This window comes from Nicrophorus vespilloides, unplaced genomic scaffold (genome assembly GCF_001412225.1).
Source record: "Nicrophorus vespilloides isolate i.1.1-1 unplaced genomic scaffold, Nicve_v1.0, whole genome shotgun sequence".
NCBI classification, from domain to species: Eukaryota; Metazoa; Arthropoda; class Insecta; order Coleoptera; family Silphidae; genus Nicrophorus; species Nicrophorus vespilloides.
This window is the reverse complement of record NW_017099933.1, coordinates 197,862-479,389: the sequence shown is the minus strand read 5'-3', so window position 1 is coordinate 479,389 and position 281,528 is coordinate 197,862. Positions and strand designations below refer to the sequence as shown.

At 30.8% G+C, this 281,528-nt stretch overlaps 25 protein-coding genes and 9 non-coding genes across 51 annotated transcripts in view; 23 read left to right on the top strand and 11 right to left on the bottom strand.

Annotated features, from left to right (window-relative positions):
• Positions 1-82, top strand: part of Trnay-gua — a 163-nt gene extending 81 nt beyond the window's left edge. The window contains exon 2 of the tRNA in view: positions 47-82. This is a non-coding gene — a tRNA (tRNA-Tyr). The remainder of the gene's footprint in view (positions 1-46) is intronic.
• Positions 83-144: 62 nt separating this feature from the next.
• Positions 145-255, top strand: Trnay-gua. The gene is made up of 2 exons: positions 145-181; positions 220-255. It is a non-coding gene; the product is annotated as a tRNA-Tyr (tRNA).
• A 1,201-nt stretch (positions 256-1,456) lies between these two features.
• On the top strand, positions 1,457-1,592 carry Trnay-gua. Its single transcript has 2 exons — positions 1,457-1,493; positions 1,557-1,592. It is a non-coding gene; the product is annotated as a tRNA-Tyr (tRNA).
• A 67-nt stretch (positions 1,593-1,659) lies between these two features.
• On the top strand, positions 1,660-1,794 carry Trnay-gua. Its single transcript has 2 exons — positions 1,660-1,696; positions 1,759-1,794. It is a non-coding gene; the product is annotated as a tRNA-Tyr (tRNA).
• Positions 1,795-3,204: 1,410 nt separating this feature from the next.
• Positions 3,205-3,340, top strand: Trnay-gua. Its single transcript has 2 exons — positions 3,205-3,241; positions 3,305-3,340. It is a non-coding gene; the product is annotated as a tRNA-Tyr (tRNA).
• A 67-nt stretch (positions 3,341-3,407) lies between these two features.
• On the top strand, positions 3,408-3,541 carry Trnay-gua. The gene is made up of 2 exons: positions 3,408-3,444; positions 3,506-3,541. It is a non-coding gene; the product is annotated as a tRNA-Tyr (tRNA).
• A 1,495-nt stretch (positions 3,542-5,036) lies between these two features.
• On the top strand, positions 5,037-5,172 carry Trnay-gua. Its single transcript has 2 exons — positions 5,037-5,073; positions 5,137-5,172. It is a non-coding gene; the product is annotated as a tRNA-Tyr (tRNA).
• A 67-nt stretch (positions 5,173-5,239) lies between these two features.
• Positions 5,240-5,373, top strand: Trnay-gua. Its single transcript has 2 exons — positions 5,240-5,276; positions 5,338-5,373. It is a non-coding gene; the product is annotated as a tRNA-Tyr (tRNA).
• A 1,257-nt stretch (positions 5,374-6,630) lies between these two features.
• Trnay-gua lies at positions 6,631-6,765 on the top strand. The gene is made up of 2 exons: positions 6,631-6,667; positions 6,730-6,765. It is a non-coding gene; the product is annotated as a tRNA-Tyr (tRNA).
• A 135,647-nt stretch (positions 6,766-142,412) lies between these two features.
• LOC108566120 (tRNA (adenine(37)-N6)-methyltransferase-like) lies at positions 142,413-144,182 on the top strand. The gene is made up of 5 exons (XM_017925842.1): positions 142,413-142,662; positions 142,723-143,040; positions 143,100-143,519; positions 143,570-143,792; positions 143,846-144,182. The coding sequence occupies exons 1-5, from the start codon at positions 142,574-142,576 to the stop codon at positions 144,029-144,031; spliced, it is 1,236 nt and encodes a 411-aa protein (XP_017781331.1). The 5' UTR covers positions 142,413-142,573; the 3' UTR covers positions 144,032-144,182.
• Positions 144,183-144,375: 193 nt separating this feature from the next.
• On the bottom strand, positions 144,376-146,599 carry LOC108566168. The gene is made up of 3 exons (XM_017925935.1): positions 144,805-146,599; positions 144,616-144,750; positions 144,376-144,557 (listed from the first exon to the last, which is right to left on the bottom strand). The coding sequence occupies exons 1-3, from the start codon at positions 146,437-146,439 to the stop codon at positions 144,468-144,470; spliced, it is 1,860 nt and encodes a 619-aa protein (XP_017781424.1). The 5' UTR covers positions 146,440-146,599; the 3' UTR covers positions 144,376-144,467.
• Positions 146,600-146,630: 31 nt separating this feature from the next.
• LOC108566169 lies at positions 146,631-147,508 on the top strand. The gene is made up of 3 exons (XM_017925937.1): positions 146,631-146,916; positions 146,970-147,098; positions 147,157-147,508. The coding sequence occupies exons 1-3, from the start codon at positions 146,776-146,778 to the stop codon at positions 147,307-147,309; spliced, it is 423 nt and encodes a 140-aa protein (XP_017781426.1). The 5' UTR covers positions 146,631-146,775; the 3' UTR covers positions 147,310-147,508.
• Positions 147,509-147,827: 319 nt separating this feature from the next.
• On the top strand, positions 147,828-149,190 carry LOC108566150 (protein RTF2 homolog). Its single transcript, XM_017925899.1, has 5 exons — positions 147,828-148,007; positions 148,069-148,248; positions 148,307-148,519; positions 148,692-148,859; positions 148,919-149,190. The coding sequence occupies exons 1-5, from the start codon at positions 147,939-147,941 to the stop codon at positions 149,129-149,131; spliced, it is 843 nt and encodes a 280-aa protein (XP_017781388.1). The 5' UTR covers positions 147,828-147,938; the 3' UTR covers positions 149,132-149,190.
• Positions 149,191-149,204: 14 nt separating this feature from the next.
• On the bottom strand, positions 149,205-152,727 carry LOC108566148 (protein pigeon). The gene is made up of 11 exons (XM_017925895.1): positions 152,564-152,727; positions 151,964-152,371; positions 151,664-151,914; positions 151,293-151,611; positions 150,930-151,243; positions 150,492-150,875; positions 150,276-150,437; positions 150,000-150,214; positions 149,732-149,946; positions 149,474-149,680; positions 149,205-149,418 (listed from the first exon to the last, which is right to left on the bottom strand). Exons 1-11 carry the CDS (start codon positions 152,625-152,627, stop codon positions 149,273-149,275), a joined length of 2,685 nt encoding a protein of 894 aa, XP_017781384.1. The 5' UTR covers positions 152,628-152,727; the 3' UTR covers positions 149,205-149,272.
• Positions 152,728-152,988: 261 nt separating this feature from the next.
• On the top strand, positions 152,989-157,334 carry LOC108566149 (protein phosphatase 1A). 2 transcript variants are annotated; one of them, XM_017925896.1, is made up of 10 exons: positions 152,989-153,078; positions 153,133-153,414; positions 153,823-153,935; positions 153,990-154,268; positions 154,326-154,542; positions 154,628-154,877; positions 155,258-155,375; positions 156,371-156,470; positions 156,538-156,592; positions 156,726-157,333. In XM_017925896.1, the coding sequence occupies exons 3-10, from the start codon at positions 153,881-153,883 to the stop codon at positions 156,738-156,740; spliced, it is 1,089 nt and encodes a 362-aa protein (XP_017781385.1). In that variant the 5' UTR covers positions 152,989-153,078; positions 153,133-153,414; positions 153,823-153,880; the 3' UTR covers positions 156,741-157,333. The 2 variants fall into 2 exon arrangements, with proteins under 2 accessions (XP_017781385.1, XP_017781387.1); XM_017925898.1 differs by lacking the exons at positions 152,989-153,078; positions 153,133-153,414 and adding an exon at positions 153,497-153,662 and having other exon boundaries at positions 156,726-157,334.
• Positions 157,335-158,096: 762 nt separating this feature from the next.
• LOC108566141 (beclin 1-associated autophagy-related key regulator) lies at positions 158,097-160,378 on the top strand. 3 transcript variants are annotated; one of them, XM_017925885.1, is made up of 7 exons: positions 158,097-158,399; positions 158,630-158,744; positions 158,803-159,119; positions 159,181-159,359; positions 159,412-159,742; positions 159,800-159,893; positions 160,147-160,378. In XM_017925885.1, exons 1-7 carry the CDS (start codon positions 158,101-158,103, stop codon positions 160,303-160,305), a joined length of 1,494 nt encoding a protein of 497 aa, XP_017781374.1. In that variant the 5' UTR covers positions 158,097-158,100; the 3' UTR covers positions 160,306-160,378. The 3 variants fall into 3 exon arrangements, with proteins under 3 accessions (XP_017781374.1, XP_017781372.1, XP_017781371.1); XM_017925883.1 differs by having other exon boundaries at positions 159,800-159,926; XM_017925882.1 differs by having other exon boundaries at positions 159,800-159,944.
• Positions 160,379-160,775: 397 nt separating this feature from the next.
• Positions 160,776-164,116, bottom strand: LOC108566139 (acidic mammalian chitinase-like). Of its 2 annotated transcripts, XR_001891199.1 has the most exons (10): positions 163,764-164,116; positions 163,604-163,715; positions 163,374-163,470; positions 162,229-162,632; positions 162,039-162,172; positions 161,855-161,981; positions 161,611-161,796; positions 161,433-161,555; positions 160,947-161,377; positions 160,776-160,905 (listed from the first exon to the last, which is right to left on the bottom strand). XR_001891199.1 is itself a non-coding variant. In XM_017925879.1 (9 exons), the coding sequence occupies exons 3-9, from the start codon at positions 163,444-163,446 to the stop codon at positions 160,997-160,999; spliced, it is 1,428 nt and encodes a 475-aa protein (XP_017781368.1). In that variant the 5' UTR covers positions 163,447-163,470; positions 163,604-163,715; positions 163,764-164,116; the 3' UTR covers positions 160,776-160,996. The 2 variants fall into 2 exon arrangements, 1 of the variants encoding a protein (XP_017781368.1); XM_017925879.1 differs by having other exon boundaries at positions 160,776-161,377.
• Positions 164,117-166,414: 2,298 nt separating this feature from the next.
• On the bottom strand, positions 166,415-167,909 carry LOC108566140 (leptin receptor gene-related protein). 2 transcript variants are annotated; one of them, XM_017925881.1, is made up of 3 exons: positions 167,702-167,909; positions 167,458-167,532; positions 166,415-166,808 (listed from the first exon to the last, which is right to left on the bottom strand). In XM_017925881.1, the coding sequence occupies exons 2-3, from the start codon at positions 167,496-167,498 to the stop codon at positions 166,502-166,504; spliced, it is 348 nt and encodes a 115-aa protein (XP_017781370.1). In that variant the 5' UTR covers positions 167,499-167,532; positions 167,702-167,909; the 3' UTR covers positions 166,415-166,501. The 2 variants fall into 2 exon arrangements, with proteins under 2 accessions (XP_017781370.1, XP_017781369.1); XM_017925880.1 differs by lacking the exon at positions 167,702-167,909 and adding an exon at positions 167,594-167,649.
• Positions 167,910-170,461: 2,552 nt separating this feature from the next.
• LOC108566138 (transitional endoplasmic reticulum ATPase TER94) lies at positions 170,462-174,297 on the top strand. Of its 2 annotated transcripts, none has more exons than XM_017925878.1 (6): positions 170,462-170,628; positions 171,218-171,577; positions 171,645-172,956; positions 173,014-173,197; positions 173,259-173,545; positions 173,673-174,297. In XM_017925878.1, exons 1-6 carry the CDS (start codon positions 170,612-170,614, stop codon positions 173,922-173,924), a joined length of 2,412 nt encoding a protein of 803 aa, XP_017781367.1. In that variant the 5' UTR covers positions 170,462-170,611; the 3' UTR covers positions 173,925-174,297. The 2 variants fall into 2 exon arrangements, with proteins under 2 accessions (XP_017781367.1, XP_017781366.1); XM_017925877.1 differs by having other exon boundaries at positions 173,670-174,297.
• Positions 174,298-174,710: 413 nt separating this feature from the next.
• On the top strand, positions 174,711-178,671 carry LOC108566170 (V-type proton ATPase subunit C). The gene is made up of 8 exons (XM_017925938.1): positions 174,711-174,826; positions 175,343-175,496; positions 175,561-175,714; positions 176,972-177,158; positions 177,220-177,318; positions 177,375-177,630; positions 177,687-177,920; positions 177,982-178,671. Exons 2-8 carry the CDS (start codon positions 175,365-175,367, stop codon positions 178,075-178,077), a joined length of 1,158 nt encoding a protein of 385 aa, XP_017781427.1. The 5' UTR covers positions 174,711-174,826; positions 175,343-175,364; the 3' UTR covers positions 178,078-178,671.
• A 2,247-nt stretch (positions 178,672-180,918) lies between these two features.
• LOC108566155 (lysM and putative peptidoglycan-binding domain-containing protein 2) lies at positions 180,919-189,917 on the top strand. 2 transcript variants are annotated; one of them, XM_017925908.1, is made up of 5 exons: positions 180,919-181,124; positions 181,427-181,613; positions 188,254-188,573; positions 188,636-188,788; positions 189,238-189,917. In XM_017925908.1, the coding sequence occupies exons 2-5, from the start codon at positions 181,443-181,445 to the stop codon at positions 189,272-189,274; spliced, it is 681 nt and encodes a 226-aa protein (XP_017781397.1). In that variant the 5' UTR covers positions 180,919-181,124; positions 181,427-181,442; the 3' UTR covers positions 189,275-189,917. The 2 variants fall into 2 exon arrangements, with proteins under 2 accessions (XP_017781397.1, XP_017781396.1); XM_017925907.1 differs by lacking the exon at positions 180,919-181,124 and having other exon boundaries at positions 181,155-181,613.
• Positions 189,918-190,010: 93 nt separating this feature from the next.
• On the bottom strand, positions 190,011-192,751 carry LOC108566153 (TRAF3-interacting protein 1). Of its 2 annotated transcripts, none has more exons than XM_017925906.1 (6): positions 192,637-192,751; positions 192,194-192,549; positions 191,474-192,139; positions 191,069-191,425; positions 190,810-191,005; positions 190,011-190,648 (listed from the first exon to the last, which is right to left on the bottom strand). In XM_017925906.1, exons 2-6 carry the CDS (start codon positions 192,444-192,446, stop codon positions 190,489-190,491), a joined length of 1,632 nt encoding a protein of 543 aa, XP_017781395.1. In that variant the 5' UTR covers positions 192,447-192,549; positions 192,637-192,751; the 3' UTR covers positions 190,011-190,488. The 2 variants fall into 2 exon arrangements, with proteins under 2 accessions (XP_017781395.1, XP_017781394.1); XM_017925905.1 differs by having other exon boundaries at positions 192,194-192,531.
• Positions 192,752-193,017: 266 nt separating this feature from the next.
• On the top strand, positions 193,018-196,671 carry LOC108566166 (protein suppressor of hairy wing-like). 4 transcript variants are annotated; one of them, XM_017925933.1, is made up of 9 exons: positions 193,018-193,096; positions 193,668-193,885; positions 193,943-194,324; positions 194,390-194,506; positions 194,568-194,861; positions 194,918-195,074; positions 195,129-195,238; positions 195,354-195,681; positions 195,738-196,670. In XM_017925933.1, the coding sequence occupies exons 2-9, from the start codon at positions 193,671-193,673 to the stop codon at positions 196,316-196,318; spliced, it is 2,184 nt and encodes a 727-aa protein (XP_017781422.1). In that variant the 5' UTR covers positions 193,018-193,096; positions 193,668-193,670; the 3' UTR covers positions 196,319-196,670. The 4 variants fall into 4 exon arrangements, with proteins under 4 accessions (XP_017781422.1, XP_017781423.1, XP_017781421.1 ...); XM_017925934.1 differs by lacking the exon at positions 193,018-193,096 and adding an exon at positions 193,137-193,543 and having other exon boundaries at positions 195,738-196,671; XM_017925932.1 differs by lacking the exon at positions 193,018-193,096 and adding an exon at positions 193,137-193,615.
• A 1,060-nt stretch (positions 196,672-197,731) lies between these two features.
• LOC108566163 (protein bicaudal D) lies at positions 197,732-201,055 on the bottom strand. The gene is made up of 4 exons (XM_017925926.1): positions 199,967-201,055; positions 199,294-199,905; positions 198,972-199,178; positions 197,732-198,910 (listed from the first exon to the last, which is right to left on the bottom strand). The coding sequence occupies exons 1-4, from the start codon at positions 200,877-200,879 to the stop codon at positions 198,450-198,452; spliced, it is 2,193 nt and encodes a 730-aa protein (XP_017781415.1). The 5' UTR covers positions 200,880-201,055; the 3' UTR covers positions 197,732-198,449.
• A 1,889-nt stretch (positions 201,056-202,944) lies between these two features.
• On the top strand, positions 202,945-217,661 carry LOC108566113 (dynein heavy chain 10, axonemal). The gene is made up of 15 exons (XM_017925835.1): positions 202,945-202,995; positions 203,051-203,281; positions 203,338-203,612; positions 203,669-203,840; positions 203,898-204,137; positions 204,190-204,579; positions 204,640-204,887; positions 204,940-205,084; positions 205,140-205,440; positions 205,542-205,652; positions 205,710-216,434; positions 216,488-216,619; positions 216,679-217,058; positions 217,117-217,296; positions 217,362-217,661. Exons 1-15 carry the CDS (start codon positions 202,945-202,947, stop codon positions 217,656-217,658), a joined length of 13,878 nt encoding a protein of 4,625 aa, XP_017781324.1. The 3' UTR covers positions 217,659-217,661.
• A 78-nt stretch (positions 217,662-217,739) lies between these two features.
• On the bottom strand, positions 217,740-219,352 carry LOC108566116 (trimeric intracellular cation channel type B-A). Its single transcript, XM_017925839.1, has 5 exons — positions 219,067-219,352; positions 218,533-218,689; positions 218,199-218,471; positions 217,853-218,136; positions 217,740-217,801 (listed from the first exon to the last, which is right to left on the bottom strand). The coding sequence occupies exons 1-4, from the start codon at positions 219,185-219,187 to the stop codon at positions 217,857-217,859; spliced, it is 831 nt and encodes a 276-aa protein (XP_017781328.1). The 5' UTR covers positions 219,188-219,352; the 3' UTR covers positions 217,740-217,801; positions 217,853-217,856.
• A 1,262-nt stretch (positions 219,353-220,614) lies between these two features.
• On the top strand, positions 220,615-224,184 carry LOC108566134 (putative glycerol kinase 5). Its single transcript, XM_017925871.1, has 10 exons — positions 220,615-220,770; positions 221,722-221,845; positions 222,267-222,360; positions 222,433-222,602; positions 222,654-222,743; positions 222,795-223,109; positions 223,165-223,393; positions 223,451-223,709; positions 223,763-223,896; positions 223,955-224,184. Exons 2-10 carry the CDS (start codon positions 221,732-221,734, stop codon positions 224,101-224,103), a joined length of 1,554 nt encoding a protein of 517 aa, XP_017781360.1. The 5' UTR covers positions 220,615-220,770; positions 221,722-221,731; the 3' UTR covers positions 224,104-224,184.
• LOC108566137 (homeobox protein MSX-2-like) lies at positions 224,163-234,445 on the bottom strand. Its single transcript, XM_017925875.1, has 4 exons — positions 234,398-234,445; positions 224,720-225,392; positions 224,409-224,575; positions 224,163-224,354 (listed from the first exon to the last, which is right to left on the bottom strand). Exons 2-4 carry the CDS (start codon positions 224,931-224,933, stop codon positions 224,214-224,216), a joined length of 522 nt encoding a protein of 173 aa, XP_017781364.1. The 5' UTR covers positions 224,934-225,392; positions 234,398-234,445; the 3' UTR covers positions 224,163-224,213.
• A 75-nt stretch (positions 234,446-234,520) lies between these two features.
• On the top strand, positions 234,521-243,648 carry LOC108566135 (1,5-anhydro-D-fructose reductase). 2 transcript variants are annotated; one of them, XM_017925872.1, is made up of 6 exons: positions 234,521-234,598; positions 241,834-241,975; positions 242,187-242,410; positions 242,461-242,708; positions 242,898-243,155; positions 243,240-243,648. In XM_017925872.1, exons 1-6 carry the CDS (start codon positions 234,569-234,571, stop codon positions 243,280-243,282), a joined length of 945 nt encoding a protein of 314 aa, XP_017781361.1. In that variant the 5' UTR covers positions 234,521-234,568; the 3' UTR covers positions 243,283-243,648. The 2 variants fall into 2 exon arrangements, with proteins under 2 accessions (XP_017781361.1, XP_017781362.1); XM_017925873.1 differs by lacking the exon at positions 234,521-234,598 and adding an exon at positions 238,693-238,862.
• Positions 243,649-244,193: 545 nt separating this feature from the next.
• Positions 244,194-266,275, bottom strand: LOC108566136. Its single transcript, XM_017925874.1, has 4 exons — positions 266,194-266,275; positions 265,794-266,128; positions 249,983-250,207; positions 244,194-244,869 (listed from the first exon to the last, which is right to left on the bottom strand). The coding sequence occupies exons 2-4, from the start codon at positions 265,822-265,824 to the stop codon at positions 244,334-244,336; spliced, it is 792 nt and encodes a 263-aa protein (XP_017781363.1). The 5' UTR covers positions 265,825-266,128; positions 266,194-266,275; the 3' UTR covers positions 244,194-244,333.
• On the top strand, positions 254,462-272,616 carry LOC108566133 (spastin-like). Of its 5 annotated transcripts, none has more exons than XM_017925869.1 (9): positions 254,462-254,480; positions 270,101-270,318; positions 270,380-270,550; positions 270,707-270,817; positions 270,943-271,155; positions 271,220-271,506; positions 271,563-271,802; positions 271,860-272,109; positions 272,161-272,616. In XM_017925869.1, the coding sequence occupies exons 2-9, from the start codon at positions 270,189-270,191 to the stop codon at positions 272,322-272,324; spliced, it is 1,566 nt and encodes a 521-aa protein (XP_017781358.1). In that variant the 5' UTR covers positions 254,462-254,480; positions 270,101-270,188; the 3' UTR covers positions 272,325-272,616. The 5 variants fall into 5 exon arrangements, with proteins under 5 accessions (XP_017781358.1, XP_017781359.1, XP_017781357.1 ...); XM_017925870.1 differs by lacking the exon at positions 254,462-254,480 and adding an exon at positions 266,753-266,830; XM_017925868.1 differs by lacking the exon at positions 254,462-254,480 and adding an exon at positions 269,634-269,752.
• A 71-nt stretch (positions 272,617-272,687) lies between these two features.
• On the bottom strand, positions 272,688-275,452 carry LOC108566132 (mitotic spindle assembly checkpoint protein MAD1-like). Of its 2 annotated transcripts, none has more exons than XM_017925863.1 (3): positions 273,694-275,451; positions 273,401-273,630; positions 272,688-273,338 (listed from the first exon to the last, which is right to left on the bottom strand). In XM_017925863.1, the coding sequence occupies exons 1-3, from the start codon at positions 275,231-275,233 to the stop codon at positions 272,865-272,867; spliced, it is 2,244 nt and encodes a 747-aa protein (XP_017781352.1). In that variant the 5' UTR covers positions 275,234-275,451; the 3' UTR covers positions 272,688-272,864. The 2 variants fall into 2 exon arrangements, with proteins under 2 accessions (XP_017781352.1, XP_017781353.1); XM_017925864.1 differs by having other exon boundaries at positions 273,258-273,338; positions 273,394-273,630; positions 273,694-275,452.
• Positions 275,453-276,261: 809 nt separating this feature from the next.
• Positions 276,262-278,166, top strand: LOC108566115 (selenide, water dikinase). The gene is made up of 3 exons (XM_017925838.1): positions 276,262-276,564; positions 276,747-277,151; positions 277,211-278,166. Exons 1-3 carry the CDS (start codon positions 276,262-276,264, stop codon positions 277,721-277,723), a joined length of 1,221 nt encoding a protein of 406 aa, XP_017781327.1. The 3' UTR covers positions 277,724-278,166.
• A 65-nt stretch (positions 278,167-278,231) lies between these two features.
• Positions 278,232-279,960, bottom strand: LOC108566123 (GRIP and coiled-coil domain-containing protein PFC0235w-like). The gene is made up of 6 exons (XM_017925845.1): positions 279,649-279,960; positions 279,342-279,589; positions 279,223-279,287; positions 278,977-279,170; positions 278,693-278,920; positions 278,232-278,639 (listed from the first exon to the last, which is right to left on the bottom strand). Exons 1-6 carry the CDS (start codon positions 279,839-279,841, stop codon positions 278,461-278,463), a joined length of 1,107 nt encoding a protein of 368 aa, XP_017781334.1. The 5' UTR covers positions 279,842-279,960; the 3' UTR covers positions 278,232-278,460.
• Between the last annotated feature and the right edge of the window lie 1,568 nt (positions 279,961-281,528).

Genomic DNA, 281,528 nt, shown 5'->3' with positions numbered 1-281,528 from the left:
GACTGTAGAAATTGAATAGTTACTCGACAGGTAACAATTCGTAGATATCCATAGGTCACTGGTTCAAATCCGGTTCGAAGGATCCTTTTAACAAGAAGACTAACTATCTGAAAATTCTGGTAACAATGGGTACAATTCTCATTACCTTCGATAGCTCAGTTGGTAGAGCGGTGGACTGTAGAATAAAATAAGTTACTCGACAGGTAACAATTCGTAGATATCCATAGGTCACTGGTTCAAATCCGGTTCGAAGGATTGTTTTAAAAATAAGATTGTACCTATCTAAAAATGGTACAATTCTCTGTAAAGATGTAAATGTCGAGTAATTGACAGTTAATATTTCCATGATATCAATAGGTTACTGGTTCAAAACCTTTTCATAATATTGTTATATCTATAACGTTAACCTCTTAGCGCCGAATAATGCAAATTGGCGACGTACCTTTTCTACATCAATATTTTTCGACCAATTGTCGAGTGTAGCATTCCTATCTTAAAATTTGCACGTGCTGCCTACTGTTAGTGTGACAAGAAAATATAACAGTACGTAGTTTATAGTTAATATGCTAGTTTTATATGATACAAATTAAATTTAAAATAATTAATTCTGGCGTTATAGGGTTAATTTAGGTTTATTTTTAAATGATTACTTAAAATATAATAACTATCCAAATGTTGCCAATATATTTAATGTAATGTTGGCATTGAAAATAAAAAAATTGGCAAGGAACGAAAATTGTTTATGGCCAGGAGGTTTCAAATTATGAACAACGATCGGAAATGACATGCATGTTTATATCTTAAAATTGGGTCTTCTCTATGCAATACATTCATCGATTCATGGAAATGGTTTTTCAATACAACCACTTATGTTTATGAGTTTTCTATATCATCTCTAAAACATTGCTTCGCTTGCATTTGCATAAAAATCGAATAATAAACATATTTACTGCAACAATACAAAATAAACATACATGTAAAAAAATATTATTTTAGAATATTATTACTCATATTATTGACATATAGTAAATAATTATTAATACAATAATACCTCGCATAGTCCTGGTAATTCCGGACTATTTGAAACAGACTAATCGAGGCAATATATATCGCATCGCAGAACGTCATAAAAATAAATCGTACATGAAAAAACTTGAATTAAAATTTGATTTCTTTTGAAATTTTCAAACTATTATGAATCCGGAACAATCGAAGTGAAACTACGTTAAATTTCTTATTTTTCTTCATTTTTCACTAAGTTATTTATGTCTTAAAATGTGTATTATTTAATAAATAAATAAATGTTTATTAGCACTCTCTTATAGCACTACTTTATGCAGCAGAAAAAGTTCCAATGTAAATAATCTTAAAAAAAAGTATAATTAATTATATAAAAGTAGAGCGTTCTACTTTCACCTTTAATACTGCATGTATTTAATTTTTTGTACATACAACACCTTCGATAGCTCAGTTGGTAGAGCGGTGGACTGTAGAATGCAATTCTTAAATTGATAAATTAATCAACTAATAGATTAAGCAATTAATTAGCAGTGGAAATCCATAGGTCACTGGTTCAAATCCGGTTCGAAGGATTATTTTGATATATAATTTAATTACTGACGAAGTTGGCAGTGAAAATTGCATTAAAAATAAACATGACCTTCGATAGCTCAGTTGGTAGAGCGGTGGACTGTAGAATGCAATAACACATTGTGCAATTAGTTGCATAATTAGTTAATTACGCTAAAAGTTGTGGACATCCATAGGTCACTGGTTCAAATCCGGTTCGAAGGAATTTTTTTTGAAATAGAATGTTCTACACTAATCTATTTATTTCATACTTTATTTTGTATAATTACGTAATTTCACAGAATAATTAGTTAAAATATTAAATAAGTAAACTATTCTATAATTTAATTGATATTTTCTGAAATAACTAGTAATTTCATAGAATATCGAAATTATACTCTTTAATGGGAACGTACATATTATGTAACTATTTTAAATAGTAGAAGATTGGAGCCTCAAATTTAAATGTGACACAATTCTAAAAATGGGCCCACGACAACCTTTATGTTATCATTGAAGAACCGACACTCCCGTCATCAGTTTATTAAACAAGTACGTAGGGACAACAAAAATCATTTGAATTACAATTCAAGAACACATATGGGCATCAAAATTGAATTGCGTCTTTCAAAGAATGTGTGGAAGTCAAGTAGATTATCACACTCAAAATAATGGCATATATTTCATCGGATATACACAAAACCAATTTATTATGAGTCCTATTCAAGATTAATTAAATTAAACTGAAAATAATTGAAATGTTCAATTATGAATTATTAATGTAAAACAATGCTCTGCATTAATTTCTACTTGAAATAAACAAGGCTTTAGTATTTTTTTTTATATTTCATACATTTTTTGGTCATTAATTCTTTAGATAGTTACAATAATAATCTTTAATTTAACTGTTACTTTTTTCTTTTCTTACGATAACAATAATCAAACAAAAATAATCAACTGCCACAAGGACCATTGGTTTTCCTGCCCTGTAATTTAATGGTTGTTCCTTTAAAATTTGAATGCGGAATTTTGGAATGCGCTCTTTTTTCTTAAATAATCAGTATATACCTTTGATACCTCAGTTGGTAGAGCGGTAGACTGTATAATTTTCACACAGTATAATAGCGAATCCGCACTATTCGAATTCGTGCCGAATGCTTTTACAAAATATATACATATAATATTATAATAAGACAATTTCTGATAAAGCTCCAAAATAGGTATTTCAATAAATCATTAATATATTTAGTATTAGTACAAATTATTTGATAATTTATCAATATTTAATTAATATAAACAAAATATCTTTTTATTGTCTCTATTGAAAACTTTGCAATTTCAAAGATTTTTTAGTAAAATGATGTACATAATTATTTAAACTATACATTCATCAGATTTTGTATTGCATTTTATATATGTTTAATCATATTTATTTAGTTATCGTATCATATCAAAACATACTTCTCAATTGTATTTAATTATTACTTAGTTTTTAATATTAAAATACGTTTCTGTATTGAAAAATACTGTGGCATAATGTAAATTATCAATTTTCGTTAAACAATGTTAAATTACGTCATGTAAGTAGAGCAACTTTCACGTTCGAATTAGCAAGAATTTGCTCTACATTCAATACCTTCGATAGCTCAGTTGGTAGAGCGGTGGACTGTAGAATGCAATTCTTAAATTGATGAATTAATCAAGTAATTGATTAAACAATTAATTAGCAGTAGATATCCATAGGTCACTGGTTCAAATCCGGTTCGAAGGATTCTTTTGATAAATAGTTGAAGTACCGACAAAGTTGAAATTAAGGAGTACAATTTGAATAGATATGACCTTCGATAGCTCAGCTGGTAGAGCGGTGGACTGTAGAATGCATTAGTTAATTGTGCAATTACTTCATAATTAGTTAAATAAGCTAAAAGTAGTAGACATCCATAGGTCACTGGTTCAAATCCGGTTCGAAAGATTCTTTTGATAAATAAAACATGTAAAATTACTTTAAAAATTAAATTAGTATAATTATTTTGAAAATAAAATAATAGATACAACTCCTCTACTTACCCGTTTTTCCTGTTCTAAAAGTGATAGTGTAAGTCGGAAAGCATTTAAATCGATAGATATAAAATTAATATTGATAGATTTACATGATATATTTTTTTAAATATAAATCAGATTTTGTATTTTTATATAAAATTATATAAATTAACCAACATTTTTTCGTGGCAGACATATGCATTAACTCTGACGCCACGGTACAAAAACACCAACGGAGAGCGACTATCGACCGTCACAGCCTAACAAACTACCACAAAGCGCGATACTTGACTTCTTATGACCATTCCAATTTTTGTTTGACATCTCTTCTAAGTAAATTCGATCATTTTATTTGTTCACAAATTTCTCAAATGGGAAATTTTTCTCATCAAGCAAGACGATATTTGGCAACTGGCTGCATTCGTGTAAGCGCAACAACTTCTTTGCTCTATCGGGCCTATTTTTTTTTTGCACAACGGTGAGATCTTGTCCTTTTTGGAACTTGTTGAGTTCGATTTTAAGTTTTTGTTGCATGATTATTTTCTATATGATCAGCTGAGCCATTTGTCTTCCACTGCCTTAACCTTAACTTTCCGAACCACCTCTGCCACAGATCTAGTTTTTTCCGACCACCAAAATAGCATTTTTAAGACTACTAGCTTCGTTATAACATGCTATGGTTCGAAACACGAAAGATTTATTCACATTAAGGTGTTCGTCGGCTCTAACTATAGCCACTTTTGGTTTTCAGCTCAATATTGGGCTATCACACTATTACGTTTCAAATCCATTGCTGCTAACTTTTTTTTTTTCAAAAATCTGAGATGCAAATGCTTACTCAGACTTGTAAACACTAAAATCAGCTATCATTAGGGGAAATATGGACACAACATTGCCAACGGTTCAAAAGGTATAGCAGTTAAGTTGCTTGCAGTTCAATTGGGCCACCCTGTACATCTTATTTTCTTTATTGATGGTGCTTCTCTGCAGCTGTTTTTGTTGGCAATCCTTGGAGCTAGTTTTGCAAGTGAGCTATATAATTATTTATCTGCATTATAGTAGTTTGTAGTTTATAATATTTATTTTCAATTTTATTGCATTTATTTATTTTTTTGTATTTTCTGCTTTTTGTTGATAGAATAAACGAGTATACTATTCAGAATATTTGTTTGATTTTTTTTTGGCATTAATAATATTATTATAATTATAAAAATATAGTTAAATTTGAATTAACTGAAATATGTTAAGTACTAAAATATGTTTAGTATTCAATTATTAAGTAGTTGTTAATCTTAAAAAGTTTTTGTAATGAAAAATAATGCAATACAAAGTAAATTATCTGTTTTTGTTAAACAATTTTAAGTAATCTTACGTAAGTAGAGCAACTTTCACGTTCGAATCAGCAAGAATTTGCTCTACATTCAACACCTTCGATAGCTCAGTTGGTAGAGCGGTGGACTGTAGAATGCAATTCTTAAATTGATGAATTAATCAAATAATTGATTAAACAATTAATTAGCAGTAGATATCCATAGGTCACTGGTTCAAATCCGGTTCGAAGGATTCTTTTGATAAATGGTTGAAGTACCGACAAAGTTGAAATTAAGAAGTGCAATTTGAATAGATATGACCTTCGATAGCTCAGTTGGTAGAGCGGTGGACTGTAGAAAGCATTAGTTAATTGTGCAATTACTTCATAATTAGTTAAATAAGCTAAAAGCAGTAGACATCCATAGGTCACTGGTTCAAATCCGGTTCGAAGGATTCTTTTGAAAAATAAAACATGGAAAATTACTTTAAAAATTAAATTTGTATAATTATTTTGAAAATAAAATAATAGATACAACTCCTCGACTTACACGTTTTTCTTCTTCTAAAAGTGTTAGTGTAAGTCGGAAACCACTTAAATCGATAGATATAAAAATAATATTGATAGATTTACATGATATATTTTTTTAAATATAAATCAGATTTTGTATTTTTATATAAAATTATATAAATTAATATATAAGGGTGACCCAATTGAATTACAACTTTGCCCACGGCTTCAGAGCACCTTCCAAATTTTTTCCGTGGTAGACATATGAATTAACTCTGACTCCACGATCCAAAAACACCAACAGAGAGCGACTATTGACAAACGGTAGTTGTGGTAGTGTTTTGCCAACGACTTCTTATGACCATTCCAATTTCTAAATTTTCGTTTGACATCTCTTCTAAGTAAATTCGATCATTTTATTTGTTTACGAATTTCTCAAATGGGAAATTTTTCGATTTTAATTATTTGTTGCATGATTATTTTCTATATGATCAGCTGAGCCATTTGTCTTCCACTGCCTTAACCTTAACTTTCCGAACCACCTCTGGCACAGATCTAGTTTTTTCCGACCACGAAAATAGAATTTTGTAAGACTACTAGTTCGAAACACGAAAGATTTATTCACATTAAGGTGTTCGTCGGCTCTAACAATAGCTACTTTTGATTTTCAGCTCAAATATTGGGCTATCACACTATTACGTTTGAAATCCATTGCTGATAACTTTTTTTTTCCAAAAATTTTAGATGCAAATTCTTACTCAGACTTGTAAACAATAAAATCAGCTATCATTAGGGGAAATTTGGACACATTGCCAACGGTTCAAAAGTTATAGCAGTTAAGTTGTTTGCAGTTCAATTGGGCCACCCTGTACATCTTATTTTCTTTATTGATGGTGCTTCTCTTTGTATTTTCTGCTTTTTGTTGATAGAATACACGAGTATACTATTCAGAATATTTGTTTCATTTTCTTTTGGCATTAATAATATTATTATAATTATATGAATATAGTTCAATTTGAATTAACTAAAATATGTTTAGTATTCAATTATTAAGTAGTTGTTAATCTTAAAAAAAATTTTGTAAAGAAAAATAATGCAATACAAAGTAAATTATCTGTTTTCGTTAAACAATTTTAAGTAATCTTACGTAAGTAGAGTAACTTTCACGTTCGAATCAGCAAGAATTTGCTCTACATTCAACACCTTCGATAGCTCAGTTGGTAGAGCGGTGGACTGTAGAATGCAATACTTAAATTGAAAAATTAATCAAGTAATTGATTAACAATTAATTAGCAGTAGATATCCATAGGTCACTGGTTCAAATCCGGTTCGAAGGATTCTTTTGATAAATAATTGAATTACGGTCAAAGTTGAGATCAAACAGTGCATTTTGAATAGATATGACCTTCGATAGCTAAGTTGGTATAGCGGTGGACTGTACAGTGCATTAGTTAATTGTGTAATTAGTTCTTAATTAGTTAAATAAGCTAAAAGTAGTAGACATCCATAGGTCACTGGTTCAAATCTGCTTCAAAGGTTTCTTTTGTTTTAATATAATAAAAAATGTATTTTTACATAAAAAACCTTTCATCAATGAAATCTAATTACAACTTTAATATTAGTATTGAAAATATATTTCATATATGTCTTTTTGTTGTATTTTATAGTTGTATTACATAAATGTATATAAGAAAAATTAACATAATGTATTGTACACATGGTACAAAAAGCAATTAACTACAGTTTTTCAGCCTATATAATTATATATTTCAGAATCTGTTTTGAAAGGAAATTAGCATATAGATTTTATAAAACAGAGTCTAGACTATTTTTTTGTTGTTTTAAAAGTGTTGAAAAAATACATTAAAAGAATCATTGAAAGCAAACAAAAAAGAAGTCTCAAGTGTATATTCATTGCAATTTCAAACAGGATATCTTGATACTAAAATTTACATTTTGCCCATTGCAGACAGGATATTGTAATTTCCGCAGGGGAAGTAAACATCTTTAAAATTCGCAGCACAAATTTTTCGCCTCTTCCACGATGGAAACAAATTCCATTTATCTGTTTTTCATTATCTACTTGCTCACATCACTCCTTTGAAGAGTGTTTTTCAATTGATGTTGCGCGACTCTGAACATAGATCATGTAATATTATTCTTGTAAATCGCGTATTGGAATATTAACTTCAATAACCATTCTTGCAGACTAGAGGCATCAAAGGGAGCAGGTAAAAACTCAAAGGGCCAAATCTCTTGAAAACTTTCGCAAATCTGCGTTATATACATAAAAAGCATATTGCATCCGCTCCCGTTCAATGAATATATCTTTTATTACCTCGATCTTCGCGTTTCCATCGTTACGTGACTTCAATACCTCTCGTTGAAATGAATAACACTACCATCTCCAATTCAGGAAGTTCAAATAACAAAGGAATTGACTATTAAGGATTTGACTTTACATATACTTTGATAAGTTAAGAAAAACTAGCTATGATATTTTATTTAATTCTGTTATAATTATATTCCGGGATGCGCTATTCCGATAGCTCAGTTGGTAGAGCGGTGGACTGTAGAAGTTCACCCTGTGCAGTGGAGCAGAGCGGACGTGCTTCTCTCACCGAGCTATACATACTTAAGTGTCCGGTCTCAACCGAACACACAATTTAAAAAAGGTTATCGCGTACCAATAGTAGTGAAATAGTTTTTTAAGTGACAAACAATTAAACCCCTTCCTAGGTGGATTACCACCTGTGAAAATTTCTCTGTGAAATGGCTCCACCAAGTAACCGGACGACCGGAACAGGCCCCAAAATGTTAGCATACAAATAAAGCAGACAGAGTTTTGTGGAAGCACCTCCAAAAGTCAACATATGGGATCTAAGGAATAAATCCCTACAATGAGACAAGTGATGAATACAATAGGATCGAGGGAACACGAAAATGAGGTCTCTGAAAATGAAATAAGCGACTTCTGGCAGGAGATACGCATACTCGATGGCTACAAGAAGGCCTCAAAAAGTGTGGAAACTCCGTGACAAACTCGTTGCAGCCAAAACCATAGAAAAAAAAAAACAGAATTATATCTCATAAATCATAGAACTATTGCACTTATGGCCCAAAAATGGCTGTAAACATTTCCTATGTAAATAATTATATCCATAATATTCTTAAAAGTGTAAGAAATATAAACCGATGCAAACCCAAACTAACTATGTTGAGAGATTTGTAATAAGATAAATGTTTGTGCCCTTGCAAATTGTAAATGGGTCAATAATTATGTTTGTAAATAAATTTATTATTTTTTTAATTTCAGTTAGTTACTCGACAAATAATTCTTAGATATCCATAGGTCAGTGGTTCAAATCCGGTTCGAAGGATACTTTTAATAAGAAGACTGTAAGTAACTACTTACAATTGCTTCAATTGTTCATGACTTTTGATAGCTAAGTTTGATGGACTGTAGAAATTGTATTAGTTCTTAGACAGGAAACATTTCCTAGAAATCCAAAGGTTGTTTGTTACAGTCCACCATTTTTGGGTTTTGCTACTAGTTTAATCTATTACTTTATTGTTATAAGGTAGTAAAGTTGATACATATCTAATAGTATTGCGTATAAATGGTTGAATGTGGTCTAAAAATTGGGGTAAAAAAATCCTGCATTTGATTGACGCGTTGTTTTGAAGTGAACGGTTGGACAGCTCTCGATCATCTCTTTTAAACGGTGGTTATCGGCAGTTGATTATCGCTGCATATTTCAAACAATCAAGGTAAAATTTATTATCTGACGTATTTTATATATGGATGTGACTACGCTTGGAACTTTTTTTTTTAAATGTCAAATAAAATAAATAAAAATAAAGGCCAGACGTCTCTGAGAATGGCGGTATGTTTAAATATTGAATCGAAACGAGTTTTGTAGTTTCCCGTGGGAAACGGGATTTTGTTCCACTAGTAAAAAAAGGAAGATAAGAGCGTCTAGTTGAGGGTTTTACTCTAAATCAATATTCACTTTTATATGTTCCACATTCTTCTATTCTAATAGAATATAATATTTAAGTTATTCATAAAAATTGATAAATGCTAAATTAAAAATATTAAAAAAAAAATACTGCAAGAGTTTACTCTTCCAAGTTTTAGAATTTCGAGAATGACAATCTTGTAGACAAGTTTTAGTTGGATAGCTAACGTTCTTTTAATTATCTCAACTTGTAAATATTATATACGAAAGTTAAAAATCTTTGATTTTATTAGATATTTTGTTGTATATATTGATTACTCATAGTTATTACACCGCTTTATAGTATTAATTATAATAATGTTAAATATTTAGATGTTAAGAGTTGATTAACAAAGACTAATTTGGAAAAGTCATTAAATGAAGCAAATATAAAATAACCTTAATAAAAGTTTAAGAAACAAGCAAACATAGAGATTATATCAAGGTTCCAAGAGTTATTTCCAAATCTGAAATGGATATAGGAAAGAATGCTATAAAAATAAATGGTAGCGGATACCAATCATGTAAATACATATCAAACATATGTACTGGAAATCAATCAACATGACAACAGTTTTACCCGCCCGAATGAATGAAACATTGAAATGAATAAGACTGAACCTAAGATTTCGTTAATAATCTAATATTAAGTAAATCGTGGTTAATTCCACTAATTTGTGGTAACACTCTAATTTTTATTGTGGGTTTTAAAACAAAAAGATTTTGTAAAAATAAATAAGTTTTTTTCTTGTAATATTGAATTATATACTAATGAGATTATATAGGATATCTACAAAACTTATTATACAATACATTTTCTTACATATTTCTGTTAAATTATGATGGATTACTGGAGGTTAGGTTATGTTATATGTATATTTAATTATACACGTGTTTAATGCTATAATTTGCGTTTTTACCTAACTGGGTTTTCAAATGCTTTGTTTACAGATAATCTCTATTTCTTGAGCCATATGAGAAAGGTACACACTTAATGGATATAATTAAGTTCTTTCCTCATATATTATGTAGATGATATTTTATTTTAATTAAAATGTAATATGAATTGTCTCAATCATCATCAAAGTAATAAAAACAAATGATATCAATGTAGTAAAGTATTACACAGTGGCAAGGTTCAGATTAATAAACTTAAATGTCGTTCATAATGAAACTAGAACAATTGTAAACACAGCCTAGTGCGAATGATTTGAAGATAAAAGTAATAAGGACGAATGGCGGCATGTCCGAAGGGACGAGTTTTACAGGAAACAAGATAGTTAATGAACATTTTAATTAAGTGATGAAATGGGTGTTACACACAAAGAGGATTCGCGTCGGAGAGTAGTAGTAGTGTCAGGATGTGTTCAGGAAGGTTTCCTGGTATGTTTGTGCGGCCAACGTCTCCTGGCAAATTTAATCGGATAATGGGCAATGAGAGGAGCCGTTCCGACACATTAAATTTCATATTCCTAGCTCTGCAATAACCTCGGACTCGTGCACATCCACGTTCGCATCCATATCCACATTCACATCCACTCCTACATGCACATTCTCATACGTACATATACACGTACCATACGAACAACCGGTATATTCTGGTGGAAGCCAGTTAATGGACTCGGACGGCAATTCCTCCTAAATTATTTACCCCATTATGAGTCGAAATCAATAAATAAATCAAATTGATCCTCATTGTGGTCGCAGCCCTGATCCATTCCAAATATCATACACCACGATAACCGCTCCAATTCTAAATTAATTTATTCCTTAAATGCAATATGTCATCAACAAATTTTGAGGCTTTTAATCGACATTTATATAGTAAATAAATCATATAGATTCCATCACATAACTTCGTTAATCGAAAATTCATTTTCAGATTTAAAATGTCTAGAATACGTGGTAAATTTAGAGTTATTTTTGATATTGAATAGACCAAGTTCTACAAAATAAGTTGTTATGCTCAGTGAATCTAATTGGGTCACTATGAAATGTTGTCTTCTGTTGTTTGATGTGGAGATTTGATGAATCTGCCTATTCTGCATCTTGGATTCGAGTTGGAAAAATGTTCTGATCGGTCATTGCTCTCTATGAAATCTGTTTAAGAAGGATATATTTGAACGAATTCGTTTTATATATAGGTATGTATTTAGGTAAATAAATAAATTTTACTGTAATATCCTTACTAAATGTTAAAATTTTATTACTACATAAAGAAGAAAATGTTTATCTACATATATATTAAAAATATGAAATATCTTTAAATATTTAAAAAAAGTATATTAACTTTCAGATCTTTAACAATTTTTACATTTTTTACAATATAACATATTCTAAGAAGTATTTATAGAACATTTCTGATAATATAGAAAATAAGTTAAACAGTTGATATTTTTTTGTTTTATTATATGATTGTTATACTAAATATTATTCAGTAAAATTAGGCGGAAGCAAAAATAACTATGACTAATAGCCACAGTTATTTTTTTTAATTTTGTTGTAATTATAAAATATAAATACGATTTATTTATGTATGTTTAACTGTTTTAATTCAATGCAAATTAATGTTACTTTGATTATGTAATCAAAATAGATTAGTACAAAACAAATAATAAATAAAGATTTAAAAACATTAAATTAACGAGTCTTTACAAACTATAATTGGATCGATTTATATAGGCCAGAATTTTAATTCATGGTTCATTATCAATGAAATTAAATTAATTAATTTTATTAAGTAACGATTTCTGATTATATAGCTGATTTTACGGCTGCCCGTAAAATGTGTGTATCCAAAATTTGTTACACAACACTTGCGCTCATACAATTAATTCAATCCAAATGCATATATCAATTACAAACTTAATCAACTAATATTAATACGTATACATATATGTAGAACCACTTTATCAAATTAATTAATTAAATATTGAATATACATAAATTATTGCAAAATTCAGCTGTAATTTTCAATTCTTAAATTTGCTGTAAATATTTTGTTATACAAAATAAAAAATCAGCAATACGAGTAATATCTCGGACTGTTTGAAACCCGACCAATCGAGGACCAACAATAAAAGCAAAAAACACATTTATGATTAAAAAAAACTGATATTTAGTCTAATCATTCTTAGAAAAATATTAATGTATTTGATGATTAATACAAATGAATTGGTCGAATGACTATGTTACGTGAGATGACATATTGGTTGTGGTTTATAAAATTGCACGGCAGGTGGTTTGTATGTATTCAATCTGCGAAGATGGACATGAGTGTTAAGTAGCAACCTGGTTTGGAAGGAGTTTCAGACGGTTCTGATACTAACTGTATGCTTTAGCGATTTCTGCCTTCATATAATTATTTTTAGCCTGTGGATGGATAATCTTCTTTTATATGAGAAGTTTATTGTCAACTGACATGTGAGTGTTGCTATTGAGCAGCAAGTATAAACATCTAGGTCTAATTACCGTTGTTTTATTTTGCCAACTGCGCTTCTTGAGCCAACATTAAATATGTTTCAGTGATAACTGCAATCGTTTTGAAGCTGTAGGTAGATCAGCAGTATGAACGGCAAACATGATTATTGTAACTTTTTGCTCCGATGTTAGTAGGTCTGTTGTGTATGTATAGTAAGTACAACTAGGGTCTGGACTCGCTTCCCTGGGGGTCACCAGAATGGTTGTTTGAATTGAGTTCTATTATTTAGAAATTTAAAGTTATAATATAAGAAAAATGAGCTTATGTATTTGCTAATCTATAAATCATCAATTCTTCTTTAAATCCCCACATTCTTCACTTAGCTTGTGTCAAGCACAATTTCGCCAGATACTGCCTAGTGGTCATATGTCTGTATCATAACAGAGGGCTAAAACACATAACAGTGAAAAGAAAATTACACCTAACTCGCAAACCTACTTCAAATCTACTGTATATTACTTTTTTTTATAACTGTAACCACTCAAACATGCCGAAAGAGCTAAGGCTTACAGGGGCATTCAATACAAAACAATAATCTGTAATCAATCTTTACTGCAATAAAGACATTAATTACTCCTAGTTCAGTTTTTTGATAATAAATATATTATTGAATAAATTTTGTATAAGAAAAATGGCAATTTCTTTGTTATAGGCCAATTTAAAGTTCTCGAATAGTCCGGTTTCAAACAGTCCGGGGCTATTAGCGTATCCGATTACTATGAGAGGAATTTCTGTATAGGTAGCTTCTAAAAAATACAACACCTTTGCGAATGAACGTATAGTCGGTCGTGGATTTATTTAATTTTCAATTAATATTAAAAGAGGATTAGCGTTTAATGCCGGACGCTTCTCTCCTAATTAATGAAAAGAATTCCGCATAACGTGCGGAGGCTTACAAAAAAAGTATATATCACACATATACATAATTTTTCCGCATGGACGTGTTTTAATTTAAAAAAAATGAACCTATCGGTCACGTAAGGTGTGGTCAACAGCACCATTAACATGTTTCAAGCGCAAAAAAAAACATTGGAAGCGATAAAGCTCTTGGTGCCGTTCCTTCTTAACTGCATTATAAACGATCACTATCTATGATAATATTTGTAACAAAACGCAAATGTAATTTATGATTTAATCTGATTTTTTTGTTCTTAGGTAAAAACATGTTTTAATTACGTGCATGAAATCAAATCTGAAGCAGCAATTGCACGAGTGAATAGCAATCATTTTATTGGGCAGTTTAATAGCTTGTATTCGTATTGGGAAAGTTTAGATTGGCTAGTAAACAGCCTTCAATTTACTGGATTGATCATTGACCTTACGACTGTAGGATGAAAACATACGTAGCAAGGATATTCGTAGCAGCATCTTGCTGAATGCAGTATGTTTAAGATCAGATTAAACTCGCATTACTTCCAGTTACAAAAACCGAAACCATTATAAAGTAATTTAGATGTTACACAACAACAACCGCCGTGCGGATAGCAATATTGCCGGCAAGAGGGGAAACGTATAAATAACGTGTTAAAATAATTATATTTCGCGGCGCGTGGTTTATTCTGTTTGTTGGTAAAATTTATGAAAAGCCGTCGGCGGATTTACGAACTTCAAATTTTCACCAATTTCGCGTTAATTACGTCGAAATAGTTCCACCAAAAACGCGTTTGTATTTATAGAAGAGCAATCAATGCGAGTATTTTTGTTTTGTTTTTGCATTTCCTCGGTGAATGCAATTACCATGTCCTGAATAATAGCGAAGCTTTACGTAACGTTGCATATTTAATTCGTCATCACGAAATTGTGGCCGATGCTTTTCGGCTGCTTGGAATTGTAGATTAACTTCGTTGCTTACCGAAAAGGAATACCATTTCGGATTCTGTGCACGAAAGATTGTTTATGTACCATTTGGGTTTTCGTTCGATGATTAGTAAATTTATACAGACATCAACTTACTTCCAACATTATTTCGAAGTTTTCGTGCTCTGTTTGTTCATTAAATATTTATTTTGTTTTATTTTTGTAATCTGGTAATATAATTGTATGTGCCAATTATTAATTTACAATAATCCTGTCCTGATTAAACGGAATATTCACACACGATTACTGTCCAGAAAAGGCGGAGCAAATTTGTGTTATTTGTATTAAATATAGAAACAAGATTTCTTTCAGCGATTATAATATACGATGGAAGCGCCGGGGTTTCAATACCTCAAATAATTCAGCAAAATCTCAAATACTTCGAATTTCTAAACAAACTAAATAAAATGGTAGCGTTTTTAATTTTATACAGTCAGGTATCTTTTTGTGCTGTTTATTTTTCAGATTAACCAAACTGTACAAGGTACTTAATTGTACATTAAAATTAAAGTTACTTATTTTCCATTTCCTAAATTGAATCAACTCCTAACTTACCATCACTTATCTATTATCTTAAAAAATCGTAAACTTCCAATATTTTTTTATTAAATTAAAATCTAATTCTAGAGGCACAAAAATGGAAGAACACAGTTTTGAAACTTATTTTTATTGCAGTTTAACTTAATCTGGATCTTATTTAAATATTGGCATAATTGTTTCATTATCATAATTATTATATTATCAAAATAATAAAATATAATTGTGATCTGTTAGAAAAATTGATATCAAATAATTGAAAGAACAAGGATAAATAATATTAGGAGGGCGGAAATACCTCGGTCGTTAACCCTTTGGACAGCCTATTAATATATATTTTTTTTTATGTATGTTGATGTATGTTTGGCCAATAAATTATTATTATTAATAAATATTAGAAAAATTTATATAATAAATTATAAATTATAAACACATTTTTATAAACTGGTCTTGTTCTTTCCACCGAGAAAAAAAATTATTTAAATGAATTACTTAATTATCATAAATATATAATATCAATAATATGAACACTATTACACATACAGCAATCCGCATTATGCATAATAGGTACATAAGGTACATAGAGGTACATAATGCGGATAATCGATTTCATCAATATCCCAGACCATTTGAAACCAAACGGCATAAAGAAAAAAAAAAGTATTATGTGCAAAAAAAAATGTGTATTATTTTTTAGAATTTATATTCATTCTTTTCACTTAAAATTTAGTTTGTGTTAGTTAAATCTGTTTAGTAATCTGCACTGATCGAAGCTTTCGAGTTATTGCTGTTTATCGCTCGCTTAACGAGCACCTCGCATAACGAACATTTCGCTTAACGAGCAAAATCAATTGTACGAAAAATGACTCACCATGTGTGAATTGGAAAACAGTTCCTAGTGTTAGTGGTCATTCTAGTTGTATCTTAGTATTGTTTGTGATCACAAAATTTTCAAACTTGTGTTCAGACATGTTATTTGTGATTTTTTGTGCAAAATTTAAGAACACTGGCATGTCTCCGAATAAAAAGCTAAAGAATAAAAAATAACCATAGAAATGCAAAATCATGAGAAATCGAGACCCGGTTATACTTCTTTTTTTCCGGCATGGAACGGATTAACGGAATTTACATTGGTTGATTTGGGTAAATGTGTTTCACTATATGACTATTTCACTATACGAGTAAAAATCCGGAAATTTTGGAAGGGAACTCGTTAATCGAGGTTCCACTGTATTATATAATTTAGTCTGAAGACTGCTTTAGTTTAGATATAATCTAATTGATTATTTGTCGAGATTGTTCATTTAGAATTTCGACGTATTCTCAATAAAACTAATTGAATTGTAGTAATAAATATTAAACGATGTATAAAACAAATGTAATTGTTCTATTATGTTTTAATATGTAGATTTCTATTAGTTTGTGTTCGTTGACGGCAAAAACAATTTGGATGGAAGAGGCTTTCCGAATTTATATTGAACTCTTGAACCGTTCAATTCCTTTTTCCGGTAAATCCTTGCGTAATCCCCACCCCCAGCACTACCACCACCTTTATGCTAATATCATCAGAACGAATCAACTATTTATCATAGGCCTGCACCCATAATCCGCTAAGTGAAAAGCTCCATGTAAACATTTTTTTCCGCTGTTCCACACAGCACGACCATCGACAATAATAAACGTAAATTGAATGCGGCGTCGTTCGATTAATTGTCTCTGTCGATAAAATCGATTGATACAAATTAATACCACCCCAATGCCGTGGGCTGACACCAAACCTATGCCAATGATTCCGAGCAGTCTGACACCGTGGGAACACATCTATTATTTCCCCTCTCTAAATCCATTCCAATCTGTCGCCCAACTAAACAGAAAGCAGAAAACAAACGCACGAAAAGTCCGGATGAATTATTCGCAACCCAATAGTTACACAATGAAAAGCGGGGAAAAGTGTTTGTTTGAATTTAATTGTTGCGCCGACCCCCTCTAACCTTCTCTCTCACACACTCATTTTTTATATTGTTTGTTCGCTGTGTTTCGTTTTGTTCTGTACCGTTTTATATGTTGGACTTCTTCGCGAGGGCTGCAACTGGGGTGGTTTCAAATGAATTAATTAACTTTTGATGTAGTGGTATGTCGGCTGGTAGCGTTGCACAATGGATGAGCTCGGTGTGTTTCGCTTTGCAGCAGAAATGAAGAGTCCACGACAATAATAAATCTGCACGTCAAATGTGAATGGGTCCGATTTTAACATTGCGATACACACCAATAATGAAAACCGCCGGTCGCAGGATTGCTAATCTCTTGCTGCAGCTAGCAAATGGTTGTAGCCTAGACAGAAACTTGTTTGGCAGATGCCCACGGGACAAACATATCGCATTAATAAGCAATTATAATAAAGTCGTCGTCAGTGCATTTGCTTCAATTTCAATTCGCTAATTCGAATCCAAATGCGGATCTCTTCCACTTCAAGATATTCGAACAACATAAAGAGATTTTGATGGATTTGTATGTATATTATATTTGTCCTGAATATTTGTATGAATTCTCGAGTAGTCTTTAAATTTACTCGCATAGTCCGGGTAATCGTTACGGCCCGGACTGTTTGAAACTGGACAAAAGAACAAAATACATAAAAAATAAACCGTACAAAAATAAACTTGAATGTACAAATGAAAAATTATTACTTTTGTTTTTTGTTACTGATTGAAAGCGAATTTGCTAACTCAAGCTTCAAAGTAACAATTCAATTAACTCTAAATTTTCAATATCTTTTATATTTGGTACAAAACTGTAATCCTTTCTGACATTTACACATATAATCTAAACTTCAATCAAAACATAAAACTTTTCTATGACAATTTTAGATTGATCTTATTTACTTTCTGGTTTGTTAAAATTTCGTAAATCAGAAATCAGGTTTTGTGAGAAAACCTAATTATTAATATTTATTATTTTATATGTTATTAGTTGCAGTTATTGTTATTAGTTGTAGAAATATTTAAATGATTAACATATATGTTAAAGCTAAGAGTTTAAAATCTTAAGTCTTTGCGTTGTCATATTATCTCATAAAAATCGCTAATAAGCGATATAATATTACAAAAGAGCTACCGTCAATATCTCTTTGTAGCAGATAACTCTGTTGTATTATTATTGTATAAAAAAAATATTCGTTTATTTTTTCATTTTTGCGGTACTCTCACAATATGGTTTGTATATAAATGTTATATTACAGTTGTATAATGTGTTGACGTATAGTTGCAAAACATACATAAATGGTTAAGTATACTTTATTTAATATTATTCTAAATGAATTATTCAGTGTATACCAACCCATTTCGCATATAGAAAAGGATGTTTTAACCCGTAAATCATGTACTTTAGAAATTATAACGTTGAGCGAACCTTTTAATTAATCAAACGCAATGCAAAGTGTTCTTCTTAGGAAATCTCTTCAAGCCTTTTCAAACGAAATCTCTCTCATCAAATGGCTGTGGGCACTGTATGCGTATATCTATCTATTTACCTATATGCATACTCTGCCCATTGAACTACTGAACACTTTGCGTAACCACAAACGACTAAACCACTTCATAATTGCCGGATTATGTCTGACATTGATGCTATCCATATAAAAGATTAAAACTACGAACTCAATCCTTCCATTCATCCGGAGGAACTTCCTTTCCCCCAACCTCCACATCCGTATCGCATCTGACGTTTCGATCGAAGTGGACCTCCTTTGAAGTTTTCATTTCAGGAAATTATAATCGGCTTATGCGTTGCTTTTCAATATTCAGAGATGAGTTTTTTTCTCTCTACCATTTCGTACACGTCAAATATGACTTGAGAAGTATAAGTAAAAATTGGATTCTCAAATGCAATTTTATTTTAATGTACATAACTTATTTTTATTAACACATCAACAACGTTGATAAAATATACTTTATTAAATTATTAATTAATAAAATATAAAATTCCATATTCAAGATTATTCTCAACATCATTAAGTTTATAAATTGTTTAAAAGTTTCTTGACAGGAAAATTAATAATCAAGCAAATATATTATAAAACTACGTTGGAAACTAATTTAAGGTAAAATTTGACATCTTGTTTAACATGATTTATGAGTGTGTCTTGAATGGATTATCATTATAACATATTTTCCAAGAAACATGCAATTTCTCACTTAACGGTATACACATTCAATTTATATTATAAATAATACACATGAAACGGAAGTATAAAAATAATATAAAATTATTTTTCAGTCTTAAACAATAAATTTTACACAAAATTGTAATTCACAACTACCAAACATAGTACAAATTAAATCATTAAATGTTTACATTTATTTGTATAAGATTTTTATTTTATAAAATTTTTATCTTTTCAGATTTGAATAAATTTATTGTACATGAATGAAGAGATAAAATGTATTACGAAAAAGTAGAACGGATATATGAATATGAAAATGTTACCTATTTCATTGAAAGAAGAAAATCAAAAGCACAAAGTTAGCAAAAAAAAAACGAATAAAGGTAAAAAGTCGAACGGTGAATAATTACCATAATTTGAACAGAATCCTAAGTAAAATGAAAGGAAGAAGTTAAAAAATGTTTCCATTTCAAAAAGCAAAGGGGAAATTTAACAGGTCGATGAACGTACAAAATAAAAAGAATTTAAAGGAAAAAAGATACGATTTTAACACTTGTATATTATAATAATACCTCGATTTGTACGAAATTGTTGCTTATAGAATTATATTAACGTACTATTCAAACAGTGAATTGAGTTTGCATTATTTTTCTATTAATTTGCATATTATAATTACATTATAATATAATATTATTGAGACAATAACATGCATTTTATTTTGTCATACTATTTTATTACTTAACATTTTAAAATACGTTCGATAATGCGTACTTAAATTGTTATAGTCTTATGATTGATCTAAGGTACAAATATATGAATTGAGTCTGCGTACATACGAATATTATTGAATCAATAGAATGAATGTTATTTTGTTGTCATAAGAAAATATATTTGTGAATGAATGCTTAGTGAATTAGTGCATTAGTGCATTAGTGAATAAATAATTACACTATTATTATCTAGTAATAATAGAGTGTACTTATCTTTTTAACGTACGTTAGATAATACGTATATTATTTTTTTTAGATCTATGATTGTCCCAACATACGTGATGATTGAGTCCATTATATATCTGTTAATTTTGAAATTATATTTCTTTCATTTCAATATTATTATTTTATCGTCATTGGAAAATATTGTTGTGAAAGAATGATTTTTAGCACTTTGCTTATTATTTACTGACAACTCTTATATTACTTACTTCTAATTAACGTACCTTCCATAATTTGCACATTATTTATAATTCTATGATTAAGTTAACATACTTGTATACTTAAGGATATAAAATGATATCTTGACAAATTGATCTTTTCTCAAGTAAAATGTGGTGCTGAATGTTTATTTTTCATAAAAACTAGTTTTAGAAAACAACGTTAATGAAATTAATAGTAAGCAAATTTAAATGACATCAAGATACTGGAACAAATCTCAATGTGTACGTTAGTATGAACATCGAGTTTGTTTCTGCGAATACACAGACACGTGTGTAACAAAAAATCGTAAACTCATGAATTTATATAGGGATTCACATTATAATAAAACATCGATCAGTATGGAATTGCAAAGTAAGGAAATATATTGACCGTACAATATAGGATATGTTGTATTTGGTTGAAACTGGAACGAATCAAATATGTGTATAGTAAATTAAGTAATTTTGTGGAGTCTGCATTAGAAGATCGCTTACGTAAGGTGGAAAATAAAGAGGATAAGAGATGGAAGCTTGATGTTTGCGCTATCTGTTTTTGTCTCTCTCCTATTCTTTCGTTATTTTATTTTGCGCCCTAAATTCTTTTTGGGGAGGCGGCGAGGTTGTGCCTTGATCCCTGGACGCCACTTTCTCGGGTCGGTAGCGTGACTGGGTCTAAATAAACTATGTATATGCTAAATGTATTATGCAGCGGGTATCCCTTGAAGCCCCCAGACAATTAACCGAACGCACAGAAACAAATTAAATTTAAAACATCTCGGGTCTCGTTAAAATACATGCGAAATCTGATTTCACCACTATCGCGGAGCTGATGAGAGGTGTAGACGGAGATATGCAGGGGGAAGACGGAAGTGCGGAGCACTGGAAAAGAAAGCTCGTCTGGGTATTTGCGTAAGGATGTCAAGTGCAAATCGGATTTTCATTACGTCGAGAACGGAAACACAATCGCGAATCGTTATTGGATATTTAAATATTTAATTTTGCCGAGCACGGGAGATGAACTGAAATGATTTATTAGACTTAATGGCACGCAAAAAAAATAAGTTTCAGGGTCCCGTCGTCTCCGAGAAGAAAACGTTCGTTCGCATCGACTCAGGGGAGAGAAAAAAGCTTTTATACAATGCCTATTGAATTGGAGTGTTCAAATTATTATTATTCTTCTCATGCTTATGCCGGTCGCCAATTAATATTGATTATATTTACTTAATTTGAATTTTCGATGGAAATCCATCAATGTAGGTCTTTTGTGAAAACATGAAAACAAGATTTTTATTATATACAATTTAATTCTAAGCATATTTTTTTCTTAAATATTGTAAATGCTATACATAATTCTTTACAGAAATACATGTTGAAAGATGTTTTTATGTACAACTAAATCAAAACATTTCTAATTACATTTTACAAAAGCTATTCATATTTTTATTTATTTTTTTGATTTATTTGTTGTTCTGAAATTCAATGTAATAGTAGACAAATTTTATTGTACAATACTGACTGTGGCTACTTCCATAATTCAATATATTTACTGGTAAATAATAAATTAACATTAAGTTGTTTCAAAATTAAAAAAATATATTTATTCTTATCATATCCAAAATATTGCACTTTCTTGTTAAAACTTTTTTAAAGTCTTTTATCCGATTTCTAAATATTTCTTTGTATAGGCTCAATACTCAGTTAACGTACATAAGTGTACGTTCGTACGTACTTCATGATCATACGAACGTACAGTTCACTATAGGAAATAACTTTTTTTTTAATTTAATGACTTGTGTATATGTCAGCAACATGCTAATTTTATTTTAGTCAGATCTATTTTAATTTCAGTAATGAAACATAAAATAAGTTTCAGAAAAAAAGAGATGACATAAGCAGAAGTTTTGTTATTAGGGTTTGTAGGTTTGTCTGTCAGTAATTTTACAAATTTTCATGAAACAAACAGAAAATCGGGAAAAATGCTATAGAAAAATCAATTCATAAATATCTAGAATAATCTAATGAAATGACTATTTTTTAGTTTTAGGGCAGGATAAAATACTAAAAAAAAGTTTTGCTATTAGAGGGTACAAACAGAAGAATGATATTTAAAAAAAATATCCAGGACAAAGACAAGATCTGTAGATATTCTTTCCTTTTAAACATCAGTTTTTGAAAAAAAAGAGGAAATAAATTAATTTTTTATAGTCATTGATTTTTATTCGCTTTTCTATATAGTTTTTCATGGAGTAAATTTTATTTTGTTATAATTTTTTGTAATTTGTAATTTTTTGGACTACCTCGCATAGTAGGTATACATTTATTAGATTAAAATAATTAATTAATTAGATGATTACTATTCAATAAAATTAATATAAAACATTAACATTATTTAATATATCCAATTATAATAATAATTTATATGCAAAACACCTAGAATTATATTTATAAACGAATGCAACAAATATTCAGTAATTGATAGGATTATCACAGTTTCCACGTTAACATAACATGAATAGTATGTTCATTCATGTTAATATTAAATCAATTATTTGCAAACTATTCAATGGAATAAACTAAATTGGTGCATAATTAATGGAGCATCCAACTGCATTCATATCTTTTGTTTTATTTTTTAAATTAAACAAAATTGTAATTAATTATGACTTTCTTTGATCTAGTAATAGTTGTAATAATTAGTTTCCTATTAGCATATATAGTTAACCAACATATTATTTATTTAAATACAAATACGAATTACATCATTATATTTCTATATACCTCGCATAGTACGGTATTGAAAAGTTCAAAACATATTAAATTTTAATTGAGTTAAAAAAAATCTAAAAATAATATACAAAATGATTTCTTTATACATGATCGTGATTTCTTTATACTCTTTTTTGTGCGGCTTATTTTTAGTCGGGTTTCAAACAATCCGGAATATTGATGAAAGCGATTACCCGTATTATTCCAGTTTTTACTATACAGTCTTGTTTCTGTCCTATTGTAAATATTTGAATAATTAAGTAATGTTAATTAATGAATTTTTTTTTCTCAAATATATAAATGTATTGAACGTTTAAGGGGCATAGAAATCTTGACCCGCGCCTGGAACTAAATCTTGAGAACGCATAGACTCGCTTCGCCATGCGCTTCAGAACTTTAGTGTCCTTGGCCACAGCTTTTTCCCCAATGCGCTTATCCACGAGTCTATTTGAATGATTGCATTGAGGATTCTTTTGATGTCTCCAAAAATGCAATTACATGTTAAAATCAATTTTTCTACAATTTAAAACTAATTGCAGTTTTAAATATTTTCAATTTTATTTTAAGTATAGAAGTGTAAGATGATGTAAGATGTAATAATAAACGCCATCTTTAAAACCCTAACAATTTTCTACCGCCAAACTTGGTCCTTTTTCCAAAACAGTTTTTATATAACATATTAATTTTGATTTAATTTGAGTAGTAGAATAGATATTTACATTAAAACATGGATAATATTATTTAATATACAGTAGTATCTCGGTATACGTCCGTTATGAAATAAATAACTTGATATACGTTCTGTTTGAACAAAGAAAATGGAATGACCAAACAATGTCGAATTTCCGTAAAATCTTGAGGAGAAGGAAGAAGCAAAGTTTTATTTTATTTTTAATAAACAACAAAGCTCAACCAGGTCTATGGAAAATAAACAGAGCGGAGAACATTTAAGTTTGTTAAATTTTCATTTATTTCATATAATTACGTTTGAATTTATGAATATTAATATCAAGGAGTTTTTAAATTGTTTTTTGACAATGACAATGATTCCTACGATCTGAAACGCTTAACTACGTATACCGAGATATCACTGTATATATACTTTTTGATTGTACACATCTACAATAGATTTATTTTTACTTTATTATTTAATTAGTACAAAGATTTATATTGCAATAAAATTGCTATTATTACACTTGTAGCTAATGTAACACGTTGTTAATATGTTTGGGTCCGTAGGATATAATGACCAATAAGTGGACTCTTGCAGCTATTTTCTTAATTTACGTATTCATTGTTAACAACGGCACAAATAAAACAGAATTGATTCACTTTAATAATTGAATGAGACTGCAATTCCACAGCATGTACAAGATTCATCACATTTTTTTACGTGTGCTGTACTGGATGTGTGTCGATGGATAATTTGCTGGAGGTGTCGGTTTGGTACATTGTGATGTGCGGTAATTTCCGAACGGGATAGAGAGGAATTTAATTAGAGGGGATTTTGTGACACAATAATTTTTACGTGATTCGTTTTATTTCTACCTGCCACATATTTTTTTGTCATGTCACTTTTCGGTTCGTTATCCGACAAACTTTGATGGATTTCCAATCAACAGCGTGTAGGTAGATTTGAATTCGTTTACATATTTAAATTTCCCATGCGAGCGACGAACATGCATGTAAATAATGAAATAAATATTTCTGTATTTTTATTTTCCGTACAAAAAAAATGGATTTAGGAGCGTCGAGGAAAAGATTAATTATTGGGGATACGAAAACCTTGGAGAGATGAATGCTTGACAGAGGATTTGGTAGTTCCCAATGGAAATCCATCTTACTTTCGTTTCTCCAAATTCGATGTCGCATAATACATAGAAATATGTCAAAGAAATATTATATTTTCTATTAATATTTTTAAGCCTTATAGAGAGCTTTAAGAAATATAGAAATTTTCTTTGAAAAACTTTATTTTTATTTAAACCAGAAATAAATTGTAATATTTTTTATGTTATATTACAACATTTGAAAAGCATCATTTCCTTTTTTATATATGAAAAGTTTTAAGAAAAGTGTTAACAATATATTTGTTATTTATAAGTTTTTGTATACGACTGATGTCTTCTTTCAACATTTGTAACAAATATACAAATGTGAAAATTCCCGGGAATAGCCGGGCGGCATATTACGGAAATAACTAATGTGAATGCTTAGAAATGATTTTAAATTTATCAATACAAGAATTAATAATGAAATTGTTCAATAATATACATTTCTTTAGAATGCGACAAAATAGAATGAGAATCATCATAAACCAAGACTTAGTGCAATGCTTCAAAAAAACGGTAGATTGCATAGTCATATCAGCCACTTAGTGAAGTGGTTCAATTAGCGACCGACTAATTGCATATGCAAATCCTGCAACGCCGATAACATCGGACCAGAGTGCTTTTTAGTACCATTTTGTCCAGTCAAAAATAGGTGGACAATGAATAACAATTTGTCGATTAACTGCGACTATTAAGATTGATCTATTTCTATATAAAAAAAAAAAGTAACACTACATCTTTCCAATTTGATCATTTCTGGTTGGTTTATTTACTTTCTGTGTATACATCCAATTACGGTTATGTGAATGGAGGATATCGTGCGGGGGCGTTGTTGGTGTTATAAAGAAATGCCGTGCATCACGCAGTCAATTCGATATCCAGATGCAATCTGAATTCCGTCTCCTGAATAAATACACGTTCCGGCGCCCTTATCCCTCCCCCTTTGGCTTTATTCGCCTTTCACGTATTTCCGTTTTCCGGTGGGCATTTGTCGTGTGCCACATCGTATGTAAACAACGGTAAGACAGGAGAAAAGATTATTCACGTAATACATCAATCATTCGCACGTTGTTGTTCATTCGGCGAATGTTAATGGTTTATTTGTTTTCATTTTAAATCCATTAAAAGAAATTATGCCATTTGTTATTTCGTTTGGGCTTTCTGGAGAGCTTTAAGCGACGATACGAATCGATGCATTTCTTATATTTCCTGTTTGTGTTCTTTGATGATTTCTTCTTTTATTATCAAAGTTCATTGATCAAACATATAAGTTTTCAAAACATAATCTTACTGATTATCTGATTATTTTATCATTTTTCAATTAAAGAAAATACAGTATTTTACATTACACTGACTGAAATAATTCTAAACGATACAATTTTACTCAACACTTCCCAATAAAATAAAAACTATAAATCATACTTTTATGTACATATAAATTTAATTAAAAATAATTGTTTAGTACTAATGTATACTTATTAATGATAATAATAGTTACCCACTAAATTTTTCACAGTTTTTTTTTAGAAATTTCCCCGGAATACAGAGAAATAAAAATAATCGTTTTTATAAATTACCCAAATAATGCACAAAACTTATTTATTAATTCATTTATTTGCGAAAATTTTATTAAAACAGATTGTTCACTGATTCCAATAATTAAAAAAAAGCATTTTCCTCTTTGACTAAATATAATTGGAAAATAATCTTCGAACACTCGAATCAATTCTCTTTTTCTTTTTTTTTTGTAATTGTGGAAGTTGGATCAAACAAAGCAGATTTTGATGAGATAATCCAACTGTTTATCCCCGTTGTTCCATTGACCCACTACCTCTGTCTCTGTCTCACTCATAGATGTGTGTCAGATATTTGGTATGGCGGAATTAGATTGCTGGAATCCAGTAATCCTGGTCGCAAGTGAAATTGCCAAATTTCCTCGTATTCTAATAACCCGAAAACGCACAACGCCTACATTGCGGTATTTGGCAATCATCTCTGAACTGGCGTAGGCAAACACAGACGACTCTAGCAAACAGATCCTAGACCGTAACGCCATCAATTCCTAGCCTCTCCCACCCACAACACACACACGATCTCACTGCTATCTCCCTTTTGCCCCTGTGCATAGTCCTGTTGCATGAATTCGTTACCATCCACAATTTACCATCCGACCCAGCCTCGGCAAACTCAAACAATAAGAATATAAATCTTGCTAATAACAATTACAATGGGGATGCTTCGAATTACATTACTTCTTCAGTATCCATCTATCCTCCTACAGACTTCCTCCGCCACTGTTACTCTGCATTAGAGAATGTTTACTATTTCATTCTAAACGACTTGATAACTGCACTTCCGTCTATTATTATAGCTTCTCTCAATGTATATTACATTCTTTTATGTAATTGTATCTCCAAAAACATAAACATTATTTTTACATTCTCATGAAATCAATATGTATCTTATATACTTGAAAGATTTGAAATCTATTATTTAATTTTCATTAAAAAATAATTTTTTTATACAATTTTATATGATTTAATATAATTATAAAAAATTTAATAAGTAAATCATTTTATTTTATATTAACTAATTTGCATTGTATTTATGCTAATAAATTTATATATATATATATTTATAATGAAATATTATTAATACCTAAATATGTTTTTCCATTTGCCATTAGTAAAAATAATGCGCATAAACATAATGCATGTTAATATATTGTATTTCATATTATCCCTATGTATAAATAAAAAATATTTAAAGTTATAAGATTATAAATCAAAATTGTATGTTAGAAGTGTTATATTCGTATGTTACATGATTTCTATAGAATTCTATGAGCCGGTTATAAATTGAAGTGACAAGTTGTTAACTAAGTTTAGCTTGATGGTCACTTCGATTATACACGCGATGTTAACTACAACATCTCGAAACTAATTCCAAGTATGTGCTTCCAATACAAATTCATAATTAATTTTCATTTTTTTTTTCAAATTAATTATAAAACACTTTTAAATTTTAAACTATTATATGTATTTGATTAAAAAATAACTGTATTTATTTAATCGGAATCTAATCAATATATATGTTAGAAAGTTGATATAAATTAACATCGTGCTTATGTAACTATACATAATATATAATTAAAGATTTGAGACATTTTTTAGAAACATTAATTTTTCTACTTGAGAGGCAAGCGCAATTTAATTGTGTGTTTAATTACTTGTTTTCAATTTTCATGTATCTTTGGTACGTGTTTATCTTTTGAACATAACCAACATTTGAAAAGGGAATCAAGTGTATGTACAATGTAATTTATACATTCAATATAGTCCTAGTAACTAAGCAAAGTGCGTGTACGTTTGATCAATATTTGTTTAGATTTCAGTGAGCCAAGCTAATTTATATAGCCACTTCCGATGGTTGCCGAACTTCAAATCGCTTAATCACAGCCAATCAAAGCATCGGTTATTTTGTATACGTTCAAGACACAATGCAAATTTAGCATAATAAACATCAATTCTTGAAGTACTTTCAAAAGTTTCATTTTAAAATGTGCGAAAATCGATTTTACCAGCACGCAATTAAAATGTATTATTACAATAATTTTATAAATAATATAATTTGCATTTTTTGTGAAATCAGTTAAACTTACTTTTTTTATTATTATAGTCGTATGGAAAAGATATTATACATTAGCATTAATAAATAATAGCTGATAAACTTATTTAAATTTTATACATGATGAAGTTTGAATATTAATAATATATTTATATTACATAACAAAGTGTAATATTTATGAATAATAATTGATATAATAATTATTTTTGATACTTTTGTATGCTAAATGTAAAATCTCCTGAATATTTGTCAATCAGTTCGAACTTTTGTAATTTATAAAAAATATTATTATAGTCCTTAATCAGAATTATTAATTATTTTGAATGTGTTAAGAGCAAACTTTGTCTTAACAATAAAAAATCTTCCTAGATCGGAAATATTTGCGGAATTATTTTGTCATATCAAAGTTTCGTTATCAAAGGTAACGTTAACCGAGGTTAGTTCTTCAAGTTATTTTGAAATTTTCTGTTAGACCTTAACTTTCAATAAGTTATAATAACAATAATTAATAGATCTTAAAATTGCCCCTAATCACAGATAATCAATGCATTGATTATTTTGTATACATAAAAGGCAAGCTGCGCATTTAGCATACTGAATGTAAATTCTTAAAGTAATTTAGAAAGTTTCAGTTCGAAGTGAGGGGGAAAATGGATTTCCTCTGCACGCAATTACAACTTATAATAACAACAATTATTGTTATTATTATGTTAGTGTACGAGTGCTCACATTCGAATATAGTCGGCGTCGACAGAGTGTGGGCGACTGCTAAAGGACTTTAAGGACTCGTAATTTAGTTTTAGATAAGCGTCGCTGTCAGGAGCTGCAAGGAACGTGCAAGAAGTACATCTGTCGGAGATTTGTGGCGGTCGAATCCGACGATAATTAATTGATTGCTGCAGTCTCCTGTTAATAACGTACCAACACACAACCTAATTACATTTGCTACGTAGTTACCGAACAGAAGGAAGGAAAGGAAAGGAAAAAATATCTAAAATAATTCAATAAGAATACCTATAGGTTGTCTAAATTTAACCTACCTATATACAATACTTATTCTAGAATAGTACTACATATAATTTTTAATTAAAAAATTAAAAAAATAAGAAAATTATTAAAAAAAAAGAGAATGCAAACGTGAAAATGTACACGTCATCAGTACAATCAAAACAAGTGGTTTTCTGGAAGAGATCACTGCTTTAATTTACTTATTGCACTAATCCAGGGGTCGGCAAACTTTGAGATGGAAGAGCCAAACCTCTTTCTCAGAAAATTTTCAAAATTATTTGAGAACCACAAACTTTTGATATGTAAATGTTGTCTACTTGAGAAAAAACAAAAATAATGCCTGTGTTAATATATTTTTTTAACATGGACTTTAAATATATAATAATTTTATTATCAATTTCAATGTTACTTTAGAGCCACATATAAGTGCAAAGAGCCGCATGTGGGTCGTGAGTCGTACTTTGGTGACCTCTTAAATTGAAATGTGTCATTGCTGCACATAAAATAATAGTATTTTTTGTCTCTTATTTTTTGTTCGCAAATTCATAATTTACTAGTTTTTCTCTCTTTATCTTGCTCTAATGTTGATTCTACGGGGGTAGTCCCAGAAGTACCTGACTTAATAAAGAAAACACACAAAAATGGAAAAAAATATCATTATATCTCAACATAGTCTTCTTTTAGTTCTGTACACTTTTCCCAGCGGTATTCAATAGTTTCAATACCCTGTTTACAGTGAGAACCGTCGAGCTTTACAAAATAGTCAGCAACCGCAAACTCCACCAATTAATTGTTGTTCAAATCTTTTATCACCGAGCGGTTTTAAGTATGAAAATAGAAAATAATCCGAGGGGTCTAAATCTGGTGAATAAGGTGGGTGAGGAAGCAATTCGAACATTAACTCATTGATAACGCGTCTTGATTGTGAGCGAGTAATGACACATAGAGCTAATTTCACAAAAGGCCACAAATCAAATAACTACCAATATGACAAACTAAACACAATAAAGAAATTTAAAATGGAAATTGAATTGTGAGCATCCATCTTGCACAGCTTTCTCATGTCAAAATTTTCTGTCAATATGCGATGTACAGCACTTTTGGAAATTCCTACCATGTCTGCTAGCTCGTACATTTTCAGTCGAATGTTATCCAATATAATTTTGTGGATTTTTTCATGATTTCTGGCGAGATCAACTCATTCACCACTGCTTAGTTTTCTACGTCCTTTAATACACGAGGACTAAAGACTGTGAATCTTATATGAACCTATTTATTCCTTATATTCAGAAGATAACACCTGCTCGCCGATTCCAACTAAAAGACGTTGAAGTGATTATTTCAGTTAATAGTACGTCATATATACATAAATAGAGGTTCAACTTAGGCGACGATTCAACCTAAACCCTACAAAGAAACCCTTTCAATTAACGTTTCTAATGGAACGTCCATCAATCGATGAAACAATTTATCGACGTGGACAGCTGAAATACGTTCCACCTGCCCCGGATATCAATTATCCTCGCAATAATGATAATACCGGACATAACTCAATAACTAATATAAATGGTGTAACTGACTCTGTGGAAATCAACTTGTTGTTATGCAGGGGCATTATTGCAATACCTTTCGCTCAACTACTGCAATTCCATCGCCTATTAGTATTACGTTTTCAATTTGCGGCCATACAGGAACCAAATATTATTTATATGAACAAACAATGCTGAAATCAATGCTAACCAGAGAATATATATTTGAAATGCGATTTGTATAATAGTACGGTAATACCTTCTCATTTTAATTACAGTGAAAATATTTATTGCTATTTGTTGTTTACTTTTTTTATTATTTATTTTCAGTTATTGATATACGATGGCTTCATCGTCAAAAGGGACTAAAATGATTGCGGATTATTTATAATATTTTTTGTATATGTAATGAACAAAAAACTAATAATAAAAATGCCATTCAAATCGAGGTTTTATATTAATCATTTCAATGAAATTGTATTCCATGGTTATTAATTATTATTTAATGATGTTTATTCCAAACCATTGTTTTTTAAATAATATAATAAAATATATTGAGCGGAAATACCTATTTTTCCAACAATTCATTACTTTTATTATATACTTTTTTGTCACTAATTATTTATGTCGAAAATAATATGAAGATAGTGAAAAAAACTTTTAATTGAAGAAATAAAAGTTTTATTAAATGAATTTAAACAAATTTAATGAGGACTTTTTCCTTAATTAAGATCATTTTCACTACAAAATATTAAAAGTTTTCAATGTCATCTAAGCATCTACTTTTATCTTTGGTTTGCGAACACAGTTTTCTAAATCTTCATCTGAAATTTTAACTCATCTTCATCGTCATTTATGAAACCTATTAATTGAGCAATCAGGATAATTATTTCATTATTATTAACATATTTTATCGGTTGATTGTCGAGCGTTGGTTTATTTTTTTTTTATATTAAATGTTACTTGAAATTGCAGACTTCGTTATACCGAAGCTTCGTTATCTGTGGTAATGTTAAATTTAATAATATTGTTTTTTTTTTCTATATAATTAAATTATTTGTATATTTGCTGTCTGGCTAATAAATTATAATTATTATTAATTATATTTTACAATTTCCAGAATAATTGAAGCCGGACTATGCGAACTATATTCGATTTATATACATTATATATTGATATAAGATAATATAAATAAGCGATTCTAAAAAAAACGAGTATTTACAGAATCAAGTTAAAGTTAGTGACATTATAATGCCATTACTTTTTACAAACAGTCTGTTTGAAACCATTTATTGCATTTACAAAGCATCCAAGCTAAATGATGTTATAGGCAAGGAAATTAATAACCATTTTTTTGCTACGTGAACGAATTTACATAAAAGCAGGAATAAAAAGTATTCTAGTACAGCGAACAACGTATTTTTTTTTTCAGCCAACAAAAATATGAAACGAGCCTCGTCGTTTTCATATATTTATTCAGCAACGTAACAAAATTACATGTTCTGCACGTCTGTTGGTATAGAATAATTAATTCGTGCATAATATATGTAGCATAATCATTAAAATTAATGTTTTGGAGGTAAACATCGTAGTTTTTTTTTACCTTCAACATTACCTATGTAGATGATCTAAAAAGATTATATATAAAAAGAACATAGCAAATTTATATTCTGCAAAGAGAAAACTAACTAAAATTACATAGAATAAAGAAAATTATACAAAAATTGTTTCCTAAAACCAATCTAATTTCAAAAATAAAAAAGGACATTCTACCAAAAAAAAACTGCAAATAAAATAAATTTTCTTTGAAAATATATAAGTGTTAAATGAAGAATATATTAGAAATTATGTATAGAGCTTTCTAAACTTATCAATTACCACAAATGATCTTGTGGCTCCCTAGGTGGAGGTCGTGGGTGATTCCAGTTCGGGGTCGTTCATATTGATATAAAGCACCTTCCATGATAATCAGAAGCAGAACTGGATGAACATTAATATTTTGTTGACTTACATTGACATACATTTTTTATTATTTTGATTCAAATATATTATATATTTATATATTATAAATATATATATATATATTTATTTCAATAATTAATGTATTTCTCAAAAAAAATATTTATTACCATATTTTTAATCATAAAATATAAAAATGGATTGTTTAAACCTTTGTTAAAATGAATGTTTTGTCCATTAAGTTTGAAGTTATTTCTTGGATAATGTGGATGATCTAAGAAGTTTATTTATATAAAAAAAGGAAATGGCGTATTTATGTTCAGTGGAGAGGAAATCTCCCGGAGGAGAGTACAGATTTAAAGTTTTGGAAATGGTTGCTGCATGGACCAAATTGTTGCACATTGCATGTGCGAGAATGGTTTGAAAGTTGGTGGTAATGGGTCGCAGTAAATGGACCCTAGAGCACAGACCTACATTTGTTTGAACATATTTAAATCCGCCGACCCATTCTCATCTTTATTTATAAAGCAGTATGCATTCACATTTTTACCACATTCTTTATCTTTATTTGTTTAAGCTTATAAAATTATTCACGTAATAATTGATAATTTATATTAAAAAACGTTGTGTATTTTCGCATAATTTATATATAATAAGCATAGTTTTTACATTATTTTTTTTTAAATAATGTAAAAACTAAAGCTACGTAAATTTGAATTATCAATCCATATAATTGAAAGAATGTACTTTTTTCGTATGTATTCATGTTTGGCCACTAAATTATTATTATTTATGACAATTAATTCAGCTAAATAATTAATTCTAAGAAATCAACTCAAGTCTCTTTTTGTGCAGTTTCTCGAGTCCTTTATATGGGCGTAACTCATATAAGATAGTGCTGTATACAAATAATAGATACAAAATCAATATGAATTTAAATTTTGTTAAAAATACTTTGGAAGAAATTCATTGCTTTAATGAAGTAATCAATATTACCGCAGTACATGTTAAAAGCATTTTATTATAAGTTGCAAACTTTTAACAAGTTAAAAAAAGCTTGAAATTTTTTATTGAATCTGGAATTTTAATAATGATTATTCTAATTTGTCATGTGCTTACAAAAAACATATTATTTTTAAAGTTATAGTTTTTAAAAATATATTTACATTTTTTTTCCAATTTTAAAAAACCAAACAATCGTAGCTTTAATAATTATTAATATACTAATAATGTATATTTTCCAGCTAAACCTTAGTAAAAATTCATTAGTACATGAACAAGATTCATTACTCACTTCTATAAAATGACATGGTTCTGATTTTTATTCTATATTTTCATAAATATTAGTTAACCAAATTATATGTATATTGAAAAAAGACTATTTGTATGATTTAATCGTCGATTTTCAATTTTCATCATTAATATTACGATTCTGAATAAATTCCGGGAATCGAGATTATAAAAATTAGATAATTTCCCGGGATTTTGCTCCCGGAATATCTCGCTACTAAAAAGCAATTTCAGAATAGCCTATTATATTATCTTTTTTTTACATGATACAGATTCTTAATATGTTTTTGATGTCCCAACGGTCTGTTCTGGTTTGTTTTAGTATTATCTTCAGCTTTGGCGAAATGGCAGACCTAAGCAAGCTCAAGGCAGAGTCTAGTAGTGCGGTCGCACAGGGTGTCATTATATAAAGCTTACATAGAGGTGCAATTCCTTTTACATCACAAATGTATTTAAATATAAAAAAATATTTTGCGGTAGTATCACAAAATATAGTACAAAGTGTCCTGCTCAATACAGGCGGAAGATATGAAGTAATATTTTTTTTATGAAATTTTCATACAATATATACTAATTTTAATAATAGATAATAAAGATTTTTTAAATTATAATTGATTTATCTATATGTTTACACTTTTATTTAAAAAATATGTTAAATTATAATAACAGTGATATTAATTGAAGAAACTTATGTTTGAATAAATGAAACTAAGTTGAATATAATCAAAATTAATTTTATTTATTTAAATTTATTTTAATTGAGTTTGTTTGTTCATTTAAATTTTCGGGTTTATTTAATTTAATTGATAATCAATAACTATCATATTATTTATTTTTAATTAAATTGAACAAACTTTCAAATACGACGTGCATCATTAAATTTATATGTTTTAATAAACATTTTTTACATTTTCCATTAACGTTTCACTTTTTTACATATATTTTTAATTAAAATTAGTTTCCAGAACCATCCGCATAAAAAATGCATGTACGTTTTACACATGTTCGGTTAGGAAAAGAGGACGAAATAGATGAACACATTAAAAATAGAATTTAAAACTAATTAATAAATGAACGAATTCACGATGGCCGCCGCATTCGAGCGGAAAACTTTCCAAATAAATACGAGTCATCGGGGCCTGTTTCCTTTTTTCTTTATCCCCTTGTTTTCGTCCTTGTTTTATTTCATATATTTCAGCAGGAAGCCATCCTTCCCTCGCCCTGTTTGTTTTATTCGCTTCATCTGCGAAAGCGAGTGAGGACGTTAAAAAAATGCATTTTACATGTGTCCTATTTCGTCCTGCGAGAGAGCCGCGAACTCTTTTACATTTACGATGTCGCGAGTGGAGGAACCATCCCCCCTTAACCTCCCGCACCGAAATGAGCGCGTCTTTTTATGTGTTGCCCATTTGAAATTTAAATGTGAACATTACCATAATTTGCAGATCCTGGACATTTTTTTTTCGCTCCACCGTGCATCTCTCTTTCGGCTCTTTCCACTTGTACTTTCTATGTAAAGAGAGACAGGGAAAGAGAGAATAGTGAAATACTTTGAAGGGTTTTCCGTGAAAAGACTGAATTGGTTGTTTTAAAGGAAACACTCATGGGTGGATGTGTTCGAATCGAGGATCTTCCTCCTTCTTCTATTTCTTTTTTTTTGAATAATAAATGGCGCTAATGGTGGACAATAAATTCAGGGTGCGCCAAAGTTTCGCGAATCAATAGGGATAGGAAGAGGGTGAAAGAGGATTGGGTAGAGGGAGAAAGGGCACTCGAACTAAAACTGTTTCGGATTATCAGCTCCGGGTACGAAGTTCGCCACCAACTTATTTTTTGCCAGTGATGTGGAATAACGGTGTGTAAGCGCGATCTGAACTTTAATATTACATTTTAATACCTTTCACATACAGCGAATCAGAAGAATTATGTAAATGCTCGGATGGGGAACTTACGAGCTGACGTAATTAAATTTACTGTTCGCAATTCATAGGAATTGTTGCAAAGTTTCGACTTCATTTCACAAGGATTAGTTGTCACGTTTTAAGCGATTATTTTATGCCAGCAAAGTTTTTTGATATAACTATGTATAACCACGATACATGACCAAACAAGAAAGGACTCTATTCTTGCATGATATGAGAAAAACATGTCTATTAGGTGTATAATTACTATGATTCAAAATATGTTAGAAAACAATTACATTTTTCTAATTCAGTTTGAATTTTTGATGTGGCCACCTTTAACGCGAACTATGGCTCTGAGTCGACAAACGAGTTGCTTTCTTGAAACATCAACGCTCTGGTATTTTTAGATCTGACCTTGACCTGCAAAATGCCCCATACTTAGAAGTCGGATTTGCATCTGGTGATCGTGGAGAGAACTGTGCGGTCGAAATGTCTCTCCGACATTGTTGGTTGGCGCGTGCTTTGTGTCATGGTGCAGAATCTTATTGAAACGTCCACTCTCTCTCGCAACCGAAAAGTTTGGTTGCCAACTGCTACAGAGCACCTTTCAAAACATCGGTGAAATCTTCTTCTTCTTTTTGGAACTTCTAAGGCTTCACTTTGAGTTCATTATTATCTATTCATTGCATGGTTGTTTTCGATATGTTCCGCTGAACAGCCATGGGTTTTCCAAAGCATTGTGGATCTCATTTAATTCGAGCCTTAATTTTCCGAATCATTTCTGCCGCAGATGCACTTTTTTCCGACCACTATCATAGCATCAACAATAGCCAATTATAGTTTTCCGCTCAAACTATCACACTATTACGTTTAAATTACATCACGGTTTTTTTTTTTTCCAAGAAACTGAGACGCAAACACTTCTGCAACAATAAAATCAGCTATCATTAGACAAAATATTGACTCAGCGTTGCCAGTAATTCCAAAGTTATAGGAATTATAAGTTGTTTGCAGTTCAATTGGGACACAATAAGATAGAATAAATAACCATTCCAATTTCATCATTTGTTAGGCATAATTTGAAGAATTTGCAAAAATAATAATAAACCACAACTACTAAGATTTTTGGAAATTGTTTTGTCGAGTAAATAGAATGAGCTATGATCAAGGTGTATTTGTTTATATCCAATATTGTATATTTGTATTCTACAAACATTCTGGATGCATCATACTTATTAAGTACTATTAAAATAAATCAAAATGTGTTTGTGGTAAATCTAAGAATAAATACTTTTCACTAATATTATAAACTTTGTTTTCAGGTGCCTTCATTTGGAAATAATTTAGAATAGTAGTACTTCAAATTATGTAGGTAATTGTTCGTAGGGTTGGAATATGTGTAATTCCCTTCTTCTTATAATTAGAGAAGAAGGAAAAAACATTGAGACTATTAACTCGATGACCACAAATGATTACAATTTACCTTAATAGTCAATAATTATCTAGCCTGACAACGACAAGCACTACCAAAGCAATTTGGCCCGAGCAGCACGTTTAAGGATCCCATTCACTAAATTATACTCAAGACCGAAACAAAAAAATATTGCATGAAACAGCTGTTGCATAACATTTGTTATAGAAAGTGATAGTATTATCTAGATTTGTTTATAGCTTTTTCATTAAATTTACCATTGTTTATCAACACATAATAATATTTAATCTGTAGTGTAGTTGTGGTAGTGTTTTATGTAAAAAAAGGTGTCCCAATATTCACGCAAGAAATTTTTTTATAGAAAATAGAGGTTTTTAATTGCAAATTGTATTTTTTTTATTGATTCATAACGTACAATATAAGGTTTAGCTTAGTAAATGGCTCCACGGCTTTGCTGGCATATTCGTATACTTTTGTCGAAATTATCCATGTCCTTTTTGCAAAAATGTGGCTGAATCTTGTTGATACAGCGCTCAATTTCCTATATTTCAAGTCATGAGTGACCGTGGACTTGTTGGCATAAAGCTTAGACTTCCCAAAGAAAAAAGTCCAACGGCGTTAAATGGCATGATCCATTTCCCAGATCATACATTCATTGAATTGTTTCTTGAGCTGTATGGAATCTGGCTCCGTCTTGTTAAAGCTACAAGTCGTCTACATCAATATCTTGCAATTCGGGCACAAATACGAAAGTTGCGAACTGTAGCTACCAAACTATATCCATTATGAATCAATAAAAATATTACAACTTGCAATGAAAAACCTGTGTTATCAATCAAAAATACTTCTTGCGTGGATACCCTATACAAACATGTATATAAATTTTATTTCATAAAAAAAAATATTGGTCAGTAATAGACAATTTAGATAGGTTTCTTATAAAATTTTAAAATGATTCATATTTATACATGAATGTTGCTAAAAGTAAATAAAATCTGCAATTGATATCAGTGTATTGTTTGTATTACTTAGTATATATTTATTCTTTGTCCATGAATATGGAAGTGATTTATGGTATTAGAAATATGAAGAGCAGTTTTTGTTGTGACGAAAATAAAAGCAAGGCAGTGGAAAAGAATAATCTGGAAAAATGTATATGTGAGAGAGGCTAAAACGTGGGGAGCGCAAAGAGAATGCTATGAGAATGGAAAAAAAAACGAGAAAAACAAGAGATGCGACCAAATCTGAGGGGAGGTATACGAGAGGCGAGGGTGGTCCTTGGGAAAGTAAAGCAATAGTGTAAATATCCCCGATAATATTTCCTTTTTGCCGTCGCATCACGCGGCTGAAAGCTAAACCGTTTTCCTTCTCCATTCCATTCCCGATTCCATTACTCCAAGAGGAGGAGGAGATGAGGGGTTGAGGGTTAAAAAAAAGAGATGGAAAGAATAAGAGACGTCTCTTTATTCCTCCCGTTTTATTTGTTGTTTTCTTTGGGATTTCCCACACACATATATAGGAGATGTGTCATCGATTTTATCATCACAGACCATATCCGATGAAACATAGCTTATCACAACCTTGCTCATCATTATACCGAAATCTATGGACGTACGTATAACAATTAATATGACTGCGATGACATAAAGAAGGCAATCTCGGTAACAATAAACCGTTTTTATTGCAGACGTCCTAGTTACATGGAAGAAAACGCTGATGGAATAATAGGTTTGCTTGAAAGAAAGGGAGATCTTAGAAATGGCCTCGAAAGCTCTGATTTACTATGGGCTTAATTGAATAATAAATTATTCTTCACGAGGAAAGTGTATTTTAAATTTACCAAATTATCTTTCTCTTCCTCGCTTAAACTAAGCTTCCACTAAATATATAGAAATTCATACTCTAAAATTGTATATTTCTTATTATGATAGAAACAGAAACGTTTATAAATGTTGAAATTATGTACAAAATTTACAATTTTTCTTGAATTTTTCATAATAAACGAAATTAATACATTTTTATAAATGAGAAAATTAAGTAGAAAGAGAAATTTTCTAGTGTTATCTTATATTTTTCATTATAATCAAACTAGAAACGTTGTAAATCTTGAAATTACGTACGAAGAGAGATAGGAAAGTATCTTAATTTTTCATTATAAATAAAATGGAAAAGTTTGAAAACATTGAAATTACACACGAAAAAATTTGAAATTTTCTTACTGTTAATTATGTTAGATTTTTTTTTATTTATTTGATAATATTGAAATTAAGTACATAGAGATGTGTTTTTTTCTATAATTTTCATACTTTTTATATTCGAAATAATAAAATTTTTAAATATTAAAATAAAATGAAAAATACGAAGAGAAATGGGAAATAATGTAGATTTTTTTTGTCTACATTCTTTATTTTCATAATTATTGTATATTTTTATAATCAAAATGGAAACATTTATAAATGTTAAAAAATTTAAAATGAACGTTTGTTAATATTGAAGTAAAATGAAAAAGAAGCTTGGAAAATTTTCATTACAATCGTACAAACATAATAATTATTGAACGAAATATAAATTTCTTTCTGTTTCCAGTAGTAAATAAATGATTGTACAAGAAGAAAATTTGATCAAATTTGTACTATAAATTAATATTTATAAAAGATTCAAATATCTTTAAAAGATTTTACCTTTAAATAACATTTGATTTTATATTGTTTTAAAAACTTTCCATTATATCCTCATATCATTTAACATGGTAGTAAATCTAAAAGTATCGTTGAAGTTAAAAAAATGTGCAAGTATGATTTTGTAAGTGAATAGAAATATGGATAATATATTCTACAGCAATTCATTGAGAACATAAGTACAATAGCACTGTGGAAATCTATTTACGTTATAATTTTCACTTCATTTCGAGGGTGTATTTCCAGTTTTGTTCTTTCGTTGCGAAATGGAGTTATGAGGAGACGGCAGCAATCTCTTTGTTTGCGGTATATCTCCATAATTCCAGGACGAAGAAGGAGCGATGGGAGTGAATCCTTTTAATTGCTATTTTATTGCCGCCGACGCTGCATTGTCGCCAAACCAGATGCTGAGAGCCTATTTAGGATCGACGCTCTATTAAGTTAATTGTTGTCGGGGAAAATATGCCCGATGGGTTTGGAACTTGTAATTCTGGACTCACAACACGACCACACTTTTATTAATGTTCAGATAAATGATGATGATCAACGTCATCTTCTATTTTCTACAATTACATCTTACTACATTTAACCATTATTTTCATATTTATATTTTTTGGTAACAAAAAAAATGTATTTATTTTACAAGATTTAATAAAAGTTTTTCGCTATTTATTTCACCTTTAAAGTCCAATGTTGAAATGTATGCTAATAATAATAATGAAATGAAGACGTTGATCGAGAATAACACGAACTACACCAAAATTAATTCATAGATGCTTTCGTATTTCAGTGAACAATCGGTATGTATATTCCAAACAACCCAATATAACAGGGATGGGCACACATGAGACCAGACACAGCATAAAATTAGGATCAAATAAAACTAACATTTTACTGGGAGCCGCACTTGACTCAACGAATTTAGTAACAAAACAATGTAACAATGTATAAGTTATAATTTGGTGTGTATTTTTGTTTGGTCAATGTGGACAAGGGTGTTTGTGAATGTTATTGTAACGGTTCGAAACCGCTTCCTGCAAACTTTCGTAAACCGACAATTCAGTCCTCGAAGATGTTTTTCCGACCATTCACACCCTTAATTGTGTTCTGGTGTTACCTTTTTCTATTTCTTTGAAGTATAAGAAATATACTCTCGAAAGTAACTTTACTTTGAAGTTGTAAATAAAATCAAATAAAATAACAAAAATTAATTAAATTATTTATACTATAATTAGACTTATTTTTATCCATACCAAATTATGCTATTTAATAAGGGAAAAAATTAAGAGAGTAGAATCAGAATACTATAAAACCAATAATTGCAAATGTATTCAAATTTCTCTGCGGACCACCTAAATTCGGTTAATGAACAAATCTGATACCGAGAATTTAACAGATTATATGTGTTAATGCATTTTAGATCATATTAATTCAAAATTAAATTTTCAAATTAATTAAATATTAAAACTTACCTAAGATGAACTTAATCGTTACTTAACATGGATATTGACTTACCTAAAACAAAAATAAAGAAATATTATTGTTATATGTTGTATATAACAAATCACATTTATGATTAATTTAATAAATTCTTAGATATAGCTTAACTTAAAACTAAATTCTAGTGTAAATTAAAAATAGTTGTTCCTACAACGCGCTAAAAATATAAAGACAACTTTTTATATAAAGCGATTCTGTTATAAAACACAATATAACAAAATGTGAGAATTCCCGTGTATCCGTATTAAAATTCTCGTATAACATTTGTATTACGCGTTATACGAGAGTCTATTGTAACATACTTTCATTCAGAAAACACGATTTAACTTTAGTTAATAATCATCATAATGTATATGAAAAGAAAACAATAATATGTATCAAAACTAATAAATAAAATAATATAAATACACAATAAATATATAAAAATAAAATTATTTCCCAAAATAAATCGATAAAAAAAAATTCAATGAACAAATATAACTAATAAAGGTCTATCTACTAGGACGACCAACTATTTTTATTTTGTTAAAATAATTAAATTGTACGTAGAATGTAATATGCTATAACCTCGTTTTTAGTATGCAAACTTGTGCTGTCGAATATAGGTGTTTGTTGCGGCTATTAATGCAGAAATTTGATGCACATGTTTTACGTTTCATAACCTATAAATATGTATACAAAATTTTACAAATTTCATTCACAAAATATGTGTATATAACTTTTATTTTATTATAATAAAAATATTTTGTTATTTCAATGTTGCTTACTAATTTTGATTTATTTATTTTCTTTTTCTTTTATTTTGTATATTTTGGCCAACAAATTATCATTATTTATATTGAATGTTATTCAATTACAATAAATGAAATTGTCGCGTTTGTTGCTTTTAGTCATAATTGTGTTAATTAAATAAACATCAGCTCTCGTGCTTACATAATATCATTATACAACAGAGTATATATCTGTATACATATGTTCATTGATGTTATTGCTAATTAATTATTTTCAAACTAGTTTGTTGTTTTATAATTAAAAATATAAAGAAAACTTGGAATATTTGTTAGAAATTCCCTAGATCGATTTCTTATTAACATAATTGAATTTTAATGATTTTATTTTATGATTTTATTACCTGCACAATAATAGTTGATATTTATTATGAATTTCATATAATATGAAATAAATATATATATGAATACTTGCAATGACCATTTTATTGCACCCTCATTTCAAAAGGGTCACCTATTTTATAATGACAATTTATCAATTTTAAGAAATTGTTATATCGATGTATAAATATCTGCACATTCTTGAATTTGTATTCAGTGCAATTTCTGCAGCAAACCAAAAAGTCTCTGTCTCTAGTATTTTCTACTTTTAAAAGAATATCCTTCCATTATGGGTAAGTATTTATATTGTAATGTAAAGTTTTCGATATTAATTTCTTTTTTTTTTTCTTACAGATTCATTTATTTTAGTAAATATTGCATCAATTCACGATAGATATAATTATCAAATTATTAACAAAGATAACATTTTAAGTGCATACATTCAGCTAGGAAAGTCGGTTTCGGTAAGGTTGGAAAACGACGAGATTATTAAAACAAAATGTTTGTTCAAATCCGGTAAGTGCACACATTTTCTCGTAAATTAAACAAATATTAATTGATTTCTTTTTGCATTTCAGATAAAATAAAAAGTTTAATGATTATGAAAAATTATCTGGAGAAAAAAATTGTCGATCCCGTTTGCCATGAAGGTATGATTTCAATTGGACCAAACAGAAGTTTAATTCGTTCATCTGTGTTCAATTCTATCGATTGGAAAAATCCCAACAAGGCTATTCGAATATTATTGATGGAATTATTTACAAGGAAAACTCTGGCAACCCATTGTTTGACAGGCAAGCTGTGTAATATATTTAAAAATAGTACGAAGGTTCCCAAACCACAGTTAAATGTGGACAAAGTAGCTGACATAAATCATATCATCAGCAAAAAATGTATGAATATCAGTAAAGTAGCTATTCGTTCAGCAATTACCAACAAATGCTCAGATGAATATAAATTAATGAAGAGAAAAAATGCGAAAGCTAGAAAAGCAGAACTTTAATTTTAATATTTACTTATTTTTATTTGTGTAAATGATTGTAATGCATATATTACAAATAAGGTTATGTTTAGCTATGTTGATTAAATAAAAAATAATTTACTATGAAATTTATATTTTCCATTTATTTTATAATTTCGAATTTCAAGATATGTCTATTTCAAGCGATTGATTATTTTATTTTAGAAATCATGGGTATTTACGTAACATAGATACGTAAATATATTGAAATTGACCGTAGTTTTTTTGGTACCTGTAAAAATGTATATGAAAAAAAATTGAATACTTAGAAAAATAATTAATAAAAAAATAGCTTTTCACATATAATTCTGTATGATAAATCAGATATTTAGACGAATACTCTTGACCGATATACTCTGCAAAGTGCACTTCATATACATCTGCTGCATACTTGATTCCTTATTGATTGATAATGGTTTCAGTAAAATTGTGTAAAGATTCTAGTTTTTAAACAATTTAGAAAGGTACATGTGATATCGATTAGATCGATGATGGTACATGTGGTTCGACAAGTGCATAAAATCGTTGTAGACCTCCGACACAGTTGTCGGTCAGGTCACTGGAGGAGGACAAGACGACCCAGAACAATGTAAAACCTGTAAAAGGCGACTGCAATAAAAGTGGGCTTTAACGTTAAAAAGAATGCGAAGCATTTCTTATTGCGACCGTAAAATAGTGCATGAAACTAATAATAAATATTTTATTCACCCCGGTGCACGGCGAAGGGCGGATTTCCACGAAAATATTTATAGATTCGAAGGGCGAACGAAGAAAGAAAAGGAAAACAACGAAAGCAAAAGAAGAACTGAGAGAGAGAGAGAGTAGAGTCGAAGTGGATAGCGGCAATTCCATTTGTTAAGTTCCGCCCGGTATTCCCAATTCCCAATTGGAAATCAAAAGGGCTCCGTTGCGTTTCTTTTGTTTAGTCTCTTGCGGGAGGCGGTGGATTTCGTAATTAGCCCCGGCGGCGTGTTCGAACCGTTAACCTCCACTACGTCCTGGGCATACAAATCAGTTACTTGAGAGGTGGAGCGGTGTGGGGAGGTGGCATCCCGCTCGAGAATTTTAATAAATTTAATAAGGGGGCGCTCTCGATTTTCGAGCCGAAACTTTTGCATTACAATGGTTTTAAAAGGCGTAGGAGGGTTGACAAATGAGAATCTCACTTTCGACCCGACGTAGCTTCCTCTCCGCGTTTATTGACTGCGAAAAGGTACAAACGGCCCTTTGTGACTGTGACGGCAATGCAAAGGAATCGCCTGGAAATTAACATTTCTGTTATACAACACAGGACGATGCGACGGTGATGGTAGTGGTGGTAGTGTCCCTATCGTTTCCACTGCGGGTTGGGCCAGTGTTATTTTAGGCGGAATTAAGTGATAACTGCACATGGCAATCATGCAAATTCTGTGCTCTTCAACCTCCGACCACCCCCGAAGCGGCCGCCGCCAAATGGTGATTTAATGCGCTCTAGAAAATAATCGCGTGTCGGATGGAATATTTCTTCGGCGATGATTTATCGCGCGACTCTCGGTTAACTTAGTTCCCCCATTTTCGGAACCAATTTTCACTTTCCTTAAGTTATTAACGATTCGCAAACATTCTTAATAAGAACATAAAATAGTCGCAAAATTTCTTATTGGGTTTAGAACCCAAAATATTTCAAATTCCAATCTTATATACTTTGTTCGGTTTAGTTCACATAATTCAAAAGAGTCACAAATTTTCTTATTGGTATTAAAATTCTTAATCTTGACTTTTACATTTCATTTATTGTTAATTCTTTGAGAAATTCCCAAATTTCTAGACCCAACAATTTTTTAGACAACTGAATCAGACAACTACGTCAACTGAGTCAATATCGGATGGTATAGCCTATCCTTTGATATACCACCCAAATTAAAGGATAATTTCTATTTCCTGTACATTTCCTAGCAAATTATAATAATGCTCAACAAGGCATGTTCTACTTTTTTTATGTCGTATTCTCACATTATTCACAACCTGAATGTGAACATAGCTATAGTCGCCACTGATTTGATCTACTAATAAATTAAAAAATCCTATCTATTTTCAGCTTCTAACAATTGAATTAAAAGCTTTCTAATTAAAGTTGTAAAAAATATATATATTTTTTAAATCCATAAATTTAATAATATAACTTAATAATTGCGTAACAAGATTTTTTTTATATGATATAAATCTTTTTAATAAATACCTAAGTTTTATGAAACTAAGAAAGTTATTTTCTAAGATTCCTCAATTCGTCCATATTATAAGCCAAGTTCTATGCTCCAATGCTCTGAATCACTAAAGTAAAGCCCTCCGGCTTACACACTATTCTTACTATTAGGAAACGCCCCTGATTGTTGCAACTTTATACAAACTGAATAGTGAATTAGTTTGTCTCAAAATTATTATAGGTAATATTGATCGTTGTTTACAACAAACTCTCCTAATTATTATATTATATAATATTATATACTATTTCCAGTTCGATTATGTGGATTTTGCACCATCATTATGATTTATTCATTCATTCAAAAATTTGAACCGAGATCTTCTATAATACATATGATTAAAAGTAAATGCTCACATCTGTTTTGTTTACAAAATAAGTAGAAAATCGGAGAAAGAGAGACAAATCAATCAATAATTTATGTATAAAAATAATGTTGTCCAGCATTTTTTTAGATTTTACTTTTATTTTGTTCAATTAAATTTTAGTTGTTTTAAAACTTACAAACAGGACTATAGTAATTCCGTACTATGCTCCAATCCAGCAACTAGTTTCCTATGATGGACTGATTTAATTTCATGTTTACTCATAAATACTATAAGTATTTCTATTAATTTAAAAATTTTCAACAGTAAATCTTTATAATCAAATTAATTAGAATAATTTATAAATAAGTAAAAATATATAAAAAAAAGATGTTATGTTTAAATTGTGAAATGGACTTGAATTATACTTGAAATAAAGCGAATTGATTCCAATTATAATGGATGAGAAATTGATTTTCTTGTTCATCGTTTCCAAACGGTAAAACTATTAATATTCTTTTTTATATACGCGGCTTATGTATTCCCCTGTGCACATGGGTATTCATGCTCTTTTTTTTCCAGTATGTAATGGTATGCAAATAATTCAATCCCAGATCACATCGGCCCGATAAAAAACTGTAGTAATATCGAAACGAGAATTTATGCGCTTTAATGATGTACTATTGCGTTTCGATTTTTTTAATTCCCATGTCCTATCAGCGATTCGCCGTATCTAGTTTTCCATCCCTTTGGCGATTAAAATCAAATGTTCTGTATGTACTGAACACATCACACAGTTTGCAGAATAATCATGGAATATATATGATGCTTTGCGTATTTAAGATATGTTTTCAAAAGAGTTTTTTTTTTCAATTCCAATTCCAATTTAAGAATAACAACCAACAAATATTGTACAAGTAGACTAAATTAACTTCAATGAAATTAGAAATAAAAATGAAGATGGGATGTTGGAAATTTATTGAATGCCATCATCTTGTGGTTTTTCAGTGGAAGATAAAGAAAATCTTTATAGCAATGAAGATAAGGAATGTTTACAATCAAAGATTTAAAATGGTACTTAAATTATTTATTGCGTTGTTGTTTTTTATTTAATAAAACTTTCTTTGTTCAAAAAACTTTTCATTTTCCTTACGAAGGAACGTATATCCATAGTATGTTTACCCCTGAAAATAAAATTAGCTCAACGATGTAATTTCTTATGACTGTAATATCTAACACATCTTGTAGTTTACAGAATAATCATGTAAAATTTTCATGGTTTTTCGTATTTAAGATATGTTTTCTATTCAATGTGTTATGTGTTATATTTCTATATAGTAATTAGTTTTGCAACAAAAGGTTATATTCTGTTATATTACATGATTATTTTCAATTAATGAATTCATACATCATACATCGCAAGTTTTAAGAAATAATTATAGAACTTTTGGATTTGCCTTATTTAAGATACAATTTATCTAGAAAATAGACTATATTTTAAAATATTCATTAGTTTGTTTTTTGTAATGAAAAGTTCCAGTCTATCATATTGCGTGATTAATTTCAATTATGCATGGAACTGATTTATGTTTGCTGTATCTGTGGATATTCCGCAATTTCGACGTACATTTTATTTATTTATATAATTTTAATTTGCGTAAGTGCTATTTATGGCTCCAATTTTATTCTGTTCTGAATTCAAGCGCATTGTCATTATTTTGCATGTACCTCGTTAATAAATGTCTCGTTTCACGGAAAACTGTATTTTGTAACACATTCTATAAAATCTGATTTTAGTTAGTTGACAATGTTTTGTTATATCATAATTTATTATAATAGAAGTATGTTATTTAAATAATATTTTTTATTTATTTCAGTAGGAGAAATTATATTATATTAGGAAAATTTTCCACTGTTCTCAGTCATATGGAGTGCATTTTTGCAAAATATTTTTATGTTCTGACTACAAACACATGTTTGTATATCAAATAATTTACTGACCAATTGACGTACTTTTCGAAGTTAATGCTAAAGATGATATGAACTAAAAAAAACCTGAAATTTGAGTCTAGATGTAAAATATTAAACTGAATTAATTATTTGATTAAAAACATAAACATTTTGACACAAAATCGTGTGTAGTATAAAATATCTTTAAGTACCTGAAAGTGAATTCCTCCTGCCTAAAAAAGGAGTTTTGAATATTAAAGGATACCCACAGAAGAATGTAAAAATTAGAATAATTATTTAATGCTTAAAAGATAATTACTAATAAGATATAAAATAATATTTTATATTCATTTATTGTTATTCGTTTTTCTTATATAGTTTTTTATTGAATAAATTCTATTTTGTTATAGTTTTCTGTAATAGTACCGAATTTTTTAAGTTATATTTTTTGAGATTTAATTTTCATATTTTTTTGTACTATTGTGTAATCAAAAGAAAATAAGTTGTATTAATCTTTTCTCTCTATATTTTTGTGAAAATTAGAAAACCGGTTTTGTAGAAAAGTTGTGGTTCGAAAACCTTTTTTATGTTTATAAGAATATGTTTTATTTTTATGTTTATTTATATATAACTTTTTCAATAATTATTAATATTATATTTAGTTGAATATGAATGCTTCTTACATCGTTATTAAATTTACCAGTACTGCTGTTTAATGCAACAAACTGATTCATCTGAACTTCGTAGCAAACTCCTGAACTGACAGAATTTAACTAGTCATCAAGACCATTGATTGTCCTCGAAATTCAAACTACCTTAGTAACAAAGGTAGTGCATTGCCATTGTCCAATTGTTTATTATACAATATCATTGTTAAAGACTTTGTTTCCAATAGCTTCTAAGCAATATTAATAGAAACATATATAGCAATTACTTGTTCATTAATTATAAGTATTTCTTATTTACTCTATCATAGGTTTGTTATAAATATAACATCCATTGTATTCTAATATTAATGAATAATTTTAACTAGTAATTAATTAACATTATATCAATTGTTTCTTAAACAATGTCAATTTTAAAGTCATAAATAAAATATGACATCTGTCAAGTTATATTTATAAAATTAATCAGTTATCATTACTACTGATATCAATTTAAAAGTTACTTTCACAAAAATGATGTTAAGTTTCCATTACAGAATTATTTGTTTTGCAATATTAATTGAGAGATAATTGTTTAGTAAATTTAAAGATTAATTACGTAATACATCATTGCTTTTCTGATAAATCTGACAGCTGCTATGATATGTTTTAATAATAATTATGAAACATTGCGTCGTATAACAAAAGAATTATCGAACTCAGACTTTGTGCGTGTCCGTTGTTTTCAGTAAGTAATTTCTTATTGAAACAATATTATCCGATTCGGTTACGTAACTGACAAAAATGATCAATGTTCGCCGGTCGCGGCTAACGACAAAATAATTCATGAAATGCGTGACCGTTCTCTCATCAAATCCTTGAAATCAAATCGGTTTTCAGTATATGTGGACGGACTCGCAATTATTAATAACGTTGAATCGATTAGATCAGTTGTCTTTAAAGGTTTCATATGTCAAAGTCAAAAATTTAATATTTTTTTGAAGAAGGAAACAAACAGTTAATAGAATTATATAGTAATACCTCGTTAGTTCGGGTAATTGAATCTGTCGGGATAAAAATGTCCGAATGTTTTGATCCGAACCAACAAAATATACTTATAAAATGGGTTATTGATACCAATGATCCATTTTATGTATAAATAGGTAATTTATGTTTCTTCTCTATTCCTTCCTCTAGATACTTTATTATATATCATTTCAATTAAAATAAATAAAAACTAATTAAATACACCGACAATTGTAGTAAATTGTAATTGTTAATTAAATTTTAATAGACTGCGGTCTACAACCATGTATGTAATTACATATGCAATACATTATGTATATTAATATTTAAAATTTTCATTGTTTCACATTGTATACACAATATTAATAACTTTCCAATGCTTTTCAGCAATGATCTTGTGATGGTAGTGAATCAACAAAGTATGAAATCCACAGGATTAGATTGAGACCCTTCAGAACAGAAAACCGCCTCCATTCATTTATCCGGCGAAAAAAGATGATTGTCTGTGGGAATGTATCGGAAAAGAGATCTCGCAGAGTAAACAGAGACGAGGGGTTTCATTCGGAAAATGTCCTTCTTACTGAATCTATTTGAATATGTTTGGCATAATGGAGGGCGCCTTTGGAGGTACTTCGGAGATTTGAAATATAGTTCTGGAGGATGTGTAGTTCAAGCTCGGAGTGCCATCCAGACGGATCTGATGATGGTGGTGGTGGCGGTGAAAGAGGGCCGTGGGTGGCATTCTTCCTGGTTCGAATCCTTCTCATTTTCCTCTTCCACCTCTCTGTCCAGGTTTCGAGGATGTTTGCGAGGGGGTCGTTACGAGTATAAAGTGTAGGGAAAGGCAGGAATTTATTGTCCTCCGTGTGCGGGTTAACGTCGCACCACCTTTGTAATGACGAATGCTTTGCTGGGAAAATGCTTGCAATTCTTTGCATCCACCCTTGTTTCCGTCTATTTTGCGAACACATTTACAACTGTTCTCACGTGCGTTTTTGTAAATAACACGAATACCGTTCATTTAAAGAATTGCAGGTTCGGAAATATTTGCGGTTAGTTGCGAATAACAATTTATACGTATGTATAAAATCAATGATTAATAATGAATTTAATATATTAGTACAAAAGAAAAATAAACAATAGATATGTCCAATAAATTTTCAGATTTTTACCAGTATAGTGAAACAATTTTCCTCTTATAAACTAATGTAATATACGTTATGCGAGGGGCTCGTTAAGCGAGGTTCAACTGTACGACAGAATAAATACAGAAAACTGTTTATCGTAACTAATTATAATATTTATTCCTAAAAAATGACTATTTGCAAATAAAATCGCCTATAATTATTTTATTCATAGTGATAGCTGGTTTATCTTCATATAATATATTATATGCTAGACTTGTGTCTAGTAGTATGCTTATCTCTTGTTCTTTATAATCAAATTATATTTTTTTAAATTGTACAAATTGTAGGATCTAAATATAAACAAAAAGAAACTAAAGGAAAAAAACCGTTATTGATTTATACAATGTACTACTTATTCAATTATTTTCATTTTCCTTAATTAATATTTAATTTGTTTTGAATTTTTCAAACCGGACTATAGCGAATTTGGACTGATCGTAGCCGTACCATGTGAGGTATTACTCTATTTGTATAATATTTCTATATCTTTAAGTAATGTTATCTTTATAAATGTAAATGGTGGCAACACCGTGCGCTGGAGAAAAAAGGAACGCTTGGCTTGAAGAAGATTAGCACGGCAAAAAGAATTAATATTAGTTGAAAGTTATCTTATATCAACAATTGTTTCCATAAGTGTAAAAATTAGTTATTTGGTCTGAAATCCTATTATTTTATCAATTATTTGATGGCCTCCGTAGTGCGGTTTTGATTAGTACGGATTCACTATTCTACAGTTTAAAAATTTATTTTAATATTATAAAATTATTGTTTATTTTCTCTATACAAAAAAGACACAGTCTGATGGTGTATATTTGTATGTAGCTTTAAAGTTCTCTATTAGTACGGAATATTAGCAGAACCTATCACCTGTACTAAATGAGGTATTACTGTTCATGATATTTAATTAAACAAATAATTATTGACGATCAGTATAATTTAAAAGCAAGTATAAATAATAAAAAGTTTTTTCTGTGATAATTATATTTCTAATTAAAAATGTATATAAAATATATACGCATAAGCACATTTCAATTTCAAAACTATTTATATCAATAATAATCAGTATTTACTGTATAAACTTTACTATCAATTACAACAAATTAACTACAATGAATTATTCATATTAAACATTATATAATTACGATATTAGTAATGGATTATCACGTTCAACGATTAAATAAAAGTTGCATTAAATAAACCTTTGACAAAATAATTAATTTAAATATATGCACGTTAAACATTTTCATCGCTGACGATGCATTCACGATGCGCAACATTGTATTTCGCACATTATTTAAATTTCGAGTCGCGAAAAACAGCGCTCATCGGAAATCCACAAACATTAATTTGATGATTTTGCAAGCTCTACATAGTTTCTCGGTTTTGCATATTTTCGAAACAATGTTAAAGCAATTTGTTTTCGAAACGGGACACATGAAATAATGGCAGAACTGCAAATGTTTCGGCAATTGTTTTAAGTCTTTTTGTTTACAAAATTTGTTGACACAAAACTTTCTTTACTATATTGTCAATTGGCAACTTTTTAGCGTCCATCATTAGTTTATATATAGAATGTAAAATTTTATATCGATGATATTTTTTTTATTAAAACAGTTAAAGAAACATAATTAAAAAAATAAACGTATTTATGTAATTATAACAAAATAAAGTGCTGTAAAACAGTGTTTCTCAAACTTTTTGGTGTGCGACCCCCTTTTGCATTTAAAAAAATGTTTTGAAAAACGTTGAAAAACATATCGTCCCGTCTTTCTCCTACCTACACTTTGAGAATCACTGAAAAATCGTTAATCCAGTTTAGAAAAAAAAAAGTATAAGAAATCTATCTCGGTTTACTTATGGTAAAACTAAAAAAATATTTGTGAATTAGTATATTTTGAAACAAATATTTATATTTTCAACAATATGGCCAATATCACGGACCTACTTGTTCCGTTCTCGGATATCAGTGAAATAATTAACAAGGAAGAAAGGGAAAATATTACCTATATGAAAACAGGTCAGAGAACAAGGGAAAGTATTATTTCGAGGATAATCAGAGAGTGGGAATGGTACCATGGTTTCACGAGTTTAAGTTCACTAAGAAATCTGACATAATAGCTCTGTGCAGATTACGAACGGGCCATAACAGATCTGCAGCTCAACTTTTTAGGATGAATTTGGTGGATTCACCGCCCTGTGACTGTGGGATGATATCCACCACAAATCACTTTTTTTAATGTGATAGCAACAGTTTTTCTACAAACGTGCTCATAAGTGGACTAATCACTCAAAAAGTTCACCTTCCAATCAACTTTCATCTTGTAACATTATAACTATTATGTACCATTTTATTTAATTGAATATAAATAATTACATGTTATATTTAAAGTTACTTCTGGAAAATACATAAATAAATATTTTTTATTGTGTCATTTTATAATTGACAGAATAGATCCAGCAAATATAACAATAAAATTCTTTAGGCAAATGATCAACATCGGTAGTTAATTATTAACAAAAATGTACGTCGATCTACTTCTCGATTTAGATAAGTAACAAAAACCAAAATAATTGAATTTAAAGCTTATGTTCCAAATACAAACCTATTTAAAAATAATAAAATAACACAAAAATATTTTAATTATCAACAATAATAAAATAATGAGATTAACAGCTGCAAAGAGCTATTGACTATAATTCTTTCTGTTCTGAAATCAATTCCTCCTAATTGGGACACCGGTTAATCGGGACAGCAGCTTATTAGGGACAAATCCTAATGAACGGAAACAAAAATAAGGAAATAACATAAATTTACACTGCTTTTTCATGAAAATGTTCATTTGGAGTCAGAACATTTTTCTATATTAAATAGATTTCATTGTAATAATTTAGAAAAGTCTAAAATAAATAAATTATCAACAAATAATCATCAAGTAATAGTACAATTTTTATAGTATTTATATAATTAATTAATTTTCACTAATTTAAATTTTTCTATTTACTTTTTAAAATAAATGCACATTTTTTTCTATCTCTATTATTTTATTATTATTAATGATTAACACAATAAGTGTAAATGATTTTTCTCCACTATTTTAAAATTTGGAATAAACCAAAAATTGTGTCAGAATGTTAACCATTTGAATGAAACCTCGAAGAATAGAAGTTTATTGTTGAGGAATTTCTTGCAGGATAATACAACGCGGACCCTTTTTTCCCTGTCGGTCGCCTTCCTCGTTGTATTATTTGGTTCTAAAGAGGACGAAGGATTCCACAAGAAGGGGGATTGTGAGGCGTGTTCATGTCTCATTTACCGGAACGGATGTCGCGGAGGGTGTGAAGGCAAGCATTTTTCAAACAACAAAAAAACAGCACAGAGAAAGAAGAAAGTATGAAAAAAAAAACTGGGAGGATAAACGGTGTTATATGTGTTCGTCGTCACGTCGGATCAGCGTTCTGCATAAATTGTTTAGTTTAATTAATCACGCCGAGAGAGAGAGAGAGCGAAAGAGATAGGGTGGGTGGGAAGTCAGGAAGAGGATGAAAAAAGGAGGAATCGTCCCGCTTCTGAATTTTCAGCAGATTAAAGGCGACTCGTAGGAGATAAAGTCTTCGGAAGAGCTGACTCCTCTGATTAAGTAAAACTTTTGTTCTGCGTTTCACCATCCTGAGATATTTCAATCTCCTTTCCCAATACCATATCATATATCTTTCTCTCTCTCTCTCTTTCTATTCCATCCATCCATAGGCGAAGACGCAATTATCTCGAGCTATTTCCGTTTATAATAAATCATCCTAACTCGACTCACGGCGCAACCATCCTTTATATATATATATATACATTGCTTGCGTATAGGAAAACTGATAAATTAAAACTCCATTTATAAAGCATTAAGTGAAAAATACGAGGCGAGTTTCCAAAAGTTTACTTCGCATTTTCATCACTTTCTCACACGGATTTCATTTGAAAAACTCAACTTTCCAATAGAGAATAACATTATGATTCTATATCCCAATAATTCTTTTCATTTAATTTATTTTTATTTATTTTACATGTCAAAAGCAGTTGTGTGTTTTACTTGATATATTAATGGCAATCGATTAAATTATATTAAAACTAATACTAATTTATCAATTTTGCTTCAACAATTTCAAATAATTCTTTATTTTCACGTATAGTATCAAAATATATACAGTGGAACCTCGGAAATTTATTATATTAAAATATATACTTAATATGTGTACACAAGGTTTATAAATGATGTCGCAAGCGCACAATCCGGGACTTCTTTTCTCATCGTCACTCGTTATGCGAAACGTCGCGTTAAGCGAGTGATTTTTCTAACAATTAATTTTGCTCGTTAAACGAAATGCTCATTATGCGAGGTTCCACTGAATATTTTTTTTATGTAACTTTACTTTTCTTCTTCATAATTTCCCATTGATTTTACAATTTCTATACTATTTGCCATGATTTTATATATCAATTTAGTTCACTTAATTTTTAATTCAACTGGCAAAAACAATTGAACATATTATTTAATACATTAATATTTAGTCAATTAAGTTATATTAAGAATATAACTAAACTATAAATTTTGCTTCGACATTTTTTTCTTTTATTTTCTCTTATAGTTAAACTTCAATTTTCTTATAATACTATTGTACAGGAGTTCCCAAACTGTGCGCAAGACTACAGAGGCGCCGCGAAAAGCAAAAATTATGATATATAACACAAAGTTCGCTCTGTGATATACCAATATGTTGGCTTGAGATACCGCGGAAAAAATATGATATATTAAGGGCGCCACAAACCGTAAAAGTTTGGGAACCCCTGCTATAGTAGGTTCTGTTAACAAACAGTTCGGACAATGTACACTTTCGAGAAAATACACATATTCGGATAACGAATTTATCGAGCGATTGACGTTATTTTTAGTTAACGAACATTACGGATCACAATCATTGTGTTTGTAATATATTATTATCCCTACTTTACAATATACAAACTTTTTACAAAGATTTCTTTAGCTTATTCTATTTCATATACAACAAAATAATTATATATTTTATTTAAGCAATTTATAAAGATTTTCAATTTTACTTAATATATTATTATAGTGATATTTTTGCTTTAATTTCACAACTTTAATTATATTTATATAACAATACCAATTCATTTAAATAAACTGACAGTATAAGTAATTTATATAAACAGCTTAATATAATGCCGCTTTTCATCTTTTAGTCAAATGAAACGCAACTTCCGCTTATTTGTACATTATTTTTCACTTTCTTCTTTGTAATTTCCTTTTAACTTTATAATTTACAAACAGACGCGGACGTAAATTAATGTCATACTGTAAATAATTAAAATGAATAACAAAGACTTAAAACTTTGTAAACATTATTTGCATATAATTCAATTTTCTTTATTAAACAATTTAAATTATAAGTCATTTCGACCAAATGCTCCTAATAAAAGTACATATAAAAATAAATAACTTTATTTTCATAAATTTAAAAGTTTATATAATATTTTTCTTCTATTTATAATTTAATACTAAACATGACTCATATACATCTGAACATCGGATCTTGAAAATAATTTGTTCGTAAAAACTGTTCGAAAACCGAATTTGTTCGACCACCTAAACAAATATTTAATTTTACATACCTGATTGTAAGTAATATCAAGTTAATTTAAAATAAATATAAATACAAATAAATTTCAAAATTAATTATATAAAATAAAGGAATTATAATTAATTACTAAGTTTCCACTAATCCGGTTAGTTCATTGTGAGAAACTAATCCAAACTAAAATTATAGTATTATCTAATTAATGCTGGTAACAAATGATTAAACGCGAAAATGTCCGATCTTGTCCACTCTTGTTGAGTAGGGGATATGTGTCACTATGAAATTAGGAACATAATATTTCGTATTAAGAAAATTTTAGTAGAATAATGAATTTAATAAATTATTAACAAAAATATTGTTACCAAAAATTGAATTTTCACAATTTTTTTAACGTATAACAATGATTAAATACATATATGCCCGATTTAGACGGTAGACAAGTTCTTGATAAAAACTTGTAAATTGCGATGGTAGCTTTTTTAATGTAAACTATGTAAATCGAATTTTATACAACCCCCAAAAAAATAGATTTATTTCCATAGGAATGTATTAATCATTTCCCTTTATTTCTTATGGTAAATATTAGTTTGGTGTAAGTCCAAGAATCTGGAACGGATTAAGGACGTATATAGAGATACCACTGTATTATGGTATTGATAGCAACTCCAAAATGAATATTTTTAAATAGTAAAAGTGTAAAATATATTTGATAGGATAAATAATAGATGCTGTAAATCATATTGTAAACAATAATAAATAATTTTTTCGTGGTTTTTGAATGATTGCAATTGGTAACAGCAAACATTTCGATCAATTTAAAAGCGACCGCAATGGTATCGAATTATTTAGTGATTTAGATGCCCGACAATGATTAAATTAAATGCACACAAACATTCCGCAATAGAATCCGCAATATTTGCATGAACAACAATCCACGAGCATAAACAAATGAATGAAATATCGATTCGCATAATATTTTTATATTTATATTGCAATGGAAGCAATCTGGAGCTCCTTCCGTCGATGTCGTTGTTATTGTTGTCGTAGGTTAGAGTATGTACGAGTTTTCTGAATGCATTTATGTCTATTGGCGAAGGCGAATATTTTCGAGGTGGTTTCCACATCGAGTGGTTTGTTTGGATAGGATGTGAGGGGATTCGCATTCACTTTGATTCGAGTGTCGCTTCTTCCGGAGAATGTGTGGATAACGACGACGGAGCCAAAGCAATCATGCCACGAGTACCAAAAACTCACTCACACCTCACGAAGCCAACGTCTTCTTCGCGTCTCGAGTATTCGCATATTCCCTATAATTACAAACAGACTATTTCTGTAGAAAACTGAAGAAATTCCTGTTTGCTGATGGTAAAGAACATGGTGAAATTGTTGATAAAAATGTAACTATGAGGAATGTACATTTGTGCATAATTGTAATACTATTTGTTATAACAGTTACATTATAAAAAAAATAGTAAATTGAATCCAAAAAGAAAAATATAAAAAGACTATTATTAATGTTCTATTCATAAATAATAACACTTTTCTATATTGCTTGGTAATTTTTAACTTGAAAATATAATTAAAAATCCTGGAAATAATTTTGAAATATCAAATAAATAAACCACAATATTATATTAAGTATTTCCTCAAATATAAGAAATACATTTAATTAAGGGGCTCACAATTTAAAAATAACTATTACATAAAATGATTTAATACTTAATTAATTTATTTTTTATAATTATTATCTCATTACTACCTTTGATATAAATATGAAAATAAGTCATGAAGCAAATAATCTCAAAAGTTATATATGATGTAATAAATGTAAATTAATTTTAAGAAAATGTATTTTACAAATTTGGAAAATACTTTTTATTATAATATTATGTTTTATGACTATACACAATAAGTAAACTTTTCTCTAGTTTATTATTTATTAGTTAATAAAAATATATCAACAAATAATAAATTTTGAGAAGAATTAAAAAGACCTGTAGAAATTGATGTTTCAAAATATTTAAAAGAAATCGATTATTGCTCTATTTCTTACTTGATTTAGCACATTTTATATCCAAGAAACTTGGTGAAGACTATCTGCTCTATAAATTATATAATATTATTTTTTTAAATTATCTATTATTATATTTTATGACTTGCTTTATAGGCAGACAATATAAGTAAGATTATTAAGGTGAAATTTTCTCTTCATTCATTATCACTGATAAATAAAATTATATCAACAAATATTTTTAATACAAAATGCAAGTAATAAAAATATGAAGATACAAAAAGATGTTATGAGAATAATTAAAAAGACATGTATAAATTGTTATTCAACTCTTTGAAGGGCCATACATTTCTAAATTTCTAGAGAACTAACTAAATCAGACAGCTACGTCAACTGAATCAACATCGAATGATAAGGCCTATCAAGATTCATACCAACCAAATTAAAAGGTAATTCTATTTTCTTGGACAGTTCCTAAAAAAAATATAATAATGCCCCACTAGGCATGTTCAAAAGCTGGTACATCGCCTGTACCACCACCCCTCAAAGAGTTAATATATAATGTTGTAAAATGTTAAGTAATCTTTAAAATAAATCGATTAAACTTCTCCAAGAATTATAATTTTCTTAATAATTATGGCTGTATTTCTCATTTGATTTAACACCTATTTATATCCAAGAAACTTATTGAAGATTTTATACGTCGAAACTACAAGATAACTGCCATAGGGAAATGGAAAAAATAAAAAGACATTTTTGGAGAAAAATATAATTGAAATCACAATAAAAGAAACAATGTTTAAAATTACTGTTTTATTACTTTCTTCAATTTGAGTCGCTGAAGTGATAAAACGTGTGTTCGGTGCTCCGTCTTAGGCTTTTTTTCAAATTAAATTGTGATAGTCGGTATTCGTGTACAGTTGTGAACAAACAATAGTGAGTGAGAACAATCAATACCAGTACTATGGCAGGGCCAACCAGAATGGCATACGAAAGTTCTTCGGACGGCGAGGAGCACGTTCCACCCGAGCCAGGAGAAAAAAGGAAGAGACCACCATGCCACTCCTACAAGAAGAAAACTGAACGCTCCTTTAGGGTCGTATTGAGAAGTATGCATTCCTCATGCAATACCGAGGACATAAAAGAGCAAATTGAGTCTCTTGGCCAAAGTTATATCCGTACATGATGTACAGCCATCCGCATCCAACCAATAAATGAAGATTTATGATTCAACTTATCGGACGGATGGACACTATGTTCGCTCTCATCGCTGAACTTGTCAGGAAGCTAAAATGATTAACCAACAACTGAACATAGTAGCCTGGAATGCCAACAGCTTGACAGGGCATATCCAAGAGCTCATATGGTTTATAAAAACCCATAGCTTGGATGTTATTTTAGTTTCTGAAACTCGTTTCACCGATAAAAGCCATGTCATCATCCCAAATTATACGGTATATGCGACGGATCATCAGGATAGTACTGCACATGCAGGAACGGCCCTGATAATAAGAAGCAGCATTACCCATTGCGGAACTTTCAGAAAGAGCTCTTGCAGGCAACAAGCGTCGTTGTAGAGGATTTGAGAGGTGCAATTACCATATCATCAATATACTGCCCACCGAAACACAACAACAAACTTAACCACTTTGTCGAGTTCTTCGACATTCTGGATAGTCGCTTCATTGCTGCTGGAGACTACAATGCGAAATATACCATGTGGGGCTCCAGACTTACAACAACAAAAGGTCGAGAGCTACTGAAAGCTATGCAATCGCGAAACCTCACATATCTACCCGCGGTAAACCAACCTACTGGCTAAATGTTTTATTACTTTCTAAATAATATAATGTCAATTAGGAGAAAGTTGGGCGGATAGACCTAGGTTTATAGTCATTAAGTTTAAGCAATAAATATTTTAAAGTAAAAATAAATGGAATGTAGAATTTACACAATTTTTTATTGTGCGTTTATGACCTGACCATATAATTTATATTTTAATAGAAATTCTTAAAGGAATGAAATTATATTAAGCCTTCCTCATTGGCTATTGGCTAATACCTAAGATATATATATAGAGTTACCTACCTAAATCAGTTCAGTATCAACGCAAGCACGAAGAAGTATAAACAAAAATGAAGGTTATAAGTGAGGAATATCAGAAATATATTTTCAACAATTTACAAGTAAAAGAGATCCTGGACATTTTCTTGGATTGTGGAACAATAGTGGAAAGAATCAAGGAAGATAAAACTTGTGATGTAACAGAACAGTCTGCTTCAACTTACAAACATTGCAAGAATTTGATTATAATCCTAGAAAAGTTGAGTCTTTGGGAAGAGTGGAAAATTGTCGCTGAATTGGAATCCAAAATACTAAACAAAGAATTCTTAATATACATTAAGAAGCAGATGAACGAGTTAGGTAAAGATATCGAGAAATTCTACGAAACATACATGGAACGTTCAAGGAACTTTGTGAATGTATTTAAAGATATCATGTTAAGTAAAATTATGGAAGCACTTTCAGAAATTCAGGATGATGTAGAAATCAATTTATTTTACTTGCATGCTGAAAATGTGGCCAATTCGGTGACAAAATTAGCTGAAAGATTATATGAGATAAAAAATGTATTAAATTCTCAATACAAAAATAATAAAAATGGATTTAAACAGGTTAAGTTACTAGCTGATCGTTGCAGAGAAATTGAATGGCTGTTCCAGATGAAAATTGCACAAAAGAAAGAATTGCAAGAAGTCAGAAAGTTGAATCTAAGGATGATCTTGATTTTAAAGCAGTTTGCTTATGTGGATTCAGGTGATTATATTTCAAAATGCAAGAAGAAATGTAAGGAGTACGAAACCAAGTTCGAGTATTTGGCTATGACCAAAAAACTTTCTTATTCTAAAGATAATCAGGATATCTATGTTGTTAAAAAGATCACCAAATTTTTCGACAAGATTATCTTAATATTTCAGAGCTTTGTATACTAGGTTTGACTGCCAAACGAGTTAAAGACAACTCGCATCTACTGTAAGGTTTGGTTTCGTGAAATTTGATAACAATAATTGTATATTATTAAAACGATAAAATTATATTTTAATAAAATGTATTTATACTATTTTTTTGTCTTTTATTATTATATTTCCCATTATTGATTTTCAATATTACATTAAATATAGTCTGGAAAAAATTCTAAAATGTAATTAATGTATATTCTAATAATTTTAATTAAAGTTTTATTCACACATGTTTCAGTTATAAGTCAAAAAATAAATTGATTCAGAAGTTATAGGAATTTATCTGTCTTGATTAATAAAAATAATTTTAGAATATTCTCTAATAAAATTTACTACCTTTTTATGACACAGTGAAATATTTTTTTTAATTCATTCTTCTATAAAAAAAAAGTAAAAGAAAGCAAATTTATTTTATTAAAATTATGACATTTTTTATCCAACAAAATTGTTTTAATATTTCAAAATTATTTAGATTATATGATGGATCTTTTTTAATTACTAAATAATATATTTAAACTTATAAGTTTAACTTGTTAACTTTCAAAATGAAAGGGTCACAGAACTAAACCAATAATTTCTAAATTGGTTTATATACCACGAATAAAATGAATAAAACCGTAGTCTGCTATACCATAAGTGTATTAAAAAAGCTTTACAATAAAGTTCGCAACTTTTTCGATGCTATAATTTTCGCTCTTAATGAAATGATTCCAGTTTTAATTTGTTAATTTATTTTTATTTCAAACTGTACGGTCACATAAAGTGGATAAACTCGAAGTGCATGCACCGGAGAATTAAATTTAAAAAAGAAACAACATAAACAGTATATTTAAAACATAAATAAAATAGACAGGATTATTTTACAAGCGTAATCTGGAAATAAATCACAACGCACATGAATGTTCAATTGACAAGCTAATGACACTGGCATGTAGATACAAAATGGATAACGAGCTGAGAGCCTTTCAGTTAACGAACGAAAATAGCATATAAAAATAAAATTACATAGAAAAAAAAGAGTTGTGCAATGAAGGAAAAACAAATAGAATCCATGGTAATAAATCGTAACCGTAGCAAAAATACAGAAGATAATTCATAAAGCGGATTTATTTAGATTCAATTGCTACGGATATTTTAGTTCGTGTCGTATTTAGTTTATAAATGCTCGTATACGTTTATTTAATCCATTGTAATTTATTTATTTAAGGCAAAAAATATAGTGAATTAGAATGTAAAAGTTTCATTTTTTTTTTCAGTAAAACAATGTGAAAATTTATATCTAAATGAATGAATATAGTAAATATCCAAATATATAAAAACTTATATCAATTTGTAGTTATAATTTCTGTAATTTATCAAAATGCATTTAAAAATAGATTGTGTATGATTTCTTCTTGAAATTAAATAAATTTTTGTAAAATATTATTTAAAATATTTTTCTTATATGAAATAACTATTGAATACGGTTTCTAGACTTAACTCTTTGAGAGGCCAGAAATTAAATCAAATTTTTAGACAACTGAATCAGACAACTTCGTCAACTGAATCAACATCGAATGGTATGGCCTATCAAGATTTGTCAAAAATATGTACAAATTTTATAGAATCTATTTTTATTTTGTTCAAATAAAATTAAGTTAATTTTCAAATTTTCAGACTTTTGTATTATATTTATTTTTACTCATATTAACAGAAAAAATTGTATAGCATAATTTTTATTTGATTTTAATAAGTAAGTGTATAATAAAATATATTTTATTGTACTTTAGTAGAATGAAGAAGATTTGCTAAAGTAATAACTCTTAGCACCACAAACATTCATACAATGTGCACACAGTTGAGGGAATTTTAGGTTTATGACTACTTGGGACGACATTAATTTGAAGTAATGCAAAATGGAAAGGACCATAGCAGTTCTTGAAATCTTAGTTGAAAAGTTAAATGATAGAAGAGAAATATTTCAATACCAATGTTATTAAAAATCGTTAAACTTAGTTTTATGAACGTAGCAAAAAAAAAAATTCAAAAAAATAAGCTTTTTTTGTAGATATAAAAGTAATGGAATGGAATCCAAAGAATACGATATTTAAAATAATTGAAACACAAACATTTTATTCTTCATTCTATTTTTTCATGATTTGAAATTTTTTTAATCTATCCTCATATTATTGAAAGTAAATTTAATACTATAAAATTAAAATTAATTAGTAAAATATAATATAATTAATTAGATACATATTAATAAATCAAATGCGTAAAAAAATGCAGAAGGTAATTATTAAACTGAATTTATTTAGTTTCAATGGTCTCGTATATTTTAGTTAGTGTCGAAGTTAGATTATAAATGCGGGGGTTGAATATATACTGAGGGATGTAATTTACTGCCTGATACACGGGCACAGCGAACAGAGGACCTCTAGCTTAAAGCCGTACTATCGGGATTAAGAATTAAAAACGCTATCATAATTTTTCCCGGAAACTTCACGCGTTCGTACGTACATATATTTCCACAGTCGAGAGGCAGATAATTTTTCCGAGGGAAATTAAACCGGCTTACCCATCATACACATTCACGCGCCACCCCTGACTCTGGGGCTTTTGCCATATCTTATTGTACAAATAAAATTTGCATTTTACACCATTCGGTTTTTATTTTCAATTTTTTCTTTCTCTCTCTCTCTTTCATTTTGGTAGACCGTTATATGCATGTACGTATGCTACATATTCTGAACTCACACTATTTGCTCCACAGTGTCTGAATTTGTTCTATTTTTTTCCTGTCCAGGTTTCAGGTTCCATGTCCGTTCTCTTTGCTGCAAATAATTTGCATATCTCGTCCACATAGAGTATGCACATATGTTTCGCATATTGACATTACCCTTATTATTGTTCCTGAATTAACTGCATGTCAGTTTAGTTTTTTCTGTATTGCATATATGACTTGTCTAAAACAACCATAAGATAATTTAAATTCAAAAGCACTGAGTAAGCTTTTATTTGATTTGATATATAAAAATTAAATTTTATAATTAATTGATGTAATAAATAGTTTAATACAGTGAATACTTAAAGAAAAATATTAATTTATAATATAAACAAATATTTGTAACCATTATACCTTACAAAAATAAATTATAATTTAAATTTTCATAAAAATAAAGAAGCGCTTTGCAAATTACACAAAAATAATTTAAATTTACTAAAATCTGAAAACTAAAATATTACTATATAAATAATCGGTTAAATCTTTTTGTCCGATTTTAAAGTCATCGACTTATTTGGTTTAAATCTGTCCAAGTATATTAGCAAAACCGGTTAATCACACTATGCGAAGAGTTGTTTTTATTATTATTATTTATTACTTTATGAGGCATCGACAGCTTAGGTCATTAGCCTCTATCACAATCACAAAGGGCTCATACACAATAAAGCAACAAATAAGTTAAAATAAATAAATAAAATTGGTTTGATAAAATAGATAAAAGTTACATATTAAATTCAACAGAGTGGACAGTACATCATTTATAGTTGTCGTAATAGTCCCGACTCGTTCAAAAATGAAAGGATAGATTCGACGGATACCCTCGCCCCGCAGACCTACTACACTCCTCAATGATGTTCTGTACCGTCAGCGGAACCCTACAAGTCTCACACATCGGGGCATTTCTGCCGGTGAGAATGTGTGAATGAGTAAGGTTTGTGTGACCCAACCTAAGTCTGGTCACCGCCACCTGCTCTCTCCTCTCAAGGGCCATCGGGCACTTCCAACAGTCCTTTTGATGCGACACAACTTGTTAATTTTCTATGCTCATGTGGGAGTGTATCCAAACGAATCGAACAATACTACCCCGATACTTAAGTCGATACACTGTGCCGATTGCACAAGCGGGTCACCTGATTGGACATTTGTCAATCCCTGAAGTACGCTCAGTGAATCAGAATACACGATGAACGATGTATTGCGAGATCCAGTACAAAACTCCAGCGCTCTCCTGATTCCGTACAATTCCGCAGAGAAAACACTAATGCCGGACGGTAACGCCCAGGAGTTGACCTAAAACACCAACCCCCTCCCCCCTCCCCCCGAAAACCACGGCCGACCCAGCACCCTCACCACCGACCGATCTGTCCGTGATCACTAGCAAGGACTCAGCAGCGATGCCAATAATCTTATCCAAGACCGACTTATAAGTATCCGGATATGTGGTCCCCAAGGTCAACTGATGCAAATTCAGACGCCCACGCAGCTCGCGGGCACAAACAGCGACGGGCCTCGTGGTCGTTGGCCTATGTGCGTACTTCTCGTATTTGTCAATGTCATTGAAGAGTAAACTGTTGACATGTTTTGGGTTACGGTTGGTTTTACGGTTACGCCTATACACGAAAGGCGGCAGGCATGAGAGGCAACACAGACTCTCAGAGAGCGAGGTACGATAAGCACCCATTGCAAACCTTATTCCCTGAGTGTGAACGGTGTCCAGCAACTTCAGATCTACGTGCCGAAGAGTACACGACACATCCATAATCTATTCTGGATAGAACCAGGGCCCGGTACAGCGACAGAAGCACGTCAGAGTTTGCATCCCACTGTATGTGTGCCATGCATTTCAGTACATTGAGCGACTGCTTACATCTTGTTAATGGAAGGGAAATGTGTAATCGGAAGTTCATAGTCTTGTCGAATGTCATGCCGAGGAATTTTATGTGGTCTACGCATTTTATAGGCAATCCCCTGAGAAATAGTACGGGGTCTCTAAGAGGTCTTCTGAGACGACAAAAGTGCATACACGATGTCTTTGCCTCAGAGAATCAAAAACCTCTCTCTCCAGCCTTCTCCTCGACGATGGTAATCGCTTTTTGCAACCTTCTTATTATAGAAGGGATAGTATATCCTGCTGTGTAGATTGCAAGATTGTCGACATACAGGCAGCAATCAATCGATGGACCCAGGGATCCCGCTTGATCATTGACGGCTATTGCGAATAATGCAACGCTCAACGTCGAACCCTGCGGAATACCATTTTGCAGTGTGTGCTGCTCAGAGAAAAACGATCCGACGCGGACCCTGAATAATCGCCGTGATAGAAATGATTCTATGAACATGGGTAAATTGTCTCTGAAACCCCACTCGTGCAACTTTCTTATTAGATATCTCCAGGTCTTATCGAAAGCCTATGTCGAAAAATATAGCGACCATATGCTTCTTTGACAGGAAAGCGTCCTTAAACCCTGCCTGGTGCTCTGCAATTAATCCACGGGTCTCCATGAGCCATATAAGTCCATTGCTAACCATCCTCTCCAATATTTTGCTGAGGCAGCTTGTTAAGGAGATTGAACGGTAACTGGATGGGAGATTCGAATCCTTTCCAGACTTCAACATAGGTACAAATATGGCCTCTCTTCACGTCTCGGGATAGATTCCTTTCATCCAAATGAGGTTGTATATTTTGTATATTTGTATATGAGGTATGTATATAATGAGGTTAAGCCTAAGCGCTTTCAGCTCCAGTGGGTAACTATAGGAGAGTCGCAGCTGATCATGACTTTCCCAAGATAGCTCCCATTCCCCCATACCTCGGGAGTCATGGTGGACACATAATTCTCCCACGAATTTTTTTTACTAAGCAGGATTGCTCTACGTGCGGATGCTCTTAGTGCTTCTTCAATTTGTTCAGAGCTTTCTTCTTCAAACTGATTGCCTCTCTAACGTGTTCATTTCACCAAGGCACCGCCCTTCTAAGCGATCGGCTCCTTGTTCTGGAGATATTAATTTCAGCAGATCGTGTAATACTGTCAATGAAGACCTTTACAAGAGCCCCTCTATGAGCTCTCCGTATTGAACACCACGTCGGGTTATGTGCATTAAAATCTCCAAGAAGCAAATAAGGTGAAGCAAGCTGACTCACGAGAGATAGAAGGTAATTTGAATTCCATCCGCATCTGTATGGCAATACCTCCCCTAGCTATGTAGTAATGTGTATCCTTCCAATGAGGTAATGTGTATCCTGAAGTGTGTTTCCTGGAGTCACATACAGAAGGTAGTTTCTCTTTCCAAGATCATATTTAAATCACACGTATGTCTACTACATCTATTGTAATTCCATTGAATTATTGCTTCCATGGTTACACAATATATTACGATAGATTATATATTCATTTGAATCCCACGAGTAGGCTCGGAAAAGATGTCAACTGCAGCAAAGCCGGCTTACCACAGCAAGGTAATATTTACAACCGGAGGTCACCAGGTATCCGGAGGTCAACGTTCAAGACCTACTATTGCAGGGCCATGCACCTATCAGCACGGTACGGATAACACTTTGGGTTTCAGATTTTTGAGAAGGTTTACTCCTTGCAAAAAGTGGTAACTGATAGCGTAGACGTTCGAGTCCGGTTTTTAACAGAAGATAAGATTTTGTTAATTTGCGTTCCAAATGAAACAGAAAGTCATCTTCCATATCGTTTTAATAAAGTTTACCGTGTTTTACCCTTATCGTTGTATCACAGATATACTGCCACTCCACCAAGATGCCATCTCAAACAAGACGACCACTCACAGAAAACGCTCATTTTTTTTATATTTTTGATTTTGTCCTAAATATTAACTTCTATTATTTAATTTAAAAGTATTATATTTTGTACAAATTCCAATTAATACAAACTTTATTTAGAAAAAATGATCGCAATATATTTAATTTTATTGTGGAATAATTTGTATTCATATACGATTCACTAAATATATATAAATTATATAAATCTATTTATAAAATAATATGAAATAATTCATAAATTAATGTTCAATTCATTTATTGCATTTACCAATAATTAAATTAAATTAATTTGAAATTGTCATAATTTAACGCGTAATAATTTCATGATTAATGCAATTAAAAAATTAAATCATAATTTCAGTTTTGTTTAATAAATGTTACAAATTTCATGTTTTTTTATATGTATAAATATTTTTTTTTTAATTTTTCTAAATTAAAGATTAAGTAAACAAATAAATAAAAATAAAGTATTAATAAATAAAATATGAAAAATTGGTACACAAAAATATTTATATATAAGTGATCGTTTTTTTTTCATATATTTCCTTATTTATATCCTCCATTATTTTTAGTTTCTCGATTAGTCTAGTGTCAATTAGTCCGGCATAATGTTGGATCCGTATTGCTGAATAAAATGTAAAAAAGGAACTATAGTGAATAACCCTTTGTAACTGTTAATTATTTTTTATTTTATTATGATTATATAAATACATTTTTTTTCTATTTAATAAATATTATTAGTAATATAATGTATTAATAAAAAAAAGATTATTTAATCAGAGGTAATTTGAAATTGTTTCCGCTTTATCAGCAAGAAATTGCGGAAGTCGCTATTGTAGCATTCGGACGTTTAGCTTGATTAAATATTCAAGTTTTCCTGTATAAATTCTGCAATCTTTAATTTGCAAACCCCGACTCATAATTTTTATTGAGATTCCAGCCATATCCAGCTGTTTATTTCTTTTTTTCCGTTTCGCCCCTCGCCATTCCAACACTAATTGAAATTGTTTGTTGCAAACAGTCGTAAAAAATATGCGTTTCGCTTTATTACCATTTGCGATATTCTTCTTTAGCGTTCTCCTTCCGTTTACGCTCATAAACATCATCGGATGATGCAATGTTTCTTCTGCGTTCAGAAATACGAAGAGGGTGAACGAACAAAAAAAAAATATGGTAGAAGAGAAGCAGAACAAAGGGCTGGTGAAACTGGATGCGTGCAACTTAATTAGTAGCGCGCCAAAGTTTTTCTATTTGCGCTTTTTCCACCCTCGCGTCTTAAAGCTGAAGTTTAGAGAACGCAGTTTGTGTTATTCTGCCTCCAGGAACCGGAGTTTTCCATCGAGATATAAACGCGTTCTGCCGAACTCCCCACTAACTTGATGAACAAGAAAAAATTGTTATCGAGCTTCTTTGCTAAAAGCACTCCCGGTTAGATATCAACTTTATGTAATTCCTATGTCAAAACATATTGTTTGAAGTGTAGAAACTTGAGCAGAGTAAACATTCAGTAAACAAACAGTTTCTTCCTATTATTCAATGGTATATAAATGTTAAAAAAAAAACATTAAATTCTCTTTAAAGACTAATCTAATTTTATTGCTTTTCTTATTGATTCAATAGAATATAAAGTTTAAATAATCGCAAATTTTGAGATTCTCTTAATTTTCATATTATATTTAGATTATTAATTTAAATCTGAATATAATCCTTTTTGTGAAATAATGTAAAGTATACAAAATGATTTATTGATCAATGAAGAAAATTATGATTTTATAATAATTTTATGTAATAAAAATAATATACACGAAAATGTTAGTAAAATGATGAACTGGCACTATACTGGTAAAACAGTATTATACAACCGACAAAAATGAGGCCTGAGAAAAGAATAATGAGAAAGAAATTATAAATTCCATTTGATCTGGAAGACCAACGCTCGGTGAAATACTGTTAATTCCGGAAAGTATCAGTACATATGAACCCAACTGAAATCGTTTTTTTTATATTTTTATAAATACACAAATTCAAATGTTTTTATTTAACATAATTATGCAAAAGAAAATTTTAGTAATAATAAAAATATATTTTACGATTTTTATGTAATGTAGTACGATTTGTATGTTATTTTTATTAAAAATATATTTATTATCGATTTAAATGATAAACTCTGGTCAATTTTTTAAAATTTGACGTAAAATTGGAAAAAATAAAACAAAAATGTTCATGGGAGCCGCACTAGACTCAACCAAGTGTTGCATTTGCCCACATTTGGATAGAAGACCCGACATGATCTTAGCTTATTATGTTAAAAGTTATATTATGAGAGGGAATGAAAAATTTAAAAATATAACTTACTTTTACGCTTCCGGACATTAGGTATACATGATATATTGGTTATGTTTTAATAGCAAATTTAGTCTTTTGTAACTGAAATGACATATTTCTCATAAATAAATTATCTTGAACGTTTATAGATCGATGGGCAAAAATGTCGCTTCGTTTCTAAACTATTTCTGCCAATTTTCATTACCCCTTAAAATTAGTTTTCATATCGTTAGCCTTCCATGCATGAATTTTCATAATGAAATATTTTGGAAACTTTGTTTTGATTCAATTTGTCCACCCAATATATCTCCCGCCATGCGATGGAGTATATTTTTGTTGTTATTCAGTGAATTTAATTTCATTTTGTACTTCTCACATGGCGAAAACACGTCACTCGAAATTCGATTATAATTTTCTCCATTGTTTCAATGCGGCTGCTTTCAGCTCCAGCTACCCGGAAACACGTTTCCGTTATAATTGCGAAAACAATATGAATATTATAAAAAAAAATCATCTATTATAAATTGACAAATAGGTTTTATTTTTAAGTAATTAAACCCTTTCAATTAAATTTTACTTTGTTTGGACCACTAAAATATAATATATATTATATTAATTGACAACTACAAATATTTTGTAACAAGCATTTCAAAGATTTATTACTATTTTTTGTTATTTTGTGTTATTTGTTGACAATTTCTTTATTTATCTTAAATTATCAACATCATTACATATTTTATAAGTATAAATAAAAATCTAATATTATTTATAAAATTTGAAAAATTTTTATACGAGAGTAGTCCCAGAAGTACACGGCCTAACAAATAAAACATAAAAATATGGAAAAAAATATCTTTATCTCAAGATAGTCTTCTTTTAGCTCGATACACTTTTCCCAGCGATGTTCAATAGCTTCAATAGCTCGATGGTTCTCACGATAACCATCGAGCTCTACAAAATAACCAGCAACCGCAGACTCCATCTCTTCATTGTTGAAAAATATTTTATCACCGAGGCATTTTTTTTAAATTTGGAATGAAAAACTAATCCGTGTGGGTTAAATCTGGTAAATACCTCATTGGTTTTGGTCATCTCAATAAGGGATGTGTGAACTGTTGCATTGTCTTGAATGCACTTGCACAGCTTCCTCATCTTCAAATATTCAGTCAATAGACGATGTCCAGCACTTTTTGAAATGCCTACCGTGTCTGCTAGCTCGTGAACTGTCAGTTGACAGTTATCCAATACTTTTTTTAGATTTTCTTCAATGATGACCAATGATTTTACATGTTTACAAATTCACTGACAGCGTTCACTATTGATGGCTGTCAAGCAAATACTAAATAACGTAGCGTCATAGCTATCATAGTAGTTTTTTACGTGAGGTCGGGTACTTCTGGAACTGCCCTCGTATATTTACCGTGGCAAAAATCAAATCTTTGATCCCAGCAAAATCGAGATATTTTAAGTAACGATGTATAGCTTTATAAGATTTGGAGTATTTAGACAAATTTAAAGGCAACTAGCTTATAAGAGCCCCCACTAATTTAAACATTATAAAGTTGTGGGCGCTGGATACCTATTAGTTTTATTATTTGAGGGCCCGAAACAAATTATTATTTGGTCTTCTATAGATCAGGGTACCGTGATATTGTAATTTTACCACTGTAATATCCTCAAACTCCATTGATTCTATAAAATATTGTTTCATTTTTACTTAATAATTTTAAACTATATTTATCTACAATCTCATTAATTTTTCGTTTACAAAGTATGTGTTATAATTAAAACTTTTTAGTTTTAATTAAACATGCTGTAACAGATTGCGAGATTGTGTATTTCAGTATTGAATAGTAATAAAATAAAAAGTAATAACGAACATATTTTTGAATCGCATCGAACGTCCATTAAATCGCACGTCATATTTATGCGATGTCCTTTTTTTTATTTTCCCCGACTGCGAATGTCAGTTTTCGTAAATTATTTATTTCGCGTTTAATTATCACCGACGCACGAATAAAAGTTAATTAATAACAACATTTCCGCTGAACGAATGAGAGCGCACACGAAACAAACGACACAACAGGACAAAAAAACAACGACGACAACAACAACAGCGATCGTATTGAATTCTCGTTCGACGATGAACAGGGGAATCCCTTTTGCTGGACGCCTCTAATATATGAACATACGCTATCGAACCGGGTTTTATTAGCCTGACCGAGTATTATTTCTACGAAGCGGAATGGATCATCAGGGTATTACGAGAATTGATCTAAAAAAATCTAGAATGAAATAGAATACTGCTTTATATTAGTTTTCGGTATACCTCGTTTGTTCCTATTATTGTATACCTAAATTTTAATAAATAATATAAAATTTACATTTTTTTTAATATTACTTATTCATTTAAATTAACAAAGAATTCTAAAAATTCTTTTCAGGACATTATGTATATGTCCCGATTAAGCCGAATCGACTGTATCTATATCTACCATTTATTGAAAAATTATTTGAGTCTAGTCACTTCTTCAACTGTTCAAGTTTAGAAACAAGAAAAATTAACTAGAGATCATACCTGATGGTTAAAATCCATTTTCAATTAATGATTTGCATCACAATTGTTGAATACCTGATGTAAAAGGGATTTTTTTTAAGTTACATAAGTCATTTGGCTTGTATTTCGTTGTTCAATGATTCATAACCTACACACAATAAGGATCTGATATAATTTTCTAGGTAGTTTTTTCTTTTGTCAAAGTAATACGATTGCAGCGCCATCATTGGTTTATTCTAAAACTTCTTCAGGAAAACATCTTCTGATAGACAAGCAAAGATAAAAAAATATTCCAAAATAAGATTGAGTAAATTTAAAAGAAGGGAGGTCGTACCAAAAATGTTTACGTATAAAATCCCATCACCGTGTGAGGGTCGTAAGAGTCGTGCATCAATGATGCATGTGAAAAGTCGAACCTTTCTCGTCCGAGGAAAACCACAGAAATAATAAAAGAAACAGCGGAGAAACAAAAAAAAGGATCTACTTGAAGCAGAGAGAAAAACACGTGAAGGCAGGAAGCAAGTAAAGCACCTTTAATAATTCAGCATGGTGGTCCCCATTCACCTTTTGTCAGGTTAATTGAAAGATTTCGGATATACTTTAATTTACTTGGACTGGTAGAGGAAATTCAATGGAAAGCAATCAGCGGATGCGTTTTCACCGAGAACACGCGACTCGACTCATCCCATCCTTCAACCCCAGCCGCAATGTGTACACATACGTAGATTGCATGCAGTTAGCGAATGCGGATGGATACAACTGGTCTGGAGGTGGTACATACATGTATGCATGCATGCTTGCTTGCTTGAGTTCCGAGGTCGGAAATAAATGGGACGCAATCTCCTCCATGGGACTAAGCTGTCGTTGCCTCTGGACACTGAGTAATATAATCATTTGTAGAATGCCCCGATCCCAAGCACATAACGCATACATCAACAAAGCAATTTACGAACAACGCTCAACCTTTCCTTTCCACGCTATCCATGGTTATGCAAGTGTGCGCGCACTGAAAGGGGTGGAAATATTTGTGAGTGAGTAGGGCCTCCTCGTGTACACGTGGGATCTTTGAGATTGAACCCGACCACAGATGGACTCCATATAAATTTCATGCAAGCGCCATGGCCCCATACAATATTTATCATGTTTACATCTCGAGGAAAATTGAAATCCTCCTTAACGACTCTGCTACGTATACATATTTAACGTTTAAATACTTAATCATTGGCTTTGCATCTTTATTAAAACGTTCTCATAAACTGTTTCTCCACTAAACGAAACTAAAATTTTACAGGTTTGATTTATATTTACGAGATACTTCATAATAAAAATACATAGACATTTATTATTTGTAAAGTTGTTCTAATTAGGTATTAATATGAGCACTGTGTTTTTATTTATGACATACTTTATTATAAAAGTATTTCCCACCCAGATACCCCTCCGAACATCTCTACAACCTAGTAAAAAACCCAAAAATCACCGACTACATCAAAACCCTCCAAGGCAGGCTGGCTCAACGCATCCCCATACAAGAAAACCACACATCATCACTATTTCACCGCCCTTCAGGAAAATGCCTTGCTCGAAAACCCCAAATTAAAATACCATTCCCTCCGGCAATACTTGCAATATGTCCAAATTACGAAGATCCGATCCTCACAAACACTCTTCTACGCACACTTCACCTGCAAACAAAAACTCACACACACAACACTCTCCCCACAATCAAACATCACAAAACACTCACTCACATACCAAACCATGTAAAACTTTTTATGTAAACTCACACTCTCCCGCAAATTAACCCAAATGTAACGCTTCCTTTTATTCTTTTTATTTAAAATTGTAACCATCGTAATGCCGAAAGAGCTAAGGCTTGCAGGGGCATGTACCATTAAATAATTAACATTGTAATATGTCTCAATCCGAATAAATAAACTGAAATATATATAAAAGTATTTCCAATAATTACAGACTCTTATATTTTTTTTAACATATTATTTAATTTAATAGTTAATGAAATATCAATAACAATAATAATAAACAAACTTAATAATATCTAAATTAAAATCAACACAGTGTTATGTAGAATTGTTATTGTTTATAAAATGTTAACCCTTATTATTTTGTACATGTGTATGTACTATTTTCTAAAAGAAAACCTGACAAACCTACTGATACAAAAGTAGCAGATTGAGTTACCCTATAATTTATCTAACAAAAAAATTTAATGTTTAGACTGTTAGTACAACTTTAAGTTAGGTGATACACTGATTTGTGCAAGCACTAAAGATGCAAACCAACGAGGGCAATGACCATATCCTCCCTAAACATCTTCAAACATTACTTCATATTTTCAACTCCGAACCAAGATGTAGAATAGAAAGATTATCTCCTTAAACAACCCCATCCCGATTAGTTGCATATTTAATTTTATAGATAGATTATATTTCTCTAATTAGTTTTAATAATGACGTTAAAGGAACAACAACCACATAGTTTTAGTCGTATTGTTAAGGGAAGAACTTCATATTATTAGTTAAGATAATAAGGCTAACATTTGAACTTAGTTTAATGCATATTTAATAATAAGTCACAAGTAAAATGCGTTGGATTGATTTATTTACAAACTCAAAGACTTTATATCAGTCAACATTCCTCTGTGATTTGATTTTTCATTCGTGGGACAACACTACACTCTAATAAATTTAAGTTTGAGCACTACATTATAACGATGATATAATATTTCCTTTGTGTTTGATGTTATAAGTACTACTTTGCAGAAATACATCATTTTTACTAATTGTCAGTCGGGATTATGGTTGTTTAGATTTTGATAAAGTCTGGAATTTGAAAATCGGGATTTTGATACAGTCGGGATTTCGAACGTCGAGATTTCGATTGACGGTATTTCGGTTATCGGGATTTCGATATAGACCAATTTATTTTTGGCGGACAGATAACTCAAAATTAAAATAATCATTAGCTTCCCAGTTCAATTAAAATATGTTCTTAACATACAAAATTAAACCACAGATGTTAATTAATATTTTATTCATTAATTTAAACCAAAATAAATATATTTACAATTATAATAGTATTAAAATTACATTATTATTAAAATAATACGTTATATATTTTAAATATTAGGGCGGAAAGACATCAGTCGTTAGCCCTTTGGCCAGTCTATTAATATATTTTTTTATTTTATGTTAGAATTTATTTTTGTATAGAATGTACTTTTTTTTCTTATGTTTTATTTGTGACTTGGCACTTTCGTGCCAGTTGCTCTTCTTTGCCGGGGCCCTACCTGGGCCCTAGGGCGTTTATTGTCCGATAGATATTATTATTATTATTATTATTATTTATATAAATATTATTAATTTCTAATATTCATATATTTTATGAACTAAAAGTATAAAGTGTTCAATGAAATTGTAGACCTATCGAAAAGTGGTATTAGTTGAGCCTAATTAAACTTGTATTAAATCAGATAAACGATTTTCTGGCCTCAATTTTCCGCAATGCCATCACATAAAACCCATTCGAACGAAAAACATGCTATATAAATTACAAACAATAACTCGTGCAACTTTGATTTCCACTCCTTATCTGCACTCCTAGATACTCTTCCTCCTCCTTTCCTATTCTTTTTTTTTTCTTTGCTGATTCTTTCTGCACCGACAAATTTATTAAATAACTGTTTTGTTGAGGAGTTGGAGAAAGGGGGTGTTATTTCTTTTCCTAAATATTTATCACTTAATAGGGTTTTCTCTTATCGCGGTCCACATTAGCGGCGGCTAATGTGTTTGGCTTCTGGCCAAATTAATAACATTATTATTATTATATCGCTTTTTTAGGGTCATTTATTTCTTCAGAAGCAGGACAAGAGAGCCGAGAGAAAGAGGATGACAAAAAAAGAGAGTAATGGAAGTCAAGTGTTTGCTTTTTGCTTTCCGGTGAGTTTTAGGGCTAATAATATTTTCGCGCACAGAAAAGAAGGGCAAGCCCTAAACGGGCTCCCGCGGCCAACTTTAAATTGAGTTACGACTCTGCATCAAGGATTTCACTTCTTCCTCCCTGTACACAGATATACTTTGCTCTCTTCTCTCATATATATATATTTTCTTCTTTTTATCCTGATCGAAGGATGAGACGAAGGAACAGAATTAATGCGCACCAATGAAACACAAATTTACGCTTTATTTCACTTCTCGCGATAATTTATAGCTCGGATTAATATTCGAAATGCTTTGCATTTTTTCGTGATAAATTTAAGCTAAATAAATCGAGGTTTTCTTGTACTTTATGTTGCGCACAACGGCAGAACGATTTATCAAAAAGGAATGGAAACGTAATTTTTATTTATTAGACGCGTCGACGTTCCGAGCTCTGATGATAAACCCCCGTGTAATACCTCGCAATCGATGGAGGAGAGTATTTAACGGTATTTTTGGTTTTATATTCCCATTTTACTCGTTACTTTTATACCGTGCAGTCTTTTCTCACTTTTTCTCTCTCTTAACTCATCTGCGGATTACGTTTTCTTTTTATAACACTGTAACGTGTTTCGTTACGAGCGCTTCCATTTTATGAGGCCAATATTTTGTTAAGCAATTTATCGCCATCATATACCAACTCTTCTGCGGTATTTAGATAGGATTAACTTACCGCTTCATATTAATCAGATCATTTATTTTCAATCAAGACTAATTTATACTTACGACTTTTATTTACTACATAATATATATTACCCACTGATTTAAATCATTTATACATAAATAATTTATACAGAGCAAATATAAATAATTTTCTTAGATTTGATGTTACAAGACGACGACGATTGACTTCAGTAGTATATTGATGCTCTGCTATTCCACTATTTCCTCTGACTGTGAATCTGCTGTTATCATCCATATGAAGAACCTCTTTCATTTGACTTAACCATTCGGCTATTAACCCTGTATATATAAATGAACATTTTATTTTTATTTATACAGTCAAGTCTCTTTTCCGCCGGTAACTTTCAAACAGTCTTCGATTTTGAAGTAACCGTGTATCCGGACTATGCGAGGTATTGCTACATTTACATTTTTTCTGTATATTTAAAATATTTGTTATTCCAATACTTTGTTCAACATAAAAATGTTAAATGAATTCGTAATTGTAAGAAAATGAGATTTTTTATTTGTTGTTGATAAAACTGTAATGAGCTTTATACGTAATTTAAATAACTAATGGTAATAAATATGCTCATTAGGTCATGAAGTTTGGTTTGGATCAAATGAAACTGACATACTAAATTGTCGTAAAGATTGAAGAAACCAAAATGCATTTTAGACTTTGATACTTTTCTATTACTGTAAAACCAAAAATGCAACTAAAGCAATATGTAATATATATATTGCATTATCTGCAAGAACGATTAATTTTTAGTCAACATAAAGAACCAGCTGAAGAAGTTTTAATAAAAGTATATTGTTTTATGTATGTAAGTTTATAGAACTATTTAAATTTATAATTAAAGTATATATATTAAGTATATAATTTCAATTTATTATTAGTGGCAGTAAAAAAAAATCATTGAAATATAATTAAATTTTTGACATGTTTGATCAATATTCATAGTTATTAGCAGTAGCTTTGCACATTTTTATGTAGACTTTAAAATTTATTATAAATATGTCACATACTGGTATTTTATAAAGCTGCTATAATGCACACAGCTTTTTTTGCCCACCTACAGGATCTGGATACTCTCACGAATATTAGATTTAAGGGCGCATATATCCAGAACATATTCGGGGCTGGTATTAAATAGATAAATGTTCCCATTGCTGCTGGAAAGCACATACATTATTTTTTTCAATATTACATTTTCGTGATATATTTTTTTTACATAATTACTATAAATAAAGTAAATCTTATAATAATTCTAGATACATATAAAATTATATAAGTAGTGGTTCGTATACAAATATATTTATTTTCGCAGACGTTATTCCCTTTCTTTGAAAGAAAACAATTTGGATACTGTTTTCGGGTTCCCTCCAATATCTCTGTTTTGTTGTTTGTTTGCAATTTTCAAAGCCGTGTAGCACTTGATATCTTAACAAACACAATATTTTAATTGATAATCGTCTTCAATACCCATTTGGTGTAATTTACCCCGAAAAACGTCTATAGGAAAATTACACTACCACACAATTAACCCAATAGTTATAGTTTAAAAAATATGATTCTTATAGTTATTCTTATGATTAATATACAAGTCATAAGTATATAAATTTTTGCTCGTTAAACGAGGTTCCATTGTATATCTGTAAATGAAGTTAAAATTAGATGAATCCTTATACTGAAATTAATAATAATATGTTATTATGCTGCATAAATCAGATTGTTATTGAACATTAAATTCTAAATACATGCTACTTTTTTACCTCTTCTACAGATTGAAGGAAGATATTAATTAATTGCTAGGGGCAGAAATCAATAGTCCTTTGCAGAAGTTGAATTTTATTTATGTTATTGTATTAAGTTTTCTTTTGTAACTATTTGTTGCAATAAATATTATTATTAACATTTTATTAGTAAATAAATATAAAAAATGTAATAAACAAAATGTAATATATTGTATACATAAAATGTAGTTTACAACTAAAGTTCAGATGAGGAAGTATTTATACTAAAATTATTGAAAATTATGATTTGTTAGGCACATCCCATGTCCGGAAAGTCAATTTCGGTTAACGAAAACGTTACGTGATTCACAGACCCAAAAGCAACCAGCACGTTCATCAGGTTACACACACACATCATCTCATATTCATGGATAGACTTGATTTTAGAATTAAATAAAATTAGTTTTTGACAGTATTGCAAAAACCAAAAAAAAAACATGTTAATTAACTTATAACCATAACATTAAATTATTATATTAATAAAGAAGCTCATTTACAATACATCAAGTATAATCAATTTATGCATGAGTGATACATTGAATGTAATTTTCATCCGTTAACAAATTAAAACCTATTAAATTTAATAAACAAATGAATTTATATGTAAATTATTCGATGAGTTAATAGAAAAGATAATGTTTTTTTTTTATATAAAGATTTATAAGACCATGTTATCAAGGAAATGAAGACGAAATGAAAAAAAGATTCTTTCAAAAATATTTAACAAACAAGGTTCATTAAAGTCTTTGAATTTTGTAGTGAAATTGATCATGATTTGGAATGAAATGTTATTAAATGTTCATATAGAAAACGTTAAATAAATGAGAATTAGTTTTTTAATACTTTTTTTTATTCTGACCATAGTATATACATACTGTAATATTATAATTGGTGTTCAATTGATGTGAACTCGTTGATTACGTAATATATACTATAGCTAAGTAACTTTTAGTATCAAATGAGGTAAAGTTTCGTAAGATTATATAGAAGGTACAATTATTCAATACTCTATAAATAAACTAAAATAAATTCCATATAATATTATAAATACCGTTGATATTAATAATTTTACTAATATAAAATACGTATCTAATTAGTATATTAACTAAATTACTAATTATGGTTTAAATAATCTATTTGATATTGAATTGTTGCCCATAATTAGTGATTTATGTAAATTGTTGGAAAATAAATGAAATGCACTTTACGTAAGACTATATGATGCAGTTGATCTTAAAATAGGCGTAAAATATCTTCAATGATTCATTGCTCGGTGGAGAAATTAAAAGAAATTCCATCTTAATTAACCCCAGGACGTGCAATATTAAAACTCATCTGCCTAATGAAATTGTACAGCGCTGGTATTAGAGGCGGCGATGAACGTTTCGTGAAAAAGGGGTGGAGGCAGCAACGGATTCGGGCAATAGCGACCCCTTTTCCGGTCTCACCGTAGCTCATCTCAATCCTCCTCCTTCTTCACCCCCCAATAAATAAAACTCACGCAGCGTCGCGCATTTTTCCGCATTCATATAATAATTCCGGCGGCGGTTTTCTTTCATTGCAATTTTCAATTAAACACACTGATTTTAATTGCGCACGTCTCGTTCCATAAATAATCCCATAACGCCTCCACCTCTAAATATGTTTCACTTCTGCTGCCATTGCTATATTCTTCCTTCGTTTCCTCCATTCCCACCGCTTCTAATTTCATGTATTTTTATATCCACATTTTCCTTCCGTCGTTTTTAATGTAACTGGGTGGGAATTCTGATTTATCAGCGAAGTTATGAAAACGAACGCGTGAGCCCCGCACCCGCTTATTCCTCCATAAACAGTAATTTATTTCGCCGAAACTTTGTTTTTCCTCTACGTTTTTTTTTTTTTATATATAAACGCCAGTCGCTTTCTTTCTCTCTTTTCCACTTTCCAGTCTTTAGCAAATGTTTCGTGTTTTATCGGATTTCCAGGTATACACACTCACACAGAAAAATATACCTCAGAGCTCACAAAGTCGTAATTTCAAAAGTTCGACCGAAACTAAGTGATTGGCCGTTCCGATAAACTGCCCGGAGTCTCCGCAAAAGCTCCCAGAAAAGCAAGCAAATAATAATAATATTAATGACGATGATAACTCTTAAAAACTGGCGAATTTACGGCGACCGGAATAAAATTTAATAATTCATTTCCTTTGATTTACTTTTCTTTCGGGTGTGATTCGAATTAAAGGCGCCCCATTCTTATTATTAAATAAGACCCCCTCCGGTTGTTCTAATTAATTGCTGCCCGGCTGTACGCAGTTATCCAACAGTTTTTTTCTCTTCAGAACTCTCGTATCCTCTTCCTTTTCGCTTTTATTAATATTCATTGAGAATTTTACACTCAGGCATATCTCAAATATTCCTTTGCAAAATTTGTGAGAACCAAACGTAAAGTCCAAGATAATTATTAATGAACATCTGAAATTTTAAATAAAAATAATAATAATTTATTGACCAATTAAAAAAATCATATAAATCCAAATTCAAAATAATTGTGGTCGCACTTGATAGCCTTTTGGTCATATTTTTTTACCAATAAATATGTTAAAAATAAAGATATAAATGTTAAGTAAAAATTTAAATAACTTTTTCACTTTTAATTATTTAATAATTATCTTTTTAAGATTATAATGTACATATCTTAAAGATTTTTTTGACCTAAACATGAAAGATAACATCATTTAAATTACCCTAGTTGAGGATGATAATGGGAATACTGTCATGATTAGATATCGCCACATGTTAATAAATTTTGTGTTTCCTGCTGTTGCAAACACACCTGGCATGTGGTGGCATCAAGATGTAGTTGTTAAGGCAAATTTTCTCAGAAATAATCATTTCCAGAAATGCGGAGTTTCCTAGACCGTCATGTTTCCTTGATCTGACGGCACCAGAATTTTTTATGTCAATGTTTAAAACAGCGAGTATTTGTTAATAATCCCCCAAACTCTGACTGAGCTGAAGGACAATATTCGTCAGGAAATTTGAAGACATTTAAAAAATGTTATTTTTCATGTATAGGCCAAAAAATCTCTTTAATTAATAAAAAGGTCTTTTGGCACAATATTAATATTTATTTTCCTATATATATTTTTTTAAGAAGAAACGTATACTCATTCTGGCATAATATTTGTACTCTAAAAACGAAGTTACGATTACTAAAATTTATGGAACACATCCTATTGACTGTAGGAAAAAAGTCAGTATAAAACAGAGTTTAAGGGTCAGAAAACTCGCGATACAAATAAAGAATCAATCATCTGAAATGTATTTACAGTAGACAAAGAGATGGAAATGCGCATACGAAAATAGAGTGTTTGCAGCTTCAATGCATGCAGTATATATTGCGAGTATAAATGTTTGCATCCACAATTTGAATATCCGCCGTGTCATTGGAATAATGAAAAACAAATACAGTTTTTTTTTGTTGTTAAGAACATTAACATATGAATGGTATTTTGGGAGCAGAGTCGAACTCATGTGCGCACCGTGCATCTGTATGTTTGTGACCCATTTCGAAATGATTCATGTAACGAAATGATAACGTTTACATGGTACATATATATTTTATCAGGCGTCCAGTTCCCGTGTGAATGTTACGTAATTATAATTTAGTTGCAATTTAAATTATTGCCAGTCGCAAATGGAAATGTCGAATGTGCGTACGTGTACAAACGGCGTTGTCCGGTTTTCGATGTTTAAGCGAATTTCATTGAATTTCGTTCATTGACTGATCCCAAAATCCGGGTCGTCCTGTTTCATAGACCACATCGCACCGTATCCCACCGTAACGTAAAACATCGCAATGCAACTCAACGTGACGTGACGTACAGCATGGTAACATAGAATAGCGTAACGTAACGTACCGCATGATGCAGCTGTAATACATTATATAAACTTCTATTTGCATGCGTCGCGTATTTGTGTAAGTTCGTCAAAGGCTGGATTTGGTTTCGCATTTTAAGCAGTCCGCGGTCCCCGGTTCCTGCTTGTTTGTTTATTATTACCGCACAATGCGTGAGTTAATTAAACCCTGCTGTTATTTTGTGCCCCCTGTGCGGACACGCAAAACTCTATCTCTGGCAATTTTCAGATTAATTTTCAATCAGTTGCGCAAATCCCGGCCATCAGATTCGATGTATTAATTAAACTTTTGTTCGCTAAGGGACACTGTGGAAGTGCGAGCGCATACATTTTATATTAATTAGTTTCTATTATGATATAGATTTTGTAAATAATACGTGGACATGTTACATGTGAAAATCATTTAACCCACAAGATAATTTATGTTTGTTTAGAGATTATCAAACATTTGCATCAAATTAATCTGAAATGTTGCATCCACACCATAACAAAATTGAAATAAAAATATGTTTTAGGCGTACCAACTACTATACACTATTGTTGGCTATCATCGATGACAACAAAACTAAACTGACAGCAGCTTATAAAATAACTTGACAATATTCGTCATATCATATGTTCTTTTTCATAATAATTAATATTTTATAACAAAATCACATATGAGCGTGCGGATCCGATACTCTACTTCGTTTAATTCGGCGCTGATCAGGATATGATTTATATTATAAATAAATGAAATAAAAAGTAGCAATTTATTATAATTTATTAATATTTACTCGAAAATAGAATGATTTAGCCACACAACTAAAAAAAATGCCTATAAATATTGATATTAATTTACAATGTTCAAAATAGATTCCACATTTACCAAATGTGTTTTTTGGTTAATGTTTTGCACAAAATAGTCAAAGAAAATAAAATTTTGTCGTTAATAGTAAAATACAAAAATATACAATAGTTTTGATTTCTAGAGTGTAATAGACATTTCTAGATTTTTCTCGGGAAATTTATCAATGTTTTCCCGGGAAATAATACAATTCATTTTATACTTTTATATTATTTCTAAAAATACAACATTTCAATTGATATACAATACAATTATAATTAAGTTTATTTACTTAATCCAATAAAAAATAATGTTTAGCGTTTTCGATAAAAATTGAAATCTGAGCTAAAACACGTACATGAAACACGAACATTGTTGGTATTGTATATTCAACATTATGTACAGGAGGATGAAATTATTTTGATTGAGGAGCTTAGTAATAAAAGCCTTTTCCTATCGTCTACAAACATGAAATGGTGGCGGTTTTGGTACTCATGAAGCAAAATAAAGAGTTCTAGTTAATTGATATTATAATATATTTTGTATAAAGGCTTTTATTTTACTTTATTTTTCATATATTTCAAAACATTTATTTATCAACTTTCACGTAACTTATAAATGAAAAACAAATATAAATCGTAAATACTCTACATCTTGTTGGCTAAAACGAAGTGTAATTATAGAGAAATGTACCTTGATATAAACTAGTTATGTTGGCTTTCTCTTTCTTTTTTAATGGTAAATAAATAAAAAATTAAGGCAGAAAAACCTCAATCGATGATTCTTTTTTGATGGTCATATTTCTGACTAATAAATATGATAAATAAACATTTAATTTTAATAATCACTCAATAAATATTGCGCTACTAAAAGAATTTCCGAGCGGGATTTCCCGTGAATTAAAATAATTTGTTTTCTCCATTTCTTATATAAATAATAATTCCAGAGCTGCAAGACTATAGTCAATTATAGTCTATACATTTTAGTTTACTATTTATATATTTTTTCTAAAAACTATCATGATATAGGTTGAAAAGAATATGCGAATTTATTTCATACCACATTTTCCATTTTTATTTATATAAATTTTTTGTAGGCGGAAAGACCCGTGTCCCGCGCATCAATTTTTCTCAGAAAATCCGTTTGCCCTTCTGACAATATTGGACCAATAAATAAGAACTGAGGAAACGGATGGCTGCAAATATTGGTTCCAATGAATGTAAATGGGTTCTGGGTCAAACTGATCTGGATGTTGCGTGCCTCTCACGTTTCTTACAATCGCACGCAGAAAGATACCCTTCAACAAGGCAACAAGAACTGCAAGAAAAGAAAAAAAATAGAATAACGTATATGCAATTACCCTCGAAAGAAGGGTTTTCCGAAATCCTACAATTTACGATTTCCAATTTCACTTTACACAAGTTAAACCCACTTTTTTCTTTTTCTCTGCCAGCGAGTTTTTCTGTATGTATATATGTGTGTGTGTTAGTAGGAGTGTGGATGTGCTCGTGCGGTTGGTCGGAAAGGCATTTTTCTCTTTCGCAAGGATTTGTCGTGAACACATAATTCCAGATTGGTTTAAGCACTTCCAAAATGGGAAGCCGATGATTAATGTTGACGGAGATAACAATAATTAACCATTTTAACTTAGGGCTGACAAGGGCCGTCCGTGCACGGGGGCTTCCTTAGAAAATGAGCGCCGCATAGTTGACGCTGTAATGCGTCATCCCTTGCCGACGTAATACATCACATGAAAAACGAGTGAAAAAGAGAGTGTGGAGAGGCGATGGTAGAGGAGACAAACTGTGTGGAAAGAGGCTGAAGAAAACTGCGACATCCAAAAAACAACAACAGCCGCAGTAACCAAACAAACAAACAACAACAAAATGGCAATTTTTATCCCTTTCCATTCATTCATAAATTACTCTGTCCGCAACACTCCTTTTTATCCGTCCATTTATCTTCATCCCATTTGGATGATTGTTAATGAAATAAGCCTGAATAAAACAGTAAAATGAAACAAAACTTAAAACCCGTCTTTGGTTGGTGTAGAACAAGGTACATTGCATTTGGGACATGCCAGATGATAAATAGGAATACACCACCGACACAGATCGATGGAAACATGCATTCTGTACTGCCCCAAATTACATTTTTAAATTAGTTTCTTTGAAGTTTTAATACTATCCGTGTCGATACAGGCTTACGTAATAATCTTTCTATAATGCGTGCAAAAGTATACTTAGAATACCACAAAGACATAAAAGCAAATTTAAATATTCATGTTTTCGTAAATCGCATTCATGCAGACTATCATTTAAAATGAGTAATAATACTGTTGACTTTACTATAAAATAGTAATCCTCTTTCCGTTCATAATTTAAAAAAACAATCCGGCTTAAATTGATACACATTTTATATAATACGATTTGATTTATGAAAAAATATTTATTTCTTATTTGCTTGTATTTTGTTATTAAATATAAAATAAACTTTGAAGAAGTAACAAATTGACATAGCATATAATAAAATTCCAACTGTCATCCGTTTTAAACTAACCAATGTATGTCAGATTTTAAACATGACGTTAGTTTGTAGTAAAACAAATAAATATAAAAAAAAATTTCTAAAATTTTCTAACCCTAACGTTCTAAATATATGAATGAAATTGAAATATAAAAATTATGTACTCCAAATTATATTGTAAAGCGTATCATATAATCCTCAATTTTAATATTGCAAATATAATGTAATACTTCGTAGTCCACCAATGTCCCGGACTTTTAGAAACAGGACTAATCGAGCAACTTAATAAAGCAATACCTCACATAGTGTGGTAAAACAAAACTAAATTTTAAGTATACTTTTCTATCATATATGTAATTAACTTATTCTCTTTAAGTCAAGTTTCATTTTGTCTGGTTTTTGTTCGTATATGTAAAAATAAATACATTTACTATTATGAACACTGCAACTGCTTATAAAACTATTGTTAATAAATTTATTTTTATTTATAGTAATATTTGATATTAATAATAAATTCTATTTCATTATATTTTCTTTATCTTAATTTTTCAATTTATATTTTTTTGTTTTTTTTTTACTTTGAATGCAACTATTTTTTATACATTCTTACCAATTCATTTAGAAAAAAATTATCTGTATTATAATAATATGAAACCAGATTTCTTGAGAGGTTTTTCTTGGGAACCCCTCTAAGTTACATCCACGCCTGGATTGCTCCGAGCTGCTTTCTTTTCGATACGGGCCACAAATTGCATAACAAGTTTTCATATTCCTCTTCTGCACGAACGAAAATACGAAATAAAGTGAACCAAATATAGATTAAAACAATCCATCCAACAGTTTCATAAATTAAATAAAAGGACCCTCGCATATACATACACAGATATATTCAAGAGTACTTCTTCGGAATGGTCTCGTCCCTATTTAAAATAAAATAAATAGTAATTTGTCCTGACGTCCAATTTGAAACTGTTTGCGAAAAATGGAGCAAAGAATGATATAGAAAAAAGGGAGGAAATGATGCCACCGCATGGACACGGTCGGATCATAATTCATCTTTCAAGTTTCCCGCGGAATTTATTCGTGTATGAAGACGGATTTTCGGCTCGCAAATTGCCCCCCAACCGAAAACGGCATGCATCAAAATTCCTTCCGTTTCCATATATACTATATAGTATATGTGTGGGAGTGTGCATGTAGGTATATATATGGGCACCTCGGCCATCGTTTTTCTCTTCGCCGTGCGTTTTGAAGCAGTTTTCTGCAAATATCCATCACACGTCCTGAGCAGCCCTCCTCCACTCATATCTAGCGAAATTGTCGCCATTTATCTCATAATATCTAACACGTTTCAAACAAAAAATGTACGTTTTTCATGGTGGAATCATATTGAGCAATCGGCGACTTTTCATCTTTCCAATTCCGAAGCAGAGAAAGAACCCATTGAATTACGCAATTTATTTCTAAGACAACCGACTTCTCTATAAGCCAAACATAAAATGTTACAGTTTACATCTTTCAATTTCATACAGCTAATAATATTTCTCAAAAATATAAATATATAGAAGTTATAGAAACATGAAGTCTTTAAATAAAATTTGACACATTTTTCTATTTAAAATTTAATAAAATTTAAAAGTTCATACACCAGCTTTTTATTTCACATAATCACCGCAATGAAGTTATAAAAATAAACGAATACAGAATACAGGAATAATTTGGATCAATAGTTTCTTCTTCATACTACGAACGATATATTTTTTGAGTATGTCTGAATGTCTCCATTACATTTGATACTCTCGGTATTATTAAAATTTTCATATTTTCTTTTCTTTGTCTAAAAAGTTTTCATTGTTACTGGCATCCTCTTCCAGTTCATATCCTCTAATTCTACAACATTATTTACCTAATATAACAGACATTTTCCAAAATGAATTCTAATAACTACACCTTTTAAGAAAAAATACAAAAATTACGGTTTTATTGTAAAACATCAAAATTTAGTTATATTATACAGGACAGCGTTAAAGTTTTCGTGACTTCTAATTTGAAAATTTCATGTATGAAATAAATATGATATTACAACTCCCCCCGACAAATAATAATTATGACATATTGAATTACTCAAAAAAATAACAGATATTAAAACAAAATAATATAAATTGAAAATAAAATATAAATAAGCAACAAAATACAATTTAGAATGAAAAAGGGCTATTGACCTTTTTTATTTCATAAATAAAGCTAGTATTTAAATTATCTCATCTTCGAGACTAATAATATTTAAAAAATGATATAATGGTTAAGTCGCCCTACCCACGTGCCAGTGGTCACAGGTTCAAATCCTGATCAAGCCAGGTCCTTTGTGAGCCCTCTCGGTGCTTGCAGCAATATTGCTAATGTTCATCACAGATGGATAGTCAAATGAATTAGGTTCAGCATATGGACCCTCAGCCAAGTCGATGGACCATAACAGAGTTAAGAAATCAACAGATTTACCGTGAAAGGAAATAGTGGAATCGCAGAGCATCAATATACTACTGAAGTTAACCTATAAGACAATAGCCAACCTACAAATTAAAAATTAAAAAAAAAAACATCATAATGATAACTATCCACCGGGAAAGGTTACCTACCTAATGTCAACCGCGATATTACAATTACTCAATGTTCACATTGATGAATAGATTGTAAATAAAATTACATGACATAAAAAAAAGATAAAAATATATCAAATATTTAATCACCGATCCAATTATTATAACTTGCTGAACTTTTGTGAACTCTCATAAAAATTGTAAATCATACAATGAATCATAAATGATAAAATATAAGTATCTTTAAGTTAAAGGATATACAAATGCCGGTGGTTATTTTTTGAATGTCTTAATTTGCTGCTCTTTTATGCAAATAATATAGCAATGGTTAATTCCAAGTTAGTAAACGCAGAGAGATTAAACGAAAAGATAAAGTAATAACAAGGCAGAACGGGGCGATGATACAGACTCCTTCTTTGTATATCCCCAAGAGAACGTCCTGAGCCTAGAAAAGTTACAAAGTTCGGTGCGGGAGGCCGATTTTCTCCCCCAATGCGTGTAAATAAATCGGCCCGTTTTATCCAAGCCTGTGGGGGCGGGACAGTAAAAGCACGTATAATTCACGATTAGCGCGAGTACGGCTAATTTTAGTTATAAATTCGTATGGAATTTATCAATTAATTATACAAATAGACATTATGAACATGTGTAATGCCCGTGATATTGTGAAATCAGGGGTGGCAGAGGGCAGCCGTATGGTAGTTCGAGTGCGGTGTTTACGCTAACCATATTTATTGCCGGTGATCGATTCCTGTTTGCATGAGGCCAGGATGATCGGGGGGGCATTTTTTTGGGAGTGGGTTGAATATCAGAATGGAAACGGCCGTTTGCATATTTTTCGCCGTTCCCCACCTCCACCGATATTCCCGCGGGCCAAATTTTACGCGCCGATTAAAACACTTCATTGCATATTCAACAGACACCAATACCAAATAATCACGTTAGCCGCAACGCCGCCCTGTACACAGACAGAGAAAACATAAAGAGGAACTCAAATACATACATCTATTCCATTTACAAGGAAAACGACCGAATCTAAATTTAAACACCGGAACTTTTCCGCTTCCCCACAAAAAAAAACTCGTTGTGTAACGTTTATCACCTTTCCTATGCGCTTGAGAATTGTGATTTTTTTTTTATCATTTGCACTGTGAATTTATTATTTTAAATATTCAATACGCTCTGCACGCTCCAGATGCTCAGCAATAATAAATGTATACAATATACATATTTTAGTTGAATATTTATTACATCGTGATATTCATAATACCCTATTTAGGTTATATTTTAATGAATAATTAATCGACATTCTTGATTAATTGATTAATTATTCAAATATATAGCCAAACGATATTTTCTATATGTATAAAACTTCCGATATTTTAATTTTTGCTGATTATACCACAAACTATAAATCATGATATTAACGCCAACACATTTAATACGCTGTATATGCAATTACCAACAATTCAATAATATAAAACATTTTCATATACATATATAAGCTAAGATATATATTGTATATTATGTTAGGTTATTTTAAATTATGACATAATTGTAAAATATTAATCAAAAATTAGATTATTTACAAGACCATTTACGGATATTTATTCAAAGATGAATTATATTGCATTTAAGACATTTCAATTAATTTTCTCATACCAGAATATAATGTAAATAAATTAAGTTGGTACCAATGATAACCACATAAATTAAGTTATGCTATGTAAAGACTACTTCAATAAAATCATCTTAAGTAGTGCTAGATTAACATAAATATATGAACAAAATTAAATACTTTTCATAAGTCTGTCTAAATTTTGTCGTCTTAATTTAAATCATACTGAGTTTCAGTTTATTTTAAAGTATCTTATGTATAAATTAAGTCATTTTAAGTTAATTTTATATAAATTAAGTTATATTAAGTTAAGTCTGATTAGATATTGCCGTCTTAACTTAAATTGAGTACATTTAACTTAAGTTTACTTAATTTAAACTTTCTTTACTGACTATAATATAACTAAATTCATTAACGCTTGGGACGAAAGAATCAAAGAGAATGATAAAAGAATAAAAAATATTATTTAGTTATTTTATAGTAAATTAAATTAAGTTAGATGAGTTTTGATTAAGATTGATTTAAATTAAGTAACGAATAATTAATTTTTATAATTTTAACTAGAGTTGTTTGTTTAAAAATCTGTAGAATATATTTATTAATCCTTATGCGTTTTGGAAATTCAAGTGAAACAATAAATATTAGACTTTTCCAAATACGTATGATGATTTATAACATTAATAAAACTAAATAATTATTCAAATTATTAAAAGCAATTTAGTATAGCAATATAATTCTTGTCACGCTTAAAGTCTATTTTAATTACTGACATGTCGTCACTTGCAGACCACTCCCAACACTTAATGGGTTTTTGGTAGGAAGTGGTGGTGTAGTAATGGAATCATTATTTCTCATAAGAACAACAATAATACAATTATGGTCGTAAGAATAAACTATAAGACAATTGCTGTAAAAAGGTGTGCAACAATATTTCAGTTAATTATTAAATATGTTTGTTGTCAGATATGGTGATGAACACGTGTACAATAATAATAAATATTGTGTGTTTCTTATATACATTCTCATTATGTGAGACTACAATTGCCTGTCCAATATACTAACCACTATGTACAATGTACACAATAGAACACGATGTTAAATTGCAACTGACAGTACTAGTTAATAAACATGACAGACATTTATGTCCTTAATAATAGTATTATATATAATAAAATTATTTTGTTTATGTTTACTATATATTATTTTTAAATTTTGAAAAACAAATTTGGTAAATATTAATTCAAGGTATTCGATTAAAAAATAGATACAAAAAATTTATATTTTTTAACATTTAAGAAAGAAAACATATTGGAATATATTCTTTTTATCTTTACATACTTACATGTGGCATTTGAAAATATCTTCATTAAATTTGGCGGAAAACTTACCTAAAAGAGAAACTTGAATTAGTACATGTTGAAACTTGCAAATTTATAATTTTCATATTATAAATATATTTTACCTAAATATTAGATCAAGTTAAATACGAATATATAACTTACATAATTAAAAATAATAAAATTTATATTGTAAGTAATTTACAGTATTAATATTTTAGTGCATTTTGAACAACGTTCTTATTGGTATTCGGATTTAAATGATGTGATGATTAAATGATTTTTTAGAAATTCACAAAAATCTGAAAAAACGTCTATTCCCTGTTATGTAACGAACATTTCGGATCTTTTGTTTCATAAAAAGTTGTGTAGGGATGAAATTTTCTTTAGAAAACGGAAAATATAAATCTTAATAATTCCCGGGAGTACCCGAGCAAAAAATTCCAGCATGAATCATATAGTTTATAAATACATGTGCACATTGTATTTATAATCTTTAAATTTTGTTAATATAAAACATCTGTAATTTTATCACAATTATACAAATGAACGCTGAGAAACGTGCAAATATCATGATGACAAATGTCAGCAGGTTGTCATAATATATATTAATAGTTCATAGAACTTTATGACGAATAATTGCTAGTATTAATGTACTAATTATAGTCATAATAAATTGGAAAACAAATTGTCTCACATTATCAATTGTCTATATATACTATATGAATACTATACTATATGAATACTATACGAATATAAATAAAAATCGAAAATCTCGTTATGCGAGGTTCCACTGTATAATTCAATATAAATGTAATTCAGTGTTGCTTTTTAATTGAAATTATAAATGTTTAATAATAACAATTGAGGACAAATGTCATAATTAATTAATAACTTTTATCAAAGTCAACGTTAATTGCTTGCCTTTATTAATATAATGAATATCACATAAAACATAATTAAGTACCACTTTTATTATTAACGTTCTAGTTGGAAGTCTTTTATAATTTTGAAACTTTTCAACTGAAATTATTAAAGGGCATTTCATTTATGTATGTGGAAAGTTGCAGAAGTGTAATAAATTAACGAGGAAAGGTTATAAAAATAATGTCAAATTAGAGGAGGATGCGCTCCTGATGCGTACACTGCGTGCTCGGAATGAGGAACAATGCGGAATGGAAAAAGTTAAAGGAACTGTCTGAAGCGGCAATTAGTATTGTATAGAGCTTGCACTTCAACGAGAATTCTTACTTTAAACTTCGAGTATATTTTCATTTTTTTTATATAACATTTACCTTTAGGGCATGCGTACTTAATATTACCGGTACAGTTTTATTACTGTTTCAAGTATAAAACAGAACGATACCGATGTAACAACAGCCGAAATGGATTAAGATTAAAAACATACTTAATTCCACGCTTTCATTTGAATAAAGCAGGAAGGTAAATTCGTGTTCTTCTATCCTTATTTCAGGAACTACTTTCCCTTTGCCTTTTTTTTGGAACTCTCGTTATCCTCCCTAAGCGAATATCGCTCTATAATATCCAGATTGAACACGTGCTCTTTCTATCCGTTAAACAAATGGACTGCGTGCTTTGGCGCCGCCGGCGTCGTGACGCCTATATTAAATATCAGCATGTAGAATTCGGGTGGATTTGGATTTGTGTGCGAGTGGGCATAATGTAAACGCCGACTGAATCCGTTTCCACTGTTTTTCAGTTATATGAAACTCCTTTGGTATGGTCTGATGAATTTGCATCAACAAATCTTGAATCAACAATATACATTTACAAGGTCACCCACTAAACATCCTTCAAATATTAAAACATTAATATTTATCATTACAAATAAGTGAATACGTGGCATGAATATTCAGGAAATTATAAATATAAAAAAATGTTGTTGTAGTAAATGTACTGTTAGTGATATGCTGTACCTTCTAAATATTGGGTTTTGTTCTGGCTAAATGAGCAATAAGCTCACATGTACGCCACCTCAACAACAACAATTTTCTGTATTGTTGGGTTGGCAACAACGCATTTATCAGCTGTGAACTTTAGCTTTCTTAAAAACCAAATTAACATGGAATTTTAACATGGAGAACAAAAGCATTCATTTTCGTCATATTTTACTTTATTATTTCCAAAAAGGAAAGAACGCAACAGAATCTGTTAAAAAGTAAGGCGATGTGTATGATTATGAAGATGTAAAAGAAAGACAGTGCCGGAATTGGTTTGATAAATGTCGTTGATTTATTCGTAATTTTTCACTCAAAGATGAACTGAGGAAGTTGATGATGATCAAATGAAAGCCATAATTGATTCGTATCATCATATTCCTGTTCGAGAGAATACAAAAACAACAACACAACATGCACGCAACAATTGAAAATCATTTGAAAATTATGATATTCATTAAAAAACTTGATATTTGGGTTCCTCATGAATTAAAGGAAATTCATTTCACTCAACGCATTAACATCTGCGATTTGCATCTCAAACGAAATGAAATTGTACCTTTTTTAAAAATAATATTCATTGGTGGTAAAATATGGATAATTTATCATAACACTGAACGAAAGCGGTCATGGTCTAAAGAAAATGAACCAGCAAAAACAACATCGAAAGCAGAAATGCACAAAAAGAATATTATGCTGTCAGTTTGGTAGGATTACAAATGTATTGTGTATATTGAGCTGCTTCCTAGGAATCAAACGATTATTTCAGATTATTTCAGTCTATTGTCGCCAATTGGACAGATAAACTCTGAAATTCAAAAACGGTCAGAGTTGGTAAATCTAAGGTTTTGTACTCAACCATGCTAAGCCACACTTATCATTAGTCACAAAAATTATTGACGCTTGGTATAGCCCTGACTTAGTGCCATCGGATTACCATTTGTTCATAGCCTTACAAAATTCCTTTAATGGTAAAACCGATAACGCTGTGAAATTGCACCTAGTTTAGTTTTTTACTGTTAATCCTAATTATTCCTCTCCGCTGCATTTTTAGCGTTTCCTGCATCTTAGCACTGTCATTGCTTGTTATCGCCAATACAAATGTGAAAAAGTTTTTGTTATTAACATAACATAACATTCATATAGTAATAATAATATATATTGCAACAAATCATACTACGTACTCAAAAAAACATAATATACCAAGAAAATAAAAATAAAAAACAATTGATCTGCTACTAAAGACTATTGCCTTTTTGCCTTCATATAGTATTTATTCAATTTTATAACATTCTAGGCTCTGAATTAATTAAATTACGTATTGTGTATGTTACAAAATACAATAAATTGTATTAAACTAAAAAAAAACTGACAAAAAAAAAACAAATCTGATAACGAGCAAATGAATATGTACAACTATTATTTACATGCATTTGCAAATAAAATATTTCAAATTCATATTGTAACGTGGTAAAATAAAATACTTGCAAACAGTTCAGTTTTTATATATTTTTTTTTATGAAATATTTATTTATCCAAATTCTCCACGTCAAAAACCGCTAAAATTTTTATTACAAATCAAAACTTAATATAAATCATATTGTGTTTTATATGAACTAGTGCAAATATAAAATAATTAGTTTTTACTTTGCACAATTAAAAGTTAGAATGTTTTGTAATTATTAATCTTGATTGTAGTGAATCCGGACAGATCGAAACCGGACTATGCGAAGTATTTGTGTACTTAAAAATTGACAGTGAACTACAATCAATCAATCAATATATTTCTGCTTTATTTTTTTGCCAAAATTAAATAAATAAATTTGTATTATTTGGCTGCAATTTTGTTTAATTCTATAAACAAATAATTACTTTGTTGCATATGTACAATCAATAATGTTCATATATTATTTGTATTTTATGTACAATTTTATTCACAATCTGTTCATCAATATGGCATTGAATAAATTTAAGATCGCGGTTGACATTAAATGGATAATCTTTCCCGGTGGATAACCATTATGATGATTTTTAATTTGTTGGTTAGCTGTCGTCTTATAGGTTAAGTTCAGTAGTATATTGATGCTCTGCGATTCCACTATTACCTTTGAGCGACTTAACCATTCGGGTATTAGTCGCCCTCATTATTATTTATAATAAAATAATCACTTTTTTTCATAGTTCAATTATTTAACTGTTATATAATTCTATTATATATCTTTTTTGCAACATTTTATTATTTTAGAATTTATCCGAAAATCTCATAACGGTATTCATTTTCTTGAAATGTCAATTTTTTATTTAAACAATTTACTTTTAAATTAATTTGAATTGTTACATCAGTAATTTTATAAATTATTTAAATTTGAGAAGAAATGTAAACAGTTATACATAATTGTTGGGCATTGAATAGCACAATTACGTTCCCATTGATTTGTTTGCAAGAACAACAAAAAAGTACACCTGAAAATAATCCTATGCCGGTCATTTGTTTGCGAGTGAATGAAAAATAAATATATAGAACAATGCACGTTGATTTCCGGTGCATGGTTGGATAGATCCGACATGGCCGACTAATAAAAAGGCAGCGAAACCGGATACGTCATAAAAATATTGTGAATTGGACATTGTTTACAAAAACTTTGTACAACAAAAATATAGTACAGCAAATATGATTTCAAACACTGTTACACATCAGCCACCATCACAAAAATGTTGGAGGCATACGATCATCAGTATTTTATGTGGTCTGTTCCTTGCCACATTTATTTATTCAGTTAGAAAAGTGTAAATAATATTTTTGAATACATGTTTCTTACATATCAAGACAAATATCGTCTTTGGGGGAATTGTGGGTATAGTTTGTTTTTTGTGATATAATCATGATGTATCGTGGTTGTCCAGAAAGTTTATGCCGATTTTCGATAAGTACCATTGACGTCTTTAGAATAAGTTTGGTTTGGATGAAATGAAACTGACATATTTATTACCATCACGAAAATAGAAGAAAACATAGTGAATTTTAGACTTTGATACTTTTCTATTACTGTAAAGCCAAAAAATGCAATAACAATAGCAATAACTAAGATATATTCTGCTTACGGAGAATTTGCTTTAACTAAATGAACATAATTCTCTAAATATAGAGCTAATGATTTTAGCCTTAAAATTCTGCTAGTAATAATGATGAAATCAAGACATTGCTATATAATACGTTAATGAGCAAAGATTAAAAATATCTAAAACAGCTATCGACGAACGTTTGAAGCTTACTTACATAAACCGTTAAACTATATGAGATTTTCAAAATTTAACGGATAAAAATCACAGCAATATCAGCCCTTATATTTCTTTTACTACTTAACAGTAATTGTTGGAGTCGGACAAAGTTATATTTGTCCGATTTCCACAAACAATTATTTTTTTCTGGGAGAATGTAATGTTTAATTTGTATAAAAGATGAAGAAAGGATTATAGATCAAAAATGGTGCATACATAATTAAATTAATTAATATATCTATATATAAAAGTTTTGATTTTTAATTTTCGTGAAAAATCGGCACGCACTTTCCGGACAACCCAATAATATCAACATTTTCTTTACCACATAATAATATTAATAATGTTTCCCATTTAAAATTCTCAAAAATTTTATTTTCGTTAATAAATTTTGTGACAACTCTTAATAAAAGTTATAATTATTTTTTTACATTTAAATCTTATATTATTGTTAATTTTGAATCTAGCTGTACTTGAATTTATGTAAATTGATGTTCGAATAAACATAATATATTTAACGATTTTTCAGAAAAAAGCCAATTTCAATTATATATATTGTCATTATTTCTTTATCTTTATCAAAATTTTATATTAATTGATAATGCCTAAAACAAATCATAATATTTGTAGCTTTCTAAAGACAACATAGCAATAAAAATAGGTATCCTCTTTATTTTCTTTTATTTTTTTTTTGTCTTTCTTCATGTTCAGTTCTATCTACTTATATCTGCTTCAGGTCTAGAGAAAAACTTTCATCATAACATCTTCCTCTTTTGATACCAAAAGCTAATTTCAACATTTAAATATTTGTACAAAAAGACATATTCTACAAAACTTAATATATCTAACTCAAATATAGACTATATTTTGCATAGTGTTAAAATTTTTAACTCTGAACATTTTGTAATATTCCTATAAAATACAAAACTATTCGCTTTCCTATCAACAAACATCTAAGGGTTGTAAAACAGATGAAATGATTGTTATACTAAATTTTATGAAGACGTTGATTACTATTCCTTTTCAACCAAATTCTCACACTTATTACAAATTTTAATATTGGTCATACTTAAACACTGAAATAATGAAAGAAAGAGATTCACTCTAAAATCGAGATGAATAATAAATTTCTTCGCTTCGAAATCCGCTGCATTTGCAATCCCACGTCTCCTCCTTCGGAAGCCGACATTAAATTGAACAATCCAGGAAATTTGATAATTCCCAGTTAATTGGTTTTCTTTCCTACGCGACCGGCATTATTAAAAAATAAATTACGTTTAAAGTTCTAGAGATAAATGCCATCCGTTACGATAAATATTTATAATTGCGATCTATTTTATGGTGCATTTTTTCCTTTTACTTGATCTAAAACCGTTACTTTTCCTTAATGAGTTCAACACATTTCATCTAATTGAAATTATTAAGATTACAAACATCTTCATCTTCTTAATCCTAGTTTACCTCACTTACGAACTTTATTCCATTTATTAATCAGATGAACTAACTCGAAGATTTCATTAGGTCAAATGTCAAATATAAAATAGAACATTTATACTTTTAATAAAATAACTAATGTCACTTTTAATTACTATTACAATTGTACATGTGCTTGTTCAATAAAGAAAATGTCATTTTCTTTGTATTTGATTATAATACACATATCCGTTTGTTGCGTACAAATTGTGAGAGATTTTACTTTATAATGCAATTTGGATGATGTAATGCTTATAAATATGTAATGCTTACAATGAATAAATATGTCATATTTAGATATCATTTTAGTAAATTGTATAAATAAATGTAGTCGTAGGTTATTAGCAAAGCCGTGTGGTAGATTTTATCGATTCTAGTTTTCGAAATACCGCCCCTTAAATCCATATTTTACGTGTGAGCGGTGAAAAGAATTCAAAAATTTGCCGCCTCTCTGCATCATACAACACAGTCCTGTTCATTAGTTTTATTGATAAGATATTTCAATGCCTAATTATTTTAAAATGATACTGCATATAATTTTAATAATGTAAATGTAATTATCATATTTACAAAATTAACTTGAATTACTAGATAACTTTCCACAGTATTAATGGACAACAATTAATATATAAGCAATATAAAGTATAGAGCTAAGTTATCCTCAAATGTGTATGTAATCATGTTTAAAGTTTTAAAATGTCATATGAAGTTATGACATTGTTACAATTATTTTCTACAAAAATTTTATTATAAAAACAATATGTAATTAAAAATAGTTTTGATATTTACTTTGATCAGTCCGGATTCAGTATAATCCGGTTTTAAAATTTCAAAACAAACTTAACTTTTTTAATTAGTTACCAAAAAATAATTTTAATTACCCCATTATGACGGGTTAATTGCGAGTTATAATATTTGTCATGGATACATAAATGTTGAACAGGTAGGTGGGTTTTGAATTTCAATAGATTATTTAACTTTTAATCCACTTGGGGTAAGTCTTTTTATGTTGTTTATTTTTGTATGTACAGCGGAACCTGCTAAATGAGCACCTCCCATAACGAGCATTTTGCTTTACGAGTAAAATGAATTGGAAGAAAAATGACTCGCTTAACGAGAGACTTTTCGCATAACGAGTGACGATGAGAAGAAAAGTCCCGGTTATCGCGACTGCTACATTATTTTTTAAACTTCTGTACACATATTATGTGTATTTTTGAATATGTTTCACTATACGAGTAAAAATCCGGAAATTTTGGAACGGATTAAACTTGTTAAGCAAAGTACCACTGTTGAAGTAAAAATAAAGTTATTATTATCATATATAAACTAACAAAATGAGTAGTAAATGAAAGAAATGCAGTAAAATACTAACAATTATTTGCTTTGATGGTATTGCAGCTATTCACCTATATTTGGTTTATGGTTAGATGGATGGTATATTGGAATGTCCGTTTATTAAATGCCGATTTGTTTGATTGATCTTCCGCTGACCGGAAGTGCGCGCGCGAGGATGGCTTCCGGAGGTTAGTCCCTTCTATCACACCCCTCAAACCCCCCATCACACAAAACCACCACTTCGTCGGCCGTTAATTAAATAGATTTTATCGCCGAGCCGCCACCCCTTTGTGTTTGTGCGTGCAATGGATTTGTAATATTACTGCAATTAATCCGCACGCGATAACAACAAAGAGAGAGAGACAGAGAGATTGCATTTTATTTGAACTTCTGATGACCAACAAAGAAATAAATAAAAATTGAGTAAGAAAAGTCTCGAGTGTAAAGGGAAACGCCTAACTCGCACTTTTTTTTTCCTGTAATTGCACTTCTCCAACTCACTTTAACGTTTATTTTTAAGGAAACGCTCTCGCGATACCTCCAAACGGTTGCCCGAAAAGTTTCAATTTATTTCCAAACTCCGATTCGATGGGTTTCTTCTAATCCATTCAAAGTGACAGATGTCATTTGAGGAGAACCTTTGAATAAATACGGAAAATATAGCCATTAATCAAAATGTGATATAATCGATTATTCAAAATATAAGCCTGAAGTTGCGTACACACTGTAATTACCAAGATCCTCGTATTTGATAAGGTATATTGAGGCCAACCATTATTATCCAATATTGTTTATATTGTTGTATAAACTCTGTATTATTTATATATAATATACTAATCAATGTGTAACGACTATTATTAATCACAATGTCAGGACTATCGTTATACACAAATTCGAAAATCCATTCGATAATGACAAAAAATATGTACATTCGTTTAAACACATAATGAATAGGCAAATATAAGTATAATCATCCAAATACATTCTTCAGAAAAGTACTATCTGCTACTTAACATTGCTATTTTATTCTACATGAATGTCCAGATCAATATAAAAATAATATTGTTTGAAACATTTTGTTAATTTGTATATTTGAATTGCAGGTTGTATCGAACAATTCAATACCACCATATGTCGATACTGGTTTCATTATTACCTTTTATATTATTAATTTATGCCTTAATGATAAATATGACCTTTGCCAAAATAGCCAAACTTTCTTTCTAATTGTTTCCTCTTAACCTGAATATGGTCTTTCCAAGTAAGCCTTCTGTCAAGATGCAATATTTAACTTTCACTGTTGGGTATGTATTGTTTTTTAATGTTAATTTGGTATATTCATTAACTGATATACCCCATTATTTAAGCAATTCCTTTTACTTTTACATCAACTTATTCCCACACATATTTAACTGCTGCAGCTGGATTTTCATTCGATGCCAAGAAGGTATAGAATGTAAAGCAAATTTCGTTAAATACTTCCCTGGGGCATCCTTGACTCTATTAGATCTAAGTAAGTGTATACAACTTTTTTACCTGAAACATTATATTCTCTAGTTAAGATTTTATTATTGCATAATAATTATATTCTTTTATATCATTTATAATATAATAAGGTGCCACAATTTATATCTAACATAATTAATTCTAATTAAATTTTTCCATAACATTACATTTTTTAATTATTTATGAATTATTATATGTAATAACATTTCTATTACTTAACATATACATAAAATCTATTGTTGTTTTTACTTTACTGCTATTTTCAAGGTATTTTTAACCTACATGTTTTGCTTGATTATAAGTATGTATTATAATCATAGTTTCATACTTTGTATTAGTAATTAAAATACATATTACATAACATTACAAATACAATAAAAAGATATTATTATAAAATTATTAAAAAAAAAGTTATTAAAGTCTTTGCTTTTATGTGGTATACATTGAAACAGGATATCAACAACTAAACCGATGTTGTTATTTTGCATGAAGTCCTTTTTGGTTTCGGAGTGTTTTATGTGTTGCTGTGAGATAATATACGCTAATCCCTTTAATGCACTTTTCACGTATACCAGATTAAAATGAACTATCCAAAAACGGAATGCCTAAAATAATGAGTTTAATTAATAATTATTAAACTCACGACTGCTGTTTTTTTTATAAATACATGTGAACCTTGGTCATACATATATTTTTTTAATGCCGTTATTCGCAATTAAGACTTTTTAATGAGAAGGAATATTTCGAAAGTCCATTAGTGATATTGAATTTTTGCAGTTCCAGGTCGTAAATGAAAACTGCATGAAAATGTCGTGTCTGGATTACAAAAAGGAGACCGAATCATGATCAGGATCACGCAGATCATCAATGACCCAATGACTCTTATCCTGATGCGCAGATCCATTGCTATGCATCTCTCTGGGTACATGAACACTACACTATCAATACTACATGCACGTATATAAACCAAACAATGTTGCGAAAACAATGGCTTTGCAATCCATATAATTTAGGATACGGGTTCAGGACGATTGATAAGAGAAATTGGAGTATAATCCGAAGCCGATACAAAGGGCCTCCGCGTTTACTCCGTTCTAATTTCGCGGCTATACAATATCAATATACACAAGACCCATGGATATTACAAACAAAATTAATTGTGTTTTTATAATTTGAAATGTTCAATATAGTGCAGACAATCAACAAATTTAAATTTCAAATTATACTTACATAATTAATTTGATGAACATTTAATGATACAATTAAACGTAAAAGAGTTTTATAAGGTACACGTAATGAATTATTTCATTTCAAATCATTGAACCACGAAACGTTTGCATATCAATATCTTATCACTTATAAACATAGATATACGATTGCTGGATTTAAACCACTTAATAGATTGCATCCAACAAATAAAAACAGTAATCCTGCATTCATACCAATCCTTGGATTATCCATAATTGTTTATCATGTATATCATTTTTTTTAAATACGTTGAAACAGAATATCCTATGGAATTTCTTGGAAACTAGTAGCAGTTAGATTAACTGAATATTTATGACACGTCGTATGAACACTGAATGCGAAAAAAAAAATGAGAAAACAATAAAACCTTGGCTGCCAAATTGTTCGAAATCCGATTTTTTTCCTATTTCTTTAACGCACTAATTATAAATAAAAAAAATGTTGTTTATTCACCAAATATTTTATTCCTTATTTTCACTGCACATTATTCTTATTACAAAAATTTTAAAAAAATGTTTCATATACAAAAAACGTAAACTAAAATTACTCTTTAGTAACAATGTTTTTGTCTCTTTAAAATAAATTCCATTTGCACGACTTTTCTCGACTTTTAATTGATCGTGCATAAGATGTTAAAGCAGGGATTCCCAAATTATGAAGATTAACATAAAATTCGACATAAGACCAATACCAATGTTTTAACTTGGGGCGCTGCAGAAAAAATCTGATATATTAAGGAAGATCGAAAAAGTTTGGAAACTCCTGGGGTAAAGAGTAAGGTATATATGAAATCGTATACAAAACAATCAAAATACATCAAATCTAAAAGAGTATAATAATAACAACATTTATGTACCTTATTATTAATATTAGGTGAAATAAAAAGTTCTGAGCAATATCTCACGATGTATACGTATAAAAAGTTCTTTGACAGTTTTGTGTTTAGAGAATCCAGTTATGTGTTAGAGAGTTCCAAAATTGAATGTAATAACAAAGCGTTGGTTCCAACGCTCCCGTTCTGGTAATAAGAAAGTCGAACATAAGATACTCTCTTATATACCAATCGTCAAAAATCTTGATAAAATCATGGAAATCCTCGAGTTGAACCTGCATGCGACAACTTATTCCATTGCACAGGAACTGAAGATTAGTCAAAAAAGCAGTTTGGATCCATTTACATAACTTTTTACTTCACCCAATATTTATCAATTATGAATTCAATATACTTTGCGAAATATGTATTTTTAAAATATATAGGAAAGAGAATATTGACAAATTACCTTATAGGTGTAAGATTATTTTGCATAATTATATAATTAATAAGAAAGTAATACATATTAGATTTTTTTTGTTTGAATGTTTCTTGAGAAATACATATACATATATTAAAGGCCGCCGTATTTCCACCTTGTTTTTCTAATATTAATTACAAATCGTGATACTTATTATGTGTATAAAAATTTAAATTTATAATAGTTTAAAATATTTTACTTTTTTCAATTTTAAATGAAAAGAAAAACAATTTTGAAAAAATAGATCGAAATTAATATATTCTAAACATTAAATAATTTGTTGTTAATTTATTTTAAAGGATAAATGTTTACACAATGCTTATATGTTTGCAATGTATAGGACTATTGTCGAGGAAATCCTTTCAAATTGAACTGCCGGATTAATAATCATCCCTTTTGTAATAGGGTATTTTACAAATGAGATTATGATTGCACGACGCGGCATATTTAACATTGCAGCAATTCATTTTAAAAATATTGGTATTAATATTATCCTATTGTGCATTCCCATTGTTGCTTTGATCGTAAATCCTCATATACATATATCGATTACATCAAGAGTATGAAAGGCTTCAATATTAATTAAAGCTATGCAAAAAATATACTATTGTTGAAATAGGAAATAATTTAATTGTTTTTTATTACTACTTTTATTGGTATCATATTATATTAATACTAGAATAAAACATTTATAAATACGTTTTTTGTGAGGAATCGAAAGCTATGATCATTAGGTTGAATTAAAATAGATGTTTGTCAAACATCACAATAAATAACTTCCAAATAAATCAACTAGAACTCTATATTAAAAGAATATATTGTATTACAAGATATTTTGTTAAAACTTTTAGAGCATTTTTTCTAATATTAAATTGTTGTTATTATATATCTCTATATATTTTTATTATATTATATTTTACTAAATTTTGTGTATTTTTATTTTCATTTTACTTGTTTTATATTTTAATTATTTTATGTTCATATATTTATATTTTACTGTAAGAATGCAGCTCAATAAATAAGTTGTTATTAGTTACAATAACATTAAATAAGACGTGATAAAGAAAGTATTTAAAAATAGATTATTTTTTTAAATATATTATTAAAATTAATTATCTTTTAAAATAATTATATATTATTAATTATTGAGCTTGCATCTATTATTGTTTTAATAAAGTGCTCAAGTAGGACATGTAGTGCATTGAGTATTTATATTAGTTTTTTTGCACGAAACGCGTCATAATTAGAAGTGTGAAACGCGCAATCAAAACTATTAAACTTTGAAGAGACACCAAACTTTTCAGCAGATAAACTTAATAAAATACATCTCCTCTTTGCCCTCGTAATACCCAAGCAACTGACGCCAAATCCCGCTTTCACATTTTATCTTGTAAAAGGGTCCATTTGCAATGTAACGTAAATAAATTGAAAGTATTCAAATTCCATGTTACATAATATTCAACATAATGTTACATAATATAACAGTCAACTTTGTATGTAAAACTAAAATACGTTTTAAAATTTGAGACAAAAGTTGATTGTGTTCTTCCTAAATCAGGATAATTTTCACAAAAACAAAATTAAAACCGTTTTCAATATCATGATAGGATAGGAACTTCTTTAATTTCGTCTTCATTTTTTTTGTATTTGTTGATATCAAGATTATTCAAATCTATAACTGATAAACAACATCTTTTGTATCTTCAAAAAATCTAGATAACTTCATTTATAATTTCCTGAGTGTTTTTGTTCCACCGGCTATATTTTGGGCCAAACTTTGTTTAAGTATTTCATATCAAAGCTTTGTTAACAAAGGTATGTCTGTATTTCGTACAGTGAAATGTTCTCTGTCGATTCCATCCATCACTCAAATGCAAAATATAATCCGGAAATATAATATTGTTTAAACTTTCAGTATTGTCCATTCAATTTCTAAAGTTTCTATTATTGTATTTTTTCTTATGTTTACAGATTTACAGACTAAATTTCAAATATATATTAAATAAAAAAATGAGCTTTCGTAGTAATAGGGTGCTTCGTGTACAAAAATACAAAATATACAAATCTTCTACGCTGGCTGGGCGTGAGTCCTTGACGTTGGAATGTTCAGGGCGCCACTTCCTTTTATTGAGAGGAAGAACTCTAATAACTGATTTCCTCAGAACAGCAATTTCTTCTCCGACGGTGAGCCTTGGCTCCCCTAGAGCACCAACACCATCCATTTGGAGCACACAAATATATAACAAATATTTTCTCAACTGGAGACCTCGACCGTCTTCCTTTGCGGTTCGCTGCGGTCTCCCTGAATTTTGGAAGCATATTTGCTCTGTGGATTGCAGCTTTGTTTATTTTACCACGTTATAAGTGATTTTCGTGCAAAGAAAAAACTAAAATATTCGAAGAAAGTATTTTTTTTTAAAGTAATATTTTGAAAAAACCGTGTTTTCACGTTTTAATTAATTAATCAATAATTAATAAATTTAGAAATATACTGAATATGCATGGTAAAAAAATAAAGTACAAAGAATAAATATTGGTTTCCGAAGAAATTATATCAATTTTATTAATTTTTAAAAATATATTTAACTCATCTTGGTGATTAAACCATTGACCATTCCATAATACAAGTCGTAACTTATCCTAACAGTTTAGACACGAGAGCCAGTAAAACATTTAATATTGTATCTATATTATCCATGAATTTGTTAATAGTTTGCTACAGTTTGCTAATGATTTCTTGCTGAGATCGCATAATTTCATTTGACCTTTGGTAACCAGCTTTGGGGAACAGCCAGCAACTCACACATTGACATTATTCAACGGTGCCAATCAAAGTATCTACGGACCCCTGGTAAACGACGTTATCAACAATGACCTCTTAATGAATACAGTGAAAAGTGAAATCTCTATGTTTAGTGAGCGATACCAAAATCAGATTAGAAAAGCACCCCAACACTCTAGCAATTAATTTACTAGAAAATAGTGAAACTCTACATAGACTAAAAAAATATAACACCCTTAATCTAACTTATAGATCATTGTTATATTTTATTATATACTTAAAACTATTTACTCATTGCCAGCAGATTGTATATAATAAATTTATTATAAAAAAATATATTTTTTTTCTGAATAATATAAGTTGTTTCAATTAGTAATTCAACACTAATTAATTAAAAGCCCTGATTTTTTGTTCGTTATTTCAACATGAAAACAGCCAAATATTTTTGTATTCGTTTAATTCGTTGATTGATGCGTGTCATTTTTGCGTCGACCTGTAATGCTGCGTGATGAGTGGCGGTGTGGCGTACGATTATCAAACTAATTAATTCGTTTCTTCTTTTCTGTTTGCTCGGTGTTTAACCATTTAAAACGTAATCCGGAATAGTTAATGGCGTTTTGCATTGGATTTGTTAAATTAGTTAAATTAATTATAATTCGGCCGTCGTGTAATTGAAGGGGCGAGAGAAAGCGAGAGTGGGGATAAGCCTATCTCGGTCACACCTCCATGTTATTAATGAGAGTGAATGCGATGGAGTATGGATCAGAGAGAGAAAGAGGAAAGGGTTAGGCTAAAGGCACATGCGTGGTTCGGGCGATTGTCGCACGGCGTCTCTCTGTTCCATTTATATAATTGATGAAGGGTCTCGCTGCCAACGTCACTACCATCATCACCGCCACAATACGTAATTAATACGGAGGGAATTAATAAATTTAGGTAGAATATCAGTAAAATTCTTGACTACCCTCTGGACTTCTATATGCTGCGGCGAGAGTGGCGGTCCAAAAGAGGTCCTTTTCCCTCTGCTACAACGGTGCAACAAAGTGTGACCGCGCTCGAAGCACTTTATTAGGGGGCATTAATTAAATACGGGCCCAGCGGCGGGGGTTCGGTCTGCACAACCAACCACCCCCGAAACATACCACCCTCATACCAAAGCAATCTTCATGCTCGATAATTTCAGCAGCTATTTCTTAAGGTCTTTCCGATATGCCACATAAACGACCACTTAATTGCTTGTATTCAGAATTGCGTTACCAATTTAGATCAATAAATGATTCATTTTCAGTATATTGATCTATTAATAACATTATTAATTTACATTTGTCATGCGTTCCATTTGATAATCAATACAACATTTATATCATTATTAATTTGGAATATATTTTTATACCAATAAAATAGTAATCATATTTATTGTAATAATTCACGTTTACTAATAATTTATTTTTTTTTATTAACCAGATAATATAAATAAACTGGCTAAAAGCTTGAAATTAATGATAAATGATATAAAATAAAATATGCGTGTATATATAATAAAGCGATATTGGATTCTTTGAATTTAAATTTCATGGAGAGGGTAAGGTATCGGACATGGAGGGAAACTATTTTGTAACACTGGGGATATGCGACGATAGAGTACAAGGAGTTTTGTCTTCGATTAGTTTATTTTAAGGCGCCATTTTTTTGAACCATAAGAGGTATTGAAGGTTAAGTATAGAGGATTTAATGGAGGTGGCGTGGAAACCAAAGTAGTGTCATCAACCTTCTTCAGTTCTTTTTATAATAATTTTTTTTTTATATAAATTCATTCTTTATGATATAACTAATTTTAAATATTGTTTTATATAAATAAATTAAAAATAATACACATTTACGTTATTTTCCCAACACTTCATTTATTTTGATTGCTCACGCGTTTAATAAATTATATGTTTGAATTATTAACAAATTAATTCTCGGACTCTCTAGGAACCAATCTACCGTGTAAATACAGGTTTGAATGTATAACATAAAATAATTAAAATGATATGTTTGTATTTATTTAATAATAATGATACATAAAAATATTTAACTATATTCCATTCAAATTACAAGGATAAATATTTTGTTTGTTAATTGTATTTTAAAGATAGAATCTTTGTAAAAGAATAAATTCAAGTTAGAACGGAAAATTTGATTAATATAAATCTCAATAAGCTTTCGATACCTCCGTTTTGGAATAGAACGAATTGCAATTACGCAATTGGCAAAGATCTGGCGCGGTTCGAACGAAACAACTTTGCACCAAACGGTAATTGATTTATATATCGAACAAAAGCGTCCGACGATTACGTACTGTATATGTGTCTCAATAAATTTTTCATCGGAGAATTTCGCTCAGAAATTTTTAAATTGGAAATTCCATATTTATTACATCATATACACACAAAAAAACGAAGCCCGCCGAAAAGGAAATTAGGTCGCATAATATATTATAACATTTTTATGTGTATGCACATTCTCTATGGATTTATGAAACTTGTAACTCGTCCATTTATTTACATAGATATTTATTAATTTCTATATAATATATACATGTATATTTATCGAGAGCTTTGTTTCGGCTTTATCAATCCAACGATCCGCGACGTAATAAATCCCTTAAAGACCCTTTGCGACCGAGCATATTAATGCGAAATTGATTGCGTGGCACTATAAATCATCTTGAACATACGTAAAATAACGTACAACGCGTTTCGGATGAGAAAACATCCATTGTAACCGCCCGACGTAATTACCCCGATCATAAATCTCGGCCGTAACCCGCCACCTAACAGAACTGGATGGAACAGGAATGGAAGAGCTCAGCCAGGAGCAGCAGGAAAAAAGGACCAAAACAGAGTGAGACAGAGAGAGAAAAACAGGAGCTGAGGTGGGGTGAAGGAAGAACGCGGAGAATGATGAACGTTAGTGCAAGCAGGAACTACAAATTAATATACACACATTCCGTGCCAATTAAAAACCGAGCTAATTGCACGAGCTCGGATAATGAAGATATAAAAGACAACGTCTGGCCTGTTACGTAATACAAAGTGTGCAGTGAGGTTTATTTTTTATTGTTTTATTGCTACTTTTATCACTTAAGTGGGTGTTTAACAGAAAGCAATAATTACGTGTCATTATTTTCTAGTTTCATTTTTTAATGACATTGTTTTTATTTTTTTAACAAAAATGAATAAAATACAATTGTTTAACTAAATTTAGTTTATAACTAAAAAAGAAATATGTACTATTTTTTTACAATTTATTTATTTTTCTCAATTCCATTTTAAGAAGGAGGACATTTATCAGATGTGTTGTTTCATACATAATTTAGGTATTTTCCAAAAAAAAAGGGTGTTTTATTTAAGATTTAGACTTTCCAGTCCATATATGTGAATAATAAGAAAATCCAATAATTGCTTTTATTATCGTTCAATAAACCAGTATATATTGGTTCTAAACAGACAATATTTCTATTGACATTAAGTCTCTTCATTTTATTTAATATTATTTTATATTTATAAATTTCCTTGTTTTATTATATTTCTTGATTAATTAGCTTCTTTTTAATTGTTTGATCAATCCATACAAAACATAAATTCCCTTATTTTTTTCCATTCATATTAAAATAACACGCAGATGAAGAAAATCTTTCGTTACACGAAAAAAGTAGGATGAAAGGGATCTATTCTATATAAAGATTTCAGTCAAAGGCTTTAGATATTACAGTTTCCATCTATTACACAAATATGCGATTTTTATCTTTTTAAAATGTTCAATGGTGAATCTAACACCCAAAATAATTGGATTTCCTTTACATTTTACAATTAAAACCAGAAGTCATTCACATACAAATAATAACTGGTTACATATAATAATATTTATTGTAATAAATAAATAAAAAATATAAATATAAACATAAAACATCTTAAAGAGCATAGTTCTTTGCGGGCAAATTTTTTTAATTAGTATTTAATAGCAGAGATGTCAAACAAAGTATTTTTTTTTTATTTTAAATCCTTAAACATGGGATTATTCAATGGAAAATGCTGGACTGGTGTAATATATACAATTGTGTGTACAACACACAAAATAATTGGACTTCCTTTTATCAATAACAAAGCAGAAAGCTTTCATACACAAAAATAATTTCTGGTTGTATCTTTCCATTACTAATTCAAATATTTATTAGGAGGGATATTTTTATACAATTAATGATTGTATGACTAGAATCAATGTAAATGAATCATTACTATATTAGTAATGTCAATTATTTTCCTATAATTATTTAAATAAATTAAAAAAAAACTATTGCCTTGTTCGGAAAATTATTTTTGCACAGAATAATTTCTTTACAAATAAACCTAAAAATATAAGGTATTGCTGATTAAAAATACAAATAACGTTGCAGGTGGGAAAAACGAAATTACTTTCCGAACAAACCTTTAATTAATGTGTTAACTCATCATCATTGTTTTAAACCGGACTAATCGAGGAAATAAATGAATACAATTTTAAAATCGGATTATATTGAATCCGGACTAATCGATGACCATATTGGATTCATTTGAATCAGTAGTGCGTAAAATGTAAAAAATCGTTTATCGTAAAAATCTTTTGTTGTTTTAAAAAAAAAATTAACATATTTCTTAACAACAATTTTATTTAAAGTATTTTTAAACCAAATTACATTCACTAATTAGAATTACATGTTAAAATCGAACTTAATATAAATAAAATTCATAAAGTCATTTTTTCACATAAGCTCAAATATAAAAACGTTATAGATAATCATATTGTAATAAGTGATATACAGTGGAACCTCGCTTAACCGAGAACCTTGCATAACGAGCATTTCGTTTAACGAGCAAAATGAAGTGTGAGAAAAATGACTCGCTTAACGAGCAACGTTCCGCATAACGAGTGACGATGAGAAGAGAAGTCCTGGATTACGGAAACTTGTGTACACATATTATATGTATTTTTTAATATGTTTCACTAAACGAGTAAAAGTCAGAAAATTTTGAAACGGATTAAACTCATTAACTAAGGTTACTAAGGCTAAATGAAGTTTATAACTTTGGTTACATAACAGCTGCGATTATGTAACTTTTGTTGATTTATGGTACTAGTAACATTGTGATGTTCGCAGATAAACATAAATGTTCTTAAAGAAAGTTCGACTCCCTGTAGAACGTAAAATAAAATATGTAATTAACGTTATATCGGACCTTAACTTAATGCGAGCGCGTTTAATAATTAACGTCCCTGCGGTTCCCTTTAAACTTGCACACGCGTGGGAGACCAAACTTTGGCCACACTTTGCATACTAACCCATCATCATTGGCTGGTGGCGGTGGGCTAAGCCGAGAAATGGTTGCCCCTATAATTCCCGGTCCTTCCAAGATCCCTTTAGTATTAAATTTCATCAAATAAAAGTCCAGTTCAGGTCTGAATCCTTCTCCCTTTCTCTCACTCAAACACACTCTCTGAAGCTCTCTTTTTCCACTTGAAGACGGGGGTGATTGGATATTACTGTTTGGCTTTGGCCCCATTGTTCGCATTCATTTTATTTCTTGGACCTCTTCCTCTTTCCTTACTTTCTTCCTTTTCCCCTTCATTTTTCTTCCTCATATTATTGCGGCCGCGAGATATTGCGCTAAATAAAAGCGGGTTGCGATAAAGGCAGGAGATGGTGTATATATATATATGGAATATATGGAGAGAATACACTTGGAACGTATAAATAGTCTTAAAGTGGATGCCGGTGAACGGCGCGTATTCGCCTCACACTTTATTTGACAATCCAACGGGATTAGGGCGATGAAAAGGGCCATCCGAAAAAGGGAATGCTCCACAGTATCCCCGAATGCGCACACATAGAATATTATACTTTATCTATCTATATATTACTATATATATGTACAAATAGCTTGATTCAATTTCCTTCTAACAATTGGAAGGTACCAAATCCCTAATTATAAAATATTATTTATTGGACTTCAAATTACGAACGTGACAGTTGACAGTCTTTATACAAATATGCCTTAGAAGGGCACATAAATTCCTAAATTTCGAGACACAACACATTTTTAGACAACTAATTCAGACAACTTAACGTACCAAACAAATTAAATGATAATTCCTGTACATTTTCTATAAAATTGTAATAATGCCCTACTCGGCATGCAAAAAAAAATAGTGGTACATTGCGTGGTACCACCACCGCTCAATGATTTAAGCACCGCACCTAAAACAGCCAAGAGATTTGTTCATTGAAAATTAACAACAATAATTATATTATTAATTTTATTCTTTTGTGGGCCATAAAAATTCTCATATCTAAGTTGGGTCCTGCTTCTATATTCATCATACATATAGAGTACATCACGAATGATGCTGAGAGCAATAGATTTCCAAAATCTTTTGCCTTGGAATCTTTGGGAAATTTGTATATGCCATTTCACTGTCATTTCACTATCCAATATTTTAAAAATAAAAAAATCAACAATACATACATCTTCATTCATTGATATATTATTATCCATTATTTAAATATAATTATTTAGTTGTATTAACACTGATTTAGACCAAAGCGCACACAACTAATAGATTTCTACATTAAATCTAATTTATCATTATTAATGAATTAATGTTTTAAATATATTTTTTAAAAAAATAATACAATAATATATAATTTAGAAATAAATGCCTCAATCGAAATTGTGGCTTTGGTACCTTCCCTAAATACAACCCTGTCTTACACTTACAATAAAAAGGAAACCAAAACAAATGCATCTGGCAGAAAATGTTGTGCTATCCCTATTCTTGAGATCGATTAAAGTTTCGTTTTGTTTTAAAAGTCGATCGGCGTCGAAGAAGAAACAGGTGTAAATTCCAAAGAGGTTGTCCAGAGAGGGTGGAAGCCGTATATCAGAGCAGCGGCCCCAATTCGACCCCCCTTTTGGCTCGAATCGGCTCAATGGGGCGGAGGCAGCAAAGTGGCGGCGACGCGCCGTCTTATTTGTGGCCTCATGTTTCTTGTTTTTATTACCAACCATCGGGAAACCCCCTTTGACGCTGCTGCACTCGCCTTCCCTCGTCTGGCACCTCCAGGATTTTAGGACTCTAAGGAAATTCTATCTATCGGCCTTCTATTTGCTCGAAAGATTATCGTTGCATTACATTGTCCGGATATATACTGAAAACACAGCAATTGCTTCAATTAAGCTAAAGCACTGCACTCTATTACACAGTAAATGTACATCCGCATCTTGGCAATAAAATCGGATAGATGTATAAACGTTACAACTGCATGCATTTTCGAGGATCAACTCTATATAAAAGTACAAACTTTAAATCGTTGTATAATGTAAGAACCACTTTTTTCTCAGCTTTCAATAATGCTATAGCACAATGTTTCTTAACTGTATAAGCGACCCAACATATTAATTTGTAGTTGCACTGCTTTTACACATTGTGACAGCTGTCATTTTGGGACTCCTGAATAATGTGACCCATAGGTTGAGAAACCAGAGTCCTGTTTTTCCTTATGAATATTATTATACAAATATTTCAAGAAAAACACTGTAAATACCATTAGGTAAGTACTATTTATAAGTAAAAAGTTAATTAAAATTTGACTAATGAATATTCTAGTAAATAGTTATCATTATACTACGTAAGTTTTTAAAGAAAAAAAGAAAAACAGTGTAATCACCATCAGCAAAGTGTTTGTTATTGAGGGCTTTCCGTATTTAAGAATATCCATTCAGGAAGGTAATCAGCCGTTATCCTAGACAGGTAAGAAGATAGCCTTCTAGATTAACATCTCACCTCAAAATCGCGCTTTGCCCGAGCTTTTTCCAAGAGCTCAAAGGACATTTTGTTTTATACACACAAAAAATGTATACATTACACATGCAAATATTTCCTATCTTGTATATTACACTGCTTATATAAGTCTACGTCTGGTGTATTCCAATAACGTTATATTAAAGAATGCTTATTTTTATATTTATTAGAAAAATAAAATAATTATAATATATATGAAATTTCTGTGTATATAATACATATAATATTTACATTATTACTTCAAGATTTTTTTGATGTTTTACTGTGACAAAATAATAATGACAAGCATTACAATTTTTTATCTAAATAATTTCGCTAATTTTTCTTGATAACCTAAAAGAATTAGCTTGAACTTGAATAATTCACTATCAAAAAAAAAATGAGAAAACGTTAAAACTAAATATAATGCTCCTATAAAAATTCTCATATGTTATATTACATTTTCAATACATATTATTGTAATTTTACTTTATGTTTCTTTTCTATATAATGCAGCGGTTTCCAAACTTTTTGTTACTACGTCTCCCTTGAATAAAACCTTGGAGCCACCCATTAATCCAATTTTTAAATACTATGAGTGACTTCCAATTTGTTTTTATAATTACATCAATGATCAGCATCAATTCCAATATTTTTAAACAAATTATATTTCTAGAAATTATTTTGCGTCTCAAATACAACTTCTTCACGCCTTCCATATTGGAAACCGCTGATATACGTATTGTGTAATGCAGCGTTTTCCAAACTGTGAGGCGCGCCTGCCTGGGGAGGCGTGGACTAGTCTAAGGGGAGGCGCGAATATTAGTAGCAGTGAGCAATTTTCCAAATATCTGATAAAGTATAGATACATTCCTGTGCTCTTGTCCATATTGCTGTAATACGCGATCAAAGTTGAAAAATTGAAATTAGAACGTTCGAAAAAGCAGTGGTTTCACATTTCATTGATTTACTCGAAAACTATAATAGATAGAATGAATCCAATATATGTATATGAAAGCTGAATGTTTGAAATGGAGAGTTGGTGGGGAGGCGCCATATGATTACATACTTTTGAGGGAGGCGTAGTAACATCAAGTTTGGAAACCACTGGTGTAATGATTGTGTTATTTTTTTACTATGATTAAAGTAAAGTTGAAATATCCTTTACTTGTTTTTGTACATTCTAGTTAATTTATCAATACTTACAAACAATGTTGACTTTAATATTAATATATAATAGAATATAAAGAAAATTATATAATTTTTGTATTGAAACTAATGAAAAATACAGAAAAGTAATTAAAAGTAAAATTTAAAGTACTTTTAATTAACTAATTAATCAAGTGTTTAAAATTTGAATGATCATTCATATTTTAAAGTTTACTAATTTAAACTTTACTGGTAATTAATTAAAAATTACGAAGTAGTATCTTAGAGCAAATGAAATTGCAATGAAACTAAAAATTGATTAAATTGAAGTTTCACTCAAGTTTTAATTAAAATGCGCACTTCCGCTTAAATTCATCGTTTTCTTTTTACCCGACAAAGTGAGAAAACGCTGGTATTACGTAAGTCGTTGTTCTTAACGTTAAATGCCATAGTGCGGAATGTACGTAAATAATAAATATATTTATTACGAGTTTCTTTCCAAGAGGCTCCTTAATAAATGAGAAGCAGTTATGTGAAAAGGGCATGTTTTTATTATCATTATTATGTGTTTTCCTGCTCATCCTTCGGCCACTGTGTCTCTCGTATCCTATGAGTCGTTGTTCACATTTACCCCAGTTACAGTAACATTTTTCTCTCCTTCTTTTTTTGCTTCTTTCTCTCTTCGACGTTGAGTAAGAATTAATGAACACGTCAGCATATCACGCTTCCCTACAATGCACTGACGTCGATGTAGCATGAAATATTTATATTCAAAGGGCGCTTTCCCCATATTATTTTTAAGCTCGCCACTTTTATTCTTTTACCGCATACTTGATAAAGAGTTACATTTTAGTTCATATCCTTGGCATTTGCAATGCACCTATTTAAATGTATAGACTCTAATCCTTGTAATGAGAAAACTAAAAATATTTTTTTCTCTCGTTTGTATCTCATATTACTACATTGGTAACGTTTTCAATATAACTTACAATATATATATATGGATGGAAAATAAAATAAATAAGCAAACAATTTGTTTGACAACTCATGACATTTTATATCAAATCAGTCAAATAACATTTCATAGTTTATTTTAAGTTACGTAATCAATTTTACACATATTTGTGTTACATAATAAAATGCATAATAGTGGATTCTTTTTTACACAATACAAAAATATAATTTTTGAGATATTAAGAAAAACACGAAAAAATCGATTGAAAATTCGTTGTTATGTAACTTTTTTTTATTATTCTAGTATTGAAAAAATACAAATCTTATTTGGCTTTTATTAATATTAACTATTTACATAACATTTTTATTAAAACATTTTTTTTTATAAGTTCTTAAAATTGTTATAAACATTTATTTTATTTAAGTTTCATATAAATGAGGTGATGATGTGTATATAAATTAATAATGATAAATAAAATTTATAATACACATGCATACAGAGGTCTATTAAGTACAGTTTTCACTATATATTATATAGTAATTTATATAGTATTTAAATGATTCTACTGTAAATATATTCTATATTCACAATCAATATTTTAATATTTTAAGGAAAATACTGACTAATAAGTAAGTTAGAAAAACTTAAATACTAATTAAATTTAATAATGAAGAAACTATAAGAAAATTCGGAGAAATCTCAATATATGATCATTTTAATCGATGACGTAAAATATTGTATTTCAATAAGTAAAGTATTCATAAATAAAGTACATACATACTCAAATGGACATTAGTCATAGTCTTTCTGTCTAAAAAAATAATATTTATACATAGAATAAAGATGAATACAAAATGTATATTGCATTTAATTTACATATTTCAAGATATCATTAGATTAGATATAAAATATGTATAAAATTTGTCTTAGTTAACAGTTTTCAATCATTTATTTTGTCTTAATTGTATAATAAATAGATTTTTTATGTCAAGAACTAATCTACTGTTTTTTCATATACAATATATATATTTTTTACACGATTTTACTATAGGAAATAAATAAATTTTAACATTACTAAAATAATTGATATATTAAATTCGGTGAATATATAAGCCATTAATCAGTAATTACTTTAACTCAATTTATTTATTACATATTTATCAATTAATTATTATAGCAGTTGTGAAAAGTGATTAACATAATTTAATTCTAAAAAAATATGCTTTTGGAAAAAATATGTTTATATTTTAATTAATTAATTACATAATGTAGCTAATGCAAATTACCGAGATTCCAATTTAACATAAGAAAAAAAAGTCCAAGTAATTGGAAAGCGCCGAGGAAATTCTGTGAAATTCCAAGGCTTAAATCTTATAAAACCCTTTCAAAGATATTATTATAATCTCGAGAGGACGCAAGCACAGTGCACGGATAAGAGAAGTGTAACGTACTAAGACTGTGTGTAAAATATATTTTACAGTAAATTAAGCTCCGTGTTGCTCAGCCTTTCTCTCTCTCTCTCTGATAATTTAAATAAGGGCGAAGCGCGCGATAAAGGTAGCTAGTAGGTAGTACGTGTCCGGGCGAATTTAAAATTGCCGCCCTTATCATTATCAACATTATTTTCATTATTATTATGACTCTTATTATTATTATTTCAAGGGTTTTTCTCTTTCTATGTGTGTGTTTTTATGTGTGGGCGTATGCGTAATATGCGAGAATCGTAAATTCGGATCAGCGACGAAGATAACCGGAAAAAAATACGGCTTTTGGGAAGTTGCAGGGGTGGCGAGGAAAAAGTTTACGATTCGAATAAAACTGTTTTCTCTCTTTCTCTTTTATATTTGTTTTTTCATATAGAGTTTTCCATTTTGTTCTTTCTCTCACTCTTTCACATACCAAGTTTTTTTTTCAGAATGAGCTAAATTCATACAATTTTCCTGGTATTTACTTTTAATCTTTTCTACTGTTTATTTGGCACGCGAGAATAAATAGGTTCATTATTTTCACCTGTTTATTAATTTCTCTGTAAGCTTCTTTTTCTCTCTGTGTTCGTAAACCTTCTGAGTTTTAGCACTCATGAACAATGCGTTTTTAATTTTAAGCCTGGATACGGTTACGTAGTAGCAGGAAGGGCTGTTACATCCGGAAAGTCCAGCAAACTGGGATCATATGTTGTTATAAAGTTATAAACTGCATCGAACCAAATGCTCTTGTAAAGGCTGAGTTCGCCAGGTTCGAGAACTTTTTTTTATCTGCAGTTATTATTATGTGACTAAGTTTTAAAGTATAATTTATAATATATGATCATCCATGAAGTAAGGTTATTAAATGTAAAGTTTATCTGCACGACACCATCCAGATAAATATGCACATTAAAATTATAAAAATTTACATGCACAATTTATGCAATTTATTATAGATTAACTTAATTAATTAATATAATAAGTATCATTATATTATGTATCAGACTAAATAAATTTGTATTATTTATTTTTTACCATGAATTTACATTATTCATAATATACCAAATTTGATTAAAATGATAGTCAAAACTTTATAATTTGTATCCATTTTCTGATAGGAGACATTTCAACTGTCTTTAGAATGCGTTTTTTTACTGTATTCAGCACAAATTAACGGTCAAAAATCACCTTTATATTTTTGTTTTTGCTACCCTACATGTTTTTGGAGTTAAACTGAGTTGTACTGAAAATAAATACTACATCGTACATCTTTGTCAAAAATTAATTTATAAACTTATAATTTGTTCCAATATTTTTTTCCAATAAGTTTTAACTATCATTTCTCTTTATCTTCTAGGTTCCGTGAAACCCTAGAATGAAATAATTAAGAAATAATTGTGTTTTATTGATTATGTGTTTCTAGATTTATGAAGTGTTTCGTTGCAGGAAAAGTTTAGGAAACGCTGCTCTAGTTCTATCATGAAATTTTTAACGCAATAAGCTTTCAATCAGAGTTGAATTTGCTGGAAGGAAAATAACAGTGCAACTTATTAAAATTAATATGGTGAACCGGAGCATTGTTTAACAAATAATTTTGAAGAAAAAAAATTTAAAATTGTTTTTTTTTGAAATATCGTATTATTTCAAGACAAAACAATCAGTAAATAAAATATTTAACATATTCCGAGATCTTGAATCATGTTTCATATTAATTGGCTTGAAATTGCGGACTTCGTTATCAAAGGTAACGTTAACCGAGGTATGAATGGTATCCAATACTAAAACTCGAAATAAAATAGAAATAATCAGCAATCAAATAAATCATCACATTTTTTTTATCAATAGAAATAATTACTAGTAGAACATGTTGACTATTATGACTATAACCCTATAATTAAAACATATTTAAATTTATACCTATTAATATTTAGTTGACTGACTATACATTACAATAGTAAACAAAATTTCAAGACTTTTCAAGAATTATAAAACGCAGATATAAATTAAATGTTAGCAAATAATTAATTGTATATAAATATAGCGATATATTAATTAATATAAAATTGTACAGAATTTAAGGACCCTTTATTGTCTTACTCAAACAGAAAGTCGAGTTGATCATAAAATACTCTTTGCAGGTAGCGATTTCCATAGGAATTAATATAACACTTTCAATTATTGAATCAACATGAAAGGACGGCTCAGAAACGGGAAAATGATCAAAGGGACGAATTGAACATAAATGCTTATATAATAAAATGAGTTTGAGTTATTCCAAATGGAATATTGAATGACCCTCCTAAACAAAATAATAATAAATATCAAGATATCAACAAGCGAGTAGCATTTCACTGAAAGAAATTTGTGTAAAACAAACATAGTTATATACATGTCCGCATAATTGGGACACCGGTTATTAGGGACAAATCATAAAGAACGGAAACAAACCTAAGGAAATAACACAAATTGTTTCCGCTTTTTCGGGACAGCATTCCGTTTAATCAGGACAGTAATCATGTGTGAATAACTCCGGTTCATGGATGCGGCACAACCAATGGATATTGCGGCGCATGGATGCTGTGCTTATGCTCTTATGTAGTACGTATACATTTTTTTTTAATATGTATGCATACGTAGAGACTTGTCTCTTGTTTTACTTTCTGCAATTTATTAAATTAAATATCAAAAAACACTAATCATGTAGTTTTTGTGGAACTTCGGATAATTGGGACAGCCGCTTGATCGGGACAAAATGTGTCCCGATTAAACGAAATCAACAGTATTTTGAACTAGTCAATTAGTTGGAAAAAGAAGACATAGATTTATATACAAAAGAGAGAAGAAGAGAAGAACAAAGGTGTAAATAATAAATTAATTCTTGCTTCTATTAATTTATCTAAAATACTATGGAAAATTTATTCCCATAGATTCTCTAAAAAACAAATGAAACATTGATGTTTTTCTGATATTAACTTTAATTACCCTTATGTCAGGAGTTTGCAAACTATGTTTAACTTAACATAAATAAAAAAAATTAGATTTTAGAAATCCATGTAATTCAACGGTAATGATCCTATAAAATATGATCTTATTATATAAATAAATAGACTATTTATGCAAATATCAATGATATATGATCGAAGAATGGATAAACGAAAAGAGAACATTTGATTTATGATCATACAATTGGCGAAAATCTAATTACGATCGGAATTAATCTGAATATTCCGTCTAAATGGCGCCGGCGCGCGATTGAAATTTACAACGGCCCGAAAGATAATGTTCTAATTAGTATTTCATCCAATCAGGATCGGCCGAGTGGAAATAGTTTAATTAAACTTTTCGCGTCGGCATTCTCCACGGAAATCCTGGTATTTTTAATTAGAGCAAAGTGGGCCGCCCTTCCCAATGTTGACACATTCGATGAGATGATGCACAGGACGGGTAGTGGTTCGAAGAAGGCGCAAGAGAGGAGAGCATCGTACCGCCGGCGGTTTATTCAAATCATTATAAATATTGACTCATCCGAAACAGGGGAAGCCAAAACAATCCGGGCATAATCGAAACGCAATTCTAATGACCTTTTAATGAAACCCCTCCAATAACCACAACTCCATCCCCAGGGGCAATTTAAATATTTAATATAGCGCCAATTTCTTTCATACCCACGCAGTTTCATGCTCGCCAAAATTTAATTACCTCAGACTAAACCACATTCACAAAAAGATCATTACAGCATCAGTTTATTTTAGATGCATAATGTTGTATCCTCACCAGACGTGAGATAGATCGGTACGAATTTTACTTCACAATGATAGAAATTTGTACACCTACCTTAGATGCATAGCTTTTTAGCAATATATGCAATGTATTTATTTTACATTCACATTGTATATGTATCAGATATTTTCAAAAATCATGTCTTGTACCAGTGTAACAAGAATTGGAAATGCACGTGTGTGAGCAATCTCTTGCTTTGAATTTGTGGGCCCTAGGACATAGGAAATTTTTAATTTGAGAACCCCAATAAATTTGGTTGGAAAAGTTTTCTTGTTCTTAGCATCCTATATGTCTTTCGGATCGAGGGCCCGTGTGTACCGCACCAGCTGTACACCAATAGCCACAACATTGCTTTGTATATTTATATCATGATGTAAGCTTTGTAATACTTCATAAATTACACAATTATTGTAGATATAACAACTGCAAAGTACAAATAGTTGCATAATGCACATTTGCAGCTGTTACTGATTTCATACATCAATAGAACCAATAGAAATTGACACATCTGTCAAAAATGTATGCCCATTTGATGTATAGTGTGGATGCAGCGTCAAACGCGTTCATATTATGAACAGACTCATCCTCATCATTCGAACGGTTAAGGAATCTGCAGAAAGGGCTTGATGCCACAAAATGCTTCACCGCACGACACGTTACACCACTTTAACCCCACAGTTTATACACAAGTTTCCCCATTTTTACTTGAACGCACGCCGCTGTTTAAAATGTTTATTCGGTTTTAATTAAAACCTTACTTTTGTGAATGGCACCGCTCCAGCCTTCACCTTTAATTGACACTCCAAGGGAAATCGCTCGCGCTCAAAACGTTCCGTCATTCCCTTAATGGGATTTATTATATTTTAATTGGACACTTCACAATTCATTACCGATCCGTAATATTAAACGTGGTCTATATTAAAAGGGTAAACCTCAGACCTCGTTGAAAATACATGTAAATTCTATGTGTCATTGACTCTCAACAATATACTAATTAGATACAATTTTCAATCACATTTACAAACCTACTTACTGATATTTATATTCATTAAAACTAATGCAAATTAATAAAAATTATTATCAAATAATCTTATATTCATGTTCAACTTTCGTTTATTCATTCATGTTATTACATTAACTTTAAATTTTTTGAAAAAAAAAAATAGATCAAAGCTGCAAAATTGATTAAAGTATTAAATTAAATAATATTATAATATGTTTTGTATTTCAATATTAATTAATTTATATAATCGTGCTGCAATTGACAGTTCTTTAACCCAAAATTGGAATATAATATTATTTATAAAATATGGAATTCAGTAATTATATTTATTTGTAGTATTTATATAACCTTAATGATTTTTTTTCTACCAGAAAATTGACATAATTAATGAAATTTGTTTAATATTAAAATTGTCAGTATCCCTTTGATCGTGTCAATTGCGAATTGCAATTAACGTATATTTCCAGAAACTTATATTTTTTTTTACTATAATTTATATTTACCATCAAAGTTTAATTACATCCTCTTGTAAAGACCCAATAAATAAGTTATATCTTGACAATTATTGACTTTTAACTGTCGACTGAATTCCTTTCAATTTGATATTATCTTAAGAACTAATTACAAGTGTAAATAAAAAGTTTCGATTCAATTTATTTACTTTCGATTTAATGTCTTCTACAGCATTTTCTTTACTTTCTTCATCCACAATAACTTTAATCTTCTTGTCAGGCGATATTTCTATATTAACTATAATCTAATTAAATATAAAAATGAGACATAAAACTATTAATTATTATAATTTTAATATTATTTAACTGTATTTAATTTAATTGCATAAATAAATTGTTGGTAATTTTCATTAACATCATTGGCAATATGTCCTCATTAAGTACTGTATGATATAGTGTTTTACTCAAATTGTTGTATGCGGTTTCTTAATGAACATTTAATTGCCTTAACTGAACTGCATTGACCACTAAATACCAATAATGAGAGCACATAGGATAGGATGCATTTAAAGGATATCGACCAACATGCTTTGTATTAGCTCCAAGCCACAGACAGGTTGAAGCCCCTTTGACCTCCATATTATTATATAATGTTTACATTTCTATGCTGTATTATTAACAATTATAATACAAATTCTATTTTCAATTAACATCTATATAATAATGTCTCGATATGTATATAGAATTTTAAACATTAATTTTACCAAACCATATTCAAACCCATATTCTTGATGAAAAGCATCCTTTGTAGATTAAAATAAAACTCTTTGGGTTTTTCTATTCCAGTGAAATATCCCAACAATATAATGATTTAGGGTACTAAGAATCTCAGGGAATTACATCAGCATCAATTGCATCCCCAAAATGCAATGAATTATGAGGTGATGTGGCTGAAAATTTTATCGAATAATAAGAAAGATCAGTCAAAAAGTGAGAACGGGAGAGAGTGGTTGCCATTTTTTTATGCCCAGCGACAGGAGATAATCAAACGGTATGGTTCCAACAGGATGAAGCTACTACCAGAGCATAACATTCGTTGTGTTATCTACGAAATGCATACGCTAAGCGTCGGTCGCTGAATTCTCATGTTTCAATACATGTATATAGTATTGTTTGTCTGCACATTTCACTCTTCGTAATTTTTCCATCGAATTTTCAACTATATTTTTATCAGATAATGTTATTTTTGTTTCCTCAATCTGACATAAATCAAATACAAATATGAACTTACATAATTATACCTTTATTTATACGTTATCTTGGTTAGAGTAAACTAAATAACCGTATACGTATTATCAAACATACGCATCGATACATACAATCAATGTATATTTTTCGTTGTAAACGAAAATTCAAAATTATATACAGTGAAACCTCACTTAACGAGCACGTCGCATAACGAGCATTTCGCTTAACGAGCAAAATCAATTGTAAGAAAAATTACTCGCAAAATGGAACGCATTATCGTATATTAGATTAGTTTATATGGGGAAAATTGTTTCACTATACGAGAAAAAATCCGGAGGTTCCACTGTATATATCTTGAAATGGTTACATAATGGATATTAGCAGTAAGAGACTGATGTCGGTTGTTTCGTCTTTCATCCTTAATTCTATAATTTACATTAAATAATTTGATATTTATAAATGATATATGTTGATTAAATCTGTGGATTCCTTTGATTCGATGACAACCCAAAATATACGTTTAAGATTGTGACAGGTTGAAGTGACATTGTAATATAATAGTTAAAGTTCTGAACATGAATGTGATACAAGTGAAATTAATATCTTACTCGATACAAAATTAAGGGGAAGAAGGAACAGTGTCTATGCACGAGGGCGTGTATTAAGTTGTTTCGACGTTGTTTTCAATCAGTTTCCGGGGAGTTGACAAACGTCCTCGGTAATCCCGAACAGTGACTCTCCTAATATGACATAAGCCTCTCCGAAAAGTTAGGGGGCTTTCGCGCGTGCCTTTCTGTGCGGCATCTGGGAGGAACGGATCCGATCTGGAACCACCCTATTTTCATGTGGATGGTGCAGAGAACGAGAGAGATGAACAGAGAGAAAGCGAGTTAAAGAGAGAGAGTTTAGAGTACATAAACAGGCAATCTAGAGACCGCGCGTTCCTCACTTTATCGGCTCCCCCGAAAAACCCCTATTCCAAACGATCATCATCGGTTGAATTAATGAGCCGCTCGGAGAAAATTCTGCCAAGCCATTCAGTTCCTAAACTCTTGATAGCTTTATAATTCGTTTCGATTACAGTTTTATTTTGATTTTGTTTTTCCGTCGCGATGCGAAGACATGCTTTCGCGAAGCGGACGAGGATCGCAAGGACATTTTTAACTAAATTCCACAGTGATATGATGATGATGTAAGAAAAAACAACAGATGCAAGTAAAGCGGATGGAGTTGTTGAAAGATGTTTTGCGACCGACCGGAGGCGAAAAGTTTTCTTCTTCGTCTGTGTCAACTCGTCTTCGTCGTGAACTTAATTCTGAATGCTCTTCTTATCTCCGGCATAGTTTAAGTTTAATTCGTTGGGACCTGGGGGCATTGCTAATTGCATGTAATGCAACAGGAAAATTTAATGCCCAACTGCAGCACGAAAGCTTTTGCTTTTCATCCAATTAATACTAATTTAGACGCGAACTTCGCTTCGCATTCAACTTCTATTCCCGAAGCATCTGTACCCAAAAAAAAACCTTCACCTGGGTTGCCGATTTTAGATCGCCCAAATATTTGTTATTATTTTACATATTTACATATTCAAAATAATTATATTGATTTATTTCAAGAATTACTATACAGAATGTTAAGTAAGTGCAACAAAAATATACATGAATCGGACCAATCAAAGCACCTGGCAACTGGACCACTATTCATAAATTTATTTTATAATTAAAACAAAAGTACAAAATGATTTTGTCAATTGTCTGAAATCTCCCACTAAGGAAACCACTAATTTACGGAGATCGGTATCACACCATTCCTCATAGTAAATTTTGTATAATTATTATATGGATATATAGAAACTACTTATTATTACAACTATATAATAGGTAGGTCAGGTCCAATTCAGACAACTTCAGAGCTTTTTGATAAAATGTCACAACTTTCACAAGTATGATTGAAAATATCAATAAAGCCTAAATTTTATTACTATTAAATAATTCACTGTCACAGATGTTTTACAATAGTCAATTTAATTTGAATTGAAGAGCCATTTTTAAGATTATATTTGTTAAACAATTTAGAAAGCCGCACGCAGTGACGACTAACGGCTCCAACCTTTGGTATAGTAAATTTCTCAAATATCAAAGTTACAATAGATGTTCAATCTGGTCATCAGTCGAAATTGGGTAACCTCACTTTTACATCAACGATTAATGAAGAAAAAATACAAAAGATAATCTACTTGAGGTGCCTCAAACAAACAAACACGATTGACAAAAAACTAAATCGAATAATAAAGTAATTACTGGCATGAATATCCTCTCCCGAAACGAATTTTCGACGAATATAATGTTAACTCAATGGAGGGACGCAGCAAAGAATACATATATAAAAGAAAAGGGAGGCCATAATTTCAGTCATAAATTACAAAATCTTTGAAAAGGTAGAGGGAAAAAAACGGCGCACTCTCACTTTTTTCGGGCCGCGCAATCTTTCGTATCCAATTTTCCGCAAGAACGGGTGACCTCGACAACCGCATCCAATGTTTTTTTTTGTAGTAGTCTAGAAAACATCCTTGACCAAACAAAAAAAATAAAACGAGAACAACACAGAGGTCCGCACGGAATTTTCGTTTTAATTAAGTTTCATGCCGCTTGTAATTTGTAATCCTTGGGATTACACGTGTGTAAGTCTAGTCTCTTTGTCGGGATATTCGTAACAAATAAAATGAGAACGTTAATATTTAATGGAAGAGTGCGAACTAGAGAGAAAGAGAGGGAAGAGGAAATGAGTGTGTTGTGGGTTGGAGCGACGAAGTAAATAGATAGAGCCATCCTCGGTCTGCAGCTTTGCAGGTTTAAAAGACACACGCTTCCATTTGCCGGCTGCTCGCGAATCTCATTATAACCAGAAACAAACGCTCCAATTAGTGCACTCGGCTATATACCGACAACGACACCGACATTTACTAATCCATTTTAAACTGATTTTTATGCACTTTTGTTGACATTCTTATCATTTAATTGAGTTTCGTACTTAAATTAAATTAACATTAAAAACTTTAAATTAATCAAAAGGTGTAAAGTATAAATCATTTATGTACATTTCTATAAACTACATGTACTGTGAACTAAATATATAGACATATTACAAATATTTTATTTGCTAAATACACAAAAATTTCTTTTCTTTCACAAATTTTCGAAAAATATTTGACAAAATTTCCTTAAATAAATTGAACACATTAAAAAAAATGAATTTCAATATACAATTGGCAGCACAAAACAAATTGATCAAAATAATTTATGATACAATTACTACTCTTATTCCAAATACGCATTGCGTATATAATAATATAAAAAATAGTAGTTAATGAAAGATATTCAATAATAATGTTACCAATTAAGATCATTTTCTGCTCCAATGGAATAATTATTAAATACAAATAAAGACTCCAAATGTGAAATACACAAGTCATTTTATATAAAACTCTACATGATATAATTTATTACTTTAAATGAGAAAATGTTAAAGAAATAAATAATAACTATGGGAATGATATGCATGCATTTAATAATAAGTAGATGTTAAAAGAGATTAAAGAAATGTAATAATGTTAAGCTAAATTGAAGTTAAATGAGATTGCATCTGGAGAGAGGGCATTAGTTGTTCCTGCGGGAGGAACGGTGCCAGGGACAGGGTAAGAGCTTAAGAATACTTCGCGAGTGTGTACAGCCGCTTATCGTAAAAGGTGATTAAATGGGGGGAGAAGCGGCGCTCGAACGATGAAGAGCGAAGGGTTGGAAGGGCTCGTCGGCATCGAGGGGTATCAAATTTGAAGCACCTTATGCGCGTTATCATTATAAAATTAACCGTAATTCAGATTATAATCCGAGATCAGATTATGAGATATGTTACCCCTAAATGTATTGCTCTTTCCACTATTGCTTATATATTTATGTACAAAATTATCATTTACTGTATTTCCACTACATTATTTTTTCTTCTTTCCTAAAAATAACTAATTGTCATATTATTTTTATAATTTATGAGTTTTGTATATACGCGTCTGAATGTATTTTTGCGTACATATTTTAATTTTATTTAAATAGTAATATTATTTCCTATAGTCAGTAAAAAAACGCAAATAACCTGTACGTATCATCGAACTTATCTTAGGTATTCGTTGATTCATAACCAGATTTGCAATACTGTATGTTCATCTGGATATTTGTACGTTAATTTGGTCATACAATCGTAAAATACATATACGTATCTTTGAATATATCTTAGGTATATGTCGAATGCACTTATAGTTATGGATATTTGTACATTAACTTGGTTAAATGGTAATAAATAACAAACGTTGATGTGTACGTTAGTTGCTATTGAATTCAATTCAAAATTCAATATTTATATTTTTACAATAAAATAATAACCGATATGATTGTTATTAGTCTTCTGGCCTGTTTGTTTGTCATGAACCAATTCATTTTCTTAAATATTGCATTCGCGAAATATAGAGAACACATATATTATGAAAATGACTTCTCGCAACACAAAAACTTCTACACTTTTTATTTTTTACTTGATACCTTTTATACTTTAGTCAATTCCATTTTGTTGCCTTGTGTTTCAGAATTTTGCAAGAATAAATGATCTCAGTGTTCTGTGTATGTTTAGCACAAAAGCTGGAGATTATTTAGTGCCGTCGCTAGGCAACGTTCATAACCGGAAACAGCTATGGTCGAATATTTGGAGCGAATGCGGTTTCCGGAAATGCATTCGCCGACCATTATATTCTTGCGCAACAAGAAATGGTGACAAAATGCACGACGACAATGCTTATTATTTATGGTAAGAGAATAATCGAAATATAATTACAGTACGTGATTACATTTAATACAAAAAATGTATATACACAGTGATTTTCACAGAGATTTATAAATATTGGCTATAATTTCATTATGTATTTCACAAATAAATATATATTATGTTATTATTTTATTTTAAAACTAATATCGTAAAAGTTTAAATAAATGAAAAAAAAATATTTATTATTGACGTTTGTTAATTCCATAAAAATCATAAAGTGTAAAAAAAATATAAGTTATATATTATTAATTACAAAAGATAATATATAAAATAGTCTTATAATACGATTTATATCCAACGTGGAACAAACATTGCGATAAAACTCTTATAAATAGATGTATACGAAATATTTATATTGAAATATTGATACATCTACATTGATATAGAATGGATTGACAATTTAAATTATGTAAATAATTAGAATTAGGTTTCCTTATAACACAGTACGAATTCATCTATTTTTTACAATTCTTATAACACGGTATCATGTAATCGTGTTATAGGAGGGTTGATTTAAACATGAAATATTAAATAAGAATTAACAAATGGCTATACAGTGGAACCTCGCATAACGAGCTTTTCGCTTAACGAGCAAAATTAATTTTACGAAAAATAACTGGCTTAACGAGCAACGTTTCACATAACGAGTGACGATGAGAAGATTTTTGAATATATTAACCATCTTCGATTTTCTTTGTCATCTTTGTTTAAAGCGGACTATACTTTGTAAATATAATTTGTGTTTGTTGTTTTGCAAACCACAAATGTATCAAAATGTACATGTACATATACATAATTTTATTTAAACATTTTTTTGTTAATAATTTGTTGACATAAAAATGTGTAAAGTATTTTTTTTTATTCTGTCCTCAAAGGGTTAAGCGAAATTTCACTGTATAGATATTCCATGTAGAACACTTGAAATAATGATAAAAATTATATACTGCAGCATATTCTTTCCTTGAGAAATCATATGTGGAATATTAAAACGTTCGAATATCAACATTGCCCTTTCCTGGGCAAATACATTTTTCTGCTTTCAATATCCTACTTCAATATTTATCAAATTGATAAAAGAAAAATATTATTATGATACATCGCATATGCCTTGTCCTAAAGAAATATTGAACTTGGCCTTTTAATATGTGCATATATGTTATTAATATTATTATAATAAAATGAAATATTTGATTATGGCATATTTCATAACTAAATACAAAAGCCTATTGACCGCTGTCTTTCCATAAAAATCGATTCATGACTCATTGAGCTCTCATCAAAGTGTCTTTCCGTAAATTTCACACTTATTCTATAGTAAAAAATCGAAACCACATCAACATATTACAAAACTGAAATCTACTCTTAAAATAGATTTATATTTCCTAACAGTTTCTTTATGTTTAAAAGATTTTAAAATATGCTTTAACATTGTTTTGTAAATCATTTAACTATTTGAAGTGCCAGAAATTCCTAAATTTCTATATTCAAATGGAGCCACACAAAAAAAATATAAAATGTATTTATAAAAATAAAAATTGGTATGCAAAAAAATCAATGCATAGTTTTCAATAATTTGCTGATTAGACGATGGTAATTCGTCTTTCTTTGACATTTTCTAGAAAATTAAGATACAATCAAAAAGGTGGTACAGTACGCAAACCACCATCACACTTGGCATGTTTAAAAGGTGGTACATTCGTGTATCACCGCATCTCAAAGAGTTAAAATATAAGATTTGATTGTTTGTTTTTTGCATTTAACACTGATCGCTTAACAATAATACTTCTTCATAAATCAGTATAATTTTCACTAAATAATAGAAATCGTTGCTTGCATGTTTTCTAAATCTTTCACTTCTTTGTATTCAATAAATTTCTAACATGTTCTTCATAGACATTTTTCAAAACCTATTAATTGAGCAATCAAAATAACATCATTTTTTATACAACTTCTAGCCATATTTTATTTACGAATTATAACTTTGACAAAGGTATGATTATATTTCATTTGAAATAATTATGGATATATAATTAAATAACATGCAATATATTTAGTTTCTCTTAAGAATTAAATTAAACAAAACAAAATGAGTTTAATCCATTCCAAATTTTCCGAAAATATCATAATATTGTAGATTGGAAATTTAAATAAAGCGAACAAGAGGAGCAGCAAGAAATTGAATGAATCCGAACCTGCATTACCTGCAATCGATAATGCCCTTTCTTCTGGAGCATCTGGCGTTGTTTACACCGTATATACTGGAAATTTGCTGAATAAGATTGCGAAAGAAGTAAATCTCTTTAACTTCATTTTATTTGTCTTATATACATACATGTATAAAAGTTACGTTATTCAGGAGCCGCCGGAGAATCTAGTGCAATTCCGTGTTTTGCTTAATATTACGTTTCCTGAAAAAGCAGCTTCCTCGTGTCATCCAAACAAAACTCACAATATTAACTCCTATATACTTATATCCGGCATAAATCAAATAAAAGCGAATGAAAATCCAGCATTCATATTTATGTGCTTCTTACGATGGGCATACTATTTTTATTATTCCATTGGACATGGAGAGCATTAATACACGTCGGATCACTTAGGACCATCAATCATTCAACTGTTTTCCACATGCCTGTTTATATATTTTCCTCCTTAATATCATCATCATCATCATTAGAATTCCTTTAATGGAATATCTTTGATTTCAACTAGTTTTTACGAATTATCATCATCATCCATTAAGGGATGGATACTCCAAACCAACAACATGCGATTCCGTTTAAATCCTGCTTTGTGGACACAGGTTTTCCGCACCTGTGCCCCACCAATGATTAACAGGAATTGCAGCTAATTGCTTCGATCGTTTTGCTTCAGTTTTAATGGGTTTCTGGCGTGTCCTGCGGTCATGCTAAAAGGATAAAAAAAAGCAGCACACAAACAAAACAAAAATTGTATATGAAAGAAAGGCGAAACAATATTTAAATATTATCCAACCTCTTGACACAACAAACGGCACAACACGTGACGTCGTAAAGTTTTATTACGTGGCGTTCGGCGGGGTTCAGAATTTATGTGTCTATGGGTATTGCTCATTTCCAATTCATGCACCAACGAAATATATATATATAAAGGAAAATATTTTTATTATTATGCATTCCCGGTGAGATTTCCTCCTCATTTTATTCCCGCATAATCAACATTTTATTATATTCCATCGCAGCCGTAGAAAATTCCCTATTCGAATTATGAGCATGGGGTTGCCAATCCTTACAATTTTTCATTTCTTTTTTTGTTAATTTTGTGCTGTAGCCATTTTTAAATTGGGACACCTATTCTCGTGCGCGTGACATTCTTCGAGTATGCTCGAAATAATGAGAAAACCTATAACGATACTTCAATTGAAATATTGTTTTCTCACACGAAACTCGGATGGTTATTAAAAGAAAACAATGTTTTTAACACAATTTGAATATAGAGAATACCCATGATGCTTGTATATTATAATATACTATACTCGAACCACGGAGAATATCCATACTTTCCCGGTTGTTACAAGCTTGAAACATTAATTAACATATCTCATACAGAAAATTATGAACTAAAACAGATCTTATTTTATGATTCTCATAAATCAAATAGTATAATTTCGATGAATATAATTAGATGATAGTAAACATGATTTATTCCATTTACCTAACTCCAACGAAAACATATGAAAGCCCTTTGTTCATTTCTAAGCAAGTTTGAAGTTTTCAGGTTTCTATATTTTGAATTTTGGTATTCATAGTATTCTTCGTTTCATTTTTTTATATGTGTGACCCACCTAAGGTCAGTAATATTTCTTTGGCATACCAAACTATTTGGGTTGGGCATCCCTGCAATAAATGAAATAATACAATATCCAGATATTTCTTTAGGATATGTAAGAAAACTTGTATTTCGAAAATATTTAGGAAATTTACAGAGAATTTAAAATAAATAACTAATTTAAAAGTAATATCAATATTTATTTATATAGTAAATAATACATTCTAGCAAAAATATTCAATAATTTTCATAATTTAACATATATAATTTAAAATAAACAACTTATTCAAAAAATATGATTATTAAGTAACAAGAAAATATTGAACTGAATGTGTAATAAGAGATGTAATGTTAAAATCGTATTAAGCATTTCATGATTTTTGAGTTTCTATACAAAGAAATCTGAGATTTCGAATACAATTTATTTCTAATGTTAATCATTGTTCAAGAACCTAAAAAATATATAAATATCTTAGTAATAAATATATTTATAACAGGTCAGTTCAAAGCTTAATATTTACATTTATTTTCATCATAATTCGGATATTTTTTATCCATCTTAAGTTATCGACAATTAACTTTATTAAGTGCATATTTAATATACAAACTAATTTAAAGTTAATATTGAATATTTCTGAGAAACCTTGTCGTGCACAACTTTGAAACTAACACAAAAACTCGTTTAGTAAAAATGTATAGAGTGAAGATAATTAAAATTTTAAAATATAAACAATATCTTTAATTAATGTAAAATAATAACATTAAATTGTCATTGGTTTTTTATTATACATACAAAAAAGAATGCATAGGAATATTATAAGAAAATTGTAATTCCTTCGTTTGAAAGATATTTTTTTCTAGAAAACAAACAAAAAATAAAATAATTGTGCAAAATATATTTGTAATCTTCAGAAGATTTATTGTTTATCAATTTGTTATTATTCAATTTATATCTAAAACCGTTTCCATGTTTTGTAATATATGTATTATTAATAACTCTTTACATGTCTCTGGTTATTAATTTTTGATAATAAATACATTTAAATTTTGCTGCCAATTTTTCTAATTAATGTAAGAAAAAGTATGCATTATGAAATATATGTGATGCATACGTAACTATTGATTTAATATTAGAGTATTTGCCGAAGAACATAAATGAATGAGATTAGCATCTTATATTCTGATAGCGATCCAGAGAAAATGGGTTAAGCTATTGAATGAACGCAGAGAAGTGTGTAATATCGAGAAGACGTTGGAACATTGGAATTCTAACAGATTAAGTTGGCACGAGAAGAAAGGCAGAAAAAAATCAAATAATGGAGAGTGGAAACTGTTATTTAGTGGAAATATGCTATTCACAAGAAATAAAGTAGATTTATGTTAATAGCTTTAACTGTATTTCGTAAAAGATTTTAATCATAAATGATCAACCATCACGAAAAATCTAAAATTTTATATGATCTGTCAAACTATTACTCTATATTTTATACAGATCTGAAGTAATATGATAAACTTTGTTTAGTTATTTTTCTATCGAAGAGCTGAAGTATATTCAAATATAATACGTTTGTTTATGATAAACTAAAATGTTAAATAAATAAAATATTAGATAAATGATAAGATTTTCCTCTAATGTGAAAACTTAAACTCACATTTGGATTGTGCGATTTAAACAAAGTTTTAAAATAATTAAATGTATATTCACAGTTTGCACAATTTAGGTAATGTCATAATCATTAGAAAGCTAAAATGGATGATTTTTTATAAAAAGTATAAGAGCAAGTGTTAAAGACTTCTCATATAAATATGTAATTCATGATAATATTCAATAGTTGTTTATACGAATTTGACTCGTCTATATACTAAAATCAAGTTCATAATACATTTTTATTTTAAATGATTACATGACTGTCTATGAAGAATTAATCCATCATCAAAAACGTGAGATTAAAACATATTGTAGTGAAAATGGATCGAAATGAGATCGAAATTTTTTTTATTACAAAACCTGAAGAAATATATAAATGGAGAGAATTTGATAATAAACGAGCAATACATCAAATAGTCCGGCTTAAATAAATCTGTATTATAGAACTATAATGATATAAAAATTTCAAAATAAACTAAATTTTAATTGATCTGACACAAAATTATTACACAAATGATATTTTTTTTCTTTTATAAAGTAAAGTCTCTTGTGTTGTTTAATGTTAGTTATTTAATTAGTCCGGTTTCTACTTCCGAAACTACTTATTGTCGAGTATATGTGAGTATAAGTTTTCACAACTGTAAAAAGATAGTTTGAAAAATAATTATATCATTGAGAATTTCCTCAACTTCTATCAAGTTTTATCTAATATTTAATTCTTTGTATGGATTTGTATATAATACAGAAATATTGTAGTCAATATCAATGTCTATGTATTTATTTTGAATGTATACAATAAATATTAGTTTGTGACTAAAAACTATATAAAAGAACAACCCTATTCTATGTTAATTATATTGTTTCTATCGTCATGTTGATAAAACTCAAACATTTTATAATTAATTTGCGCAAAATAATTACCGTGAAATTTAATTCTTCAAAAAATTAAATATTATAAGTTAAATTCTCTAATTTTGATAGTGCAAATTATATAAGTAAAAGTATGAGTAGTGATTGGAATTACTACATTGTTGGCGTTGCTCGAATCATACTAATAATAATACAATATAACCTCGATGCATCAACATTTGAAATATTGCAGTAAATAATCGAAATGGTTGTTTAATCTAGTAGCCTAGATCTGTTCATGCTGTGATGGGGAGGGGGAGTTCTGTTAGGTACGAATAAATAAGTTTCTGGGCAAAGTCCAATTTGTCGCACGCTTGTTGGGTGCGCGTTGGCTGCAAGCAGACCCAAGGTATAAACGTTATCCTCGTGGGGGCGAATTTAATATTTATCGCAATGTTCACGTCGTGGCGAAGCCTAACATGTTATGAAATAAATTATGAATTACACCGTGGCACCACCCTTTAAATATGCAGAAACGGTGTCGGCTACCATCGGACTCCCAAAGCTCCGCACAGAAATTCGGTTTAAATTCTGACCGGACAGCACCGCAATTGCAACACATATTATTATCGCACTGCTATTACTAAATCCTCAATTATTTTCTCTTTAAACTCGTATTCCATTTCATCCTATAAGAAATATAGTGTACTTAATTAATTGTTAATTAGAATAATATATATTGCTGTATCTCGGAATCGAATATCTTGCACAGTGTAGTTTTATCGGGTTTTTATGGTAAAGTCTACATTAAAATCAGTGCATTTAATAATAATTATAAACAGTTAGATAATCCAGCTTCCAGTTGGTAACAAGTATACGTTGCTACTCAAGGGTTATACTAAAACTAACTAGGACCTAGACTTAAAATAAATGTCTCCTTATATGCTTATAAGCCTAACATGTTATGAAATAAATTATGAATTACACCGTGGCACCACCCTTTAAATATGCAGAAACGGTGTCGGCTACCATCGGACTCCCAAAGCTCCGCACAGAAATTCGTTAGTTCATTCCAAGAGAAAAAGAACAACTATAAATAATTTTCTTTGAATTAACTTTATACATAATTTTTCGGTATGGTACGCAATAACATATTTTACATTAATTTATATAAGAAAAATTGATTTGTATGTAGTATTCAATATGAGAATACACGGAAATCATAGAACATGTTTTGACCATTAGAAACTTTATATTACTGTACCTATTAAAATAAAAAGTAAAGTTACGTGCTTAAATTGTTTAAGAAGTTTTCGCTATATTTTTACCATAAAAACAGCTATATAATATTTCGAATAGTTAAATCAATAGCGTATGAAACTACTAAATAATGATTATAAAGACCAAGAAAACAAGACCTAAACGATAGTCCTTTGGTCAGTTTTATTGAATTATAATATTTTAACTTATTTATGTAATTCTGGCCAATTCATGTATCATGTACACAATATTTGAATGTGCAAACATTAAATAATTTTTATTAAACACATTCAATTTTTAACTTATTTTTTTTTGCCCATTATTTGAATTTAGTTATTAAGAGCAATAATTTTCTCATTTTGTCATTTTCTCTATCCAAATTACAAAAGCTACAAATCATTTTGCAGGTTATTTTAATATTATTTATACAAATTTATACAATATTACTTTTTCACTTTAATTATCAACTATGAATTAAATTATTTAGAAAGTAGCTTGTAATTCCATGAATTTCACTAAACTTCTTTTTACACAGATGATGTAACCATGAAGTATGACCAATGTATGTAATGGATCAAAAAAAGTTTTTTTTGCGGCTAAAGTAGAATGAATAAAATTGGACCGAGAAAGAAGACATAAAGTAAAGAAGTAACAAAAAGTATATATATATATCAATTTGCAAGTGGTCACTTTGTTTTTTCAGTAACGAGCGACCATTCGGTCAGATGATGGACATTTATAAACACCGGAGCAGCAAAAGGAAATGGACATCAATCCTGTACACCCTCGCACCTTCCCCAAAGCGTTTACGTTTTTTTTATATGCACATACACGTATCCTGCAAAGAGCGGTCCGCAAATTTCTGTTCCACGTCATTGTGAAATCCTGGTTTGCTGCAGACCCGCAGGTGATGTGTGTTTTTTTCTTCTCTTTTTTTTGTTCATCCTTTCGATAATTATCATTTAATTCCTCTGGACACAAAAATAATGAAAAAACAAATTGAACACAGATTCACGTCCGTGTCTTGCATTACGTAAAAATAGGATTAAATCTGTTCGAATAGAAAACGCAAATAAAATAGAATTTTCTTCAAAATGATAGAAACGATTTTATGTATAGAAATATGTATTTTTCAAGATTTGGATAAAATGTTTTTTTTTTCTTCTATTATTAATTTCGTTACAAATTTGGTCCTGATTTAGGTCAAAGGGCTAAAGATCAAAGTTTTTCTATCTCTGTCAAGATATTTTATTTATGTTTAAATAAAATAAATATTCATAACAATTTTGCTTTGAAGTTATGATAAAAAATACGTTTATCTAATTAAATTTTCTATCAAAATTGATTTCTTTTCACATCTTTATGTTCTGAAAAGTATAGAGTTGCATCTTCAATTTTTAGATAAACATTGAGAACGTGCAGAAAATGTTGCATATAAATTATAGTACTGGAATAATGCGAAAAATGTTAAAATTTCTGTGATCACGTATAAATTGATACTAATTGCACGATAAAATTAGAAGACAAATAGTCTGAAGAAATTCATACCCTTCAGAAGAAATCAGAATTATAATCTAAACATTAATAAACTATTAATGATTATATAGTGAATTTGCGTTTACTGTGTACATGAATCATCGCAGATACTAACTATCACATTGATAACTTCCATAACATTGCAGAAACCATTTTCAATTAGGATACTACATGAATTTCATGATTCGTGTTACTAGATTCTTTATCAATCGCCCGTTACTTTACAATTAATGGCACGGAAATGTAGCCCGAGGCAACCCCTTTTGTTTTAGCATAGGCTAGAATCACTGCAGATCAAAGGTTAATGTGATGGGAGATCTGTTGCGGTAGTAGAACTGCTGCAATGGCATGACCGTCCAGCAAGTCGTAATTAAAGTGGAATCGGTGTAAGAACGGGATAAAAGCATACCAAGCGTAGGTGCTGCACCCACTACCTGATCCTCGTCTTTACCACACACAGTTGTAATCACATTTCCGCCAAACCGAAACAAATTCTCACGGATTTAAAGGAATTATGTTCCTGATCCATCACTCCAATTCCCTCGCACTTATCCCGTATTATTTCAATGCTTCATCGTCTGTAGATTCAAGAAGAGCACTTGTGGTCCTCTACTAATAGAACCTTTAATAATTGTATTAAATAATCTAATATAATTGTATTTATCTTATTTATTTACAAAATTTATTTGTAAATTTCAACCAAATGACTATCGACTAAAATCATTCTGCCATTTGTAAATTTAAAATATTTTAATTATAAATTTTAAATTAATAATTTTTCTTCAATATTTAATATAACAATTACAGATGTTTTTTATTCAATACAAGTAAATGAGAAAAATAGTTTGCTGCGATTACGGCATTAATAAGAGAAGTTTTTTTTTTGCAGCGACGTAAGCAAAAAAAAAGGGTTGCTACAGAATCTTTTTCATTTGCGTTTTCATAAGAATTTTAAAGTAGCTCCTAGCTTTGTAGGAGACTGCATTTCCTATCCTTTCCAACGCCAATGGAGAAAAATAAATCCGTTGCACGCGCAAGGACGCAAATCCTTTTTCCAAAGTTTTATGTAAATAAATAAAAGCACATGTTTTCCACCGTTCGGATAGAATTTGAGAAAGCACATAATCTCCAAACGTACGTTCTTATATTTAAGTTAAATAAACTAACTTACTTTGGAAAATAAGAAGTAGAAAAAGTGCGAAACCCGAATACTTCATTGTTGCACGATTCTCACATTTTACACTCACATGCACATGTTTTACAAACACTGTTGTTTGCACGTAATTTATTTCAAAATAAACTTAGATTATCCGGTGCACTTCTACACTCGGATTAGAAGCAAGTTGCGCTTTGATCTGCAGTAATATTTTGTTTGGAAAGAAAAGTTTAAACTTGCTGAAAATACGCGTCCGCGTGTTTTGCGCGCAACTTAACACACGCTTCCCTCGCGAACCTTCGCCGCGCCAGTTTCGTTAGCACTAGACTTCAGCCGTATCAGGAGGCGTCGCAACGCTACCACGCCAGGCGCCTCCACCAACGGAATTCCACTGAACTATCATACATTCATAACTTCTTTCCCCTTTACCCAATTCTCCGAAATATTCATTTACCACATATTGATTGCAAATAATTCGAACTATTTTCTTATTATTTATTTAATTCAATCTATAACATTTATTTGCCGCATGCAATCCAACGTACATCAACTATTAACACAATTCTAATCCAATCACATAAAACATTAATCAATTATTCTAATTATTTTATTTTTCAATATATATGTAATAATGGATTTAAGTAATTATTAATTTATACACATTTTGTAACATATTTTGGAATTCAATATAGACAACCAAATTAACATCAGTATTGCAATTTACAATTTTATAAATATTTCTTTAACACTATTTAATTTTAAGAATTAGAAGTTCATAGATTTGTATCTATTTATTGCATATTTATATATATTTACTATCGGATTTTTATATTTATTAAATTATAATAATATATTAATTACAATTTTACAAAATTTACAAATTTTCAAAAGGTAAATAAATCAAATAATTTATACTTTTAAGTATAATATCTTAGCATAATTCTTCGTTTATATATTATTCCTATCACAATTAAAAACTAATTAAAATTACTTTATTGGAAACATGAAATGTAATTTGCTTTTGAAATATGTTTCAAAATTTATTAATAATATTTAATAGATTTATTACTTTTACATTCATGATATCAGTATTTATTATAGATAACCAATCGTACACTTTTTTCAAATCTTAACAGATTTTCTCATATTCAGACATTAAATCTGTTTATTTAATATTTTCTTGTTATGAAATAATTAGCATTACATAACTAAGTTACACATAGTTACATTAACAATTTATTGTTTAGTATAATTAATTACAAGTACTAACATATGTTGAAAACATTTTTTTAATTTATAATTAAATTTGAATATTAATAAAACAACAACATTTAAAAAATTAATATAAAAGTTATTAAATAAATAAATTATAAAAATGCAAATAGGAATAACATTCAAAAATTTGCTTTTGATGTATATTCCAATGTCCATGAATAAATATGTATTTGTTTAATTGTTATGTTATATTATTTAATAATAAGAATAAGCATAATATTTTGTGGATATTTATTTGGTAACAGCAATAATTTAGAGAAATCAGACTTAATGATTATTATTTCCCAAGGAAAAGAAAGATGGTGGAAGCGTATTTGAAAAGGTGTCTTTCTGCATAAATAAGTGTATGATGGCTGCGTCCATGGACCCCGAGAAACATATTGAGTGTTTAATGAGCCAGTTAAAAACTGCAAGAAGCGAAATTAACAATTTGAGGTAAGAATCAGACTTTAATTTCTTTGGTAAATATTAGTTTTAACCTCACTACATTGACAGGCAACAAATAAAATCCTTGACACATGCTCATCGAAAGGATTGTGAAGAGATCCAAAGGAAACTGACAAATTGGAAATGCACAGATTGCTTGAGCCGGGAAAATCATGGTCAGGGTACAAGCACTGCCAACAAGGATGAAGATGCAGATTTAAGTTTGAAATATATAGGAAAAGTCTATACTCAATTCCCTGAGAAGAGGGCAACACCAAGGCAACCAGGAATATGTCCAGACTTAATAGCTAAGTTGACTTTAAATAATGACATCCTTACTAATCCCGAACATGCTTTGGAAGGTCTGCATGAATATTCTCATATGTGGTATGGATTATCTTTAGTTTAAAGTGAAAGCTCTATTATTTTTTTTAAATATAATTTAGGATACTTTTTCATTTCCATCGAAATGATTCTACACATGTCAGAGCCAAAGTTGCTCCTCCCAGACTTAATGGATTGAGAACAGGAGTATTTGCAACAAGATCCCCACATAGGCCATGTCCCATTGGATTATCTTTGGTTGAAATAAGTTGCATTGTGGACAATACAATTTTCTTCACAGGAGTGGACATGGTTGATGGAACACCTGTATTGGACATCAAACCTTATATTCCCCAATATGACAATCCTCATGCAGGTTTTCCAAGTGATAATACTCCTATTTACCAAACCAATGATGTGTCAGACCAAGAGGATTTAGAAGAAGAAAATGTAAGGATTATGGATGGTGATGAAAATGGTGGACATTATGATGGAAACACCAGTATTCAAAACTCCAGTGTAGAAGAATCATTTTATAACAGGTAAAATACCATTATTCAATTGTTTTTGATTTCTTAATGAATTGTCTTAGATCTAATTCAAGAATTGGGGAAAGAGAAGCACCAGATGGAGAAGAAGGTGAAGAACCACCATCTAGATCAATAAATGCAACTGACAGGGCAATGGCAGCAACAACAACATCTAACATGTCTGTGAGGGTACCAAATTGGATTGATCAACCAAGATCACCACAACCAAAAGTTCTCTTCAAAGATTCAGTGCTGGCTCAATTCAACGCATATTCAAATGCTGAGGTAATTATCCAACATTTAAATTACATATTATTGAACTAATATATTTAATGCAGGCTGAAGAAAAGATACGGACCATAAGACAAATACTTAAAGAGGACCCTCGTTCCGTTTATTTAAGATCTCGGCTTGGTAGCAACTGTTATGTGTTTAGGATAGCTTCGTTGTACGTGTCTTGCAAGTTCAACGATGAACAACACACGGTGACGGTCTTTAAAATATCTGAAATGTCGGATCCATAAATGTTAATCACACGGTATGAAAGTAGCCTTCAAAATTATAAAAATATGTGTATGTGCATTTAATGTATTGTGATCTCTACTGTTTTATCTTTTTCTATCTGTCATAGGTTAAGGATTTTATGCATTGAAATAAAGATGGAATAGCTTAATTAAAACATCTGATTATTTATTTTGATTGTATTAACAATTTATTAATATTTTCAATATTCGATTAAGTTACAAAGAAAAAAACAAATTAAAATGAAGTATAAATATAATCAAAAACAACCACATTCATAAAATACATATTTACAATATATTTCAAAAAGAAATATTTACATAAAAATAAGTTTTATTATTCCCTATAAAAACAAATACAATAAAGCTTCTTAAATCGGTATTATTTACAATATATAAAATGCTTTGTCCTTTGTGCTCACTAAGATAAAATTTTGTATCATTTGTTTACTTCTATTTCCAATTCGTGCTTATCAATTTCTGCACACATTTTGTTAAATTCATCTTCCCACTTTTTAGCAGCAATTTCCTGAAAAACAAAATGCAAAAAATTAAAATACTTATCAAATATTATTTCAATAAATTACTTCTGCTATAGTCCTTTGATCTTTCTTCCTTCTTTTAATCCTCTCCATATCATCTTCTGGTTCTTCCTCCTCTTCTACCTCCACAAACCTCGCGCGTTTTGGAAATTTCCTACCATAACTAGCTCTTGGTGGTGCCTAAATTAAAAAAGAAGTTAATAATTTAATAGCATTATTTAAAGGTATATTTACCTTAGGTTCCGTTTCCAAATCTTCAAATAATCCAACCACAGGCTGAGTTGCCAAGCTGTCATCAACAGTGGTATTTTGAACGTCAATTGTGTTACCTTTCAACAAATCTTGCTTCTTAGTTGGTTCAATAAATTGAGCAAATATATTCCTCTTTTTAACTTCGAATCCAGTGTACCGCGTCGGTTTTCCCGTATTTGGCACATTCTCTTTGTCAGATTTATCGAATCCAAAATGCAAACTAGAATTCTCATCAACATCATCCTGAGATGCTGAGACTGCATCATTGTTGTTCCACAATCCCAGTGGTCTCCGTACTTTCTTATTTGAATTTGCTTTATTTACAATTGGACTATTACTCACTTTTTTGATAGGACTTAATTGGTCAATATCAAAAAGCGAACAGTTAAAACTTTCCTCATTTGCTGCACCACCAGTTACATAATCCAACATTGATTTTTGCTTCAATGATTTTTTGGTATTCTTACCCTTCTGGAAACTGTTCTCAATAATTGTGGAATTTATTACAGCATCCTGGTTATAAATTGGAAGATTTGAATGATTGGTAGTCATATATCTGGGACTATTGCGTACTATAAAATTAGGCCTCCATGGGCTATTCATAATATTGCTACTGATGATATTTACTTCAGGAACTTTAAAAGTATTATCTTTTGGAGAATTACATGCTGTGCCATTTGAATCCTCCCTGCAAGTATTACTTGAGGTATCAGAGAAATTTGGTAATGAATAACTTGGATGAAAGCTTATATTTGTACCCACATTATCTTCAATATTACTAGGGCTTTTGCAAATAATATTTTCTAAAACTACAATTTGCTTAGGTGAATACTTATTACTTTGTGCATTAGATTCATTAATAATACTTGTAGTAGTTACTTCATATACTTTATTTTCTTTTTGTATTAATGCATCTGGACTGTTATTGGAATTTCTTGGTATTTTCTTCTTTATTTTCAAGTCTTTTGAAGGATGTATCTTAGAGTTTTGTTTTAAAATTTCTGGACTCTTATTCAACTTTGTTGGTGTCTTATTCTTTACTTTTGAAGGATACACCTGTTTCAAATCACCTGAGCTATTAGTAGACTTTGTTGGTGTTTTATTCTTTATTTTCAAGTTTTTTGAAGCATTTTGCTTCTTGTTCACCTTCAAAGTTGACTTATTGATGTCAGTTTTAAGCAATTTCTGTTTGTTGGTTTCCTTCTTTTTAGTTAATACCCTTTTCTTTTCCTTTTTCTTAATATTTTTCATATCCTGTTGTATATCTTTATCAAATTCATTATCTGATATGTACGATGCATTACACTTCTCAGCTTTCTCCACTTCCTTAAGATCGAATTCAAAAACATCATTTACTTTGTTCTCTCGAACCAGTGCCACTTCCCTTTTGTAGATTGGAAGATTCTTTGCCTTGGCTTGAGGTGTCGATTTTCTTAACGTAACTTCTGCATAATCTACTGCATTTCTTTTGCGTTTGGTCTTTAAAGGAGAAGTTTTGTTTACACTAACCTTCTTTTTTGTTAATTGTGGTTTGTTGTTAGTGGACGATGCGATATTACTCTTCCTACTTCTGGTAGTAACTTTTGTGTTCGACGTGCTTCGAGTGACTCTACCCATTGTCTCTTAGACATTGAAACAATTAATGTAAAGATATAAACTTTTCGATGTTTAATAATAAAACTAAAGCAAATAAAACTGTTTACTAATTTATCATTCAACCCATTCAACCATACTTAGCAATGGTGGACGTAACCAGCGCCAGGGGGCTATACGCAGCATGGCCAACATTGCAACATATGTAATTTCAAAGCAAAAAGTTACTAGAAATTAGTTGTCTGTTGAAATGTCTTTTCTTAGATAAAGATGTAAAAAAAAAATCCAAAACACGGTAGTGATATGAATGTTATTTAGTACTGCGATCTTGAATTATATGATCTTACATCCAAAGACAGCATGGGGAGTTATAGAAAATGTATTATGACTGGTTTTATTTGCAGACTTTGTTCTGAGCACAAAAGTATTGTAATACATTTATACAGTCACAGAGCAAAATGTTTGGGACTCATTGAAAAACTGAGCCTACTACCAATTTCTGTAAGTATTAATTAACACCACCATGCTCAATACTAAATCAATTGACTTTCTAGATCAAAGTAACAGACAAGCTTCCCAAAACCATATGTGAATCATGCATAAGAAATGTCTGTCGTCAGTATGAAATGGTTCAGCAAATGACCAGAAACATAGAGATTGTGGTGAAGCATAGAAAGTATCATGTATGTTTATAAATAGTATATATTAAATAATAATTTTAATCTCCCTTTATTTTCCTAGGTAAATGGTGAATGTCCAGATGATTGTCCTTTAAAAGGTGCAAAAGCACTTGCTAATTCTGTTGGAAGATCTGATCCAGGACCAAGTAACAGACCACCAGGTGATCCTGATTCAAGACAAGAACCTTCAGAAAATAAAGCTGTAAATCCATGAAGCTTTAAGTGAAGGTCTTTTGTCAGGAAGCAATTATTTAATTAAGAATATTCTTTAGTTTGTTTAAAAAAATGTATATATAAAATTAGACCAAAATATTATGCTGTAATTGGTTTCCATATGAAATTAGAATTATGTCAGGTTTTATTTCTTTATTTATTAATTAATATGTTGTAATAAACATTCTTTATAGACGTAATATTCTTTCTTTTTTTTTCAATTATATATTATTAATCATTTAAATAGTTAAAAAATACTAATTCAAATACTGTTCATGTATTTTTAAGTATTATATTTGTATTAATTTTAAATTTGGTACGAAAGAAAATAGTTCTATACTTCAGAAAAAATCAAAAAGTAAACTGAAGATTTAGTAAATAAGGACCGTAAACATATGGAATGATGGTAAACATAATAGAAAAAGGGTCGTAAACATTGCAAAAAATAAATAACAAAACTAACATATTTTATTTATTTTTAGTTGGCAACAACTCATCAAAAAATGTATATGACCAGTGATCATATGGCACATGTCAAAAACATAAATACAACCACAGTGAACGTTTCATTGTTTGTTCATCTCTTCTAATATCTTCATTTTTTTTAATAGTTATAAAACTTAATACAAAATGGGTTGTGATGGTGGAACTATTCCTCGCCGTGATGAGTTGGTTAGAGTAAAAAAGAAGCCTGAAACTGTAAGTATGACAATTTGCGCATTACTTTACAAATTAATGGACGATATAATTTCATTATTAGAAAGACAAGGATTCGGAATTAGCTTTCCAATGGAGATGCTGTGCTATAACACAGCAAGTACTGGAAAACCCTATTGTTGTTTGTGGTTTGGGTCGTTTGTACAACAAGATTGCACTCATTGAGGCATTATTAAACAGGGAAACTTTACCTGAATATGCGAGACACATTCGGTCATTGAAGGTAATTATTTTTTATTTTATTACATCAGAAACACTTAATAATGTATTTTTTTTATAAGGATGTGAAAAATTTGAACCTAACCCCAAACCCGGAATTCAATGCTAATGTTGACAAGAAGGGTAACTCAGTTGATAGTAGAGGAGCACCTTACATTTGTCCAGTCATTGGTCTTGAAATGTCTGGAAAATTTAGGTTTGTTGCATTATGGAGCTGTGGATGTGTATTTTCTGAACGTGCATGGAAAGAAGTTCCTACTACTATTTGCCACAAGGTAAGTTTGTTATAAAATTATCACTTTCTTAACACTTTGAACACATGAACATAAAAAATATTTTGTTAGAACTTATATCTTACTGAGAGTAAATGTGTTAAGATAGAAAGAAATTACATTTTTGTTAAAGATTTATTTATTGTACATTTGTTAATATTGAAATTATATTTAGTGCCAACAATCCTGTGATGAATCTGATATAGTTATAATAAATGGAAATGAAGATGATGTGGAACTAATGAAAGTTCGCATGGAAAGTAGACAAGCGAAAAATAAAAAAGTTAAAAAAATCAAACCCAAGGTTGAAGGTGAAGAAAAAGTGGAGAAACAACCAAAAGTCGTAAGTATTGTATTGCATAATAAATAAATAGTTTACTAATATTCTTTTATCGAATGTAGAAACCATCGACTTCAAAAATTCTGCCATCGAAACGACTAGGAGCTGTCGAGAAAGCCGTAGAAGATGAAAGAGTCAAGAGATCAAAACCAGATTACAGCGTTGCTAATGATCCAAATGCTTCAGATGTATACAAGTCCTTGTTTACATCTCATAAATCGGAAAAGGAGCAAACTAGAGCACATTGGATTACATACAATCCATTTTATAACTAACTTTTTTTTGTTCATATTTTTTTAATATAACGACAGTTGAAGTTTAATTTAAGAAAATGTAATTTATTTAAAATTAATGAAAACGTAAATAATTGGCACATTTTTTTTATTGCACTATGCCGGATATATTTTATCTTATATCTAATCTAAAAAATCTTCAGTTGAAGTTACTGTAGCCTCAATGAGTAATCCAAAATCCAGATCTGCGAGACTAGCTTTAGCAGTTAAGAGATCAAGAAACGTGTCAAGCGGAGATAATCTGTCTGCCGATGGAAATGCTGCTAATCCTAGAATATAAATCGATTTTTATGTAAATTGTACAATAAACCCTACAATCCGTACCTAATTGATTTTTGCTTTTCTGTAAACCTTGACCTCTGGAATTTTGTCCTTCTACACCAGATAATATGTTCATTGCATGTTCTCTAGCCCTAAGCATAAGACTAATGGGATGATTCCATTGGTTCATTAAGCGTTTGGCCCGAGAACGAGGTAACAAAGATAATAGTTTTAGCTTCCTTTGGATTCCTATTTTAGAATCGTCGATATCTACAAAAGGTGTTTATATAAGAGAAACATTGAATTGAAGAATTCAATTACCGGCCATAATTATTTTCATCACATCAATTTGTAGTTCGAACACGTGTCTAAGAACGTACTGCAGGAATATGTTAAATCGTAAAGTCCTGTAACCTAGGAACGTGAAGAAGGACGTGAATCCAAGAGGAAGTGGAAAAGCAATCGCTTCTGCAGCCAAATAGTATCTTTCCAAGACCACATACAGTATATACCTCTTTTCCTCTGGAAGTTGATCTCTACAAATCGCAATTTAAATATAAACAAAAAAAACAAATGATTCAAGGTATACATAAAAACAAATCCTTTATCGTGCTCGTATCTTGCGTCATACGTAGCAGCTTTGCATAGAATTTGACAAAGTAATCTGGATTGTTCTAATTGCGCTGCGATGTATCTTGTAGCAACTGCGTGCACGTGCATCGGCGTTTGAGATTGCCATTGGAAGCGACTCATCTTGTTCTCTGTACTTTGTTTCAGCAAATGCATGCTTAACTCTCTTAAATTCTAAATGCAAATCAATCAATCAATTAAAGTATAATAAAAACAAAAACGATCTACAACAAACCACGGAAATTATATGTTCCTGTTTACTAGCTGTGCAGCTCTCCGTTTCATAAAACGGTAGAGCATCACTTTGGCTCTTCATCGTGGATAAATCTGCTGTTGTGGATAGAGAAAGAGAAGATCCTGGTGACATAGGCGTGCTTGAGCGTGATAATGCTTCCGGCTAAAAGTAACTCAGCTGTTTGAAATAAAAGTGGTTATTAATTTTTCAAAATACCTGATAACAAACTAAAGAAACCAGCAACTTTTCCACGACTTGACTGGGTTTAAACCTTTGCTTTCCCTTGGTATTTTTTACAAGAATCTCCCAAAGTTTCACCCAAAGATCAACTCGATATGGAACTATCCTCTGTTGCGGCGATAGTAACATCATCGAGGCGTTCCAAAGAGCGTCTTGCGATAGGCTCACTATTTTACCATTAATTTCGGTTTCCACGTCGCATCCAACGGGTTGACTGGATACCGGTAATAAATTAATCAATTGGCTAGCATCGCATGGAAGATTTCTTTGGACAGAAGCGTAAGCGCTTCCCAGCAAAAACTCTTTGAGCATTTGGGGAAAACCCAAGCTTACAGGTTTCTCAACTTGTGACGATATTAACTTAAAAGTTTGAATTAAATTAGTATGAAGCAAGTTAACTTTTAACATTATTACCTCGATGGCCACGTCCATCTCTCCTTGATGAACCAGAAGATAATGCAATATCGCAAGTTTATTATCCAGAGTGGTTTCGCTTTTGAACGTTTCGATAAGCTGAGTAGTTGGAACGTGCAGATCTATGACATCCAAAGTAGTTAAATTCAGTACTGAATATTTCCCGCATTTGATAAGTGGCGTCAGGCACGTCTTTGATATTTCGTATTCGGGCAGCAAAGGATGTGTTGTTATATGATTCGAAGGCTCGTGAATCATAGATATATCCAAAAGCTGCGTACAAACTCCAGGGATGAAAACCATCATATGATCATCTAACATTTAATAATTAGTTTTTGCGTATTATGTACAAAATATGTTTACCGTAAAGCTTGAAGAGCGGTCTAATAGTTTTAGCTTCTTTCCAAGGAATACCAGGGATAACACAATGCAGAACGCAACTTTGATGAAGCACCGTCACGGAATATGCAAAATGAACAGGAGAATCATCGTCATCTTCCAAATTCTTCGCAGGTTGAACCGGTTGGTATAAATAGTGATGGCATATGCAGACTATACCGCTTGAATCGGTCAGTACCATGAGATCTAGAGAGCAATTATGAATGCGCAAAGGCACTGTATCATCTTCGTAGAGGTTGCAAACGGTCGTGGTGAGATGCGGTAAATTCAACGGAATGTTCAACTAAAAATATATTATGTGAATAGAGAAAAATGAAAATTTTAAATTGTTTTACGACGCTTTCGTGTGGTAGATCTTCATGGAATTGTAAGCCTGATAGAGTTGGAGACACCTTATGCAAAGTAGTAGGATCGGGATCATCTCCTTCCACCAAACTTTTAATTGGTTTCCTATAATGAATGTAGTACAAGGTTTGATGGACTGCATCCCATTGAGCCCAAATGAAGACTCTCAGCAGAGATTCCGCCAAGAAACTTTCGATGTTAAACTCTTTGGCAAGCGGTTTCAATTTGTACTGGAGGACACCTTAAAGGAAATAATCTTAATTAAGATTAATATGTTTCTTAGAACTTACATTCTTCGTGTATAAGAAGTAGGAATTTATCGGTTTGCTTCTCGTTCAGCACTGAGTGTTTCTTGTGTAAAAACTGGATCATAATCTGTTTGGATCTTTCAATATGCATGGGACATAATACATTTTCAGAATCTGTTAGTTTTAATAGAGTCGGGGTATAAACAAAACATCCTTCATTATCTTCATCTGGATTTTTGGTGACAAAACCCATAATTGTGCGATCAAAATTGATGGATGCTTGGACGACATTAGTAGGTTCCTCAAAAGTGTGAAGCATCTTCAGACTATTATCCGCGTAACTGAAGAGACCCAAATTTGTACAATCTCCTTCCTCCCCCGACTCCAACCAGGCGAAAAGGAGACTTCCATCCTGTTCCTGTCCAAGCAAACGCCATTCCTTCGCTTCAACTATAACAATAACATTGCAATTAGAGTTTAAATATTCAAAATTTAATAATTAATTGTTTCAGTGCGCATGTCTCTATTTACACATTAAATCGATATAGCTGTTATCAAGAAAATATAGATAAATACGTTATTTCTTTCACAAATTATTTTTGACTTGTTTCAGGGTTCCTTTGTTATTAGTATATTTGTTACCTTTTTCTTTGTTGTTCAACGCTAGTAGACATAGTTTTCCTACGAGATCGTCGACGGAAACCATTTTAAGCGCAGGCCCCTACCCTTTCTGTGACAGAGTTTCCGCGCTTTTCCGACCCAAATACGCGCGCGTGGAAATTCCTATGGATCGAACGGCGTCCGCAAACTCAGTACATTCATACGACTTGGTATCACCGTGACCACGGTGCCCCATGCGCATTCTGAATGAAATCATTGATAACACTCCCCATTAAGTCAACAAGTAATAAACCTTATATTTACGTTCTTATATATTTCCTTTGTTGAATATTTATACCATTATATAAATAATGAAACAATTAATTTTATCATAACCTCCATATGATGCATAATTAAACAAGTTCGTTAGATTTAATCCAGAGATATATTTTTTTATATTCATAAATCTTATTATAAATTATTATTATCGCCTTGAACTTGGATATTCAAAATTCAGTCTATTTGGTATGGTGGGTTGCATTACATCAAACGAATCTGTAAGTATCTAAAATTTGTTTATTGTAATCAATTAATAAAGTGCACTTCAACAGGTAATATCTTTTAATCAATCACTGGTTATAAATGGATACTGATAAGTTAAATTAAAAATTTGCCAGCACGTTGATTGGTCGATGATTACGTCAGCTTCGATTGTCTATTTATAACGACGGGCGCTTGCGCCTCTCCAATATCGTCCATTCTATTTCCCACCAGCCAAATGATGTTGACTTGTTTTGTTTACGAAACAGTGAGATATATTTGTATTATGTAAAAACAGAGGATTACTTACAAGAATACAATAACAATTAGTGGAACTCGTTAGATAAATATCAGTAAGTATTCGACACTTGCAACAAAGACCATTCATACATCCTTCATACTCTACAAACGTCTTCTGAACCCATCACACTCCGAATTTCCAGCGCCAATTCAATCCGCCTGTTTCTCATTTTTCTTGTGCTTTACCGTCGCGTTGTTGATTTGAAGTTTTATTGGAAACCCTGGCATCTTTTATATTTTGCTTATTTGTTTTTTATTGGTACGGTAGTTTATCATTATCGCGTGCGATAACAGTTTTCAGGTAAGCATTGAAAAACGATGGACTGTGCTTTTTGTCGTGGCCTAAAAAAATTTTTTTTTTTAGAATAGTGTGCTCATTTGTTGTTGTCAACAAAGTGCTGTCAAAATTCTTGTATAATTTGATTGATTTGATATTTCTATTATATAAATATTTTTTACAGATATGTCCATATAACTAAGTATGAAGCTACACTGATTCTGAGAACTAAATAGTTAGCAATGGGTGCATTTTTAGAGAAACCAAAGACAGATAAAACCCTGGAACATGGGGAAGGTAACATTAATTTATACATCTTAACTACTTGTTTACATTGCTTCCCATTTTTAGGCAATGGGCTACGCTATGGGGTGGCCAGCATGCAAGGTTGGAGGGTTAATATGGAGGATGCTCATATGGCCAAGACAAATTTAGGAGGCACCTTGGCAGATTGGTCATACTTTGCAGTATTTGATGGGCATGCAGGGGCACGTGTATCTGCCCACTGTGCTGAAAACCTGCTTGATGCCATTGTAGCTGGTGAATTTCAGGAAGACGTTATCAAAGGCATTCATAACGGATTTTTGAAATTGGATAATAACATGAGGGAACTTCTTGAAGTCTCTTCTGGTAATGATTATTAATTGTTATTTATTTTACGTTTTTAATCATATTTGTGTTATTCAGATAAAAGCGGTACTACAGCTGTATGCGCTTTCGTTTCGCCTCGGCAAATTTTCATAGCGAATTGTGGCGATTCCAGAGCGGTGTTGAGCCGTTCAGGTAATCCAGTTTTCACCACTCAGGATCATAAACCGAATTTACCGCTTGAAAGGGCTCGGATTATGGATGCAGGCGGGTCGGTGCTAATACAGAGAGTAAATGGAACTCTGGCTGTTAGTAGGTAAGTGATCATGTTTGTGATGTATGCATCATCTATCGAATGTTTAATCTATATGTATGAGCAAACCAAATTACGTTATCCACAGGGCATTAGGGGACTATGTCTATAAAAATGTGAAAGGCAGAGGCCCTTGCGAGCAATTGGTATCACCGGAACCGGAGATTTTCGAGATCAATCGCGATGAAGAGGAATATGAGTTCATGGTACTGGCATGTGACGGTATCTGGGATGTCATTTCCAATAAGCAATTGTGCCAGTACATACACTCGCGCTTAATGGTCACGGATAATCTTGAAGAGGTGACCAGTGATGTCATAGACACCTGTCTGTATAAGGTATGCATGTTTTTATTTTTAAATTTTCAATCTAATAATTAAAATGACTCATTTCAAATACAATAGCTTAGTTAATCATATTATGACTTATAATCAGCAGAGAAACATATTTCAATTTTTTGTCCATAATTAATTTCATAAATCAATCACTTGTGAAATCTTACAAAATATTTGAAATGTTATAAAAAAAATATTTTTATATGGTTTACAATAACTTGCTTTAAAATTCATTAATCACCACTTGTATATAAATTAGAGATTATATATTTATATTGAACTGCATTTTAAAATTTTATTCTATTTAGAAAAGTTATATGATAGAAAGACTAGTAGATACCATCAAAATGAAACATATTAAAAGGATTCTATTTCTCATTTAGGGAAGTCGAGATAACATGAGCATTGTCCTAGTAGTATTCCCAGGAGCACCGAAGCCCACCCCTGAAGCCATCCAAGCAAACAAGGAGCTCGAGGCTAACGTGGAGAGGCGAATGAAAGGTTGTTTAAATATTCTATCTTGTCATGAAATGTAACTTATTTCCTCTGTAGATAACTCATTTACACCAAAATTTCATTGTAGAAAATAATCTTATTCTAGTCTAATACCAAAAGTATATTCATTGAACTTCAAATGTGATAACACGCAATCTAAACGCACCACTTGATAAGCAATATTTTAAAACAAATATTTTTCTCCAACTTATCATCTATATATATACACATAAATTCCTACTCAGTAGGGATGACCAATGGGCCAAATACGCAACATACAATCATCAATTAATATTTAAAAAACTGCCCTTTGATAGAGAATAATGTCTTTCCAAGATCACCAATTTTCCACAAGTGTTCTCTACTCGACACAATTTTTTTGATTTTTTTTCATTATTATTAATTGACCAATTACTTAATGTGATGACAATATTATTTACATATAGGTGATACAAATATAGTTATGGGGTCGCAACATGGCATTTATTATAATTGGATAGATTTATTTTTTAAAACTCGTTTTTAGAAAATTTTAAAACTCCCCATCTTATAATAATATAAAAATCTAATATATACAGTAATAAAAGAAAAGAATTTAATAATTTAAAAAATAATTATATTTAACTGAGGAAAAAAAATAAAACGACTTAACATTATCGATTAATTTATTTTAATCGCACCGCTAAATTATTCTTCAAGCGAATATACAAATCGTACATTAACTTAATTTCCATACATATCCATGTCCTATTAATCTTTCCTTACGCAGTATAAATGTTTTGTTAATTAATATTTAAGTCAGTTTGTTTTTATAAATGGTAGGTTTGTCGATGATTTATTGTTGTATTTAACATTTGGGAAAGTTTTGGATTCGTTTCAATAAATCGTTTGGAAAAAGCATAACACCGTGTAGTCCGATTTCTGGAACTGTTTCTATTTTAGTTTGTTTTTTTTTTAATTTTCTGTTACTATTGTTTTTTCGATACTTTTGTTCTTTTCAGAAATTATCGACGATGTTGAGTATAGGTGTCGATTAACAAATTTCGTGACAATCATGGAGCAACTCAGCAGCGAATTCGATCCTGATCTTATCCAAGAAAAGTAAACACTTGAAAACATCCACCAACTTTGTTGCATATATCTTATACGAATATTATTCTTGTTTTAGATCGTTATTTATTCATAGGACTTTCAAAGAGCTTTGTCGAGAACATTCTGACAGCGTAAGTTTTTATGAATGTGATACAGATTTTTGATCGAATAAAATCACTTGTTAATTTTATGTCTCAATATTAATTATTTGATCAGTCTCTTTGATTATTTATTAATTAGAACATATTTGTTTTCATTTTTCAGGATTTGGATGCATAGAGGTATTATTTCATTTTCTCTCTTTTTTGTCTCTCGTAAAGCAGACGTTTCCGTACAGCAGAGTAGTCAGCAGCGTTTACATTTTTAAATGTACATTTCCTCTCGAGGCTTTCCCTTTCTGTCGTTCATTCATTATTATTATTATTGTTGTTTTATGTTCATAACCGATGTAGATTTTTTCGTGTCATCTCATGTTTTATTGTCTGTCTCCTCAAATGGTGTAATTTCGCTGGCGATGTTTGTTGTATGTTTAAAACATAAATGTTTGTAAATTCGGTAAAAAAGAAATGTGCTATTGTTTCCAAGTCATCTCGCATTTCCTTTTTTATTTCTTCGATTTTTTTTATTATTTCAATGTACAAAATATGTTTAAGTACAAGAGGCGAATTGCCGTTCATCGGGCGTGCAATGGCATTCTATTTTTCAAAATATCATGTATAGTTGTAACTATTTGTAATGTAAAATAGAATATAAACAAGATCACCTTATAAAATAAATCGAGCTAAAGTTTACAAATGAAAAACAAACATTTTACTCATTATTTTGCTGAGCATCCCTCTCTGTTCATTTCTAAGCTAATATCTTCAAATCTTAATTATATATTTATTGCATCATGTAGATACATATTTATATATACTTACAATTATAATTATATAATAAATTTACTTTCATAATTTATATTTTTCTTCATATTTTCAAACTAACGAAAAAAATTGATCAGAAATCTTTTTTTCATGAATTAATACATAATGATCAATCTTTTGTAGTATAAGATATAAATGCCTTTCCTTTATTATTCCTATTGCAACCCTTAATAATATTAAATTAAATAATAACTTTTTTTTATATGTTACAGTAAAAGTACGTAGTAAGATAAATTTACCAGCTTGTTTGGTAAATGTGAGTTTAAATCTGAAATCAGCTTCATATAAGCTGAAATATTCCTATTATTTATATCTATGATAATAGCATATATTTTCTCATTTAGTTCTCATTCTATTTGTAACTACAACTTAGTGTATTGTTTAATTTACAAAGTTTTTTTTATTAAATATAGATTTATATCAATTTATTATTGACATAAATCTTTTTCGCCCTATTTCTATGTTTCGGGTTTATCGGCACCCACAAATTTTGTTGGTTTTTGGGAATCGAACCAACGACCTTTCGTATCAGATTTTCTTTATACAGGCAACTAATTTAGAAAGTTATTAACTTCATATCTCCACTAAGAAGAACTTGGATTAATGACTACTCAGACTACTTTAGTAAATCCATTTATTTCTACTAAAATTCAAAATTATCTTTTGGTAAGGTGATAATTTTAGGGTGAAAAGTAACTATATTGACCATCGTTGTTATGATGGTATTCCTGATGATGGTTAAACATAAATACTCCGAGACACTGACCAACACTGACTTGTTTTCGACATCAACGCACAACAGCTTTTATCGTCATACAGTATTTGTTATGGCGACGAGCAGTTCAGATGAGAGCACAGCTCCCAAACATTTTATACTGTCTTCATCTGCGGACAGTGGTAGCCGTCTCGATTTATATAAATCGAAATGTCCTTTATGTTGCAATTTGAGTAACATGTTTTACTGTAGAGAATGCGTTCGAAATGGAGTTTTCTTCTCCTCAAATTCATACAATAAGTAAGTAGAAATTTTACATTTCTTTATCATGTTTGCATCCCAACCTCTCTCATCTACTTTCATTTTCCTGTAGATTTGTTTATAAATAAAAAATTAACTGTCAGATCAGCTGGATACATCATTTGCTTTCCAACACATAGGCGTAACATACATATTTTTAAATAGGGGCAAATCTAAATTTAAAAAAAAAACAACTGCTTGAAAACATATATTAATTTCTATATAATTAGTAATTATAGCTTTTCCACCAAACAATTGCAACTTCTCCAGATGAAGTCAGACAGGAAAGATTTAATAACTGAATACTTGCAAATAATTGAAGACAGGCAAAAATATGAAGAATTGGTAATAACTATTTTAAAATATATATTAGAGTTTTATATTTAAAGATTTTTAATTGTAGATATCAGATGTGAAACTGCGCAGGGAACGTATTCGTATTTATAAATTGACATTGGAAGAAAAACGCAAAGAAAAGGAAATAGATCTGGCCAGGCTCAAGGAACTGAAGGATAAGAACAAGAATCTGGTTAAATTTTTACCCAAGTATGCATATCAGGTGGATAAGTTAGAAACAGATGTTTTAATAAAGAAGGAGAAAGTTGTACAACATAATGACAACTTTAGCAAGAACCATAAGCAATTGAAGAAAATTAGCAGACATCGCATTGAGCAAATAGTACAATTCGTTTTTCCCATCGAGCGAATCCAGCCTAAAAGGTAATAATTGGAAGGAAAACGTAATAATCAAAAATGATATAAAAATTTGCGTTATTTTCAGCGTTGACACTGAACTAATTGGTACAGATGATGTGGTCTCTGCAATAACTGAAGCTGTTTACACAACACATGTGAATGGGGATAGGTGGGTGTACACAGATAACTCCAGTGAGTTGCAATATTCCATTGTAGCCCCATTGTTACCTGGTTCAGGAAATTTTGAAGCTTATAATATTTGGGGTAAGTTTGATGCAAGTTTAGGCTAATAACATTTAACTTGATTATATTTTAGTTACGCAAACGAGAGGCGGAGTACCTGCAAATTCAACCTCCCAAGAACACCATCCAGCTTATAGTATAAGCGCAGCCCTAACTTATACTGCGCAATTATTAAATGTGATCGCATTCTATTTAGATATACGATTACCATATAAAATGATTTATAGTGATTTTTGTACAAACGAAATGGACAGCGCTACATTTTCTCGCCGGGTTTCTCGCCTCAATGCTAACGCTCTTCACTTATGTTACTCGCAGAATGTGGATCTAGATAGTTTAAATCCGGTTCAAAGTTTGCATAACATTTTGCAGCTCATTGATGCAAAGACTACAGACCTTGGGAGGCATGCTTTGTTCGTAAATTTTACAATATCGATTTAATCGCATTTTATTTATTTAAGGTACGGGCCATTTCAAGTGGATTGCAGAGTTGCAAATGCGTTAGAAAAACAGATTGGTTCGAGTTTACAAACTGGTGAAGACTCTGATTCTGAGGAAGGTGACATCTTCCCATATGAATGGGAGGCGGTAAGGCGTTCTATTAAAGTATGTTCTGTAAAGCATAAATTATTATTTACGGACCTTTGACCGAATTAACGTATAAATATCCTAACGAATGTATGTTAGATTGAGACATTATTTTTCTAAAACGTCTGACCAAAACACAATTAAGAAAAAGTGAATCAGTAATTTATTGGTTTACGTTGACTATATTGACAATGATGATAAATATTAAACCTTTTTATAGGTACCACATGTGGAATTACCTGAAGCATCTCCAGGTCCAATGAACTCAACTCAAACGTTGAGCACACAACAAGGCCAAATGAATAGTATAGCTGGCGGGCTATATACCAGTGCTGCTAGCGGTTTAGCCTCCATTTGGAGAGGCTTCACTGGCAGATAGCTTTATTTGCAATATTTTTGACATACTCCTCGTTATTAGTCAATTTTTATTTTACTATTACAACTATATCTAATCTCAGTTAATTTTAAGTATTTAACATTTATTTTTCATATATTCAACTGTTCCTTCAGTTTATTTTATTTTTATATTATAAAGACAGTTCAATGTCAGGCGCGGTCCGTCCATGGATGCGGCTCATGTATAGCATCCATGCACATATGGTTTATGTGGCGCCATGTATGCTGTGGTTACACCGCACACCTACACGAACCGCGCCTCTTCAATATACTTCTATATGTTTATGTACATATATAAGAGACTTATGTAGGCAGATTCCTGAAAAAAGGGTTAGTGAAAGAAGAAAGTATAGAATCATAATTTTATTGTGATATGAATATACTAAGGATAATATTATAACTTTATAATGATACTAAAACTATAGGACAAATAATAAATAAATGTTACACCAAGATATATTTTAAATAAAACCATATTTAAAGCACTTTTATATAAGTATGTTTATAATTTCAATAAACGTTGTAAGCTTTCTAATATTTGAAACGATTTCATTTTTTTTAATACTATTAAATCCGATAGTGAAAGATGCTATGGATTATGTTAATAAAATTCAATTTGTGTGATAACCTAATGCAAAATCTATTCTTCTGTTTGTACAACAACATACATAATTTTAACAATTAACTAGACTAGGGTAATTGCATACTAGCTTGTCCAAATCGAATACAAGATTACCGGCGCATTTGAATTCCGATTGAATGAAGTAGCTTCCATTCTTCTTGCAATAGTAGAATACTGCGCAATTCGTCGGGTCTCGCATGTAGCCTTCTTGACTGCACTTCGTTCCAGTGGTTGGAGGTTGTGTTGGCTGTGGTTCTGGTTTAGGTGTTTGAGTCGTCGAAGGCACCTCCGGTTCTTCAGGGATTGATTTATCCAAAGCGGAGTTGATTTCCTTCTGAATAGGGTTCTTTGATCCGCAAATGCCCTTGAAATCGTCAGTTTCCACCGACCAGATCATCAAACCGCCCAATCCCAAAGACTTTGCATAGTCGACCTATTAAATTGTTTAATTATTTGCTGCTTCATCATTGATTCATTGGTATAAGTACCTTGATGTGGATAGATTTCGGATTGTCGTAACCCACCCATTGATCGCCTTTGTACATGTATGGAACTTGTTGTTTCTCATCCCAAACCTCAGTCCATCCTCCCTGAAGGATTTTCTCGCAGATCTTAAAAAAATGTATATTAAGATTACAGTTCATAAACATGGTGTGGTTTACGTACTTCGTTGTATCCCATCATTCCTGCTTCCATCGTGTATGGTCCTTGATGCCCGGCGTTGGATACGGGAGCACCCACACGATTGTTGGCCTGATTGGATAAAGTGAACGTCCTTCCGTAAACTCCCATACCTAAGACGAGTTTCTCAGGACTAAGTCCCCTGGCGAGCCATGCTTCTACACTAGCTTGCTGAATGAAAATAAAATAAGTACATAACATAGAACATATCATGAATAGCAAAACATACGACACATCTTTCTTTCGCTTCAAGAGACAAATCAACATTGGAGGGATAAAGCGGAGCATTTTGACCAGTAACTCCATCGTATGATCCATGGAAATCGTATGCCATCAAATTAACAAAATCTAAATACCTACAATTTTTAAAATGAATTATAAAATACATTATAGTCATTCCCCGATTAATTTACTCATTCAAAGCAGGTACTTCATAGGAGAGATCAGCAGCAGTTCCTGTTCCCGCAACAGCGGCTGTCAACAAATATTTTTTTCCAGTTTCATCGAATTTCTTCCTAAATAACTTCAACATTTTCGAGAAGTTTACCTGAGGATCAACGAAAATTTAAATATTATTCCCAAAACCATTTACTTTGCACTTACTTTATCGGTGGCTGCACCGCCTCTCCTCGCCGGGTACTCCCAATCCAAGTCAAACCCATCGAATCCGTGTTCCTGCATGAACAGAAGTGCGCTATTCGCGAAGTTTTCCATCAGACGATCATTGGATACAACTTTGGTGAAGATGAGTGATCCCTCGTTCCATCCGCCTATCGCAATCAAAGTCTTCAGCTTCGGATTTTGCTTCTTCAGATCGTTGAAGCGCCTCATCGCGCCCAAATCTATTTCGTTCCATCTATCCAAAATATTGATGCTACCGTCTCCGTTGATACCAACGAACGTATAGATCAAATGAGTGCAAAGATGCGGATTGATATTCTCAACACTAAATTTGCCATTGCCATTCCTATAAGTCGACCAGCTACCAAAGTAGCACACAATCTTATCTGCAAACCAAAACAAATTACATAAAATGAAAATAATTAAGTGAAAATCTCCAAGGTAAATATTTGATTGTATTAGTTTCTTTTATGTCGCACGCACACGCAAAAAATGGACAAATAAATAAACATGTTAGATAATGTTCAAAATTGCATTCAACAATACGTCAAATGAATTAAATTGTGTCCTTTCATGTGCAACTAAACTTTGATAATATTTTGATTTTTTCTGTGAATATTGTTCTTATTGAATTTTGTGTTCTATCAATTTTCATTTTAATATTTCATTAATATACGCATTTATTAGAATTAAATCAATTGTACCATAAAGATATATAAAGTTAGAGTTTTATTTAATAATAGTTGAAAATTATGTAGAGATTAAATAGTTTTTTGTTAAATCTTATCTACTTTCAAATAGGATTTTGTTCTATTTTATAGAACTAATCCATTTGAATAAGTATGTTTGCGCCTCGTGTAGTTGCATTTGCCAATAAATACAAAATAGCAGAGAAAACGTAAAATAAGTTGGATCAAACTTTAACTACTTTTAAATTTAAATCTTTGTATCTTTTGTCGAATAAATATTAGTCAAAAGTTTTGTGTATTTCAACTAAATCTTCCAAAACAACCAATATTTTTCATCTTTTTTACTTTCTAAACTTATAGAAAATGTAGAATTGTATACAAAAATACACTATTTTAAAACAATATTACCATTAAATTAAATATGTAATAAGTGTTTACCTGTAGCTGCTTCTGCTTGAGCCACAAAAGCTGCGGCTGCAATTAAAGCCAGAATCTTCACTAAACTCGACATGTTTCACTTGCAGTATGAAGAATCCTATGTATTAAAATAAATATATTAGCATAAATATTGTCTAAAAGTAATTAAATAATCTGATAAAATTAATCAACTTTACAAATTTATTGCACCAATATTCTTATATGCGAGATTTGAGTATGAGAATACTTACATAAACCAAATGTGCTTTCAGTCGTCGACAATTCAAAAACTGCTATGGGGTTTCGTGCGAATAATGGTTTATATATATATAGAGTAAGGAATGCCTGAATCCCCCCTAGAGCCTGAGCAAATTTATGGAAAAACGAATATTTTATACTCTATTTACTTACACGATTGCTCGAATCCAAATCCTTATCATCCTTTATTATCGCCAACACACACCTGACGCAAATTACGAAGACAATCAGATTTTTTACGGGCTCTCTTTATGTTTGAGCAAATTAATATTTATTTGTTTTAGCATCTGCACTAATCCTCAGAACACGCGAATACCAAAAGGGAAAATAATAAAAAATTCTCCGAATTCGATCCCACTTTTTTTTGGATTACTGTTATGTACGTAAATGTATGATATTATCACAATTATTAAAGTTTCCCGTAGAACGACCAGTCATTATTAATAATTTCGATGAAGGGAATTCGCAAGAAAACCAGTAATTTCCGGTATAGACATGTTTATTTACGTTTGTCAAATCGTTACTAATATTCTCAATAAAACGGATTAAAAGATTATACAGTTATCGAAATTGATTTTGATTTATCACCGTCGAATCATTTGTGCATTAGATCTAGATAGACGCGTGTCGCATTTGCATTATCATAAACAATAATTAAATCAAGCATGTTTATCTTTGTACTTTAGTATAATTTTGCATATTCAAGTTTGATAATCGCACAATTATATCATTTGGTTACATTATTATATCATAAAAAAAATATTAATAGTATATTACATACAATGTATGTCTTTAATGATTCAACTTTTCATATTGAACACGTTTCTTAATCTTGTTATACTTTGTGTGTTTACTTGGATGTCGCAACTATAGTTGTTATTGTAAATGTAAGTTATCAGTCTAGCACCATTTTATTAAACTGTATTATGTTAACAATAACAAACTTTCTGTATATAAATATCTTTGTAATCCAGTTAGTTGCTCTTATTAAATATCCATATTTTTAGATTGATTTTATATTAATTACTTTATTTATTATTAATTAAAATATGTCAAATTAACTTATTATTTCTTAATTCCAATACATAAGGACGAAGTGCTTTCATTTACCAAAATACTTATCAAACTGAACCACGTGTGTACTTAAAATTTAGTAGAATTTAATAGAAAATATTTACTAAAACTCGAATAACAAACTAAGCTAATCAAATTTCAAAACTTCCATTTTATTTACCATTTCAATGGGACTTTGTGTTAATGCGATAAAATGGTTAAATAATATTAGCAATTGGGGCAAAAAGGTTGAGGTACGCTGTTACAGAATATATCAACATATGAAGGGGAGACAAAAAAAATATTTTTGCATTTGTTTTGTTTAATTAGGTCCAAGAAGTGTCCAAATGCTAATTACTGCAAATTAAAACTAAACAAGATTATACAACTGTTTATTTCTCAGAAATAAATATGAGTTAAAAATATGTCACAATTGTTTTGTTCAAATAAAATATATATAAGAGAATTATTTATTATCATTTACAACTAAATTTATAATTATTTATAACCTTTCATTTAATTTCAATCTTTTTTATCATTCGATTAATTATGATTTCCTAAATTAATTATTTGTTCAGTATTTTTATTTCAGCTGTACTTGTAAAAGTTCGTTTGTATCGGTTAACAAATATAATCCGTTCGAAGATATTCGCTATCCGAATTGTTTGTTAACCGATCATCGATTTATGCATAACGAGCATTTCGCTTAACAAGCAAAATTAATTGTAAAAAATGACTCGTGCGCGATGTTTCGCATAACGAGTGACGTTGAGAAGAGAATCCGGGGATTGCGCTCCTGCTACATCATTTTTGAAAATATAAACTCACTTCACGTGTGTGAATAGGAAAACAGTTCCTGGTGTTAGTGGTCTAGTTGCATCTTAATGTTGTTGATGATCACAAAATCTCCAAACGTGTGTTCAGAAATTTGTGTTTTTTTTGTGCAAAATTTAATAACACTTGCATGTCTCCGATTAAAAAGCCAAAGAATACAAATCATTAAAAATAGAGACCAAGTTATACTTTTTTTCTTCGGCATGGAACCCATTAACGTAATTTACATTATTTTATATGGGAAAAGCTGTTTCACTATACGAGTAAAAATCCAAAACATGTGATCGTTGTCCAATTTCTTTGTAATTCAAACTGTTTGTTAAATCTATATTTTACAGTATTATATATTCCAAATAGTTTAGATGCTTGACATAATATCGATAAAACTTGTAAATTCCTTAGAATAAGACATTACATTCAAAATGAAAGTAATAAATTAAATCATATAGAAAATTTGTGAAGAGTCCCAATGGAAGTCTTAAGATTTCTGATATTCGTATAAATATATTAGCATATTGCATGCTAATGCGTGAATTCACTGACACGCTAAACATTTTTATTTAAATTTTCTGTCATAGAATTTTTAAAAACTTACCTTTAAAATTTTCAATTTGAGAAATTAATCATTAATAGATCAAATGAAAACTACGGATTTTACATAAAAAAATCTAAATCTGTAGCACATCCAAAAGTGCGAACAATTTATTTGATTATGTTATTCAATATTTATGTCACATTTATTTACCAAACATAATTAATACTATACTGTAAATTAAATCGTAATTTAAAAAAATACAGTATGGAGAAGGAATAAAAAAATGTAATTGTTTTGTCACAAATATATTTATTCAAAAACAAAATTATAATTTAAATTAAAATAAGCTTTATACTTAAAATGTAAAGGTATTATATTATATATTCTTGTTTTTTTTTTAATGAGTTTTAGAGGGAGATTGGTGTGTGCATAATTAAAATAATTAGTACCGAGTAATTAGATTATTAAATCACCACATATTGTAATCGTCTTCATGATCGAAACTGATGAAGAATCCATACAGTGTCAAGTAGACTACGACGTTGCCGGCCAATGTTAGGTAACAGGCACCCCATTTTATTGTGGGCTCAGGATCGGGCGATCGGGCTAATACGATTGGCAAAGCAAACGAACTAACCACGATTCCCATTGTAATAAATATTGCTGTCTCCAAGCAAGCGTTGCTGGTGTTCGAGTGCTCGGTGTACCTCTTTGCCAATAGGGTTGGAATCGGTGCCAAAATATAAAATAATACTACGAAGAATGGCCACCACAATCTAGAATTAAAAAATTAACATTTTATTAACATATTTAAAGATTGCATTTTAATAATTTTGTAATTTAAACTTCATAGATAACTTTCTGATAATTGATCTAATTGGGCAATACAGTGGAACCTCACTTAACGAGCAGCTGGCATAACGAGCAAAATGAATTGTAAGAAAAATGACTCGCTTAACGAGCGACGTTTCGCATAACGAGTGACGATGAGAAGAGAAGTCCGGGATTGCACATCAGCTACATCAGTTTTAAAACTTGTGTACTTTTCAATATGTTTCACTATATGAGTAAAAATCCGGAAATTTTGGAACGGATTAAACTCATTAAGCGAGGTTTCACTGTAATTAAGTTTATGTTAACTTGCGTAATATAAAATAAATGAACAAGAATAGTAGGTTATGATTCAAGTGATGTTTACAATGTCAACTTTACTTGATAATATTACTTATCAAATATTACTATGAAAATATTATATGTTCAATTGAAACTAAATCACTATTGACCACAAAATAATTGTGGTTTCATATGATAACCACCTATCTATGCAGAGCCAATGATGACATATTCAATCAATAACAAATAACAATGGCAGCAAGATTTTTAAGTAATATGCAGCAAATGTGTATATTTCTAAAATTAACTTACCCATAACTTGGCAAAGCACAAGCCAATATAACAAAAGTCATACCAATGGATCCAGCAAAGGCCAGAGTAATCAAACTAAAAACATTGAGACATTAGTCAATTATAATTTAATTAGAATACCAAGGAAAACACTTACGCTATTGTGTACAACAATAATTGATATCCATTTTGCACCATTTGATTTGTATGAAATGAGAATAGTAATTAATTTAGTATAGAAACAAGTATTTGTTTATATCCTTACATTTGATACCAGCCATTGTATGTTTTGTTGAAAACCTTGTTGAAATGTACAACAGCTCCAAATATCTGATCAGATCGTTTAATACAAAATAGTAAATCTAATAAAGATACGTAACGATATCCAAATTATGTGTTTAAACGCATCCCGATTTATATATTCACAACACTTTTAATTCCCAAAAAATTCAGAATAATTTCATCTGACAGGAGCTTTTTGACAGTTCAAGATGGTTCAAGATTAGCGCAGATGCTTCATCCAGTTATACCAATTGATAAAATGAAATTACTATAAATTACATCAAAAAATATTTTTAGATGATTTGACAATATACAAATTATATAGATATCATATTATATTTTAGTCATATAATAACTTCCTCAAAACAACAATTTTTTTTTTGTAAAATATACTAATATATATAATCAATTTTATAAATATCGATGTTCAATTTGTATATACTTAAAACTATAACTTCTATACCTGTATAAATAGAAGTTTTATAAATAGGAACAAAAATTAAATTTATATAAATACTTTTCTAGGCGAAAGGGGCGGAGATCAGTGCAGGATTTTTCTAATTGTTTATTTTTAAATTCTAATGACATGAAGATAGCTAAATGGAAATTAAACAGGACCGGATTGTCTCTTTAATGTATTTGATCTGTATTGTTATTATACCGCTCATTGGACAGTAGCTTACCAAAATATTATAACTATGATTTATAAAATTATACTCCTATCCGAAAATAAGAATCCGTTTTAATATAACATTGTTATTCGAGACTAAATATCAATACTAGTGATTGAAGGACATTAAAAACAAACAAAATAAAAGTTTTATTGGCCATTGTAAGAAAAAATACCGAAACTTTATTACTTACATAATTACTTAATTTATTCATTTTCACGGAATATTGTCATTGTTTCTTGCGAACATTTTAAAGATATTGACAATTTTTGACCATATGTTTAAGGATTAAGCCTTATTTGATATTTTTTATTCCTAATAAATAAAAAAAAACCTAATTTTACTTTTCTAAATATAGTATGTGAATTGATGTGAATATTATTAGCAACTTTTGTAACTTACTGTTTAGATTTTCCGTTTTATGGTAAATTATGGTTCAGTATAACTTAATTCTAAAGTTATACTGAGTTATTTTTATTCCACCATTTTCAATGCTTTAAGGTTTAAATTTTACTTACGAAAAGGAAATAGAATGGTTGAGTCAGCTGCAATGTTTCCATTCAGTGTCTTCCATGGTAGTCGCAGGTAAACGAGGATATCGAATTTTCTGAAAAGATAGAAAATACAATAAACTTTCTTTCCTAGTATCTAAACAAACAGACAACAGGGTTCTTGTGACCTTACCAAGAATTACAAGAATTTTTACTCGTAAATAGCTTTCTCCATATAAACTAATGAAAAATAATACGTTTCATCCCGAAAAATAATGTATAACTTGGTCTTGATTTTTAATGATTTTGTTTTTATAATCTATGGTTATTTTTATTCTTTGGCTTTTTAACATAATAATGATAGGGCACTTATACATTTGTGTTTTGCATTAACAGCAAGCGCTAATTATATTTGCAAATTGTAGTCCGATATAAACAAAGATGACAAACAAAAATCGAAGATGTTTAATATATTAAAATATAACCTTTGAAAATGATGTAGCAGGCGAAGAAACGCGACTCCTCTTGTCCTCGTCACTCGCTATGTGAATCATTGCTCGTCAAGCGAGTCATTTTTCTTACAATTAATTTTTCTTGTTAAGCAAAATGCTCATTATGCGAGATTCCACTGTATTATAATTCCATTTTTTTCGATTTAGTTTGCATATATTTAGAATCTGGTATTTCTGACTATTATTTTTGTATACGATTTACAAAGATGTGTTAAATAATAACATTGTTCAATGTAAATAAATGTGAAATGTATATTATTATTGACAGTATAGTTATTAATATATTATTTCTAGATTTATTGAACATAAAATTACTTCAAAATTATGTGCATAATAATAATTGATGTTATTTGTTAAATAAACGCTATTACTGCTAATATCAGTAAATTTATAATAAATATACTATTTTTAAATGATCTAGTATTTCAAATACATAATATTTATAATTACATAAATTAATAGTATTATACTGAAACTTATTTTTATGCGGTTTAGAAGATAGTCCGATAGTTCGGGATATTGGCACCTCCGATTACCCGGACTATGCAAGGTAATGCTTTATTTATTGCTATAGCAGGAGGAAGAAAAAAAATTGTCAGTAATTTAAAATGTTCAGATGTGAAAACGATATCACAAATAATTATAAGCAATAAGTTTATGCAAATATTTAAAATTCTTCTAATGTGTTTAATAAGTTATTTTCTTTTTGCTCAAAAAGGTGCTAGTTAAGTTGCATATTTTAACTCTTTCATAGACTATATGAACAAGAAAATGAATTTTTATCTAACATTGGATGATAGCCCTTTATTTAAGTCCGTCCCTGTACATGAAATTTCTTTATTCTGCAAATTGTATATTAACAATATCTATCCTATTAAGAGAAAAACAATAATTGATTTGATTGTAAAATTTTGTGAAATTGTATCTGTATTTTTATCTAGTCGAGAATTTCAAATAAATAATATACTTGTTTCCATAGTTTGCGTTGGCGAACCTGTCAAAGATGGAGTTGCCAGTGAGTTGGTGAAAAATAGCGCACAGCCAGTAAAAAAGGCCAACGTCATTCGCTAACGATCGTCACTTGAGAGGCTGCCGAGGGTTTGTGTGTTTGTGTTGCTGTCGGTGACTATCCTAGAGGGAAGTAGCTTGTACTTGGATCACAGCTTATTCCTTGCACTAGTGCAAATCTTGCGTCGATACATACCAATCAAAGAAAATCATGGCCGATGGAAAGAAGTAAGTAAAACGCCATTCTACTTTGCCGGTTTGTACCGATGGAAACGACATTTAATTTTTTTTGTTAATATCACTTGTCATCATGGTGGATATAGGACATTGTTCATAAAACTCAAGAACTCCCTATATGCAACAGTCATTATGTAGGATTAATTGCATATAATTACATTTTCTTGTCCATATCACAATACCTTTGTAGATATCCTCTCAATTGCTAATTATATTTTTAATTGCAATCATTATGCATATAATGTGTAAAACATGTTATCTTTTGTTTTCTTTTTATGAAATCAATTTCTTGTTTTGCTATACTTGCATCATAAAACCATAATTACAATGGAGGAATTATTATTATTAGTAAACAAGTCACATTTCACAATGTTATCAATCATTATATGGAATCTAATGATGGATAAAAATATATAGAAAGTACAACAAATAAACTCTTCAATCATCTTGTATGTGTTGTTCATATGTAAATATAATTAAAAATATATAAAAAAAATTACATCTTCACATAAGAAATTACTGTTCCTTTGTTCACAATATGTGAGTCATTGGCATATTTTATTTTATTATTTGTTTTCAGTCCTGATGATTTGGCGACTGCAATCCTTCGCAAGAAGGACAGGCCAAACAGGCTTCTGGTGGAAGAGGCTGTCAACGATGATAACTCAGTAGTTGCACTTTCGCAGGCGAAAATGGACGAGTTACAGCTCTTCAGAGGAGATACTGTTCTCTTAAAAGGTAAAAGGCGCAAGGAGACTGTATGCATTGTACTTTCCGATGAAACTTGCCCGGATGAGAAGATTCGCATCAACCGAATTGTTCGCAACAATTTACGCGTCCGCCTGTCGGACGTTGTATCCATCCAGGCTTGTCCAGATGTGCGCTACGGAAAGAGGATTCACGTTCTTCCTATCGACGATACTGTGGAGGGGCTCACTGGGTAATTTGCATTATAACCATGCGATCAATTACTCAATCTATTTACCGTTTTTGTTTACGTGTTTCAGTAATTTATTCGAGGTGTATTTAAAGCCCTACTTCCTTGAAGCGTACAGGCCAATTCACAAAGAAGATGTGTTCTTGGTACGCGGTGGTATGCGCGCAGTTGAGTTCAAAGTTGTTGAAACTGAACCAAGCGCATATTGCATCGTCGCTCCTGATACTGTAATTCATTGCGATGGAGATCCAATCAAACGCGAGGAAGAAGAAGAAGTTCTTAATGCTGTTGGTTACGATGATATTGGAGGATGCAGAAAGCAACTGGCACAGATTAAGGAGATGGTTGAGCTCCCGCTGAGACATCCGTCTTTATTCAAAGCTATTGGCGTGAAGCCACCACGCGGTATATTGCTGTACGGACCACCAGGTACAGGTAAAACTTTGATTGCTCGTGCAGTCGCCAACGAGACTGGCGCATTCTTTTTCCTCATCAATGGACCTGAAATTATGAGTAAATTGGCCGGAGAGAGTGAGAGTAATCTTCGCAAAGCATTCGAAGAAGCTGACAAGAACAGTCCAGCAATTATCTTCATTGATGAATTGGATGCAATTGCACCAAAACGTGAAAAAACTCACGGTGAGGTTGAAAGGCGTATTGTTTCCCAATTGTTGACACTCATGGATGGTATGAAGAAGAGTTCTCATGTAATAGTTATGGCTGCTACTAACAGGCCTAATTCAATTGATCCGGCTCTTAGACGTTTCGGCCGCTTTGACAGAGAAATCGATATCGGAATACCAGATGCCACTGGCCGTTTAGAGGTACTTAGGATTCACACTAAGAACATGAAGCTGTTCGATGATGTCGATTTGGAACAGATTGCTGCCGAGACTCACGGTCATGTTGGTGCAGATTTGGCATCACTCTGTTCGGAAGCTGCATTACAGCAGATCCGTGAAAAGATGGATCTTATTGATTTGGAAGATGATCAAATCGATGCTGAAGTTTTGTCTTCTTTGGCCGTTACTATGGAGAACTTCAGATACGCTATGACTAAGAGTAGCCCGAGTGCTCTTAGGGAAACAGTCGTTGAAGTACCCAACGTCACCTGGGAAGATGTTGGAGGTTTGGAAGGCGTCAAGCGTGAATTGCAAGAATTGGTTCAATACCCAGTCGAGCATCCTGATAAATTCCTTAAGTTCGGTATGCAACCGTCCCGCGGCGTACTGTTCTATGGTCCACCAGGTTGCGGTAAGACTCTGTTGGCTAAGGCTATTGCAAATGAATGCCAGGCCAACTTTATTTCCGTCAAGGGTCCCGAATTATTGACCATGTGGTTTGGTGAATCTGAAGCCAATGTTAGGGATATTTTCGACAAAGTAAATTTGATTATAAATTAACATAAGCGTTCAGAAAATAATTATTTATATTTTTAGGCCAGATCTGCCAGTCCTTGCGTGTTGTTCTTCGATGAATTAGATTCCATCGCAAAATCTCGTGGAGGAAACGTTGGAGACGCCGGTGGTGCCGCTGACAGGGTTATCAATCAAATCCTTACTGAAATGGATGGTATGGGCGCTAAAAAGAACGTATTTATCATTGGTGCTACTAACAGACCAGGTATTTAAAATAATTTAATTAAACGTTGAACATGAATTAAGTATGATTCTATTTTTCTCAGATATCATTGATCCCGCAATTCTGCGTCCTGGTCGTCTCGATCAATTGATTTACATCCCATTGCCCGATGAGAAGTCTCGCGAGGCTATCTTTAAGGCGAATTTGAGGAAATCACCGGTAGCACGTGATGTCGAAATGACCTACATCGCTAAAGTGACACACGGCTTCTCTGGTGCAGATATCACAGAAATTTGCCAACGCGCTTGCAAATTGGCCATCAGGCAATCGATTGAAAACGAAATCCGCAGAGAAAGGGAGCGTGCCTCAAATCCCAATCACGCCATGGACGTAAGTATTTAAATTCAATCCAATCGATACCTTCTCATTAGGTACTTGAAGTGATAACATAGGAAAAGAAAACATTCGAAAAGAGAATTTAAATTGTTTGTTCGTTTTATTTTATTTCTTAAAGATGGACGAGGACGATCCTGTTCCGGAGATAACCAGAGCTCATTTCGAAGAAGCTATGCGTTTCGCTAGACGTTCAGTTTCCGACAACGATATCCGTAAATACGAGATGTTCGCACAAACATTGCAGCAGTCGAGGGGCTTCGGCACGAATTTCCGCTTCCCATCCCAAGCTGGAAACCCGGCAGCCCCAGGTGGTGGCACTGGAGGCGACCAAGGGAACTTCCAAGACGATCCAGAGGATGACCTTTACAGCTAGACAAAATCGCTCTTAAATTAACTGCAACAACAACAAAAAATAACTTTACTTTTATATTTGTAATTTATTAGTTTTCATTATTATAATATCTGAATGGTTTACTTGTGAACGATAACGAAACGCAAACACACACACACACAGTAATGTTTATTTTCTCGTTATTTTATTTGAGAATAATAATAAAAAAAAGGAAAAAAGTAAAATTGGAAATGTAATGTGGGTTTTTTGGTTTGTGTCATCTGTAAGAGTGAAATTACTGTAAGCAAATGTTAATTCTTTGTGAATTCCTCAAATTATGTTATCAGATACATTCTCGGTAGGTTTTAAAGGAAATAGATTTTTAGTAAATACAATATTTAAGGTTTTAATTTTGATTGTTCTGTGAAGCAAATTACATTAAATTAATTTAATTCGGATTTTCTTTTTATTTATTGGTCTTAATTTCGGTCAAATTCTTATCAACCTAAGCTTTATTGTTTGAAATCAGGTTACTAAAGTATTTAAAAGTACTGCTAGTATACTTTAATTTATTTGCTTGCTACGCTTTATTAATGGGGCGAGTAATTGAATCGATAATTGAGCCCTAGATTATTAACATCTTTTGTATGGCAACATTGTGTTGAATGCATGGAGAGAAATTATTGAATATTATTTGGAAAGATAATTAAATGGACCAGTGAAAAATCAATTTCACGTGATTCATACATATATTACAGATTTCTTTAATACCAACTGTTCAATTAGAGGTTTATTGTTGTCAATATATGGGTCACAAGATCTCTACAAAGATGTCGCTTTCAGTTATCACGTGAATTTACAACAGTAATGATCAGCTGTCTGTCTGGGGAGTGGTTGAGGGTTGTTTTCTTGTTTTAAAGACGAATCCTGGTCAAAACACTTGGGTAAGTCGCTTGCGTAACATCCGCTTTTATATATTTAAGTCACAGCTCCTGGTTTATTCTATTAAATATTAGCTAATGTATTTTCCACTGGGAAGGTATTAACTCAGTCTTACATATTAATGGGGGTGCTGTGGAAACCTTGAACTACTTGCCAGAATGCCCCCATAATATGTGTGTACTTTTCAAATAATTTAATTGCTTTACCTCATTTTCCATCATTTATTAATTGATAGCATGTAAGTGTGGGGAGAAAAATTAGGGTAATTGATTCATGTAATAGTGTTTCCATTTGCTGGAGGGTTCATTCCATACAGCCCCTTGCAACAGTCATGTCAGAATTCAATTTATTTTGGGATTAGAGAAAACAATTCACTTCCAATCATAATTAATTTATCACATTGCCCAAGTCATATGATCAAAATGTTACATCAAGTTCTCATTGGTTTTACAATTTCAAGGCAACAATTTGCCAACATCAGATTGTTTTATGCACATAATTCATTTTTATTGTTTCAGGGTGTTGATATTACTGTGAGAGATGGCTGAATATTGGTTAATTTCTGCCCCTGGGGATAAGACATGTCAACAGACATGGGAGACGATGAACAATCACACAAGCAAGCAGAACAACTTGTGTGCCAATTACAAGTTCCAAATACCCGATTTAAAGGTAATTATAATTTGCAAATTCCATTTTTAAAAAAAGTTACTATTGATTTTTTTGTTAAATTTAGGTTGGAACCTTGGATCAATTGGTTGGGTTGTCTGATGATTTGGGAAAGCTGGATGGATTTGTGGAACAAATCACTAGGAAGGTTGCTTCCTACCTTGGTGAAGTTCTGGAAGACCAGAAAGACAAGCTTCAAGAAAACTTGATGGCTAACAACAGTAAGTCAATAATTTAAGAATCATGGTTATTAAATTCTATCTGACAAGATAAGTAAGTATTACAGAACCAATTAACATGCATTGATTCCATTGCTGTTATTATATAATGATCATGTCTATTGATTGGTTGGTGTAATCTCTACAGTGTGTTTGTGAAAGAATTGACAGTAAATTGGTAAATATGAATGAGAAATTTAGATATATAATATATTTGTACAAGTAAAAATCGTTCTGTTAAATGTTTAATGTTATGTAAAACAATGAGATTGTACTATGTTGTAATTCATTGGTACGAACAGAGGAAAAGGAAAAAAAGAGCGGGCGTCGAGCGACCGTGGACGGGATGCCGTCGTTAACGTCGCGACGTTCTGCGAACTCGTTGCCATCGAGTCAGCACCAGCAGCGACCTTCGTGGTTGACGTTGCGATGTGACGGTGGGGCGTGTCTGGCGGGAAGGGGGCGGCGCGGCCGGCCACCCGATCTCACAAATGGGAGCGGTGACAGCAGCTCCGAAGAGTATACCAATTTGTGCGAAAATTCCATTGGCATGGAAAACAGCAATGGCACTCTACGTCAGGAAGACGAGCTTCCCGGGGAAGTGAGTTCAAACCAGATGTTTGGACCTAGCCTAGGTCAGTGGCACACACTGTTATGTGCCCACAGTGTGTCTTTTGCCGCACCGCGCACCCCCGCCAGGCTTCTGTTAGTATCATTGTTACGTCTCATTGTCCGATTTCCTCTTAAAAATACCATTTGCTTGTTGACAACGAAACACAAAAAACGTAATTTCCAACCATTACTTGATGTGTTGCATTTTTGATGTTTATATATATATACAGAATGTGTTTAGCTCCGTCGTTATTTCTCTTTAAAACAAACTACTTTGGCTTATTACAAATGAATGGCTTTATACGTTAAATTTACTACAATTCCACATATTCCTACTTACAAATTACGTCTACATTGATACATCAACAGCATTTGCCATTTAATATATGTGGAAAGGTAGTGCTCTTTTATGTTGAACTTAAATGTTAAGAAGAAGTAAATATGTTTCCTTTAATTTCATAGATCAGTTACAATGTAAATAAGTACCTTGTATTATTTCTTATTTACATAGTTTGAGAAATAACTAAATTATTTTATTTTGGAATGTATAAGTCAATGATATGTTTATAGTAGTGCACTTTTGTACATTGTTTTTCGTTTTACTTACTCTAAAGATATTACTCTTTTTATTGACCATATGCATTCTAGGCGACTTGTCCACTTACATCACGAGATTCCAATGGGACATCGCTAAGTACCCAATTAAGCAAAGTTTGAGGAACATTGCTGACATTATCAGCAAGCAAGTCGGTCAAATCGATGCCGATTTGAAAACTAAGAGCACTGCTTACAATAATTTGAAGGGCAGCTTGCAGAACTTGGAGAAGAAGCAGACGTAATATAATCGAATTTTATATAATGGAAATGTTAGATGATCATTAATTTAACTGTTTTAGTGGTAGTTTGCTAACCAGAAATTTAGCTGATCTGGTTAAGAAGGAACATTTCATCTTGGATTCTGAGTACTTGACTACTCTTTTGGTCATTGTGCCCAAGTAAGTTTTCTAGTATAAAATTATTAATAGATTTATTATAATTGGAAATTCAATAGATCAATGTTCCACGATTGGCAAGCCCATTACGAAAAATTGACCGATATGATCGTGCCACGTTCAACTGTGTTGATCAATCAAGATAATGAGTACGGCCTCTACACGGTCACCTTGTTTAAGAAGGTGGTTGAGGAATTCAAGTTGCACGCCAGGGAAAAGAAATTCATCGTGAGGGAGTTCACCTACAACGAGGAAGAATTGGCTGCTGGCAAAAATGAAATTACCAAGTTGGTCACTGACAAGAAGAAGCAATTTGTAAACAGACGAAACAAAACACATGACTATGACTATATGTTTTATTTTAATTTTAGGGACCACTTGTAAGATGGTTGAAGGTAAACTTTAGCGAATGTTTCTGCGCCTGGATCCACGTTAAGGCTCTCCGTGTCTTCGTTGAATCCGTACTTCGGTATGGTTTGCCGGTTAATTTCCAAGCCATCCTGATTCACCCCAACAAGAAAACCTCCAAGAGGCTAAGGGATGTTTTGAATCAATTGTACGGTCATTTGGATAGCAGCGCTTTGCAAGGTTCCGGAAATATTGATGTAAGTTGAACATATTTGATGTGTTTTCAAGATTTATAACTTGCAATATTTATATTTATAGAGCGTAGACATTCCCGGATTGGGCTTTGGTCAATCTGAATATTATCCGTACGTCTACTATAAGATTAACGTGGACATGATTGACGCAAAAATTTAAGAAGTTAGTATAAATTGTCACCAGCCTAAGAATATTTTAGATAATCGTACTATTTCATTTTTAAGCACAACAGTTTTAATCAAATTTATCCATTTTGTTTCCTTCTTTTGGTATATATTATTTTGTTTTCGTTTTTTTCTGTTTCGTTGTAAATAACTTTAGGTGGTGACGAGGCAAACTCAGAAATAATGATCGTACTTTTTAAGCGTACAAAATAAAATTGTTTTTTTTTCGTAAATTAAAACAATTATCGAGAATATTTTGATTGTACTACTTTCGTTTCTCCTTCTTATATAGTCCAGTATTTTGCGATCATTGTAAATAAACATGTAAGTTATATTGTGTAAATACAGAAAAAAATAATAAGATTATTTGAGGTTACGCAATTGTTGAAATGCTCATGTGAAGAGTCTATATGTATATTAATTGATTATTAATTCCACTTTGTATTATAAGTAGGTTCTGCAATTTAGAATTACATAAATCGTTTAATTAAGATGTTATGTAGTTGGTGTTGTTTGGTTTAGTTTGTTATCAGTTACTATTTAGTAGCCATAATTAAATGATAAAATAATAAATATTTAGAAAAAGTAATATACTGCGTTCGATTCTCATTTCTCTCGATTACTAATAACTCATAATATAATTATTGGAAAATGGAAATTCGTATTTTATGATAATGAACACAATAAATTGATCTCTGTTTTCTTCAATGTATCTCCCATAATTTAAGCCTTTTCATAAATCACTTTTATTTAATAAGTCTTATAATTTATATAAGAAAGTTCTTAACATTATTGATTTTAATTTTGAAAATTTCAAAAGAAACTAAATTTTATTTTAGCAAAATTAGTACACAAAATGATCAGATTTTTTCGTTTTTGTTGTTTTATTCCGGTTTCAAATTTATTGGGGTATTTTCAATAGGTTGTAATTCGAATTAATAGTAAATATGGTGGCCTAGCTAGTTGAAATTTATTCTATTCATTGTCATCTATCATGGTATTCTCTCGTGGAACCAATATTTATTTATATCAGGAGTTGAAAGAAGCAGTTTATTTTTAAACTACCAGCAATTTTGATAATCAGAAGTTTTATCAGAATATGTTTCATAATTTTCTGGTCTTGGAAAATGTAATGGAATTGTTATGAAAATAATACATTTATTATTATACTTTGCACAAATTAACGATTGTTTACATAAGTAATGTATTTACTTTTCGTGGAAATGTATCGTTAGTAAACATGAAAGAAATGTTAAGAGTAGATATTACCAAATGGTTTAATTGTTATTGTCATGAACATAGTAAATGAAATAGTAATGAATTAATTCAAGTGGTCGATAATGCATGAAATCTAACAAAAACAAAATTATGAAAAGTATGTGTCGACAGTTTTTGATAAATGTACATAAATTTGTGTGTTATTGCAATGATGAATATATTCCCAAAATAAACAGAAAAATATGAATAATTCCATTTATTTCGTAGAAGATATTGTATTGTAGAAATGGTGTTAAGGTTTATCATTATTTATATATTTTAACATAATATATAAATATAACAATAAAATTTTAAGTAATTTTCAGTAAAGTATAAATAATATAACGTAATCTAATGTAATTAATTTATTTTGATATACCCATGACTAATAAATATATATGATTGTATATTTTTATTGTTGGAGATATTATTTGTGATAAAAATAATGCAAACGAATCCAGATAATATAAAATAATATTTATATTCCTTATTTGTACTATATACATTTTTGGTATGCTGTACGGACCCTTTTTTCCTTTTGAAGCTTATTGATCTTCAATTTTTAATATAAAGTTTTATAACTTTTAGTGTAGAATAATATTTCGTAATATAAAATAAAATACAAAAAGAACATTGGAATCGATAAACAACGCATTTCACGAATACTTCAATTAAGTAAATGCTTTTTGTAAACTAGTATATAAAAATGGACGTGAAGCGTAACTAGTAAATTAGGAATATCATAATTTTTTAAAGAATTTTATTGAATAAAGAGGATAGTGCAATCTTTCACTTTTAAAATAAGTGTTTTATTGTACTTTTCGTTATTGAGATATCGTTTATGATGCAAGATATTTAAAGATTCCTAGCACGTATTCAGTGTATTCTGAATACTGGCATGCCTTTCGCTTTTAATTTGTGAGGGGTTGAATTTATGTGAAAATTGAAATGGTCAAGGTGCATCATCGTCTTTAAATTGTAAACATGTAATGTATTTAATATTAATAATGTGATACGAAGAACATATATCAACAATTGTTGAACTGTATTTTTGTCGATTGAAACTAATAAGTATTTGTATTTCAAAATGTGTTTATGTTGCTTAGATCAGTTTAGTAAGTCGCTTATGTTTTTGAAACATTATTTAATTAATCATGTAATATATATTTAATTCAAATGATATGAAAAACAAATATTTTTATGTTGATTAAGCAAATGAGTATTTGTATTCCAAAATGTTAGATTAATACAATTTTAATGAATTAAAGCGCTTGTATAACAATATGTTTAATTAATCTATTTATTTATATTAATATTATTATTTTTTTATTATTATAGTATTTATTTTCACAATCTATTCCTGTAAAAATTAAGTAAATTAATATAAAATGAAGACCAATTATTGAACATTATTTATGTCGATTAAAAATAATGAGTATTTCTATTTGAAAATATGTTTGGATAAATATTGATTGATCAGTTCTACGAATTACATTTTTATGGATGGTATAGAAATGGTAAAAATTTCTTGTGAAATTATATGAAATCCTGGGATTGGCAGAACTGTGCGTCATTTTGAATATTCTAAAAAGTGATTGAACTTTTGACAACTGTGTGACGTTTGTTATTTTTTTCCCCCTGATTTTGTTGTTATGCATGTTACTTGCGTTTCTCACCCGATCTGTCCTTAATCTACGGGCCTTATCAATTATGTAAAGCATCGGACTTCTGAAGCGGTTCAACTGTGCGTCACGTGGGTGCACGGTGCCGATAATATTTCTGGCCGTAAGTTACTTTCCCCAAAACCTATACCCATATCCATCATCGCCCATCAACAATAATAAATATAAACCATTTTCGCATTCCACATTTTTTGAGAGAGGTAAAGAAAGAAGCCTCTGGCCGAACGAGCGCAGCGCGAACGGAAAAATCCGTTATATCCCCACAAATACCATCTCGTCAGCCCGTGTCCGGCTGTCTCCTCCAGTGCGGCAGTCGTTTTTGCCATCATCAGTGTCGCGTTCACTCTCATCGTGATCACAACTCCTCCACAGCCACACCATCAAAATGATGCATACATTTTATAGAAGCTGCAACTACACTATGGATGACCGACATTCCTATGAAAAGTTGTCCATCAGGGATTCTGCCCGATACTCTAAGAAGTATGGCAGCACCAGCAGCAGGAACAACACTCGAAATGAATCTTTTGTTAAGCACATTGTGACTGGAACAGATACCCTGCAAGGATTAGCCCTTAAATATGGAGTTACTGTAAGTGATGAACCCAATTTCTATTCTTCATAATTCATTCTACATAAGATGTTGAAACAATTGACTTGCAATTTGCACCAACAGAGAATGCCAAGTATATTCATTCACTACAGTAAATTACATTTTGTAATTTGGCAATTTATTTTGAAATAACAGAAGAGGAGAGGCATGCTTTAATGAAAGGCATTTTTTTGTACTCTTTTATTTATAATTTTTAGCACAGCACAAAAGAGAAATTTGCAAGCTGACAGCATCATTAACAATGACGAAATATTTTCACTTTTTTAAGTTTTGAAATTTTTATTTTATAATTTTATTGCTTGATGCAAATTCCAAATGGCATCATGCAAATTTTTCTTGAGAAAAATTGAATTGAGATAGAAAAAATCATAGAGCCCTAAACAACAGTTATAAAAACTGTTCTCAAGATGGAGTATCAGTTCTTGCAGAGTCATAGAGACCAGTCAGTTTCACTATTTAATGGCCCTAAACAAATTTTTATTTCCGCTTTCACGAATTGCGAAGTTCAGCGGGATATTAATTCTACCATTGTCCATATTCAATTTATAGATAACGCATGTCCCAATTTTGTAATTGTAGTCCAAAAGATTACGCAAAAATTGTATATTTATTTAAATTATTACGGCCCTATTTCTGCTATTCTGCCACGTTTTAGGTTATCAAACAACACGCTGCAGTGGATATTTTTTATTTGGTTTGTGTTTCAAACTCGCCACCTTCATATCGAATTTTTTTGATACAAACTTTGTAATTAAAGACATAAATAAATGAAATTAATAATATGTTTACTTTTCCAATATGGTAATTTATGGATAACGTTTACCCCAATTTTGTAATTGTATTCTTAAAGACCATATTAATTATCAAATGGTAATTATGACGATAATTCATTGGTTTATTAATATTTAAATATCTGAGAAAATCAGTTTTATAAATAATATTGCATTTATTTTCTGTGCTGTAGACATATCATTAAATAAGTTTATATAGAAAATATATCTTGTTTGCATTAATTGATGTTTAAAGCAAATTGTTGGTACAGCACAAAATAAACAGATAAGTTATTTCCCCCATCGATTTGGTCGACAAAAATACATTTACGATTGCGTCAAGTATATGGGATTAATTCGAAAGAATCACTAATCGTGTAGTTCATAATTTTATAATCATCTACTACGCCTCATAGGCTTTACATTGGATTGCATAATCCTGTAATTTTTATAATTATGCATGCGTAGTAGAAACCTAATAATATTGATACACTTCAGCTGATCCAAGCTTAAAAGGTTATCATCAAGTGTGTCGTTGCCAGTACACATATCACTTTTTATTTGTCCGTCCAAATAAGTGTGTACTTTTCTTATTTATCAGTTTAGATGTATTAATGTATTAATGTAGATAATCTGTGCATTTTGACTCGTCGATTATTGAATAATATGCGTGTTTAGCGCGGTTTTGTCCTCGATATTAGCGAATTCCTGCGAAAACCAATCGAACTTGTATGAGTCAAAATGTAATCCAATAAGTACATAAAACGCGTATTAGATAAAGAAAAACCGCCTTTTGTTTCGATCGAATGTCAGTCTACGGACAATTTACTTTCATTCAATTAAATATGATTAATCATTTTCGACTGTAACGTGGTTATTCTCGGAATACATTTTGTTTTCACGTCTCTTTATTGCGATGAGCTAAACCGGTTCAAACCGAGTTCAGTGCTCTTAAAGTAAATAAATAATGACAACATTTATGAAAATCTGTTCACTTTTTGTTGTTAACAGATGTGGAATTTACGATATTTAGACTAGTATTTCAATCGTTGGAAAAACGTCAAAATAACGGATATTTAAAGTTACCTAGCAACACCGAGAATTTGCAATTTTTGGTTCATATTTACTAAAAATAAATCATTAATACTAAATTATTAAATGTTATGTTACAAGTTATTAATTCATACACTGTTCAACATCAACTTATGGCATTTGAAAACAAGTTTCAAATACATTACATAACGCTCATTTACATTAATGTATATAGCAAGTACCGCTATTAATCTGAATAAATTCATGTCAGATTGTACGAAGATCATATATCAAATCTCAAAATAGAATGTGCAAATTTCACAAACTTTCAACTTGCAAATGAAACTCGACAGTCTTAAATCTATTTTAAAGTTGGTTAAAATTGGAATCGCCCGGAAATGTATACATCAATAATCGTGTTGCTGAATGTTTTTTCTTTTACAAAAATAACCGTAAATATTTATGTTTTTTCTGCAGCGAACGAATAACAATGTTCTCATGTGGCGATACTTTTTAATAATTTATGTACTTTATATGTCAATTGTAAATTTCCTAAAATAGGAATTAGATTAATTGTAAATTAACATCGCTCGATCTAGGAAAAGGTTCGCACTTTTCGAATTTTCTTGCATTAATCATGCAATTATTTTCTGCTCAAGGTTTCTGTTCTTAGTTTATTTAGTCATTTAAATTTATTCACGTCATAGAAAATAACCGCATTTCAATCTTATTTATATTTTTATTTATGTCCACAACAGTTAATTAATTCGTTTTATATGCGTCTTAAAAGACGTAATATTAAATTAATTTAGCATATATAACTAAACATCAAATTAAAAACTATTTGCTCGGTTAAAAATGACATGATTACGATATAATAATCATATAATAATGGCGTTAAATTTGTTTTTAAGTTTCATTTAAAACATATGTCGTTAGCTGTGTTATGCATAAGTAACGAACCATTAAATATAACAAATTTGATAAGTTCCGAATCTATTGACGTTTTATTGATAGTAGTACAATGCAATTATAGAATTGCATAAGAAATTCTTTTATACAGGATGTTAATTAGTGTATAGTTAAATTACAATTTAATTAAAGTAAAAAATAATACCAATGATATATGTAAATGAAAAAGTAGAGTTATTAAAATTGTAAGTTTAATCATATAATCCATGCATGACCGGAGTATGAAATTGGTTTGGACCTTGAGGCTATCGCAAGATTAGTTGCAGACGAAACAAGCAAGCATTCCGGCCCTGGGGTTATTTTGAATTGCGAAGGAAGAAAGTGTTAGCAAAGCGCGCGCTCCACTTTATTAAAGCAGTTGAATTGGATTATAGTTTGATGGCAATTTGTATGTACTGTTGGCACATAAAGAGGTGGTCCTACAGAAAACGGATTGCTGTAATTAGTCGAACGGATCAACCAATTTATCGGCCTGAGTCACGGAAGGCCAACCGCTCATTATTTTTAGGATCTCTTCGAAATCTGTGTAATTCTTTGCACTATTAATAAGTCACATTTTCGATCAGCTGAGCGAAGAGAAAGGTTGCCAATTCTTCTCGTGATTAATATTAGTTTTTATTTTGTTTCTTCTTCTCTCCTTCGTTCGATGCGTTCCAGGAAGTGCTTTCAAAACGTGCATAAGCTGTTTTAAAATTAAATTTGTGTACTTTGGTTTGGAAATGAACGTTATCTTCTGTATATTCAAAAATAAACGAGTACCGCATTCAATTCGATCAGGTATTTCTGATATGGATAGATTAGAGGTGCTAATGAAACACGTCATTAAGATTGATCTTATCCGTTTCTTTCGTAGATCCAGGCACTGAAAACAATGCATACTTTTCAGTTTATTTATAGACCATTCAATGATAAACCGGTAATAACTTTTACTTCCTTAATTTTATCATAAAATATATAGTAGATGTAAAAGAAACAAAAACTTTCCAATTTTATTTGTAGAAACGATACTAAATAATAAATAGCGGAAATAATGTATATGGCAATTTTATTAACTTTTTTAAACGTCATAAGTTTATAAAGAAATATTAAATTTATATGGTTCGGATTAGTAGTTTCAAATTGACTACAAATTATTCCACATAAAATGTTTGTTATGTATTACAAAACTTTTGTAATGTTAACAGCAATAATAAATATTTATATATTACCTCACAGTAGACATAAGCATTGTCTAAATCTTTAGCAACTTTGGTATTTCTCTCATCTTGCAACTTTAAATTTTAAATTACCGGTTCGATATGTTGAAATCTTGATCAATGCTTTTAAGAGTAACAGAACGTCTTTCTCTTCTATTGCTAAGAGGTATTCAATCTTCACTTGGCTCTACATCAGTTGCAGAAATCCAATCTATTACATGAAACACTTTTAAAAGAATCAAAATTGTCAACATGAAAATCTGCACACTATAATAAAGAGATGACAAAAATCAAGTATCTTATTATATGTTAACTTTTGTAGAAGTGGCACAAAACTGCGACCAATAGCCTTTTTTATGTGTGTTGAAAATTAAGTTTATTATTTATGATATAAGTTATTGTTTCATAAATATTAATAGGATATACAGATAATTAATAATACAATCCGAACGATTACTATATGGAAATTATTTTTACGAGTTATCATAATTAACCTCATGATTGTTACTACGTTTCACATCAAGTCAATTAACATTTGAACATATGAACATTTAACTTCTTACTTTGTTTATTCTGCAAGGTCACTCTTTTTATATTTACAAATAAACAATAGCAGCAATAAATTAAACCACCATTTGTAGTTAGTCGTTTCCATATTAAGTAGGTGGATAGCATTTTTGATAAAACTCTTGTTCCTTTTTTGTTATAGTTTAGCTGTCAATTTCCTATTTTAAAATATGTGAATAATTCTTAGGTTTATTATTATTTCAACAATAATACAATCTATTAACTAACCACACAAATACGTTTGTTTGGCTAATTTACTGTAGTTGATTGTACACGATAAAGTAATTATATTCATCGTAATAGAAATATTGTGTTTCAATCAATATCGTTCGTATGCGTCACAATCAATTAGAAAAGAATATATAGTCACTGTGTATTGTTTGTACCGTACAATAAAACTTACAACCTGTTGCTCATTACTTATTTTGATCATTGAGAATTATAAGGATTATAAAGTAAAATAGAAGTAATACAGATAATTTATACGATTTCTATATTATTCTATAATACGATTTCTATTTTTTATATAACACTATAGTATATAAAATTTAAAATCATGATTTAAATTATTTTCCTAATACAATAAAACATTATCATAATTTATGTGTTTCGCTGTAGTTTCAAGTGTGCTATGACATAAATTAGTTTAAAAAAACTGATATAGAGTATGATTGTTCCCGTATAATGCAAATTTAAATATCCTTCCTCTATTGGTTCTCTTATTTCCGTTTTGTTTTGATAATTTTTTATGTAGATGTATATAAGTAAATATCTTCGTGTATTTCGTTGAAATTGTGTATAGGGTTTTCCAATATTCGTGGTTCACCTTTGGAAACATCTTTGTTTTTTGAATGAAAATTTTTACGAAATATCATCATGGGAAGTTGGACAATAAGTAATAACTCACAGATTAGCGGATATTTTTATTTTTACAATTTTGAATACATTTTTTCCAAATGCGGCCCAATTTCTGCCAACCCTTTCGATGATTATCACCATATTATGCATTTTCCTTGAACTAATTTACTTAGTTGTTGTTATTACTTAAATAACATGAATAATTCATATTGAATTATGTGAACTCTTTATAAAAAGATGATAAAATCATTTTCATACTTATTTATAATAATTGAGAAATATATTTTTAAAATTTACACAAGCAAATTCTTATTATAAGGATCTTCCATGAAATGGTTTGTGTAATATTCTTTATATCAAATATATCGGAATCTGACTGAATAAACTTTTATTTTATATTTACCTTGATAGATTGTCCTACCAAAGAATGTGAAGATCTTGAAGTCGACTGGCTAGGTAGTAGTAACAACTCCAGAGTCAGGTTTATTCTTTGTCTGAATCATTTATTTTGATCGTTTCATATCTCAACTGAGATTTATTTAAAACTGGTTTTCGAGCTGTTTCTATTTCAGTGGTATAAAAATTAAATGATATGAATCATGCAAAGTCTTGATTTGTGGTAGCAGTTTAACTTGCTAACAAGTTAACAAATATATAATACAAATCCTTAATTGGCTATCAACCTCGAGATCATTCAGTTAATGTGTATTGTTTTAAAACTTATTTCTTTAGTAAATCGTAGCGAATTAAGTTATCAAACAAATAAAGTTCCGACTTAGAATCTTATATAATTTGATCAAAAAACGCGTCATTCATTCATGTAGCTTCAGAATCTAAGATCCAAAAGTATTATTTGTATTATCGATATTATTTTTATTGAAATTGTAAATTAATTATAAAACTGGATCAAGTAATATATAAATTTCGCAAAAAAAAAGAATTTTCCTATTTTATTTAAAGTTTATGTAAGTGTAGATAATGTTAACACACAAATCACATGTCAGTAATTTGAATATTATTTCTTATCGCGCTATGAAGATTAAATTACAATTTTTATGATTGGTTCCTATTACCTCATTATATAACGTGGTATTAATAAAGATAAGTCATCGTTATTAGTTAACAATTTATATTGGAAAAATGTTTGTAATATGTTATTATTTTGTAATGTAATGTAAAAATGCTGGCAGCAGATGATAATTAGAGATATTTTTTGTTTTCTAGATGGAACAGATTCGACGGGCGAACCGTTTATTCGCCTCGGATAGTCTGTTCTTGCGAGAACACTTGCTGATACCTGTGCCCGAAGGCTACAACGGCGGGGAAACCCCAACAACGCAGCTAGTGGATATTCCCGTATCGCCAGATGCGAATTCCGATGCGGAGAGCAGTGGAGGTTGTGGCATCACCTCTTCCGCCGCCTCCTCCCAGGTCACGTCTCCAGCCAGCTACGATAACGAAGACGTTGCCGAATTCCTCGTGAAGATAGATGCCGCCATTGCGAACACCAAAGCCGACGTGAAAAAAATACACAAAAACAGCGAGTAAGCAAGCATTCGTAACGCCAACTGCAAACGTGCGACGTTCTAAATTTGTTTTTCTGTAGGTTTTCAAATTTCGATTGTGGATCGGAACGGAGGAAACCGGCCGTCAGCCGAATGAAGCAGATGGTAAACAACAATGGTACCAGTGATATCCTGAAGACACCGCAGGCGGTAGTAATGACGCAGGGGAATAAAATTAAAACCTCGATGCGCAGGTACTCACAATTTACCAACCAAGAAAACCCAGTTTAATCACGACTATTCCCATCTACATCCTATACTGTTCCTGCATATAATTGAAGCAAACGGAACGGAAAAAATGTGCGGCAATAGTTATTTGCTCGTTAAACGGTCGATTTCATTTTCGAAACGTAAATATTTATGGAAATTGTCCGACGACGGTAGGCGCGCATCGACGACGTGTTTATCTTGCTTATATAACCGTAATGGGATTGTTTAATACTGGTTCGTAAAAAGGTTTCCTCGGTCGTTTCCTTTTTATCGGCCCAGTACTAATTGGACGGTTGTTTACTCATTAAGGATTTTTAGTCGGCTATTGTTAAACGAAAGCGCGATTCCCATCCGCCTGTTTATTCAACTCGTTACCAGTGTGCACGTAAGTGATCTCAAATGACAATCAATTGCATGCATGTAATGTCTTCAGGTATCAGCAACAGCAAGACGAGTTGTTCGAGTTGTAGCGACGATTGGACGATCGTGGGTGTCCGTTAAACTCCGTAAGTCCGAACTATCCGCTGGCGACGTAATCCACTCTGTGCGACGCGAGAGCAGCAGCTATACGAAAACCGCAGAACCCATCCGACCTCCCCCAAAATGCACCTCGTCGACATTTTCCTTCATTAGCAATACTAGATGACAATAGCGACTTCGATCGTACCCCCAATCAATACGTCGGGAACACATACAGAATTCCCAGAGCACATTTAGTTAATTTATAATTAGAATATCAAAACCTGCTTGCCATGGAAACAAAGTGTCTCGAAATACGTATTTATTTAAAAAAAAAACAAATAATAAGTAATATTTGGATTAAAGCACCTGCAATTAACTTTGTGTCTGCACAAGGAAATTAAGTTATTCTCTGTATACATGTATTCATATTTTACCTGTTTTATATTATTTAAACGAAATATATATGCATCTATGTTTTTCACATACATTTGTTTACTTTGCTCATTTATAGCGACATATCACGGTTGCCTTTCACTGCGCTCTTGTTTTTAATACTGATTTCTGGATTTCCACTGATCGAGGGTTTGGATTGTTCTAATAGCCACTCAATTAATGAAATAAATCTATTACTGTAAATATTAACAAATTGTGTAGATATTATCATTGGAATAATGGATCGAACAATGTACAGAGTTGGAAAGAATTATAGAATTCTTTCAAGAAATGAATGTGTAAATATATGAACCTAATTATTTAAAATTTATTTTTCTATTGATACTTTGAAATGAGCTCTATAAAATACAACTATTTCATCGAAAAGTTATTAACATTCTCTTTATTTTTCAAATCAATTGATTCTGGATTACGATAAATTATTTGCTGTCTGTATTCAACGTACTGTGGAATCTTGTTGCTAAATCCCTGTACTCTTTCTCACTGTGTGTGTAAATTAAGTAAAATTGTTAGAGATGAGTTTTGTTTGTCGGAATATGCTATTATGTAGTGTTAATTATATATTTTAATTATTGTTATATTAAATACATACATATCTGTGCAACTGTCGATACTAAATATGCATTGACTATGTTTCTCTATTAATTTTATGTAAACAGGACATATTATTTTTGTATATTTGTTTAGTGTATAAAGTAGCTTTCTAATCTGTTCCTCCACTTTGTTATTATCAATATAAGAAGATATTTTTAAAAATAATCAATCAATTTTAATTGACATCCACCTGCTTAGCCACCAATTCCCTGATCCTCTCGTCATTCCGCAGAATATTATACTTAACAGAACTGATTTCTTCGCGCTGCTTCCTGATGTTATCTTCCAGATCCTTAAGCTGTTTCAGAAGAGGTTGGTTGGACTCGCTGTTTAGCCTGAAACAAACTCAGCTCTTCGATCGGCTAGACATGTGAGAAGTACAAAGGAAAACAGAATGTGCCGCGTGCTAATTCCTTTAATTCCCAATTGTGTTTGTTTTAATTAAAACTGTTTTTTATTTGCATTTCTAGTTTGAACGCAAAACTTCTCTACCCACCTTTTCTGCTTGGAAATTTCTAATGTAAACTGTTGCTTCATGGCGGTCCAGGAAGCCAATTCCGCGTGCATCGCTTCAACATCCTCGTGCAGATAACTCATCAATTTTCCGAGAGGATTTGCGGTCCTAGTTAGAGACTGAATGGAACCTCGCAGTTGGTTTATTTCTTTGGTCGTCGCGTCTCTTCCTCTGCCACCTGAAGTAATCCCATCACTCTATTCATTATTATCGACAGAACACCAGCAATGAGAATACTTACTGTCTTGTTGCCAATCTATAGTTGTTCCTTTGACATGTTCTTCCAACTGCTCAGGTCCTTTAATTTGTTCCAAAATTTGCTCCACGAGATGACCTTTGTCTGCAGGCATATCAAGGCTTTTTTCGAGAAGCTGAGTATCTTGCAGATCATCATTGGCAGTCTCTACGACAACCGTCTCCTCCTCGTCTTCTTCTTTTGCATTGTTTCCATCGAAGTTTTCAACGATAACATTGATTTTTCCCAATGGCACAATCTCTCTTATAGGCAATGCCGAATCTGAACGTAGTCTTGGGGCTCCAGGTCGAGCGCTTGATGGTCGAACACTAGGAGGTCGTAGAAGCGAACTTCGAGGTCTAACTATATAAAAATGATTAAAATATATACATATACAAAATGATTATTTACATTCAGGCACTTTGGGTGGTTCCTCTTTAGGACTTTCCTGTACTTTAGGTGCTGGTTTAGGTATTTCTGGAACTATGACTTTCTCCTTTCTGATATCCGAACTGCGAGGTCTTGCCGATTTCGGTCTTACGCTAACAGGCCTTTCTACAGTCTCAGAAATCTCTTTGATTATTTCCTGTTTAGGTATTTCCACTATTTTTTCATCATTCTCTTCTACCGAGTCCGCTCTTGGAGACTCTATTGATGCATTCTCCACCATAGGTGTTTCCGGTACGGGTAGTGACTGCTTAGGACTATTCAAAGTTCCTTTAGGAGATTCCTTAACTTTTGTCTTTTTGTCAACATCTTTTGTGACAGCGTTACGAGGACTAGCGTTTACCTTCGTCTTTGTCTTCGGTGTTTCAACTTTCAAGGTAGAGGAGGTCTTTGACGTATCTTTCTTAGATTTACCCTCTTTAGAATCTTTGCTCGATTTTGACGATACCTTTTTAAGTTTCTCGGTTCCTGCGCGCTTTGCTTTTTTGAGTTGCAATACATACTCTCTGCTATCTAGTTTCTTGTCAATGCAAGTAGCAATGCTCTGCAATAATTTATTTGTTTCTACAGGCTCCAAACCAGCTATAATTTTACTTGCTCTCACTTGCAGATCAACGCCACTTATAGATTCTAAAATATATATTCACAATGATATTTCTACAATAAATCTATTGGAGTACTTACTAACAGCCGTTATTAGTTTATTAAGAAAAGCCAACTTGTTTTCCCTATCCTTCACGTTATCTGATAGCAACTCGGAATCACTGAATAGGCCTTTAAGAAAACCCGTTTCCCTAATCACGCTGTTGATAACATCGTGAAGGAAACGAAACGGTGGTTTCTTTAATAATTTCTCAGTAAGCGGCGGTTTTTTCACATATTTTCCCAAAGACTTTTGAGTAGTTGATATAATTTCAGGACTTATTTCTTCAGCCATTGCGTTTTGTCAGTAATTGTTTGTATTTGAATGCACATTTCCGTTGCTAAGGTAACTTATACGGAAGTACCATATTAAATTATACCTATATGGAATAAAACAACTACTTTCATATTATTTTTTTTATAATAATTATATCATGCTTGTAACTTTCTACTAATTGCTACATAAACTACAGTCAAGTAAGTACCATGAGTTAAATATGTTTGAATCATACGAATCTTTCTGCATTGCGCAAATAAAAAAATATTTCCTACTGTCTCCATTTTTATTATAATGACTTGTATCAACTTGTATGCTGTAATGGCTACCCCCCACTTTGTATACAAATAGGCAACTGTAGACGCGTAGCTACCAACTTAATTATAAAAATGGCGCAATTTCCAAGTGCTCGTTATTCAATATTTGCAAAGCCTACAGGATCAATATTGGGCAAACATCAATTTAATATATCTTAAATAAAAGTCTGCTTATACAAAATGCATTATGATCGTGTAGAGTTTTATGAAAATCGAGTATCATCAAGAGTGCGTGTTTAAATGTTGTTTTTAAAAATTGGCAGCATTGGATGGAAATGGCCTCGCCTGAAATCTAGTCCGTCGACCATTTCGTTATACGCGTGATAAAGCGGTTGACGATACTACAGGGGCGTAAGTAAATTCACATTTAATTTTCAAATAAAAAGATTCTACATTTATGCCACACACAGTGCATACAAACGTTATGCAAAACTGGGCACTGATATTAATTTTCCAAATTGCTAAGGGTGCAGGGTTGATGCTCTGCTACATTGCGTCTGTAAAATGTATCATGAACAGCGACAGCCATAACGGTTATAATTGAGATTCTTTATGTGCCATTCCGTTCCCTCCGCTCGGTTGTGTATTATTTTGGCGGGGTGAAAGCTATCGAAAATTGTCTTTAATTGTAAATCCGTGCCATATCTTTCAACCAGCTGCACTCTCGTCCAGATTATTAGTTAACTTAACAAGCTTCGTAGTAGAAAACAAAGTTTCGCGTTCTGTTTTGGGGTTCGTTATTTATGCACATACATAACCTATTATGTGTTTTGATGGGACGGCTGCATAAGCGTATTTGTAATTATACTGTTTACTACTCTAAAATGCAACAGGCATCAATTTTCAACAAATGTGTAGAATCTTATATTTGTAAGTTAGCAGATGAGCCGATAAGTTATTGATTATCATTGGCCTTATGCAGATTATGGAGGAGACTTCGCAAGCGACCCAACTGCAGGTAATAGGAAAACTGGAGCCAGTGGCCTGTGAGGAAGATGATGCAGAGGAAGTTGGCATGAAAGAAATGGAAATCTACAATCACTCTGATCAGCAAGTGATTGAAGAAATCCATGTATCCAATACAGATGGAAATCTTCATATCAACACTTATGAAGTTCAAGAGGAAGTAATTGACAACAGGTAACTTTAATTTAATTTCCCAATGATATATTGTTAAACATGAATATGTTTAATTAGTGAATATGAAGAAGGCAGTGAGACTCATCATGTAATCATTACTGAAGATGGGACATTCCTAGAGCAACATCAAGTCTACGTAGAGGAAGAAGTCCAAGATTATGAAGAGGAAGCTCAGGAATTTGAGGAAGCACAATATGAAGAAGCTGAATATGTAGAAGGAGAAGAAATGGAAGAGGATGACCCTGATGAGGATGCACAGTATGTACAGGAAGAAGATGAAGTGGAGACAATATATATGGAGCAGGATGATCATGATAGTGATACTGCTGGTGATGAGGACCCTGATGATCCAGATTTTAATGTGGAAGAAGAAGATCAAGATCAAAAAGATGAGATAAACCCATGTACAATTTGCTTAAGATCCTTTAAAACTACAGCTGTAAGTGATGAGTTGCAATTCGTTGTTAATTTACTTGAAAATTATTGTTTAATTTTATTTTGCAGAGCTTAAAACGCCATATAACAGTAGCACATGGTCAAGAGGAATATACCAATGATGAAGATCCTTTGGCATTTGAGCTTTGTGCTTGCTGTGGGGAGCCAATTGACTCAGCACATACAGTAAGTGCCAATTTACTAATAACCGTTTATCAAATCTACTTTAACCCTTCCTCTATTGTAGACTGGTTCTATAAAGTGCACCCATTGTGATAATAAATTGTTTGATATGCAAAGCAATTTATCACGTCACATAAGTTTAGAGCATCCCGACGAGAAAGGCGTGTACAAGTGCTGCGAATGCGCTCGAACATTCCTTAGTCATGCTGCTATACTTAAACATATGCAATCACATCCGCTGGCAAAGCCATATTCGTGCAAAGCTTGCAACAGGGATTTCACTCGGAAATACCATTTGGAACGCCATGTCGCTCAGACCGGTTGCGATGGTCAACCGAGAAGCTTATTCAAATGCGAAGTACGTTTAACATCTTTTTTCCAATTATTATTTTACTCATATATTCAATTTTACAGGTATGCAAAAAGACGTTTACTCGAAAGGATAACTTGAGAGATCATCTGCGAGCTCACGCTGGTCAGATTAAGAAGAAGAAGGTGTTTACTTGCTCCTATTGTAAAAAGGAATTTATGGGTTCTGCACTTTTAGCTGTACACGTCCGTACTCATACAGGTAATATATTTCTTCTACACATCTTATTACAACTAATTATGTAATTTATTGTAGGCGAAAAACCTTATCCTTGTGACCTTTGTCCTAAGCGTTTTCCATCGAGTGGAGCTATGAAGAAACATCGTAGAATGCATACCGGTGAAAAACCATATCAATGTATGCAGGTAAGATCATATAAACATTATTTAAGTTTATTTTATTGCACACTTATTCTAATGTGTTTAATGAAAGTTGATATGAGCATTTGTATTAATTAAAATGTTTTGTTTTGTGTTTAAGTGTAAGAGAAGATTTGCCGCCAAAGAAACTTTGAATCGTCATATGAGAACTCACACTGGTGACAAACCTCACAAATGTACCTATTGCGGAAAAGCTTTCATACAGGCTGCACAATTAAGGGCGCACATTTTCCATCATACTGGAGAAAACGCGTTTACTTGCCCCCACTGCAATCGAGCCTTCAATAGGCGAATCCGTCTTACCACCCACATCAAGTTTGTGCACGAGGGAGCTGAACCGATGAACTGTCCTGAAGACAATTGTGACAAGACTTTCTATAGGAAGGAAGATTTGGCCAGACATTTGAACCTTCACTCTGGCGAAAAACGTAAGTTTAATTTAAAATTTAACATGATGATGGTTACAGTTAATGTACTATTTTAGCATACGAGTGTGAACATTGCAAGAAACGTTTTGCTGTTAAGGCTTCTTTGAAACTCCACGCTTTAACGCATCGCAAAGAACAACCTTGCTCCTGTGACGAATGCGGTAGAGCTTTCATACGACAAGATTGTCTTATGCGTCATATGCGTTCCAAGCATCGCGATGTTCTCGAAGACATCTTAGCTGGCGCAGAGAAACGTCGGTTGCAGCAGCAGCTTCTTTACGCAGCCACTGATGCTTCTTCAGTGACCAAGAAGGAAATTACCGAATCTCAAATCTGGACTGAGCTAACTTTGACAGATTCGATCAAGGAACTTTTGGGTTTGCTTGTTGATGAGAAGACTCTACTAGGATTCGGATGGCCAGATGCCCCGATCGACAAGATCTTGGATTCCGTGATCAAGCGGTGCGGCCACGAACCGGCTTCTGACAAGGAGTTCGATTACATAAGCAAGATGCGCGAGAACGCAAAATTGTTGTTCACCGTTGTTATCGATGATCAAGCTGTTAAATCGTTGCTGAACAATCAGACTGTCGATGAGGTCATCCAACATGTTCTGAGGCTCGCGAAGAACGAATGAGACGCGTATCGCCTTTAATTTGTATTGATTTAATTTTCGTAATACACTGTATTTCAATTATTATCTATATTATCTTTACGTTCGTTATAATTGAAGATATAATTCGATTGTTTTTTTTATTACTATACATAGTTTTGTAATCAATTTTTGTTAGTCTTAACGAAATAAGCATTTAACCGCATAAGTGTAAATAGAATTAGATTTCTAATAAATTGTTTCTTTAATGTTTTATGCCAAGGCGAAAGTAACTTTCATTTCAGGAATAGTTTTGATACAAGGTGTTGGAGAAAGATATTTTTATTTATGCATATGTGCAGATATTGTATATACTATTTTACAGAAAATAAATATTTTCAATTCACGTTCTACGTTCACGTTTTTCGTATATGCTTTGTAAATTAAAGTGAATAATTAATATGGGAAAATCTTTAGAAATAAATTTTAAGAAGACACTGGTTGAATAAAATAATGATATACATAAGCAATATTTAATTACGGGTCAAACAAAACCAATAATTTTTAAAAGCAACTGAAGTCTTCTTTAATTAAAACCAATTTAATATTTTACATAATTAAAAATTGATTCGTTTCCAAATTAGACAAATAATATGATCTATTTGAACTAATATTTTATATATAAATTATAATTTACTTTTATTGGCTTTCAACTAAAAGAAATGTTACTGAATATGTTTTATCATAATCACTTGCCTTTAATATATTGTGATATCTTATACACATGTTTGTTTTATTGAAATGTTTTACCTACCTACATTTTAGTGTAACGTTCTTGATAATGAATGATAATTCCTTTTAATGCATTTTTTTGTTAAAAGTATTTACAATATACAGAATAAACGAATAAAGTTAATAAATTTTATTAAAAATATTAGGTACAACATATAACATAAAATAGGGATATATATTTATATAAATAATATTGAAATTAAAAAAAAACTCAAAGTTAACATTGTTTGCAATAAAAACCAACTGCAACATCTATCGCAAACAGTGTAGTAGAAACTGAAATTGTAATTATAAAATTACTAAATTTTCAGTCGACACAGTAAAAAATTTCAACAATGCGTAAGATGGAAAATAAAATTCAACATGTGTAAAATATAGGGGAAAAAATCATCAATGCGATGATGCTATGAATAAAGTATTGACTCCATTAACATACAATAATACTACATCAAGAGTTCATTATTAATATTAATAAAATATATTATTTTCATATTACTATAAGATTAATACACCGGACATAATTAACAATGAACATGCAGGTCATAGGGACGGGCCATTCCATCAGCTGATGGGCTCGGAGTTGGTAAAATATATTGGACATTCAACCGACGGAATTATTAAAGAAATTAAATGTAACATAACTATAATAAATCTTTGCTTTTTCACTTTTTTTTAGTCTCCCACTGAAGAAGCTGCTTCATAACTTTTTTTTAAACGATTTCCTTTGTGCATTGATATGACAATTTTGGAGGCCCTCTTATTTTTTTGTTTAAGGATTTACAAGAAATTAACAAAACCACCTAATTCGATAACATATTCTCTATATACTCATTTTCATTTAAATATTATAAAACTGGTATATATTTGTTCTAGTAACTAAATACATGCACTACTAACAGTTTACCGATTAATTCCAACATTAAACAACTTGAGTCTTTTGTTTATGTATATATATATATATTTCTTTTTTAAATAAGTACGTGGTTCGGAAATTGCTCAAGTTATTAAATCTTGGTTGTATAGAAATTATAAACTCACTAAATACTCCAATCCAAAAGAACTACAGTATCTTCGTTTGATAGATATGAAAACAAAAATATAGGAAAAAAACACTATATAAACTTGTAGTAACAAATAAATAAATGCGAAATAAATAATAACGTTTCCTGCAAAACTGCCTTCCCTTTTATAATCGTTTTTTTTTTTTTTCAAATTGCCACAAACCCCAAAAGTTTTAAAATACTATTATTTGATAATATATATAATATACTTTTAGTGCATTACTTTATTCAACTGGTTGGGATTACTTCTCTTCAATTACTTACAATTTAAATAAGGTGGTAATTAAGGCCATAACCAAAACCAGTGGTTTTCGAGACCTGGGCTAGAACATGTCACGGTTACTCCGTGCGTGCCGCCTAGCGTTACGCATTTCCCTGTCCACCTCAAGATCTTCGATCCTTTGAGTAAGCGCCAGTTTCTGTTGGACAGCTAGACGCAATAATTGATTCAAAGTCTTCTTTTCATCTTCGGCTGCGTTGTATTGGAGCCTCAGTTCATCTACCTGAGTAACGTATTCTTCGCAACGAGCAGCAAACATCGCACGCAAACTTGAAAAGGTTGCAGCATCTTCTTTAAGTAGACGCAATTCATTTCTCAGTTTCATCATAGTTTCTGATACTATAGTCTTTTCATTTTCATATTTGGCCTTCAAATTCGTTAGCGCCACCTCTGCTGTATTCTTATTAGACTTGAGGACAGTGCGAAGAGTGGCGACTTGTTCGCGTTTTGTTGACAGAAGACTCTTAAGTCTGATGATCTGTTCTTGCATTTCATCATTGTTTTCTTTAAATTAAATTAGAATTATTGTTACTAAATATTATAATTAAAATTAAAATCATATTACCTTCATACGACTTATCGTGAGTATGGCCTATAGTAGATTTACTGCTTTCTATTGCTGTTCTAAGATGCTTAATTTGATCTACCACCGTCATTACACTCTTTGCTATATTATCAGTATCAAAGTTGTTCAACGAAATGTCTGACTTGATACGAGCCCTTAGAACTTCCAATTTAGACATTTCGCCAATTGGTGGGACAATCTCAGTCACTAAAATACACGAAATAGAATATAACTATGGAAATAATACATTTTCTAATATATATTTTTAAATATCATTAAATAAGTAGACCAGAAAAAAGTGAATGTGAAGTATGGAACTTACTTGGAGTTAAGAGTTTTTCATGGTCTAAGACTACGCGACTTGGAGTCTGGCCATTAACAGTGCAGACATGATAATACAGTTGCGCTAATTCCTCAGTAGCTGTTTGGAGATTGTTCTGAATTTTCTCTATAAAACTGCCTGCTTCACCTGAACATTCCTTTAATAAGCTAAAATCGCTTTCCAGGTCCATACATCTTTGTTCTGCATCCAAAACTTTGTTTTTCAAATTGGTAACTTCATTCCTCAGTTGAATAGTGGTGTCTGATGGATTTGTTATTTTTTCAAACTCTTTTAAGTCTTTGCGCAATTGAGTAAGTTCTTTAGAGAATTGTTTTGACCACTGATTGTATTGGCCTTTAATTGTATCTTGTTGCTTGTCAACGTTTTTATCAATATTTTCAGCCAAATTGTCAAGGCAATCTACATGGGCAGAGAATAACGCTATACGTGACGAAAACACCTGTAAATCTCCTTGACTCTTTTCAAGCAAAACTTGATTATCTCTAAGATTTTGTGTTAGAGACACTTTCTCCTTCTCATATACTTCTAATTGTTTCTCTAATTTTCTCAATTCATTCAAATGTACTTCAGAAAACAAATCTACTTGCTTGCCTAAAATTTTACAATATTGCTGTCAATACACAAAATACATGAATATATTTTTGTTTCTTACCATCTGGTGATGCTAATTCTGGTGTTGTCCCATCTGCAATACTGGCTTCTAGTCTTTGTAAGCCAGGAACGTCATCATCATCAGAACCTAAACCTTGCTCATCAGTCATCCTAATGCTATAAGCTAAATTGCTGATGTTATAGAATGATTCTCTGTTAACATATTGATCTAATTCTTTTTTTAAAGCATATTTAGCTTCCCTTTCAGACTGCAGACTTTCCAATGCTTCCTCCATATGTTTTTCTGTTATATTTTTAAGATTTGAGAGCTCCTCCACTTGCAAATTTAATATTTCAATTTCCTCCTCCATTCTGCGGATTTCATGCTTCATTGTTTCAAAGTCAACCTGAGATTGTCTCAACAAGGAAACTTGAGTTTGCAATGTAATGTTTTCTTCTTCAAGCTCATTATAATCAGTTATTAATGATGTTTCTCTCAATTTGATTTCACGTAATTCTTTTCTAAATTTCTTACATTCACTATCCCTGTCTTCCTTATCATTACCTATATCAGAAATCTCTTGCCCCATCCTGTCTCTCTCCTCTGTGACCCTATCCAGTTCATGCTTGAGTTGTTTGATTTCATTCTCTAAATCTATAATCTGTATGTTAAATGAAGTTTCAAGAGCTGCAGATTCATTCAAGAGTGATTCTTCTGTTTCTATGCCAGTCTTAGTTGTGACTCGGTGACTAGATTGAAATTTAGCTAATGCTTCTTGTGTGAAGATTAGTTCATGTTTCGTATTTTCATAAAGACTCTCCAGATCGTCGCATTTCTGCTGAAGGGTTTCCTTCTGCTCTAATAGCTCTAAGCCATACTTCGCTGATTGAACTTTCTGGCTACTTGCCTGATCCAACTCACGAGACAATCGCTCGATCTCCGCCTTCAGCAAATCCGTATCTGCAACCGCCATCCTTCAACACCACACACACCATACGTTTTTTAAAAGTAAAATAATAAATGTTTGGGGCTCATGAGTTAAAATAAAACATATCTCTTGCCGTTGGTCTGCCCCAATACCAAACTCACTCGAACCAACTCGAACAGTCACGGCAAAACCAAAACGTCAAATGTCAGATTCAGTCAATACCATTGCATCTCACACATATACCCACATATACCTATGCATATACATATATACCAATCTACAAGGCAAGGTTTCATTGGAAGTCGACGTGGAGAATTTTGAATTCATTACTTTAAGTTGGCAACGAAATTAAAATCAAATAAGTTTAAAATTAAATATTTCTATCGATTAAATTATTTTTATTAAATTAAAATCCAATTGGATTTACATTAATCCATTAAAAATACGTTCTTCATTTTTTCATTTTTAATATTAACTACTTAATTAAAGTATTAATAATAAGTTAATATTATTATTACATATAGACTAGATATATTTTCACTAATATTAAACAAAAAAAAAACAAATATATTTATAAAATATATTGGATCTAGATTCAACTTGTTGCATCTAAAATTATGATACCTAAGCAACGGTCCGTTGCTAAAATAAATAAGGAAGTTTGTATCTAAAAAGCAATTTTATTAAGAAGTTATAAAACATTTTAAAAGATCGTTTTTATTAGTAAAAACTGTTATCGGTCTTTATGATATATAGAGCAAATTGGATTTTTAAAGTGTACAGTTCTTAAGTGATTTTAGTAGACAATCGAATATGTCGGATTATCGGTTAGACTGGTTGAAAGACAGAATTCTCACGTTCCTTGGACTGGATATCGAGGGTGTTTACTTCGAGCAGTTATTGTCCGCTGGTGAAGGTGAGTTTGAAGACCAGCTCTACCAATATCTGGATGATGAGGTCCCAGATGAGGAATCCACGAAGAGGTTGCTCTTTGTCTACAAGACATCTTACGAGAAGCTTGTCGACAAGGAAATCACTGTACCAAAAACTCCAGGTATGTTAAAAATTATTCTTTTTAAAATCGTGTATATTAATATAAAAATATTGTAAAAATAACAGTTTTTTTTTGATGTCAAGGTAACAACAAATTAAAGAACGAAACTTGTTTTTAAAGAATTTCAGTTGGTAAATGGAGCGCTTGATTATAAAATAATAAATCATATTATTATATTTTTATTAATAAAATTATATGTCATCTATTGAATATTCTAAATACAATTTAATATGAATAGTGTTTATTAAATACAGTGGAACCTCGCTTAACGAGCATTTTGCTTTGCTTTTTAAAACTTGTGCACACTATATGTTTTTTTGAATATGTTTCACTATACGAGTAAAAATCCGGAAATTTTGGAACGGATTAAACTCGTTAAGCGAGGTTCCACTTTAGATCGGAATTGGTTGTCATCTATATTAGAACAATATTTCTAGTTTAATTGTATTTATATTTTCAGAAAAAGAACCGTCAATTATTGTGGAAGAACCAGTTCCCGAAGAAACTACCAAAAAGAAAAAAGGTAAAGGTAAAAAGGAGAAGAATGCAAAAAAGGAGAAGAAAAAGAAAAGTAAGAAAAGCGATCAAAGTGATGCAAATTCTCCCACAAGCGATAGTGAAGCAACTGATGTTCCTACAGAATTTGCTGCAGGTATAATAAGAAAATATATTGTTACTGATCATTAAATTTGCTGTATGTGAACCAGAATTGGTGACTGAAGATGGTGCTCAGGAAATGGAAGATATTTCTCAAATGCCAGAGGGTGTTGCTCCTGAAGTTACAAATATTCCACCAGAAGTTCCTCAATTAGATTTAGGTACAACGCAAACTGATAATTTAGATACTACCGATGGAAATGCTACAGATGAAGAAGGTGGAGCAGAGCAAACGACGGAAACACCTAAAACATCTGAACGTAATTATTACAGTTCTTTTAAATGTTTATGATAAATATTACATATATATATATATATATAGGTAAAAAGAAAGGAAAAAAGGGCGGAAAGAAAGGAAAGAAAGGCAAGAAAAGTAAAAAGGATACCGAAACTGGTGAAATGGAAACGGTGACAGAGGAAGTTCCCGAACCAGAAATCATTTACGTGACGGTAATATATAAATTATAATTATATAATTAAATGTTTAAATATATTATTTATTTAGAAAATAATACAAGTTTTGGAGACGGATTACATGTTGGAAGCACACATTGGGGATTTTGGTGAAGGTAAAAATTTTCCCGCAAAGCAGTTTATGTATTTTGTGCGTCTCACTGAAGACGCAATTCCCAATTTCGATACGTACGAAGATGCGTTAGTCGAAATGCCAAGTTACTTTTACATTGGAGCCTTTTCTGCAAAATTTTTGCAGTCTCTGAATATACATGCCGCTATGGTAAACAGTTGTTATTTTTTATATCTCGATGGGATTAAACGAATCATATATTTTAGGGAATAGTTCCTTTGATGAAGAACAAACAGGTTGCAAAGATACATCGAAGACTTATGGGTTCTGAAGTAGTGACGCCCACCGTGTCCTTCACAGAGTACGCTGGAAGTAAACCAAGTTTACGAAATTTATCATCTACGTGCTTTGATCAGGGCAGTCAAAAATCCATAACAAACCAAGAATCTTCAGAAGAAAACCTAATAGACGCTCAAGAACAAATACGCATGAAAGAGGAAATGATTAAGGATTGTGAAGTTTTTCTAAGTGGATTACATTGGTAATATCTTGATGGACTTAATTAATATTGTAAGTAATGTTTGTATATTTCCTTAGGGCTATTGACCACGTGGAGGATGATTGTATGACAAATACAGAAGGGCCAGATTTTATGCATTTAGAAGATGCAGTTCTCGTTAAAGATAAAAACGCAATTAAGAAAATGGAAGAAATCATAATGAACAATCAAAAGCTGATTTCAAAAGTTATGGATGCACAACAAGCCTTAGTAAAAATTTAAATTAATATGTACGTGATTATTTTAAATAAATTGAAATATTTTCAGCAACCTATTGGTAATGGTCCAGTGGCAGAATACGAATTTTGGAAGGTTCGTGAGGATAGTTTAGGGATATTGTTTGAACCCATGAAAAAACTTACATTTATACGAATATGCAATATATTGGAAAAGGCTAATTCGCCAATCATGACTGGATTTGTAATGTATCAAGATGACTTACGTAAAGCTTACAATCAAGCACGTGACAATGTTAAATTTTTATTCACGATTCTACGACACTTGAAGGTATGTTATTTAACATAATCTTATATTATTAGGCTCAATTAAATTACCGTAGACTATGGAACATTGTGAAGATTTTGTTAAAACCAGAATTAATATTCCTAATCTATATGAAGGACTTCATATGATTTGGGTTCTATCTCGACACTATTGCCAAGATGAGCAAATGGTGCCATTGTTGGAGAGAATATCTTGGGCTCTTTGCGAGAAGAGTCGTATTGCTTTGGATAACACTGTCTTATTTCGAATGCCAATTAAAGAAATTAAAACGTTAGCTGGGGAGGTACGAGAAATGTTGAAATCGTGGAAAGAATGCTATATGGAAACCAGAGACAAAATTGAGTTGTCAGGGAAGACAGCTCGTTGGGAATTTGATAGGAAGAAACTGTTCGGAGAGTCAGACTATATTGCTTTAGTTTGTAAAGATTTAGAGGCTATTGCCGATGTATGATTAAATCAATAATTATCACTAATTTATTAATAATTTATCATATTAATTTTGCAGATTGTTGATCAATTTACAAATATTTTTGGACCTGAATTGAAATCAATTATGACCGATCCGCAGAAAATCGATGATGTTGTTAGAAATTTAGAAAGCCTTGTCCATCCAATTGAATTGGCTGATTTTGATATTTATAAGGAAACGTTTAAAGAAAATTGGCAACAGATAATGACACAGTTTGGTAAAGAAGTAAAGCTATTGGAGAGAACCGCAACTCTCTTCATCGATCAAAGTTTTAAAGTTCTAAGGTACATAGTTAAATTTAATAAAGATAATTTGTTATAACTTAAGTAATTTCAGATCAGCGGAGGGTGCTTTGGAAAAGTTATTAAAGTTCAAATTTATGAAAACGCGTAGAATTATTCATGATCAATTAATGTCCAAGTTTGAAATTGTCATGGATCAGTTCAGCAAAGAATTGGCATCAAGTGAAAATCTATATTTGGTAATGAGTAACTTATATTTATTAAATTTTAATAATTTGTAAATGTCATTTTTAGCGCAATAAGAGGACTCCCATCTTATGCAGAAATCATCAAAAACACGGCGGTGCAATATTTTGGGTACAGCAATTATTTGCTAGTACTAAAGCTCCCATATTAAAGTTTCGATTAGTGGAAGAATTGAAAACGTCAACGTTAAAGTTAGAAGCTTTTAATATTTATGTAAAGCTTGCTAAAAGCTTGAAGCAATATGAACAAATGAAGTATCAAGAATGGCTTGATGTAGCTGTTCCAATTGTTGAAGAAACTTTAAAGATGGATTTACTGCGTTTAGAAAACATTAATTATAAACCTGAAAGTATGTTTAAGTATACTATTTGTATAACCGCTTAACTTAACAATTATTTTGTAAAAGATTGTCCATATTTTGTCTATATTGATTTATTATTATTATTTTAGTTCAACAAGCCAGTTCAAGATTGGGCCAAAAGAATATTAAAATTGTTTCCAGTTCTGGGACTTTGCGATCTTCGAAGGCATCTCAATCTGAAATGCATGGCATATCAAAAAGTAATTATTACTACATTAATAATAATAAATATAATTCTAATTATTCTATTTTTCTAGGTACCAAGATTCAGCAGCATAAGAATGTTATATTGATAAACACTAAAATAAAGAAAAATATCACTTGGATCGATATAATTGGAACGAAAATGCTGTCGGAAGAAAATATACATTTCGTTTTAAATTTTGATGAGAAGATTTACCATTGCATCGCTGGCGCCGAACTGATCCAGTCGACTGGTTACGAAATTCCGGAAATGATTAAATATGCGAGCGTCCAAAAGAAGAAGCTGAGACAGGATGTTGAACTGGTTCAAAACATGATCAACACCTACAACGATACGGTTAGTAAGCTATCTTTAGCACAATTGAACTTTTTGAGGGAAATCATCAGGGATATAGAAGCTCATATACAACCTGCCTTAACTAGAATCAATTGGACATCGTTGACTATAAAAGAATATACTGAGCAATGCTCAATTAAGATAAAACACTTGGTGTCGATTAATAGACAGATCGAGCATACCGAGAATTTTATGTTGGATAATGTGCAACAGTTAAGGAGATTCAATTTGTACGAGTTTACGTTTGTCAGTGAAGATCCTGTTAGAATGCCATGTAAAGAATTTTTCAATAATTTGCGAGATGTACGAACGGAAAAAGTATGCGCGATGGTGAAACTATATAATCAATTTGGCCCATTGATTATTAAATTGGAAGCACTGACTTTGAAAACTAATACAGGTTCGTCGTCCCATATGAAGCTTTATTACGATTATTGGGAATTGAAGCTTTACAATTGTTTTGCTGATATGGCAATCGCTAATTTGGAGTATTTGAATAACATATTTGTTAATAATGAATTAATGTTTCAAGTGGATGCAATATTAATGTCATCAACTGTTGGTCTGAGACCTGGTCAGCAGGAAATGTATAATATAATCTTACGTAGCGTAAAAGAATTCATGGAACAGTTAAAACAGTTTCCGCGTTGGATGAATGGTATGTGCTTAAATTGCGAACCACAAAAAGTGTTTAATTCCGATGAACCATTTATTCATGCTTTCTACGACGATGTTATACAAATATCGGAAGTACATGAAGTTATGGCGCAGCTCCAAGGGAGTTGTTACAAAAGTATTCTTGCCGTTCATAAATACCTTCAAAAGTGGAAAAAGTACAATTTCCTATGGAATTTGGATAAGGATTTTGTATGTGAAAGATTTATTGCCAAAACAGTAGTACTACCACAGTTCGATACACGATTCAACTTCTACACCGATATCATTAAGCACATGGATGAGCATACCGAGTTGTATGATGTTGGATCCATCCGTGTCAATCTAATACCATTGATGGATGCTATTAAACAACATTCGATGGAGTGGAAAATTATGCTTGGCTCGAAGCTAGCTGAAAGAACAAGGCTAAATATGTTTGAGTTCAAGGAGGAAATGGTTGAATTGAGAAGTACGGTGAACAAAAATATTAAAGGTTTAGAGCTTTTCAAAAACATCATGCAAGCCATTTCAACTATATTAAAGAATAATGTAAATTCGGAATTACGTTATAGTTACTACCAACAGACCTACAACGTTTTGGAAGATCACCACATTGTTTATGATCCGGAAGATGAAAAGATGGCTTATAATTTAGAGGAAGAATGGAAAAATCTCTATATGTCCGCTTTGTACAGATCGCAAACGTTGGAAGCGACTAAAGAACGATTTGCTCAGTTGACGTTGGATGAAATAAATTCATTCTGTGCAGTACTAGCAGAATTTGTGCATCAATGGGACTTGGCTGGACCTGGTGCTGTTGGTGAAGATCTGGACAAAGGTTTATCGCTTATGGAGCATTACACAAATGTATTTGATGGTCTAGAATCACGTCGTATTGACTTATCTAAAGCCGAAATGCTGTTTGATATACCTCTTGCCGATTATTCAGAATTTTTACGAACAAAAACCGAATTCGAAGGATTAGTGTTGATTTATAAAATTTATGCGTCCCAAAAAAGTGCTCGCGAAATATGGGGTAGAACTCTGTGGGTTAATTTGAATCCACAAGCTTTGGTGGATGGAATCGAAGGGTTCATGAAAGATTTTCGAAGGCTGAGTAAAGTAGTTCGAAACACTCCTATTGGTATAATGCTTGACACCAAGATGAAACAATTTAAAAATGTGGTGCCATTGATGGTTGCTTTAAAGAACGAAGCTTTGCGTGAAAGACATTGGAAGGAACTTATGAATAAGACTGGAAAAGTTTTTGATATGTCACCGGACAGATTTACTTTGGATAATATGTTCTCCATGGAGTTACATAATTACCAAGATATGGCCGAAGAAATAATCACTAATGCTATTAAAGAATTGGCAATTGAAAAAGGCGTTAAAGAAATAATTGAAGTATGGAATACGACTGTATTTACAGTTATTAAACATTTGAAAGGAACGGATGATCGAGGATTTATTCTAGGACCTGTTGATGAAATTATGCAAATATTGGATGATAATTCTATGAATTTGCAAAGTATGGCAGGTTCACAATTCGTTGGACCGTTCCTCCCTGTTGTTCAAAAGTGGGAAAAAAATCTATCGCTAATGGGTGAAGTGATTGATGAGTGGTTCGGTGTACAGAGAAAGTGGTTGTACTTAGAGGGAATATTTGTTGGCGGCGATATTCGAGCCCAGCTACCGGAAGAAGCCAAAAAATTTGACGATATTGATAAAGCTTTCAGAAGAATTATGGTTGACACTGCTAAAAATCCTAACGTTCTGGATTGTTGTACTGCATCTGGTCGCCTCAATGATTTTATGGGTCTAAGCTATGGATTGGATAAGTGTCAGAAATCATTGAATGATTATTTAGATGCAAAACGGAGAAGATTTCCAAGGTTTTTCTTCATTTCAACCGATGAATTATTATCAATACTAGGAAGCAGTGACCCTGGAGTAGTACAAGAACATATGCTTAAAATGTTTGACAATATCAAATCTTTAAGATTAGGCTTGGATAGTCAGGATAGAATGACTGCAAGCGCTATGATATCGGCAGAGAGAGAAATTATGGAATTTAGAAATGCCGTTTTTGCTGAAGGTAAAGTGGAAGAATGGATGAATGATGTTCAATTTGAAATGAGAAGATCGAATCGATTTCAAACAAAAAAATCTATTTATGATTACGGAAAAACTCAGAGGCCACGAACGAAATGGATGATGGATTATCAGGGAATGATTTGTTTGGCAGCCAATCAAGTTTGGTGGACGGCCGAAGTAGAAAACGTTTTTGAGAAAATTGGAAAGGGTAATAAGAGAGCGATGAAAGAATATTTAGGTCAATTAAATAAGCAATTAGATGACATTGTTGTTACCGTTCGTGAAGATCTAACGTCCAATGACCGAACAAAATTCAAAACTGTTGCAACAATTGAAGTTCATGCAAGAGATATCGTTGAAAATTTTGTTAGAGATAGCGTTACGGATGCAAAAGAGTTTGACTGGGAAAGTCAACTAAGATTCTATTGGATCAATAAATTGGATAATCTGTGGGTAACTCAATGTACGGGATCCTTTGAGTATGGCTATGAATACATGGGTTTAAATGGTCGATTAGTTATAACACCATTGACAGACAGAATATACTTAACGGTAACGCAAGCTCTGTTAATGCACTTAGGCGGGGCTCCTGCTGGACCTGCTGGTACGGGGAAAACGGAGACTGTAAAAGATTTAGCTAAGGCATTAGCTTTGCTATGCATAGTTACAAATTGTGGAGAAGGAATGGATTTCAAAGCTATAGGAACTAATTTAGCTGGATTAGCGCAATGCGGCGCTTGGGGTTGTTTCGATGAGTTTAACAGAATCGATATATCTGTACTTTCTGTAATATCCACTCAGTTACAAACAATTAGGAATGCATTGGTAATGCAAGTGAAACGCTTTATTTTTGAAGGTATTGAAATTGATTTGGATCCAAAAGTGGGCATTTTTATTACAATGAATCCGGGTTATGCTGGAAGAACTGAATTACCAGAATCCGTAAAAGCTTTATTTCGACCAGTAGTTTGCATTTTACCAGATTTGGAACTCATCTGTTTAATTTCGTTATTCTCTGATGGATTTTTGCAAGCAAAATTGCTAGCAAAAAAGATGACTGTCCTGTATAAATTAGCACGAGAACAACTATCAAAACAATATCATTACGACTGGGGTTTGAGGGCTTTGAATGCCGTATTAAGGATGGCTGGTGTCTTGAAGAGAGCTTCACCAGATATTTCAGAAACGTTGGTCTTGATGCGTGCTTTACGTGACATGAACTTTCCAAAATTTGTTTTTGAAGACGTACCTTTATTTTTGGGCTTGATTCGTGATCTCTTTCCGGGTATGGACTGTCCTCGCGTTGGTTATCCTGATTTCAACGAGGCTGTGGAGAAGAGTTTGGAAAAAAGAAGATATATAGTACTTCCTGATCAAGTTGACAAGGTGATACAGTTTTATGAGACTATGATGACTAGGCATTCTACTATGCTTGTTGGTCCAACAGGAGGTGGAAAAACAGTTGTTATAGAAACTTTATGCAGGGCACAAACTTTGCTTGGTTTACCAACAAAGATGAATATTCTAAATCCGAAAGCATGTTCAGTAATTGAATTGTATGGTATATTGGATCCATTCACGAGAGATTGGACGGATGGTTTGCTGTCTAATATATTTAGAGAAATGAATAAGCCAACAGAGAAGGCAGAGAGGCGGTATATTTTATTCGATGGTGACGTGGATGCCCTGTGGATAGAGAATATGAATTCAGTTATGGATGATAATAAATTATTAACATTGGCCAATGGCGAGAGAATTAGATTACAAACGCCAATTTGTGCGTTGTTGTTTGAAGTTGGTGATCTGGCATACGCTTCTCCTGCAACTGTATCCAGAGCAGGAATGGTGTACGTAGATCCAAAGAATTTGGGATATCAACCTTTTTGGGACCGATGGGTACAAACTCGTAGCTTTAAACCGGAAAGAGAATTTTTTGAACACCTTTACGAACAATACGTGGTACCCTGTCTCACATATATCATTTTGGGTCAAATTGGAATGCAACAACTGGTACCTTTGAAGACTGTGATACCTCAGACAGGTTTAAACTTGATAACACAATTGTGTTTCATGATAGATTCTATGTATCCAGAGCAGATTGAGATTGTTAGAAATGAAGAGGAAGATGCGGTAGATGAGAATTTAATAGAATGTATATTTTTGTCGTGCATTTATTATTCACTGGGAGCTCCATTGGTAGCTGCTGTTAGGGATGACTTTGATGGATTTGTGAAAAAGCAATGTGCAATGATGAACGAAGAAGATAAAATAGATAATAAGGCTAAGGCAGGAAAGCTGCCCACTGCTTATCCAACATTATATGATTACTATTTCGATATTAAGGAAGCTGTATGGGTGGCATGGAATTGGTTAGTTCCTGGTTATATACACGATCGAAAGAAAAAGTATTCCGAAATTTTAGTTCCGACTGTAGACACTATTCGTGTTACGTACATCCTAAAACTTATGAACAGCATACGAAGACCCATTATTCTAGTTGGAGATACAGGCACTTCAAAGACAGCAATAATTCAAGACTTTCTACGTGATTTAAATCAAGACGTTTTTATTTTACTAAACATCAACTTTTCGTCGAGGACATCATCTATGGATGTTCAACGAAATCTAGAGTCTTCAGTTGAAAAGCGAACAAAAGATATTTATGGTCCTCCCATGGGCAAGAAACTAATTTGTTTCATCGATGATTTGAACATGCCTCAAGTAGATGATTACGGAACTCAGCAGCCTATTGCCCTTTTGAAATTGTTATTCGAACGTGGCGGATTCTATGATCGCGGAAAAGACTTAATTTGGAAGAATCTTAGGGATATTAGTTACTTTGCAGCAATGGGAGTTGCAGGTGGTGGGCGAAATGAAGTAGATGCAAGATTTATGTCAATGTTTACGGTTTTAAATCTGGCATTCCCTGCAGATTCCACTCTCTTCCACGTATATTCTTCGATATTGAACGGACACCTTTCAATATTTGAAGAAGAAGTTCAGATTGGATCTAGGATAATTGAAATGACTTTGGAGTTATATAAAATTACAATTGTTGAACTACCACCGACACCAAACAAATTCCATTACATATTTAATATGCGAGATCTTTCGCGTATTGTTGCAGGAATGTGCGTAACTGTACCTCTGCATTATAAGTTTCTTCATCAGATATTAAGGGTATGGAGAAATGAATTTATGAGAGTTATCTGTGATAGATTGATATGCACGGAGGATCAAGAATTAATGAGAAACCATCTTATCGATGTAATCAGTAGAACATTCCCTCCACCACCGCCACCGCAAACAACTTCTGTGATGGAAACTAACGAGGATGGAGAAATAATATACTCGCCCAGCGAAATGCAACCAGAAATGCCTATACCTATAGCAGACGAAGAAGAAGGAGAAAAAGAAGAATCCATAGATATACTGGAATATACGATGAGAGATCCAGTACTATTTGGCGATTATAGAAATGCTGTCAACGAAGATGAACCTAGATATTACGAGGACTTATTAGACTATGAGGCTATTTACTATTTATTCCAAGAAATTATAGAAGAATATAACGAGAGAAAACAGAAATTAAATATAGTTTTGTTTGATGATGCTTTAGAGCACTTGACTCGCATTCATAGAGGATTACGATTAGAAAGAGGTCATGTGATGCTTGTCGGTGTAGGTGGAAGTGGTAAAGCCAGCTTAACAAGACTAGCTGCTTTTGCGGCAGGCTGCGAAATGTTTGAAATAATGCTTTGCAGAGGATATAACGAGACGAGTTTTAAAGAAGATTTGAAGAAATTATATTACCAATTGGGTGTTGATCGTAAGCCGTCTGTGTTTCTATTTACTGCAGCTCAGGTAGCTGAAGAAGGTTTTCTTGAATTCATTAACAACATTTTGATGATAGGAATGGTACCATCGCTATTTACTGACGAAGAAAAGGATCAGGTTATTGGTTCTGTACGAACCCAATCTCGCAATGCCGGTTATGGAATACATAAAGATGGAGTTTGGCAGTATTTTGTTCATAAATGCTGCGATAACTTGCACGTTGTACTATCCATGTCTCCATCAGGAGATATACTGAGTAAACGTTGTAGAAACTTCCCTGGTTTGGTAAATAATACATGCATAGACTGGTTATTTCCATGGCCGCAGCAAGCTTTGGTAGCTGTGGCATCAGTATTTCTGAAAGAAAACGTTAGACTTCCTGAACAATACAGGCCTTCAATAATTGAGCATGTCGTGCACGTTCATAATACTTTATCAATGTATACTGCAAACTTTTTGACAATTCTTCGCCGAAAGAATTACGTAACGCCTAAGCATTATCTAGACTTTATTCAATCCTATTTGAAGCTTGTAGAAGAGCACGACTCGTACATCGTTGCACAATGCGAGCGACTGAAAGGAGGAATGGCAAAAATTGACGAAGCCAGTCAGGAGTTGGACATTCTGAATTCTAAGTTGGCTATACAGAAAATTATAGTTGCAGAAGCAACTGCAGCGTGTGAAGCTATGTTGTCCGAAATTCAAAGTGGAACGGATATTGCAACGGAAAAGAAAAATATTGCCTCACAGCGAAGCGGTGAAATCGAAGAGCAAAGGAAAGTAATTGTTGTTGAGCAGGCAGATGCGGAAGAAGCTTTATCTGAGGCATTGCCAGCATTAGAAACTGCACGATTGGCTTTGGCGGATCTTGATAAGTCTGATATTACAGAAATTAGATCATTTGCGACTCCCCCAGAAGCCGTGCAAGTGGTCTGCGAGTGTGTGGTGATTATCAGAGGTATTAAAGAAGTAAGTTGGAAAAGTGCAAAGGGAATGATGTCGGATCCGTCATTTTTAAAGTCTCTTCAAGAATTGAATGTCGATGGAATCACACAAAAGCAAGTGGCTGCAGTTAAAACTCATTTGAAAAAATCAAATAAATTGGACGATATGGCAAGTATCAGCAAAGCAGGTTTTGGACTCCTGAAGTTCGTTACTGCAGTATTGGGCTATTGTGCAGTTTATAAGGAAGTAAAACCTAAAAAGGAGAAAGTGGAACAACTACAGCGTGATTATCAAGCAGCGATGAAATATCTTCAGAAGCTAAATACTGAGATTGCCAAACTTGAAGAAGATTTGTCAAAGTTAAATGAGAAATATTCGATTGCGATGAAGAGACGATTAGAGCTTCAAGAAGAAACAGATTTAATGATGAAACGATTGATTGCAGCAGATAAGCTTATTACAGGATTAAGTTCAGAAAGGGCTCGCTGGTCAGAAGACCTCAAGAAACTCTATCAAGAGAAAGAACGCATTGTTGGAGATTGTCTGCTTTGTGGTGCATTTCTGAGCTATACAGGACCATTTAGTTTTGAGTTCAGAAGGGAAATGGTATACGTAGATTGGCAATCTGACATATTGCAAAGAGAAATACCGCTGTCACAGCCATTTCGAATAACTATGCTTACTAATGATGTCGAAATCAGCCAATGGGTTTCTGAAAACCTTCCACCGGATGAGTTATCAGTGCAAAATGGAATATTAACAACACGCGGTTCAAGATTTCCCGTTTGCATAGATCCACAACAACAGGCATTGAATTGGATAAGGAAACGGGAGGAAAAAACCAATATGAAGGTTCTTAGTTTCAACGATTCTGATTTCTTACGTCATCTGGATATGGCCATTAAATATGGATTGCCAGTTCTTTTCCAAGACGTCGATGATTATGTTGATCCGGTTATTGATAATATTTTGGAGAAAAACATAAAAGTTGTGAGCGGGAGAGTCTTTATCATACTTGGAGACAAGGAAGTCGATTATGATCCAAATTTCCGCATGTATCTAACAACCAAGTTGGCCAATCCTATGTTCAGTCCATCTGTATATGCAAGAGGAGTTGTTATTAACTACACAGTGACATTGTCAGGATTAGAAGATCAACTACTCAGTGTTGTTGTGCGCAATGAGAGGGCAGATTTAGAAGAGCAACGTGAAAATTTAATTGCAGAAACTAGTGAGAATAAGAATTTACTGTCCCAATTGGAAGACTCTTTGTTGCGAGAACTTTCGACCAGTACTGGAAATATGTTGGACAACGTAGAGTTGGTTGAGACTTTGGAAAACACAAAGACTAAAGCGCATGAAGTATCAGTGAAATTATCATTGGCAGCAGAAACTTCAAAAGACATAGATAAATTGAGAGATGGATACAGGTCAGTGGCAAAACGTGGAGCCATCTTATTTTTTGTATTGTCTGATATGGCATCAGTCAACACAATGTATCAATATTCATTAAGTTCGTACCTAGAAGTATTCGCTTTTTCCTTGAGAAAGGCTTTGCCCCATAAAGTATTAGTCAAACGGCTATTGAATATAATTGAAACTCTCACCAAGAACGTGTACGATTATGGCTGTACAGGCATCTTTGAAAAGCACAAATTATTGTTTTCATTCCAAATGACTACCAAGTTGCAATTGAATGAAGGACACATGTTACAATCGGAACTAGACTTTTTCATTAAGGGTTCTGTAACATTGGAAAGATCAACGAGAGCGATTCCGGCCAAATGGATTTCAGCTCAGGGATGGGAAGATGTACTGAAATTATCCACGCAGTTTGATGACAATTTCTCGAAGTTACCACGACAGCTGGAAGAGCACATTGGCATTTGGAAGGATTGGTATGATTTGGATGCTCCGGAGGTCTCTTATATACCATTTGATTACAAAGAAAGGTTACCGCCGTTTCAAATTTTGATGTTACTGCGCTGTTTTAGAGTAGACAGAGTTTTCAGAGCTGTAGGCGATTTTATTACGAAGGTGATGGGAGAAGAATATATCATGCCTCCGGTTATTAGTTTGGATAATATATTTGAACAAAGCACGCCAATGATGCCAGTTGTATTTGTGTTGAGTCCGGGATCTGATCCCACAGCAGATTTGATGAAACTTGCAGAAAGATCTAACGCTCAATTTAAGTACTTGTCACTGGGACAAGGACAAGAACCGAATGCATTGCTCTTACTAGAAGGAGCCATCCAGAGGGGACATTGGTTAATGTTCCAAAATTGCCATTTGTTACTCTCGTTTATACGATCTTTAGAAAAACAACTAGAGAAGATCAGTAAGCCGCATCCAGATTTCCGTCTTTGGTTAACTACGGATCCCACAAATGCATTTCCAATTGGTGTACTTCAGCGTTCTCTGAAAGTAGTCACAGAGCCTCCAAATGGATTAAAGTTGAATTTAAGGAACACTTATTTCAAAATTCGTCCGCAAACTTTGGAGAGCTGCGAACATCAAGCTTTCAAACCTTTGATATTTGTGCTCGCCTTCTTCCATGCCGTTGTTCAAGAGCGACGAAAATATGATAAAATTGGTTGGAATATATGCTACGACTTCAATGAATCTGATTTCAACGTTTGCGTGCAAATATTGGATACATATTTAAGTAAAGCGTTGGAGGCTAAAGATACAAGAATGCCATGGAACAGCTTGAAATATTTGATTGGAGAGGTCATGTATGGTGGTAGAGTGATTGATGATTTTGACAGAAGGATAGTGAAATGTTATATGGATGAATATATGGGAGACTTCTTATTCGATACTTTTCAACCCTTCCATTTCTACCACGATGATCATGTGGATTATACTATACCTATAGATGGTGTAAAGGAAGATTATATAGGTATAATTAAATTATAATTATAAAAAAAAACAAATTAACAAATTTAATTTTAGCTGCTATTGATGAATTGCCATTAGCTAATAGTCCTGAAGTATTTGGATTGCACGCCAATGCGGAAATTGGTTATTACACACAAGCCACCAAAGAAATGTGGAAACATCTAATTGAACTACAACCACAAACAGGTAATTATTGAAGTAATTGTTATATTATATTTCTTCATTTTAAATTATTTGATTTTTAGGAGCGGTTGGATCTGGAATAAGCCGGGAGGAATTTATACTGAATGTCGCCAATGATATATTGGAAAAGATTCCAGAACCTTATGAATTATGGAAAGTGCGAGCAAGCTTCCAACTGACTATGACACCAACGATCATAGTGTTGATTCAAGAATTAGAGAGATTTAATAAGCTAATTAGGAAAATGAAAAAAACCCTAAAGGCTCTGAAACGTGCTTTAGCCGGAGAAATTGGAATGGATTCTATCTTGGACAACGTAGCATACTGTTTATTCAACGGTGAACTGCCTACTTGCTGGAGGTTATTGGCACCGGCTACTTGCAAGAATCTCGGAGGTTGGATGGATCACTTTGAGAAGAGACAATTGCAATATTACAATTGGGTAAGTGATAAATATTATGTTAATCATTGATGAAATATTTTAATCGTTGTAATTGTAGACAGTACAAAGTGATCCCATGGTTTTATGGTTATCTGGACTGCACATTCCAGAAACGTATTTGGCCGCTTTAGTGCAAATTTCCTGCAGAAGAAATAATTGGCCACTGGATAGGTCTACTCTGTACACCAGTGTTACACATTACTTGGATCCTCTTGATGTTGAATCAAGGCCAGAAACAGTAATTACATTAATATTATTATTTTATATTTGAATTTTACAAATTTACATTTTGGTGTGTTTCAGGGAACTTGCTTATTGCACGGATTATACTTGGAAGGAGCGAGATGGGATGTGCGCGACAATTGCTTGAAGAAGTCTTTACCAAAGATATTAATAGAAGAGCTTCCGGTACTTAGTGTAATACCGATTGAAGCATTTCGGTTAAAGTTGCAAAATACGTTACGTACACCAGTGTACACTACTTCCTTGAGGAGGAATGCGATGGGCGTTGGATTAGTTTTCGAAGCTGATCTAGGAACTTCCGAGCATAGCAGCCATTGGATTTTGCAAGGGGTGTGCTTAGTATTAAATACAGATTGAAAGAAATATCAAACTCTATTTATGTTTATTGTCTTAAAATAAAATATTTTTGGTTCATATAAAAAGTGAAGAATCCCTTTCATGTGTGTCAATTCCGAAATAACCATCCAATCCGCACTTTTGGAGGTATTTCGCTTAATTTCCTGAAAATAATTTGCAATTTATAATTGTTTTATTTTTGAGATTACACTTACCTATTCAATTAGTTTTTTTAGCGTCTTTTGATTCTCCTTCTTTAATCTGGCCACGTCCAAAGATTTTGGCCATGGAATCCCAAATGCCACCAAAGAAGAGAGCGCACAGGAGATTTTCGAAAGGTACGAATGGATCGTGTATTCCCAACAGAATGGAAGACAATTTGAAGTAAACAAAGAAGATCACGATGCCGAAGTAGACGAGGGCGTGTGGTGCTGAAATCAGTTCAGTCTTCTTGTCCAAAATGAAGATGATTGAAGCGACCAGGCAGGATTTTGTGTAGCTGAAAAAAAACATCGTTGATAAAATTTTGTTATAGGTGAGTATAATAAGGGGATGTCTTACAAACTGGGTTGCATGAATTCCATGGCTGTTGGTGTCCAAACTCCTCTGATAAGACGCTCAATGAGTCGTGTGAAGCCGGCTCCGTTGCCTTTCAATGTACCAATAATGATCATAATGAGGTATGCGTTTGGATACAGCTTCGCAGCGTGTGTGACACCATCGTACACTTTCTTGCATCTGTAGATTTCTTTCATCGCTGAGCAGACAACCTTGACTGGCAGGAATTTACCTATTTTATAACCGATGTCTAGAGGTGTGTAGAATATCACATACCTAGAAAAAATACATCAATGTTTTTCTTGTTTAATTGAGAATGAAGAGTAACAAATGTTACCATACTAAGGTTGCAACTATTAATTGAGGAGTGTTTTTGAGAGGAGCTAAGATTGGTTCAGCAAGTAAACCGTTTGCTACCATGCCACCAGCGAACACGACCAACATGTAGGATAACCAACAGGCCATGGGATGTTTCCTGGAAAATTGTTGAGCACCTGCAAAAAGCAGTTATAGGACGTTAAACTGTATTTATTATCATTTATTATAATGTAGTTGTAGTAAACACATAAACATTTGCACAGTTTTCGGGTTTTAATAATAGTTTATGAGTTTGAATTCCTAAATTTGGAAAACGCGGAAGATAATGGGTCCACGACAGAAATAACTGTAATTCCTGAATGTATTTGGCAAACGACATTCCGAGATCTCGCGTCTTTCCAATTCTTATACACGATCACTTGCTGCTGCATCATATTAAACCTAAGGCGTTGCTGATGAATTATATCGTTTTGATAAGCAGTATTGAAGCAAATTTCGGTGTGCGCACCGGTTTATAAATAGACGCAAGAGGATTTATTCATAGTTTTCGTACCGGCTCCGAGATCTTCCCTGACGTGGAGGGCGCACAGCACGCAGTGGGCTATGTCGAAATAGGGGAACATTTTCAGTTTCACCACTTGATTGGCGACATCGAGGAAGGCCTCAGGATCCATCCTGGATTTTAGTTTGGCACTCTTTTTGTCAACTGTGGACTATGTTGTTCGGTCCTTCGGTAGGCTGCAAGCGGAAATAGAAGAGGAGGAAAGACTGGCAAGATGGTGGAGAGCAGAAGCGCGGCCCGACAACGACTGGGCCAAGAGCGCGTCGCGACGCCGCGCGTCCACCTAAGCAGTATAAATAAACGTCGCGCGGATGCTGTGGTGGCATCCAACAGAGATGGATGCTTTCACAGACGAAACATCGGACGAGGAACATAATTGGAAATGCGGCAATTAGATAACTAAATCTGATGAGACGAATCTTACCTTATTTTTGTTATCAACGTTATCTTATTTTGACTTAAAATTATACCTGACGTTAATGACAATAAAAAATCCTTCATTTATTTAAACATTGAAATCTTCAAAGTAATTTGGATTTAAAATCTAGTTGTATTTCAGTTTAGTTCATCTGTTATTATTACGTCTTATCAGAAATGTTAACATTTAGAAGATGTAATTTATTGTTTTATATAATAAATATAAAATAAACCATAGTTTTTTTTATGTATATTATGTTAGTAACAAATATATAGTTCTGTTAACTTGAAAAACATATCTTCTTTTTAAATTTTTTATTTAATTACAACATAATTTCTTTATTAACTTATGTTAAATATTTGAGAACTATAACTCATTCTAGAAAATGTTTGATTTTAGATAAATTAATAATAAGAAACAATAAGCAGTAGAACTTATCTTAGAACTTTTCGACAATTACTAAATAAATATTATAGATAATAAACATATTGGAAACTATTGAAAACATCAACATCTTAACAATACAACGACTGAAATAACTGCATTTATCTTTAAGTATTTAATCTATCTTTTCAATTACTGAATGTTCACAAATAATTGATATATGCCTTTATAAAAATTGAACTATAATTACAATACAATAGCTATTGTTATTATTTACTGAATTAAAAACGCAATTAATTGTGTAAGAAAAACCATTAAAAACTTTTTTTATTATATAATGTATTTCTAATTTAATAAACATGGACATAAAAATAAGTTGCTAAATAAATGGTCAAAACAGTCCAAAGATTGAAATTTTATAAAATGTCTCAAATCAGATCGAGATACGAGAATCGCACTGTTGATAAACAAAAATAACTTTTTATTTAACTGATAATTACGTAACATTTTGAAGTAAATTTTGATAATTGAGAACTGTCTATTTCCGTACTCAATTTTATTTCTGTATTCATATAACGACACTGAATGAAAGCGAGTGGAATAACAGTAAAACGCTTTTTACTTTCACTTTATAATACGTTAGAAATGTAAATATCTAATTATCAAGGACATAGCAGGTCAATTTTGTCTGGTGTTACACTGATAGTTTAAAGGTCAACTTAGTTTAATCAGTGTAGTTGTTACTCAGTACGATATGAGCAGTCGTGTGGTGTGCGTGGGGTCGTGCACAGTCTGTCAGAAGTTATAGCACAGTATACACAAAATTGAGTTTAATAGTGTAATTGTTTAACATATACGAAAACAACTTCCCTAAATAAATAAACAAATATTAAGTAAGTAAAAAAAATAAAATACAAAAAAAGTGTCAATTAATAGAAAATACTGGATTTAATATAATCCATCAAAAGTGTATACTACGAACGAATGTAATTTATTTAATTTAAAGATTAAGAAATTAGTTTCAAATAACAAATCATACTAATAATAAGAGATTACATTCGAATACAAAATAAAATAAACCAAATATAAATAAAAATTCTAAAAAACAATTATATATATATATATAAATAATTAAATACGTCAGACCAATCTGGGTATCGACCTTAGTATATAGCAAATAATACCGGCTGTAATATAATAAAATTTCTATAAATGCGATTTAATTAAATTAGTTTGAATAATGAAATTTGAATATTTTGTATTAAATGCACATTTGAACTTCATTTATGTATACATTTTTGTAATTAGTATTCAAACTTGATCTTCTACTGCTGTTTGCGACACGTGTAATTAGAGATACATTAAAATTGCAAATGTAATCGTATTTAATTTGATCAATGTTAAAGGTCACTGCTAATTACTTAGTTTCAACTTTCTTAATGAGCCTTAATCATTTGTATATTGCACGGCTATCTGATGTCAGTGTTTTATGATTTATATAATCTGATTGATATAGAATCGATGCACTGCCGATAAGATTATTTTCATATTTCTGTCGAAGCGAATTATGTTTAGTAGACTAAACGAGACAGAGATATAGTGAATGACGACCTTTGTAATAATAATAATCATTTTTCGAATCGAGTAACGCGAAACAAATAATATTATATATAAATAAATCAGCAGGTACTTTTGCTATTAGCCTACTGTGGATGTTATGATTATTAGATATCAACGTAAATTTAGATTACGTTAAGGGATTGTGACGAAACGCGCGATATTAGATAGCATTAGTATATAACATCACGAAGTTTAGGTAATATATTTGTATTAATAATTTTCAGGTTTCCAAATATGTTTGAACGGAATGGAGAGAAGTACGTGGCTACTTTGGATGTTGGAACGACGACCTTGAGATGTCTTATTGTTAATTCCAAAGCGGAAATTGTTGGGAGCGCTTCCACAGGGGTATTTACCAATTTTTAATATTATTATTTAAACAATATTTCTTTATCCATTTCTTAATCATTTTGTATGTGTATTTATAAATGTTTGATTATTGATTACCTACAAAATTGATAAATCTTATTGACATTTTTTTTATTATTATATATCTCGCATACTGCAGGTAATCTGTTCCGCCAATACTCCGGACAAAAAACCGTTTTGTCTCTTTGAAATAAAAACTAATATTTTTTTTGTACTATTTTTTAGAATTTACTTTGCTCAATTTAAATTAATTTTGTTTTGAAATTTTTAACCCGGACTGATCAAAGTCACGATATGTGAGCTATTGCTATATATCAAATTTGTATTATTATTTCACATTTTTAATTATTAATTAAAAAATTTAATTGGTTTCTTGGAAATATTAACGTTTATTGTTCAGATGAAGCTCGTTTATCCGCAACCGGGTTTCGTTGAAATCGACCCGGACGTACTTTGGGAGGATGTGATGGACGTAATCAAAGAGGCAATAAGCAGTAAGTTCAAAGGAGAATGGTTGTAAGAAACAAAATGTAAGGTACATACTGAGAGGACACGAATTGTGGTAGGTGCTAGCTTATCAGCAGCGGATGTGTCGTGCATTGGGATCTCCACGCAACGCGGAACATTCATCACGTGGCGCAAAGACACCGGAAAACATTTCCACAATTTCATCACCTGGAAAGATATGAGGTCGCTGTCGTTGGTAAAAGAGTGGAATAATTCCATTGCTATGAAGGTATTATCTACGCTTTTTCGGAAACTCGCTAAAAGCTAATGATTTTGTTAGAGTTTAAGATCAAGTGCGTATATGCTGTACTTGCTCACCAGAAACAAAAGGTGGCTAGCTGGAAGTAACCTGATGTTGAATAGTACCCAGGTAGGATTGTTATCAATGGACTGTTAAATATGTTAATCGTAGTATTAATAGACTACCTTAAGATTGATGTGGATGTATGAAGATATACCGGAACTTCGAGGACAAACGGTCATTAACAACGTGATGTTCGGTACGTTGGATACGTGGTTACTGTACAAATTCACTTCTGGTCGGACGTACGCCACGGATTATACGAACGCCAGCGCTACAGGATTCTTCGATCCCTTCGTCTTGGACTGGTCTTCCTGGGCTCATACAATCCTCAAACTTCCTAAAAACATTCTACCTCCAATCGTTAACAATGATTACGATATTGGATCTACGTCTGAACATATTTTCGGAGCTTCAATACCCATAAAATGTGTGGTAATTACATCTGTAAACCTCAGCTCTGCAGCAAAAAGCATCAATAAGTTTTCAGATTGCAGATCAACAAGCTTCAATGTTTGGCTCTTGCTGTTTCACCAACGAAATCCTTAAAGTGACACTTGGTACAGGATCATTCCTCGACATTCAAACGAACGTCCCTCATGGTAGCTGCAACGGCCTGTATCCTTTAATTGCACGAATTTTGAAGGACAAAATTTATTACACGGCCGAAGGTTCTTGTAATGACACAGGTTCACTGATCCAATGGGCATTAACAAATGGTTTAAAAAATCAATTTTTATAAATTTTACATTAATTACTTACATTTTTGAAATCAGGGTTAGTTAAAGACGCCAAAGAAATAGCCCCTTTGGTGATGAGTGTCGATTCTAATGATGGAGTATACTTTGTGCCTGCGTTCAGTGGTCTTGGATATCCATTTTGCGACGATAAAACTGCATCCGGATTTTTGGGTATCAAACCTACAACCAAAAAAGCTCACATGCTCAGGGCTATTTTGGAAAGCATCGTGTTTAGAATAGTTTTACAGTACGAACTGATGAAGAAGGAGATAAAAAATGAGATTGAAACTATTTAGTAAGCAATTGCGAAACAACTTAATTACCATTATTTTTAAATTTCTATTTAAGTGTCGATGGGGGAGTTTCAAACAACGAGTTTGTTTGTCAACTTTTAGCGGATATGAGCAGATTACCAGTGGAAAAACCTCGATGCAGCGAAATGTCCGCAATGGGAGCAGCTTTCATCGCAGGTTTAAATCAAGGTTTAAAGTGTTACAATTATAGTTTTGATGGTAGCTAATTTTAATTGTGTTTCTTAAGGAATTTGGGATAGTGCCCAGGATATAATAGCTTTAAGGGATGTAGAGAAGACTTACATTCCAACGACACATTACGAAGTTGTTAAAAGGAACAGGGCCGAACTGGAGAAGTGGACACAAGTCTGTCATAGGTTTAAGACATGGTATTGAATGAAATCGCATTGAATTCCAAAAATATAGTAATTTTATGTTTATTACACTATGCTCTTTAATTATATATACTATTTACAATATCACAATCGTTTTCTTATCGGTTTTCCTTACTTTGATGGACTGTTGTAGTAATCAAAATTGTAATTGTTTTCTTGCTTAACTTTGGTGGCTTCGTTTGGCTTTCGATTGTCCATTTGCTGCCTCTCCCTTCGTTCGCGAGCTCGTCTATTTTGAAACCAAATTTTCACCTATAAAATCATGAATTTAATTAAGATTATATAGACTTTTATTGAACGACTTACCCTAATATCAGCTAATTTGAGGATCGTCGATAATCTGGTAACTTCTTCGCTGCTCAAATAAGGACTTTGGCGGAAACGCTCTTCCAGTAAAGACAATTGGTGAGTGGTGAACGGTATCCGAGGATGTCGTCCCAGTTGCCTCTTTTGAGGACCACCTTCGCGTTTTCCTTTAAAGTATTTAAATAAAGTTAATTATGATATATATAATGACAATAAAAATTGTTTTTTAATTTACTTTTTTTTGTTAGAAGTAACGTAATTGCTTTTTGAACTAATTATTTTACCATTATTACATAAATTAATTAACTTACTTGGAACTTTTGGTGGGCAATACCTGGTGCACTGTAACCATGGAAACGGTTGTAATACCGTCGGTTTTCCGCAATCGAACGTTCCGTACTCCTGTGAACTCGTTCCTGCTTTATGCAAGATGTGATCTATACTGAAATCACTAACTTTTCTCGGAGTTTGCTGCTCCATTGGGCATCTATCCTCATCGTCGTTGCGAACACCGGAGGACGTCATTTCGTGTTTTTACTACAAGTGCCGAATGTATTTTCACGTGCATCCACAAGGTTCAGCACTTCATATAAGCAGGGATTCCCCACCATTTTAGGGATTAAGATACCCATCGAGTATGTGTAATTAACCATGAATACAATACATGGTCGGACCAATAAGAGTACAAGAGAATTGCCTGCCCATTTTGGAGATTCAGATCTGTAACTGCTGGGAGGAGTTTGCTTTAGAGGGGATGGTTATTTGGGATGGATAGATTATGTTTCAATTATTTTTTTTCTGGTGTTGAGGGGATGATGATAGTGAATGGCCGTGATGCAGTTTTGGGGTTGATTTGGCGCGACGGAAAAGGGTTGAAGCGTAAACTTTTCTCAAAATACTGGGAGATTGACTTTACAAGCTTGGTTGCAGTCGCTCGCATAACCCTTCTGCTTCCGTGGCTTTTCAACTTAATTTAGTTAAAACCTACAACCATGAAAAGATTAACATAACTTTTTACAATTCCGTATCAATGCCCGTGCCAATTTATATTTGTAATACATTTTCAAGAATTACACATACAGTATTTATTTTAATTATAAAAAGGAAGTCCTATTAAATTTTACTATTAGCAGTATTCGTAACATAATAAACATGTAAATAATATGTCTTTTCATAAATCAATTATACTTTTGTTGTTTATAAAATTATTAAAGATAATTCTACAATTATAATAAAACTAATTAATAACATTTTTTGCAACAATCACAAAATTATAAATAAAAATGAATATTTCCAATTGGATATACAATTAATTAACAAACATTTAAGTATCTATATTTTGATGTTATTCGAATATTAATTATTTTTTAGATCTTATGTTACAAACTCTACATTAATTTAATTGCATTTTTAAGATATTTGGATATTAATGGTAACAAATTATATTGGATATTATTGTCATTGAAAGTGACTTATATCTAGTTTATAAATTATAGGTAACACATTTGTAGACTTTAGAGCAAACAACATCAAAACTTAAATACCAAACCTTAAATACCAATGTAAAAAATGTAATGTAATATGTTACATTTTTTGTATATAAACTATAACTCGATTAAGTTTCAAATTTTATAAATTTGTGAGTTGGAATTTTATTATTTGTTTTCTAAATTGCAATATTAAAGGATTTAGAAATAATAAACATTTAGGGCCAGAAGTTTGATTTTTGTGTGTAAGTGAGTAATAAATAGTAATCAGTAAATTATAATTATTGTAACATATACATTAAAATTATAAAATACAAAATAGTATTGCAATTGATAGATTGCTTTTCCATTATAATAGAGAAACGAGGAAACTTTGGACGTAAAGTCCAATAAAAACTAATAATACTGTAAAATATTTTAAAGTAAACTGAGTTTATGTTTGCAATTTACGTTGTAACCGTGACATAAATATTTGATTATTTTTATTTGACATCATTTTGTTTCATTGATGGTAATTTATTTTGTCAACTAGATATAAACAATTTGTTGTTTCTTTAATATTTTTTTTGTTTATCTCAATAAATTATTGGATTTTTATAAATTTCTTTAAATATTATTTATTAATGTATAATAATAGAGTTGATATCGAATAGTGTTGTTAATATTACATTCAATGGTTGAAACTAGAGAACAAAACAAAAATGAGTAAATAGGAGAACATACATTAAAATGAATATTCCTGGGAAAAGTCCGGGTGTTCGGGCCGAATTCTGTGGCTGCTCCGTTTAATAAAATAAACAGGAGCTGTCCGTTTTGTGGTACGTTGGAATTAATAAAGTGGTTTCGTGTTTTCGCATTATCCTGTGTGCATGCGGCAAAAATGGAGATGTCAAAACAGATTAGGATGGGCATGAGCGGCTATTGAGCATCCAGTCCTTCCACCACCATTTAGTACCGTGTTACGGGCCAATTATTCCATGCACTCTCATCCTGAGCCGCTTACCACCATAATAAACGCAGCGAACACATTGCGCCCTAATCCCGAAACCCTTACAGGTTCTTTTCTCTCCTCTCTTGCAACTCGTAAAAAAAAGGAACAACAAGAATGGGAACAGAGAGGGAAGAGGAGTGGCTTCACTTCCACGAAGATGGACCTTTCGATTAGGGAACGCTCGTTATTCAAATTCGATTAAAAAGTGGTTTCCGATCGGATCTGTTTGCATGTGCTCCTTGATGCGAGTGGTTGGTTACAAAACGTTGATGCGCCCTTCTTCGCAGGGTGGTATCAGTTACGCAACGCATCAACATTGAAACCGAGACCCACACGCAATTCTCCCCAAACACCACGGGTGGTTACATCGTTTTCACGTATCAGTTTACCATTTACGAAGTACCGGTTTTTTTTTGATACACTGTTACTATTTATCCCCACTCCTAGAAAATTAACTATTTCATTTTATGAATTCCTGATTGTCATTTTTATAGTATAATTATATAATAAAATTATGTCCGACAATATAACAATATTATATTTTTATATAAGTCCATTTCTATGCGGATTTAAAGTTTTCAATTAGTACGGTTTAGTCTTTCTTAGCAATTATCCATACTTGCTGTATTATTAGATTTCTTCTTTATATGCATATTAGACAAATATTAACTAATATATGTAGATATACATATATTACGGGTAAAAATGTTGCAAATATTATATTTAATTACTATACAGATTTTTTTTAAAGATCATTAATTCAATTATTTCCTAGACAAAATAATATCATAATTTAAGTGTAAAAATAATAACCTAAAGTTACTTAAAAACAACAGTTTAAGTTCTGTAATTTACATGTTAGTTGTGATATTAGTAAAATTAATAATTATTAAATTTACAGTGGTACAGTGGAACCTTGCTTAACAAGTTTAATCCGTTCCAAAACTTCCGGATTTTTCTCGTATAGTGAAACATAGTAAAAAAATACACATAATATGTATTAATATGTCAAGTATTAAAAATGATGTAGCAGGCGCACAATCTGGGACTTCTCTTCTCATCGTCTCATGCGTAATGTCGTTCGTCATTTTTGTTAAAATTCATTTTGTTCGTTAAGCGAGGTTCCACTGTACATACATTATAAGAAGTTATAATATATTTCTATGAAAGAAGAAAACTATTTGAATTTCTATTAACATGATTGCTTGATAACAAATATATGTAGATGATTTTAGTTATTAACAACCATTGTAAAGGGTTATTGACTACATGTTTTTCCGATCTCTTATTTAGATATTAAGAATAGAAGTGATATAGCAATATCTGTTTGAAATCAGATTAATCGAGGAATTAAATGAAATATAAATAAACCGCACAAATAGAGCTGTATAAAGGGAAAAAAATCCAGTATTTATGTATAAAAACATATTTTTGTGTATTTTTCTTTAATTTTTTTTGAAAATTTAAAATCGAACTATAGAGAACCCACCAGACTGAACTTAATTTTCCGTATAAATGAATAAGACTGATCTTAGTCTGGTGAATAATACTTACAAGAAATGTCAGAACCGATTTAAAAAGTACATTTGATTAAACATATGACAGTCATATATTTAATTAAGATAAACAGGTATATAGATAGATATATTGATAAATATATTAGTATAAAATGGTAGCAGATGAAAAAAGCATGTTAATATCATAAGGATTGTATATTTATTATGCAGTTACAATCTGAGATCAATTATCGATGAACACGATGATTGTTCCAGGTAATTATTCGAAAAAGGTGAAACACGAACGAAGATAAAGGCGGCACGAGCTCCTATTTATCGAGGGATCTGTGGTGTGTTTACATGACCGTTTGTGTGTTTCTCCTTTCTTTGTCGAATGCTTGTTCTCTTCTTGTACGCAGAAAATCCGAATAAGCGTACGTAATTTGCCAACAAATGATGCGGCTCCATTTCACAGGGGTGTCTGTTACGTAAGTCCATGCGAAACCAACAAATCGGATTCCGTTTGCGGTGCATAGAAACCATCAAACATTATTATTGTTTGTGCACTTCGCTGCCGCTTTCATCCCCCAAACGGAAAATGGTCGTAATCCAAATTGTTACATAAATATTAAATGAATCTGCGTAATGCCATTCAACACCACCCCAAATACCATATTTAGGAGGATATTTGCATTCTGGCAAATCAGATTACACGCAATTATATGTAAATTGCTTATATTTTTCCTATTAAAAATTGAATGATTTAACTTCATTATTTGAACAATCTTAATTATCAAATTATACAGCAATTTCAAAATAATAAAATACACAAAATTATTTTGTATACAATATTTATTGAGAATTGGCTGTATACTCTTTAGTGCGTTTTTAAAGTCCTCGATTACTCCGGTTTCAAACAGGACTATGCGAGGTATTGCTTAGTTTTTTTATTGAAAGTTTGTATTGGAAATATACTATATAGTATACGTTTCAAGCAGACCCGGACTATGCTTAGGTTTTTTACTGAAAGTTTTTATTGCAAATAAGCAAATAATATAACGTGCTTGGATATTTGTATTCTGGAAAATCTGATTACACGCAGTTATATAGAAATTGCTTATTTTTTGCTATTACAAATTCAATGATTTAACTTAATTATTTGTACAAAGTTAATTATCAAATATTAAAACTATAATAGAATAATGATTTATATACTCAAAATTATACAGCAATAATTTCAATATTGTAAAATAAACAAAATTATTTTGTATACATTATTTATTGATTATAGTCAATTCTCTTATGCGCGGTTTTAAAGTCCTCGATTAGTCTGGTTTCAAACAGGATTCGGACTATGCAAATAAGCAAATATTATAATGTGCTTGATTCTTGATGAAAGTATAAATTTTATTTGGTTTACTCTAACTGAAAATTTAAATTTAATAATAAATAATTCAATATTATTTTATCCATCTATAGTATAGTATAATACATTCATATAATTATAGGTCCTTTATAATGTATGAAACACTATAAAATCTGAAACATAAATTATACATTAATTTAAATTATTAATGTATTTTTTAGTTGCGAGTTTTTTATTCATTGAGTTAACTTATTAATTATATAGTTTCAATTACACGTTCTTGTTGCTATTAATAACTTTGATTTTTGGTATTTGTATTGATTTTGTGGAACTACGTCTACAATTACAGGAATTTTTTCATAGTCCGGTTTGAAAATTTCAATTGAAGAAAATAAAAAATAACTTTAAATGTGCTACAAGTCTCTTTTTGTGCGGTTTTAAAGTTCTCAATTACCATGACTATGAATGTATTGCTTTATCTATGTCAAATATTAAAAACTATTTGAAAAAATAATTGTAAGAAAACCGAAACCATTATAAGAATTTAAGTAAAATATATATATAAACCGCTTTTTAAACCATTATAAACAAACTCTTATATATAATTACAAATAACAGACCAATTCTTATATGGACATATAAAACATGCAATTCTTTTAAAATTTGTTAAATTAATATGTAAAGGAGAATTGGATATCCAATGTTCATTATAATAAATTTACTGAAAATGAATGTAATAATAAGAATGACAAATTTTATTTTAGAATTAATCTTTAAGAAGATAATCTTTCGAGTGAAAGAAATGTAACATTAGATGAAAAGATTTTAAATAATAGATGAGATTGGGTAAATACAGACTGTTATTCACATGGTGGCGCCCTTTAGAAAAAAAGGATTACAGAATCGCTCGTGGCGATTTATTTTTTTGTTTGCATATAAAAGGGGTGAAAATATAAGAGAACAAACGGAAACATTGGTACACTTCAGGTATATTTGTATACAACTATTGTTCAACACAATATACATATACATACATCAGAAGTTATGTACAGAAAACAGTGCAACTTTGATTAATCCGGAATTAAAGTTTTCAAAAAAAAATTGTTAAGCAAAATTAAAAAAAAAACAAATAGTACACAAAAAAAATGTTTTCATCTTATTATTTTCTCTTTATACAGTCCATTTCTGCGTTTCTTTTTTGTATTGATTTGTCCGGATCAAAACAGTCCTGGAGATTGGCGAGTTGATGCTGTATTTCATAGTAAAAATATAAATATTACATTTTTGTTAATAATTAAAGAACTTAAAACTAAATACTAAATAATGAAAACAAAAAAAATGCATGGTGAAATATTAAAAAAAACATGTGCACATTATTTTTAGGTAGCTTATAAAAACGTTTATTGGCAAAACGATCGTTAAACATGCTTCTGGAATGATTACTACGTGTGTACAAACTTATAGGAGTGAAATCCCACTATAAACACTCTATGTTTACATTGCGATCCAATAAAAGTGTAAATTATTGTAACTTAATATTCACTGGTTATGACGTATATATTTGTAAATTGTTGGCCTAAAATATTTATATTTTTATTTAAACATTGTTATTTTCCAAAATTTGGATTAAATTAAATCGAATATATGTATAAATAGAATCATAATAAATATAAAATTATGTATAAAATTATTATGTATATGTATATGAATGCAATTAACTATTTTTTTTGTAAAAAAACGATTTTATTCACATAATAACATTTTTTGTTTAATTGCAGTAATACAAATATAATGATGATCTTATATTTCAATAATTACAAAATGATATATACCATAAAATATTCTATATAAGCAAATACTTTTGTACAACAATTAATAAAATAATTGTACTATAATTTTATATGAAAACATCATAATAAATTTAAGTTATAAAATAATGATTTGTTTTAAAAAGACATGTTTTTTTTTAATTTTAGAATCAGTACTGTTATATAATTATATAAATAGATTAATTATGTGTAAACTTGCAGTTTTCTTGTATAACGTTCGACTAATAATTATCAGTGGTATTGTGTTATAGAATGATGATCTAAGTGGTTGATAACATGCATCAGGTAAACAGAGATGTTCTTCTCCCCTTTTTACATGAAACTCGCAACTGTCCACCACTTGAAACTGGCCCAGATTAGATCTGCACGTAACAATGAGGAGCGGAGACCACTCTATTTAATAATATTATTATTTGTAAACAATTTGTGGCCTCCTTTCCACACAAGCACACTTCTATCTGAAATCTATTCACCAGCATACATCTGCAAGTTGATGCTTATCATGCGGTAATTGTCATTGTCCACTAAAAATCTTCAACAGAAATCTTCAAATCTACATATAATGTAATTTCAAAAGAGTCCTTTGATTTATTTTAAGTATAAAATAAATATTTTAGTATTGAAAGTAATTAAGCCTTTAACTAATGTACAATCACATAATATAATTATATCAAACAAAATAAGATTAAATTTTTCGACACAGCAATCATATGGCATCAGACGAAAGTTCCGTAATTTCATATTGACACCTTCAAGAATATATTAATCTGAGATATGGTTCAGGAAATGGAAAATCGGTGCATGTTACATTTACCTTAAAACGAAACACCTGTCCTTTAACTTTAACACCAGTTACACTCATCAACAAAGTAGTTCCAGCATCTTCAAGAAATCAAATTTAGAAAGATGTATTAGTTGTTGGATAACAAGTTGTTAGTCTACAAAGTCATATTAAAACCATTTTGGACATATGGTATCCAAATATGGGGAATAGCAAGCTCTACTAATATTTAAAAAATCCAAGTATTCCAATCTAAATGTATTAGAAGAATCGTACAGGCCTTTGGAATAAAAACAGTGGAAGAGATTGCCAAAGATTTCTCCAAAAAAATACACGAATAGGCTTGATTTGCATACGAACCCGCTGGTGGTCAACCTTCTGGATAACGGCGTGACAACGAGAAGATTAAAGCGCTTCAAGTCCTTGGATATTCAATTTAGATTTAAGCAAAGAATACATAAATATTATATACAATCGTTATGGAATGGTGCCACTGGGCAACAACTTCCTATTGTTAACAGCGTTTATAAAGAGTATTGTAAAAATAATGATATTAAATGAGAATGACTATTAAAACATTCAATTAATTAGTTTTTATTATATGGTTACATACATATCTCTGCCCCAATTGTTTCTTAGCGGCATAGTTAACGTTAACAATTAATGCACTGCTGAGTACTAAATAAGTCCAATTTAAATTTATTACTTATTAATATGTTTGCTTTTTTCAAGGTTTTAAGCTTTTCGAATTATAAATATTTATATATTCTTATCAGAAAATATTTTAACGATAAATAGTGAATGTGTTGTACATAAACGCTGCATATATAAAACGATTTATTCTTTATTTCACCTGATAAAATTGTAAAATAATTTTGTTTATTTTTGATCGTGACAAAATACAATGACGCAATAATTAAAAAACTGTAAGTTGAAGTAGAAATATATTATAAAATTATTTGTAATAGAATTACAAGCAAACTTCGATTAATGAATATGGTGCGATCTTCAAAATTACTTCATTTTCATAGGTAAAAAATATGAATTCTATTTGGAATAAAGATTTTTTCTTAAATAAACATTAAACTTATATATAAAGTGTACATTTTAATCAGTATCCCTTTTCATTTGTTGGTTGTTAACACTTCTTTAATTTTGTCATTATTTTCTCTCTATTCGTTACTAACAGAGTTTTTATTTAATTCTTCAGTGAAAACCCATCATCTTCTATATTTAATAATTTTTTAATATTTTCATATTCGAAACTTATTGATTAAACCATTCGGAAAACTTAATTTCTAATTATCTTTTAGTAAAAATTCTGGCAATATTTTGCTTGAAATTGCAGTACAAAATCCGCAATAACAAATCTTCATTATCAAATGTAAGATTATATTAGATTTTTAACTTAAGTATAAATTCAATTTAGAATATTAAATATTAATTATATGCAACCATATATACAATGAGAAATTATTATAAAATAATATTAATTTAATTTAAAAAAATAAACACATTTTATAATATCCGATACCTCAAATGTCAATACATACATATGTTTTTTCTACAATATTTTATGTACATCAAAGAAGTATCGTCAAGTGATTATTATAAATATATAATTAAGACTGACTAAATAATAAACTGTTTAATTTACATAAATTAATCTTTAAGGACAGAAAGATCTACGATTAATAGGGCTTTGTAAAAATATAGGCCTTTATAACAATTCAAATACATTCTATTTCATTCAGTTTTTGTTAAAATTGCAATATTTAATTATGTAATTTACAAACAAATATTTTCTCTATTATGATTGTCTGATTTAGGATCATCGACATATAAAGAGTCCAACGTTTATAAATTATTATAATTACTCTGATAATTATATTTAAGATAATTATCAATAATAAACTTATTATTGTATACTTTACATACGATAATAAGTATATAAAAGTTAAAACGTAAATAAAAGTATTTTATTTTTTATTATAAAATAATGTAAACATTCCATGGAAAAGGTTAATGTCTTAAGATACCTTGCTTAAGAACGACTTTCTTGATGTTTCTCACCAGTTCGTTCTCAGACTTGTAACGATTTTTAAATGAGCGGGATTGTGTGGACATTCATCTTATGTTTCCTACTGTTTTCTACAGTTGAGAATCGTGATTATGGAATTAAGCCAAAAGTTTTGCAACCCTATGGAAAAATGCCAGTAGTTGGTTTAGGAACATGGATGGTAAATATATATAAAAAAAAAATACAGAGAAACCTTGTTTAACGAGTTCTATCAGTCTCAAAGTTTCCAGATCTTTACTCGTATAGTGAAACATATTCAAAAATACACATAATATGTGTATTTTAAAAAATAATTTGTATACGTCAAATAAAATGTATAAACATATTTAATATAATTGCTATGTAAAAGAAGAAAGAAAAAATAAAGAAAAAGTAAATAGGTTTGTTTTGTAATATATAAGAAGAAATAAAACAGTAGACACTATTTTTCAATTTTACGCTTGAACTGCATAGCTTCATGCTAGAAATGATTACCTTGGGAAATGTAGAAAATTGAATAAAAAAAACACCATTTATATAACGACTCTCCAACCTTCATTGCAATTAGATGCAAACTGCATTGTATCTAGTACATTCTACATTTACAACAATTATGTTGATCAACTATTTATTATTTATATTTTGATAAAATAAATAATTTGAGAACGGAAAGTCTGCGGTTAATAGTCCTTTGTTTTTAGTTTATTAACTACAGAAATATATTTACAAATCTGGCGCGTATACGCAAAAAAAATAATTGAAACTGTTTATATATTTATATATATTTTGAATTACATTACACTTCAAAACTCTGAAAATATAAATATCACAATATTTTCATCAAAAACATATTTTACGCCAAATTGAAAAATGAAAAACTGAAACGGTATAATGAATAATTTGAATATTTTTATTTCAGGTCTAACAGTCCTTTATACAATGTCCTATTTTACACTCGGGAAACCAAGTTGTAACATATTTTCTTTTTTTTTTCACCTCGAACAGTATTTGAGCATACATGACAAATTCTTCGTCTTTTTTGTCTACTTTTAGTAGATGGAATATACTGGTGAATGATTTTACATGAAATTTACTGATCTATGATTTACATGCTGCAGAGTTCCATGTTTTATTTAAATTTGTCTCATGACAATAATTTTCAATGCGGTAAAAAATAATTATTTTTATAATAAATTTTAGAAGGAAATTGCAGGTAGATAGCACAAAATGAAACTCACTAATAATTATTACTATATTAATAATAACAAGTTATTGGATAAAAAATATAATATAACATAAAAACTAAATTAACATATATATAAAGACCTAAGCTAAAATATTCATAAAATATATGGGTATGTGCATACTGTAATAATCATTAAGTTCCGAGATAACAAATATTACAATAATATATAGAATGGTCATCAAATCGATTATTGACGACCTCACGAAAGTTTTGTTTTGTCGTTTTGTTATTGACGACAACCGTAGCTAATGGGTAAAATAATTTGTATTGTATTATAATCTATGAACAGGACTGGAGTTAAATTGTTTTCCGCTGAGGTTTAAAAAAAACGACTTTTTTAAAAACCAGTATTCGAATTTCAACTTGTCTAGAAAACCGGTTTAAACCGGTAATCTATAATTTTATTAATTGTTAGTAGCGCGTTCCACGGAATACACTTGTTTTCCACGCACATACAAAAATCTAGGCATATTTGTAAAGAAAACTTTACTGGATGTTTAAGTTTGCATATTTTTATTCTACGATATATATTTTATTTCTTCTTCAGCAAACAAAAAATATATTAGTCCTCCTATATATTGAAAAAACGGTTTTCAAATAGTATACATTTCTTCATAAAATCGGTTTTCCAAAACCTTACATAAATGTATACCAATCATTGTACAACAATACTTTACATAGAGTGTGGCTTCGATCGGTCCAGATTCACTATAGCCCGTTTTTAAAATTTCAAAATATTTATTTTTTTCAAATATTTAGTTCCGGTTTTAGTCAGGAATATTAACAGAATTGGTAATTACTATAGTATGTATACATTTATGAAAATATTTTGCACTTTGTAGTTAGAGAAAATCAATCGCAAAGCAATTTGGCCTGTTAACAAATTAATTGGATCGGTAATAAATTATACCGTAACGTCTTCGATGACGTTCATTATATATAATTATAATAAATGAGTGTTAGGTCTAATTTTCTATATTGAATCGTTTATTATTTAAATAACTAACTAACTCAATTATTTATTGTTCATTTTGTCCGATGAACTTTTGCCATCCTTCTATCAACTTCATGATTCCGCGCTCATAAAACTTCTGGTCAGCAAAAAAACTTAACCATGTGCCATTTCAGGTCAATATAATAAGTAAATGAATTTCCACTCAAAGGATTTTGCAAATTGTGAAAAACATGTTTTTTTTATTGTTTTCTCCAGTTTTTTAGTTTCTCAAATTAAACATCTGAATTAAACGTTCAAGGAAAATCAAAGTCTGTACATAATTATGTGATAACCAAAACAATTTAATTTTAATGTCAAGGTACAACAATTTTATGAATAATATTTATAAATGCTGTAGTCTAAAAATTATAATTATTTTATATTCATATAAATTTACTTGTATAATCTAAATTAGGATAAACATATATAAGAAATTTTCATATATAAAAAAAATATATTTTTCTTAAAATTTTTACTTAATATAAAAAAAAAATTCTCTTAACATGTTAGCATTTGTCGCAAAACGTTTTATAATTGTAACAACAATTGTCCGGAAAGTTCGTGCCGATTTTCGGTAAGTACAATTGGAAGCATTAAAGCAATAACTGAGATATTCTGCTTACGGAGACGTTGCTTTAGTTAAATGAATTTTAGGAACATAATTTTCTAAATTTAGAGCTGATGATTTCAGCCATAAAATTCTGCTAGTAATAATGATGAATTAAGACATTGACGACGCGTGAATGAGCAAAAATATCAAAAAAAAAACTATCGACGAACGTTTTTGAAGCTTGCGTACATAAACCGTTAAGATATGTCTTATGAGTTTTGCACAATTTGCTCTTAAATTTCTTTCACTACTCAACAAAAAAATATAACTCGGAAAATATTATATTTGTCCACCAGTAATATTCACCAGACCGTGCACAACAATGTCTTTGCAAAATTCCATTAACTAGAAGAACTATTAATTTATATATTATCAACTTATTAGTTTCCAACTTTCTTATTTTTATTATTGAATATTGAAAAATATTTTATATTATCAATAACTATTATACTAGTCAATATATTTGATGTTAAAATGTTGAATACTATCAATTTCCACAATTGCTTCATTCTTGTCAGTTATTAAAAATATGATCATAAATTATTTAAAAAAAGCAACATTATGCGAATTTAATTACAAAAAATATGTGAAAGTAATAATTAAATCATTTCTTTTTGTATTATAATTCAAACGCAAAAATAATCTACAAATAATTCATTAATATTTAATTCAGCAAAGTGCTTCGATCAGTTGGGATTCACTAAAATCCGATTTGAAAATTTCGAAACAAACTAAATTGTAATTGAGCAAAATAAAAATAAATTATTTTTGTGTGGTTTATTACACGATTAGTACAGAATCAATGCGACGTATTTTTTGTCCTTACTAATACTTCCACCTATCTTTATTTCTGTGTATTATTGAAAATGCAAAATCTTTATTAAGAACTAAAAGCAACTTGATAATTTATCAACTAATTACTTTGATTATCGGTAAAGTTTATCCATTTAATGTCAAACGCGATTAAATGTATTCATTGTTCACATTGATACAACAGATTGTGAATAAAATTTTTACAACATATATCAATACACTTATATAAGTTGGGAAAGATCATTAGTTTCAAATACAAACATTGATTTATAAGTTGTTAAATATTTAATGAACATTTCTGGTTTAAAATACAAAGTAATATATACATCAAAGAATTACAAAATAAAATAAGGGTAATAATTACACCCCCTATAATTTCATTTCTTTGATTTTATATTAAAAATAGAACCTAATAATAACCAACCTCAATTAATTAATTATTACTTAATACTCGTCTAGCATCGATCAAGATTCTTATATTTTTTGTCCTTACTAATTAACGATTCCATCTATTTTTTTCTTCCATTGATCATGCATACAACATGAATCCGTGAACACGAAACTACAGCCGCTCTGCGCATGTGAAAGTCAAGGACTATTCACTTTTAAACAATTACTCCACATCCACAGACGCATTCCTTCGGAAGAATCGTTGTGGTAACCACTGCACCTTCCCACCTGTTTCAAACCAGTTAACGGTTTATACCGACTGACGAAAGATGTTCTACTGTACTTTAAATACTGGGGCCCAAATGCCTGCTCTAGGCTTCGGCACTTGGCAAGTAAGTTCATCTTATCACAATCTTGCTATCTGCTTCCAACAAAAAATAAATATACCTATCAAACTTTTAACAACAATGTTCTTATCTGCTTACAAGTATTTTCTTTATAATTAAACAATTTCTTAGTAAGGAAACTTATTACATTTACAATAATAATTGTGTACAATAATATAACAATTCTAAAAGTATAACATAACGATTTTTGTATGAAAACACTGCATTCTCAGTTTCATTCTTAATTAATCACCGAAACTTATCAAACGTTTAATATTAATTTTGCATTTATTTTTAAATGTTTCTTATTGCATTAAACAATAATATAAGCTTAAAACTTAGTTTTATGTATGAAAACGCGTCATTTGCTTTCATAATTATCAATTTAAACTAATCAAACTTTTACTAATAATCTTGAATTTATTTATAATTTACTTTTGCATTATAATATATAATATAATAATAAAACATATTACAATTGTGACTGTAAAAATATTCACAGAATAATTTGCGTTTTTTTTCTTAATTACTTATAGCAATAATTTGAATTTATTATAAACAAACTTAGTTTAAGAATAAAATGTAAAATTTTAATTTTTAAATCAATTTGTTGATTTTATGTCAACTATTATCGAACTAATAGTATGAAATTGCTCATGCGTGTTTAGGTTTGTAATATTCATTGTACAAATTCATGGTGAATGGTCAAGGACGTTCATGACGGTGGATAGTTCTTTTTTACCTTATAATTAATTTTATTTGGTTTCAATATCAAATAATTTTAGAAAAAAATATTTTTAATTTAGTTTCAATATTAATATTTTATGTAAGACACAATGTTGTTTTGTATAATGCAAAAATATATCAAATGTTGTCTATAAATTTAATGAAATATTTGATTATCATAATTAATTTTGTAATTTTTTTGTCAAAAAATATCTAATTAAGTTTTTTAATGTACTTCTAATCTCATTTAGTGATCGCAGTTTTTATGACATTATATTTATAACCAAGGTTATTTTTCTTCAATGATTTAATAATTAATTGATTAAATTTATTAAAACATTTCTTATTATTTTGTTATTATTATCGGTTTCAACAAAATCCTGGAGTGTTTTAATCAAAACTTATCGAGGAACTAAATACATACAAGTTAAATGATGAAATCTGGAATCTGCGAAGTATTGCTGAAGTTATATTTGAACAGCTTATGATTAATGTTACTATATTTATTTAAACAAACAATTTTATCTGTAATGATACAACCTACTTGTGATATACAGAATAAATTATAATTATCAGATTTTATATTTTCTTTTCAAATTTTCACAAAACTGTCTGAGATTTAAAGTATCTCCTTTAAATAATTTACACTGCTAAATTAAAATACACATACAGTTAAACTATTTTCATATATAAATATCTGACCGATATTTGATAAGACGCTTATACAAAACTTTCCATGTTTCTGTGTTTACAAAACGTGAACATTTATTAAAATAATAATAATATTTATTAGTTACAATGCACCCAAAGAGCTATCGACCAAAGTCTCTCCGCCCAAACATTTATTATTTTTCTCAAAACGGGACATCTAATTAAAAATTAGAATGAAGAATTACTTTCGTAACTAACATGGTTAGAATTGGGTCTTTGAGTTATGATTTTTCGCTTGTCCATAACTTATTTATGAAGGCAAAGACCCTTTCTAGTATTTCTGTGTTTTGTTTAGAATCAATAAATCCTTTTTCAATAAACTCATCCATTACACTTTGAATTTCTTCCCACCTAGATATTTTAGTTAAATTTCCTATTCAAATATGTTTAATTCTTCAAAGAACTCAGTCTACTACTCTCTTTTTAAAAACGGCACATTTCTGCGTCCGGAAGCTGTCCTGCAAACAATGGGACAGGCTACCTAAAAACGGAACAGGCCAGTTCAAAACGAGACGTCACTTTGTATATGTAGTGGGTCTATATCGAAATCCTGACAACCAAAATACCGTCAATCGAAATCCCGACTGCATCAAAATTACAACAACCATAATCCCGATAATCATAATCCCGGCTATATCGAAATCCCGACTGTATCAAAATCCCGACTATATCAGAATCCCGACTGTATCGAAAATTTCTACAGTAATATTTTTCAATTATTTCATGTGCTATATTTTTATTATTAATAACAATAAATTATTATTTTTTTTTTATTTTGTTGAATTATTCATAATAAACCTTAACAATATGAAATAATCTCAAATACAATTAGATTATTAATTGCTCTTATTTATAATTAATAACAATTTAAAAGTACCTACTCTCCGGAATAAAATAAAAATGTTATCGTAGAAACTTATAACAGGTAAAGGACTAAGATACATTTTGTTTCTTAAGACAACCTCGAACACGTAGATACTACACGCATACAAAAATATCTAACATAATGGATAATGTTAATATCCTGTATTGTTTGAAACCTGACTAATCGAGAAAGTAAACTACACACAAAATGATTGTATAGAGTGAAAAAAAAGTATAATGTACATAAATGTTAATTTGCTGAACTAAAATTATTTTGTTTTGATGTAGTCAAATCAGACTATAGTGAATCCGCAACTATCGAAACCTAAGTATTATCGAAGCCGATTATATTACTACAACTAGATTCAACGTGTTTATTTTTCCTTTAGAAATTTACGTTAGATTTAAAGAATATTTGCTCTATATTCTCCAGATTGTCTATTATAACTATAATTATATCATTTTAAAATTAAGAAACGTTTATCTCAATTCTTGAAATTGAAGTTCTGTATTCTTATTATATATCTCGGGTTTTCCATTCGTTTGAAAAAAAGATTTTCTTTATACTAATGTATTTGTGTTTTCTTCATATAATAACAGTTTTTAAAGATTTGTTTACAAATATATTATATTATCAATATATTCAATCAATAATATGTGTTTTTTTTAATTGTAGGCAACAGAGGATGAACTTGAGAAAGCTTTGGAGGCGGCTTTGGAAGCAGGGTATCGCCACATCGACACGGCTTTCGTATACGAAAATGAACATGTTATAGGTCGTGTCTTAAAACGTTGGATGGACGAAGGAAAAGTCAAACGTAAGTCCGCTTTTTGTCATAAATAATTGTAATTGAGAATTGCGAACATTTGAAAGTCATATATAATTGTTGCATGTTTGCATAAGTATCCTTGAACACAATTTCTTACCAGTTATTTATCGTCTACAATCTTAAAAAAATTGTTGAGAATTTCATTAATAAAGAGTCGTTATTACGAAATCGATAATTAACATACTTTTATTTGCAATAGGTGAAGACCTTTTCATTGTCTCAAAAGTACCGCCGATGGGAAATAAACCGGAAGGAGTCCCGAAATATTTAAATAAAACCTTAGAAGCTCTTCAGTTGGATTATCTGGATATTTACTTGATCCATACGCCATTCGCATTCGTTGATATCGGAAACGTTTTTCCCATGGGTGAAGATGGCAAAATTATGATGGATAAATCTAACGATCACGTAGCAACTTGGAAGGTATTAGTGTTAAACTATTTTTTAACAAAACTTAACTTATTTTTGTGAAGGTTATGGAGGAACAAGTTGATAATGGAAAGGCCAAAGCGATTGGAATCTCAAATTTCAACATTTCGCAAATTTCCAGGATTTTGAATAACTCCCGCATCAAGCCTTGCAATTTGCAGGTCGAGTTACATGCATACATGCAGCAAACGGAACTTGTTGATTTTTGCAAGAAAAACGACATCGTGGTCACAGCCTATTCGCCGCTGGGATCTCCTGGTTTGGGTGCTTTCTTTAAGCTTTTGGGACAAGAGTAAGTGTGAAATATGATTAAAATAGAGAAATATAAAGTGATCACATAAAAATCTAACAAGAAATACTTTCTTTTGATTTAAAATACACTCTTTAAATAGATTCATCAATATGTTAAAAACTATCATCCAAATGAAATATTCATCCTGTATATAAACTTTAGATAATCAAATTAATTGATTGATTGCAGAAAGGAAGTTCCCAATCTCTTCAACAACAATGTAGTGATGAAGGTTGCTGAGAAGTATAACAAAAGTCCAGCTCAGGTGCTCCTGCGACACGGCCTTCAAAAAGGTCTGGTGGTAATCCCCAAGAGCACCAACGAGAAACGTCTCAGATCCAACATCGATATATTCGACTTCGAGTTAAACGAAGAGGATATGAAGCAGTTGAATGGAGTGGATAAAGGAAGCGCAGGACGTATACTGGATTTCAGCATGTTCATTGGGTATTTATTGAAACAACGTCGAAGCATCGGTCATTTTAATTATTCTTTTCATATATATTTTGTTTTCGTTTCTTTCAATTGCAGAGTCAAGGAACATCCAGAATATCCTTTCCCTGAATTAAAGTAATAAATGCAAGAAAATTATTCACTACATTATGTAAAACCATAAGGAGCACCAAGTACGCTTCCACTCGTCTGCGATTTAGTACTTGAAAGAAGAAAAATCTCTATTTGCAACCTACGTAGAATTGCGTTCACCTGCGATAGTTTAATTTATAAAAATTATATAATAATTCAATTTACACGGATTTTACACAGTGTACAACATCTCTTCTTATAATTAGTATATATATTTATATGTAGAATCCTTAATAACTAAATCCTTGATGTGCGATTCCGTTTATTATCGATGTTTATTATCATTATTGTTCTTCGTACGCGAATTAATTGACTTATGCTAAGCAACTTTGAATAAAATGAATAATGAACACTTCCTCTTAGTATTATTTAAGTGATATGACGACTTTAGATACATCAAAAATGATGAATTTCTTATTTAAATTTACTTTTGTTGTCGTTAGGCCGATTAAGTTTATTCATTCCACCAAAGCTACAAATATATTATCGTTTTTTTTTTAGACTTGCCAAAGTTACTATACAAAAAGCAATATATTTACAATAGTAAAGATTTTGTTCATTTCACCTAATATATAATTTTTTTATAACAATATATAACAATAGATAGAAAATAGTTAACAATAGTATTACTCAAATAGTTGTTGTTTTCATTTACCGTTATATGTAAACTAATTAAAAGGAGAGGAAAATATAAGGGGATTAAAAAAAAGACGTAAGAAAATATGTATAAGGTAATAATAAAAGTTTTAGGTTTGCAGCATTACGGCAATCGCGGAGGGAAAATAAATCAGGTCATTTGCAATTTGAATTTTAAGCACTCTTGTATTTATCGAATAGGTGTGGCAGTTGAAGCTGTTATTGAGTTATCACCTTCCAACGTTACTTCTTTCTTTCATTCTACTTTTCTCTCGTTCGTAATTAACAAGACGTAATATGTATATTCGTATGTACACTTATATTTTAAAGTACGCTTTACGATATGTGTATGTGTGTGTTTTATAAATAGAATTCCCTCCGAGCCTCGCGTGGGTCGGAACCGCTTATAAACTAAGTTGTTTGGTGATGGATCTGGTTTTGCTGGCTTCGTAGTAGCAACCCTGATGGACGTCGGTGTCGCTGGAGACTCGCAGCATGACATAGGACCCCGTGGAAGAAGTCTGCTCGTCAGCTTCGACTTGTGCATCGTCTCTAATGATATGTTTCTGCTGCTGATGGTGACTGTTCGTGGAGGAAGAGGATTGCTTGATGCTTTGAACACAGACGGAAAGACCTAGCTCGCTGTACGACGGCGGAAGGTCGCAGATGTCTTCGTATGCTGGAGGTGACATTCCTACGGGAGTACATGGATCTGAGAGGATTTTGCTTGTAGCTTCCGAATCCAAGATGCTCGGAGTGCTCGCATATTGTTGCCTTCCTCCGTGCCGGTGGGCCCTGATCAGATTTGCGCTTAACTCCATGAAGTCGAGGCCTGCCTGATCTGCCTCGAACTCTGCAAACACGCTTCTATCCACGACCAGCATCCGTCCGAACGGCAGCAGTATTATTGTTGGGGTTGTTGAGCTGTTGTCTGAGGTACCTTCAAACAAACAACATTATTACTACAACGAATATAACAAGCAAATGTTACTTTAAAAAAACTACAAGTAAATAATGCGATAAACTGAAAAGAAGTTATTATTCCATATTCAAATTAATATTCTATGTACTCTTCGGCGTAAACTGACGAATCGCTGCTAAGTGAGGTGGCAGATTTTAAACGATATTGTACGAGCTGCAGAGATGAACATCGCAGTGGTGACCACGCCAGAAAAGATGAAAAAAAATCAACAAAATTGTCAAAAAGTGCTGTACTTCACATATTGACTGAAAATTTTGAGATGAGGAAGATGGGTACAGCGTTTGGTCACAATTAAAACAATGCACCAGTTCACAAATCCAAAGACTATGTTGAGATATAAAGATATTATTGTGTTTTCTTTATTAGATCGGGTACTTCTGGGACTATCGTCGTATTTATCGTATTGATAATTATATACCTAGTACATATTTAGTAAAATAAAAATTTCATTATATTTAGTAAAAAATTAAATCATATATTTATGATTTAAAACGTTTCTATCGTTAAATTCTTAAGCAGATGTCAATAAAGGTTCATCTATTGCTTCCATTTATATATAATCATACAGTCATAGTTCTAATAACAAAACCCGCAATATCAAGCACTATTAGACATAAACAAAAATCAAATATAAGCGCCCAACAATTATCCATCAAAATATAACCAGCAGCAGTAATAGTAGAAGAGAATATCATCCAAAACAAATACAAAATCAATTATCTAATCAATAGGTGTAGATGATTGTTTTTCAGTGGAAGATTTACATAAACTATATGGCAACGAATACAAAGAAAATGACAAAATTAAAATAATTCCTGCCGAAAAAATATTTAGAACCAAATGTTGAAAATGTGATTTCATTTTGTGTTTCTTAAATAAAACTTTTCTTTCTAAAAAAAACAAATATTTTCATTTTCGATTCGTACTATGTTTACCTGGTTTTGTTTAATTTTATGAAACACATTCTATTCATTTATCGAGGTTATAATTTCTGCGATATGATAAGACACAATTAAATCTTTTCCCTTTTCTGATTTTTCTTTGATTTGTTTCTTCATGTTTTATTTTCTCTGGTTACTAAAGAAAATACATTGCTGAATTTGTACCGTATTTATTAACTTAGTTTAACAATATGGGAAGTAGACTGATTTAATATATGATTATTATGTGTTATATTTTCAATGTTCAATACAATTCGTTAATTGATTATTAGCGCAATGTTGGATCTCTAATGATGTCATTTTATAGAGTTGTATCTATATTTCTTGAAATTTCAGAAGCAATTTCCTTTTACAAATTTAATTGGATACTGGATCTAATGATATTATTTTTCATACTCTGCAACGTCGTTTCATATTGCAATGGAAAACTTCATTAATTATTTCCGTTCTCCCATTTCTTTAAATGATCTGTAGTTGTGCAATATCAAGTAAATCATTTTTAGCTACTAATAAACAGTTCCTTCTTCTGACAATATACACGCTTATATATTGAAACTCTAATAATTAATAAGTATATAAAACAGGAAGGAAAGACTACGATTGATTGTCTTTTGGTCATAAGTGTGACCAATAAATATGTTAACTAAATAGTATAAAATAATAATAATAATAATAAAATTGAAAAATCCTCAAAAAATGAAACATTGAAAAATTAAAATATTTAAAAAATATATATATATTTCTATAATCTTGATATTTTTAACATATAAACATGACAAAATTATATTTATTATTAAACTATTTAAAGTAATCATGGAAAGGAAATCCGCGATTACAAAACAGTTATTTTTAATATAAAAATAAATTAAGAGCTCAAAATTAATTTATTTTTATAATTACGGTTTAAACTAAAATATAACGTTTATATTAAAAAAATAAAAACAACTCGAATAACATTAAAGACAATTTGGTCATAGTTATAACAATGGGAAATACAATACATATTTTGACTCGAGTACGAAGGTTATTTTGATTTTACTTACTATTTGAAGAAACCACTTTATAAACTTTATAGTAAATATTTTCGGTGTTTCAGAATTTTAGTATCTCTAAAAAAAATAAGTTATATATTAAATTCGTATATAAATACTAGATAAAAAAAATACATGTAAATATCTATCAATTCGTAATTTATAGTAGTGTTTTATATTTAATGTTGTTATTTAGATGCTTTCTAACATTATTAATTCCAAAGATTAAAAAATTAAATGTCTGTTGGACCAAAACAAGTTTTGAAAATTAGTCAATACAACAAAATACCATTTTCATTAAATTACATAACAAATTGCGTTTCAAATCATTTTATTAAATTTGGAAGAAAAACTGAATACTAAAGAAAACTTATAAAGAAATATTGGTTCTGTATTTTCACTTGATTACATTAATGTTTTTCTTAAACTAAAGTTAACACTATTTTTTTTATTTTGTCTTAAATTTTTAACTAAAACTTGATTGATTCATATTTAAGTATTATATTTCAAGGATTTTTAACCAAATTTTCATTTTATTTTCTGGTCAAAACGCCTTTTGCAGTAAATTCTAATTAAATATTTTATGTATGAGCCGTTTATTTTGAAAATGACCTAAATCGATTTATATTTAAATTCAGATACATATGATCTAAAAGAGTTAATTTACAATTATTAATAAGATAATAGCAATTATTAAGTGCCACAAATGGAGTAAAACCACTTAATTAGATTTATTATAAAATTTGAAAGAGCTCAAGTCCATTCGACATAGTTTAAAATTGAAAAAAAACAATACTCAATTTTATATCTCTTTAGAACACTACAAAAATACAATTTAAAGCTCATCTAGATTCTGTATACAGGAGGCTTTTGATGAAGTCCATCATAATTTGTCTTATATTGATGTATATTGACAAAATGATGTAATTAAAATATTTCCGAAATTTCTTGTTCTACACTTTGCATTCCCATCCATTGATATCGTAATAAAAGATATACCAATTTATTGTATTGTGTGTTAGAATTCTTTAACTTTTTAAAAACTGCGTCCATTCATTTCTTTTAAAATAAAGTTATTACTACTTTCAGAAATTTGAAAATACGAACTTTATGACTTTATCAATAATGAAATGGACTTAGACCACTTTCTATTTTGATAGTTTTTAATTATTGAACTAATTATTCAATTATTATTAATCCCAAATTATTATATATGCTAGCTAACATCAAATTATAAACATTACTAAAACCAACAAAAAAAAGTGAAAAATTGACATAAGCCACTTTTAAAAGCGATTCATATTCTAAATTAAACGTTTCTTATATATTAAGGTTGCAGATTAACCTCTTTATTATTACAATAAAAAAAAGGTATATAAAAATTATATTTTTCATATACGAAAATTTCAAGCAGCGCCCGAACTTTGATATTTCGAAAGTACATAATAATAATAAATTGGGGAAATTTATGCATTAATTAATTTCGGGCGTGAGATTAACGACGTAATTAATCATACGCCTCAATATACAGTGCACTGCCAATTTGTATATTGAATCCTAAATTGATCAATGTCGTACATCAAAATAGAAAATTGCAAGTTGACAGCGCGGTATAAAGTACAGAAGTCGTATCGGGCAAGCTTCCAAAAATTTACAAAAAAAAAAATAAGATGAAAGAATTTAGCTAATAATGTTTCCTTGCAAAGAAGCATATGCAGTAATATTGTTTTAATCTTTAGAGTAAATATTTTTCTATACTTGTTTTCTTTCATTATTTATGTTTTTGAGAGTAAATAAAGTATTATTAATGAAGAAACGCTGAGTGTTAGATAGTCGATAATCATTTCTTTCATTGTTGTTTTGAGGCTTCTGGTAGTAAATATACTGTTATTAATGATAAAAGTTTTGTAATGGTGTTATGTAACGTTGATGCTTTTGCATTAATCTGCAGCCACTTGACGTAAAGAACTGCAATTAGATGCATTGTGCGAGACTCGGATCAAAGACCCGACTTTACAAAGTCCCCAACGTTTCCAAATTTAATCACGCTCCGTGATTAATTACCGCAGCATCCGAAAATAAGTAAAACACGTACGGCAAAGAACTCGAAATACAGAATTTATTTCTTTCGTTTTCGCGAACTGTGAGAGCGGCGATTTCTTTTTTAGCTATTTCCACTGACTCGTAACGAAATGTATTATTTTTTCTGTTTTTTTTTTTTTCAAAACGTATGAGTCTTGTCGTAACATTTTCAAGCGTATTTTTAAAAATCGCAACTTTCATTTGGAATTGGTAAATTTTTTGTTTACGTTCGTGATGCAAACGCTCCACTCAAAACAAACCTCCCCAGAAACCTGCCAAATCCAATTAACTCGTCGCATTTCGCAAAATTTCCAACTAAATTTCCGATTCCACGATTTTCCTTGCATATTAGTAACACAGCAAAACTCAAGTCGTAATTTAGTAACTGGTTGCAGTTAAAAGATTAATGGTTGTTAATTAGCTTCGGTTTTGGTTGCACACACACAAACACTTTGTGTTTACCTCTCCATTTTGAGCGGAATCCATAGCCGTCATCACCACAAATTCCTCGTCTTCTTGTCTACGAGATACTGCTGAAATAATTTCGCACAAAATACAATGATTTGCCCAGAAGAAGATAAAAACACAACAATGAAAAAAGAAACATATTCAGTAACGAAAATTAGAAAGAAAAAAAAGCTGCAGATATTTTAAAATCATATTTTCGAATATCACAAAATTTCAGACATTTAATGTCATCCAACGGGAAAAAATACGATCCTCCCGTTACATTTCTTTTATTTTTTGCATCATCTCCTCGTTCAAAGCGATGAAAATGTATATAGACTTTTCACGTCTAATTATAATCCAAACAACATATATTTAGAATGCTAAACGTTCGTGTACATTTACATCTTTGAAGTCCGATGTAAAGCCAGAGAATGAGATGGACATCGAATAGATTTTTTTGTAGCAGATTTAGAATTGTTGATGTACAATATCTAGTTTCTGCTCTGTACTTTCATTATACAAATATACATATATATGTACAGCATGATGTACTTTGGTGTAAATTACCTGGATTTTCGGCGTCCGGTTCTGGACAGCAGCAGCAGACGCGTTTCCTGCAGAAATCCCTGACTGCCGGTGCTCCGCAAAAGCAGAATATTAATATGATTACGAGAACGGCGATCATCGTGATCAAAGGTGCTATGCTTGTGTTCATGCCGCTTCCGGCCGCCGCTCCGGTTCCTGTTCCGGCGCTCGCCGTAGCATCGGCCCCATTTCCGGTCCCCGCAGGAGCTGAAAATCAAACGCAAATTATTAGATTATTATAACATGAAATTTGATAACAAGGAATGAAATAACATTCTTTTATATTATTATTATATTATTATATAGAAGAGATGCATACAAACTAGTCACAACTGTAGCACGTAACTCCACTCTTGGTTTTTTAACAATTAAGTTTCCAAGGCAAAACTCGATTTCCAAACAGAATTTAGGTTGTCAAACAGGATTTCGGTTTTCAAACTAATTGGAACCAGGTACGTCAAAGGTATTCTGGCATAGTGTTACTTCCCATCCGTTTAACCATCCAAGCAGTAAACTCTTCTACGAATTTTAAAGAAATATATACTATATTTGATATATTTATTATATGTGCATTCAAGAAAACGTGTAAAAATATATGCATATTTCCAAATCGTGTAAAAACAAACCATTTAAAAACAGATTGATTATTGCATTTAACACTTCAGGTTAACATAAGATACTGATTAATTTAAAACATTTTTTTTTATTGAAACAAATTTATTGGTCACAACTTTCTGTCAACAGTCTTTTTATTTATGTGATATGATAAATAATTATCAATTGATACATTATCCAAAATACGAATGAAATCACTAAGCAATTTTGAATGATCCAACAATAGTTTTAACGACATAAATTGTAGTAAACTCCGGATGATTCATTGCAAAGGAAACATCAATGGTTTTTCTCACAACTCGCGACCTCCTAAATCCTGGTGATTCATATGTTGCTTTATTCCTATCATCTAAAACTAATATAAATGCAAGTCTGCAGTAAATAGCAATTTGTGCCAAGATTATTACCTTATTTTATAATTTTCGTTTTTTTTTTGTCATCATCCTTGTACATAATTCGATCAACAAACTACACATTTACCAAGCAAATACATTACTTTATTTCTATTTAATATTAGTGTGTACCAATATAATAATAATAATTTAAACCTATAAAACAAAACACTTCGAAAAGAACTGAATTACATTGTTTCCATGCTATAATTTAGAGATTATTTTTGTAATTAAGATGATAAAATAAGTTGGCTTAGATTACGTAAAAGCTATCAAAGTCAAATTATCGAGTTCTCGGCTAATCAGTCGCCTGAACACATTTTCATTTAACTAGCTACACCTGTCTAATTAAAATGTTTCAGTCAATTAAGTTGACTGGGACATAGAAATTCATAAGATTAAGTAAAAATGAAATCTTTTGAACTGAAATCGCACGGAATGGAATGAAGCAATGAAATGAAAGATGCGTGGAAACAAAAATGGTTATGAATCAGTGTGTGTGATGGTATTCTGTTCTCGCAGAGCGAACTGTCAGTGTGGGACGTTAAAGTTGGCGTTTATTATTTCAGAAATATGCACGGAAACTCAATATAGCTATGACAATATAGCTTTGTCATTTTATGGTCTCATTTCGTCTCAGCGAAAGACCGTCACGTAGTAAAGCGCACTTCTGTTCCTGCCAGGATTACTTTTGAATATCTATAAATAGCACTCTAATAGGAAGACGAGTAAATTAACTAATTATAAATATCTTAGGAGGAGGAGAGTATTTCTGAGCTCACAATGAGATAGAATACGTAATAAGATTTATATACAGCTACATACATTATACCAAACATAATACAGTGGAACTTCGCTTAACGAGCACCTCGCTTAATGAGCAAAATGTATTGTAAGAAAAATGACTCGCTTAACGAGCGACGTTTTGCATAACGATTGACTTTGAATATGTTTCACTATACTATTATTTAACTATACTAGTAAAAATCCGGATATTTTTGAACAGATTAAACTCGTGAACCGAGGTTCCACTGTACATAAAAATACTCTAATTTTAATTACAGAAATCTTAAGTTCTAATTATTATTTTTTACTTTTTATTAATATAAATAGATTTATTATACCACAAATGTTAAATACATATAAAAAAACAATTATAATTAATAAAAATGATGATAAATAATATTAATTATTTAGAATTGATTAAAAAAAAATATTGCTAGGAAATTATATAAAATTTGTATGATTATGTCAATAAAGTAGTTTCAAACAATGAGAGAAGAAACAACCAAAATTAACAAATACTGTGATCTAAAACTAATTAACATCTCTACTAGAATTGTAGAAACTATTATATATTTGTCTAAAAATTTGATTAAAAATGAATAAACAAAAAAGGTTGATTATCAGAATTTTCGCTCATGAAAGTAATTTGTATACACAAAACGAAAAAAGTATTTAATAAAAATTTGTGACTAAATATAATAGTTATAAAAGAAAATTTTCATTGTTATTGTTAATTACATAAGAATAACTATTTAGCAATTATTACATAACTTTCTTTAATTATATTTCAAAGAACATATTGAAACAAAACCAAATACTTTTTATTTTTAATAATAATAATGTTTATTGCATCAGTTCAAAAAAAAAACATATACAGTAATAAAAAAAAACAAAATAAATATATATAATTTCAAAAAAAAGTCAACTGATACATATTTTTATTTTACTGAATTAAAATTTGTTTGTTTATAAATTTTCAAACCGGACTATACTGAATCCAAACTGATCGAAGACGCACTATGCAAGGTGTTGTTGTATATACACATTCTATATAAAAGTAATAAAGGTTATTATAACGTTTAATTGTAAACCGATACGTTTTTGTCTTCGATTTAAGTTTGGTAACGGAATTGTTCGTAACCTAAATATAGGAATGCTGAGTAGGGTTTGTTTGTTTTTAGAGGAAATTTATATAATTTGAAAATCTTTTTTTTCCAACTAAAAACTGGCGTTTGAGCCAAAATCGTCTCTGTTGTGTGAATTGAAAACTGAAATTAGTTGTAAGGTTTTAGTTTAGTAAGGTTTTTAGTTAATTTACAAAATCCACAGAATGTTTAGACAAACACGTCTAGCTTATTTCTTTCACTAGCTTCATTAAGTTTTTGGAAAAATATTATCAAGATTGTATCCACATTATTAAATCATTGCATCTTCAATGATAAAAAAGCGCCGAAGAAGAAAAATAAATCATAGCTTACTTTGAAAAAATCAATTCATAGATATCTTCAAAAACATGAAGACGTGAATTTAGGGTACAAAGAGAAGAACGAATAATTTTGTTCATTATATAATGCTCTAAAGACGATTTAACCCAGCTGTCTAGCAAGTGAGATTTTTTCCATTTCTGTAAATTTTGTATGTACAATAAAAAAATAAGTTGTAACCAAAATCTCTATTTTTTGTGAAAATTCGAAAACCGATTTTTTTAAGTCGGTTTTTGTATTAACCTTAATGCATTAATTAATATTGAATTATTCATAACAAAATAAATAACAAAAATATTAATTATGTTTTATTTACTTATGCTCAAATAGATGTGATTAGTAGTAATTTCTTGCCAGGAAAGTAAAAAAAAAACATTTACAAAGATAAATATGAAAATAGTAAGAACATGTCAATCATGTATCAAATATTTTGTTAATCAATATTATCGACTTACATCCTGAATGTAGTTTCAAACATCAAGAGAAGAAACAGCCGAGATTAACAAATACTTGGAACGAAATATGAATCACCCAAAATACTGCAAGTACGTACTGCCAAAATATGAATATGAGATTTCGTAGCAAATCTAAACAGCCGTTCTGTTCTCTAACATCACACATTTATTATCATTGTTAAAATTATTTATGCTCTACATTTAATTATTGGTTATTCCTGTCAAAAATTGTATTACTTTGTGACCGAATACAACATACAGTCGCACGCATATCTTTGCAGAGTTTTATTTTAAAGAGAAATGTAGAGGAAAATATCGATTAATGAATACAAACGAAGGTTATGTACGTAACCGCAAAGTCATTATTTTCCATTTTGATGTGTAGATATCCTTTTTAACTTCGCGAGGTTAAATGTATTCTCCCACGCAACTTCAATAATACGACTCTCCTGTGTCGACTGTGTGGAGAAATATTTATCTTTATGTCTTGTCATATATTGTATATGTGGTCGCACGTGGCACCGCATCTCTATTGACCACAAATAACACTTTTATTTAAGAACTTTTTGAAGTTCAAAGATATTATAAGAACAAATGTGTGTATGTGTGTAAATATACTACTTTTTATCATTCTTTATTTATACTTAGTGACGAATTAGCATATTCTTTCGGTAGTTATCTGTATTAAAGTGTTTTTTTCCAGTATATTATAAAAGTCTACTACATAAGTGGTAATCGAATGTGAAAGGTAATTATATTAATTTTAAACTTTCTCTTTATTGACATGTTAAATTAACTTATCAAATAATTTAATAGGTAAATTCAATAGAATTTTAATTTGACTATTTTGATCTTTCATCAAAATTAATTTTACATGTAGTCATGTAATATTCAACACTAATTACTTTATAATTTGACATTGAAACATATATATTTCTATAATTATATGGTATATAATTTAAATTTTTTACAATAATTTTATACATTAATAATTTGTGTATTTTATACTTAATTTTTTTGTCCTCAAAATATTACATTTTTTATGAAAATTAGATTTTGGAGTACTCAAACAATTTTGACCAGGCTTTTTATATTTGAAGAACACAGGAAAACTTAATGGTCCCAAGCGAACTAAGGCATGTAGTTTTGCAATTCTTGCAAAAATAAAAAAAGATGGGAGGTGATAGATCACATTAGAAGTGTCGTGGACTCTAGACTCCAGTTAACTCTTTGAGGGCCAAAAATTTGTAGACGCAACAAATTTTTAGACAACTGAATCAGATAACTTCATCAGCTGAACTAACATCGGATGGTATGGATTATCAAGATTTATAGCTTGACTTATCAACCAAATTAAATGTTAATAACTCTTTGCTATACATTTTAATGTATATGTTTACTCCGTAATGATCTAATGAAAATGTAGATTTTTTAAATGCAATAGTTTAGAAATGTAAAACTGATATACTGTTTATTAATTACATTTTGACGGAAAGACCTAGGTTCATAGGCTTTTAACAAATATTGTGTCCAATAAATATGTTTAAATAAAAATAATATTAGATAAAAATAGCACTCACTTTAATATTGAACTTTTGTAAATCAATTCTTAAAAAGCATTATTCTTCATAAATTCATTAGTTTATATAATTCATTTTTACTTGAAAATATAATTAATTTTGGGTAGAATTTTAGTTTTCAACTCTTTTACTAAATTACCAACAAATTTGTTAAATACAATAATATAATATGTAGTTTTATAATTAATATTTAGTATTTTACAAAGCAATACAAATTTCATTTTTAATAAAAACAAAATAATATTTAATATTTTTGAACGTATATGTACAATGTACATTATAAGTCTCCAAAAAATGTTGTCAGTCAAATTTGGTTCGAATTTATTGATGAGAAATTTCTCTGAAAACTAAGACCCGTTTTCCTGACTTGTCTTCAAACTTTGCCAAGTATTTAGACGTGGCCTGATATCTTTTACATACACATTCAAAACTGACCGAAAATAAAGTCACAAAAATCTTATCGTCGGCCACTCAAAACATTCTTTCATGCCAAAAAGTGGCACGCATGCCTTGGGTTGGCAACCTCTGGACTAGAAAAATAGAGTATATTTCTACAATGGATGGATGGGGACGGATTCACGTTCCTAAAAACTTGTTTATAAAATGAATATAAGAAATGTCCGTATACTTTTTTAAATAATGAGGAAATCAACTTTAATAGCTATATGCTATTAATATCATATAATAATAAAGTAAATAATTATAACAGTCATACAAAAATTAATACAAGTAATTCCAATTACAAAATATAAAATTAATGTGGTTGCCATTTGTACATAGATCAAGTGTCGACAAACTTTTGCTATAGAAAGAGGTAAACATATACCTCACATCAACTTAAAATGTAGTTCAAAGACATAAATATATTTTTCTTCTTTAAAATAGTTAAAAATTATGGTTTATATGCATTTTTTATATTAATTAAGAGCCATAACTCGGAAGTCGCAATTTGCCATCCGGTTATCTTGATAAATACTTAAACTAAATGTTTGTATTGATATACTAAATATGAAAATTAAAGAAATAAATTGACTCTGATGGAAAAATAGAGTCTATTCCTAAAACGGTTAAATATAATTTCCTAAATCTCTTTTAAAAATTAATATGATAAATATTCATTTAATTATTAACTATTCGTGCTACCATTTTCATTTAGCGTCTTTGTTCTTGAGAGTGCAAACTTATATCAAATAGTATATATTTTTCTTATTCCTTCTATGATGAATATTGACGAGAATTGGCTACTTAGTTGAGATGATGAAGATATAGAATTTAGAGACAGTTTTTTTGGGATTTTCTAAATAAAACTAGTTAATCTTCTATTATGTGCAATGAAAATAAAGAATAAAATAATTGGCAAAATAACATCCATTTTCTTATATTTAATTGGTGCATTCAACGGTTAATTAGAAAATACTAAAACTATAAATTTTAGGTTCTTATATTATATTTCTTTCCGCATCAAAAGTGCTTTGCAGTGGAAGCAAATACCGAAAAGTTTGGCGTGCGAAAGAACTTCTTTTACTAAAGCCATTCGGGAGATAAGCCTTTCCAATATTACAGGTCAGAAGGCACATTCACCATACTAGAAAGAAAATTTTCCACGTCGTGCATGGCCCACATTGAATTCATGTTCTTTGAAAAGTGCTTTTCTATGCTCAAGAGTTTTATTTTTTATTATTAAAGTTTAGATAAATGTAAATTATTCATTTTTCTTTCAATTACTTTGAATTTATTACAATGTGACATTTTTTTAAATTTTCTTTAGTTAACCTACACAGTTATGATACATGCACAATATATGATACAAATATTAGATATTAATATTATTTGCAAGATCTGAATGAATATGAATCGTTTCAAAGAAAATTTTTAAAATAAGCCAGTATTCAAAATTGTATATGTTTTCCTGAACAAAAATAAAATCTATGAAAAATATACAATCCATAATACAAATATTAAAATTTAGTATTTTTTGTTTGAAAAGGAAACATTAGTTTTTTCATATAGACTCAACATTTTTATCTTTAGTAGATTGATATATTAGATTTAATTATTAGCTATTCTTATATACGGAAATATTACAACAACATTTAACTATTTATCAATTATTATGTCTTTATTTTGTATACTAGATATATTTTAATTTTTAAGTTTATTTTTATTATTTGTATGTTTTTTGCAAAAGTAATTGACACGTGTTAATTGTACACGTGTTTCATAGATTTTCTTGGTGGTTTACTTTCCGATGGTTATACTCATTTCATACAGATTTTATATTTTAGCAATTTATCTAGACTCGTTTGAAGTTAGTAAATTAATTTTCTTTTTTTATTTTCATCATTCTTTCTATATTCTTTGCTTTTTTTGTGTTGTGCAATAATTGAGTGTTCTTGTACTACAAATGTTGCCATCTATTATATATACTAGATCTAGTTTTATTTTGAAGTTTATTTTTATTATTTCAATGTTGTTTGCAAAAGTAATCGAAAAAAGCACTTACTTCTACATGCTTTTCATTGATTTTCTTGTGGTTTACTTCGGTGGTTACACTCTAAAGTTGTTTCATACAGATTTCCGATATATTTTAACAATTTATCGAGGCGCAATTCCAGCTAGTAAATTAATTCAACATTTTTTATTTTCATTATTACTCTATATTCTTGTTTTATTTTTTCTATATTATGTACTTATTGGGTATTATTATATTATAGAAATATCAATACATGCTTCCATTCACGTTTTTCATTAATTAACTGTGGTTATAATATAAATATGTTTCATACAGATTTTCGATATATTTTAGCAAATTTCGTCTTTTTCTTTTCATCTTTGTCTCTATAATCTTATAGTAATAATATTTATTAGTTAGTGTTGATAAAGTGTAACCCTTTGACATACAATGACGTGTCCCATACGTTTAAAGTTTATTTTAGAATTTCAATTAAATACGGCGTTAAAAATGTGACGAAAGTGTAGTCAGTAGTTTAAGCAAAAGTTCTGAAGTTATATGAAACAATTGTTCATAAACTAGTAAAACCTTTTCCACAAGTGATAGAAAAGAAATATAGGAAAGTATGGAACAATTGAATTGTAAAATTATAATATAGAGCCATTTAGTGCAAATGCAGCCCTCCTTCAATTACTGAATAATAACTTTTCGGAATGATAGTAAAAGAAGCAAATAGCTATGCAGCGAAAAAAGTAGTCTTTAGTATATCTTGAATTATTGACTAATGAAACAATTCAATGCTAAAGGAGATGTACAAATTCATTGTTTTTTTTTTGTTACATAACTTATATTTTATTCGTGTGTCAAAGGGTTAATACGACAAGATATAGTTTAATTTTCAAAATTTATTTTGATTCTACGTTGTTCTGAAAATAAATCAAAATATGCACTTAATTCTATACCTTTTTCATTAGCTTCTTCAATATATTCCACAATATTTTGATAATTTAACTGCAGGGATTTCAATCTTCTTCTTTTATTTTCGTCATTCCTTATATACTACTGTTTTTTCTGTATTATTTGATATTCTTATTTGATTAATTATATAAGAATATCAAATTAATTATATAAGAATATGCCAATATTTTAATAATTATAAATTATACTGGTTAATTTTATAATTAAAATTTATAAAAAGAATTTTTTAAAATGTTGCCATTCAATTTTTATTAATTCTATGTTTTTTTATAACATATAAGTCATCTATATGACTTATATGTAATAACATATATGAAACACATTATTAATTAATTTTGATGTGATTTACTTAAATTCTCAACTTGTTCAATAAAATATTCCACTATATTTTGGTAATTTAACAGGCCACGATTTACACTACTTACTTTATTTTCATCATTCTTTATATATTCCTGTTCCTTCTATGTTAATGTATATTCTTATTTAATTAATTACTTAATCTACATTTTATAACAGTCAATTCTTTGCGTGTCAATATTTCAATAATTAAAAATTATACTAGTCCATTTTATAATTAGAAATAAAACTTCTAAAAAGAATCTCGAAATACGTTGCTATTCAATTTATTTATATTAATTCTATGTTTTTTTCATATAACCTATAAGTAAATCCGGACAAAAAAAGGAAAACATTGTTTATTTAAGCAAATATACAAAGATACCAATTTTTTTTGGAAGAAATCACTGGGGTTTCAAAGATGACGTTTATTACTACATCTTACACTATATACTTAGATCTATTCTCAATTATTACTTTTCTAATACTGTTTAACTAATGTTCTTCTCAATGCTTAACTCTTCCGAGCTAATCCTTTCTCGCCAACTTCATGGTATACATTATTTCCACCCTTAAGTACTACTATTGTGCTCAAACAGGGATCCTTGCTGAGATCTTTCATTCTATATAGCACCTCTATCACCTGCTCGATCCTCGCCCTAAAGCGCGAGCACGTTGTTTTCAACTGATCGCGTCTCATGTCCCTGAACGCTGTTGATAACAGCCTGGAAGGACTTGACTTTAGGGTGCATAGTCTTGTTGGTATGTCTCTCGACTACGCCCTACTTGTAGTAATTGAAAGGATTTAGGTCGAGACTGTTAGGAGGCCAAAAGTCTTTCTACCAAAATATGTCAACGTTATCAGAGAGGCGTTTGTGCCAATTTTGGAGTAGAAGCGCGCTCCTCGGACTCCTTTGATACTGTGTATCTTACTGATATATTTAGTTAACTTTAGTGCCAACCCCTGAATTCAAATATAACGAGTACTTCCGGATTTTAAGCGCGCACCCTGTATATCTGATATATTTTGGCATTTTTAACTAGACGCGTGTCAACCTACTATATTTATCATTTTTATTCTTATTTTTGTCTCTGTATTCTTGTTTCGTTTTTATTTTTTTCTGTGTTGTGTCTCGATTGCGAAATTCCCGGCGCATCCACCATCAATGGGGACCTCTGTCACCGGTTACGCAAGAGGCTTTCATAAAAATATACTTGGGGACGTCGACGTTGGCCAATTTATTTAACATTAAGACATTCTATTTCCATCTGCCTACGCAATAACAAAACAGTTTATAAAGTCCACCCGAGCTGCGTACGCGGAGGTGGTCCATGCGTGTGGGTAAATTTAGTGTCAGAAATATACATATAAAACATCCAGAGCCGCAACGTGTTAACGAACACTTAACTTGTATTCTCGACTATTCAGTAAGTGGCAAGAGACTTGTACAATTGCACACGAAAGAAAATAATAATAACAAGCAAAGAAAAAGAAAAACAAACAGGCAGACAAGAACACCAATTGATTGATGTACGACCATTATAATTCTCGTCTAATGGAACAATTTGGCTCGGTCCGAGCTACCTAGATTTATAGCCCGAATCTCGTATACAGAGTGTCTCTTTATGATTGCTTATGGCCTAGAGGTATATTGCCAGCGGTCTGAATAGGTATTTTAGGGGACTTCCGGCTGCTTACACTACCAGCTAAAAACTAAATTTAACAAGAAGCTCTTTATGTACCGATTGCCAATTATCTTCAGTATAAAGAAGCATATTTTTAAACTATGGTGAAATAACTTTCGAGGTTTATTTAATTATATTCAATTATTTTCATTTAATTTTCACAACACACTATTTTTCCTTTATGCTAGCAAATTTATTTTAACTCTTTGAGGGGCCAGAAATTCCTAAATTTATATATTGGACATTTCCTAGAAAATTATAATAATGCCCCAATAGGCATGTTTAAAAGGTGGGACAAAGCGTGTCCCACCACCCCTCAAAGAGTAAAGCAATCAATTTATATTCATCCCAAGTTAAAATTGTATAAGATAAACAAAATATTATTAGAAGTTGATCAAATTATTATTATAAATAAATATTTTCTTTACAAATTATAGATTCTACCAATTTCGCCAATATATAATCAAATTTAATTTATATACAATTTCTATAAAAAAATATTTATTTTTGTATTAAACTTATGTCATATTCTATTAGTTATATTCAGAAATATTATTCATATTAGGTATATTAGCTCCAGATAAAAAATAAATAATTAAGTTTCATTAATTTATGTTTCTTACATATATATACAATAACAAAAACAAACTGCAACAGTGTTCCGGTATGTCTTTGCCAGGTATTGAGTGAGCTTGTACTTATTTTTTATATTTGTATAGTAGTTGTATATTATTTGTTAATTTGTTTATTTCTTTGCTTTCATCTGGAAAGTCGTTATATTCTTGCAATTTCTTTAACTTGATATTATTAAGGCCATTAGTTTTGTTTTTCCATCCGAATGTTAAGAAGATTGAGTCCATAATCTTGTTGACATTCGGATAAACTTAAAAACATTTATAAATATATAAAATATTTAGTTATGCTTTTAGATAATTAACTTTGAAAAATACACAAAATTCAAGAAAAAATATTTAAAATAACTATATTTTAATATAAGATAAACTAAAGATAAACTAACAATAAAAATATGTTTCGTTTTATAAACATGCTATATTTAAATATCCTATTTGAACTTCAAAATCATGTGAGTAAATATCGCAACAAATCAATTATTGCTAAAAACCCGAAATCACATTATTTTATGTCGTAAGTTAAATAGTACAAATAAAATTTATCAATTTTAAATCTTGTATTAATTTACTAAAAAAATATCTTCTGTCATCTTCTTCATCTTCTTAATTAAACTGAATTTATTTATTAATAGTACAGTGGAACTTTGCTTAATGAGCAAAATAAATTGTAAGAAAAATGACTCCACGTATATTACATTAGTTTATATGGGGGAAATTGTTTCGCTATACTAGTAAAAATCTGAAAATTTTGGAACGGATTATGTTCGTTAAGCGAGGTTCCACTGTAGTTTATTATTTGAACTCTTTGTAAATTAATTATCTAGAAAATATCCAGAAAAAAGGAATTACCACCTTCTAATCATCCAATTCATTAAAAGTATGTATAGATTGTTTAAGCATATCATTTTTTTTTTGTTACAAATACATTTTACTTGGGTCTAGAAATTTACGAATTTCTGGCTCTTCAAAGATGCAAAATATAAATAATTTAAATATGATGTAAGAATAAATCGATTCATTTTCACTTTTCATACGAAAATTTAAATTATACAATACATTCTCATATGAGTCTTATAACATTTATTGATTTGTTTGAAATTTATAATCATAATATTTATTCCCATTCTGTTATGTAATATATAATCAAATATAATTTGATATAAATAATTATATATTGCAATTGAATAAATAAATCGAATCTATTTTTATAGTAAGAAATGTAAATAATAAATCAATAAAAATATCGCTTAATTTAATTTTTATTTCAGAACAAAAAAATTTAAAGAACTAGGGCTTAATAGAGAATAAGTAACAAGTTTAAATAATGAAATATTTAAAAAAAAATCCATAATGAGTCCTAATATTTTCGTAACCAAAGAAATAAACTAATATAATTATCATTATTTTCTTATAATTAAATAATTGCTGTCACACTTAACAATAATTAAAAAAAATATTCATAGACAGCTCTATTTGCTAAAAACTAAGTATAAGGTATAAAAAGAGTAATAGAAATCAATGAGTATAACAAGTGGTTGAATTGATCAACAAGTTTGTATATGATTTAAACTAGATTGTTATCTTTATACAAAGAAATCTAAAATATATTAAATTTCTTAATTTTTATTAATTTAGTATAAAATATTGGTTAGAAGTGATTTATTTTTGAAAAAAAAAATTTTTTTTTTTGCTTAACAATTTGAAGTTATTTTAATGTTTTATTCTATAAGAAAATTAATAAATGTGTATTTATACAAGTTCAATTATAAATAAAATTTATCCAATTAATCTACACTACACTAAAATCTAAAGAAACACTTCGTAATCAGTAATTACCGAAATAGGATCTTCAGTAATTACGAAATAGCCATTTGATTGACGTTTTAATTAATCGAAGTTAAGCTTCAAACGAACGTTTCAAAAAAAAATGTTGTGATCTTTTGTGAATGGTATTTATAGAGATCTGGTTCAACCTGTAGACATAGTATATCTACTAATGGCCCACTGATTATAATCATCTGTTGGTCCGGGCAATTTGCCTCAGTTGATGATTAAATGGATTCAGTTCAAATTTGACAGCTTGACGCGCTAAACGGTCCACGCGTCTCAAAAAGAATGATTAACCGTATTTTAAAAATACAACATTTTAATGGAAATAATCAACGTTTTTATTATTTATTTAATCATTTACCCTAATTTACTGAATGTTTTTCTTATAAAATTTATTAGGAATAATTTTTTATCATTATATTTGAAAATACGTGGAGTTATGTATCATTAAAGTATAAATTAAGCACACTTTTTATTTATCACATGGATCGTTCTGAGTCTTTTATAAAGGACAAATGCGGATCTATTTGTTTTTTCTTTATTAAAATAATTTGTTTCTTTGTTTTTTTTATATAACCTAATTACAAATACAAACCGTTTACTATAATCACGCAATTTAAAATATATAATTATGTAAATTATAGTTTTAGATATTTCTTCCATAATAAATGTATAGAAATGTAAAGAAATAAATTGTTAAATAAAAAATTCTAAGCGTTTTATCCAATACATCTTTTTGAGACCAGCCTAATGCAAATGGTTCCAAACGGTTTTCTGGCTAATCTTTAGTTCCTGGGCAATAGAATAAGTGCTCGCATATTAGTCCAACTCGATGATTTCCATGATTTTATCAACCCAGAAATTGGCCAACCAGAAATATCTCATCTTCGACGTCCATATTGCATTCGATACTGTATTGAGTCCATAAACAACACTATTTTTTTTGGCCGCCTGCTTCACTTTTCCCCTTGGTCGCAGTGTTACAGAAGAATGTATCAAATTTTCTCTTTTTTTACCTCCATTTTGCAACGCTCTAACACAACTGGATTCTTTAAACACAAAACTATCAAATAACTTTTTTTTAAATCGTTATGTCGCCTTTAAGTCGCAGTATAGAATGATAAGATGTAACGTATATATCGTGCACTAAAGCCATGTAACGAAAAACGCTCAGAAATTTTTACTTCATCTATAATCTATAATCAGTTTACTAGACACATTTAAAATAAAGTAAAATAGACTCAAAAGTTACAAATTCAAAGCTGTTATATATATTTTGTCATAATAATTGATATAAAATCGTAAAATAGTAATAAGATAATTTTAATTTTTAGTTAAATTATTTATTGTAGTTCAAGTAACTGTTGTTATAAATTTATTTTAGTTTATTTCAATTATTTTTAAATAAAGCAAATTTGGTCTGGTGGCTAATAAATATGTTTAAATAATGACAACAATAAAATATATTTGATAATAAAATTATTAAGAAAAAAAACGATTTTTTTTACATATTATATTACACTTTGATACACAATAATACCTAAGATTGAAATATTTTATGATCAAAGAACAATGAAAAAAAAATCTTAATAACTAAGTCGAATGACTTGTGGTCAATAGCCATATTTATGTTTAACTGTTTCAATAAATGCTATTATTATTATTAATAATAACAAATTATCAAGTGCTAAATTAATTTCAATGTTTGTAAATTATATGTTTTATAAATATTCGTAAAATACCAGTTGAAACATTGTTATAAAGTGTTTCGCATGTAACATATAATCTACATCATTGGTATTTCAGTAGAGTACATGCACGTATTTGCAAATGCTCGTTATGCAGATAATGGAAAATCGAAGCGAACGAACGATGCATTTTAATGTTGGGAACTTTCTACTTTCAAATATACTTCACGTCAGTAAAAAAAAGTTTATTCCTTTTAATTTATGAAACCATTTGTAAATATCGTTGTTAGTAAATCATCCGATAATGAAGAATCTACGATATTTATCGAAGAGCATTATAAAAAAAAAGATCCAAATGTTTTAGTACATTCAAATATACGCACATTCGTATATAATATCTGTCTAAACAGAGTTTATCCTACACGACAGCCTACACTTAACATAACTGTCATCGTTAATCTTTTTCAGTTTGGAATAAAAAAAAAGAATGTGTGAAATAAAAGAAATATACTGATGGTGGATAATTGCGATTCTTTTAATTTATTTATATAAGCATACATAAAAATAGACGCAATAAAAATAAACGAAATGTAATTAGGTTGTTTAAACGGATTTGGGCCGTGCGCAAAATAATTTCGAAAATTTCCCCCCAACAAGTTACAAATTTGTATGGCAATTAAGGTACGGTTGTAAAACTTGCTTTTTGAATGCGGTAAACAAATCGAACATTGTGTGCAGATGAAACGTGAAATGCAATTCTAAAAATACTCTAATCTCCTGATCTCTTCCAGGTGTATCGAAGAACAATTACGAAATAATTATTGGATAATGCGTGCAGAGTGTGTGCGTATGTGGGATAAAGTGTATGAGAGAGCTTACTGTTAGGTTTGGCCTTCCTGTATAAATCCATAATTGCGGATGCAAATAAATCAGAGCTGAGCTGTATCCAGATTCATCAAGGGGAGCGGCGAAAGAACAAAAGGTAGACGAAGAAAAAAAACTGCTAATGTCGCTATGGCATCAGTCCAAACAGCCCAAATTTATAATTATAAAGCAGCTCGAGCAACCACCGACACATGCACATTCAACACAGGACGACGCTTCAATTGTTGCAGGAGATCGCATCAATCCGGGGAAGAAGCGCGCCAAAAAGTGTTTGCGATTTCGAAAATTCCATTCAGTCTTTGTCTGTGTGTATATATTTGGAACCGATCCTAGAACACGTACAAAGAAAGTCAAAATGTTTTCTTGATCTTTTCGAAGAAGCAGTCGTGGTTACTTGATCGCAATTATATTTTATGTATATATTTTTTTGAATGGAACCACTTCCTGGCAACGATGCGACCGTCGCGACGCGTTTATTCGCACTGAGCTCTCGCCTCGTTCAGCGCGCTTCCACCAAAAAAAAGGATCAAATGTATTTTGTTTCTCTCCTCGTCTCTGTATCCTTCTGTTTTACTTTTGTCTTGTCTCGTGCGCTCGGGAATTGGAAAGGATGTATAGAGAAGGACTCCCGAATTCGCGGCGCGACTAGGATTATTTTAAGTATTATGCTATGATTTTGGTGCCGTTCGACGGACTTCTGAGGGATCGGAGTCGGCGTCTGAGCAACCCGCGGACACGCGACGCACCGTGACGTCATTACATTCAACCCCCCTTTCCGCCGTTGGCCTACGCCACCCTCGCAAACGCTTTCCCACGTTATGTGTAGTAGTAATATTATCTTAACATAGAGAATCTGGGTCAAAGCAATTCCCTTATTTCATTTCTGGATCAGCGCAAGACCCGCACGACCACTAAAAACACCTATTAATTAGCCAATCCATCAAATGCTTCCATCGCGACGTTGGACCTTCCAAAAGCTTGTTTCGCCCGCACCGGAAATGAATTCATAATTTTCGAATAAAACACGACTAGTGAGTATTGATCTACCGTCAGTTGTTTAATCAATTCTTTTCTGGTACAAAAAAATCATTGTATCGCAAACACTGCAAATTAAATCCAATTTAAACATTTGAAACACCTGATTTTTTAATTTTCAATGTGTCATGTGTTCTTAACAATAACAGCACTTTAAATGCTATATTTTATTAAATAGTACGAATATCAATATCAATAAATCGATGATTTTTATTATTTACTTATGACGGATACTGTTATAGACATCTTAGATGATTTAACATTTCGCTAGATGTCACCATATTAGTTGAAAATATATTACATAAAATGAACCTTTTCATTGAAATTATTATAGTTTTATAATATATCTTATCTTTAAAATATGCTTGGTAGATTGTTAACTACAACTGCTAAGGTTTCTTTAAATCAATTCACAATAAACAGAATCCGAGGGACTTCTCCAATCATTGAGTCTTTGCCGTGTTATGTAATTATACTCCATTTGGGAAATTCACTAAACGTGTTAGAAAAAATCGTGTTATAGAAGAATCGTAGATACCCATGAAATACCTTATTGTGTATGTCAATTAATAAATATATTTATTAATACAAAATGTTAATGTATTTTGTTTGGTCTGAGTACTAAGGCAGTATTGTCACATCGTCATCTCTGTTATGTCTGCGACACGTGGCACGTTATGTTCGTTGTTATCCACGAGGATCTAAATTAGGATGCTGAAAATGTTGTTTTTCTTTATAAAAATGAGGAAGAGTAGGCCGTAGGAAAAAAGAAAAAAACGAAATATTTGGCTGGTTTTAAGAGCCACCGCAATTATTGGCTTTTGCACGTAACGGCTGAGGTAGCCTCACCACTAGGACAACATAGATTTGGGTCAAACAGGTGTTAAAAATACTATAATGGTTCTCCTCTCCGGTTGGGCTCGAGTTAGAAAAAAAGAATTAATATAAATAAGAGCGTTAAGAATATATTTAGAAAATAATGGCACTCTGCTAAAAAAAATCAGAAGCAACGTTTTTTTTTCAGTTTTTTGATTTACGAAATCCTTTTTTGTCGCATTGTTTTTGCCGCGTTATTGAAACCTATCCATTCCAAACATAACTATCAACCCTCAATATTTACATGCGGCATAAACAACCCTGACCCCGAACAGCCTTGACCCGGCGGCAAAGCTGGAAACGCTCTACGGCCGGGATCCTTCGACCTAGATTCAACCCCGTTTCGCTACCCCTCGGTGCCGAGGTTCCTGCATCGATCTCTGCACACTCCAGCACGTGTACATTATAAAGGCCGAAAGAAATGAGGAGGGAAACGAGAAATGACGAAAAAAATATGGATGGAAATTGAAAAACTAATGTGGAAGTACCTTGGGTACACATTCTTTAGTATACTATAAACTAGGATTTTATTTATTTCCATTCGACGTTGCCAATGCATATTATTGTAATTTATATTTAGACAATACGAAAAACCATGATGAATTGGACGTGCCGTAAAATATATATATATATATATACACACACACACACACAAACGTTGGGCTAGGACCAAGAAATGTTGTTTACTAGACTTTTATATTTTTAAATAAAATAAAGACACTCAACACGTACATAATTATCTGCTAAATAAATACCAATTATATTTTTGCCAAAACTGCAATTCATTCTGACCGTTTAAATGCCATTCGTTATTTAAAGCTATTCGTTATTTCAACTATTTGTAGAATTTCTCTATTTATATAGGACATACCTGAAACGTTTCAAACTGAGTTCCAGTCCAAATACATTTAATTATATACAAATTGTAAAGTTTTAACTATTACTTTTATTATATTAAAATTATCAATCAGACGAGTTCATGATTTTGATTATTATTTTAATATTTCGCGCCATATTAATTATAATCTGTTATAATTACTCATTTAGTACATTAATTCTTATCGTTTGATTACTACAATATAATTTTGACATCAATAGAAGAGCATATGTTGTTAAACAAATTTTGTTTAACTGTTGTTAAGCTAATTGAAATGAATATATTGATATCTACAATCAATATCTCAATGGATATCCATCAAATGAAATCATTAAATAACAAACCTTTGTTTGAAAATACAGTTTGTTTTTATTTGCACAGATTCAGTTCAGAACACTTAATTGAATTTTAATGTACAGCAAATTTAAGTGAAAACATTTTTTGGAACCGTCTTAAACTTTTGACTAATATAAATTATGCCATAAATTATAGTGTTTATTTATGCCTAACAATTTATTATTTTTTACATTTTAAGTATTATTTTGATGCATTTATTTAAATTTGTTCCATTAATAATTATAATACATATATTTTTAAAATAAATTCTATTTTAACCTTAAGATGAAAATATAGATTACTGTTTTACAATTTTACTTAAAACATTGAACAAGCTGATAAAGATCATAAGTTAGATAACATATTTAGTAATTTATTTGATTTTATAGGGGTCACGTTTAGAATTGTTTCAGTCTCAACCTGGGAGGTGAAAAGTCTATTATTGTATAGTTCAGATGTGGGCAACCAATGACCATCGTATCATTTCAAAAGCACCCACATCGTCATTTGAAATGACCTACTAGGCATATATTAACTTATAAATTCTCACTAGTCAAAATTTTCTAAATAAACTTTATCTCTGTTTGGAAAAACATCAATCAAATATTGTTATTGATAGATTAAGTAACGAATGGCTGTATAAATCTAATTATAATAGACATTTTTCATTAATGTAAAAAAGGCTAAAAGTTCAATATTTAAATTTTCAAATTCATAGCGTAGGAACATCAAGCAAAGTGTAGCATGAAGTTGCAACTGTTACAGTGACAGTGACAGGTAAAGAAAGCGCAATTGCCAATAACGTAACATAACCACCCCCGAGACAAAAGTAAGTAGTGATGAATGGCAACGCCGCCAAACAACCACCCCCTCGAGTCGGTGGTTGCTATTATTTATCTGTCAAGTTGTTCTTCGTGCCGCCCGCGCCGTCTGCGATATGAAAGTATCGAATGGTTCGCAAAACGCAGAGTGGTAAATCGCCCAAAAAATCAAAAAGGGCTTGCAGCGAAGGGGGCGGCGGCGAGGGTGCGGGAAATCTCATGTTCACGACGTACAATGAAACTTCAGTGCACAAAAGGAATTTGTGCATTGTCTCTTTTCCAATCATATTCCTGTTCAATCTGTTCAGGTCTCTGTTGTACCAAATCTTTGTCATATTTCGTTTTATCTACTGTAGCTCTTCATACTACTTGGTGCGTACCAGGGCTGAAGAGCCTACAGAATGCATTGAAGGTGGCACTGTTGTGATCGAAGAGATTCAAGACATGCCACTTGCACCAAGGAACACTTCTGGTCCAGGCCCAGGAGATCCACTCCTAGCCAAGCAGAAGCATCACCACAGAAGGGCCTTTGAATATATATCTAAAGCACTTAAAATTGATGAAGAAAATGAAGGTAATAATCTTATTGGAAAATAAAACAATCCAATTATAATTCATTTGTTTTATAATTGTAGGCCAGAAGGAGTTAGCAATTGAACTGTATAGGAAGGGCATCACAGAACTTGAGCTGGGCATTGCAGTTCAATGTTGGGGTGGCCGAGGGGAGGTCTGGGAAAGGGCTCAGAGACTCCATGAGAAAATGAAGACCAACTTGGCTATGGCAAAAGACAGGTTGCAGTTTCTAGGTTTGTTTATTTTGTTATTTTTTTTGTTGTTGTCATCTTGACAGTAAGCTACAATTGTGTGATAATGGCAATAAGCAAAATACCAAAATTAAGTATGTGTTCCTAGATTCGTGTTTCGTTTTACTTTTAGTTTTGCAATTTATTTTTATTTTGTAGAAAGCATGGATGGTTTAGAGCGTTTAGCTGTTTTAAGTGAATCAGCCCCAACACTTAGTAATTCAAACAATAGCAATATTCCAAAACCTAAACTAGTTCCAAGTACAGCAGGTAATAAAGTCAACATTGTGCAATCATTGACTGAGTCAAATGCAATAATATGTTTTGTATATTTTTTTTATGCTTTTTATATGCACTAAATTAAAAACAATTGAATTTTATACTTCAATTTACAGCTTCTGGAAAGAAATTGACGATAGCAGCGAAACGACCGCCAAATTCTGCATTGTCTAAAAGTCAAACATTGCCGAGAAGCATGGGGTCAAGAAGTGCCCCGATCCAACCCGTCCGCCCTTTCAATAAATTATCGTCAACACCGCCTGCAATAAAGAAGCAATTGTCCATCCCAGGTTCCAGTTCACCAGCCAGAAAAGCCCCATCCGCAACCGGTAAAACAATATTTGTTTGCTCTCTAAACTTGTAATATCCTTAATTGAATCATGTCCATCGAAGGTATCGCTAAACCTGCTAGTAAAAAGTCCCTCAACCTGCGAGGAGTAGATCCAAAATTGGCTCAAAATATATTGGATGAAATCGTCGAAGGCGGACAAGCCGTGCAATGGGAAGACATCGTGGGTCAAGAAACCGCTAAACAAGCGCTACAAGAAATGGTAATTCTTCCATCGTTAAGACCGGAATTATTCACCGGACTTAGAACGCCTGCCAGAGGCTTGTTGCTATTCGGACCGCCGGGAAATGGAAAAACTTTGTTAGCTAGGGCAGTAGCCACAGAATGCCAAGTAAACTGATTCATTAGAATACGAGAAGATTATCAATTGATTACATATGATTTCAGGCTACATTCTTTTCTATAAGCGCCGCCAGTCTCACATCAAAGTTCGTTGGAGATGGAGAGAAACTTGTGAGAGCCTTATTCGCTGTTGCCAGAGAGCTACAGCCGTCCATAATATTTATCGATGAAGTTGATTCGTTGTTGTCTGAACGCTCTAATAACGAACACGAATGCAGTCGACGGCTGAAAACCGAGTTTTTGGTTGAATTCGACGGATTACCAAGCAATCCAGAAAGTGAAAAAGTAAATACACTTAGCATTTTTTATTCATCAACTGTAAGCATTTTATTTTAACTGCAGGTTGTCGTCATGGCTGCTACAAATAGACCTCAAGAATTAGACGAGGCTGCGCTTCGCCGTTTTCCAAAAAGAGTATATGTGACTTTACCAGATTTGGAAACTAGAGCGGAACTGTTGAAAAAGCTATTGGCTAAACAAGGTTGCTCGTTAAGTAACGGAGAAATGAAGCGTTTAGCTACATTAACCGATGGTTATTCAGGTTGTGATTTGACTGCTCTCGCTAAAGACGCTGCGCTTGGACCAATAAGAGGTAAGTCAATTAAAAACTTGATTATTGATTTTAATTATCATTTATTTATAGAACTACAACCAGAGCAAGTAAAACATTTGGATCCAGGTGCTGTTAGAGGTATAACAATCAGCGATTTTCTGGATTCACTGAAGCGCATAAGAAGAAGTGTTTCGCCGCAGAGTCTCGTGGCCTACGAGAAATGGTCTCTGCAATACGGAGACGTTTCGTTTTAATAAGCCCATCATTCCGTTTCCATGATATTTAGTTGTGTAGTAAACAATTATTTTTGTACGAATTATGTTCAAACAACAAAAAACAAAATACTCGTGCGTATTTATTTAATTAAAAACAGATTTTGCTTGTTATTTTATTTATTTGCCTGGCCACTATTTGGATAGATGTGATTTAGTTTAAGGATGTGCGTTGTTTAAAATAAGCTTATTATAATTAGGTTGAGTTGAGTTTTATATTATTTAAGAGGAAAGTTCTAATGTTTTGTTTGGTTATATGAATCTTTGGACGTCCTTTTTTATACAATCTATGTCAATTGTACTGTTTCAGTTCTTTTTATATATAAATAATAACACAATGTGAGCTTTCGATTATTTACCTTATATTTAGAAACATTTTTTACATCAATACAACTAAATACCTTTTAACATTAAATACAAAAGCTGTCCTGGCTTAGAACCTTGACAAATATATATATATAACGAGTTTCTTTTGCATTTAAAATATAAACAACAAAAGATCTACTCTATTCTACATTTAAATTAATCATCGTCACTTTCGTCTTCTACTTCGAAAGTTTTAGTGATAGTTCTGTTGTTAAATAAGTCCATAGTAAGCGAGCTTAGAAAGACCGGTATTGATCTTTGGTGATGCAAATGAAGATCAATCATTTCATGCAAATTGGAACTGAATTCGTTAGCTAAAAGATTCATTGCTCCATCGTTATTTAACCGGAATGATAAGAAATCATCCGGTCTTTCTGCGTACATACTAGTTAACTTGTATTGTGAACTGGAAGTCTTATCTATTTTATAGCCAAGCAACATGTAACTGACATTTCTGAATTCCTGCATGGAACTCTTGAAATACTCCTTAAGCCTTTGCAGATGTTGCTCTGATGAACGCAATTGCTCCTTCACTTCCAAAATATCCTTATTATCTGTAGTCTCATCGGCTAATCTGCTTGCCTCCAAACCTTCTTCTAAATTTTTGATCTTCCTTTTCAATCTGTCAACCTAAAGAATAATAATTGTTTATTAATGAAACAAATATAACTTGGCAGTACGTTACAGCAAACCTCTTCTTCCAATTTTTCATTTTCCTGTCCACGTAACTTCACAATTTCAGAAAGAGGATTCTTTTCGTTGTGAATAATACGTGCCTTGGTTTCATCATGGCCAACCAGATATTCTTCAAGTTGTATTTCCAACACATCTTTACGCTCTCTCAGCATCGCATTTTCGTTATTCAGCTTCTCAATTTCATCTTGCAAGCGAGAAATCTGTTGGGCTTTGATAGGCGTAATTTCTATAAAAAAATATAATAACATTATACATTTCAATTTTTATCTTAATTGTTATGTAAACTTACCCATTTCTATGTTTGGTTCAACATTTTGCAAATCAGTTTCTAACTTGTGGACCATATCTCTATAACCATCAACCATTTTCTCCAAATTTTTAATGCGTTCTTGCTGACTCTGAATTTGCACTCCACCAGGATTAGCCAAGCTTGCTGGGTTTATGCAAATAGTCAAATCCTTTTCATAGGAGTCCAATTGTTTTCTGTAACTATCCCTTTCACCAGCAACCAAAGACAACTTCTTTTGCATTCTGTGTATTAAATTTTGATGCTGCTTAACATTTTTTTGCAGATCAGCAATATGCTTCTGCGACTTATCCAATTCATCTTTAGCTACTTTAGCAACATGATTTACTTGTGACAGTTGAGATTCTAACTGAATCTTTTCTGATGTCAAGTTAATTTCTTGTTGTTGTAAATTTTCAAGCACACCTCTCAGCAATCTAGGTAATGATGAATCAGATGAAGTCTCACAAATGCTCCTGGCCAAAACACGGAACTCTTCTAAATACAATTCAGTTTGTGCATTAGTAACTTGCAAATTGGTGTACTTAGTATCAATTCCTTTAAAATTTTGTAAACGTGTTTTCAAACTATGCACCTCCTCCTCTAAGACCAACTTATTATGAACTTCATCTTTCAAATTTTTCACTTCCTCACGCAGCTTAATATTTTCTTTCTCCAAGTCACTGAATGCTATTAACTTATGCTGTTGAGTCTTGGATTGCTGTTGGTATTCAAGGTAGCTTGCTTTACTAAAAGATATATCCTTAATTTGTAAATGTGCTTTTGCCAATGCTTGAGTTTTGATTTCAAGTTGTCCTTCTATATTAGATCTGTCAGCAACACGTTTGTTCAGTTCTACAACCAAACTCTTGTGAGCTTCAGTTTCTTCTTGTGCAGCTTTATAGATATATTCCAACTCAGAAATCTTCCTTTTCAAAGCAGTTACCTCATTGTTTTCATCAGAAGTAGAATACTGCATTTCTGTTTTTAAAGTAGATATACTTGAATCTAACTTCTGAATCTGCATGTCAGTGTTATTTTTTAATATCTTGTAGTTCATATTACAATCAAATAGCTCCTTCTTCAAAGTCTGTTCCCTCTTACGAATAGATTGCAACTGACTTTCTAGCTCCTCAATGCTCTTCTTATCTTTATCTCTTTGAGTCTTTAGTTCATTCACTTCTTTGTCATACATGATTTCAATGCTTTTACGAGCTGTATGTAAAGAGGCAATTCGATTTTCGAAATTTTCAATTTTATTCCTTGCGTCCACTAAATCTGACCTTAACCTCCTGATTTCCCTGGGTGAACCTACGTAGAATAAATCGTTTTCCTTGAATCTCTTAACGGGTGTTGCTTCTTCACTACCCGGGCTTGGGCATTTCGGCCGTTTCTGTTGTTGCTTATCCATCACGGAATCAGGGTTCGAAATCCTTGGCCTCTTCAGTGGAGTATTCATCATCAACAGACGCTTGGAATTGTTCGGTATCAAATCAGTAACCATATGTATTATCGTATCATTCACACTGTCTTTAGAAGACATTGTTATTGCAAATCACACGGCTTTCCATATAACCTGTAAATTCGACTTCCCGATTAACTAATCTAGACGCCGACGACGAAAACACCCAACTATAAACAAGGGTGGGAGGGAGACAGATTGATTACACTTAAATTTCTGACCAGTAAAAAGAGATGCATGCAAGTGCAAACAAGCATTATTTTTCGGTATGCATTTATCGAACTCACGATGTTTTTACAACGTCGCCAAATTTACTTTATACTATTTTGTTCGTTTTGTATGTTATTTATATATAAAAGAATTCCTTTGTATGAAAAAACATCATATTAGATAAATTAGATGCAAATTAAGGAATTCTTACGTAATACTTATATAATGTCTACTACAGTCTATTATCAATCCTTAGAAGATATATAACATATGTTTTCAGATTTAAGTTTGCATAAAATACATAGTTTATAAATATTAAATAACTTTTAAGATTTATTTAGTGAACAGAAAGTCGTTTGCATTAATTTCAAGGAATTGTTAGACCTTATTAAAATAATTTAAAAAGAAACATATTCTACAATGGTAATAATAGATATGTTTGGCAACATAGCGACAATGTATACTATCGTATCCATTTTACTGGAGCAACGTCGCAAAATTGCTTTCTGTCCGATGGTGGTTGAATTCTATAAATTGGAGTACACCAAATGTTCTTTCCTGTATTTATAATTACTGTTAAACGTTGTATGGAATTGTAAGCAATCTATATCTATAAGTTGCAATTAATTATAATTTAAAATAAAAGTTTGACAACCCCAGGATGATCATGGTTTTGGTTTGATCCAATAAGAGCGCGCCGTTTGTGTTGTCATGCGCTACATTGCGATGTTGCAGAAATTGTGGAACGCCATTTTAGTTGGCGTCGGCTGGAAAGTTTGAGAAACACTTAGTACCTCAGCGGCGACTAAGTTGGTTTTCGCTACAGGGAGAGTCAGTGTTTTTAACACGTTAGTATTTTGCGTGGTTTCGGCGTTTTTTTGAATTTTCCGTTGCGCGATATGGGCGATTATCAGGTGACAAATGTGCAACAGGACGCACTCGGTGCTGTACAATTGGAGCTGGGGAATCCCAACGCGTTGGCCCTCCGTAGACCTTTCGATCCGCTTGCCCACGATTTGGAGCCAAGTTTTCGCTTGACGCGATTCGCTGATTTGAAAGGACGCGGTTGCAAAGTCCCCCAAGAAGTCCTCAACAAGCTTGTCGAGGGTCTCCAGCAAGACTACAACAATGCAGCAGAACACGAACATGCTCACTTCATGCATATGGCTATACCCAGGATCGGCATTGGATTGGATTGCTCGGTAAACACGATACTTAACTTTTTGTTTTGTTTACTATTTCAAAGCTACCTCCACTTTTCTTAATTACATTACTGATTATTATAATGGCTCAGTATTAATTAGCTTTGTTTGAAATGTTAAATAATTGAAAACTATTCTATATTTGTTTTGTTATTTGATAATAATTCTATGTTTTATTGTAGGTGACACCTCTACGTCATGGGGGTTTGTGTCTTGTACAAACTACAGACTTCTTCTATCCACTTGTTGATGATCCCTACATGATGGGCAAAATTGCCTGTGCCAATGTTCTCAGTGACTTGTATGCAATGGGAGTTACAGAATGTGATAATATGCTCATGTTACTGGGAGTTAGCACCAAAATGACGGAGAAGGAAAGAGATGTTGTTATTCCATTAATAATGAGGGGATTTAAAGATTCAGCACTAGAAGCAGGAACTACAGTAACTGGTGGACAAACTGTAGTCAATCCTTGGTGCACTATTGGCGGAGTTGCTTCAACTGTATGCCAACCAAATGAGTATATTGTACCAGATAACGCCGTTGTTGGCGATGTTTTGGTCCTGACGAAACCTTTAGGAACACAGGTAATTACTTAATTGAATCTTACATATTTTATCTAAATGTTACATCTGAATTTATTTAGGTTGCTGTTAACGCGCACCAATGGTTGGACCAGCCGGAAAGATGGAATCGTATCAAGTTGGTGGTAAGCGAAGAGGATGTCAGGAAAGCTTATCACAGAGCCATGGATTCGATGGCTCGCTTAAATCGCATTGCATCCCGCTTAATGCACAAATATAATGCTCATGGTGCAACAGATGTTACTGGCTTCGGTCTTTTAGGACACGCGCAAACTCTGGCGTCGCATCAGAAGAACGAAGTATCGTTTGTTATTCACAATCTCCCAGTAATTGCGAAAATGGCAGCCGTTGCCAAAGCCTGCGGAAACATGTTCCAACTGCTCCAAGGACATTCCGCCGAGACCTCAGGAGGACTCTTAATCTGCTTACCAAGGGAGCAAGCGGCTGCCTACTGCAAGGATATCGAGAAGCAAGAAGGATACCAAGCCTGGATTATTGGAATCGTGGAGAAAGGCAATCGCACTGCTCGCATCATCGACAAACCAAGAGTTATTGAGGTCCCAGCTAAAGAATAAATCTATATGCCCATTCATATTCCGCTTAAATATATTTTTTAAAAACTATATATAGGTATGCAGATAATATTTTTAACTGCCTGTGCTTATAGTTTAGCGTGGATCGTAATGAGAATTTGAATTGAAAATCAAAATTCTTACTAAATTTTCATACTAGAGAACATATAATGAAGATGGTTTTTTTTTTATATTATTAACTATATATTTTAGTTTGATATTTCACAGGCTGAGTTTTTTTCTGTACATTATTCTCTTTAATTTTGTTTTTGTCTTCTTAGGGTTAAAAATAAGTAATGTAGTATTTGTAAACATGCATACAGACACTATTTTGTAAGATACGATGATAAAAGAGAAATAAAATATACAATATGTTTCGACAACTTCCAAAACTCGGAATTGGTGTAATATTAGATTTTCTTAATGAAATAAACCTTAAATAATAATTGCATTCATTACAACCCAAAAAATAAATCATTCAATTTTTGTTTTGCAAATAAAATGTCAATGAGATTTTCGTTAATTTATATTTAATTATTAATATACGTGTTATGTTTATATACAATATTAATTTTACCTTCTACTGGCCCTTAGGTTCTGTTAGAAAAATTGTAATACAAATGTTTTGTACTTTGTTGAGAGAAACATTTGAAACTGAAGGTAAAAATGAAACTCATTGTTTATCCGTTTTTTTTATATAGCCATCGCATGTATAATAAATTTATGTTAAAAATTGAAGATTATTCAATAATACGATTAGACGCCTTCGCCATCCTCTCCATACTTTTCTCTTGCAAGAAGTTTTGATAATTCAATTGTGATCTCTTCTGTATTTTGACCATATGCTTCATCATTTTCCTATCCTCCAGGAATCTGTTCTTATTCAGATTACTTATCTTCTCCAACAATTGTTTACCATCTGTAAACACAAAAAATAATCATCTATTCAATTTAATATCAATAATTAATTACCTTCGAATCTAGAGTCACTATAAGTAAAAAAGAATTGCTGCTGCCATTTCCTTTGTCTATGCATCAATTCTTTTGAATTTTTGGCATCATTTCCTTGCTCACCATTTTCCTGATAATAATCATCCCCGTTGTAATAATCACCATTCACGCAATCTTCCGTATACGTAGAATCATTTTCTTTCGTTTTGAAAGAATTAAAATTAATATTTGATGCGTCATTATGAACTTCTACAATGATTGAGATTAATATTAATTATCAAAAACTCATGTTTAAAAATATATACCATTCTCAAAATTACTTGTTTGATCATGGTTTGATTTGAAACCAAATGTGAATCCTTTAGGGCCACTACTTTCACCATTTGTAAAAAGTTCTGGAGTTATTTTATCCACATTAAAGTCAAAACCCTTATGATCATATTTCAGCGTTTTCTCTTCAGGTTCTTTGAATTCCTCCTCATGTGTATCTTTTTCATAACTAAATGTATATTATTAGTATAATATAACAACAAATTTCATATAAAACATACTCATCCTCAACAAATTTACGTTTCTTCTTTACGTTATTTACATTATTGTCATAGCTAAAATCATCCTGAAAACAATTATCAGAAAACATAAAAAAATATTATAAGGATTAATTCCTTACCTCAAATTTATTGAAATTCCTTAATTTGGTTTCCCTATCTTCATTAAAATTATTCACTTGATTATCATTTATTTTTCTGAAATGATTAACATCTTGTTGTTCAACTTGTGGAGGTGCTTTATATGCATCTTTATCTGTATCCTTAGTTTGCTCTCGTTCTCTTTTTAATCGATCAAGGAAATTTTCTCTGGCTACAGTTATTCTTACATATTCTCCATGCCATGCATTATTATTGGCATCATTCAAACCTGAAGCAGTTCATTTTAAATGATTACACAATTACTTGTTTTTTTTTTAAGAATCTTACATTTATCTAAAGAAATATTATCCACATTCAGTGAAACATAGGCAAAGTAATGTGAGGTATTCCTTGGTCCTAATTCCTTCCTCTCTTTAATATCTACACCAGTCACAGCACCATATTTCTTAAATCTATTTCTAACATCTTCTTCTGTAGCACTTTCCGGCAAATCACTTATAAACAATCGTTTCGGTTCCATACTTATTTTTAAAATGCAACAAATAAAGTTAAAAGTAAACGTGTAAACTTATAGGTTAAAAAATAAAATTTGGGTTATGTTTACGAAAATGCGTACATCCGTTTCCAGCAGATGGCTCTTAATTTACTGTTGAACCAATATAATATTGACAAACTTTTTAAATGAATATATTTTTTTATAATTGATATAAATCTCTTAAAAAAAAATATTTAAATAATTTATATTATGTATATGTTTAGATGATTTCTAATTTCTATAAGAATATTAAATATAAATTAGCCAAATATAAAGTTTTAGGGTCGATATGGCAAGCCCGACAATCGAAATACCGTCTATCTAAATCCCGACTGTATCGAAAACCCGACGTTCGAAATCCCAACTGTATCAAAATCCCGACTATATCGAAAATTTCTACAATAACATTTTTAAATTATTTCGGAGCGTAGTATTTGACTTTGTTGAATTATTCATAATAAACCTTAACAATTTGAAATAATTTCAAATACAATTAGATTATTAATTGTTATTTATTATTAATAACAATTTAAAAGTTATTACGCTCCGGAATAATTTAAAAAAAATATTGGAGACATTTTCAATATAGTCGGGATTATGGTTGTCGAGATTCAGTCGGGATTATGGTTGTCGAGATTTTGATATAGTCGGGATTTCGATAGACGGTATTTCGGTTGTTGGGCTTGCGATTGCCACCCAAAGTTTTAAATAATTTATGATTTATAATATATGTCGAATGTTTACTTTCGAGGGCGGCGCGTTGAGAAGTCATTGTTACAATCAACCACCAACAATATTCCAATAATCTCAGAAGAACACAGAATATCGTCCAACAATCTTAGGGCTATTGATCCAAGTCAGCTTTGTTTCACAGCATCTATGGTAATCCAGTTCTCTCCGTCTTTATCTCTTAATCTAAATGCCAATCAATCCCCGCTGATCAACCGAGGAATACCACTCCCACTCGTCCGGGGAATACCCTTCTTTCCTGAAGTCCCCGAACATGTGCTGACAATGCTATTTGACCAGATGAGGTTCTTTGTATCTATGCACGTGTCGACTACGTTGTTCGGTCAGGTGCTGTTGTTTTACGTACTCCGACATATATAAATAATTTTTAATAACATCCGCAGAAATTGTATTCAGTTTAACATATAAATAATTCATTTCAATTATTTTTTTTTAATTATTATTACGTCCAATTACTTTTTTTTATTTTTCGATCCCACTACTTTTTAATCTGATTTTCTCATACAGGCATACATCAAATAATTTGTAGCACTGGTTTTTCTTTACAACAATTATATTTTTAGTAAAATTACAAGTACATTCTTATTGTTTATTACAGACCACTTTAGGCAGTGAAACATTGGATATGTTAAAATTAAAATTTAAGTATAATTAAAAAAGATCGTCATATTTTAACTACTTGAATACTGTCCAGTTAATGTGTCGATACTGGAAATTAAAAATATTTAATTAGTGGCAATATTTAATATTTAAACCACTTGTCGTCGAACTTTTATGTTTAGTTAAGGTCGGGTAATATTGAATATACGGGTAAGCATATATATAATATGTACAGTGGAACCTCGTTTAACGAACATAATCCGTTCCAGAATTTCAGGATTTTTACTCGTATAGTGAAACACTCGTAAGGTGAAACAATTTT

Coding starts and splice junctions, on each gene's coding strand:
- LOC108566120 (XM_017925842.1), top strand. CDS start 142,574: ATGATGGCTGCGTCCATGGACCCCGAGAAACATATTGAGTGTTTAATG. Junction 142,663..142,722: donor AGCGAAATTAACAATTTGAG/GTAAGAATCAGA, acceptor CTACATTGACAG/GCAACAAATAAAATCCTTGA. Junction 143,793..143,845: donor ACGCATATTCAAATGCTGAG/GTAATTATCCAA, acceptor TATTTAATGCAG/GCTGAAGAAAAGATACGGAC.
- LOC108566168 (XM_017925935.1), bottom strand. CDS start 146,439: ATGGGTAGAGTCACTCGAAGCACGTCGAACACAAAAGTTACTACCAGA. Junction 144,751..144,804: donor ATTTGGAAACGGAACCTAAG/GTAAATATACCT, acceptor TTTTTAATTTAG/GCACCACCAAGAGCTAGTTA. Junction 144,558..144,615: donor ATCAAAGGACTATAGCAGAA/GTAATTTATTGA, acceptor TTTGTTTTTCAG/GAAATTGCTGCTAAAAAGTG.
- LOC108566169 (XM_017925937.1), top strand. CDS start 146,776: ATGGGGAGTTATAGAAAATGTATTATGACTGGTTTTATTTGCAGACTT. Junction 146,917..146,969: donor TGAGCCTACTACCAATTTCT/GTAAGTATTAAT, acceptor TTGACTTTCTAG/ATCAAAGTAACAGACAAGCT. Junction 147,099..147,156: donor TGAAGCATAGAAAGTATCAT/GTATGTTTATAA, acceptor TTATTTTCCTAG/GTAAATGGTGAATGTCCAGA.
- LOC108566150 (XM_017925899.1), top strand. CDS start 147,939: ATGGGTTGTGATGGTGGAACTATTCCTCGCCGTGATGAGTTGGTTAGA. Junction 148,520..148,691: donor CTACTACTATTTGCCACAAG/GTAAGTTTGTTA, acceptor AATTATATTTAG/TGCCAACAATCCTGTGATGA. Junction 148,860..148,918: donor TGGAGAAACAACCAAAAGTC/GTAAGTATTGTA, acceptor TATCGAATGTAG/AAACCATCGACTTCAAAAAT.
- LOC108566148 (XM_017925895.1), bottom strand. CDS start 152,627: ATGGTTTCCGTCGACGATCTCGTAGGAAAACTATGTCTACTAGCGTTG. Junction 151,612..151,663: donor ATCTACCACACGAAAGCGTC/GTAAAACAATTT, acceptor ATATATTTTTAG/TTGAACATTCCGTTGAATTT. Junction 150,438..150,491: donor TTTCTTTAGTTTGTTATCAG/GTATTTTGAAAA, acceptor AGTTACTTTTAG/CCGGAAGCATTATCACGCTC.
- LOC108566149 (XM_017925898.1), top strand. CDS start 153,881: ATGGGTGCATTTTTAGAGAAACCAAAGACAGATAAAACCCTGGAACAT. Junction 155,376..156,370: donor CGTGGAGAGGCGAATGAAAG/GTTGTTTAAATA, acceptor TGTTCTTTTCAG/AAATTATCGACGATGTTGAG. Junction 156,471..156,537: donor CCTGATCTTATCCAAGAAAA/GTAAACACTTGA, acceptor TTCTTGTTTTAG/ATCGTTATTTATTCATAGGA.
- LOC108566141 (XM_017925882.1), top strand. CDS start 158,101: ATGATGGTATTCCTGATGATGGTTAAACATAAATACTCCGAGACACTG. Junction 158,400..158,629: donor TCCTCAAATTCATACAATAA/GTAAGTAGAAAT, acceptor CTATATAATTAG/TAATTATAGCTTTTCCACCA. Junction 159,945..160,146: donor CGGTAAGGCGTTCTATTAAA/GTATGTTCTGTA, acceptor ACCTTTTTATAG/GTACCACATGTGGAATTACC.
- LOC108566139 (XM_017925879.1), bottom strand. CDS start 163,446: ATGTCGAGTTTAGTGAAGATTCTGGCTTTAATTGCAGCCGCAGCTTTT. Junction 162,633..163,373: donor TCAAGCAGAAGCAGCTACAG/GTAAACACTTAT, acceptor TTTGGTTTGCAG/ATAAGATTGTGTGCTACTTT. Junction 162,173..162,228: donor GCGGTGCAGCCACCGATAAA/GTAAGTGCAAAG, acceptor GTTGATCCTCAG/GTAAACTTCTCGAAAATGTT.
- LOC108566140 (XM_017925880.1), bottom strand. CDS start 167,634: ATGGTGCAAAATGGATATCAATTATTGTTGTACACAATAGC. Junction 167,533..167,593: donor TTATTGTTGTACACAATAGC/GTAAGTGTTTTC, acceptor CAATGTTTTTAG/TTTGATTACTCTGGCCTTTG. Junction 166,809..167,457: donor TGTGCTTTGCCAAGTTATGG/GTAAGTTAATTT, acceptor TTTTAATTCTAG/ATTGTGGTGGCCATTCTTCG.
- LOC108566138 (XM_017925877.1), top strand. Junction 171,578..171,644: donor ACTGTGGAGGGGCTCACTGG/GTAATTTGCATT, acceptor TACGTGTTTCAG/TAATTTATTCGAGGTGTATT. Junction 172,957..173,013: donor TTAGGGATATTTTCGACAAA/GTAAATTTGATT, acceptor TTATATTTTTAG/GCCAGATCTGCCAGTCCTTG.
- LOC108566170 (XM_017925938.1), top strand. CDS start 175,365: ATGGCTGAATATTGGTTAATTTCTGCCCCTGGGGATAAGACATGTCAA. Junction 175,497..175,560: donor TCCAAATACCCGATTTAAAG/GTAATTATAATT, acceptor TGTTAAATTTAG/GTTGGAACCTTGGATCAATT. Junction 175,715..176,971: donor AAACTTGATGGCTAACAACA/GTAAGTCAATAA, acceptor TATGCATTCTAG/GCGACTTGTCCACTTACATC.
- LOC108566155 (XM_017925907.1), top strand. CDS start 181,407: ATGATGCATACATTTTATAGAAGCTGCAACTACACTATGGATGACCGA. Junction 181,614..188,253: donor CCCTTAAATATGGAGTTACT/GTAAGTGATGAA, acceptor TTTGTTTTCTAG/ATGGAACAGATTCGACGGGC. Junction 188,789..189,237: donor ATTAAAACCTCGATGCGCAG/GTACTCACAATT, acceptor TAATGTCTTCAG/GTATCAGCAACAGCAAGACG.
- LOC108566153 (XM_017925906.1), bottom strand. CDS start 192,446: ATGGCTGAAGAAATAAGTCCTGAAATTATATCAACTACTCAAAAGTCT. Junction 192,140..192,193: donor TAAACTAATAACGGCTGTTA/GTAAGTACTCCA, acceptor TATATATTTTAG/AATCTATAAGTGGCGTTGAT. Junction 191,006..191,068: donor TATAGATTGGCAACAAGACA/GTAAGTATTCTC, acceptor GGATTACTTCAG/GTGGCAGAGGAAGAGACGCG.
- LOC108566166 (XM_017925931.1), top strand. CDS start 193,662: ATGCAGATTATGGAGGAGACTTCGCAAGCGACCCAACTGCAGGTAATA. Junction 195,075..195,128: donor ACACGTCCGTACTCATACAG/GTAATATATTTC, acceptor AATTTATTGTAG/GCGAAAAACCTTATCCTTGT. Junction 195,682..195,737: donor CCTTCACTCTGGCGAAAAAC/GTAAGTTTAATT, acceptor GTACTATTTTAG/CATACGAGTGTGAACATTGC.
- LOC108566163 (XM_017925926.1), bottom strand. CDS start 200,879: ATGGCGGTTGCAGATACGGATTTGCTGAAGGCGGAGATCGAGCGATTG. Junction 199,906..199,966: donor AGAATTAGCATCACCAGATG/GTAAGAAACAAA, acceptor GTAAAATTTTAG/GCAAGCAAGTAGATTTGTTT. Junction 198,911..198,971: donor TCACGATAAGTCGTATGAAG/GTAATATGATTT, acceptor TTTAATTTAAAG/AAAACAATGATGAAATGCAA.
- LOC108566113 (XM_017925835.1), top strand. CDS start 202,945: ATGGAAACGGTGACAGAGGAAGTTCCCGAACCAGAAATCATTTACGTG. Junction 204,580..204,639: donor ATTTAGAGGCTATTGCCGAT/GTATGATTAAAT, acceptor TTAATTTTGCAG/ATTGTTGATCAATTTACAAA. Junction 205,653..205,709: donor AATGCATGGCATATCAAAAA/GTAATTATTACT, acceptor CTATTTTTCTAG/GTACCAAGATTCAGCAGCAT.
- LOC108566116 (XM_017925839.1), bottom strand. CDS start 219,187: ATGGATCCTGAGGCCTTCCTCGATGTCGCCAATCAAGTGGTGAAACTG. Junction 218,472..218,532: donor ATAGTTGCAACCTTAGTATG/GTAACATTTGTT, acceptor TATTTTTTCTAG/GTATGTGATATTCTACACAC. Junction 218,137..218,198: donor GAATTCATGCAACCCAGTTT/GTAAGACATCCC, acceptor GTTTTTTTTCAG/CTACACAAAATCCTGCCTGG.
- LOC108566134 (XM_017925871.1), top strand. CDS start 221,732: ATGTTTGAACGGAATGGAGAGAAGTACGTGGCTACTTTGGATGTTGGA. Junction 222,603..222,653: donor ATAATTCCATTGCTATGAAG/GTATTATCTACG, acceptor TGATTTTGTTAG/AGTTTAAGATCAAGTGCGTA. Junction 222,744..222,794: donor TGATGTTGAATAGTACCCAG/GTAGGATTGTTA, acceptor TAGTATTAATAG/ACTACCTTAAGATTGATGTG.
- LOC108566137 (XM_017925875.1), bottom strand. CDS start 224,933: ATGACGTCCTCCGGTGTTCGCAACGACGATGAGGATAGATGCCCAATG. Junction 224,576..224,719: donor TTGCCCACCAAAAGTTCCAA/GTAAGTTAATTA, acceptor AATACTTTAAAG/GAAAACGCGAAGGTGGTCCT. Junction 224,355..224,408: donor TCAAATTAGCTGATATTAGG/GTAAGTCGTTCA, acceptor ATGATTTTATAG/GTGAAAATTTGGTTTCAAAA.
- LOC108566135 (XM_017925873.1), top strand. CDS start 238,800: ATGTTCTACTGTACTTTAAATACTGGGGCCCAAATGCCTGCTCTAGGC. Junction 238,863..241,833: donor TAGGCTTCGGCACTTGGCAA/GTAAGTTCATCT, acceptor TTTTAATTGTAG/GCAACAGAGGATGAACTTGA. Junction 242,709..242,897: donor TTTAAGCTTTTGGGACAAGA/GTAAGTGTGAAA, acceptor GATTGATTGCAG/AAAGGAAGTTCCCAATCTCT.
- LOC108566136 (XM_017925874.1), bottom strand. CDS start 265,824: ATGGATTTATACAGGAAGGCCAAACCTAACA. Junction 250,208..265,793: donor CAGGAAGGCCAAACCTAACA/GTAAGCTCTCTC, acceptor TTTGATTTTCAG/CTCCTGCGGGGACCGGAAAT. Junction 244,870..249,982: donor ACCGGACGCCGAAAATCCAG/GTAATTTACACC, acceptor GTTTGTTTGAAG/GTACCTCAGACAACAGCTCA.
- LOC108566133 (XM_017925865.1), top strand. CDS start 269,874: ATGGTTCGCAAAACGCAGAGTGGTAAATCGCCCAAAAAATCAAAAAGG. Junction 270,319..270,379: donor AATTGATGAAGAAAATGAAG/GTAATAATCTTA, acceptor TTATAATTGTAG/GCCAGAAGGAGTTAGCAATT. Junction 271,803..271,859: donor GCAATCCAGAAAGTGAAAAA/GTAAATACACTT, acceptor TTTTAACTGCAG/GTTGTCGTCATGGCTGCTAC.
- LOC108566132 (XM_017925863.1), bottom strand. CDS start 275,233: ATGTCTTCTAAAGACAGTGTGAATGATACGATAATACATATGGTTACT. Junction 273,631..273,693: donor TGAACCAAACATAGAAATGG/GTAAGTTTACAT, acceptor ATTTTTTTATAG/AAATTACGCCTATCAAAGCC. Junction 273,339..273,400: donor ATGAAAAATTGGAAGAAGAG/GTTTGCTGTAAC, acceptor ATTATTCTTTAG/GTTGACAGATTGAAAAGGAA.
- LOC108566115 (XM_017925838.1), top strand. CDS start 276,262: ATGGGCGATTATCAGGTGACAAATGTGCAACAGGACGCACTCGGTGCT. Junction 276,565..276,746: donor GCATTGGATTGGATTGCTCG/GTAAACACGATA, acceptor GTTTTATTGTAG/GTGACACCTCTACGTCATGG. Junction 277,152..277,210: donor CGAAACCTTTAGGAACACAG/GTAATTACTTAA, acceptor GAATTTATTTAG/GTTGCTGTTAACGCGCACCA.
- LOC108566123 (XM_017925845.1), bottom strand. CDS start 279,841: ATGGAACCGAAACGATTGTTTATAAGTGATTTGCCGGAAAGTGCTACA. Junction 279,590..279,648: donor TAATATTTCTTTAGATAAAT/GTAAGATTCTTA, acceptor GAACTGCTTCAG/GTTTGAATGATGCCAATAAT. Junction 279,171..279,222: donor CGTAAATTTGTTGAGGATGA/GTATGTTTTATA, acceptor ATATACATTTAG/TTATGAAAAAGATACACATG.